This window comes from Chelmon rostratus, chromosome 6 (assembly GCF_017976325.1).
Source record: "Chelmon rostratus isolate fCheRos1 chromosome 6, fCheRos1.pri, whole genome shotgun sequence".
NCBI lineage: Eukaryota > Metazoa > Chordata > Actinopteri > Chaetodontiformes > Chaetodontidae > Chelmon > Chelmon rostratus.
This window is the reverse complement of record NC_055663.1, coordinates 16,726,610-16,971,541: the sequence shown is the minus strand read 5'-3', so window position 1 is coordinate 16,971,541 and position 244,932 is coordinate 16,726,610. Positions and strand designations below refer to the sequence as shown.

Below are 244,932 nucleotides of genomic sequence, written 5' to 3'. Positions count from 1 at the left end.
ACCCTCTTACACATTATACGCTCTGCTAGGATCTCTTTTAACTTAACCTTTGCAACATGTGCAAAATTTTCTATTGGCAATATCATTTTATACTGATTTATATATGATTTATATTTTATTATTTTTATTTTGTATCCCTTTTTATTATCTATTTTGTTCTTTTTCAGTCTCCTTTTTTTATTCTTGCTGTTGCTGCCTGTAACAACTTCCCCCGCGTGGGATCAATAAATTTATACCTTATCTTATCTTATCTTATCTCATCTTGTATCTTATCTCATGCTACATTGTGTGACATGAAGACTTCGCCTCAGCTGCAGCAGCACAAATGCTGCCCATCTTTGCTTCTCTCCGGCTGGTTGAGTGTGCGTTGGAGATTTTTACTTGGATCATGTCTTAAGTAAATCAATATGTCTTTCAAGCATGGCCATTAACAGCAGTGTCCTTTCATTCCCTTTTTCTCCATCAAACCACACTAATCCTGATTTACACAGTTTAAAACCTTGGCCACATCCCTTACCTTCCAAGGAGATAGGGTAATTAAATTGGTACTTTTTACAAGTCGTACTCAATAAATCTGAATAAATTAACAAGGCATTACTAAGACTGCTACATTAAATTTGCATAGTGTGTTTAATGAATATGCAACTGCAAGTGAAAAGGTCTGCTACTGTGAACTCTTGAAATTAGCATAACTACTTCCAGCATGTTTCTTAAATAATGCTCTCATTTGCACATCACTGAGTTGGCTAATTCTAACTTCAGTCAGTGTAGCCTCATAATTAAGACTCTTGCTTTAATTTTTAATGAAGTTTATGTTACATCAATCCTGACAGTAATGAGAGGGACATGGAAACAAAAAGGCTGCTAATAATTAAATTCACCAACCAGTTTGAGGCGTAGTAATTCCTGAGGAGGAATTACATGACTAATTATTAATTTGATATTCATACCATTCCATGAACAGACTCACATAACTGCTTGTCTTGGTGCCAGTTATGCTGAAATGCAAAATGCCTTTTCACTGCCCCTGTGACTGGGAGGTCTCACATGGATTTTAGTGCACAATTAATCATGTTGACACTCACGATTAAATGCTTTTTATTGGTACGGATTTATTAGGCCATATTACTTGAGTTGGTTTAACGCCTGTTGAAGTCTGTCAGTGAGACGAGGACATAAACAGAGTAATGATTGAATAACTGTGCTGATTTGGGGGCAGTTCAGAACTGGAGCTGACTTTCAGCACTTTGAGTAAACCAGGAAAACACTAACTAAAAAGGCTGTCTCTCCCTTGGGTCATGGCAGTTAACTTTCAACATTAAGAAGTTTGCTTGAATATTCAAAGGCTGTGTTTGCACAAGACTGCATGACTTACAGACAACTTTATACACCAGAAAATGCACCAGGTCAAAAATGTCTCAGGGAAGAAGTTTAATTCAGATTTTATTGTGAAAAATTCATGCGTTGTATGTTTTTCATTTGAGTCAATAACCATGCTTACCTTTATTTTCTGTTTTTCATCTCTTGTTTTTATTTTTAGGTTTTTTAGGTTTCTGTTTTTTTTTGTTTTTTTTTTTTGGGGGGGGGGGCATTTTCACTGTGTCCCACCTGTTGTCACACATATCCTATCAGGCCACTGAATGAGGTCTGCTCTCTGTCTGTTTTGTTATCACTTCATGATCAAACTGTTAAATCCTCTACATGTTGATGCCTGAAGTTTGCTCGTTTCCAAACCTTAGAAGAAAAAAATGGAACTCACAAAGAAAAATAATCCAGTTAACTGTCATTCCCTGTTTAACAGCGGATGGGTTTCAAGACTCGCACCTCCACACGGACCGCATACAACCTAAGCTTGCTCAGACATGATTGGTCAACAAATGAAAGAATGCTTCTGATACGAAAATCTTGTCCCTTGGGTGTTCTGTCAGATGTTTAAACATAACAACCTTTCGTAGAGAGAGTGGACACATTTCCACCAAAGCTCTGATTTTATTGTTGAGATCAAAACGCGACATCACTGTGTGGTAATGTGTCATCATCATCTGGTACCTGAACCCAGGTGACTCTGTGGAAAAACTCAGAGATGCAGATGGAAACAGAGACACTTGTGATCCAAATTTTCCTGCATGCAAACCTTCTCATCCTAGTTGCCACGACAACTGGCTATTCTGCTGAAAGTTAATTATTTGGGATTGTAATAGCTTTGGTTTAGGCAGGGGAACTGAACAGTTCCCCAGCTGATAAGGCTGTTAATACTCTGTCTGTGCCTACAGTAGCTGTGACCGAGACAGATTTTTCTCAGCATGCGGCAGCACTTGACATTTCATAGGATTCTCTCTGTGCGTTTCCATCAGTGCATTGTAATAGCATAAACCTCAACTCCAGATGAAACTTGTTTGATAGAAACATAATTACATTCATCCGTGTGCATGCAATCTGTGTGTATTTCCCATCTGTAATTCAAATGCTTCGGCACATCTGGAGTACTTGCTCCTGAACAGGTCAGAGTCAACAACATTATTTTCGAGTGCGGACCCTTAAGGGCCCAGTAATCGACATCACAGTTCATCAGTTCTATTACTGCTATCCTTCAAAAAGAAATCGACTCGTATATCAGCGACAATGCTCCTTTGAGAGCTCTTAGTCAACAGGATTTCAGACACGTAAATACATATTTTTCTCTAGATATTAGCTATACTTTCCAAGGTCCTTGGCCGCCAGCTAGGGGTTGCATCCTCGCACCAACAGTGTCAAAGCAGTCTGGTGGAATAATGATGCAGAGTCGGCACTGTGCCTCGCCTTATGAGCATGCTTTTATAGTGGCACAAACATTCAAGCCTCGCCTTAATTAATATGACAAAATCCTTCTGCGGGGTAGTTTCCTGCGCCCTTTTGATTAGCCGTGGATTAACAGGACCTTTATGTTTTCCTCTGTGCACCCATGTTTTCAGCACAGGTTAGCTCCCCTATTACTAAACAAATGAATTAGTGCCTGGAAATGTGTCATGCATATTACCTTTCAGCAGGAGGCACATTGAGCCGGTCAAAAGCGCACCGTGCCACATCGCTTGTTTGCGTTTCTCTTTAAAGCTCTTTTGTGATTTACTGTGAGGCTTGTTTATGCTTAGCAATGCAAATCTGAGCCTTACAGCAGCATATATCACACACCAATTAAAATGTATCAATAGAAGTGGCACTCGGTGATTGGTCATTGTGTTAATCCCGCAAAGGGACTGAACGCTGCCTTGGCGGCTGCAGGCCTGCCTTGTACAATACAAATACTAAGTGACATTAAAACACAGGACAGAGGCTTGTCTCTAAAACAAGAGCCACCTTGGAGATGTAGGTCAGGAAGAGCAAAGCCCAATGCAGGTGTTCTAATTTGCCTCCCTGTTGCTCTGACAACCGGATGGCCACACATGGATTGTCTTTGCAAACTTTTTTTTTTATGAACATTTTCTGTGCTATCTCTTCTTTCCGTTACCTTCCCTGCGGGAGTCACCAGCATCAGCCGTGTGTTTTTGTTTGTGTGTGTTGTAAACACTCCTGTATTGTTATTGTGTATTGTGTTGTTCTGGTCTTTGGCTCTGTCAGCCATCCTTGGAGACCAGGCATTTCCCTGATGTATAAGATGAAAGACAGAACAAAATGCCCCTCATTTGGTCCCAGTTGGTTAAGTGTGTTCTGATCACTGCCAAGGTCTGGATGAACATGAGCCGCACAAAGGACCGTGCCTTCCAACCACACAAGCTCACAATAAAAAGGATTTGCCTCAGTTAGACGTCTTACACGCCAACCCCCAAAGGAGAGACGTGTTGGCGGTGTTGCCGAGGACGAACAACAATGCCAACTTTCTCTGAATTGATCCCGGAGTTCAAAGCTTTTTTATCCTTCACTATACCTCACAAACTTGTAATTAATTTGTGGCAAACAGTCAAAGTTAAAGCGGGAGAAAGCAGAAGGTGGAAAGTAAACAGGGAAGGAAAGGTGAAAGGTTAAACCTACAACACTGACCTCAGAGGTGGTAATTTCACTTAAAGTGACCCAGAGTATTGATCCATTTATGCTCGTCAGTTAATGTGTCACATCTGCTTGTGTTGCACATCAGTCTTTAATAACAGAGTGAGGTTTACAAGCCCCCCCCCCCCCCCCAACTTAGCAGACCTCCAATAACATGATCCTTTCCTCGTCGTGCAGCTGCACAGATGATCCATCTCAAAGCCTTCCGCCTCATTTTTATCCTCTATGAAAGGAAGCTCTTCGTGTGTAATCGAACTCTATTAATTCATACCTTTTTTTGCATAATAGCCCTTTTATCTTTCCTCTTCACAGTGAAAGTTCACTCTTCTGTTGAGTTTGTTGTTAATATATCATGATCTCACATTGCTTAATATTGCATTATTCTCTCATTTTCAGCAATATATACAGTGACTGAGAATTTCCATGATTATTGTTCGTGTGAATCCTGTTCATTATAATACAGAGTATAGTAGTGAGGGCTTCTGCATTTTCTTCTCAATATTGAAATGGACTCATATTGTTATTCTGTTTTCTCCTCTCATCTTTCTCCCCATTTCCACCCCCCCCCCCCCCCCCCCCCACCCCCCCCCCCCCCCCCCCATCACCATCTCCACCGCGACTTTCTTCTTTGCACTTGCTCCTTGCTCCCTTGCTCCTCCCTCTTCATATCTGTCAGCTGGCTAAGTATCATGTGTAGTTTAATAGGATGATTTGTTGTCACCGAGTCATCTGTCACCAAAAGCTAAATGATGAAATGACAGTGTGAGCGGCACTGTCTTGTCTGTAATGAATTATGCAGGGAGGGGGAGTGGTGGTGGTGGTGGTGGTGGTGGGGAGGGTCAGGGGCCTCTGTTTTGGTTACAGTCGACAGCACAAACATGGACCTCAGGTAGTACACTCATCAGTCCTGCTGTTTCTCACCATATGGAGTCAATGAACTGGGACACCCCTCCCACACACACACACACACACACACACACTTCATGTGCACACACTCACATGCGCCTGCAGACACAATTTCATAGTAATACAGTAGATAGATGGGCGGATATGTTATTTTTTTGTATTGTCCTTTATAGATAGATAGATAGATAGATAGATAGATAGATAGATAGATAGATAGATAGATAGATAGATAGATAGATAGAAAACATCATCAGGCAGAATAATCAGGAAAGACAGATCCGGAGGCTGTCCCCATCTGATGGTCAAGAGTGAAACTGCTGCTGAGATTAAAAGCAGTCAAAAAAAAAAATAAATAAAAAAAATAAAATAAAATAAAATTAGATAAAATGATCAAATTAATTTTAAAGGAAAGGTCATTATTTCTTCCTTTTCCCATCTCTTTCATTATTTAATTGGATCAAACTCTTCACAGACAAATTGAATCAGAACTTCCCGCCTGTGTACAATTGAGATATCTGTTACAGATGATGTGCTGTATAATGAATGCCTAATTTATGTAATTAGACCATTAAGCATAATCCGAGCATATGCCGTAAATGCCCTGAGGTCTCCTTCCAGGTACTCCCTCTGATGTCACCCAGAAACAACTAATGGAGCGGCCGCTGCGAGGTCCCTAATCCCGCTGTTTGATAAAATCAACATAATAATAAGCAACATATTATAATAAAGCGGCTCATACTTGCGGAGAGATGCTTTTAGTCTGATTTCCTTTTTTTCTGGTAAAAAAAAAAATCATATTGAAGGGGGCAGCGCGTGAAGATGGCCTTTAAGTAGTGTGAGTGTCCCTTCATGTAGGCTAAATTTGCCATTGAGGAGGTTGCAGTGAGAGCCCTCTGTCTGCTAATTAATTGTCATTCTGCTGAATATTCATACGTTATCATCAGCGCGTCCTTAATTGCACCGTAAAACATCTCTCGGGGCTGAAATCACCACGGACTTAATTAGTAGCTCAGGCCTATTGGTTGGGCTGGAGAGTCACCGTTTGCAGCAGACAGCAAACTCCACCTGCCGTCGCCGAACGTGCGCTCAGAGCCCGGGCTGCAGGTAGACGACAAATCCCTTTAAATCTGCAGGCCTGCTCATGATAATCCGCATGACGACAAAAAAATAAATAAATAAATTGGAGCGAATTGCGGTAATTTGCACTCATAATTCACCGGGATTAGAAATGTTTGTCTTTAGATAAGCGAGTTTGTTCACCTCTTGCAATGATTTGTGTATGTAAAGGTCGTCAGAGGCCTGAATACACAGCGCGTGCAGTCGGAGCCGCACAGTCAGCAACCTGCGCGCGCTCCGGAAAGACAAAAAACACAAAAACCCCACGTTAAAAAAAAAAAAAAGATAATAGAGTTTGCATTAAAGTTTTAATCCAGATCAAATGTGTGTTCTTCGTATTCAATAAAATGAGTTTTCAAACTTTGAGCTCACCCCTTGCGTACGTGCGTAATGAGCATCGCCCTCAGCTTTTAAATTTATCTTAATCGTTCACTGAAAGGCAGATTTTTATTTTTTTTCCCCTCCCCTCTCCTCTCCGCAGGTCTGGGTGGCAGCATATCTCAACTCGATTCACTGTGACAATATTGTTTGGCTATCATTCGCTGCTTTAGGATGAATGGCATCGATCCTCTTTTAACAACATTTGTTTCCTATTGTGTTCGGGGGCGCAGCAGAGGAGGGCAGACGTGTGAAAGTGGCTGTTTGATTCTCTTTTTCATCCCCATGACCTCAGCTTTTGTGTCTCGTCACCCTGGGAATGTCACGCCTCACTACTCTACTTTAAGATGTTTCAGAAAGTGCCCTTTGTTTTCGCCCCTCTTTTTCTTTCTTTCTCTCTTTTTTTTCTTTAAAGCTCACACAAAATTGTTCTTGGTCTCCCCTCCTGCTATAAAGGATACTTCAGGCTGAGGCACGGTTCACAAGTGCAATGCAATTTGGCTTATCCCAACCTTTGTTCGGGCTTCTACAAATGACCAAACATAGTGCAGACTTGATCTACTGCTGCTTGAACTCAGGAGTTTGGGAGCAGCTAAAAACCCCATTCAGATTCAGAGTCATGGTGGTATTTTCAGTGTGTGCATTCGACAGGGACAAAAGGCCTACCAATATCCCATAACCCTGGAGCTCAAAAAGCCACACCGTCTGTGTGTGAGAGGAAGGAGGGAGGGAGGAAAAAAAATACTCTTACTGCTCCTCTGTGGCTCGGCTGGTTAATGCCAGTGTTGCAGGTTAACTTGCAAGGAGCAAATTGGCACGACGGCAAGTTTGCAGTGCAAACAGGCAACAAATAAAAGGAGATCTGCAGGTGCAAGGAATCAAAAAGAAAAGAAAAGCCCAGTGTGGCGTTCAGCTGATTTGCTGCGTGTGTTATTTTTAATAGCTCCTATTAATCACATTTCACAATCATAATTATTGCACGCAACTAAATCTGTGAGTTGCAAAACAAGAGCCGATCTGACCGCTTTGCACGCGGACGTATTAATCTGAGTGAGAGCCAGGAATATAATATGTTTTTTTTTTTTTCTTTTTTAATGGGTGAATGAATGAATAGGCTGGGTGTCAGAAGATGTTTGGTACTTGGCAGTGTGTTGTCATTATCCGCCGTGTTTAAGATGGGTCGACTGGCCACTTCCTCTTGGACAAAACCTTTTTCAGCTGAGCATTAATGGGAGATGACAGGTGTTAAAAGGCACTCCGCGGGGGGAAATAGTGAAACTGCGCCCTGGAAGTTTGGACCCTAAAAAAACTGCCACTTTTTCAACTTTATATGTTTTTTCTTGATTAACAGTCTCCCATATATGAAGTAGTAAATTATGGGTTTTAGCGCATTAACTCTAATTACACATTTGCTAGAATATCCTTTTTTTCTTTCCTTTTTTCGTATTGATTCAGGCTTTTAGACTGTTAAACAGGGCTCATGCAGCAGGGAGGACGCTCCTCTTCAGCCTGCTCCTGGTTTCTGGGTGAAAATAGCTCGGTGTCCCCCGCAACGCGCTTCTTTTCCTAATCCGTCAGACTGGTGATGGGGTGCATTGTGGATTTATGTGGGCAAATTAGCATAAATTATGAGCAAATCTGCAGTGTGAGTGTGTGTGGTCCCCGGCATTGCAAACCCTCCAAGCGGAAAGGTGGCCCTGGCCAAAAGCTTGAATAGCAATAGCTCAAAATAGGCTTCCCATTTGGTTTCCACATTCATATAATTGACTTATGGATATTTTATACAGTTTTCACCACACCATCCTCAAGGGTTTATTTGCATTTGTGAAGTACTTTAGAATCTTCTTTACATAAACACAATAGACCTGATCGCCTCATGAAGTTTCAGTTTGAATAACGCTGTTTGCATTGTGTTGATGTTTTCATATCGTCTACTTCCTCCGCGCAGCTCTGGGCGAAATTAGCTGAGAAAAACTAATAGTCGGCTCATCAGCAAAACTTGCTCATGGCAAATTATTTTGCAGTGCATGTCCCAAATAATATTAGACAGCAGTTGGGAAAAGAGCGAAACGCATTTGCGCGCTATTTTATCTGTTAAATGAGCTTTCACTCAAGCAGCATCACACACACATACACACACACACACGCCAGTGCAGAGGAAGGAATATTGTTTTAATAAATCCACGTTCGGATACACGTCCGCCTTCACAGCGGCACAGATAGCCGAATTTAGTATAAAATACCATTAAATAACAGCACGACATTTCATTTTCACGTCCATTCACATTTCATATATTCTTGTGAGCCGCAACTGCAAAGTCCGCTGAAGAAGTATTAGCGCATACCTTCACACACTGAGTGCCATCGCAGTTCAATTCCGGTTGCCGAGCCTTTTCACCCCTTTTTCTGTCTTCAAATGGAAATGATTTCCATTGGCCCAAGGTGTCCATGTAAATAGGTGTAAATGAAACCAGATTATGCCTTCCTCCCAGCCCCCTCCTCCCATGGCAATTGTCATGTGATAGCAAAGAGGTGGCACATTAATGGAGCGCCTCTACAGGGGTCTTTTCTGCTCATGTCACTACATAAAACTATCAGATGGTTAGAGGAAGGCCATGGAGGCATCCACTTAGCTCGTCTCATCAAGGACGCCAGATGAAGTCTATTCAGCTCTGCTAGCCGGGACAAGCTGACTTACTTTGCGAGGAACACTTGCAGCGGCCGTCACTCCATAAATGCTCACCGCCCGCCCGCACACCGCAGAGGCGCTCGACCTGCCCGTTTTACGCGCAACGCAACCCCGGCTTTGCCCGCTCTGAAACTTTGCTCTGCGGTTGTTTTCATGAAGAGGTGCAAGCTTTCGACGAGGAATTAAGGGAGACTACTTTTTTTTTTTTTTTTGTTGGCTTTTTCCCCTCCTGAAAATATCGAGGATGCCTCGTCCGGGGAGAAACACGTACAGCGACCAGAAGCCACCTTACTCCTACATCTCCCTCACCGCCATGGCGATCCAGAGCTGCCCGGAGAAGATGCTGCCTCTCAGTGAAATTTACAAGTTCATCATGGATAGATTCCCTTATTATAGAGAAAACACCCAGCGGTGGCAGAACTCTTTGCGACACAACCTGTCCTTCAACGACTGTTTTATTAAAATCCCCCGGCGCCCGGATCAGCCAGGTAAGGGCAGTTTCTGGGCTCTGCACCCCAGCTGCGGGGACATGTTTGAGAACGGAAGTTTCTTGAGACGCCGCAAGAGGTTTAAAGTGTTGACCTCGTCTGATCACTTGGCTCCGAGCAAACAGTCGGATGCTGCCCATTACCTCCAGCAGCAAGCCAAGCTGAGGCTGAGCGCCCTGGCGGCCACTGGCACGCACCTTCCCCAGATGTCAACCTACAACCTCGGAGTGTCCCAGTCGTCAACTTTTAAGCACCCGTTTGCCATCGAGAACATCATCGCCAGAGAGTACAAGGTCCCCGGGAGTCTGGCGTTCTCCACCATGCAGTCCATGTCCGCCGGGTACCCGCTCCACAACCAGCTGACGACAGCCTGGCCCCACATGTACAACACCAGCGTGATTGACACGGCGGCCCCAATCTCCATGGCGAGCAGCGACTACAGTGCCTATGGCATGCCCATCAAGTCCCTGTGTCACGGGGGACAGTCCTTACCGGCCATTCCTGTGCCAATCAAGCCCACCCCGACCTCCATGCCCGGTTTCTCGGCGTTACCTCCACACATCCCCGCGTTTCTATCAAACTCTCCGCAGTCTCTGAGCCCGACGTCCCCACAGACAGCGACGAGCCAAAGCAGCCCGGCGACCCCGAGCGAGACTCTGACGAGCCCCTCCACACTGCAGTCTGTGGCTGTGCACTGACCGGCTGAACTCTCCCCCCGCTGGCCGGCTCCCAGGCCCTCTCTTTTACCGATCCCAAAGTTTCTATTTTCTGTCGTCGGGAACTATCAAGGCGAGTTGCAGTTGCATATCGATCTATTTGTGTATGTGTTGAATGTGTCGCTTTAAATTGTGTCATACGAGTCCAGCACAGAATCGCACAGCGAAGTATTGCTCTTGAAAATGTAAATTATTTGATAGTTCTATTTTTCGGTTTATCGTGACATGTGAGTGTTGAAAGTGGAGCCACTGAGGGGACCCAGGGCCACTTTGTTTTGGCACCATCAACTCTGGTTTCAGAGTGCTTGTAATTCCTGTGGCAGTTTTTCTTTTTTTTTTCCTCAGTTTGATCAAAAAGCAAACCTTTTGCACCCTTTCTGTGTGACCACTGTAATGTCAATGAAATTGCGAGGCAATGGCTCTGTGTTATTGTTTGCTTTTAATACTGGAATGATGGGTAAGGGTATACCAAATAGGAATAGGATTTAAATTTGTTCTTACCATCCCTGTAAAAAAAAAAAAAGAACAAAAAAAAAGAACAAAAAAAACAAAGCAAACTGACTTATGGCATCTTTTCAAAATGGAAAACTAGTATTGTGAGACGTCCTCAAACATGCAAGATGTGAATATTGCAAATAACTGATACTGAAATGTTGTAAAATGCACTTTTTAGTTTTATGTTTTAGATATCTATTTTCCAGAAAATGTTCTGTGAAGCATTTAATTTAAAAAGGCTGTGGTGACCACGTGTATCAGATGCTGTAAATTTGTATTTTTTATTATTATTTTTTTTTTAGGTAAAGCATGCATTCTAAAAACAATTGTGTTGTTCCTGTTGTTGTTATTGTTGTTGTTTTGTTTTTGTTTGTTTGTTTATTTTTTGCAAGCATGCGTGCTTTCGAAAAGTGTGCAAACAGTCTGCAATGAATTGGAAAACAAAAAAAAAACAAGCTGGTCATCGAAATATTTTCTCATTAAAAATGAAGTAAACAATCAAAAATGTTTCTGAAGATTTAATCAAAGACGTCACATATTATTATTATTATTATTATTATTATTATTATTATTATTGGTGTCAGATAACACAGTTTACAGTTATTATTCAGTTGGCAGAAAATGCATTTTTTCCACTCTTCAATTTTTCACGTAATAATAGTGAATAATAATAATATTAATAATAATAATAGCAATAATGATGGTGATTATAGTGCTTTCTTTTTTCTTTAGTCCAGACCTGTTTGATTTCACAGTGTGAGAGTTGCAGAGAAGCAGTGGGGAGAGAAACGAGTCGTGCAGTCGATTAGGATGCATGGAGTTGCGATGCCATAGTCACAGCGCAGACAACTGGGCTCATTCATCAAGCTGTAGGCTAAACACAATTAAGGCCAACAATAAACATTTAGAAAAGCTGCACACAGTGTCCGATTTAATATTGTGACATTCTTCTAATGCCACAGAGGGCGGTTAAATGTGTCATTTGATTTTTTTCTCCCTCCTCCAGGAATCAGTTCAACTGACTGTTTTGACGGTGTATTTTTTTTTTTTTTGCCTTTTTTTTTGGGTAACTTTATTCAACAGGTTTATATATACAGACGGAGAAATGTCCGCAAAAAAGTTCAACATACATTATACTTTCTTCTATTCGATTAGTTTTCAGAATGGCTTAAATAAAAAAAGGAGAAATAACGCGCTTTCTCTGCCTCCTCTGCAGAAAGCAGAAGCCTATTTCAGGGTATTAAACAAATACATTAGAATTCCGTCACTTTATGCAATCGAGTAGATCAAATAAAGGGTCTCGGGCCACTTCATTCTCCCTCATTCACTTGAATTGAAAGTGCAAAGAATAGCAAACTTAGACTGGGCCACCAATGTAGATTTAGCCTTTTTTCAGCAAGACAAAAAGACTGATTTTTCACAAACACATTGCTGACTGGGGAACTAGGAAACGAGCTGCAAGACGCTTTTGGAATTTAAATCCACCCCTCCCCCACGGACTGTTTGGACAACAGTGTTAGTTTTTTTTTTTTTTTTTTTTCCCTCCCCACTTTGTGCATTTGTGTGTGTAACATTAATTCTGACTCTGGATGATTAAATGTATTCAAAGTGCAACGCCAGATTACAAGCTTTAATTTGGAATCAGATTTTATTTTTTTTTTCCTGGCTGGTCGCCACAATGACATTAAAACCACATTATAACAAAACATATGGAACTTTTTTTTATTCAGCACATTAAAGCAATTTAATCCAGCAACGCCTGTGTCAGTGAAAAAAAAAAATGTAATAGCACATAGTGACATACCTGTGCAATTTTTTTCCTATTCATTTGATTTTCAGTGTGCCAACCTTTGTCTTATTTGGTATGTATTGCACTGTTCTAAGTAAAATGTTTATGTAAAATATATAGATGAATGTTTGAAAAGAACTTTTGTGAATAAGAGGTCATTCTTTGTAAAGTCATCCCAGACTATGAGATGTAAAAATAACCCAAAGTCTTCATTTGATGTATTATGTGCTACTCTGGAGCAGACATGCAATATTCAAATGGCACATTGCATTAAAAAAACACCCTGCCATCCTATAATTCTGATTTAAGACAGGGTGCATGGGGCTGATGTTCTATGGAAACTGTTGAAATGCTGCACATGAATGGTGTGGAGTCAGTCTGGGAAAACAAAACGAGGGCGTTGTTTGGCTGCCACTCAGTTCCATTACAATTAAATTAAACACAATCAGCTTTTCCTTTCACAGACTGTTCGAACGAGCCAATGAATTCAACCCGTAAGAGGTAGACCTCTGGCATTAAAAATGATGTAACAGGTGGGAGGAACCACTTATTAGACCTTGCCATGAGGAACTCATATCTGACACCTGACAGAAAAATAAATAGTTTGGAAAACGTCATCTTTTTCTGAATAAAACCCCTCAAACAATAACCGTTTCTGATGCTATGGGTTTTTTTTTAAACCTGCAAATCAACTCAATTTTTAGCCTTCCTTTCCTCCCATAGTAGAAAAAAATTTAATCTGCTCTCAGTCCATCACACAGACAAAATCTTCCACAGCTCAGTAGCATCAGCATGAACTCAGTTCCAAGTGTGTATTGTCCTTGTTCTCTCAACTATGTTTCACTTAGACAAAGCAGAAGGTCATCTTAGGCAGGGGATGAAATATAGACCACATGCAAAACCCCAATGTTGTAGTTTAATTAAAATAATTCATTAAAGTGGAGGCCCAGGGTAATTAGCATGTATAATTTATGATTTGCTTAATGCATGCAGGCAGTGGCCTCCGCAATAAACTCAACTTAACCTCAAGTAGGGAGCTGATACGGACAGGGTGCTGTTATTTACTGTGTGTTTATTGTTTGGATATTTGTCAAGAGGAAGCAAGTGTTTCATAAAACCCCGGCCGTTATCTGCCTTCCGCTGCGCACAAACAACTTATTTGTTTATGAGTTTATCTTGTGGATTTATGCTCAGTCATAAGAGACGCTGTCAGATTAGAGATTTTGGGATTTGCCCTGATTTTTTATTTTTTTTTTGGTGTGTGCACGTTCACAGTCATCCCGCTGGTCACTAGCCTTGAAAGTAGTTTACGCTGACAGAATGAGGACGTGGACAAACAGCACAGAGGTAGCTCCTCTCCTCTCCCACAGCGGACTGTCAGTGCTGACTTTCAGAGGAGGCAAAATAATCAGTGATAGACAAAACTTGCATTAATCATGCTCTGCAAATGTGTCAATCCCTGACAAGCCTTTGACATTTTAAAACATGGCTAGTGGCTGTATTTTATTATTTTCCTCCAAGTACAGGCAGTTTTTATAAAAACAACAAAGTAAAACAAATATTTTCAGATGGAGCTGTGGACCATGGTAAACAGATTTATTTTAGTGGTGAACAGAGCAGCGTGGCGCTCTCCTGATGACTGCGAAAGGAGCCGCTGAATGAGAATCCTTATTCTATCTGACAAACTATGACTCTTTTAAACCAGTTTGTACAAATCGTACACAGTTTGCTCTCAGTAAAACTGACCATTCATTTGATTTTGTCAGATTTTGTGAGCGTGGGAATAATATCCTACAAGTGAGACCCCTGCCCTCACAGTGCACGTCATCATTATGAGACTATATGGTTAAGTCATTGGTCATAATGTGTGACTCCAGGGCTAAATACATTACATGGCTGTGCCGGAGGGCAAAGGGCAGGTATAGTGGGCTGCTGCAGGGAGAGGCAGGGGAACGCGGCAGCATTCAAGGCTGGCTCAGCCAAACACCCATGTGTGCATGAAATTAGAGTGTCAACATCTGATTCATGCTGCTGGGTGGTGACTGTGAAACAAATTATGTCAGCGGGTGGCAGCGGCGAGATTCCACTGAGCTGCAGCAGACAGCGGCTGTGCGGAAGTTACAGCAGGCCGTAGATTCTGTTCCATGAACTGCAGTGAAACTTTTTATGCGATAAATTTAAAGAGTCTCAGTCCGCAATCCGGCTCATCACAAAAATGAGTGAAGCTACAGTTTGAAGAATTGCGTTTTCAATGCATTCCTGAGCTGCAGACAGTGAATTTCAAGCCCACTAATGGAAGCGGGCGTCGTAAAGAAGATGCAATGGTCCTAGGAAATGAGGTGATAATTGTTATTCAAGATAAAGATGCGTATCGTCGCAGGCAGGAGGTGTGAGGTGTGAATGAAAGAGCTCTGACACTGTCAGCAGCGAAACAAGGTTTTCATGAATAAAGATTTCACATCCAGGAAGCATTTTTTCAAATGTAATTTAAGTGGAGATACATTTTGCAAACTGTAATCCTTCGTCCGCTGCTCTTGATGTTTCTTCCTTTTGTTGTGTTTACAGTTTTGGTGGACTTTTCCCCAAATCTGAGGGAAGTGTCTTAGTGTGTGACAGCTTGTAAAGCCCTTCAAGTCAAATGTATGAATTTCAGCCACATAAATAAAACCAACTTGACCTGTTATGTGTGATTTCTTTTGGGCAGGACACTGGTTTCACAACACAGCGACAGCAACTGACATACATTTCCCAATATGTGATGCAACCCTGCGTCGTCTCTGTACAGGCGTAGATGGATCTCTTGTTATTGGCTCCTGAGTGTGTGAAAGTGTTGGGCAGGTTGAGACAGACAACTAACAGAAAAGCATTCGTCAAACTTCAGGCTCCAGACCTGTCAGCCTCAACCTCCAGCCATTACATCTGACATCCGACTCACAGTTCTCACACTTCTAAATCTGATCGTTGAAGTGGGTTGAAATCAGTCAAAGTTGGACTCTTTTTGTTGTGTCCACATGGGCGATAGTGTCTAATTCTGCCGCGTTAGTTGCCGATGCATCTATTTTTAATTCCCCTGTGGTTAATTTGGCATGCCTGTAAAAGGTGTGTTCTGAGTGCCAAAAGTGTCTGTTCTGTCCCAGCTTGTCCTGCCTAGTCTGGCAAATCTGTTGTCCTTGTAGGGTATTTGATAATAATGTTTACCATAAGTCCCACAGCTAGACTTTTACCAAATGCTCGTTCGTGCAGAAGCTCTGTGTGGGAAGCCAGCTAAATACAAACAAGCCACCTTAATGAACGTGCTTCAACAGATTTGACACTCCGGTGTTTTTGGTTCTCAAGTGCTTTAGCTGTGAGGTGTGAGAACTTAGAGCCGATCCTGTGGATTTTAGCAGCCTGCTATTTCCCCTTTAAAATGTGGGACGAAGAGCTAATTCATCACCTTTCCTTGGGATCTTATCGTAGCCTCTCCAGCCATAAACTAACACTCACGCAGGACTTCAAAGGTGCGCGAGATAGCAGAGGTGAGAAAAGGGGCCTGCATCCACTTGGGGCCAGTTCCTTCCAGAGATGAGATGGAGCTGATTAGCGGGAGTGTGCAGCGGGGCCCTGTGGGGCAGCAGCTGGAGGAGCACTCCCCTCGGGAGCGGGGAGAGGTGTGAGTTTTGACAGCTCCTGTCTCTCCCCTCTGGATACTGCAGGGTCAGGGCACCCTCAGCGGGCCCGGGCGCGGCGCTGGATAGGAAGTCGGCAGTAATTGCCATTCAGCCAGTGGGACAGAAGCGGAGGCAACAATAACCAGCGAAGAACACACAGCCCGTTTCCTCTTTGTCTTGATGTGTTTGAGGAAGGATGCTACCTCCTCTCTGACAGAACAAAGCCCCAATAAAGTTCTCACAATCAAATACGGTCTTGCAGAAGTTGCTGAGGCAGATGCATTATTCTGGTGTAGCTGCTGCGCATTCGGTAGCCTTTTCCTTCCCCAGAGAAGGCCCAGATGGCTGCTTGTTATTGCATAACAAGGCCACATTGTTTTGTTAATGTAACTTCATCTGTCTTTGATCTAATCTCATGTTGTCCTGGCCAGCGTGAAAATCCCCATCAAGTGCATGATCCGGCACTACGCTCATTGTGATTGTGATAATCTCCTGCATTGAAATTCCACTTTGTTCCTGTGTTTCTTTGTCAGCGAACACAATGCGAGGTTAATTAGCAGCCACTGGTAACCTCTGCGTTCCTGGATACTTCACCACAGCTGAAGTGTACTCTCCACCGGGGCCGCTGGCACTAACAAGACCAAACACAAGGCCTCGAGCCAATCGAAAGTAAGCAGAATACAAATGCACCAGCAACTTAATCCCTTTCAGGCGAACACACGGCTTCAAAAGCATCAACTGTAATTGTTTCTTCACGTCATTAATTGCTCTCATCACTGTTTACTCTCACGGACTGAAAACACACAGAGGAGGAATCGGCTAAACCAGCGCAGCATCGGGATGTATTTGCATAAACAGGCTGCAGCGATCAAGTTTGTCAAACATTAAAAGGCTCTAATGTGGTTATTATCTGATTCTGAGGTGTCACGGTGTAATTTTCTGTTTCTTCTGTGGCGCAGTAGCTCTCAGCACAGTGCATTTATCTGCAATATTGCCCTTCCGCCACTTCAGATCTCCCCATTCCCTGGTGGTCTAATTTATGTTAAGTCACAAACCTCCCCTATGGCTGTTTTGAAATGTTCAGAATGGAGACTGTGTGCTCCAGGTTTATGCCAGCTCCACAATCCCCTGTATAATTGTTCTCTATGGGAAAGCACATCTCAGTGAAACCATCTGCAAGTCCATGGGGCAGTTTCCTAAGAATGAGTGGACTTCTTAGGGGGTTCCACTGCAATCCAGTTTCTCTTGTGAAGCAAGTAATTAATTCAAATCTCAGGAAGTCAATAGCTGCTTGGATCAGAGGCACGTAGCACACAGCTGCTGATACCTCCGAACACACTGCTTGTCTTCTCAGGAAGTCGCCAAACAAAAAGGTTACAATGGGCGCACACACCCATACAAGGCTCAGATAACACTCGTTTTAAACTGCGATTTCTGCGCACTCTTACCATGCATTGCGCACTTCATTAATCTAAATTTTAGCGATGATAAGAGTCACCAATGCTCTTGAGAAATGGGGTTCTTTGTGAATGATGTAATACAGCGTCATTAAATAAGCTTTCAAGGCTCCGCGGCTCCTCTGGCCACAATTATTTTAGCTCACGTTGATTAGTTTTTTTTTTCTTCAAATGAAAGTTTTAAGCAATAACCTGCTGCAGAATATCGCGCCATTGCGCTCCACAATGATTTGACTTGGCAGGGTCTCGGCCTCCCAGAGCAGTTGGAATCATCTTCACGCGGAGTCAAGTTTCCCAAAATTGTGCGCTGAGAGGCCCCAGTTCTGTGTGGCAGTTTTTGTGATGATGCGTCGAAAAAGCTCCTCTCGTTCTCTACTTTTTTTGGGTCATTAAATTCATTAGCAAACGCGCAGAATGATGAAATGTGATGAAAGAGCCAGGGAAGCACTTTAAGAACCACAAATGAACAACACTTGGTTGCTGCATCCATCTTTCTTCTCTGCAAATTGTAAAGTTGAGCGGGTGGAGTAGAAGAAAGAGCCACTTTGAGTTGTTAATTCTTAAAGTTGACCAGTTAGGCTTTGCGCCACCATAACTCTGACTCTGTCATTTAAAGGGAAAAACTTAAACGTGAAATCAAACTGCAATCTCTTCCACCTGACGGTATGATCCGGGAGCTGTTGGGCAGGGATCAGCAGGACAGGAAGGATCGGCGTGTGGGGAGTGAAAGTCTCTGATTCACCGGCAATAAACTTTCCTCTCCCCTTCTCCTGGAGACGGGGCAGGGCTGGGCTAAATGCCTCGCTGGGCTGCTCCCTACAGCTCATTGTTATCCGGCCCACGGAGGAAGCCACTGCTGTGCTTCCAGCCTGTCTCTGACAACAAGTGTAAATAAGGATCTAAATAACAAACAGAGGAATGCAAGCCTGTGTGTCACAGTGAGCTTCACAGGGCTCAGCCTCAGCTCCGCATTGGCCACCTTAATGACTCAGTCAAAGGGAGCGTGCAATGGTCCGCTAATTTCTTTTCTTTGGCATCATTAGATGGGACTGTAGTGGACAAATGAAAAGCAGGGCTGCCATGTGTGTGTGTGTGTCTGTCATGGATTACCATAGACTGTATGTGGATTACTGGCTTTGGCTTCTTTGTAAAGACCAAAGACAAGAAAATCAGTAGTAAAAAACCTTTCTTTAAATGTGATGTGCCATCTTAAACGCGGTTTAAATACCTGCCTTCCAACACTGCAGCTTGTTCTTACATTGTTCATTCATACCAGTTTGATGATGAGCATCTTATGGAAAATGCCTCAGTGCCTCAAACAATGTCTGAGCCCTGCAGCAGCGAGTTCGTGACAAGCCTTTATTCAAGATTCATGCGAAGTATCTCAAGTAAGTTTACAGTGCAAAGGTCGTGCAAGACTCGATTTGTCTTGTTATGCAAAGACACGCAAAAGCAGAGGTATGACTTGCGTTAGATGTGTCCTAAAAGCTCTGCTGGTGCAGCTCGACAGTTCTCAACACCTGTTTTGAATAAATAGTTGTGTTGCTGTTTCTCATAAGAGAAGAGTAAACATTTTTGCATGCGATTTTTCGGACTGTGGCTAAATCCCCGCGGTGTCACCCAAATCGCCTTCCACTTGACCTTTGACAGTCAGGAGCCCTGCTTCTGGCTGCATGGAGTGTGTGTTGTGCCGCTTGATTGAGGGTCCTCGAGCATATCGGCGAGTTATGACACCCTCTCCGGTGTGGTGCAGGGCTGGAAAAGGGCTTGCCCTTCTGGCCACAAATCAGCTTGCAGAGCAAGCTTGTATCTTCAAAGGGCGCCCCTCGCACACACACCCCCTCCTGTGATTTACAGCCCCCACAGAGACGAAGTTAGGCACGGCCACTGTCTCTGCACCTGGGCCTTTATCAAGCAGCCAGGATGAGCTCTTTGCAGAAGACATTCAAATGTACAAGGAGCAGATTAGGCTGACTCAATCTTCTTTTGCTCGGCGAGAGGAAAAAAAAGAAAGAGAACCGGCTGACTTCAAAAAGCCCTCTTTCCCTCTGCTTCTTGAATGAGTGAAAGGGTTCGGGAATGAAAACAGCCTTGTGTATTCAAAGTGCTAATTCACAACTTATTCCTCTAATACACTCATGAAGCACTTTTAATTGAGTTAGTTCGCATTCCAAAGACATGTTTGTAGCTTTTAATTGGAGGTCTCTTTGAAATCATTCAGATGTATGACTTGTGGGGCCAACTTAAACAGTTCTCATGTGCTTGGCCATGGAGGCTGGTTGGCCTTCATTCCCAGGCCTGGGTGGCACTCAAATATTGGCAATTAGAGTAGACGTGGTCCTGAAATTATGTAAATATAGTGTTTGTTTTTTTAAATTACCGTTATTATACTAATTCATGTGCATTTCTGACAGAAAATAAATACAATGACTTTTCTTTTTGGACTTTCTGATTGGTTTACTTGTTCCTCTTGTTTAACATGTTCATTTTCAATATTTCTTAGGGTATAGGAGCAAAAAGAGATGTTTGACTGAAAAATGAGATGACTTTTATAAAATGAGTGAAGAAAGTCTTATTTTTTTATGCCATTACTGATCTTTTGCCAGTTACTAGATTGCTGCTTTTGTAAAGGAGAAACCAGAGAAGTAGGTTTAGCATCATATAACTGCATACAAGTGGAATATAATCAATATATTTTGTTTTCTATCTGCAAAACAATGAAAAGATTATGTAAAACTGTCATTTTTAGCATTGTTATGTCTGACGTTTTAGAGGATTTTCACTTAGCTGTATTTTATTTTGGTATATTTTAATGACAGTGTTAAGTTAAAGGGATGAGGATGTGTGTGTGTGTGTGTTTGTGTGTAAGAGGGCTGCAGCATATTTCTCTGTCAATCTTCACACATGTCCACACTGTTCAATACACTTTGGCAACCTCTGCAGGTCTCAGTTACTTTTTTCAGATAAACTATGGACTTCTTTCTCCCTGAGTGAATTCTTTCTTCGGCCATTCTGCCTTCCTCTCCTGAATCATCCTTTAATCCAGAGAAAAGGCCCCGAGAAATGGCTGTCATTTAGCGCGCCACTGCCAGGACTCTTAGCTTAAATAAAGTCAGTGTAGCATGAATCTAATTCTGTGGATGTATGGGCCTGGGACGGTGAATGTTGCGTCTGGAGAGCCAGTCCTCCTCAAAACCTCCGTGCGAATGCCTGGCGACTGCACAGTTACCCACAGTGAAAGGACCACCCACTTAGGGTTGAGAGGGGATTTGAAGCCTCCCTGCCTGCTCATTCCTTTCCAGGCCTTTCTGATACTGTTTGCAGCTCATCCAATTGTGGCACTCTTAGCGTTACTCTATAGCTCTCTGAAAGGAGGCTTCAACTGTCAATCTTCCTTTTAGGATGATATCCATGTGTATGTTGATACATCTTGAGGGATTTCCTGAAGACCTTCAGTATACTTTATTCGAACTTGTTCATAGTTAAGTTCATAACAAACAGCAGCTTAGCAAATATTGAATTTAGACTCAGTGCTTTGGGTTTTTTTTTTTTTTGCAGCACATAAATGTGAACAGAACTAATAGAAACTTTGTCTGCTCAACCTGATGTTTAGAAATTATTTCTGCAGTAAGGAAGAAATGACTTAGAGACACTTCACACAGAATTAAAAATTAAAGGCGCAGTATGTCATTTCTGCCACTAGGAGTCTCTCTAGCAAAAGACAAAAATAATAATAATAATAACAAAAGACGTAGTGTCATGGTGTCGTGAAGTAGCATGGGATCATGGGAGTTGTTGCCTTCATTGTTAAACAGCCTGACGGACTCGGGCAAAAATTGTGTTCATGGACGAGCTAATGGATTAAAATTTTGTTTATTATTTCTAGCATACGTTAGCTAGCTAGCTCACTGACTTCCTTCCTTAATGTCTGACGTATCATCAGTTGTGAACCTGTTCTCATTCCCAATTTGCCACATATGGACTCTCGGTCAGGACCCCTTGGCGTCACTTTTTCAGGCACTGGGCACCCATTCAGTGACGTTTTTCAAAGCACGGGGGAGTCCGATAGACTTCTATAGTCAGCCTGTTCTCACTCCCAACGCATGACGTAGTATAAAAAGCGAGAAAAGTCCACATTTAGAGGAAGGTGGGATGGTTGGATGGATCACACAAAGGACTTTCACTCAGAAGACCTGGGTCCATGTCACATGTGAAACTAAAAGTGAAGTTGGATTTTGTTTCTAGCTGAATTAATGTAACATCCGAATCTTAACGTATGTAATTAACACATGCAACAAGTTTTCCCTAAAACTAACCAAGTAATTTTGTTGCAAATACCTAATCAAAATGCAGCTGTTTCATAATATTGACCACATGTACATTATTGTCCTGAACAAGACTTATTTTGAAAGTATAGCTAGATGTTGCTAACCGGATGTTGTTAAGGGAGACCCAGTTTCTTAAAAAGTGACCCTAAAGTGTTCGTATGTGATGAGTCAGAAGTGAGAATGTGTTGCTGCGGTTTCCTGAGTTTCCTGAGTTAAAGCAACCAGAGGGAGTAACGACAGGCAACCAAATGAAACGCAACATTATCTTAAATAAAATCACAAATTTTCTGGGTTTGAACATTGTCAGAAAGGATAATGTCAGTAAACAGCTCAGCAAAATATAAAACATAGGTCTAGTCGTTACTAAACATTTTAATGCAGAAATGTTACTTATTATACCTTTAGAATTATTATTTGTGTGTCTTCACAAAAGCCCATCAACAAATCTCAGCATTTAATGTTAAATTATTGGGCAATTTTCTCAATTGCTCCCCCAGTTTGAATCTCAGTGCTTTCTGCAGAGCGTCCCCGGGGCTTCTCCCTCTCCGCTTTTGCCAGTTTTTCTTTGAGGTCTTGTATATTTGGATTTCCCGCTTCACTGCTCCACCCCAACATGTTCATTTCCAACTGCCCATCTCCATTTACAACCTGTTTTTATCAACTTTTTTCACAAAGCACAACAAAACAGAGGGAGGGGAGCCTCGCTGCTTGTGTGGGGGCTAACACAGCCAGGAACATTGTCCATGAACTTCTCCTCATCTCCATCCCCCAGTGTTATAGACAAACAATCCTTTCCATATGCAGTGGACGGGGTCATGGCGTTAACAGAAGGAGGAATGCTTTGGGGAGAAAATATTGTTCAGCAATGACACAGAAGTAATTTGGGTCTCACTGAGTGATTTCATCAGGGCCTTTTGTTGCCTCAAAGTGTTTGACCCAGAGGTCCCTGTCAGCCCTGTTGTTAATGGGAGCCAGAGCAGAGTGACAGCCCCAGAAAGTAAAACATTTTACTACTAATAGTGGGCCTCCAGAGGCTTAGGCATAAATATTTAAGCTCTTCTCCCTTGTCCCAAATACTGGGGGGTCTCCATGGTGCATTTATCTATAATGCAAGAAAAAGAGCAAATATATCCGCTAGATGCTACTATACAGGCTTGTTGGCATTTCCCCCCCCCTCAGAGTTGTTAAACGGAATAAGAGGCTATGTTAACTAAAAGTTTTTCTTTAAGCAGGAAATTGCAACAGCGCCGTGTGTTGTTTTTAAGCCTCCTCCAGTTTATGAGGACCGCATAACTGAAAATAATACTAAACTCCAATCATCAGAGGGGTCCGAGACGATTTCCCTAATATAGCCGAGCATGAAGAGAAGGTACTCGCTTCAGCCTATTTCTCAAAGTAAACTTCATTAAAAAGGCTATGTGGCTTGTGAAGGTGGTCTGACGTGCCTTGAATGATGGTCTCCACAAACAAAGCTGCTACACAAGCCATCGAATTATCTCTGTCAAACTTTGGCGTAATCTGAGCTGATCCTCTTAAAAATATTTAAATGAAAACATTTGCACATCAATGGGCTCCATGGCAACGCTGTGTGTATTCTTCTTTGGGGTGCCTCTTTAACACTGAGCTTTAGAAAAGCACATCTCCTCTGTTGTGTTGACAAACAACAAAACAAACAATATTAAATGGAGGAGCTGAAGTTTTTCACATCGCTGATGGATAGGGGAAGCTGAAAGGCTGGAGGAACCCGAGTTGAATGAACACTCAAGTTTGAGACGCTGGTAATTATATGATTGGTGCTTGGGACGTGTCGTTATACATGGACTATAAACCAGAGTGAGAGCATTTTGAATAAGATGACCAAGGTTGTGAGAGTGAATCTAATGCAGGACTCTTCATAAGTATTCACTGAGCTGCCTCATCAGTACTTTATAGCTGCATATTATTGCTCTCCATGGTGAGACCTGTGAGGTGCACCTCTCCCCCTAGTGGCGGAAAATAAATCAGCCTGCATGAACTTCAAATTCTCTCCCTGCTGGGGTTTGACTCCTTTACCCAAACAGCTCCGATACCTCCTGAATACATTATAACATGAACTCTGGCATTTTCGTGGGTGCGACAAAATGTCGCAACAAAATGTGATTATGTTTGTGAAAATAACAGTGCTTCCGTGGTACTTCCTCTGCATTCTGGGAAAACGGGCGATGTATTAATATAGCTCGTGGCTTAATCAGGTTTTGGATGGTAGATTAATTAATTTGTGGCTAATAGGCACAAACACGAGAAAACAAACTTCTTTACTTTAAGCTCGGGCTGTACATGCGTCTAAGTAAGTAATGTAAATTATGCAGATTGTGTTGATTATTCTGACAAAGAGGTTTTTGTAAGAGGTGCTTTAAAAGATTACTCCTTCCTGGCATTTTATCAATTGTACACTTCCATAAATAAGTTATGCTGCAGATTTGAATTATTAGTCTGCTTTGCTCTAGCAAATATTGTGCAGTGATTAACGACGTGGGTTATTTATAAGTGAACTAATATCATCAATTTTACAATACAATAGCATGTAGACTATATAATATAACACAAATACACTCTGCTACCAGTTTCTACAACAGAGTACTACAAAACAACTATGAATCTTTACCAAAGTACTAAAACTGCCAGTCTTTTTGTGAGAGTTTTGATATCAGTGTTCAGACTTTCACACAATTCTGAACTTGTGTTATAAAGCTAATTATACTTTTCTGGGCTTTAAATCTGCAGTTTTATCTGCAGCTCTCCCAGAAGAAAAGGATCTCTGATGCAATCCAAAAAAAAAAGGAAAAAGCAAAAAAAGAAGATGTGGGGTTCAGCTCAGCCTTGTAACTCTGCTGCAATCCATGCCTGCAAACTGATAGCTTACAGAAATAGAGCCCCCCTGGTCCTCAGCATAAAATGTGCTTTAATCAGCAGAACATCAATTAACAGTTGGAAATAAAATGTCACCTTGCCGTTTCAGGGGAGAAGGCTTCTCCCCCTCAAGCTTTCATTTGGAAAACTTTTCCATTCTTTCTTATGGTAATTTTCTGATTGCACTGTGTGCTAATACCATTTTCATTTACTGGGGGTGTTAATTATATTTGCAAAGTTTTAAAACTCAACAAAGCAATTACAGCCAAATGGTTGTACCAGAAAATGTCAGTATTCAAATATGTTTTTCCAGGGCTGCTGCTAATCTGATTTGTATGAGGAAATGTTGACAGAGATATTCTTTTGACTCAACCAAGACAGATTAATTGAAAAAGACAGACCAATTCGACAGTCGGGAGAATTCAATAGGATTTCAAGGGAATGTGCATTTAAACTACCACGACTACCACTTTAAAATAAACTTTGCTTTGATGTACAGGCTCAAACAAACATGATATCTCTGCAGAGGCAAACTCCAGCTAAATGCTTATTGAGGAAATTCAAGCAATTTGTGGTACACGTCCATGTTTGGCTCTTAGAAGAGATCATTTTAACAAGCAGATTAACTTAATAGCACAGAATTATATTCATGGAATATCATATTTCCATTACATTCAGTATGATACAAATTTAATGTGCACTTTTTCTTTTCTTTTTTTTTGTCAAATAAACATATCAAGTGTTTCAGTGTGAGGTCAGGCCACTGTATCCACTTTGTCTGCAGATTCGGTTCAAATAATGGCTTTGGATCCTTTACCCAGAAAGCAGGATGGATATGAGACTATATGCTGAGGTAGGACTGTGTAGCATATATCAGCCAGCTCCTGCCTATGTGATAATTCTCCAAAGTTAAACAGCCATAAAAGGCTTGAGAACTCTGACCTTCACAATCTAACTAAGCAAGAGAAGCCAATGATGTGGAACAGACCCATCGCGGCACTCGCGTGATGATAAACTATGCTCCAGCTTTGCTAAAAAATAACTGTATGTCTTCGATGACATATATAGCGCCAGCATTTCAATACGATCCCAATTTATTTTGCACTAAAATGGTTTATTGTCGGCTATAAAGCATATGCAGCAAGAGGCGGAAGGACGAGGCTGCTTCAGTGCAGCGAGTGTGTCTCAAAGGCATATTGTTCTCTGTGCAGCACAAGAGCACATCTCAGTGATGTGCCTCAGCTCCACGAGAAGGCCGTAAAAACTATCAAAACTTATAAACCTTATCATTAGTCTGCCTCTTGTCACTCACTCCTGCTACTTAACTCACAGTTGGCTGTTTTCGTTCGACGACTTTCTACAAACTTATGAAAAACTTCTATCATAAGTGGGAATTTTGGCACAACAAGAAATAATTTGATCTCATAAGAAGTGTTTTATAACAGCAACCCCCCACCCCACCCCATCACCACCACCACCGCAACCACCACCGCACACACAAACTCAATGAATTTACAGACATTTAGGCTCTCAAGCAGTATTTGTCACGTTGTGTCAAAAAGTTATCATGGAGAATCAAATGGGGGTGGGGTGGGGGGTGTTGAAAAAAAGGTTTTGCTTGTTGTGAGACTGTCTCATGATACGGGGTCATTTACAATCCTATAACATATTCAGACACTGAGCAGATAAGCGAGCGATACATCTTTCACCATGCCTGCCCTTCACACTTGTCATAGCAGCACCATAAACAGCATCCATAACAATTGAGCCCACAGAGGGAAAACCTCCAATATGCAGAGGAGCCTGGAGCTAGGGCTCACTTTGCAAAGAAATGGATATGTTTTTCAAGTCGTTGTGAAAATACGAAAAACATTGTTCTCACGACGAGCAGCACAATCTCAGCAGGAATTTTTATTTAGCGGCAAACAGCCCTATAATTAATGAATAATGTAGTGTTTAGCGAGAGCGTTCTATTATTTGTATACTTGGTAGAGGAAATCTTTATGCGTATGCAATTAATCATAATTAAGAAGGTTTTGACAAGAGCTTGGGGACAGAGCAGACAAAGCCCTCTTTCTATATTCCCAAGGAGGGCACTGTGAAATGATGGGAGAGGTATGCAGGCAGCTAATGAGATACCTTTCCCGCATTGTAGGTCTTGTTATGATCTTTGGTTTCCTCTGCGTTAAGGGAGATCACTGAGGGTTACAACCGCTGGCTGGAGAAGGGAGGACGCACACCTCCTTGTTTCTCTTAACCTCCTCCTTAGATCTATTACAGTGCACTTCACAAGGCTAAGTACCATTTAATTTAGTCGCCCTCCCATATTTATCTTCTGCTCGTGATTTATGGGGTTCGAATCTATGCGCTGGAAATGTATGGTATCTATTTACTGTGTCGGTCCACAGATTTTCACACTGTGTTGCATAAACAGCTCTTCCTCCCTTTGATTAATTTAGCCAAGTTATGAGGTTACATCAGAGGGATTATTTGCAAGTTTTGCAAGTTATTTTTTTGTGCGTGTTAAAAAAAATTGGGATTGAAAATTAACATAAAATCAGGATGGAGAACTCTGCATTACCCTGCACATCACACATTTGCCCTTGTGACATATGCACATCTCACTTTTTTTTGTTAACATATATATACATAAATTCAGCAGTCACATTTCACTATACATATTATTTGAGTATGTGACAAATAAACCTTTGAATCCTTGAAAAACAGCTACCCCACAACCTTAAATATCTTCAATTTCCTTCCTGAATATTGAACAAAAACAGTAATAAAGTACTTTTAGCATTTAGCATTCAGCTATTGCCAAAGATTAGCTATAGTCAACTGAAGCGATCAAGCTTAGTCACACATGACATACGAGGCGGCTCTGTTGTACTCACAAGTGAAAGGAGGTGCAAACACGCTCTCAAGCTATACAGACTGATGAAGCAGAGGTCAGTGACCTGAACATCGAGGAAAGTTGCTGCAGCTTGTCAGCACCTGTGTGTCTGACTGGCTGTGTTAAACGTGGACAGAGCTGACTGTTTGATTAAAGTCTTGAGACCCTTTAAGACTGAGGAGGCGCCGGCGTGATGAACGACCTCGCCCCCTCAGCCCACCTCTCTAATTTTCCTTTTGGAAGCGAAATGAGCTCGTCCGTGTCTGCGCTATTCAGTTAATTGCTCTTCTCGAGCGGCGTCAAGAAAGTGGATGACAAAGTGAACATACCATCTGCAGCAGCTGCCTCCTGGAGGCTAAAGCCCCGAGAGCACGCATACTGTCCTGACACTGGCATTTCTCACTCTGCGCCGCTCCTCCCAAAAAAGACACCTCAGGTTGAATAATTTAGCCGCCGATCGTCCACAAAGACGGCCTGAGCGGGGATGGCCTCGAGGTTGCATAGTTTACACGTGTTCCATTTGGTTTGGATGCTGTGAATAAAGAAGCGCTTATGTTCGACACAAGCGAGAGATCAGCTAATCAATCGCTAGCTACTAGCAGGAATGTGACGCTTGTAACGAGAGGTGTTTCACTATAAGACTATTATGAGCGGTAAAGAGTGGAGATTTGTTGAGTGATCTGGAGAGCTGTCCCACTTGGCGACGTGCTGAATTGTGTTTGATTTCATAAATAATTGCAGTCATCAGGGACACACATTGTTTTAGGCTTAACCGTGTTGTTTACCCATGCCACATGTCTGAGGGAGAGACACTGTTGTGGGTACACATCGCCCTCAAGGAATCTTACCAAGGGCCCACGGTTGGCAAGTGTATTAAAGGCTTTTCCAGTGTGTGTGTGTGTGTGTGTGTGTGTGTGTGTGAATAAGTGAGGGAGAGAACTTAAAAGGGGAGAGAAAAACAACATGCATCTACTACTTGAGGTATTTAGGCGAAGCTGTAAGCAAACACATCCGTAGCTAATGAGGCCTGGCATATGGAGTGATGATTGGAATTCATCATAGCTCACTGTTGCTGCAGTGCAGGAGTGTTACGCTCCATCACTTAGACAACCACTAAAGACAAGTAAAAACGCCTTTTTCATTTTTTTTCCTTTCTACCCCAGTGTTAACAAATTAACCGACACATACTATGTGGGCCAAAAAGAAAGTTGAAAGGGAAGGTGATTGATTGTTCCCTTGTTGCTTTCCTGTCAGCTCGGTTTCTGTCAGCAGAGGATACATGAAAGATGGAAACCAACGACGCCTCTGGCCCAAATCCCACTTTGCACTCACAAACGTAGAAATTCTTCGAAAATAACAAAAAGCGAGAACTTTTTCTCGTCCTCGTGACCCCAAGAGTTTTCCGAATAAGAGGGGGAAAAGAGAGGTTTCTTTTGGAAGAGGTGTGGCGTTCACTTCTGCGTTTGTTCATCAGAGCCTTGCGAGGCAGTCTCGGGGTGGACTGTGCGCGCGTGCTTTTTTTGTGTGCAAATGTGTACAATTGCATTCGTGTGCGTGCTAAAGCGAGCTGAGAGGTGGAGGCAGCGGGGGGAGCTGGCGAGGAATCGGTGTTTATGCTTCCTCTGCCTGGGTTTGGTGCCGGAGATGAAAGGGAGCGGAGGTGGAGGTGTGGGTGCAGGTGCTCGAATCTTTATCTGAGCGTCTCCCCGCGCTGTGGAGGGACCGCCGCGTCCCTATTATGGGCGAGTGCGGCAAGCTCAGCGGTCCCAGTCACCTCTCAAAAACAGCAGTGCAGTGAAAGCGGCATGGTGCCAATTAGGATGGAGCAAGCAAACATATGCCTCTCTCAGAAAAATCCTGATGAAAGTGCATATTGATGCCATAAATTAGAGGAGTACAATAGATTGTTGGGTGTTTGTGTGTAAATGTTTAATTAACCTGCTTGCCTACATCACTGCCGCGCTTTGCAGCTAAGGAATCAATCTACTTAGCAACCCATTTAACAATACAAGGCCTGCCTTGTATGACACATTCATTGGGGACAGCCGAGCAGTTGTTAATGTCTTCAAATTAACAAAGCCATTAACCCAAGTGATAATGGTCTGTTTCATGTGTGTGTGCAGGTTGTCCAAGGACGATAACTCTGTATAAAACCTTGGTCTAATTTTCTTTATGGCTCCAGGTGAGTTATCTGTATTTTAATGATCACAGACATGTTTAAATCAGGATGCTAATGATGGAGGATGTGTTCAAACTGGCTGTGTTTAATCAGGAATGAAACAGGGAAGTGTCTAATAGAAATGTTAATAATAATCAAAACAGTTGCGCTCTTCCTCAGTGTGAAATTGCCCTTTATTGTTCAGCTCAGTGCTGACTAATTCAAATATTTATCCAGCATTTCAATCCTGCATTTGAATGCTGCGGATACGGAAATCTTTAGACGAACCTTGATTTTAACACCCGTTAAGTTCCTCATGATTTGTTTTTTTTTTTCCAACAGTGGGACATAACAGTGCGCAGTCTGCACCCCCCAGCCACCCCCCTCTCCCTTTTTGCAGAGATCACAGAACACAGAGGGGGCCATGATGACCCCCATCCCAGAGGAGCCTGCTGTTTTGCCTGCAAGGTAAAGAGCTGGGACGCAGAGGAGTATTTTTTGATTTAATCACCGCGCTCCACGGTGCACAATGTGTACTAGGAGGAGATGGCAATTATAACGCCCATGCCGGCCTGCTGTCCTGCCCGTGTGGTGATGTATTCCCTGGGGCGCCACAGGGAGACCAAGGCGGGGGCACCGCAACCATGAAAGAGAGCAGAAATCCGCCCGCAGACACGCCAGGCTTATCACTCCAGCACTGAGAGCCAACCACGAGCTGGATCACTGGGGCGTGCCGCACTTAGTTAGCGCCTCCATTTGAGCAGAATAAACACTTCAAAACAAGGTGGCGGGTGTTTTTGTGTTTTCCTTTGTGAGTACTTTTCTGCCAATCCAGACAACCCCAGCACCACACTGACCCAGTTTGTCTCCCTGCTTCAAATCGATTTGATTACACAGCTTTGTATACAGTGGTTTCGCATTTTCCTTAATCCTCACATTACTGCCGTTCTCACAGTCCAGATTTAAAGTACCCTTTTGATTGTGTTGTTTATACTAAGAGGAGAGGATACGGTATTATGATACAATATTGATATTTCCATAAATAAGTACTAGTGCCAGCTCTCCCACATACTGCATTCGTCAGACTTCTTCACACTGAGAGGAACTAGCTCAACAACTTTTCATATTGGATCAATCCTACAAGGAATATTGTTGTTTATTGGCAAACATCCTGACACATCATCATACACAATGAAGCGGGCATGAATAATTAATATCCTCTCATACAAAATATTCACTCGCGCTCCAATGGTGTTTACTCCCCTGCAGACATCCATACTGAGGATAACCTCTGCTGTTTAGAGGAGCTCTGCGTCTCACTTCTCTGCTGCTGAATACTGAGAAGTTACAAGAGACACAGTAACAACATAAAAGCAGCAAGAAATAGATCAGTAAATACACAGCAGCGCTGTTTAAAGAGTGGCTCGAAAACACTGTGATTGTGTTTTTGGAACCAGGAAAAATAGTGCAGTGCGGCAGCGCAGCCAAGAACTGGTGAGTGCAGACAGACTGAGGCTAGAACCTGCGTACAGGTGAGATGATAATGAGCTTAATCTGACTTAATGCGTTTACATAAAGAGCCCTTTAGGCACAACTATAACACATAAGAGGGAAGGTTTGTTCAGTAGCCCATGAAACGCTTGGCTGGATTTGCTATTGGTTTATAAGAATTGCATTCTTTTCAGTGTCTTGAGGCAACATTAGTTAACTTTACTCTTTCTTCGTTTGCCGCTTTGTTCAGGTTTGGCACCAACTGTTACCACATGTTTGGATTGGATGAGATCTTACCGGCTCCACATATTTATGGCCTTCCTCCATCAGGATCCCAAACGTTGCCTGTATTTATTTCCAGCCACATGAATTATGCTCTCGACAAATTGCTGTTATTGTTAATGCTTGTGCTACATTCGAGCGCACTCATATTAAAGTTAGTACCTCTGGTTTAGACGAAAACCAACAGACTTACAAGTGAATTTTGTATACCTTAGTGAATGTAACCCAGTTGGGTCCTGTAGACCGCGTACGGCTGAATATTAAGCTGGTGACTGATTGACTGATGGAAGATGGTGCAGCCCTGGGGAGACGTCTTTGTGGGAGAAATGACACTCCCCTTGTAACCGTCTCGGAAGTCAATGCTATCACACTGTCAAACTCAGAACTTGCTTCCCGCATTTCTTTTATTCCCCCCCATCCCTGCATTCGAAATCATTCCCACAGCCTACAGCTACGAGCGCAGACTTTTAGTGCACGTCCGCTCTAGACGGGAAGTGTGGGGGACGGGGAGCATCCTGGGCCACCCTCACCAGGGAAAGTGACAGCCTGGATAATTGGCACTAATCAAGTGACTGCTTGTATTGAGAGAATGCCGCTATCTGCGCAGAGAGAGGAGCAGGGTTGACCCACGGAGGTAGCGCCCAAGGCCTTTACTCTCCTACAAGAGAGTCTGTCAATCTGCAGCGTGTGACAGTCATCGTCTACCAGCACAGGCCTCCTTTGGTCAATATGCAAAAAGGAAGAAGAGGAGGAAGAAGAAGAAAGTCAGAGATGAAGAAAGAAAGAGGGAGAGGGGGTGGTGTGGAGAGGAGAGGGAGGAAGAGAGACGTTTCCTATTTCACATGAAAACCAGGATGTTATGGAGTGCATACTACATTATTCTTTTTTATAATTTCTCTTACAGCTATTGCTTTGAATTACAGAGGACTTTTTGTCAAGAGCGAGAAGGAGATGAATCAAAAATTCATCTGAAGAAGTTCTGCATAGGGTGAGGCGAATATACCTCTGGTGGAACCAACATTTGCAAAAGTTCTATCTCCTTAAGCAATTATTAGCGGTGATAGTTTGACATGTACAAGAGTTGTCAACAACTGACTTTAAACAAAGTACAAAGCAGAAGTAAACAGTGCCGTTGGCAAAATTAACTTGGGGGACTAGCCACCTCATGAATTATAAATGGCCATCTATTACTGCAGTGAGTGGTACTACCAGGAGGCTTCGTTCATTGGAATAGACTAACCTATTTTCAACACATCTGACAGAGAGGCACTAAAGAATGCAGTTCAGGGAAAAATGAGGCTGTTATTTAGTAAACGAGTTGTGTAATTTCTAAATTGTACCAAACTAACCATGGAATGCCCTGAGGGATTTGTGTCATCTGTTATACACGTTTGCCTGCTAACTGCCATTCACTTGCAAATTAATTCCCGTCGCAGAGCACATTTTAATCCATCTAATTAGCAAAGTGGCCTATACATAAAAGCCTATGTTTTATCTTTTTAATCCTCACCTCACCGATGCTGCCTGGAAATGATTGAAATTATGTCAACCAAGATGTTATCGAGCCAGGATGATTTTGACAACCTGGTTTTGGACAATAATTTGCCCTCTTTTGAGAATCCCTGGAAATGAGCGCAGCGTTGGTTGCATCTCAGGAGGAACAAAGTTTGAACTCATCAACAGGGAAAAAAAATATAAAATAAAAAAATCCACAGGTTCAGACTATTTCCTCTTTACATACCTTCAGAGTATTTCCTTTGTCAGAATTCTCAAGGTGGAAATGCAGCACATCTACTGACCTGAGATGACAAAGAAGAGGGATTAGAGAAGCTCCCAGATGCAGCTGTGCGGGAGCCACGAGGAGCCAGGCTGGTCAACATTGATAAAAGACATGCCCTAACCAGGGACTTGTGCCCGCCTGTGCCTCGTGGGCTCAGTCTCAGAAAGGTGGTGAGACGTCTGGATTGGCACCTCTCTGGATACGCTGCGGTAACCACTGGAGAACAGCGAAGCCTGAACCGCTCAGAGTCCCCGCAGAACAAGCTGCACACCAAAGGCTTCTTTAGACATGCAGAGAAAATAGATGCTCAATTAAACAGAGCACTTTGGGCGAGATTTCAGAGGTACGAGACTGCGGCGAACGGTGGATTCTGGAGAATAATTTCTTTTTGTCTGTATGAAAAACTGAGTCTCACCTTTTTGTTTCAGGCCACAGACAGAATCTTTATGGGGACACTATTTGTCAAATCTAGAAGGTGTCAGATAAGAACAAGGTGATGAAGCTGCAGCAGGCACACACTCACCAGATCTGTGCCACTGAAGGATGGGAATACATTGCCTGACACACACACACACACACACACACACACACAAACTCTCTCTCTCACACACACACACATGGTTTGCTTTTTCCAACCCAACACTCCCTTTTTTCCTCTCCTTTTCCTTTTTGCAATTTGCGAGTCTTTGCACAGCATGCGCAGCTCTGCCTCATCTTCAAAAGAGCAGTAAATACAATCTTTTTACACCAGTGGAAATAAGTACACAGCTGAATACAGTAGGAAAACAACACTGTGATCGGGCTCTACAAACACCGTGATTGGCAGGTGTATGGCACAGAGCGGGATTCAAGCACGGCTTCACACATTAATTGTAGCTGCCGTTAAAGGATGTTAACCAATATATATTCAATGCTCCTTTTTTAGACTCAGTTCTGAGGAGCCACTCTTCAAGCATGGTGCTGTTATGTGAGCTGCACCGCTGTAGATTTCAGGAGACTTGAAATACCTTTTTTAGTCGGAGCGTCACTGCAGAACAACATTCCCCCCAGCTGTTTATTGGCAACAAAATAAACTAAAATAACTTCAGTTTGTTTTGAATTGAAAGTCTTCATAAATGAAAATAAACAGCGCTGCAGCTATGCGCTGCTGAATATTCTCTCCCATACAAATGAATGGATATTTACTTTGTGTGCTTTGGCAACATCAATATTTCAGTTTCTCTCATTTGATTTGATTGTTTTGATAAGGTCCAGAATTATTTATCACCCTGGACACACCGAGGCCGTCGTGCTTTGTTGTTTCTGATTAAGGCCCTCACTTACAAGCCTATGCTAATCTGAAGAACACAGGGTTTGCTGAAGAACTTTAAAGCGAAAGTAGCTGTGCTGTGATAAAAGGACAGTGGGCACAACACTGCATAACATTAGCGAGGTGGAGTTAGTGCCAGTGACTCATAATTGTCCAACATGCCTGGGAGATACACAGATGAGTTTGCGGGACACCAAAAATCCTCGCCCCTTGTTTTGCATAATGCTCAGCTTTGCATGGCAGCAGGGAGGGGCAGGTGCCAGTGATCTTCCCAGTGTCTCCAAGTCATTTTGTTTATCATTCAAATGAAAACCTTGTTCCATTATCCATGAGGGAGCGGGAGTAATGTGTTAACGTCCCTTACTCGTGGCTCGTCTTTTGGTCCGAGCTGACAGCACTGCGCCCGTCCGTGTCACAGATGATGAGAGCCGAAAGACAGACAGAGGGCGGCAAAAAACAGGTAATTACTTCATACCTACACTTTTATAAAGGCGACTCCCCTCAGCGTTCATATTTCTGTGTATTATAATTAGGCCAACCAGGCCGAGGTCTGGGGATGCGTTTGAGGACACACAGACTTTGGGACTTTGATGAAATCTGAGGTGTCAAGCAGACATGAAGGGACCTGAGCACTTGGGCCCCTCACTCAGCCCTGTGTTTATGCTGCATGCAGTGAAAGAGTCTCCTCATAGGGATCCTTTGCCTTTATGATGCTCTATGTGATTGATTATTTAGTGGAAAACTCCATAGCTCAAATCAGTGTGAAGCCAGCAAATAAAGTCAAATAACAAGGGAGAGTGCAGGTCTGAGGGAGGGAAAGATCTCAAGCTGTTTTTGAAGAGAGTCAGAGTAGCCAAAGGCGAGCAGATCTTCACGCTTTCATATTCCCCCTATTTAATATTTCTCCCCCGTTTTAATGATGTGCTTCCTATCCTTGAGTAAAGTTCTTCATAGCCAGTCTTTTTGCCAGAGAGGATTTTTTTTCCCTCTTTGAAATAAAATGTAAGTATATATTTAGTCTCCGAGTTTAGAGGCTTACAGGCCAAGGCAGAAATTCAAATTTGTGCTTTTATGAATGAGCATATTGACGGTTGTCTGGCTATTGCCAAAATGTTAACAATACATTAATAAACAGCGTGTGAGTTCGGCTCCGAAGCCTCGGTGGAGGAATGTGGGGTTTCAGTGTGTAAATTAACAAAAATAATCACTTTCATAAAAAATATTTTTGGCTCACTTTCATCATCTGAATGTTAATGAGAAAAAGGGCTGGGCACTAACACAGATAAAAAGCTAATTTGCAACATAGAGTGTACATATATAAATGAAAATAAACAGGGTGCACATGCATGAGGATGTATATAAGTACACGGCGACTTTGCATAAAGAAAAATCAAATATTGATGATGGTGGAGAAACTTGCAGGAGAAAAAAAACAATGAAATCCAAAGCAGCAGGCGGCTGTCATTACAACACCTATAAGTGTTTGAGGCCCACATATCAAAGCCATCCTTTTGATATAACCAGCCTCACAGAGGTCTGCTCTCCTTTAAACATATCTATAATGAAGGCCTCTCATCACACCGTGTCCGTCTCAATTATCAGCCAGCGTACTTCCAGTCCCAAACCCCGAGGCCGACTGAATATACCTGCATCTCTTTTCCTCCCTGACTAAAAGAAGTGCACTTGAAAGGACGTGCAGCCAGTAAAGTTGGCATATGTGCCGTTTCTTAGTCTGGATTTCAAAAGCAGGGGCTGGATTGTAACAGACAACGATGAAGAAAGGCACAATGTAATTTACTCAGAATGCAAAAAGCCAAAGAAAAACCACGTCATCTGCATCTACCTTCAACAAGATTATCAAGTTTTAGTCACACATTTCTTGCCAACATCTAGTTTATGAGCTGTTCGGAAACTGCAACATTGACTGCTATAGTTTACAAAGAAAGGGTTAACGGTATTGTTGAACCTATTGTTCTGTAACAAATTATTAACAACTTCCTGGCAAAGACGTTGAAAGGGAAATATGTATAGAAGAACCCCTCCCCCGTCTTAAGGCAGAGATAGCCATTGAAAAAGTGCTGGTTCAGTCTCCCTCTGTCTCTGGGCATAGCTTTGATCAGTCCCACCTCAAGACTTATCCTGGAGGGAGCGCTGCGCTGCTATTCTCCATGGCTAATCATACTTCCTGTCTTTGTCTTTATGTGCTTTAGACAAGCGTCAGAAAGAAGCGCAGGAACAGATTTGCCCTGAGAACCTGGAGAATAAAGCCTCTGGTTGTGCTGCGGCTCGTCTTCTCCAGCGGATTGCCTCATGAATATTTCCACTGTTGTCGGAGTGGTGGATTTCAACCCATTGCTGCTTCTTTAAAAGAAGCCTTTTGGAGTTCAAGATGCAAGAGTAAATGTACTGTATGTCACCTGACTGCGGTGTATTTTTAGCTGCACCTACAGTGGCTGGTAGAGGCCAGAGGTTAGATGCTGCCGTACAGTCTAGGATCGTGCTCTTTGCTCGGAGCCACAGGCGGCCTGCTAACCAGAAGAGATGAGACGCAAGCAGCGAAAGGGTTAACAAAATAATTTCACATGCACAGCATATTCTTTGGGCTCAGGCAATATTGCTCTGCTTGCCACCAGTGGCACTTTTCACCAAGAAACTGTGCTTTGTGTATTTCAAGCGAGCACAGAAAAGCCCATTTCTGCCAGGAGCCAAAAAGAATGAAAAGAAATAGACAAAAATCCTTCCTTTTTTTCAGGGGAGCTGAAGGCTATGAAAACCATCTTGTGTTCTATTTTTGAACTGATTTCCATATCCATGGCCACCTGAGGGAGGTCAGGCTGCTCCGGCCAACTTCCTCACAAGGAGAGGGGACGAACGGTGACAGGGACACAAACCGTGCTCCGTCCTTTCCAACACCCACGCCACTCTCCATCCTCCCTGGCACCGCCGAGACTCTCACACAGAGACAGGGAAATGAATCGCCATAAAGAGGCAGAAAACAACAAAATCATTTTTCCTTTCACTTCCTTCTTGCTTTTTCTTTCCCCGTCTCCTTCTGCTTCAAAGCCTGCAACTCTCTGCTGTGCCCCAGGGTTAATTAACATGAACCAAACTGTGAATGATCAGAGAGAATGGGAAATCTCCAAAGGTTAAGTGTCACATGGGAAACGTGTTGTCAGAAGAAGAAGAAGGAGGCTGTTTCTTTTTTTTCTTTTTTTCCCTGCGCGTTCAAAATCAAATGAGAGGGTAGCGTTGCGGAGAGGGAAGACATTTGTAGACACCTTTCCAAAACTTTGCATTCCTCCTGTCAGAGGAGGAAGAGCTTCGCAGTCTGGCTTCAAACAATATCTGTAATTCTGTGACATTTTGATGAACAGAAGAACTCTGCAGTTTTCTCTAACTTGCTGCTACTTTCGATGGATTCGCTCCCCTATTTTTGTATGAAATCGCTATAATTCACATAGAGAACTGCACACAGCACAGTTCCGTAAAGTGGTAAGCAAAAGCTTTGTGGGGGGGGGGGAAATAACACATCCATCACAAAGTTAATCACTGCTTTTAAAGACCCACTCATTGAAATTGTGTCTCCTCTTGGTTTATCCCAGGAGGGGAAAAAAGAAAATGACTTCATGATCCACAGATATCCTGGATAGCATGTCTTGCAGGTGAAACAGTATTATTTCCCTCTGTAATAATTAACATGGGCTCCTCTTCTCTCCCGGTGGCTTGTCGCTGACATTTGGTTCATGCTTGAGTGTCTGCCTAGCTGATTTCAATGTCTTGCATGAAGGTGAGGCTATGTTTGCGGGTGTGTGTGTGTGTGTATGTGCATAGGGTCCAGTGGCCAGTCTGACAAGGACATTGGCGACAGCGCCTGCCTTCACTAGATGGGATTAAGCATCATGACAATATGGATTAGAGACCCACTCAGTCAGCCCTGGACCTCCAACAGGTTAGAGCCTGAAAGCCCAACGCGGAAACACAAACAAGTCTTGTCAGTGTGTTTGTGTTCACGCAAAATTGCATTATGCAAAGCGTCATATCTCACTTGCTTCTGAACACATATTTTGACAATTCCCAAATTTATCACACCGATCTCGACGCATTTTGTCTGCAGTGACACACCGCATTGATTTACGCCGAGCTCCGAGGATGAGAACACCTCAGAATGGTCACCTCACCCTCTGCTGCAACAAGCCTTATTTTACATTATTACATTATGTATGCAGGCCTGAATATGGATAATGGATGAATCTAAAGCAAAGCAGTTTAATTACCCACCATCATTCTGCCTCACCTTGCTGCAGAGCACACATCTTATTAGCCACGGTGTAAATAAACATTAATATGCCACCCTGATAAAGACTGTCCTTTTCCTTGCTGTTCTTGGTATATTATCACCATCACGGCAAAGTACACACACCCCAAACTGATCCGGTGGCATGTGCAAACAACAGAGGGGCTGTTGACGCTGGGGCCAGACCATTACAACCACTTCTCAGAAAATTATCATTAGTGCATCTGGCTGGAGGCCACGCGGCCCCATCGAAAGATTAAACTGTGCACGCACGGTGTACATACATGCGTCCTGCATGATATAAAACCCAGTGCTTCCATAATCTATGTCAGACACTCGATCAAAGCAAGTGGATCGCAACAATCTTGTGGTCCTTTGTCAGAAAATTCCCCTTTGCACGTTTTGGCAGACCGGCAGTGGCAGAACAGACGCAGGGGATGAGGGCCGTCTCTGGGAGGAGGGGAGACAGTGGATATAGATAGAAAGCGTGTAGGTTAACCAGCCACGGGGTATTCTCATTCATTCAGCACATGGCAATAGAGAGGAAGCTTCAAGCAAAGAGAAAAGTCAGCATCCAGTCCAGCCCTGAGCATCAAATACTGCTGATCTGATAGAAAAGTCTGGTTATGTCTCCGGGCAGGCCTTTTAACAAACTGGATTGTGATTAGTATCAGACATGATTGATATAATGTACAATTAATAAGAGAGCATTTAATTTTCTTGTATCAAACAGGCTGATCTGAAGATTCATAGTGTGCATCAAGCTCAGCCTTCTTCACAGTCTTTCTGGCTTCTCAAGATGACAGGAGCTGAACTCTTCAAAGACATAAATTGTGTTGCGTGTCCACAAAGCTCTTTTATAAACTTCTCGATGCCTTTTTTTTTGTCTGCAGATGGACTGACTGCAGCCAGGACCCAAAAGGAGACAGGCCCTATTCTGCTCTCTTATGTTGTTTCAATTATCAGTCTACTGTACAAAGGAGGCAGCCTGATGGCATGACGAGTGCACGGCGCTCTTCTGCCTGTGCTGTTGTCTCAGTTTGAGCCTCATAAAAGGAAGCAGGCCTGACGATGCCAGAGGCGGAGGATCCGGCTCTGCGGTCTGAGCAGAGAAACATCAGCAGAGCGGTATTCTTTAGAAGGAGATGTCCTTCAGTGCGGTGCCAGCTCTCCCTGGGGCAGCAGCAGCAGAAGACACAACCTCTTATTTACCATATACAGGATCTCTCCGTGCCCTTAACGAGCCGGGATATTCAGCAAACGCAGAGACAAAGGCCACGCTTCCACTGAAGACGCGGCGGTTTTGCTGAATTAAATAATGATAATTAAGAAAATATTAATCAAACTCTGGCTCTCTGGGCTCTGCGGCTGTGTTGAGGGAGCGGGTCCTCCAGCTTAGCCTGTAGGAGTTCTCATTTAGAGTATGCCTGCGACCTATAGGGCTGCAGGCAAACACGCACACACACAAATGCACACAATTAAAAGCAGACCTTGGTGGCCTACTACTCTATAATTTAACACCCTTTGGTGCCCTGCACAAAAACTCTGAGCCAGGTTCAGACGTGTCAAGAAGACAGAGAGAGAGAGATGAGAAGAAAGGTGAAGAAGCTGTCGGTTGTCTAAGTTGCAAGTTCTGTTCGATGCGATGAATTAATAAAAAGCACAAACTAATACCTTCCCAGCGTGCAGTTGGTATGTCTGGCGGGCCGGCAGCAGCTACACAGCTGTACTGTGAAACTTTAATGCTGCTGGATGCCTGCAGCGCTGCCTGGGCTTTGTCTCTGAGGTGAAGCGTTCCACATGTTCCATCTAACTGGGACAAGTATTAGAAAAAGGAACAGGATGTTTCTGACCTTTTAAGGCTGAAACCACCGAGATGCAGCAACTCCAACAGCTGGCACCGGTCACCGGCTCCTCATGGGTGTCTCAGATTATCAGAGACGCTAAGTGATCAGAAATCTCTTCCCAAATTCAGATGTTATTAGGTGATTATGTGGCATCATTCTTCACCTTTTAGGCTTCAGAGTGCTTGTCATTTGGCTCTAGTTGTTATGGTAATGCAAGGTATTCCATCTCCTTCCCAGCATGCTCTGTGTTTGACATTCATGGGGTTAGAGTCCTCTGAATGATGAAGTGCCAGCGTTTGGGACGGTAAATTGCATCGTTTCAATTGAGAAGAGAGTTCCCCTTGGGTTTGCTGGAGGTCCCCACGGGCTGGCCTTGAACAGAACAGCATGTTGTACATCCATATAAAAAAAGGAAAAATATGGTGGTACTTTCCTCTTTATGATGCAGAGATTAATCTGTCACCATATTCACGCATAAATCTCACTCCCAGCTTTGCAAAATACTGTTTTACCTTACTTTACGCTATATTTTATTTTTTTTATTGCCTATAAACATAAACCATCACAAAGGGCTAATGTCCTCATCAATATTATTACAAAATGATCATAAATCCAATGCCTTGTTAAAATCTGAAGCCATTTCTCTCCTCAGCCACTCAACCAGTGAAAATATTAGACAGAAGCATTATTTTACCAGGCAATTTCTCTCACAATCACAGATGATCTTCTATCATACTTGAGCCTCGGTACACCACTTTGTTTTCATTAGATTATTAAGTTTGTGCGCTTTCCCTCACATCCTTTTCCTCATCGCTGTGTTCAGCAGTACTGATCTTGCCTTTTGGGGCCATTTTTTCCTTATACTTCAGTAGAAATGCCTTGATAACACTGTGGTGGTTATTTCATCCTGAGAGACCACAAACTAAACAGCAGAAACACACTGTATAGATGCTTGTTTAGTGGTATGCAAATCATCTTTGCCAGAGGTAAAATTAACATTTTTAATTAAAATATTAGCACCAAACAAACACAGAAAAACACACTAATGATTAAATCATCTTGATGGAACCTCATCGTGGAAAATGAGGAGGATTTCTCAGAATTCTTTGTCTGAAAAGTTGCTGTATGGATCAGACGTTCAGGCGTGAAGAGTTTGCAAACAGCGCAGTTTGAAGTTTTGAATATAAACACAATAATTTTAACTGCGATTTTTAAATTTCACAAGCTGCAGAACAGTTTGATTTTCATCCCCTGTGCAAATAAAACATGCTGTCTGTGTAGTCGTTTTCCTTTATATTCACTTACGTTACTACTTTAAATAGTTAGAACAAAGGATGATAATTGAATGTAAAAATGTCATTTGATGCCAAATATTTCATTATTTAAAAAAAAAAAAAAATAACATCTCCGGATTTCTGCAGCAGGTATCAGATGTTATGAGGCCTTAGAGCACTGAGGAGCTGGAACTTCTTGCAGTTGCTTTTAATGTTACTATAGCGCCCTCTAATGGTTGTCTGCGTACACATCAAGTAAGAACAAACTTCAATGGAAGGAAAGTGAGGAATAAAACTCCAACAAAGCAACTTTATTGCCGCTTCACCAGCAGGATGTAACACAGATTCTTCATGTATCAAAAAGATAAATGTATCTCCTTAATTGTTGTGTTCACATGTGTGTGCAGGAAAAGGAGGAGGGGCCGGTGCCGCAGTTTGCTCCAAGTGTGATATTCATAAGCCCACCTTTCCATTGCACCTTTCCAGAGGAGGAAAATGTGGCCCTTCTGATACTGATGAGTCATGTTTATTACTCTGGTCCACACAGGCTGAGCAGCACCTTCTGGTAGTCTCCCTTAGTGTGTTCCTGCAGAAACACAGCAACTTAGAGGGGCTGCATGACGGAGCAAGCCTGACTGTAAATCATGAATAAGCTAGCTGCTGGCTGTAGAGTTCACTTACCATAATAGTCTTTTGCAGCGACTGTCCAAAGCTGGTCTTGTATTCAGAGCTGATCTTCTTCAGGTCCACCTCGCAGCGTGACACAATAATTCTGGTCACCATCTTCTCTTTGGCTCCTTTGCTCTGAGCAGACAAACATAAGTCAGCACTTACTTAAGTTGTACATTCTCCAAACTTAACTACAGCAGCTGATGCAACACTGCTGTAAGATGATGATTTTGCCAACTTTGGATTCAGTCTTCCTGCAGCAAAATTGCACTTTCACAAGTAGACGTACTTCTTACATCTGTTTAAAAAGAAAAAAAAACACAGTCTAGCCCTCAAAATAGCCACATTTCAACATGAAGAAAGAGCAGCGCTGTAACTACCTTCATGGCTTCATTCAGTCTTTTGGCAAAGTACAGCTGTTTGTTTTCAAAGCATTGAACTGGAACAGAAGAAAAACAGAATAAATATCCACAATAATCTATCTTGTATTTGACAGATGATTTTTGTAGTAGTGCATCTAAAACTAAGCATGGCCTACAGGGTGAGCATTTAGTTCAGATAATGAATAAATAGGGCATTAATAATATGAATTACTGATAAAATACATGCGTACCCAGCACCAGGAAGGACTTTTGCAAGTCTCCTTTAACTTCCTTCACAATGCTCTCCTGCATGTCGTAGGGGCTGTAACTCTTATACCTCTGAAACACTGGCAAGCACAGAAAAATGATCAACTGACCGTTAATGGGTACATTTTACAAATTATTAGGGAGATAAAAATCAGCACAGAAAACAGGGAGTCTGTCTCACCTTTCTGCAGGTGGGGCACACTTTTCTCAGACATAATGGTGATCCAGGTCGGCACATCAGTTCCTTTTATTTTCACTCCAGCTTCATAAAGAGCCTGAGTTGAATCACCAAATCGGCAATAAACACAACAATACTTCATAAGAGTGGTGTTGCTCCATTTAAATACATACAATTAAGTATTATTATCTATCTCTACAATGAAAATTTGTATTTTAAAGTTAGCAGCTGCACAGAGTTTTACCAAATTATCCATGGTTTTCAAACTCATTTAGACATTTCAGTGGGTTTTTCAGTGACTCAGTTGTATATGTATATGTATCAAATACCAAATGAATATCCAGCACAGGGTTGATCTTAAAGTGGTGAAGCACACCAATGCATCCTATAAGGATTATATGGCCAGTGTGCCCCTTACATTTATTTAAAGTAACAACGTAAAGCAAGTCTTTTTTTATGAAGAACAATTTAACACGTTCACCTTTGGAATTTCATTTGATCGGACGTAAAAATCTTTCTTGTTCAGCAGAGTGAGTGTAAATGGGAGACTTACCTGGGCATCTTCATCAATCTTTTCATAGTCTACAACAGCGGATGGCTCTGCTCTCTTGGTCTGCACAGAAATAAGACAGGACTCAGGTCAGTTTGACTGTACAGGTGCAGTTATATGAACCATAAAGACAGGCACTCACAAATCTCACCTGCACCAGAGCCAAGAGCAGCTTCGCAAAGTTTCCAGAGGTGTCACCTGCCACGTCTTTCTCCAGCTCCTTCTTGAATACTGCGGGAAATTATACTTTCAGTTTAGGCATTTGGCTGTCACATCGCGATCACATCGCTGTTCAATCCATGTTTCAAGAACATTTATGAGAGGACTTTTGACGCCTGTGGTGTTTTGGACTTACACTCCTTGTAGACCTTCTTGATCTCCACCAGCTCATCGTTGCTGCGTGAGCACAAAATCTCAATCAGCGTTTCTTCATCTGTTCCCAAGCCCTGAAAGAGACCTTTATTACTTTCTATACACACTTTAAGATATACACAATTCAAATTAAGACCATGGTGCAGCAAAAGGCAAGCTTTGTCATTTCCCCAGTAGAGGGCAGTGTAACCCTTCAGTCAAATCCACTGACAGTGAGTTCCACCAACACCGTCTGTGTGCTTTACCTTGATAGAGCCTCTGATCTCTGAGGCGTCATACTGGGTCGTGCTCTGCATCAGTCCAAGGATGACTGTTTCCAGAGAGCCAGACAGCGCTCCCTTCAGGGCTGTGATCATGTCCTAAAAACACAGCGCCGTTACATGAATGAACTGAACGTGTCTCTGGCTGTTAGAGCCACCATATAATCAGAGCTGGGAAGAATTGGGGATTTTCTGACACGGTCTACTGTACCTTCTTTGCCCTCCTTTCATACGCAAAAGCAATTTCTCTCCTTTGTGAGTATGTCCGCTTTGTTAGGACATCAATGATGGTCTGTTCATCCACTCCTATGTTACAAGAAAAAAATTATATACGTATGTATGTATAGTGTGTGTGTGTGTGTGTGTGTATATATATATATATATATATATATATATATATATATATATATATACATACATAATCATCAGCCAAAAGTGAAGCATGTTATAAGTGGTGGAAAGTACCTTTAAAGTACAGTACCTATACTGCAGTTTTTACTTCACTGCATTTATGTGACAGCTGTAGTTACCAGTTACTTTGCAGACTAGTACTAAAAAAAATATTAACATATGAATTATAATGTATTATTTTAGAATAAGATCACCAGAAGCATGTCAAACAGGATTAGCAAGCTGCCATATTCTGTTTTATTTGTTTTACACAGCGTCCCAACTTTTTTAGAATTGGGGTAGTGGTTCAAATTAGCCCAATCTTTACTTTCTACACTGTTGTGCTGCTGCATCTGAATACTTCTTCCACCACTGTGACACTGTGTCCTGGCTTTTTTGAGAGCCCACCTGACACAGGGTTGGACGCAGCCTATATCTTTAATTAGGGGTAAAATTTAAATTCTGCATTAACACAGACTTGTCAAAAGGATGAGTCATATTTGGTTGTGACAAACATTTTATCTATGATATGTCTTGAAATCTTTAACCTTGCCGAAGAAAAATGAAGACAGTGATACTCAACCTTTCCGTGAAGAATTTTAGCGGTGTGATATTCTTACTCTTATTTAGCGCTGTGGGCTAAAATTGTAAATGATGAGGGCCTACAAATGCAGGTTTGGAGTCATTTGAATATATTATAAGTAAGCTTTAATAAGCTCAGAAGTGTGGGCTATTTTTGAAGAACAGACGCAAATATTAGAGTGTCGGGCAGCAAACTTAGCTTGTTTCAACACATGATTGTGGTCACAAGTTATTTTTCCCCCTCATTCCCTAATTGTTAAAGAACCATCGCTCCACACAGGACATATTCTTCATAATAACAAAGTGAGGGCCGCTGAAGAGCCCAGCGCCCAGACTGTTGCCAGCAGCTCAGTCAACAGCCAGAACAGAGCTCTGCCAGCACTGAGGTTAGAAAAGTTGGCCGCATGTCATACGATCAAAACATTTTAAGCCAGGACGCTGACTCACAAATACCAGCCTCTCTTCTCTAGAGAGAAGTTGCAGAACCGAGCGCTGATTTTTCTGAACAGCAAGTACAGGGCTGTGTCTTGCCTTTGGTTTTGATAGCGGTCTCTATTCTGGCAGCATCTCTGTCAGGGTCGAAGTCCACAGCAGGTACCACAGTGGGGTATGTGGGTTCAAAGGACTGAGGATTCAAAGCAAATTAAGAGTGAGAGATAAACCTGATGCCATATTAAAATGAGTACGCAGGGTACATAATGTGCTGTACGGGAAAGAAGAATACGACATTACCCCAACGTTGAGAGACAGCTGCCCCAGAAACTCTGATACCATAGCCATGTTGATTGTCCTGGAAAAGATGAGAAAACTGTCAACACAATGCAATCTTTTAATCAAATCTCATTGTAATCCAATCACTGACTTGTCTAAGCTGAACCATGCAAAGGGTCATGCTTGTTGTGTCTCAAGATAAAATCACTTGAGCCACCGGGGAAATGTCTCCTACACAGAAACTTATGTGTTCCTTTGTCCTCGCTGCGTTGCCATTTTCACATTCAAAGTAGTTTTTAGTAAAATGGTTATACTGACAATCCGCTCACTCTTCCAAATCCTTGTTCAGCCTGACACATCTGCAACAGCAACCCCAGAGACACACCCTGGAAAATGCTACTGTACTGCAGTCTGCTATGACAACTGACTCTATTCACATGCATATGGGACATCAGACTAGAGCTCACAATGGAAAGCAGGAATTCACTCCTACTTAACCACAAGTCAAGAAAAGAAACATGTTTGTACAAACTGAATGGAAACTGTGTGGCAATCCTTCCTGACTGTGTGAAGTTCAGCAGTTATACATTCAGTTAGTCCACATTAAAAAGTAGAATGGCTGCACTCACCTAGGTTGAAGAAGTTGAGATGATGCAGAGATTTGTCCGGGCGATGTTAAAGTAGAATGGGTGTGGACGTTTAACTTTTCTGGCACAGAAGAAGGCTTCCCCTTTCACCTCCCCTAACTCACATTCCCTCCCCTTTCCATGCTCTCATGACTCCACCCTGTTCCACAAGAAGCTCAAGAGAGGCAGCTCAAAGTTTCAAAGCTTTGTTAAAGTTTTCCCACACACATACGCCTGCGCACATGCATGCAGACACAAACACTTTGAAGTCATTGGAGCTCTGCGCTTTCCGGGGATTTCTATGGCAATGTCTTACCCTGACCTGACACAGTCCAGGTAATAAACAGTTACAAACAACAACCATACTCCCATGTATGAATATTTGGAAAGTTTATTGTTGTTTTCACAAAACTTTACAATTGACAAAATATACAAAAATATATAAACTTATTGATTCTAATCTGTAAAAAGTGCTTCAGCATTCACATTTTATTTTTGTCAGAATGTATGAAACCATATTGACATGACAATGTCAGTGCTTTTCTCTCCTTTCCTCAGCATTAACGATCCAGCTCTTCTTCTGACTCCCCCAGTTCATGATATGAATGACACAATATTAAGTCTTTTTACCTGGGATTTTAAATGGACTTCTGAACTAGCTTTTTAATATACTTGTTTCTCCTGGCGGCACGTTTGTTTTTTTTCTTCTTCGTTTTGCCTCCTACATTCATGTTGTTCTTCGACTGTCCAGCTCCATGGCTGTTGGACTGCGATGACCCATCTTTAGTTGTCTGGTAGGATAAAAGGAAGGTAAAAAAGTTGTGTGTTTAAACGACTGGGGCTGAATTCAACTAGCATCATATATTATACCTGCAAACAATATGTTTTATTTGCAATTTTATCAAAAGTGCAAACAAGGCAAATGTTCAGCTGAAAACTTGTTTTATTGAGTTGTTTTCCTTTGCTTTTTCTCAAGTTAAAAGATGTATTCATGTTTCTGCTATGTGGAATTTCAGACAGGCATCCAATGAATGTCTCAGAGTCTACACCAATAAAGCCTGCTGAGCTGTTGTTGATACTGCTATGCTGTCTATTGTCCCTGCTGTTTGGCAGACAAATTACATAGCAGCTGGTTCAGCCTGTCTGATAAGAAAACGGAAAAAGGCCACAGGTTCTGCACTCACCACAAATTAGTGAGAGACTGCGTTTTATTTGTCTTGGCTTTTAGAGAATTCCTGTGACCTCCTCCATTGCTATTTTAATTATCAACACAGTAACTATGCTGACATAAGTGAAGTACACACCTTCAGTGGGAAGGTGCAGGGGACACGGCCGTGTTTCTGGTGGAAGGGCAGGACCACAGCTGGATCAACAGGTATCCAGGGCACAGGGCCGGAGGCTGGGGGCTGTGGGACAGAGCTATGGACCTGCTGCAGGTTGTACGCTCCCCGACTCACTTTCCCATTAGTCGCTTTTAAAAAGGTCACAAATGGTTCCCCTGCCTTGTGCGCAATCAGGTACTGTCCTTCCTCTAACCTACAAAACCAAATTAAGTCATCGAGGGTGTGTTTAAGGCAAAAAGGCACAAACAGTAACATGTTGAAGCACTCTGAGGGGTTTCTTTTTTCCTGTCAAATGACTGGAATGAAGGTGAACAGAGTCTTAAGAAAGCAGAAGGTGACACATCTATTGTGTGTCGTTGAGTAATCGATTGTGCAACCCCTCCAACACAAACATGAAGGCACACTAACATCACACTTTTACCCCTAGGCTGTCAGGCCTGACTGTACAACGTCATCATCTTCAACAGACCGTGGAGACAGATGTGCACAGACAACTCATCTGCAGATATTGCCAGAATAAACAACAGCTTTTAGACCCAACCCTTCCTAAGATTTTGTCAAACCATATTCACCAATACATATGAATTTTTACAGTTATTACTCATAAAACATGAACTGTTGTGTTAAATCAATGAACGTAAAGGCAGCCCAGACCAACATTCTGCAAAAAATTTTATTGTAAACAGTCGTACAAAAGCAATACAAAATGAGGGGTTCAGATCCTGCAGAGAGCTCAACACTAATAATCCACACACAAAACGAAGACAATGAATGTTCTCAACAACTTACCTCGTCATCTTTTTCAGGAGGTGGTGCAGTATATTCAGTGACTTAGACGGCCTGTGGATTGAAAAGAGACATCACCGAGTTACAGCTTGTCTACTTTGGTAGGGATCTAAATTTCAACACTACTTCTGATGACGAAACCACAGGGGATGATGGCCAGCACTGATGAAGAGGCTCAGATTATTGATAAACTGACTGAATCTGTAGATAATAACCTCTTAATTAACATAATCATACAGGGGCGATTAGGTTAATCCTAATCATCTGCACACATTTGTTGTATCGACTCACTTGAACCCACAGGAGATGTTCTGTTTCCAGTCGTCAGGCAGCTTTCTCAGCAGAGCCACTTTTGATGTGTGAGCATTGATGTGAGCTATGGAGACAGAAAGGGATGGCGAGAGATACACTGAGAGAAGAACAAGAGCTAATGAGCGTGCACATCAAGTGCTCCTCTTCATCATCAATGCCATTCCTAGTGCTTACAAAGTAATTAGTCTGTGATGATTTGCCAGCATTGTTATAAGCTTGAGTGGGTGGTAAGAAATGTGTGTTGGTCCCGTCTCCTTTTCCTGCCTCCCATTGCAGCTTGTAATGCCTGCTTATTTCAACAGTGCCTTCCTTCAATTATGGACTGCTTTAGATTCTGCAACCACAGCCATAAATACACAGCTGGGGGATGGCACATGATAAACCACATGATGAACTACGAACCAGTAAGCAATGAAGACTTTTATCAGCTGTTCCTGTTGCATAATGACATTAAGTTGGAGATATTCTATATTGTTTTGAATAAAGCTTTTCTTTCTTCTATACCACTCTTAATAATCAAAGACACTTTGTTTTTTACACAACAAGATCTAATACGGTTTAACTGAAACATTCTCTTTAAACAAAATCTAGGGTCTTACATGCCTGATCTAAGCTTACATCCACCTTCTGACAAATCTATTAATAGCAGTGAAACTGATAATAAGGAACCAGTATACAAGTTTGTTCTACTTGTAGAACCCGAATTTCCCCAGCAGGGGATTAATAAAGATTTATCTCGTCTTATCTTACAGTTACACTGATGACCCTTTCCAGTATGTCGACTATACTAACAGACTGGAAAGGGGTTTAATTCAAAGGCAGTGTTGTTGTCAAAGGTCTACATTACACAGAAAAGAATTCATTACGTTGGGTACATAATGGTGTACATGTCCACCTACAAAAGTCAACAAATCAATGAACCTAGTATACAAAAAGGTTGGTGTCCTTCCCTCAATCTTGAGCTACAAGTTTGCAGCGCATGTACATCCACAATATAATTAAAGGGAATTTAACTCAAGTTCAAAACAACATTTAGCTGAGCTCTGCACACTGAATTCGTTGTAATTCCCCACAATCAAGTGTGGCTGTAGTTATGGTAACAAAGTAAACTGAATGACTACACAGTCACAGCAGGATGGTGAGTCATCTAAAGACTATTCCATTGGTTTGTGGGAGGATTTGCCATGTGATCTCTGCTAAACCCTCAGATGGAAGAAGGAGAGAAAATGTTCTTTTTTTATCCACATAAATATTACCTTGACTATTTTCTTGGCAATTATGTTGAAAATGATACTAAAGGGATATTCCACTTAACACAAGAACTGAGAATTTGGGAACATGTCCACCTAGATTTTCACTGAATTTAGAAGGGTTGAATGTAAAAGTGATAATGGTTTTACCTATGTAGGATACAGTGCTGGAGTGGAGCAATGTCTCGGTCCACAGCTGGCAAGCCTCACTGCTGGTTAGACACTCAACACCATAATTCAACTGGTACTCCAGCTTGGGCAAGACCTGAACTGGCACATACTATTGGGGCAGAAAACAAAGAGCAGAAATAGGACTGCTGCATGCACTCATTTGTGAAATGAAACTATGAAATTTTGGAGGATGTGTATTCATTAAAATACCTGGTTTTGGCTGCCGCCTACTTTTCTGGTGTGGGTCAGTGACACAGAACTGCGCACCATGAGCAGTAAATCTTGCAGGCTGTAGAGCTTGTACAGCAGGTTGCCTTCCTCTGGAGCCTTGTAATCTTGTTCATCTTCCACACCTGCCTGCAGGTCTTGTGACAGGATTTCTGTATGGGGGGGGGGGTAATGTACCACATACTAATTAAACACATAGATACAACTTAAACTCACAGAGTGAAAATCAATTTGACACTAACTTTTGTGCTCTGGGGTAGTAATGTTGACCACTGGTGCAGATTCATGAGGAGCAGCCCAGGTCTCTCCATCCTTGTTCTGGTTTCTCTCTAAATATGAGGACACACAAGGCTTAACCAGAGATATCGGATGGGAATGAGCTGAGGGTCCCATACATTGGGTGGGTGGGTTGGTCTCCTGTGATACGGTGGAACATTTGGCTGTGTCTTTGGCAGAGCTGAACATGGCTGTCTGCATGCACAGGATCTCACTCAGCTGGTCTCCAGACACCTTTGCTCTTTTGGATTGGCGCTTTTGCCTTTTAGCTTTTTGAGGGGAAGAGGAGTCTGAATTTGCAGGCACAGGCTCAGAGACAGGGGTAATCGGGGGGTCTGCAGAGCATGATGCGGTCTTAGGCTTTGATTGTGTCTTAGGTGTTGCAGCTGGAGACACACAGTCGTCTATGACCAGCTTCTCATCATCCGAGTCTCCTGTAAAAGCTAGGTCTTCATCACTTTTTTGAACAGAGCCCAGTTTCATTTGTTCAGATTTTGGTACAATGGTCTCACTCACAACTGGCTGAGTTGTCTCCTCTGTTATGGAATTGTCTATATCCGTCAAAGAGGTGTTCATCTCTTCTGAACTGCTGCAAGTGTTTACAAGCTGCTCAATGGACCTTTTAGTTCTACTTTTAACACTTGCATCCTGCTCTTTCTGCATCTTGGTGGTTTTACTGGGTGTCGTCTCTCCGAATGTCTCAAGGTCAGTGAGGTCCACCGCAAAGTCAAGACCACTGTTTTCAAAACACACTAAATTTCTTTGGGAGCTCTCCTGATGAGAAACAGAAAAAAGGAATAATTGTTCTGATGAAATAAGACCACATACATGATACCATGTTTAGAACCACATCCATTTGTGCATCAACATACCTGTGAGATTTGCTGCTCATTCATAGGAAGCTCTGTCATTAAATGAAACACATTTTTACTTCCATTCTTCTTGATGGAAAGCTTCAAACTCTCCTCATGGTAGATATGGCTCCTTTCTCTCACTGTCATTTCAGTCTTTAGAAGAGGTGAGTCTATGTACACAGTTTTCTTCTGACAACTGCCTGAAAAGAAGACATGAAATAAAGAAGGTGTGAAATAGCACTGCTGTGAGGCCATTTAAGGTCATTACACACTGATTTAGCTCAAATTTTCTGACTGTACATACAGTATATCTTTGACAAATAAATGATTAAAAATATCCCCCCAAATAATAGAGTGAGATGACTATTCTGCAAAATCTTTATAGCTACTGCTACTGTGGAAACTTTGCAGTGAATTCAATGTCCTTGTGTCATATATTATGTTCTAAAATTTGCACGATGCACTTTGCACCAAAAAACTCTGAAACATGTCATAATCCAGGAGTATTTCCCAGCATTAAGCTTTTTTCCTCTTTAAATGCTATTTAGCAAGTTAAAACCAGATGGGTACATTTTTTATTCTTGCAGTGAAAATTCAAAATCACTTATGGAGAAGAAAAGTGCAACCTAATACAATAGAGAAGAAGATAACATCAAAGCTTGGTGTAGGCTTTTGTTTTTGCTAACTTCTCTGTAAACACAATTGTTTCTTTTATTCTTTGATATTAGTGAAGCCAGGTAGTTCACCGGAGTCATTATTACATTTCTGGAAACTTTTATTATGTTTTTTTTTAGTTTTCTTTGTAGTTGAGATATCGAATACTGTAAGTATATTATTCAGAATCCAAAGATTTATTCTAGTATCTGGCCTTAATAGGATAACAAAGGATGATTATTTGGGGGCATGTTTGCCATGATTGGATAGCTGAAAGTGAACAGCAACATAAAAAGGAGAGAGAGAGAGAGAGAAAAACAGAAAGGGGGGGACAGGCATGTTTTGTTTTTAAGAATTTTTACCTGCTGGATGTGAAGCCTAATTTGGCCTTAATTAAACTAACTTTCACCCTAACAGTCTGAGTGGCTGAATGATGATGCTGTACCTTTTCCTGTGTTTAGTTTGACCCAAACAGGCATTTCCCATTGCTCTCCAAAGTCAGGGCCATGGTTGTCTAACAGCCTGACCAGCGCATCTCGAGTCAGACACACGTGAGGCTCATAACGAGCGCAGAGGTTCTCTGCGTTATTATCACTGCTGACTGTCTGTAGAGAAAAACAAGACGAGGTCACACTCGCACACACAAAATCAACCGGGCTTTGACAGTACAGTGTGTGACCTGGCATCTTTCAGGAACACAATTAGTACTGCTTTTGCTGAGCAGGACATGAACACCCTCTGGTGTCTTTTGTGAAAACTGCAAGAGCTAAAATGGAGTTACAATAGACCTGCGGTCATGAATCCCATTCTAGCAGTAAAATATTTTTGTGACTTACTTTATTGGAGTAATTAAAAAAGCGAGACAATTGCTTACAGCGTGCATGTCCTTAGCTTTTTTAGCTGGAGGATTCTCTGATGAAACACTCTGATAATCCGTTGCAAGATGTGCGTCAGCAGGCACTATCTTGTGGTCTGTAATATCCACATTGCCCTGGAGAAATAAAGGGTACAAATATGGAAAAAGAGGAGGTGAATCAACACCAAAAGGCTGATTCTGCAATTCAACACTTCAAGTTGAAAGACTGAAAAGAAAAGTGGACAATGGCATTTATGAACTACTTAAACACATGAAGTGATAATCCTACACGTATGGGACTAGAGGACCTCCTTTAAAAGTACATTACCATGATTAGCAGCTGTTTTTCAAAGGTCAGCGTCAGCCCTGGGTTGAACATTCCCCCTGTCAAACTAGTCATTTCGTGGATCTGGTAAAGCTGAGGAAATGTCTTAATGCACTCCAAACAGCCCCTGAAGAAATCCTGAAAAAGAAATTAGGGCTGTGTTTTAGAACATTTCAACATACATCTCACAGAGCTGATGAAAAATGCAATCCTTGTATCAGTACCTCTGAATATTGCATAGCTCCCTGTGAAATGAAGTTGTAGTCGTCAGCACATATTTTGGCCACATCTTGTAGGTATCTCATGAACTGCATCACTTCATTGTTCACTCGTGCCTTTAATCTCTGAAATATTAGAGCAGATTATATCAAGAAGTGCAACAATAAGGACTGGCAGGATTAAAATACCATTACGGAAAGAATGTTGATACCTCTGGAGCATCCCTTCTTTTCTTACTCATCAATATGTCAAGATATGTCTTTTGCTCTTTGCTGGACAGGCTTGATATACAGAGGAAGGGCAGTCTGGGTTCAGGATAAGCAGCATCAACCTCATTCTCGACCAGTTTCAGCTGTAGTCTTGATTTTTTAGCACCCTTACTTTCTTCTGCACCCTCCACAGCATTGTCTGCACACGGATCATTGCTATCACAGCTGTCCCAACGGGACTCTTCCTTGCTGATGCAACTGTTGTCTTTAAACTCTACTGCTTCTTCTGTGGAGGAAGAGCAGGAGGCTTTCAAAGCCCCAACATCACAATCCTGTTTTATGTTGGCTTTCTCTACAGGACTTCGGGAAGGAGAAAAAAAAGGAGGAGAAAAGAACATGTCAGATAAACACTCACTAGCTGACCTTAAAAGATGCGGTAAAATGCACATGAACTGATGCATTACTTATTGTGTTCATTTATTGAAATACCTTTGGAGATAGGCCCACAGTTCTCTGATAGTAGGTGCAAGGGAATACTTGTCATAGAGATCTCTGGTAAAGAAAGGAGCCTCAGGGACAGGAGGGTCCTCCCTTAAATTAAAAGGAGAAAATATATAATATAATAGAGAGTCTGCCCAAAACATTCTGCTCTGCTCTGCCCTGCTTTGGGACAAATCTGCATTTCTATTGATGTGCAAGATAGACAGACTTAGGTTAGTGCACACTACAGATGACCATTACTCTGTGCAATGGATGACTCAATGGATGAAGTGTAGTGACATTCTTTTCTGCATTCAAAAATGTACAACCTCATAGTTAATGTCAACATAAAAAGCAATGAATTTGACATGAAATGTATCTTAAGAAGCTGGCAACTCCATTTCAAAGGTTTGCTATAAAAAAAAACAACAAAAGTTTCAAAATCCATGCATTATCTTATAAATATCTGAGCTACGACAACAAACACCAGACCATTGCATTTCCCATTATGGCTTACCGATCACGAATAAATGTTTATCATTTTATAAACCAAAGACACATTCCGTGAATGGCATAATGGCAGTTTACAGTTGGTATTTTGTCTATAATAGATTATCTAAAATTATACAACAAATCCTACTTATAGTTTGAAAATGCTGTGATATCAGTGTATTTCAATATATATATATTGCCATGCCGTTTGAAATTAACTTAATCAGTTACCAGTATTCTATTTATATTCAGGTAACACAGGCAAAACGTGCCATGCGTGTTCTTAGTTTCCTCCTAATTTGTTTGAAACATCAAAAGGTCTTAATTAAAGGTCTAAAAACTTAACATAAAAATGTAACTAAAGCTACCTTTGTCCATAAAAAGAGAGTAACTGAACTGGATTCACAGCCTGGCATCAAGTCACGTAGAATGTACTCAATTTCCATTTTCAATATTTAACATACAATCTAACGTTATCATTACGTCGGTAACGTTTCTTTAGTGTTTAGTCAACACTGTTAGCAAAGTTATTGTTCCGAACAGGATATTTGTACGGATTAGCTAAAACATGGCATAAAAACGTTTAGAAATAACGCTAAACATTTCCTTCGATTAAAAAAACCCGCGTGTGTTTACTTATCGTTAACTTCCTGTCATGTTAAGGTGGCTTGACTGTAAGCTAATGCTTGCCTAGTGCAGTTCTCTCGTTTAATCTTTCCCTGTACGTACTCGTGTATTGACCGTAACAGCAGACGCTACAAATAATAGGTACGAAACCAGTAAGATAATGGTAACAACTGTCCGGTTAAGGCTCACTTTTGTTACACAAACATAGCTAACATTTGGTTAGCAAAGCTAAGTTAGCTGTCAATCACAACACAGCTCTCGGTCGTTGTAAGATAACTAGCTTTTTTTGCTAACATTAGCTAGCTAGCCCAACGTTCACGTAGCTAGCTTAGTTAACTTAGCTGACTGACATGAACTGTCGCAAAACCTACCACTGTCTACCACGTTCTGCCAACGTTTACAGTTAAAACTTAACTTACCATACTGGCTCCATTATTGTCACTACCTAGCGGTCCGCAAGAGTGACAGCAATACGTTGAAACTACTGTAAATAAAACTTTTATCATTAGCCGGCTAACAAACGTTTGACCGGCGACATATTTCGTCTGGTGAAATGATGTTGTCATTAAAGCACCTTGTGCACGCTACTGCCCCCCACCGGACATTAACTATAGATCTGCCAGTTTACTATGTAGGTCCATGAAACTAGATAATTTTTCGATACGGATTAAAACAATCTCAAATATCGTCTTTAGTTGTCTTTTTGGAGGCTGTAAAACCAAGCAGTAAATCTGTATAAGTGATTCTCAGCTCCATTGCAGACACTTTTTGGGCAGACCTACCTGGATCTCTTGCATTTTCAACCCATAATGATGCTCATATCCACATCTGGTCAGGATAGACCTCTGGATACCTGCATCATAGTTTTGGTGAGTTATGTTTAAAAATTTTAACAAAATATAATGTCTCAGAAAAAGCATTATGACCATTATTTGGACACAAATAACTTATAACCTCCCATTGGCCCTGTGTTAAATGGCAAGAATTATTAGATTAGATAAGACTTTATTGATCTCAAAATGGAGAAATTCACTCATATTAGTGTTGGGTAGAGGGAGGATCCCAGTCCAACAGCCCTTTGTCTTGGTTAGCTTGGGTAGTTATTTTTCTTTTGCATTAGGTTAAGGATGAAATAATGGTACCTTTGCAGATACCTAAGACGCTGACATAGCTAGGTAAATTTGGTGGGGGGGATTATAAATTCATCCAAATTATTCTATGACTTGATCTCATTGCAGTTCATAGCACTTCATCACATTGGCCAAGGCACTGCATTGGAAAATGAGATGAAATATTAATATTCCCTGTGGGTAAATTGAGTCATTCATTAAAATAATAGACCTGTTTCCCAAAAAGCTCAGAAACTACAACTAGATAGATAGATAGATAGATAGATAGATAGATAGATAGATAGATAGACATATAGATAGATACATACTTTATTCATCTCCAAAGAGAAATTTGCATTCAATTTGCCAAGTTTGTGTCATGAATTGCGAAAAACGCCGAAAGTGATCTCTGCATTTCCAATCAGCTCCAGATTCGACATTTTTATGTTACCACAAATCTCTTTCATAATTCTCATACAGGCCGGAGTTGCCCATGGTGACATATTTTAATTATACCGTTCAATGTCATGATCTGTTAGACTGACTGAGGTTTTGAATGATGAATCTTGTAACAAGCACATTAATGGCTGAATTTATATCTGATATATGTCATGATCACTAAAATGATGTTCTCTGCTTAATGGCTTAGTTTGATGTGTATATGGCCAGGGGTGTATTTACACTGTTATAATATGTTTTAGATTGGCATGTTTTCTTAAATTCTCTTTGGTTAAAATAATTGTACCTCTGCTCAGATTTTCATTGCCAGTTGCACAGATTTAGATATAACTATTAAACTAATAGAAATTGGAGAATAGTTTCCAGTGAAGTGAGGCTACCACCTCTGATTAAATATTGAAACACTAATTAGGACAGTTGGGCCTGAAAAAAACTAATGTGAATCAAAAATAAGCACTTTGATGAGTTTTGTTAAAAGCAGAGTGAGGCAGAGAGAGCAGACAACAGAGACAGAGAAAGAATCAGGAAATAAAAGCCCATTACAAGCGGTAAATTTTATTATGGGATAACAGCACATAAAGCACATCTAAAATCGATGTGTCCAATGCACTTTTAATAAAGGTAATATTAAAGGTACAGTTTCTAAGTACAATATAACAACATTCATATTAGAATGAAAAGTATTTAAAAGACAACATTAAATTTCTTATTTTTCTTTACAGCTGTATTTACAAAATGAATCAAAATACTTATTTTCATATTTAAGAATCAGACAAGAAGGAGCAAAACTACGTTTGTGAATAGACTACCTGCTAAAGAGAGTTCAAAAGAGCTGGATAAAAAGGTACATGATCATCTGTCCCCATTTTAACATCAGTAGCAAACGTGTGACTTAGAAATTTGTGGCAACCACACACTAGTTTCGGCTTTCCCATAATTTGAACTGCTTTTGCATGGAAAAAAAAAAAAAACGAATCCACCCGTGCTCCACCCACCCTTCATGTTAAGTTACCCAAACTGACTGAGCGTACATTGAACGCAGAACATTAAAGAAATCCAGATGTGTTGTATGCCTCTTTTACAAACACATACAAATACTTGATATACAATGCATTAGTAAATCTTCTGTTCTCTGTGAAATAAAAAAAGTTGATATAAAACAAACAGAAAGTGAAGAAATGTGGATTGCCTGCTAGTTTTGCGAAAAAAAACAAACAAAAAAAACAACAATGTGCAGGTGAGCTTTTGTGTATTATTATCTGCAAGCATTTATTTGACCATTCAAGATCAACATGAAACAAACTTCCCAGTTGTGTCTCTCAAATAAGGTGAGGGGTGACATGTACACTCTAAACGGACCATCGAAACATTGAAACCCTTTAACACAGCGCGTCAACCCACGTGAAAATGATTAACATCACACAAAGAAAGGATCGGAAAAACATCTGAAGCATGTGAGAGTGAGAATTCATCCTCATGTACAAAATACATTGTCACTTCAGTACACGTCTGGAAAAACCACAAAAAAAGACAATCAAAACCACGTATGCATCTTGTTATACACCGAGAGGCACTCAGTGTGATACGTTGTATATTATTGCAAGCATATTCTCACTGATAATTGCTACAGAGTGGAGAGAAAAGGTCAGCTTTGTCCTCAAATGGCAACTCTTTTACGTACATTTATAACACTTCATGTGGTGCAAAAGGTTTATGCCACTGGTCTGAAGAAACCACTTTCAGGATGGTCTAAAATGGGGAATAACAAAATCATACCGAGGCTCTGTTTAATAAAATCCAAGCACCACTTCCCTGCATCAGGTGAAGAACTATGCAGACACGAGAGAGGTAAATATTAAGTATCTTAAAACCTGACAAACTATAGCCTCAGTGAGTGGTTTTTACAATCAGACAAAGAAAAAAAAACCCACAATACTGCTGTTTCAGTTTGAATATTATCATTTTTCCACAAACCAGAAAAGCAACCTTAAATAGCTTGTTAATTAGCAGATACTAGCTTTGCTATAAGTCAGAAGGAAATAAGTGCCTTATCCCAAGACTAGCACACTGATACAGGTGCAGGCTGGGTAATTTTACCACTATCATTTTCATTATCATTATTATTTATTGAGTCCTAATATCAATAATACATTAATATGCAATGAAATGAATGGACTAATAGGGCGGCCAGGCTTAGGAATCAATACTTTGTTCACAAAATTAACTTACCTAGCACCACACATTAGGGCAACACAAAATAAATGTCAGCACACCCTATTTCTATCAAACTAATCCTAAAGGAGGGAAGCAAAGTAGAAACAGAGTTATCGTACAATATGGTGTAATTGATAAACAGATAAATATTTTCACTGGGTAGGCCTTAGTAGCAGTATTTTCCTCTTACCTATACAGACAGAAATTACAAAGCTACCTTTATACATGTGATCAATAATAACATTAAGTATGGTGAATAAACAGCCGAGAATGAGGGAGAGAGAAAGAGAGAGAAAAATAAGATATACAGCATACAGGCCATGTCGAGTTCTTAGTTCTCCACCTGGGAACAGAACTGGTCAAATATACAGATGAAACATAAAAACATCCACGAAATCAACACAAAATAAAACAAAAAGTGATAAATAAGAGGTGTATTTACATGCAGATGTTCAAAGACTATTATGCACAAAAGAATCAAAAATAATACACATACATATATTATTGCTTGACATTCGATTATGGCTAAAAGTTGCTTTTCTTTTTTTTTTTTAAACTATATTCTTAAACGTATTTTTAATCATAAATCCTTATCAGCTGTGCTTTGGAAATCGAGTTCTGTTAAAATGTGACGACCGACTCGTAACTCTGGGTAACACACCGACCGACACTCCGGCACAACTTTTAAGCGTGACATAACTCTCATCTTCACAATTTATAGTCGAGAAGACTCATTCTCACAATTTACAGTCCAGAATTCATTTCGGCTCAGGCTGCGGCACGTTCGCGCCGTGAAGCCGGCCAATGGCGCCTCACAGCACTCTGCAGACCTATGAATCGTTGAAGGCATTATGTCATGCTTTTAAAAACCTACACCTATGATGGATGGATCAAGCTCAGCATTTCCAAAACCTTTTTTTCCAAAAAAAAAAACAAAAAACAAAAATAACAAAAAAAAATAAAATAAAATCAAGACCACCTCGTCGACGTTACCCTGTTCCTCTGTAATTATTAAAGCCTTGTCTGGGGTTTATTTTATTCACACACTGTGAGAACAAACACATACACGCACGCGCACACACACTATTGCTTTTTACAAACAGACAACAGAGCAGAGACAGAAGGACCAGCACATTTTACTGAATACTATACACTGATTGAATAGCACACTTAGCATCAATCCCTTACTTAAACCGGGATATATCTCAAGTGAGAATATACAGAAGGACATCACTTTACAGGCCCGAGTGAAGGCGCAGTTTATAGTTAGACACAAGTATCCATGTGTTTGATGACCATTTTCTGCTATCCTGCCGACCATTCCAGTACATAAAGAGGATGAAAACAGAGCGATGGGGCTTTGCTTTTTTCTTTTTTTTCCTTCTAGGCTGAGAGTAAACGTTATCAATCTGAGTCAGCTGGATGAATAAAGTCAATTCAAAAGGATGATGACTGCACTGTAGAGACCCGTAATTGTAACACAAGGCGTATTGCTTGTTTTATATTGTCGAACACATTACATGCCACTCAACCATTTCGACTCGGAAAAACAGATTTTCGCTTGGCGAGAGGAGAGCCGTGCTGGCGGCAGACCTCGGCTGATCATGTGTGAGAAAAGTTTTACGCGACCATCGAGCGACATCACAACATTTTAAGAAAACTGAATCATTTTCAAGAAACAAAGCATTTTTTTTCTTTTTTTTTTTGCAAACAAATAACAGGAAATCAGCCAAATATCCATCTCTTAATGTTTTTTTTTCTTTTTCTGAACGGTTAAGTGCTGTACTGCGTGTTCACTGTGCTATGTCACCTCCTCTCATCAACTGAGTGCTTTGAGGAGATTATAAAGACCTCATAAATTCACAAAAGAGCTATAATCAGATGCTCTGCAACTGTCCAGAGGAAAGCGAGCTGCTTCTTCGGTCTGCCTGTTACCTCCCTGAGCGTTCACACCTCATCCTCTTCGCTGCTCTTGCCGGGCCACTGGGCCTCTCAACCTGGATTGTCTAGCAGTTGTTCCAGACTGGGTTTTCTTTTGCTGGGAGACTGAGGTTTACTAGTCGTAGAGGGCTTGTGCATATCCAAATAGCATTGGATCATAACAGAGATTATTACTTAGGTACAGCATAATCTACTACAACCCAAACACAACAGATTTAGTATTGCATAAGAATATTTGGTTTTTCTAACAAAGAGGGTTATCATTTTTAAAGACCCTGATGACACCATTTGAAACCAAAACAGATTTTTGTGTGACAGGAATATGCTGCGTACTGATAAAACTGCGGTTTGTAAAAGTGATGTTTTGTTTTTTTTTCTTGCATGAGTGCTCTTGAACTTGACCGTAGGGGGTGCAGTGGTGGTCTCTGAGTGGCTGGAGGCCCCTTTGGGACATCTGTGAAGCAAAATTCGGAACCACTCGCCGATGAATAGTCAAATGTTAATCCCGACCCCTTCTCATGGAACATCCCTGACAGAAGCACAAACTAAACCTAATGAGTACAAACAAATGTCCTCTCAAAAGAGAAAGCGCAAAAGAAACTCGTCCCTGAGGGGTGACAGCACAAGGCATTAACGCCTCATACAAATTGCACGGCAGAGGAATGATCGTGTGCAAACAGAAAAAAACAGAAGACAAACAACTGGATTCTATGTTACGGTTGGTGACAGATGTGTTAACATGCTTTGTTGGGTTTCTAAAGGGATATCACTTTTTTTCAGCTTTTTTCTTTCTCCCTCTCTTTTTTTTTGTTTTTTTTTTGCTCTTTTTTTATTCTTTAAAGATATTTCTAGGAGCCGCTACTGAGATTGCTGGAATGTCTTAGGAATCCATTCTACGTTATCGACGAGTAGACTGGAAAGCGGAAGCAACGACTACTGTTTGGCACATCCAGGGTTTTTTGTTCTACCACTTTACTACCACACTGACAAGAAAGACACACTCAACAAAACAGAAACACAACAACAAAGCATTCTGAAAATAGCACTTGTCCTACCATTTTTATGTTTCTCCCCTAATCGTACAAACAACAGCTAGTCTAATTATTGCGGGAATATAGTTTAGTGCTACCTGACATCTTTTTCTCTCCCTCGTTCTCTTTCATGAGTTTATTAACCAAAACATGTTACAAAAATAGAAGCTTTACTACCAGACAAGGCTTTGAATATTCACTTTCCCTTCACTGTTTCCTTCTGTGTCCTGTTGTGGCGTTGCTGGGCTGAGGCTGCGGTGAGAAGGCAGATAAAGTCACTCAAAAACAACAACAAAAAAAAACCCCAAAACAAAACAAAGAGGCTCATAAATGTGCTTTTAAGTTAGACCTCGTCTCTTTGTACAGGCTCGGGCTCTGGACTCGCTTGCTGTATCTTTGCCTTCCACTAGATGGAACAATTGGATTACAGTCTGCGCGTGATCTTCCCAGTCCGACCTCACGGCTATTGATTTGTAAGATCTGGCTGCGATAATGTTTGATTTTCATGTTCTTCTTTACATAATGTGTGAGGTTTTCCACAGTAAAGTTAGCATCAAATATTTGGACAAAAAAAGGTTTGAACGAATGCTGCTCAATCCAGGTCTGCTGACGCCACCGGCGCTGAAACATCACTGCAAGGTTTGTTGGCCACCGCTGCATGCGCGCGCCCTCGCTAAAAGGAGTATCAGAGCTACGTTTTGACAGGTGTCCGACAGGCGGTTGTTGAGGTAACAGGTGATGGAGCTTCTCTGACCTGCCTTCTCAGCCGTGCCTCTTTGTTCACCAACCACTAGCCACGCCAGCAATCCTAACAGACAGCCCTTACACTTCCAGACCAGTGTCATCTGCAGCTCCCAGGACTAGCCTCTGTGACCATGGTTCAACTTGTATTTCTTGTGCACATGCAACACATCACTAGGTAAATATACAAGTCTTAAATTAAAGAAAGGTGTAAATAAAAGTGCCTTATCAATTCAACAATTAAGAATGGTCTAACTACTAATATCATACATGTTATTTAAAATAGATTCTATAAACATTACTTTTTTCTGTATAGTAAGTACTATGACCATATACCCTGTAGTACATTATAAAACAGGTGGAATGGACCCTTTTCATTGTGTTGGTGCCCTGTGCTTCTCCAGGGCACCTGTCCAGAGAAGGATTAATAGCAGATGGCCTTACATGATTTCACTATGCAACAATGGTGGATGGAGTCCTTGACAGCTAAAATCATTGCGTTTTCATTAGAATTACCAGAATTCTATGTTTCTTTTTTTTTTCTTTCTTTTTTTAAACGATTGTCCACAGAGAGGTGCCGATTGCATCACCATGCCGACAGACCCTCCCCTCAAAGTCGCTGTGAGTTTTCATTCCAGGAACTGCGTCCGAAAGATACGGCTGAACACAAGAGAAAAGCGGCTGAACTTGACCAAAATGTGCGCATTTATCGGCTCTTTGTTTCAATTCGGGGACATAGTGTATGAAGCAGATCTAGGGACAAAACCATTGAAGGTTCGGAATATGAGAATGCTTAAACTGTTTTGGGAGTGCAACCTGAAAAATAATACTGCTGTGGGTTCGTCTCCTCATTGAAGACGCCATCAGCTATCTGAATTCCAAAAGTGACTCATTAATTGTTCATACGAGTCAGATGAATCATAATGAGGGTGATGCAATAAATACGGGTGAAAATGGATGAATGAAATGAAGTGAATCATGAGTTCCTCGTTAGAAATGCGCAAAAGAGGGTCAAGTTCAACCAGACAGAAATTATTTGTCCCTATCTCCTCTTCATGTCCCATGGGGCGTTGGGTCCCACAAGTCTTCCAAAGAGAACTAAATTCAATAAAGTAAACCTTGAGGATCAACTCCCTAAGCCCTCCCCTCCGATGTAAAAGAAGAAGTTGAACAGCGTGCCATCTGTCCGCTCTGGTTTGTGCAGGGCACCAATAAAGTGTCTCAGATTCCTCCTCCACATTCCCCTACGGTGGGCACACTGGCACCTGGCAGGGCTGCTACCCGTCAACGGGCATGGACTGCTCAAAGTCTGATCCGAACAGCTCCTTGTATAAGGGGGGGAAGTGGGCACGCACAATGTCTGGGTATATTGCTTTGAAAGCTGTAAGCTTCTCTGTATGCCTACTGCACAGCGCTCGCAGTGTCGACACTTTGCATATCAACTGTGGAGAGAGAGGAGACAGGCTGTTTAGATTCACAGGGAAGCAAGGACATGGAGCAATGGTAGTGAAAAACATACCTCCCTACAGTGTATTCCCTCTCACACAGGGGCAAACAGACTTGTAAATATTGAGACAAGCGCTAAGGCACGAGGAAAAGTTGACACTGCATATTATGGAGCTGGTGCGATTGATAAATTACCACTTCTCGACTGATAAAAAGGCATTTCATGTAACATTACGACTGCATCCCCTGAAATCTGTGCTTGTTCAATCTAACGCACTAAAAGTGGTGGATGACCTGCAGATAAAGACGCGAAACTGTGGGAGATTACACTGCTACAATCTTACAGCATGCTTAGCAGACAGCCACTTTAAGGGATAATGGATGGAGTGTGTGCTGCATCGCGTTGTACCTTTGTAAGAATACCATCCTCTCTGTGGTTCTTCTGCAGGACGTGCTGGAGGGCCAGTTGGATCTTCTGCTGGAGTTTCTCCACCTTCACCTTCTCCTGGAGCCAGGACCGGTCTGGAAGGCAAATTATCACAACTTTTTGTTGCCGTACCAACACGCCGCAGGCTCCGTCACAGTCAACTTGGCTACTGTGAAAAGTAATGACGCAGTTCCTCTAATATAAGATAATAACTGATAGAGGAAAAACAGGAGGGCAACAGTGCTCCTTGTTGTGGTGAATGTGTGTCTACCTTTTTTTCTCTCTCTCTGCACTGTGAGTGACACCTACCAGCAGACATCAACACAAAGGCGGAGAACAGGGCGATCTCATCCTCAGACAGGTGCATAGAACACAAGTTTTTCCCAAACTCGAAGACGGAGCTGATCAAGTCGTCACAGCCTGCCACAGCAAAGGACACAGAGAGAGGGCTTAGGATGAGGAAGACCAAAGAACAACATTCACTCTTGATCTTTATTGGGAGAGAGGCACACGGGGAGGGGAGAGGAAGGGGAAGGAATGAAAAAGAGCGGCATGCTGACAGCACATGGGAGCGTCTTAAGCAGAACAGGCAATGCTTTTACTGAGTTTTGCCTCCCAGACGAGTCACTTTTGGCAGTTGGGTGGTGTTATGCAAGCCAAAATGAGGTCACTATTGAGGCTTTTAGTTAAATCAATTATCGAGGATAGAAAGAGACAGGCGGATGCCACCGCGGCTCGGGAAGCCCATCACTCTGCCTCCCCCTCTGCGGACCCCTCTGCGCAGAGCGCACAGGACGCTGGGACTCTCGAAGCTGGGACAGCTACACATGCTCACTCATATGCACACGCAAGCGGGGAGCTGCAAAGAATGGTAGACTCGCACAGCGAAACAGAATTCAGCATTTTTACTGCCACTATGGGACGCATTTGCATTTTTTTTTTTCGTCAAACGGCAGTTGGAAATGCGAGAAAATCCATGGTGGAGAGTCTTACTAATGTCATGGCAGTCAAACACGAATGCTATTTGCTTTTGCCTGAGATGTTTTATGTCAGACTATCAATGATGGTTTTGATAGCGCCCTCCCTAAAGACACTCCGTCTGGCTTTATTTATTCCACAGTTACAGGAGCCATATGCAGCGGAGCCTCACTAACGTCTCTGTTCTACCATAAATAACCGTTGCAGAGACAGCAATGCCAGGTGAGGCAGGGATGAGTGCTCAGAGTTTGCTTCCAGGCCTTCAGCATTGTGTAGAACAGAACAGCAGACTCTAATTTTGGCTGTTACACTGAGGGAAGGAGTGAGGCACTGTAAGAAACACACACAAACGCAGCAGCATACAAACACACGCATGCAAACTCATTCAGACGTGCACATGCACGCACCCGCACGAGCACACCCACTCCACTTACCTAATGACTTGAACACATCAGGTCCGGCATACTTTCCATCAAAATAGACTGTGTTGTTTTGCGAGTCAAAGGCACGGCACATTCTGACAAACACAACTTCCAAAGAGCCTGTGGAGACAGACAGGAACAAGATGCTGAATCTGAGCTTTGTTTCTTTTTCGTTTTTTTTTTTCTTCTTCCCTAACAGTTACACATCAGTCAGGGATGCAAAACACATGATTGTGCTTTGTGCTATTCTTCTACAACATGAGTAACACAACCACTTTGAAATAAAGAAGCCTGCCGTCAGAGGGAGAGAAAAAAAAAAACACCTCTGCAGATGATAATATCATAGACAGAAGGCTATTCTTCCATAATGACATGCCAGATAAAAATTGCGCTTCATTCAGTAGTGACAGTGCTTATTCATTCAACCTTTATTTAGCAAGATAGGTACGGGAATTTTTTCCATCCTGCAATTTGTACCACTCTGTGGGAGTGGATAAGAGGATCAAGAATATGTAACAGAAGCCATTACTGCCTCTAAGGAGATGCTACTGTTTTAAAATGTCATGTCTGACAAGGGATCTCAGTCTTTATTTCATTATTCATATTGGCTGTGCTAATGTAAATAATACTCAGGGAAAGACCCAGGAGAGGTGTTTGTTTGCTGCATGTGCGGTACGTTTGTATCTGCGTGAGCATTTGTATTTATGCATCAATATAGGTGACAGTGTGCACCGAGCCACGGCTGCATTTAATATTCTGTAAGTACGTCTTCATGAGCGCAGTTTGAGTAAGTAGACATCATCTGGGGAAAGAGAAGGGAAATGGCAGCCGTCATGATAGGTATTATCTGAGCTCAGCAACACAGTGCTTATCTAATGCTGTGTCCATCCCTGCTATGTATGTAATGAACAGAGGAAAACAGAGAGCGACAAAGACAGAGAGGGGGAAACAGACAGGGTGGGGTCTCCTCTCTGTGACACTGTCTGTGCGTGTGAAGAAGAGGGCTTTGTGCAGTCAGGTCAGCTACGCCCTTGTGACAATGCCAGAGGGGGGGGGGGGGGGGGGTGGAGGTGGTGGTGGGTGAGTTTGACGGCAGCGGGCCATGTTGACAGGCTGTCATACCTGCTTTCAGCAGCACTATCTGATCATTCTGACACAGCTCCATGAAGCCGTCGATGCGCTTGGCGAACTCCACCACATACTGAATGGCCTCTGTTATTTTGATAGCACACAGCTGCCACATGACTTCCCGGGGCTAAGAACAGATAGGACAGAGAGTGGGTTATCTGCTTTAAAACAATGGATTTGATTACTGTAGCCGCGGCGGAGGCCGGCACGAGCCCGGCTGCGGTGGAGTTACCTTGCTCTGGTAGCTCTCCACCTCCTCCTGCAGGAAGGCCTGCCAGGTCATCTGCTGCAGCTCCTCCCTCAGGTACTGACATGTCTCCATGTGTGACTTGGAGATGTTCTGGGCCAGGTGCTCTGCAATACAAGCATCGTCACAAACCCCGAAGATCACAGTCGAGACCTGGATGTTGCTCACAAGGCTATGTGAAAGTGAAGACCTCACTGATGAAATATGCCACAGGAAAGGAAGATTTATTTACTGAGCTTTCAAGAAGGAGGAGAGGCGGATACGCGTGGGCTTTTTTGACTGGGAAAAGGCTTGTTGACATTTCCCTTTACTGCCTGCAGGAAGCTCATAACTTAAGGTTGAGGCAAAGCCAATCTAGTTATGACACAAATGCATGGAGAGGAGGAGGGGCGCCACGTTACTCACTTGAAACAAAGGTCACATTTTCTCTGAGAGAAATATTGAGTATAAGAATTTAAATGGTTTTGAAAACACATCTGTTAAAAGGAGTTCCTAGGCACAGGGGAGCCTAAAAAAATGATTTCCCCAGACGCCTGCCCTGCTGGATCCTGATTGGCCCTAATTAATGGAAACTAATTACAAAAAAGAGGCTCTTTTAATGAGTGTTGGAGATGAGTCTCCAACCTCCTGCTATTTTAAGCAACCTTTGTGTCGTTTGCCCCACGGTTGAGTTGTTCTCCCCCCTCCTCCATTTTGCTGTCTCTCCTCTCGTCTCCCCCTGCCTCTCTCTCCTGCTCCTTACCTAGTTCAGCCATGGACACGGTGGGGGAGGTTTCTCCGTTGGTGAAGGAGCAGTAAGGGAAGAAGCCAGAGCCGGGGGCAAAGTCGCAGATGGGCTCCGGCTTGATGCCGTTGATGTCCAGGCCTGACTGGTCAGGAGATGGCTGGATGTCCAGGTAGAAGCTGCTGACCGCCGAGTCTGGTTTGCTGCCATCGGGGGTGTGACCGTCCATGTAGCCGCTGAGGTCGTCATGGAGCTCTGTGAGGCCATTGGCCGAGAGGCCATAGCTAGGTGTGAGCGGCTCCGCCTCTCCGGGCTGTTGCTGGTGGTCACGCTGCTGCTGCTGCAGCCTGTGCTTCTGGACCTCGGCGTACAGGCTGTCTCGCTGCTTCTTCGACATGCGGCCGAATTTCACTGCTGCAATTAGCAAGACAAAACACGCATGAGACTCGAGTGAAACATCACGGTCACATTTAACTGAATGGCATTGTTTATTTTCCATACGTGGCACCTAGCGGGCTCCCTGCATGAAGTTAGCAGAAATAAGTGATAATAACTTGTGCTCAAAATAATAATGAGCACGTACATTCTTTCATTTTCTTCATTTTATCAGTGAGTCTTAACATTTTACCCTCAGAGAAGTAAAGATAACCTCACCAGTGGGTTAGGCTACCAACACAAATAGACTTATTTCAATAATTTTCCTGAATTAAGTCTCCGTTAGTCTTGTTTACAGATACTGACAGTCATGTCTAGAAAGAGACTGAAAAACTGGAATTGCAGAACAAATCGATCATCTCACACTATACATCGCTGAGACAAAACGACCTGTTGAGACAACAAGGGAAACTGATGGAATTGGAGATTTTTCGAGGCACATTAATTCCCTGCTTGCTATAAATTATGTGCCACATACAGAGATCATTTGTCAGGCTGCGCCCCCCCCTCACACAGTAATACTCCTCCAATCTACGTTCAAATCATGTTACCATTAGACCAAAAGACGCGCGCTATTAGCACCATAATCCACAAGACTCTTTTAACAGATAACGTAGATGACAAGAAAAGCAAATCTTCGTATTTCAGGAGGGTTCAGTAGCGACAGAAATTATGACAAAAGTGAACAGCTTCATAAGCGCAGAGGCAGAGGTGGGAAGTGACTAACAGCTCACCAGCCACTCAAACATGAGGCAGGCTATGTCGCTGCCTCCTGTTTCAAGGTTTCCAGACTAAACAGTGGTGCTGAGAATGAGACTCCTTGGCCAGAGTTCTGGTGGCCTGGCAGTATGTCAGCCGGTCACAGTGTGTGTGTGTGTGCGTGTGTGCGTGTTTGTCTACGCACAGTGGAAAGCGAGTGGAGCGATGCAGAGGAGAGTGCGGGCAGATGGGCTCTGGTGTGTTGAGTGAAGGCAAGAGTCACCTTCGTCTGTCCTGAGTGTGTGTGTGTGTGTGTGTATGTGCATGTGAGAATGTGTGTGGCTACGCAAAGGCACTCATAAGTGCTAATGTACTTCTGTGTTCACTCACACTCATGAATATGTATGCATGTGTATATCCGAGTTTAAGCAAAGTAGGGTGCATAACGACGTGCCAGCCTCTGGTGCATGTATGTTCAAGTTTTCACGTGTGTGTTTTAGCAAAAAAACAAAAAAACATAATAGATCTGCTCTGTTCTGACATAATCTCCTCAGCTCAGCCAAGTCTGGTCCAGCCCAGTCTGGACCGGCCTGGCACAGCAGGAGCTCTTCAGCACACATCCCCACCTGTGTGCTCCCATTGCTGCATCTCAGCTGCAGCAGCACTAATGACAACTTTTAACAGCCTCCTATTTCATCAAACCTAGTTTCTATCACGGCAACAAATTAGTCCCACTGACAAAGCACTCACCTGCTACTGGCAGACAATGAACATGGACTGATGTCGTAGCATGTGTTCCAGTCACAATTTTCTTGGGATATGTCTGTTGTGTCTCTTTGAGAATAATGGCAGTCGTTATCTGTGTGTGTTTTCTTTGTGTCTCCACTAGGATTCAATATACGGTGCCACATCAATATAGGGCCATGAATAGACAACCAAATAACAACAAGGATAAACACAAAGTAACACGCACAGGTGTTCGTAGCTACTGAAAGGCTAGCAGTTAGCTAAGCAGTTGCTTTGCGAGCTAAGGTGTTAAAATAGCTAATTTTTACTGATTTTCTCTGAAAAATGCATAGATTTTTACTCTAGAGCTGCTGATCAGTCACTCTCAGTAAAAAAAAAAGTGTATATACCACATAGTGGCTGCAATGTAAATGGTATTAAAATCAAGATCAAAGATCATTCAAATTTTTGTGCAACTGATTTTTTTCCCTTCAGCCTAAACTCATTCTTTTAAATCAAAATAAATCCATACATTCATGGATTGCTTTTTCTTATAAATAACAAGCCCTCAATATACACTATCACCAACAAAATGACACTTGATATAACGATCCCCATGAGTACACTTCTTTTCTCTCTTGCCTGCCTTCATAGGAAGGTCAGAGTCCACCACAGCACCCCTGAAGCACTGGTCCAAAGGACCTACAGCAGAGCAGATTCTTGCCCACACAAGGGCTTGAACCTGCACTCTCCACCTCTCCCTGCTCACCCCGGCACCCTGCTGTATCCGCCCACCTCACCCATCGAGCACTTACCATCTCGTGACATGCCCACTGCCAGGCACTTCTGCAGCCGGCAGTGCTGGCAGCGGTTGCGGCTGGTGCGGTCGATCAGGCAGTTCTTCTGACGGGGGCACGAGTAGGCTGCATTGCTCTGCTGACTCCTCCTGAAGAAGCCCTGCGCAGGAAAAGGGGCATGGAAACACCTCGGGTTACCACCGTGGGCGGGAAAATGTTCTGAGACTGAAGAATCAATCCGTGGCATCGTAGTGTTTTAGTGCTGACAGAATTCATTACTGATTGATAGTGATTTATTGTATTCCCAGCGGTGATATTTTCATTTTACTTCTGCCAAACAGATTAGATAATAACACTACTCTGATGGTGTTTTCCTGGCTGTTAGGCTGTAATATCTGGCATTCAAAAAGCGCTGCGTTTCACCAGCGTGTGCAGCAGGAGGGTGGTGTGTTTTGGTAGGACTGATAACAGTGGTTGGTATTTTTCTTCAGCTGGGTTATTAGTGTTGATTAACGCAGCACTGGCATGTGCAGTGCTAAAGGATTGCGAATGCACACCGACTGGATTCCTCATCCTTTGACTTAATGAATTGATTCCAGCACATCATTAACATGCCCCACTCTACTGCTCCATACACATATGTCTTAATTAGCTGCTCATTGGCTGTTTAATTACAAGAAAACAGCTGACAGCTGCCAAGTTGCTTTATAATGGAAGCCATTATGGAAACAGGCTATAACTGCCTGTGACAAGCAGCACTCTTTAATAATGCTATGATTTATGGTCCAAACTTTTGTACTCGCACATATCATTAAAGGCCTCTCTGCCTTGGACTAATTAGCAATCATTAAAGATAGATTTCAGCAGTTTATTCTTTAGTGTTTTGTTCCTTGCGGCTCCTGTGTGAGGGAGAGGAGCACTGGGAAGAACAGCTGAAAGGAACCTCTCTCTCTTTCTCTATCTCCCTCTCTCTCTCCAACACACACACACACACACGCAGACACACACACACAGGAGCAAACAGCAAAGGTGCAGGCTGGCTGAGGAATGCTAATGATGTGCCTGGTGACAAGCACAGGGACAAGAATACACTCTAAGCACAAAATTCCCCTCACTGTGAATGGCTGGTGCATTTGAAACAGTACAAAAGGCGGCTTCAATGGAAGCAACACTGTAGCAAACAGCCAACAATCTGCTATAATTCAAAGCACTCTCCTTTTGATCATTTTATTTCAAGAAGAGCAGGCTGCAGCAGAAGCAAAAAAAAAAAAAAAAAGAAAAGAAAAGAAACAGTGAAAAGACATGTCCCTGGGAGGGAAAGGCAGAGCAAGCCAGAGAATGACTTTGTCCTACTAATTGTGGTTATCTGTGATGTCCTCTGTAGTGCTTGACCACTTTAATTTCTGTGTTCACACTTCGCAGATCCGCTCCAAATCATCGTGAAACTTCAGCAACATTTTTCGTTTACGTTTTTCCTAGCAAGCAACTTTTCTTTACATGGCCAATTTTCCCCGTCTTCCACCTCCCCGGCTCCCCTGTCCCTCACACACACACACACAGACACACACACACACACACACACGCTACATCCCATGACACAAACAGGTTCGGTCTCTTGATGCTTACCTTACAGCCTTCACATGTTATCACGCCGTAATGGATGCCTGATGATTTGTCTCCACAGATCTTGCAGGGAATTATTTCGATTTGAGCTGCAGAGAAGAAAAGGAAATGAAAGAAATAAAAAAAAAATCAACATTTTGCTGTCACAAGTCACTGTACAACACCCTCACCGTGGATCCATGTTGGTACATGAAAGAGCACTGTGCTTCTAAAAACATCTCATCCGGTGGCTTTTGAATCCTCACTTCCACAGAGCATTAGCAGAATATTTACAGAGTGGCGTGTGTGTGCGGCTGTGTGGACCTGTATTGCCACATTGTGGGGACATAGATAAGTTTACACAGTCACATTGTGGGGACTCATCTTCCTAATGGGGACAAAAATGCAAGTCCCCATGATGTAAATTAATCAATTTTGGGTTAGGGTTTGGGTAAGGGTTAGGGTTAGGCAAGCAGTGGTTATGGTTGGTGTGAGTCTCCTAAAAATGAATGCAAGTCTATGTAATGTCCCCAAAAGTGATGGAAATAGACCATGTGTGTAAATGGAAGGAGGCCATTTTAAGTCCTCACAAGCAGCTAATGTAAACATGGTGTCAATTTGCATCCCAAACACAACTTGCATAAGGGAAACCCCAGCTACCCACAAACCCTAATACACCACAGTAGCACTAATACTAGCCTTATGCAATGACTAGGGCTCATTTGGCCACATGAAGGCACACACTCGCCGTTGGAAAACTTGACTTCATGAAGCCTCTTAAACTTCAAAACCATAAAAACCTCAGGAGTAAATCCACTGCGGCCACAAAGAATCATAACAGTCCCACTGTGCTGGATGGAGCGGTGGCAGTGACTGTGTTCAGTTGGGGAGGGTTGGCTGTGTTGTTGTGCTGTTGACAGGCCTGTGATTCACCCGCCATAGAGGACAAAAGCGCACAGAGGACAGGCCTCATCCATCGTTGGCCTTCTCTTCAGGAGCGGACCACAGGGCAACACAACAGAACAGACAGAACACACAGACATCAGAGACGCAGAACTCCCAGCTCGTCCCACTGCTCTCAGCTTTATCACTGCAGCCACTGATGCTACATCCCTCTCCACCTCCACCTCCCCCTCTGTCTTACCCCTCTCTCTCTCTCCCCCCAGAGATCTCTATCTGGAGCCCTCCTCCACATCGCCAACATCTCAGTCCCACCATCCCAACAGTGCACTGCAGCGCCAGACGAACTCCACTATCTGATCTAAATCGAGGAAAGATCACCGCGGGATATTTTCTCACAATGTAATGGTTTTCTCCAACCAGCCATGCAGCCGACCAATCAGAATGCACGAAGATATTGCAACACAAGTCTATACCAATTAGGGGAGGAATATTATGATTTTTTTGCCTTAATAAGATGCAGTGAAAATGATAATAATTAAAAAAAGTGGTGGTACATTCACTATGTCAAAGTGTTACATCAGCCTCTCCCCTCCAGCCAGGCCTAACTGTCTACTATCGAGCCTCATGTCTCTTCCCAAGACTAGAAGCTTCTAATATCCCTCGTACACCTTAACAACCAACCTCTTTAAACTAGTTTGATCACATCAAAAGTACTTTTGCAAGGGTTCAATCCAGAGATCCCTGCCCATTTTAATCATCGGCCTAGGAGCTTGTAATGTGTCATGTGGATAATGTCCTTGTCCCCGAGGCATGCCCGCGAGAGGCCCTCAACACAGAGCCTCTAATCCACTAACCCCGGAGCCACACTCTATTCATTCAGGAATCTGTGTCTGTTCTCCTTGCCCTGCTGGAGTCAACAAGACCGGCCATGTTTACATGGAATTAGCCTACATTTTAGCAAAATGAACAAAAGGGAGTGGTAGAACATGCACAATTAATTCTCCTCCAGACAACACCTCCTGCGATTTGTGATTCTCACATACAATAGAGGGCACTGCACCTCGTCGGCCCGGATTAGAGCGAAATCCAGGCAGGAGGCGGGCTTTGACAACCTAACTGAGAGGGTTAATTTATAATTAATCTTTTCCTTACTGTGCACAGTTGCTTGTTATTTCGGTTAGGTCTATCTCTGTATGAGTGCACTCTATTGTTTGTTTTTGTGTTCTCCCTGCATGAGCATTAGCAGTGCAGTGTGTTTCGACTCCTTTAGCATTTTCAGCCTCATTACTTACATAATTTGTTCTGACATGCACTCACAACAACTGAAGCGTGCTGTAATTATGACTAGCTGTGGTTATGGTGAACTAAAGGTTGCAGTGATGGGCCCCAGCCATTGGGTGGCAGTGCAGGGCTGTGGCTATGGTTGTCTTGCCAAGTTAAGCCAAGCTTCCACCCACCCTATCCAGCCCACAGGCTTTTGGCTCTGAGCTCCAGCCTCTGATAGCTCCAGGCTTAGGCTGCTGCTAGCTTCCCCACCCCCACAGCATAGCTGTGAGATGCCTTCATCTCTCCTGAAGAAGCGAAGCTGGCTGGGCGCTCGCTCAGGCCTGACAGAGGCTGTGCCACATCAGGTGAAAGCAGTGGGAGTAGAGACGCGGGGGTGCCAGGCCGGGCAGGGCATACACATACACGAGAATGCCTCACAAAGCCCTATCTGCAGCAGGAAGGCCCTGAGTGCACACAGCCTCACCAGCTAACACCCTCTCACTCCACCGTTGCACAAGCCCCTGGATGCTCAGTGCACTCAACAGTAAAAAGGGTTTGTCTCTGGACCGGCTGAGGCAGGCTCTGTAGTTTCTTGTATGAGAAAAGACCTCAGTCTGAACATATAGTTATTTCCACACTGGGATAAGCTGCTTTCAAAAAGACACAGAGGGGGGGCAGAGGGTCAAAGAGAATAAATACAGAGCAGTGACACAATGGAGATCAAATACACCGTGAAGTCACCTACACCATCAGCCTAAGTCAATATTTGTATATCTGTATGACTGCAAGTTGTCCTCTTGAGTGACTGGTCATGGGGGCCCCTGAGCTGCCCTTCAGACACTGAGGATGATTTAAACTGAATTCACACATGAGAGTCAGTCAAACAAAAAGGCCTGCACTTATGAGCACTCCCAATCTGGCAGTCAATATCTATTGACATGAGCTGCGGTGTTAACTGCCTCTTGGTGTGAAACAGGCAGCTGCTGGCTCGCTTGAGCTTGACCAGCGCAGTGCCACTGATCCCATTCACCGCGCCTGCCTGCCTTCCTCCCTGCCTCCCTGCCTGCCTGCTTCCCTGCCAGCCAGCCCTGCCTGCTCTGTTTACGACATCAAAGCCAGGCACAGTTAGACGGGCAGCCATGCTAAAGCCCATCCCAGCAGCCTGCCGCTCCTCACAGCACTGCGAGATGGCCTCTGCGCGCGGGCCACTTCAAAGACACCTGCTGAGACGGCGAGATTATGTACGAATCACACCGCAGCACGATCGCACCACGCGCATAACCATAAGGGCCGGACGGCGGCTCAAGACTGATTTCCTGTGCGCAGCATTGCAGCCTGCCGTGGGTGCCTCGGACAATGGGCATGGCAGAGAGCGGAGACAGTCAAGCCGAATGCTAAAGCTTGTTCTTTGTCTGTGGTTGAGCAGTTCAAGGACACTGATTCACCACACTAGCAGGCCCTTTGAGGGGATGACGTGTCACTCAGAGCACATGTACAATAGGGCAGCGAGGCCTCTGCATGTTCACCCAGTGCCCTTCACTGTCTTCTCCACAGCCCTGAAATCAGCCTACTGCTAAAACTATGCCATATTATCAAAGAGCTGGAAACTGACAGTCAAATGTGAACACCCAGAACAATTTGGAAAATGCACACTAGCAGCTTACAGAGGCCCTGTCGTAGTTTATTTTATTCTAAACAACCAATAGACACTGACAATGACACTGTCAGACAGAGAACTTCCTCCGCATGCACTGCAAATGTAGTGTTGCTTCACTCAACACATAATAACATCATGAAGCTGAGAAATACAATGAAAAATTCTTATTTAGTGAATAAATATTTAGAAATGCTGGTTCTCTGGCCATTATGCAGTGTAAATTCCTGATGAAAAACAATTAGCATGCACTGAAGAGGACCTGTTACAGTGGGTTATATTCTTGTTGGATAAAAACAAACATTTTATATAGCTTCCTGTTATCATTCTTTGATTCCTGTCATATTGTTTAAAATAATGTTGTTCAAATTTTCAACATAGCACGCTGGCACCATCCACAAAGTAAAACTCAAAATCCTGCAGGCTTTTGCAAACATGGAAAATCACTCGTCAAAATCTCCTGGCTGTTCCCACTGAACCCTTGGACTACTGACATAACGTTGAAGGATTAAGATTATCCCTTACATTACAGACCCATGCCCAGGCCACCGTCATAATGCTGAGAGCTTAACCCATTACTCGATTGGACCATTAAATCATTTTCTCATGGCCTGATGATTCATGATAGATGTGCACAATAAATGAGGTCTGGAATCAAGGCTTCTATACTGTTCTGTACAGGCAGAACTTTTTTTTCATTGGCTCAATCACAATGCACATCATTACGAAAGACAGCAGTTGGGGGGAAAAATGCATTTGCTTCCATGTGCATGTGTGTGTGTGTGTGTGTGTGTGTGTGTGTGTGTGTGTCTGCTTGTGTGTGTGTGTGTGTGTGTGTGTGTGGCTCGGCCGTGTTGTGTTGACAGCTGTCAATGACAGAGTGACGCAAGCCAGTGGGCTCATGTCAGAGATTATGTAAGGAACTGGACAGGGCACAGCATTATGAACAGATTAACAATCCTTCTACCATCAGACAAACTGTGTTAACACATTTTCATTTTATAATATTTTGCAACAAGACCAAACAAAAGCTTATAAGGCTCACAAGCCTGCTCTCAGGACAGTTAAACAAAAGCAGATTTTCTTAAAAAAAAAACAGCATTTGCATTTGCATGGTCAACGTGCAATGAACTGGCTCGCAAATGTGCACGAAGCAACGCTCCCCCATCATCACATGCAACCATTCATTTCGCTAGACCAACTTCCCATTTGGCGGTGGAGATCAGCTGTCGGTTGATAAACAGAGTCTTCTCTAAACAGATACCCATGACAGTCAGATCTAGCTGTAGAGAGACGACAGCCTAACAAGAGCTGGTATCAGAATTCTGCTACTTTTCATCTGCCAGGGCTCTGCTGTCATGTGAAGTCGCACAACACAATACTTTTTTATTCCCATTTATGCAGCAGAAGAAAGGTTATTTGAATGTCAGCGGCAAAGGACAGTTGTGGCACGGAACACAGGCTGAATAGTATAAATGTGTTATTTGTTTAGGGATCGGGGGCTGCTGGCGTGTTACCACCGAGCCGTTCTAATGGCATTTGCTGGTTTGCAGCACGAAGTGAGCAAACGGCGCTGTGCAGAAATTCACCTGCAGACCACAGCTCTATGTCATCGCTTTAAACAGCTTCCATTCAACCTGTAAACACGCTGAAGTCATCAAAAAATATTCTGACCAGAGGGATTAGAGCGAGGAAAGACATAATTGACACATTTTGATGTCTCTATGCTGCTTCTTGCTAATTCCCCCCCAATCATTTAGCTGCCTAAGCTGTGATCCCCCTTCACTAGAGACTGGCTATATTTGAAGAGATATTTCCGTTTCAAAAGATGGGCTCTTTAAGCCTTTCCCCATTATTCCTTCATAGCAGTGCGGTGACTTTGCTGAAGCTCAGGTCTGGACCATCGCCCTGGGCTGCTTTTTGGATGAACTCATGCGTTCATCTCTGTGTTTGTTTGTGTGTGAGGCCTATTAATATTTCAACACTGCCCAACTCCAGATGCCTGTACAACACAGCAGTGCTTCTTTCTTCATGTCTCTCCCTGTATTTACTTGACTGTTTTATTGAAGTGCATTCTGACACCCTCTATGAGGGGGAGCAGGAGAGGGGAAGATGTATTCCCAAACCGCAACATAAGACATCTCTCTCCATGTCTCTTTCTCCACCGGCGTAACAGTAATTTGGGCACTAATTTATGTGTTGTTGTGGCAAAGATTGACGAGCTTCCTGACTGGGAGTCTGCGCTCCTGCACTCTAGGGGAAACAACAAAAGCCTGGGTTTACCGAGCAGACGAGCACCATGAAGGGTAGCATGTGTGCGGCGCTCCTCTCCCCTCCCCTGTCTGCCCCACCTGAGCTCAAATCTCTCTCCCCATCGCTCCACACCTCCCTCTATCCATCTTCCCCCACCTATCCCCCTTCTTGTCTGCGACTGCGGTGACAAGTGAAGTTGTGCCCGGGTGCCGGGGACCGGAGGGCACGCCCCTTCTGTGTGTGTGCGAGCGTGTGTGTGCAGGCGTACGCGTGTGCCGGGAGGGAGGAAGGCTCACACTGTTTACTCTGATGGCAAAATACAATCTGTAGACAGCGCTCACTTATGCATTCTACCAGCCCCTAGTTAGTCATAGAGAGCCATGAGAGCTGAATAAAAAATCTGTGCTGCAAATATTTACATGCTTTGTCTAACTATTTAGATCATTTGGTTTGGGCCCCTTCATAAATTCAAATGTGATACATCCCCGATTATAATGACATGCATTTTTGAAGGGGAGTAGAAGTTTTTGCTTCGCGAGTCTGAGTCAGAGTTGCTTGTGTGTTGTTTTCTTTACTCATGCATTGTGCAGCAAGGCACTGGGATGCACCGAAACTCAAAATCACTGAGGCTGAAATCACACAGGACCAACTGATTGACTGGTGCAGGAGCTGCTGTTTGAATTCTAAGATTTAGCTTAGGACCATGTGATGCTTTTGTACCTATACATTCTGACCACTTGAACTAAGCAGGCAGTAGTTAAAGTCTCCATTGTGGTACAGTGGCTTAGTTAAGCACCTCTCAGCCCCCCCCCCCCGTCTCCCTGCAGGGACGGCAGCCGAGTAGGCTCCTTTCGAAAAACATAGGAATATATAAATAATGAATCCTTCAAAACATCCAGTGCAATTACACGCAGGAACCTTTACATAACAACAAAGAGCCTTATTCCATTGCACCAGGGAATTCGCTACTGCCACACTGTCCAACTTCCTTCCTCCTATAATTGCTGTATTAGTATGCATTTCTGTAAGACAACCAGGATTCTTGCTGTGGGTTTTTGAATAGGATTTTTCTACTGTTCCACACAAAGAAATCAAAACTTACATCCATACAACTTCCTGCGTGGTGTTTTTGCCAGAGGGGTGACAGAGAATATGAGCATTTAATGTGTGCATTTTAGGCATTTGCAAAGTTCCTATTTGGATGCCTGAGCTATGGGTGGATATTGGGGGGAGGAGTGGGGGTGTGAGGTGGGGGGAAAGAGGAGAGAGGCTGGAGGCCAGTCTCATGCTGCTGCTCAGGGTCAGTGGGTCAAGGGCACGCAGCCAGAACACACATGGAGAGCAGGCTGAATAGTTCAGCTGACAGTAATTGTCCCTCTGTGGTCTCCTTAGGAAAACATGTTTCCAGACAACGCAGACTTGCTGCACGGGCCAGATAGTAATCACGATCTTGATTTGCTCCATCGAAGAGGGAAGCTCAGCATAAGCCTCCAGTTATGGCGCGAGTCAGTATTTCCATTGGAGCTGACATCAGCCGAAGCCAGCACTGCGCACATGTGCTAATAGATCAAGTGGCGAATGTTATTTCACGTAACACACTTCATATCAATTTTCTTGGGGGAAAAAAACAGTGCAGTGCAATGTCATCATGCAGTATCTCTACAAATAAAGACAATATAGACGATCCACAGTTTAACAGTGTGTCACAATTCAAAATAACCCTTTAAAAATTGGGATACCGTATTGTTTCCTCTATTGTGCCATGTTGGGGTGATTGTGTAAGGCACATGAAACTGCAGGTAACATTAGAACAGGACAGATTATTACAGCATTATAATAAGCCCTCAGTTAGCTGCTGGCTGCACATCGCAGTGTTCTTCCCCGTCAGTGTTTATTATGTACGAGTGCGCGTCATCCTGAATTATTCCTGATATAATGGATACCAGATTGCTTAGAGAAGCTTTACAATCATATTGACATATATTATTTTATTGCAGCCGACTCTTTTATTGTTCTGGAAATACCCAGCTCACATAATGGTTGTAACGTTTTAACGCCCAAGTTCACCGAATGTAACTGGGCACATTTACTTGAGTATTGTACTTAAGTAAAAATTGAGGTAGTTGTACTTTACTTGAGTATTTCCATGTTATGCTAGTTTATACCTCTACTATTATATTTTAGAGACAAATATTGTACGTTTTAAGATAAGACAAGACATACTTTATTGATCCCCATCTGGGGAAATTCAGGGAATTATAGCTCACTCTAGTTATTTTGCAGATTTAGATTATTAAAACAAAATACAAATAATCTAATAATGATGTATTATTATAGGTTAAGCTACCAAGCAGTATATACCATAGTTAAAATTAGCTTCACCTTTACCAGCTGCAACATTTAAGTGATATGTACACAGCGTGTAAGATTTAGAGAGATCTATTGGTAGAATTGGAAATGTTTTTCATGGGTTTCTGAGGGTTCTCCTACACGTTTGGAAAGGGAGGGGTGAAGCAAGGGGCGTCCAGATGGTTGCAATCTGAAGTCTCACCCCTAGATGTCACTAAATCCCACACACTGGTCCTTTAATGCATCACTAATTATAATCCAGTAATATAATATATTGTATATGATTCTGAAATGAGCCATTCTGCATAATGAGTACTTTTACTTTTGGTACTTCAAGCATATTTTGATGATAATAGTTTTACTTGAGCAAGATTTTGAATGCAAGACTTCTACATGTTGAACAGTATTTAAACACTGTAGACTTGCTACTTGGACTGAGATCTGAGTTCTTACATCACTGCCGCTTACATAGATTTTGTTATGTGCTGTGGTTTTGTGAACGAGAGCAAGATAATATAAAATTTGAAAAATAAAGAAATAAAATAAACACATAATTTTAACAACATCGTTGTGACTAGGCTGCCAAATTTATCTGCCGCTGGTGCTGTGCACTGACTGAGGTAGTGGACACAAACAACTGCTCCTCGAGGAGCCAAGATAAAAGAATATGTTTTCTCTGTTTGATGACAATATGCTAAAAAAAAATTGTCAAAGCAAATCTGAGAATTAAAAAGTCAGTCGCCCCGAACACGTGCAAGTCTGTCTGCCTTTAATGAAATGAGGAAAGTTACTGTCTGCCAGTTGTGCGAACGCTCCACACAGCACCTCCGTTACTCAACAGTTTTCACGGCTGGGCTGATGAGCAGTTTTTACAGCACCTCTGCCATTCTGCTTGAAGGTCTTGGGTTTTTCATCAGCTGAACAAGAGCAGGCAAGGACAGGGAAGATGAATGACATCAATGGCCAGCCGATACTTCCAGGGACGTGTGATTGAGACAAATGAGCCTTGTTACATTAGCTGGGATACTGAATCCTGCTGCTCAAAGATCCAGAGCTAGATAGAGCTGAAACTAGAGGCATCCAACCTTTCCACAGATCACTGGTGTCATGGGGCCCCAGAAGAAGAGCTTTCTCAAAGAGCCTGCCTCACTGGGCTCGCTCGCTCTGTTTTTACCTGGACCGCTTTCCGCTTTCCCCACATGTGAGCCCTTCTTTTAACTACGTGCATATTTTCCAGGCCCTCTCTTGTAGGTGCAGACAGCAAATTAAAGCGAGGCACAGCCATTATCTAATCCATATACTGTACAGTGCCCTCGGCTATTAGTGTCTTAATAAGTGACTGGGAACTCTTCCATCATGCATGGCTTATCCTCAAAATGTTCAAATGATTAAAGTGAAATGTTTCGTTTGTGACCATGTAAAATATTTACATGTGCTGAAATTTGCGAGGCGTTTTAAAAATCAATCTGTTTATCTTATTTTGCTCCTGGCAGTATCAGGGCCAGAAGACTGAGGCATTATATGTAATGGGCTTGCAGCAGATTACATGTTTATATATTATAGTTATATCAACACGGTGGTGGAATGTAACTAAGTACATTTACTTAACTACAAATTTGAGATACTTACACTTTGAGTATTTCCCCTTTCTGCAAATTTATACTTCTACCCGACCACTTTTTACTCCACTGCATTTGTCTCACAGCTTTAGTTACTAGCTACTTTTCAGATTACAATTTTTCATACCCTTCCTGTCCACTGGAAACCATGTATCTCCAAATCTGGTGATTTTGAGTTTAAATGTTTCTGATGAGGATTATGTTTTCCCTTATTTAGAAGATGATTTTACTTCAGATAGAAAAAAACAATTCAAAAATGCTCCTGGATTAACTGGAAAATGCATCGTCCCAAAGCTGAAAAGCAGTTTTTATGAAAAGTTGACAGGACAGGGACACTACAGACATTTTGATTTATAGAGTATGATGCATTGCTGTAGATGAAACTAGCCAACAGCATACAAATTAGTTACGAATTAGTTGATATATAAAAAAAACTACAGCAGTGAAAAGTAACACACATTAATGCAGCTGTAAAATGAATCTAAAAACATCAGTTATAATAGTAAAACAACAGAGGGACCCGTTTTTTTTTTTCCACACTGAGTAGTTTAACTTTTGATACCAAAGTTTTGCTGATAATACTTACACACATTTACGTAAGGGTTTGAATACAGGACCTTTACTTGTTATATAGTACTTCTACACTGTGGTAATGCCACTTAAGTTGAAGTCTGAATATTTTTTCTCCCACCGTGCTGTCCAGTGAAAACACTGCATCTCCAACTTTGGTAATTATAACATTTTTAAGTAAATTGAAGGATTACCTGTTCCTGCAAGCTGCCTCTCCTTGGGGTCATAAAACCCTTTTTTAAAACCCACTGAATTATCTCAAAAATGCATCGCCATTTATACAAGTTTCTAAAATGTTGCCCATTTGGCAAACAAGTTTATGGTGATTTTTAAAAAAATCTGCATTCACTGTGGAGGAAGTGCTGAGCAACTCCACCTTTGTCCCCTCTCTCCTCCAGTTGTAGCAGACCGTATGAAAGGCATTCCTAGACGACAGGGGTGCACGAGGAGTGTCTACTGCCACACAGAGTTCACAGACTGCTTACAGCATGTGAGGCACATTCCCCCTGCACTGCTGTTTTCACAGTCCTACAAACACTGGCCTGGTTTTGTTTAACATGGCAGGATTAAGCAGCCATGCGCAAAGCATGCTTCCCTCCTTGCACGCTTTGCTTACAGTGGAAGACCTGAGCGCTCGCTGCTACCTTTTGGTGAACCGGCTTCCCTAACTGTCGGTGAATGCACCGTGGTGCACTAATCCCAGGCAAATAAACAAGTGCCAAGATTAATGATTGCGTAAACACATCCCAAAATCCCTAGAATAACAATCAGCTCTTCAGCCCACTCTGCTGCCATGCAAAGGCTCTAAGAGTCAGCTGACAGCAAGTATATCCCTCTTTCCCTTCCTGCTGCCTCACAACAGCCAAATATTGTCTGCGCTTTGTTTGCTTCATTAATGACAGGAAGCTGTCGATATTTTCCAAATGACAATGGGTATTTGCAGCGCTGCACTAGGAGGGAACTTCTAAGCCAGAGCAGGACATTAGGTCCTGTGCAGCTCTTCACTTCTTGGTTCTTTTTGCCAGAGCCACCACACAGCATGTTTGGCCCGCTGCAGCTGACATAACGCACACGTCTGTCAGAGGCCATGATGAAGACAGCATGGCTGCAAGAAAGCGGAAGTCTCAGTGCATATCTGATTAGTTTGCCAACCCCTTCCTCATTATGAGTTCTAAAACAATAGCATCTTTGACCTGTTGTGAAAAAGACAATCAAGCAGACATCTAGGAGGACATTAGCAGTGTGTGTACAGCAATAAATCACAACAGACCAAACAAGGCCATTAAAATGACATTAGGAGCATGGACCGTCCTCTCATCCCTGTCATCCCTGGTCTGCGACTGCAAGACGAGCTGCTTTGTGACGACGGGGGAAGTACTGGAGACAGAGAGAGATGGAGGGCGAGAAAGAAAAGAGAGAGAGAGCAGTGCAGTCCACTGGTCCAGGGCAGGGGAGCGTGGGACGTTCAGATGAAGTGGGAGGCCCCACTCCAGGAGGTTGCTCCTCAGCATGAAGGCAGAGGCAGCACCCCGCCTAATGAGGGGTGAAGTGGAGCCCCCTGTGGGACCCCCTCAGGCACATTCATTAGGAGATGAAAAAGTGTTTCCCGCGGCAGAGCAAGTGCCTGCCTTGGCTCGGACATGTTTAATTTAGGGCCATATGAAAACACAAGGCCACACTGGCCAGGTCTGCTATTGTTGGTCAGGGGAATCAACAGCACACAGGTCCAGCGAGCCGGAGCTTGACTAAATGACTATGTGTGCAGAATGGAATTATGTTTTTTTCCCCTTGGTAAGGTTTAGGGTTTGAGAGCACCTTTTAAGCTTACAAGATTCACTTTATTAAAGGTCAAGTGCAGTGATACTTCCCACTATGGTTAAGAAGTCTGTTGTAGACAGGCTATTATAGAGAAGATGTGCGACTTATCACAAGTTTCATTCCCTTCAATGCATTGCATTTTGTTGCATCTTTACGGCTCCAGGCAAAAATAATAGATTCATTTAGCCAGTGGTGGTTTGTGGAAGGGAACCAAGGATTATGGTAATGCAGCACTGAGTGCTGCAAGCAAAATACAGTAAAAGAGAAATTGCTGCAGTAAGAGACACAGGAAGAATATCTGAGAGGTTAATTTGTATGATTGCACAAATCTGCATTCACAAATGCATCTTGAAAATCTCATATCGCACAAGGTACGCCGTTTGCAAAGACAATGGGAGAGACAGGGCTTCTGTCCTTTCGCTGTATGAAGAAGGGCATTACAGGGTATCAATCTGCCGTGATTCAAATACATGTCCGCTTATCACAGACGCTTATCCTTGTTCCTGATGAATCCTCACATTTATTAAGGCTGTCTTCTTGCCTTGTTAGATATGTATAACCAATCTCCTGTAATTAGCAACTGCTAACCTTTGGGGTGCTAATCCCCCATGAATTGTGGATTTGTACATCAAAGCCCACACTCTCCCATATAGCTGGTGCTTGAAATTACACTCGATTTGAAACCTGCAATTATTTGTATAGCATGGATGCAAACAGTCTCCTCTTTTATGTCTCTGAGAATCCCGTGGGTTTGCAGTAAAGAATCCTTAATCCACTCCAGTGGAATCCAAATATAGAGTTAACACTAGCTCCCTAAAATTTAGATGCACAGCCAAGTGCCTGCTGTGCACGTAAAGTGGAGGAAGCTTCTCTCTCTTTTTTACATAGTTAAGATTAGATTTCTTTAGTGGCTTAGATGCATCATATAAGATCCAAGGGGGATCGCCTTGGGGTATAACACAAGGATGCCTCAACAACGGAGCACGGCCACACTTGCAGTCGTCACCCTGTCCTTTTCACAAGCAGTAATTGAAAGTTAATTAAATAATCAATGGTCTTGCCCCTTTGTTTAATGTAATCACATGTCCAGGCCTCTGTCAACAGGGTGAATGCTCCGCTGTTTAGAGTCAGCTGCAATTTGCGCTCTCTCCCATTCAAGGCCAGGCTAAATCCATTGTGCAAGGAGGGAGAGATTATAGAGAGGGGAAAACAACTGAGATAGCTTCCCACACACACACACACACACAGGGCGGCACGCGTGCACGCACACACACACGCACAAACTTGATGCTTTTGCAGGGAGGATGCCTCAAGCATTTATTTTCTTTAATGAGAGACATGAGTCTCACATGTGTCAGTGATGCACAGCATGGGAACAATAGGGTAGGCTTTAATTCCATCAATCTACTGCATTTATCCTTGTATCACATCAATACCTGTCAGTAAAGCTGGATGAGATAAATCATGTCATGCAGACTGAGTCAGGGCCACACTGAGCTCAGTAAATATGCAGACTTAAAACTCATCTTAAAACTCGGGGGGGGGGGTGGCTGGGGGTGAACGCGGCTACACGCAGTCAGTGACAAATTTAGAGCATGGGTCTTAAGCAAGGAAATACAAGAGATTACCTTGTGAGACAACATGACACAAAGATCATCCTTCCTGCACTTACTCTAGTAAGTGATTAAATAGCTATGAATTAACAATGATGTTGTTAGGTATTTAGAGGAAACGCGACACCTTCGCTGTCACCTAAGCCTCCCATGGAAATCTCTGTACTTACCTTACAGTAACAAGGATCCCACAGTTACACTTCTTTCACCATTTTAAATGGGAACTGACACCGCACCTTCCAACACCTGACATGAAACGCGTGCATAAGTGGGCAAGGTGCTATTGAATGACATGGAAAACCTGACTGTGACAAGCACGCTCAAACTCATAGCACGCTTGAATCTGCCTTTGTGTGCGAGCGGAGACATAACGGGCGGCGGGATCTTCAAGTCGTATGTGCAATAACATCAGATTTATCGTCAGATAAGAAAGTAACATATGAAACACTTTGAGGATTGGCTTTGAGCGATAGCAATAACCCCGCAGGCGGCCAAATTATGATTTATGTACTTTGGCTTGAGAGTGCACGGGGCAGAAATGTATGTGTCTGCGGCGGCTGGGCTCCTCGCTGTAGCATAGGAGCGACTCAGAGAGAATACATTTGGTGTAAAATTGCTTCATCTGTTTACAATTCCATTTGGAGTTTATGAGAAAGACAGGCAAACACAGCCTGATATATTGCCCCTGTGTCACGGCATGGCAGGAGCATCCACACAAAGATTCATCTCTCACTTAGAAGCCAAATGATACGTCTAATTTGCTGCGAGCACAGTTATTTTTAACCTCTCCAGCTGTCAGATAATGGAGCTTGACTGTCAGCGCTGGTGTGTGTGAGTGTGTTAAAAGGTTGCAAACTCTTTTCAATTTACCATTCCCTTTGAGTGAATTACAAAATGCACATTCCCATTAGTTCACCTGATTGACATTGCTTTTTCTTTTATCGAAACCAAAGGGGGGCTTTAAAAAAAAAGCGTTGACTGGATTAAGATGGAGACTTCCAACGGCAATCTAAATTTGGTTTTCACACACGTTGTCAATGATTACGACGCCTTGAAAACATCTCAGAAATCACACGGAAGTGTGGGTTGTTTTCGTGGTTATTAATTGGACACTGTGCTGTCTCCTATGACTTCCTGGATGATCGAGTCCTTTTGTGCGGCGTGCTACAGTACCACGATGTACAAATCTGCTGCATCGCCTACCCTCTACAATTGTTCCTACATTATTCATTCCCCATTTAGGAAGGTGAGTCACTGGGTTAAAAAAAATGCAGTGCTTAATCTTGGGAGCTTTTATTTCATTTAGATATTTCTCGCTCACAAGAGGCAAATCTAACTGTATTCTACAAATCTGCCATCTTTCCACTGAGAGGAGAACAGCAACAATGTTGAACTAATGCAAAGGGCCAGTTACATAAGGCCCCTGGAAATAGTTCTTAATCAATGAGCTGGCAGTGGACTGCAGGCTGGTGTCAGTGGTTTAGCTGATGTAATTTAGATGGACACTAATGGATTCCCCAGCCTCTTTTCATCAAACATAGGTGTAAATCATTGCACCTTCATTGTTAAGGGACATCAGACATTTCTAACAGACAGCGCTGGTTAGACCGCGCTAACACGGTAACATAATGGGAAAACGCTATGGCCTCCAGGCGTGGAAAGATCCAAGGAACATAACAAAAGGCCGGATGTGGGCAGTGGCACAGACACGGACAGGAATGGACAAGTCACGTCAGTCTCGTTCTACACGCTTTACATTCAACACGCCTTCTGTCGTGAGCTTTTGTACGGAATATGAACTAAAGTCAGGCTCCCAACAAATGTTTATTTTTTGACTAATAACAAATGGTAGGAGGAAAAAACCATTGTGTGCCTCACAATCTCATTTTTTTTCTCTACTGTAAATAGTGCTCCAGTGAATGGCTACATTTCCACTGTCCCAATAACCAGCTGACCTCTAATGTTTGCTAACTCCGGCTTAACGGCGTGTTATGTAAGAGAAGTGAGGGGGACATGCGAGGAGCTGAGCTCCATTCACTTCGACCAGGCCAGCAGAGGCAGCCGCCTCCTGCTTCCCCGCCTGCCTTTGTGTATCACCGTGCTCCTACAAAGGATATACAGGAGTATCCTCTCAGTGGGCAATAACGCTTTACACTGACCAGGTTTAACTTCAGCTCTGAGGTAACTCGAGACACAAGCCACGCTCATGGCACAACCCCAGCTGCTCTCAGCCCGGTGCTTACATGACCAGATCGGAGCTCAAGTGAACTGTTATAGAACAGTTCCTGACCTCACTGTTAAACTATAATCTGCGGTTGGTATTGCCTTTAAATCTCCCTGCAAGGTGTTGTATCACAGCTAAAAACTGCTACAGTTTGAGAGAAAATAAATTCTGTTGTTCAGCAAAATAACCTCAGGGCTTGACGGGAAATATTGTAGCACGCTGTAATATGGCAAAATATCTGGTCTAATAACGTCACATCAGGAGGTTATTTTTTATTTAACGTTCACTTCATTTTGCGTGCAATGACAGTGTTGCGTCAATCACAAGGAGCCTTGTTACTCTGAGACAGAAATTAAAAAATCATGTGCTGCGCTTGGAAGTTAAAGCGCTCCAAAGTAAAAGGGGGGATCATCTTTTTCCCTTCAAAAGATGCGTGCTTATCAAAACAGATTTTTTTTTTTGCAAATAGGCTGATGCAGTACAATGCTGTTCTTGCTCAAAAAAAAAAAAACCTGCTGAAAAAGCCTTTATGCATTCCAACCAAGCACTCACACTTCATGCTGTAGCAGGTGAGCAGCCACAGTATTGTTAATTTGCTTCCATATTGGCAGTGTCTCCTGCCTCACTTCATAGGCGGCTAAGCTTCATACTCAGGTGCCAACAGCAGTGCTCTTTAAGGATTACATAAGTAGCAGCTAATGGTGCTGGGTCAGTATTTGGGATCTAATCCTCGGAGGCAATGTGATCCCCGACAACTTTCTGCACGTCGCCCCGGCCCGGCGGGAAACGCGACACTCGTTATGAATCGAAACAAATCGCATGCAGTGGCGACTCGCAGGAAGAATGATTTCTCCCTCTCTGCCTTCTTGACACACTAGATCCATTTCTCTGCCTGTTCACTTTGGCACAAACATCGCCGCGTTACAAAAGAACACAAGGCTTGGGGAATTTTCTAGAAAACCCGTTGCAATTCTCCTCCATGCTAGTTAAATTACAGAAGAGGTCACAGCGGGGGGACTTCGGAACACAGCTCCCAATCAACTGCAACAATCCTCCTGGTGTGTTTGTCAACATTCTGCCTGGTGTAATTGGCATAATTGTCAGGTTTGCACTCGGAACAAACTGGGCGTCCTCTTGGCGAGCGCGGGCCGTGTCATTAAAGGGACATGTTTCTGGAGGCGCTCCCGGGGACACATAACGCGCAAGCATGTTGGAGCGACAGCTCGCCTGATAAAATGGCTGCCTCTTATCTCTACTATGCATATGAAAGGCTTATGCCTTCTCCATGACAGATTCTACGCCTCATCACCACGGGATTTGCCCAGATACACCAGAACAGAAGCTGGGAGAAAAACAATGTATCACACGTATAGCCTCATCTTAACACTGTCAACTGATGTTTGTGTGCATGTGTGTATGCACACACATATCTGTTAAGAAAATACAGAGCGAACATGAACACACCGAACCGATTTCGGTGCTAGTTCGCTGTGGATAACAAAATGTGTGTGTTTCTCTCCTGCACAGTAATTCCCAGTTTATTGGCGGCACAGTGAACTTGGCAATCCTGGAGCAAGCTTCAATTATCTTGATAATCTTTAGTGAATACTTGATATAATAATGATATAGTATCTATAATTACCATGATGAGGTGGGGTAGAGTGTGCTGAAAAATAATCGTTTGTATCATCACCGCTGGGTAGCATCATTATTAATCTGACAGCACTCATAAAGCGCTTTGTTTGTTTTCTCTGATTGCTCTTTTACTACCAAAATAAACAACTTGGCTCCTTTGAGTTGCAGCGGTGTAATTTGCTGGAACAGCAAAGGCATTTATCTATAAATTTATTTTCAATTTGAGGTAAGCTGCAGTCATGAAAGCTAAATCACTACCAGGGAGAAGATTATTCTAATTACTAACCAGCTGTCGCACATGCTGCATGAGCACAGGATGTGTCAGAACACAGAGCAACCAGTAATCAGTTTCACAGAATCATTTGAGCACACATTTACATCTCCAACTAAATGTTAAACATGAAATTGTCTTCATTTGTATGGTAATGTGGTAAAACTAAAAGAAGCATATGCTGTAACGCGGCGTGACTGAATTTGGAAACACAAATTTTATGGTAAATTTGTGACGCAATCTTAAAAGATGAGAGTTTATTTGCAGCTGGAATTAAGCCTGACGGTATTCTAGTTTAAACTCAGATTATGTTGAAGGACATGTTGACCAAGTGGCTGCACAGGAATGCAACTCGTATACTAATGTGGGTATTTTCAAAAGGGAGCGGGGGAAGGCGAGTTCAAAGGTATTTTGTGATTCAGCCACGCAGTAAGCTAGCAAGGCAGAGGAGAAGAATTTTCACATATGTCTTTTTCGAGCTATATCTGAATTAGACCATAATGCTAGCATGGCTTGGTCCCTGGGGTTTTCTCTGCCATTTGCACTGCTAGCGCTGCAATCCCCCTGACAGGCCTGTTTACGACTGCTCTGCTATCAGAGGGCTGAGCAGAGCCAGGGACGAGCCTTCATTAGAGATTAAAGTGACCGTCACAAAGTCCAAAATCATCACTGCTTCCCACAGCAAGGCGAGACACTGAATGGGCTTAAGCTCATGCATCAACAACAACTCTGTATCAGACGGATCCTCTGCTTAACACACAAGTTCCTTTAAAATTTCAGTGCGCATTTGTGAATGACATTTACAGACATTTCTTAAATTGGCTACAATCAATCTCTCCAGTCGCAAAGAGTGTCATGTTCGCAGCTTCGTGGCCATAAAACAGAGATGCATTTTGGCAAATACCATGCATGACATTACCTTCTAAAAACAGCAATATTTGTGGCAGGAGTATGTGTGCTTCAGCAGCACTTATAAGAGAAAAATGAGAACGTACTGCATCATATTAAGATCAGACGCAGTTTCTTGCTTATTAGAGGTATCAGACGTGATGACCTGACCGCAGAGGTTAGGCCGAGTGGAGCTTCTTGCCTTTAGTGGTGAAGCTTGTCCGTCTCCTGATCCAGAGCCGCTGGACATTATTACAGATAGGAATGAATAATATGACACAGAATATGTGCAGCTGGATGGAATTTCTGGCCTTCTGACCATAACGCCGACCATAACCACTCAAGATCTCTTCCCCCTCCGAGGCACTGTATGCTACATGCTCATCGGTCTCTTTCCCAAAACCCTGGCAGGACTCACAGAGAGGAAGATGCTACTCTGCTTCATCGCTGATAGTTTTTCCGTGGGGAAAACTCACTGATGAGTTTAAATTCAGAAAATCCCTGAGTTCTTTTACACCTACACTGTAGGTAACAAAGAGCGATGTAACGCATAACAATACTGCCCGGAAATAATGGCAGACGGAGGTTAAACAAAGCAACAAAGCCTTTATGCACATTACGCGCTCATTCCTTCTTCCATCCAAATTCTTGCTGTAACTCCAGAACAAAGCAGCTATTCTCAGAGGAACATGAAAGACAGACACCTGTCAATCACAGCTCCTGTGACTCCATATTTCTGGTGTCAGAGGCTGCAGGATGGAGAAATGTGCAATATTCTGATAATATTTCATGCAAACTAATGCAAGTCAGAACACTTCCCTGCTGGCCAGAAGGAGGGGAAATGAGAACAGGTAATTATCGGATTGCCTCAAGGCAAGAAATGATAGAGATTGCAGAGAACGGGGATATTTAGCCCTGCTAATGAAGGCCCATGTTTTGGGAGCACCGGGAAGGGGGAGCAGAGGGAAGCTAGGCAGTGGCTCAGCAGGAGGTAGAGCCTGATAAGACCATCTTACATAATGGCCACATCTAGGCCTGGCTCGCTGTTTGGGACGAGGCTCCCTGTTCTCTCCCATCCACTCAGCATGGCCGGCCAAGGGAGCGTAACATTGCCTGGGTTTTCGATTTCCTGAAACATTACATTTAATATGTTAATCAACACCAAGTAGTAACACCTACAATGCTGAGGACTGGGGGGTCGGGCCTGTTTACAGACGCCCTGATGCTGTAGAATAATGGCTGCAATGCAAATGACTACTGCAGCATGTTACATCAAATACAGTTTCTTATGTTAAATATTTCAATACTAATTATATTCACTGTAGGGAGACAAAGACTTTGAGTGATTTGTGCGAAGGATCACCCACCCCCCCTCACTTGGCCTGGTCTATTTAACCCTGTTGAGAGGTTTATGTTTGCCCATCTCAACAGCCTTACTTAAAGTGCTGAAAAATAAAAAGAGATTGCTTATTTTGTATATGCAGCACTTCCCCCGGACGGATATGAAAGTTTAATCATGGCATTAGGATTCACAGGCATTCCCTTGCCAGACCTGCTTGCAGACATCAGAATTGCTAATTTGCTGGTTTGCCCAGGAAGGGCTGGCTGGTGGGTGAGGAGGGGATGAATGGAAACAGGAGTCTGATTTGTCCAGATAACCTTGAACCCCAGCGCTCAGCTTCCTGTGGATGTACGCAGCTCAATCAGTCCCCTCTTTATCATGTTGATCTGAGCCGCTGTCCAGCGCAGCGGCCGGCATGCTCGCTCTTACCTGACTACTTTGAGAGTGTGTCATTAGCCAAAATCATTTCCTGCTCGCTCTCCTGCCCGTTCTGACACAGCCATTAACTTCCGCCGAAATGTCATGAATGAATAAATACAGCAAAGTAACTGCTTTCAAAGGCAATCTCGGCTGCGCAGCGATGTTCCGATCAGATATCAACATTAAGCCAAAACAAAGCCTTGACAAAAATCACAGTTATCGTGGCTCTGTTTCTAATCTGAATAATTAATTCCTATTGCTTGTGATGAGAGTCCACCGGAGGCGCAGACATGATAAAGAAGAAAGGTCCTGACAGGGTTATGAGTCAGCAGAGATGTGAAATTCAAATTGGCCAGGCTAAGCAGTTTGGAGCTGATGGTGATTTGAGTGGACTCACTGGTCAGCCCTACAGTACAGTACAAGAGCCCACGGCTGAAAGATGGTGGAGTTACTCATGGGCACAGGTGCTTTATCAGCAGACCACATGTGAGGGGTGAAGCAGTAATAATTGTAAGCTTCATGGAATGATGTGCTGCGCTCTCTATGCTACAGTAAATTATGAAGCATCTTCACACGCGCTAAGCTTTCCATTCCTCTTAAACCAAACGCATCTTTATGATTAGCTCCATCTGAGCTAAAAAGCTGGTGGAATGGCTGCCCGTGCTCTGTTCCAGCGCCGTTGCGAGCGCCGGACTCGTGCTATTAACAAAATTAAAGCGGAGATCTATCATTGGCAGGGGAAGACGGAGCAGCAGGAGCAGAAGTCTCACTGTTTTCTGTCACAGCCTCAGCTGTGTGCACACACTCTCCTTGCACACTGCCATCTTTCACTCAGCCAGGCACTTGCCTCCTTGCCCACTGCGCCCACCAGGCCCGGGCAGCACATGCCACTGCCAAACATCCATTTACTCCCTGCAGGACTCCCGCGTATCTGAAGTGGGCCTGTCATTGAGACCTGTTTAGATTTCACTGCACTGTATGCCCAGTGCACAGGTGAGTATGTGTTATGCGGTCAGCTACACACACACACACAACGCACGTAATTAAATGCTTCGTTTAAAATCAGCTTTGATCATTTCTCCGGCAACACCTTGTCAAGCCGCACTCGATGGAGGGTGGTAATTGCATCCTCGTCGAGAGGCCGGCAGGCTGCGAGGGTGTGTGTCTTATTACCGTGCCACGTTGGACTCAGCCAGTGAAAGCTGAAAAACACACACCGAGAAAGAAAGTGTGCATCTGCAAGTCTTTGTGTACCTACGTGTTCGTAAGTTCAAGCTGTGTGAGCAAACATACAAACATTAATTGGCTAATATATGAGCAGCATGACCTGATGAGCAGAGATATGTTCTCTCAACAAAGAGTCCCACCTCCAACATCTTAGCCTGGAGGCAGGTTTAATGCTTACCTGCAGATGCTGCCTTTGTCTTTGAAGTGGAGCGATGGATGCAGCGGAACAGATGGAGATGTTGGATGCTTTCAGGAATTATTAATGGCACGCTATGATCCCAAATGACCTTCAGCAAATAGTCTCCCAGCACTGGAGTACACAGGCAGCCCTGCACATCCATATTGTATTTAGACAACACACCTGGGTCAATGGAGATACACTGAGCCATCATTACTGCACTTCGAGCTCTAATCCAGTCGGGAAAGTTTGCTTCCGTTTTCACTCAAAAGCAACGCGGGAGCATCCAATCACATTAAACACAATCGTATGTTTCAGGAATAGATTTGAGATTTATGCAGCAAACACACTAATTCCGCAAAGCCCAATTTGTTTCTCCCACAATGGGAACCATACAGTGGAATTAATCTGCAGAAAGCCTTTCCTGTAGTTTTAAAAATAAACCCTTCATCATTGGAGGCTTTTGTGGTTGCTCAAGGGATATGCTATTGTGACATCAAATCTATCTTACAAACATACATCAGTAATAGCCATAAAATATCTGTTGCCTATGGATAACGTTCAGTGTACAATACAAACGGAACAATGTCTGGATTGCCTCGCAGAGAAGCTGAGCTGCTGAAAAACACCACCCCTGCTTTTCCCTTTCATGCGATAGAGCCGGTGTGAAAAACTCATGGAAACTTGTTTATGTATGCATGCGTGTTGGAAAATAAGAAGGTTTACGATGCTGGAATCTTGTGAGAAACTGGACCAGGAGAAACACACTGATACGTGTCTATTTTCTGATTTACACTTCACAGGACCACCTAATTCAAGAGAATAAGACGCGCAGTTTGTCTTTACAGCAACTTTCCGTTCGCTGGAATTTCGCTGCACTTTTAGGATGTTCATTTTAATTTCTGCTTGCAAATGTGCACAGTTAGCATGTGATTTACAAGGCAGCTACTAATTATTCGATCAGCGACTGAGACTGCCCTCCAGGCACATTTATGCGGTAACAAAATTAATTTACAATGGTTGCAATTAGCTAGCAATACATCTATATACATATGATGATGATGCGACTGGCAGCGTTGTTATGTGCATCATTTTACTTTAAAGAAAGCCAATATCTTGAATCTCATTGCACCATGAGGGAGCATCGAGTGTAGAGTTTGTGCAGCAGTTTTCACTCGGTTGTTGGTATGCAGTGAAAATTTCATCGGCTGGGTTGGAGGGGAGTCAGAAGGAACCCTGCATGGTAGCTTTTAATGGGAAATGGAATATACCGTATTACTTCATGAGATGATAACGTCAGCTAACATGATCAGATATTGTTTTAATTTTCTGAACGGTGCATTTACTATTTATCAGCCGTCATTAAGGTTTTTGCATGTTGCAGTTTTCCTTTACTCTGCATTAAACTAGCTTTCACAAATCTGCACCACTTTTTCCATATAAAACTGGTAATCTTGCAACTTGCCCAATCCTCCTTAAATGCCACACATTTCCTGGTTTCTGCATATCTGCATGTGCAAAGCTTAATACCAGGCCTTCTGTATTTTTAGTGCAATTAGCTAGACCATTGCCTGTGAACATCAACAGTAAACTGCCAGCTCTGAACGGAACAGAAGCTGCTGTGCTGCAACATAAGACAGCAAAGTGAATGTTTTACACCTGTATGGGTTTAATTGGGGTTATAAGGTTCCTATATTTAGTGGGGCTATTAGGATGAGGCAACAATGCCCTGCAATGTTTGTACGGTATATGCAAGGTCTGCAGCCTTCAGTTTCTAGAGAATAAATACTGTGGTGGTGCTCTCATAAGACACTGCATGTCTTCAAAGAGCTACATCTAAGGGAGGAATTGATCAGACACTTTTTTCTCACACTCAGTAAGAGTAGAAAGGAATAAATTATTTGAACGGTGTCTATCTCCTTACATACCACAGTCTCTGATTAATTACCTTAGGGCTTGCTAATGAGAGTGTGTAAATGAATACAATGTTAATCTACTATGTATACTACAGTATGTTTACTCAAGTTTGCAGAGGCTCAAGAAAAAAAAAAACAAAATCCCTTATGTATAAATTATAATAATCCCACATCAAGAGAAAGAAAAAAATCCATGCTGAGATCAAAGCAGAAAGTCCCGATGTAATCATGTGTCAAAAGATAAAAAAAAACAACTTCCTTACCCACTCAAGTGGGCAAGGTATGTCAAACGTACAGCGCTTTTACTCTGATCATCCTCAATTTGAGGAAAATCTGCTTTTACCTATCTCCCATCATGCCTTTGATCGTTTGCCCTCTACCTTTAGTTTATCCACAGTGACAGATAATATGATCCACAACAATGAGGCTGATTCAGTACACGATGAGAAAAGAGGTTTCTTTTTGGAACAAAGAAATGTCACTGAAAATACAACCCCGGGCTTTAGATCTGACCGACGGCGGCAATTCACTCCCTGAAAAACATCACGGCGCTTAAATATACTGTACTATGCAATAAATGTTTCAGCAAAATAATGATTTTTTTTTTTTTTTACACACATTTCCTGCTTCATGAAAACAAACAACGTACCCTCCGACAGACACACACACAGTCTGGGAGGAGCTTCCCATGCGTCACTTCTCAGACGCCGGCGGTTACAGCTCTCACGTGGAACGTGTTTGGTGCCTTTCATCACAGCAGTGCAACGCCGTAAAACATTTCATTTACACGAGGAGGCAGAGCCCAGACAGTAGCCATTTGTTTACTGGGGCTGATGGTGTCACATTTGGAGCTCGATTACCTTTACTGTTTACTGCAGATCCAGGAACGGTAACCCGACATAAATACAATCCTTCAAACACAAATACACAAGGGCAAATGGTCGCTTCTTCCTCGGTTTATGAGTCTATGCGTGTCTGTCTTTGAGCCTGTGTAGAACTGCTTGTAATATTTTTGTCTTAACTGGACAGCATTGATTGTATTTTCAATGGGTAACAACATATTTAAGTGTTGAAGCAATAAGCAGTAAAACTGTGGGTGCTGCGTTTGACAGTGGGACGTCATTAGCAGTGGGCTGCACGGCTTTGATAGTAATTGAGAATGCTTCGTTTGGGCAGATTCCTCCTCTGTTGCCCCAAGTCACACATTAAAGGCATTAAAACAGCCATCAGCGCAGTAGGAACACGACTGTCTTCCTCTCGCCTCCAACTATTGACAAAAACAAAACTTGGAGACGACAGCTGCTGATTTGTAACTAAGCGACAGATCCCTGCCAGCAAATAAAGCGGTCGCGCCAGTCTTTTTGCTAGAAAACTGTTTGTTTCCTTGCGAGAGAAATCCACTGAACACCACATAAACCTTTAAAAGTTTACACGGGGATACGTTTTTTGAGGAGCTATTTCTTTCAATTTATCTGATGCCTTTGTCCCGTGCATTGGATTCTTGGAGCTCAGAAAATGAGCAAAGAGAGAGCTTTTTTTACATCAGGGATGAAGATCCTTTTTTTCCCCCCAAATTAGGCTCCTGTAAGAGGGTGATCATAAGCACATCCTGAGACTTTGAGCGAGGGTCTTTGCTGACGCTGCTGCTGTTGTTGAGGCTGGACTAGGCTGAGCTGAGCAGCCAGGTTGACAAGGACCTGTGCTCAGCACTAGGAAAGCTCTCATCCAGAAACAAGAAGCCCTGGGGAACAAAGACAACAATATGCCAAAATAACCCACTTGAAAACAACAAAACAACCCCAAAAGCCTCCAAAAAAAGTCAGTGGTGGATGATTGCCAGCTGCACTCCAGATTACCAGGCTCTCTGAGAGTCTTTCAGCAATCGCTGAGAGCTGTAGCATCATCTCCAGCTCCTTAATCAGTTCAGCTGGGGAGGAATGGATCCTGACATGCAAAAGGCTCAGCACGATGGGGAATAAACTCATAATCAGCAATCAGATATTCCACATTGCTGGAGGGGGCGGGGAGCTCATCTCAGATAGGTCAAGGATCTCTCCACAGCCAGTTAACCCCTTTGCTCCAGCTGGGAAACAAGCACACACTCATTGTCTAGCACACACATTGTTTTGTTGGCTCTGCTGCCTGACTCGTGCAGAGGAGTGCATCTTTTTTCCTCTTTGATATCAACTGTGTAAATACAGTTTCAATTTCAAATAATACTCTGTGAGTCCATAAATGGGGTTGGATTTCATTTACGCACCACGTCCCTGAATAAGCCATGTGCTGCGCCTTTAAACAAAGTTCATTGCCTTGCACATTCTACTTGCTTTCATCTTTGTAATTAGCACTGAAGCAGCATTTCTTTTATTTCAAATGAATGCATGTGCATAAAAATCAATCTTAAGCAGACTGTTCTAGCAAGGCTGTTTTTCTTTGTTATTTATGATGTTGAAATTCCTTTCATGCATCTTGGCTGGGGTGAGGAGAGCCTGATGCTGCTAACCTTGAGAGTTAGTTCTCACCCCGGCCTGCACAGGTTCCTCTGGGAGACTCTAACACGCTCTATTACATTCTGCTGCCTCGTGGAACCGGTGACAGCGAAGTTAGGAGACTGCAACAACTTCAAAAACTCTGTGGCACAGATATGCATATCATTTGTCTTTCTTGAAGAGCACCCCCTAGTGCTCAGGAGGATGCACACAATCTTTGTTCATCAGCGCAGACACCGGATCAGATGAGTGTAAATGACGCCGTCCTACAAGTGGAACCCCTAATGGCCTCTGCTGGGACATGTAATCAAACGCCTCACACACTTCCCTCCCTTTTGTAATCAAGCGGCGGAGCGCATGTTGTGACGATCTTTGTTATAACGCCGCCTGTTCCCTTGTCTCATCAAAATTCCACGCACCTCTCATTTTTCATCCTTTGTTCCCCGCCAGGGTCCCTAGATGCCTCAGTCGCTCTCCATGGAGCAGAGGGGAGTGTCACTTATATGCTGTGACCTCTGACCCTTCCTAATTCCCTCACTCTACAGCGCGGGCAACGCCGTCACTATTTACAGTGTTTCTCTGTTAATACAAATTCCACAGACTTACATATGTGCAACCTAGGAAATCATTTGCAACAAAGTTCAAAGAACATGGCTACACCACACATATCATGAGTGCTGAGTAAGCCATGCCGGTGACAGCTCTTATCTGCGGCTGTCACTGAGAGCTCCTTTTTAGTCACCCTAGGTCACATTAACACCAGAATGGTACTCCACTCTCATCTCACCTCTGCTGGGCTGACACAGGAGGAGGATAAAGGTGATAAACCACACAAACAATACTCCTCTTCTTGCCTGCTGCCGGCATGCTTGCCTAGCAGGGAGATCTGATTACAACTGAGAAGAGAGCAGCTTGGTGTTTCATGGAAAAGCAGGTCAACTGGAGAGTGCTGTCAGAGCTCTGGAGTCACCAGCCTGATGGAGGAGGAGGAAAAGCTAGCCGACGTGGCGGGGAGAGACAGAGGTTCGTCTCCAGCCATACAGTAATGGGGCTTTATTTACTCCACCATTATTAACAGAAAGGAGAGGGGAAATGATGGAAGCGAGAGGACTGAGAAAAGGACTCCAGGGAGGGATGTATTAGTGTTGTCTGGAGCTCCTCCTCACCTTCTACCTCCTTTCGTTTTTTCCCCCTCGTCTCCCTCTGGCTCACACACAAGAGACGGAGCTGCCCCACTGCCAACACCTAACTCCTTATGTGTTTTTCTGTCCTCAGTGTTTGAGTCAGACAAAACGCGAAATCAATAATGCTTTTTCTCCCCCATTTCCTCTTTGATGCAACTTCAAAAAGCCAATGGACAGCCCTCCAGAGGCCCACAGAGGAAAAAAGCCAATGGTACGAAACAAGCTCAGAATGAAAGTACAGGGGAAAAAACTTCACCCTTCACTCTCTTAAAACACTGTTAACTTCTGAGCCCCAAGTGGCAAAGCCTATGAGGGTAAAGCAGGGCACGTGAGGGCTGAGCAAATGTTATTTATTCTTGTTATTAATGAATGTATTTGTACAGTTTTTTAGCCGGTGCACAAAATTCCACCCTTAGTTTGCATATCAGTATTTTAAATGACCACAGTTCATTAGAATGTAAAGCAAGGGGTTTTGGGAACATATACTACAGTGGAAGCTACAAGAAGAAAGAGGAAAAAAATGAAAGTGAAACGTTCTTTAACTCTGTGGACTGTGGTATATGATTATCTAAGGAGTGCTGACAGAGGAAGTATTCTATCAGCAGCTAAATGCTGCATGACAGGGAGACACTTCAAAGGATCTATAAGTGACTCCTGAAATACTGAGCGAAAGTAAAGTAGGAAATTACCCTTAAGTTAGAGGCATTTGACTAAGCCCAGCTCGGTGTTTCACCTGACTTGGGATCCAAATTGAGAACCCTGCCTGAACTCGGTGCGAACGTTGCAGAATGAACAAAAATCATCTCCTGTAGCCTGACGGTTATCTTGATTGTACCCCACTGTTTGATTGGGCACAGGACAGCAGAGTCATTTAACCTTGCCTGTGATTGGACTAATCTGTCAAAAACCACAAGGTGTGACTGACGAGACAAGATGAGTGACAGAGCTGTCTGGCACCCTGGTAATGGCTTGGATGGAGTCGTAGATTAATGTTTGTACAGCGTAAAAACTGAACTCGGGTATGGCTGCACTGTTACAGTCTCCTCTATGTACTGTAGGGGCAAATCAGTTCCACATTCATCAATACCTCCATGCTGAGAAGCTATCAATACCCTTTAAACTATGGATAGTAATTAAAGTGTTTCTGTAAAATGATGCACTGCTTTTACATGTGTGTACACAGATAGAGATTTAAAGTTCTTACTCATTTTATTCTGTTGGTATTTTAACTTCTGCTTATTTTCTGATATTTTTTCGGATTTATTCTTGCAGTAGCCATCACATATATGATAGATTATGATTATCTGTTATGTGTTTTATGTTATTAAGCACAGGCTGGCCAATAGCAGTTAATAATAATAATAAGTTGAAGGAAAAAGTAATAACATGCACAATGCTTACTATTTGTCATTCTAAGCAAAAAACAATATCAAACTCAGACATTCGAGCCCATAACTCTCGTCTCCGCTCCTCCTCTCCAGAGTGCACCTGCCTATCCTCCCAACTTCTATGAAGCCAAATCAAAAATCCATGCTCTCAATGGGCAGTCAATATCTCATTAACCAGTCCCTCCACACACAGCCAGGCAGCCAGGATGTTCGTCTGAGTGTGCACAGCACAGAACTGGCACACCTCACACACTTTAATAACCTGTGGGGACGCCATTCCACTTCCTCAGCCAGCTAAGAGGCAAGAGAGAGGGCTGAAGCACACACCCTCCGTCTGTCAGAGTGACTGTTGTTTGTCCTGCCTCTGCCCAGATATGATCTTTTTTGACTATAACTTGTAAATGATCCCTTGAGGAAGGTAAAATTACGTCAAAACATATTTCAAAAAATGCAAATTTTATGAGAAATGAGATTATGTGTTATACAATATTGTTATTGGACTTATGTTAGTATTCATACTCAAATTATTTTAATGACAGACTAAAATTAAATTGATTAATTTTAAAGATCAAGTATAAGAACTTCTTAAAATACTCCTGTATAGTCTTTATTTTAAATCCTTGCAGGTGACTGGTGCTATATTTACCTTCCCCTTAATCTGTGGCGATTTTTCCTTCGGCTCGTCATGTCCTCAGTCCCTAACTGGATAATAGCCAATCTTGTTAACCTCTGCTTTAATGTGTGAGAGCCTGCAGCACTGGGCACTGAGCACTTCAATCGGCCACTGATATAAAGAGACAAAGAGTACCAAATCTCCAGCAAATATTTACAGCCTTGTTAACATAGCCTTAAAGCGCCTCTCACAAGATATTTGGCTTTACCTTCTGCACGGCCCCAGAACATTTTTTACAGTCTAGTACACACTCGTGCTAAATCACATATTTATGTGCAGTCTGCATGCACTGTAGTGGCTTACTGGGCCCTGCTTTGGACAGTTTTAAACCACTGCTGCTACGTAGACCTCGCCACAATAATGCTCTTTTTGAGGGGGTTAATTATATGTACAGTGGATGAGATACTCTTTTTACCTTTTTCTGTTGATCCACACATCAAACAACTTTCTTTAATTATGTAATTGGAATTTTCATCTTAATTGTGCTGAGTAGGCTGGCTAATTTGCATGGGGTAATGAGAGGGATGTTTCCATTACAGGTAATTAGGTGCTTGAGAGGCAGTGGTGTGGTAGAGAGGCTGAATAGAGAGGGAGAGGTGGGTAGAGGGGAGTGCAGGGTAGAGACAAAGCCACAGAGACACATAGAGATGTTTGGTATAATGCATTAGTATTATTTTGTAGTGTACAGTACAAAAAACAATAAAGAGAAACTGCCAAAAAAATGGCACGTGCAGCATGAACATGTTACAATATTAACATAACAATAAGGAAGTGTATGCCAAGGCAGCGAGTCATTGTGCTGGTTATCCATTTCAGTGGCCATTTTCAGGAGGAAATTACAACTGCCATTTAAATTAGTTTCCAGTTCTACAGCTTGTTCACATTTTAATTTAATTTCTGACATTGTCACACTATCCTGTCATGACACCTATCACACTGACAGCACCAGTGAGGGGTAAGACGGAGCTAAAAGAAGGCATAAAAACAGGAAACAGACAAGCAGAAACTGGCCACGAAACAGGTTAACTGCTGATGACAATACAGTAAATGTCAGTATGGCTCACCTCTAATAATCTGCTTAATTTCAATTAATTTATCCAAAATGAAAAAAAAAAACAGAGTCAAGAGAAGAAGAAATATGCACATTAAAATACAGTGTGCACATCACACTTTTAAAAAAAGTCACAGAAAAGCTACACAGCACGAGAGACTCGACTCTGTAGGAAAATATGTGATTTGAAGCCCTTCACTATCAATTGCATATAAAGGACATTAGGTCAAAGGCCATTTTTCATATGTGTCTCGCTGGAAATAAGATAGAAGACGGCACTCTCTCTCAATTTCACACAATTTCACCAATGACTGTGAGCCCCACTTTGTAAATTAATTCTCACACTGTGATCAATAGAAAAAAAAAAGAAATTATCGCCGTGGTCAGAGTTGCCAGTTTCACACAAAGAGGAAGATACTCCACAGCATGTAGGTGGCAAATCTAATATGCAAAAATTTAAACTGAAATTTAGATAAGCTGTAAGGGGTCCTGTCAATATTACTAATTCTAGAATTAATTATATTTATACAGTATATATATTAATATATGCAAGTATTTCTAGTATGTTCCACTGCTTTTTTTTGTCTCAGCAATGAATATAATAAAAAATATCAGAAATGTAAATGGATTTTTGGACAGATGGGACTACAAGTATCACATCAAATTATCAGGACTGACATTTCTCCTTCAACACAGAATGACAGCTGCCTGTGCCTCATCGTGGTTATTGCATTTGATTGTACCACAAGTGAGTGCGAGCACATATGTTTGGATCGGATATGCAACAATGGGAGCGTATACTTATGTGTGTAAAACATGATTATGTGCGTGTTTGTGAGTGCAAGCATGCATGAGAGGAGTGTGCGATGTATGTCTGAATGCACTTGCAGCGTCTGTCTGCGTGGACGTGTGTGTGTGCATGTATGGCTGTATGATGGAGGGGGTGGAAGAGCTGGGATTAAGCATACTAGATCAACATCAGAGCGACTGGGAGGACCCAGTCCTGCTCTCATGGCCACACATGTAAACCCGACTACCCAAAAAATAGGTCAGTGGAACACAACACACACACAGATATATACACACGCATGCACCAGTATCAACTCAAAGAATCACAGTCTGCCAGTCGCGCCAGTGCCTTGTCGCCCGTCTGCGACCCACGTTCAACACTGCCACGCACATCTTCCCCCGGAACAGACACGTTCTCTGGACTGGAACAACAGGATTAAGAACGGGGCAGAAAGGAATAGCGACAGTAACCTCCCCCCACACGACCCTCTGCCCCCCTCTCTCTGCATGCTACCTCACATCTACGGCCACCAAAAGAAAAAAAAAAAAAAAAAAAAATTCTGCTCAGGAGCTGTTCTTCTCAGAGACGTGCAAAGATTACACCGGCTGTGGTTTCCACAACACCCCACACAACAGTAACAGTGAGAAAAACACACACTGAGAATAACAAAATCAAAGCAAAATACCTTTACACATTTGTATAGGTTAAAGAAGCTCAGCTCCTCTTCCTAAATAAAAAAAAAAGAAATTCTGCTTATGCATGAAAAGAAATATTAGAAAAGCTTAATTCACTTGCATGCATTCAATACAGTATTACTGTATTTCTCCCTCCTTCCTTCCCTCCCTTCTCTCTCTCTCTATCGCTCTCTCTCTCTCTCTGTCACACTCATGCCTTGCAAATGAAATGCAAAGAGTTGGCAGGCTATGAATAGCGGAGCCGTACTTCCCTACTTGTTACTCAGGGTGCAGGATCAGCATGCATTTTGCTCTTACCTTTCATAGCTGAAATCACAAAATACATCATTAAGCTTCGAGTCCATAAGAGAACAACTATCACCAGCGCAAAGCCCTCCACTGCTGTCTCAGCAGCAGCTGGCCAGCACAGCTCTGTCTCTCAGCCTCCGAGCATGACCACACCAGAATCCATGTGACTGTGACATCAGTGTTCATGTCTGACTGCTCCCCACCCACTAGCCTTTGATTGGCACAGCATGCAGCCAGTAGGGGCGCTGAGAGCTCAGGCAGGGAAGCTGGCCCTCTTCCCACTGATTGCAGGCAGAGCCTTGTATGCCGGCTTGCTAGACACAGCACACTCTCGCTATCTTCTGTGGCTTATCTTTTCAGTGCAAGGATAAAGTCAGAACCAGTTCTAGCAGACACCGGTTGTTCACGCTCTTGTTCTGCCCCGCTTCTACTCTCTCTTGGTTTTCTGCTTTTAAAAATGGTGCAATGTCAAGGATAAGAAAAAAAAGAGAAAAAGGCAAAGAGGGGATAAAAGGCTAGACGGGGATGAGAGGGGAGCGGAGGAAACAACAGAGAGAGGGGGCGACAAAAAGAGGAGAAGCGAGAGGATGGAGGAGAGGGGGTCTGTAATTTTTCTGTGGCTCAAAGATCGAAACGCTCCGCTCCCTCTCCTCCTCCTCCTCCTCCTCCCTGTCTGTAGATATGAGTGATCAGTGTGAGGCCAGATGTCTGCGAGCAGCGGTGGGCCCTGCACAGAGAGAAGATGAGTGGAGCCTCAGCTTCTTCCCCTGACCTCTCAGAGGACCCGCATGCCCCCCTCTCCCCCTCTCTCGCACACACTCCGACTCTTTTCGACAGGTGAAGAAGGGGAGATAGTGACGGAAGGGTTTGGATGATCCCCTCCACCCCACAGCGACCGGGCGATGAGTTTCTCGCTATCATTTCTCCCTCTCTCCCTCCCGTGCCCCTCGCTCTCGCCCCCTGCTTCCCATTCCAGTCCCTACTCCTCTCTCTCTCTCTCTTTCCGTCTCTCCTCCCCCTCTCCTCGCTCATCCTCTCTCATATGATAATCTGTTCTGACTCCTAACCAGCTGCCTCTCTCTGATACAATATTCTGGTTTTAGTGCAATCCAGCCTTGGCCAATAACCACGTTGCGTTTGGCATCTCCATGAATAAGCTGGCGCTCACATCATCTACAAGACAAACATCATACAGCTTCGGTTTCAGGGCCTGCAATATTTGAAATCTAGAAATTAAAAAAGTCAAAGGCAAAAAAAAAAAAAAAAAAAATCCACCACCAACATTTCAAATTTGGATATTTTAGAGGCTCATTTCACATTCTCCATGCTTGTTTGATATTGATAACACTACAGCAGCGCTGTGTCTTTGCCACAGAACTGTGACGCCTCCACAGAATTTCCTATTAATGCAACTGTAAGATACGTTTTGATTATTTATTTATTCCTGTTTTACACACCAAATATCTATATTCATTTGATGCCATCTATTATGCTCATTGAATAAAGGTACTTCTAACCACATATGAAATGTAAATGAGGACTCAGCAGCTTGCAACATAAATCTTCCCATGACAATGTTTCATTAGGACCTCTATGATCCATTAGAGACACTAAACACATTAACTCACGCTGTGTCAACACTGGTCTCTTATTGCACACCGTCTAATGAACAAAATATCATTCAGAGGCTGATAGCATCAAATGGAGCGTGCCTGGGATACAAACTATGTGTAGACAGGCCCCGGTACAGTATTCAAAACAATGCCATGTCAGACACAGCGCAGTTGTCTCATTTCGCTTTCTGGCGTCTTCCCACAAGATCTTCAAAGTTCACCAGATGAGTCAGGGCCAAGGCCCACGCAGGAAGATGTTTAACTGCCACTATCTGTGGTCGGGCGCTGTATCAGTCTCTCCAGAAGCAAACGGCGGCTCGACGCGCTGTGGCTTAACGCTGAGCTATGGTTAAGGGGGAAGCAAAACAAAACATGATAGCAGGGGTTGAGTCTGTCAGCTGGTTATCCAAGAACATCTGAGAGGAGGATAGCATCATGTTGGAGAGCTGGAAGGAGAGCATGTTTTGTCTGCTTGCAATCTATCTGGTGAGGAAGTGGAGATCTCAGAGTATTCCCTACAGGTGGGGGAAATACTAAGCAACTAACCGGCTACTTTAAACAATAAGAAAGGGAAACCCATGAAATGCACAGCTGCCTTTCACAGAACTTCCCAGTGAACCACAGCTCTAACCGCTTCATTGTCCCCCAATTCGTCTCACTTTCGCGTTTAAAGGGCTGGTTCACCCAGATTACAAAACAACAAACTTTCTACCAACAGTTCGTGTGAAGGCTGTTGAAAGCTCTGTCGATCATCCAGAGTGAGCTGAACGCTTCCTGTGGACAGACACGTTGCGGTTGATATTCTCATTTTTACACCGACGGTGAACCACGTCCACTGTTCAAACCTGGCTGGGGATTTTTGCATTCCCCATGTCTCTGTCCCTTCATTTCCTGTCACCTCTCTACCGTTGCTATCTTATGAAGGCATACATTGTAAAAAAAACAAAAAAAAAAAAACACTTTTTTTATTGTGATTGTGAGCACAGCAATCTAAATTCCATTCATCTCTACTGTATTGAGCTGTCAGCAGAAATCTTTACAGACCACACTAGAGGTAAGTGGGGAAAAAAGTATATATTTTTTTGTTGCTTTGGTGAATAATCCCTTTAAGAAAAACATCCAACTAACAAACCAATCTAGCTGTTGTATCCTCTCAGCTCTACAAATATAGTGCCTCTAACTGTATATAATTGTACTTAAAAGCCCAGGCCTCCCTAAGGAGAAACGCAAAGCAAAGCTGCTTCATTTGCTCTTGATCACACTCTCCCTTGACTGCTCCACATTACCAGTGACAGCATGCCAATACCATGCTGATACTTGTTCATTAGGATATTGATTAAGCCACAAAGGCACTGATGGCCAAGTGTCTCTGGGTATTAATGTGGTGATCGCTGACGTGTATGCCTGAATATGAAACACAAATCCTAGTGGTGAAGCTGTGGCGATTCCAGGAGTGACAGAGTGTCAATTGACGCGTTACCGGCGCTGAGCCGAACCAGCCACAGCGCACTCAATCTGTGCATTTAGACCAGTGCATGTGTCTCGCACTCCTCTTGGTTTAATTGAAGCAAACGTATTTACTGTAAACAAGCCCCGTGGAATGGAATTCAATTGAGATGAGGTGCGGAGCATCCACTGGTGCCCCAGGAGGAGAGAGGAGGACCAGAGCTGATAATGGCCTCATTAGCGGTCTGTCAGTAGCCATTCCACGCACATACTCACCATGCAGCTGATCCATGTTAACTCTTACAGCTCTGCACTGGCCTCAAACCCGTACCGTGGCGGGCGCGTGTTGCACTCAGTGACCTTTGACCCCCCCCAACAACAGGACAAACAGTCACGGGCTTCCTCGTTTCATACCCCGATCTTGTTGTGAGGTACTTTAGAGAGTCGAGGCCTATATTCCACCACAGAGCCACCTGGGTGTTTGGAACCGCACCACCAGCCTGAAGCAGCGGTAGAATTAACAAGCTTCAACAGGCACTCCATGAAAACAATACAGATCAATTTAATATAGATGCCAAGGAGTGGAGGGCATAATATTAGAGCCATAACAGCACCGGCCCACACCGCACAATCATAAACCAATTTAGGGCCATTCCAGGCAATTTCCTGGGGGCTTCCACTTGTGGGAAGACTTCAATAAATCACACAGACAACAAAGGGAATATCTATTTCAGTGAAACAGAGGACACTATTGGGTTGTGTCCAGAGGACTGAGGAGGGTCGCATTTAAAGACAAGTTTAAATAAGAGCAGTGAGAGTTTTAAAACATACTACACGCCGCCACCATGCCTGGGTTTTAAGTGATAATGTGTCGCTACAGGAAATGCAGTTAACTCATTACGGCTAATGGATTTTCCACAGAGCAGTGCAGCGTGTCTAGTGTAGCCAGGTGGCAGCTGTAGGTAAGTCTTGTTACAGTTTACAGTTTTTATAGTAACACTCTGATAAGATGACTCTGTGTTAGTGACTATATGAGCTGCCCTTCATCCTTTAAATGCACAGCAGACCCGGGGCCAGCTCAGCACTATTCTCTCCCTCTGTCTGTCACTCAACACACATACACACAAGCAAAATATTTATAGAACAGCAGGGTCAGAAGGAAGAGATATGAAAGCATATCATTCCTACATAGGTGAAGTGTACACCTGTCAACTGTCGCGTAATCAGAATCAACAACACAGCACTTATAGTGAATGGTTGACAAGGCTTTAGCCTTTTGTTTTACTGCCACAGATATTTATAGAGCTTAAACTCGTATCTTTTTTTTTTGAACAAACACGAAAATAAGAGCCTCTGGTATTTCCAAATCAATTCAATCAAATGTTTTTCCTCGAAGAAAAAAAAAATCACAAGTACTGTGTCACCATGGTAGCACAGCCAACGTGTCCTGCACGGACTGACCAGGCTTCACATCGTTTAGAGCGGACCTGCACGCCGGCTTCACATTAAATGACCCCCCCCCACCCCCCCCCACCCCCACCTTTTGCAGGTATGAGCGGGGTGGTGACAAGAGGCTGTGAACAATATGATAAGACTACTTCAATGAAAAACATCAAACGCCCTCAGCTGCTTTTCCAGTCGCTATTTTGTTTAGTGGCAGTTTAGTCGTTGCTGCTATTCTTCTCCTATATTTAAACTAAGTGGATTGCCAGGCCATGTCTTTCTGTCTTTGGGCACTTCAGAAGCAACAAAAGTGTTTACCCACTGCCCGCTGGAACCGGATGTCCAATTGATTGATACACCCTTGAAATAAATGCACATTCCACAAAGGCTCTTATTCAAGTGACTGGAATGATTCAGTTTATTTATTTGCTTTATCAGATGAAGAGGCAGTTGTAGGGAGAGATCATCAGCACTGCCGGAGCACTATCCTATATCTCACGCAGCAATTTTTCAATAGATCAATAGAAATCAGACTCAACAATGAATTGCACTGCATCTCTTTTGTGCGAAGCCGCCTTTGGGAGCAGAAAGGAAAGGGATAGGAGGATAGAGAGAGAAGGAGCGAAAGGGAACGAGGAGGGGAGATTATCGCAGGCATGGCAGCCTGTGTGAGAGGCTTAGCCTGGCTAGGCAGGGAGGTGGAACCCTGTGAATTCTAATGAACTGGCAAGACTCCCCCAAAACCAGCTCCATCTCCATGGCATGAGGACGACAGGAGGGAAAGGAGGAGGTGATTAGGAAGGCGCAGCCCCTCTACGGCAAACCAAACAGAGCAGGTCATTTTCCCTGTGATAATTATGGCCATAACCAGGCATGAGGGATTGGTAATGGACCTGCTTATTCTTCATGCCCTGCAAAGGCAACCACTGAGCCTGTCAAGGAGAAAAGCATGATGATGTGTTTTTTTTTTTTCCTGTTGGTAGGGTGACTCCGGTAAGAGTCGCAATGGCTGCTGAAAAGGGCAGCGGGGGAACTTGGCCTTTGAGGGAGAAGTTAACGAATGAACTTCATTATTGAGGAGCATACCAGGGAGACCCCCCGGAGTGTGTGATGTATTACCTAGCGTCAAACTTACACACTCCCCCAACATCACCAATATAGCCCGACACCAGCTCTGGGGGGAGGTAGGCGCGTAAACTAAAATAGTTAACCTTCTGGCTTAAGGCTAGAAGAAAAGAAGAAAACACAGACGCAAACTGTGATGTGCAAGATTTGCATCAATGGATTTGTTTTCAATAAGATAGCATCTATTTTAAAAACCTCTAAATTGCTCGATTTTTCCTCCGCTTTGAGGCCGAAACAGTTTCGCCATTATTCCCTCTATTGAAACACCAGAGTGAGTAATGAGGCTGAGGCTTTTTCCTGTGACCGCTCGGTGCAGAAAACCTCGGAAGAAAACGGTTTTAGCTTAAACCAACACATATTTAATGTTCTCTCAGTGACTTCAGGTAATGCCGTCCGGTGAGGCGGTCCAGATCAACACAATGCAGATTACTCTCATCTACTGAAACGCAGCCCTGTTCAAGCATGGAAGGAACTTTTGGAAAGTTCTGTGAGCTTTATAAATACAAGTGACCCACTGGAGGGACTGTTTTCCTCAAGATTGAGGGAGATCTTCAGGCTATGTGCGACGTGCACCACTTAGCCTTCCCCCTGCCCCTCTTCCACCGGGCCTGGATGGAGTTTCTCTATGCTGGACGGGACGAAGGAGCTCTTTTACTGAGCGCACTCTCAACACTTTTACTCTTGACTTATGAGGATGCCATGGGTGCAGGGGAGTGATTCATCACTGGGTGTGCTCCTCTTGCACCCTCACACATTAGTAATGTGGTCCGCTGAGGAGGAGTCCTGTCATCAGTCTGTACCTGGACCCTCTGAACAAGGTAGGTCAACAGGAGGCAGCAGCGGCTGGCCCACTTTTAGTCTTTCACAGCACCTTTAAGTTTCCTCCAGCTCTGCCACAGCTGAGCCTGACGGACACACTAAGACCAGCCTGGTCAAGGGGAGACACTGCCTCGGCGCTGTAACTGGTGTACTCACTACACACATCTGTCGACTCAGTGAAGCCTGTCCTGTCGGTGGCCGGGCCACATTAAACTTGGTGAGAGGTTAAAGGAAGGGGGAAATAGTATCCTTACTCAAAATATTAAATAGTGTAAAAAGGGGAAAAAAATAGAAAAACAAACAAGAAATGATTCATAGTTTGGATGAAAAGTTCCCAGGCTTATCCATGTGAAACCGCCTGAGGGAATTTCATCACAAGACTCCCCAGTCTTCTGTAACACAGCCGCAACAAAATACGTGGCAAACACATGATCGCCTGTATTTTTGCAAAATACAGAGCCACTTTAAGTCAGCGTAAGCCTTTGACCTTACCATTGCAGGTAATGCACATTTAAATACCTACCTCAGTATTCATGTTTGTCATTTTACTTGTGAAGATTAGGTGTAAAAAGGCTATTTGAAACCAAAACACAGGATTAAGGGATAATGCTGCTCTGTGTCTTGTGAGTCGACCTTGATTCTGTAATCCAGCACAATACTGGAGAACAGCATATTTCTCTCTCTTGTACATTCAATACTCTCACTGTAGAACAGCTCATTCTGATGTAATGGCATAAAAAAAAAAAAAAACATAATGGCACCACGCTGAAAGAGAATGTAATCTGAATTAAGTGGAACTTCATTGTAATATCTGTGGAACAGAACTGGAAATAGTATTACAAGATTTGTACAAAGAGACACGTTATTGACGGCACCTTTGCAGTGATTAGATGAGGTTACGGAGAGCATGAGCTGACAGTGTTGTTAGGAAAAACAGAAGCGAATTGATTTGAATTACGCAGAGCTGCGCTTTAATAACCATGGTGAGAAATGAACTTGATCTTTAGAGTGAACCAACCTGCAGTCAGCCACAGTGTTATTAAGGACTGTGCCACTTAATCAGAGAGGACGCCAATTTAGCAAGGAGCTAACTATGCAGGAGGGACCCTGTGTGGCAGCAAACACATTATGTGTCACCTGACTGGCGCAGGTACGTATACATGCTCTCCTCTCTTCTCCCAATCTGCCTTACTTTCCTGACTCCATATCTCCTCTCCCGTTTTTTCTTCTTTCCTCGCCCTGCCGCAGACACAGTAGAATGAAAACCTGCCTTTGATGTCTGGAATCCTATAATGCTGAGCAGTAGAAATCCGCATGCCTGTTATCTGTAGAATCTTAATGATGACGGCTAACTTCACAATGGGTTAACCACATCTCTCTGTTCTCGTGCTGCACGCCCACAGAAACACAAATTAATAGCAACGGAGGGGGGGAAAAAAACAGCATTTCTCTAATAAAGCAGATTCAACAAAATGTGCACAATGCGATCAGCACAAATGTCAATGTATAATATCACGGAAAGCTTCTGTGAGCACTTCTGCTTTCTTCTCTGAGGATGTAACTTTTTTTTTCTACGTTAGCTTCTGAGAAGAATGACATTATTTGTCGGAAACACATGATCCTCACTCGAAATGTATCTAATTGAGTTTCAATACACATTTGATGCTCGCTATGCAAACAGTCTAGTTTGTTGTGTTTCGTCCCAACATATCTTCTTTTTTTTTTTCTTTGATGCACTCGATGACTATTATTGATCCTGAACTGGTGCTTACAAGATATTTCAAAAGAATTTTATTATAGGGGACATCTTACTCGTTGCATGGTTTATTCAACAACATTCTTCTGAATAATTCAGGATTTAAATTATATATGTTAATTTTACCCGCCTTTATTCATGCATGATGTTGCATCAGAATTTTCATATCCTAAAAAAACCCACAATGGAATATTTCTGACAATGACTTTTTTTTCTCTCTCTCTCTGCTTCAGTATAATTTATCTCAAAGTGCACTTCAGTGAGAAGTGAAGACGATCAATATCAGATACATGCTGGTCAGAGTGATAAGCTCTCAGCACGAGGGGACGGTCTATGTTAGAGGCTGTGGAACTGAGGAACTTGACGATGGCACAAGGACATTTAATTATGGCCCCCATCTTGAAGCTCCCCCATCAACATCAGTCAGGATCATATCTGGAGGAGCTCCATGACCTACGCCTCTGTCGCCCTCCATGAATCAAACCTTTCATTACATGCTGACACTCTTGTCCTGTGCTGAATGCGTGCACACCATGGGAAAGTGATGAGGCATCGGAAACCTGATGAGTGACGGATAACCTGCGCTCGTGCAAAGGCTGGCCGACCGCTCGCCGCGGCAAGCGCGGGGCCGGCCGTGCCCTCCCAGCCTTGCCAACTGCTTCCCCTGGCAGACGCCACCATCTCGGCGCAGCCCTCGCGCCCTGGCCCCTCTCACCTGAGGTGGCAGACAGCCGGCGGAAGAGAAATCGCCCACAGCAGATGGGGCCACTTACTTTGGCTGGAACATCCGAGCATTGTGTGCTTGTCACATGTCACTTACTCTTGTTTTCTGGTCTGACAACACTTCAAGACAGGGCCTTTCAGTTTTGGGTGAGACACAAAAGGGAAAGGGCGAGGAAAAGCTGACGAGGCCTCTCCTCGCTCCGGCTCAAATTCTCTGAAAGGGCCGGCACCAAGAGAAGAACCAGATTAAGAGCCAACAAAAGCGAAGCACACCCACAAAAAGCTGCCGTGCACCCCCACGGTTCCCCTCACCACTCTCCTTATAAAACACCCCTGGGCCCCCAGGAGGTGATAAAAAGAAGCGTCCCTACCCACAGAAACGTATGCAAAGAAAGTGCACATACAAAGGCCATTTGCAATTTTACAAAATGGCAGACATAATGCTTTTACTGAAAAATGAGGGCCTGCCATATTGTGTTGGAGAGGAAAAAGTATGGCAGCAGAGGAAAAATGGAGAAAAATCATGCTGGCCTGGTTTACGACAAATAGATAGCTCTATTGATTTCCCTTTTACAGTGACTGTCCATCCCTCACTGTTGTGATTACACTGACCTATTTCAAAAAAAAAAAAAAAAAAAAATAGCCGTCTATTATAGATTAAACCAAAATGTCCAAAAAGAAAATACTCTTTTTTTGTGGAACAAACAAATAGAGTAAGATGAAACATAACCTACAGTACAGAGGGAGGAAAAGATTGTGTCAATTTAAGCGTTCAATGTTGCTCTGGGAGAAGAGGAAACAACGAGTTCTAGTACCACGCTGAGAATCAAATAACTTTCCACAGAAAGAGCGGCTGCGCTTAGTGGGGCCCTGCATTGTCAATTTCAATCCTAACAAAGAGGCAACAACATTAAAATGATTGCAACGCTGCTCAACCAACGTTTAAACGTAATAAGGGCAATTTTATAAACTCAGAGTAGCGTTTAGTAAGAACAACAGAGTATAACATATTTGATAATGATCTAATGCGTTGTATGTGCTTACTGTATTGTTACTGTAATACACTACAGCACAGCTCAGCGCTGTATGCTTTGTGCTGATGATTCCTCTGCGTCTGTGTGTATTGCTGTGCGCGCTCGTCCTGCTCCACTATGTCTGTGCTGCGCGTCTCACTAGACTATCTCTCTCCGCGTAGCTCAGGGGACTCTGGCTGGCTGATCTTCATTATCAGCCCTAGCTTAACAATGTACTGGATGCACTTCCCACATGAGTGCAACTAACAAATCCCCACAGAGCTGAATCAAGGCAACAATGTGATGAAATACCTTCAAACAACCACAGAGCATGGAACACTGAGCTATGCAGAGACAACTCACACTGCCCCGGGCGATTCCACAGGAGTGCGCCTGTTGCCAAGCAAAATTAGACAGCAACTGGGACATATTATTCTCCTAAATTGGCAATGTACAGCCCTATTAAGGACCATAAATCTCATGTTTGATTAACTGAAAATACCTCAACTCACAGAGCCAATGCATTAGTATTCCACAACTCAGAAACGGGAGCGGGATCCGCCATGTCGTTTGAAGGCAAAGCAGATGCTTTACAGGGGTAAAAGCTGTCATTGTGCTATGTGAACACAGAGAGCATTATTGGGATTAATAATGCTGTTAGCATATTTTCCCCAAACATACACCAGACTACTTTTATGAGAGAAATTTCAAATGCACAAAGGCATGGAATCTGCAATCTCTGGCTTCATAACTCTGAGTGAGTCTCAATGACTGATGACTAATTTCACTGTAACTCTGCACTGTTTTTCTAAGGCAGTGCAGAAGAATCTAAATCATCTGGTACTATGTGAGCGCGGATCTCTTGACGAGAGAAACTCAATACAAGCTGCTAGCAAATAAATGAAGATGCAGGAGCGAGGCAATGTTTCTCAATCAGTGTAAGGAGTCTGTCACCACAATGGAGATAAATATAGGGTGAAAAAGATGGGACTCTCTACTACGCATCTGTAAGGCTGGAGAGAGAGGAAGCCTCGTCTGTCTCCTTTTCTCTTTTCCTGGAGGTACGTTTGTACTACTGCCTCCCTCTGGCCACTCTGTTTCCAATCTAAACTCAGACACACACCACATACACTACACATTAATACTCGGGGTTGGCAGAATAACACGAAAAACTGTGAAATATAATGAAATCAAATAACAATGTGCGAAAAGTGCTTTAAATTGTGATGCTTAAATTTTATTTCATTTTATTATAGTATTATAAGGGTTTTTTGTTATTTGGATATATTTGAGTCTTTATCTTGTATGTTCTGTTTAATGCTTTACAAAGCAAACCGTAAAAAAAAACAAAAACCACATGACTTGTGTGCATATGCAAGTCTTTGTCTTGTTGCGTGTGACAGCCTGAACAGTCAGCCACACAGTCAGTTTATTGTACATCTACAGCTGCAAGAGAGAGGAAGAGCATGAGCTCAAGGTAATCAGGAGATCTGCTCTGTTAGAGGAAGAGCATCCTGGCAACACGACCTGTGTATGTGTGTGTTTGTGTGTGTGTTAGCTAGCTCTCTGCCATCCGAGCTGTGCGACAGAGCCCCAGACTGCTGATGGTAGATTAGAGGTGAGACGTCTAATCTCGGTGTAATCAGCTGCTGCATCTGATCCTCAGCTCCACACCATCTCTCTCAACAGGTCCAAACAGAAACTCATCTCACAGCAACACCGCCCAGCCGAGGCAGGAGAAGGTGACGGCGTGTATCTGGTGTCCACCATCGAAGTAGGAAAAAACAAACAAACAACAATGCGAAACTTAAACCCCTGATGTTTTGCGGTCGCCTCTTTTTGAAAGAGGCAGTTTTGGGGATTTGCCAGCAGCTGCAAAAAGTCCACATAACAGAGAATATGTAAAACTGTCAGGGAAATGTGCAGGAAAACCACAGCTGCCTTCTTGCTTAGAATTACAGCCTTGTGGTAAAAGCAAGTGTTGGCGTGGGGCCGCCCCTTATGGGGGAATGAAGAAAGAAGGGGAGACCGAGAGAGAGGAGAGGCCGCTGCCTCGGACAGTAAATCTACAACAATTCATTAGAGCAGCCAGAATGGGGAGAGGACATCACAGTGAAAATAATATAAGTATCTGTTTTCATTTAGAATACTTCACCTTCTGATGGCTCAATGATTAGTCCAGTCGGGTGGATGGAAGAGGGGAGTGGAGGAAAGGAAGATGGGAGAGGAGAGGAGACAAGGGGAGAGGAGAGGAGTCTGCCAGTGAACAGCTGCCCCTGTAATTTATATTGATGAGGGGACAGGCATGGCAGGGAGCTTCCAGCAGTTTGATCACTCAGGCAGAGTGGGGAGTTAGTCAGAGACACGGCCCATCCCTGTGGTCTGGGTTGGACTGGGAAGACCTCCTAAACACACACACACGCTTGCACACACATACACATACAAGCGAAGACTGCCAAGCTCACATTACGAGCGGCAGCGCGGACTGGTGTAGTGGGGAAGCCAATGTTTTCACTCCGAGAACAGAAATAGATCCACAGCCTGACTATAACCATGTAGGGCTGAGCGATCTCCCTCATTATCACTCCACCAGCCATATAATCACCAGGCTTCTCTGAAAAAGACCTTCCCTCCACACTCTCAATGACCATTAACTGGCCCTTGAACGTCTTCTTGTGCACACAGCTCTGACAAGGTTCTACAGCTGCTTCCTGTCTGTGAGGCACAGCAATCAACTACTTGTTAAGGGGCTTTACTTTGATTTCCTCACATGGACAAGATTTGAATATTTCTCACTGAAAATGAGACAGCGTAGTCCAGTCTCTGCCCAGGGCTTTGAACCCAAGACTCTTAAATCATGCTCTTTGATTTGAGCCCCCTTCCGGTGTAGAGGTGCTTAGCGCCGCACTAATTAAGATAGTGGGGCGGTGGATGGTGGGTCAAAGCGTTTCTGTTTTACCTTGAAGATATCCTGACACAAACACGAACATGCACACACACACACACACACACACACACACACACACACACACACACACATATCCAACAAAAAAAACCCATAGGCCCTCCAGACAAGCAAATAGCTTAACACACAATCATGCTGCTGTTTTGACGGGGCTGTTTGAGTAAGGTAGAGCTGTCTAGCATAGAAGATCACATCCTTTGCCCCGCTGTCTGATGTAAGAAAGAGCCAGGGTGTTTTACAGGGCGAGATGCAGCCTCTCACAATCTGAAGCACTCCGACCGCTCTTACAGAAAAGCCCTCTGGCCGTCCCTCTCCACAAGTTTCATCAGAGTGATCAGAGCGAAAGGATAGCCTTCAGGGCTAGTTTCTTCCATTCACACAGTGGGATATGAGCACACACGCATAGATGCGCGCACACACAGACACACACACTGCGGTACACAACACAAAAGTGTTTTTACATGCCTTTTCGATTGCACTTCACACATGTCAAAATACAGTACAAATCTCTTGGAAATCATTGATTTCTGCAGGTTTGACTGTTCATCAATTCTTCATGAGCAGACTGAAATTGAAAAGGCAGTGGTGGTTAGAAAAGCCTGTGTACTATTGTTGTAGTGCACAAAGAAGTCTTGCATCTCACATGTGAGACATGTGTCACACACTGTGTCTGTATCTTTCAATTTCGGTGATATGATCTGTGCTGGAAGAACACAAACTCTTGGTAGTTAATGCAGCCTCAGAGGTTACAAACCACCACACAACACCACATCCGCGTTGTTCAGCTGCACGGCCTTGCAGAAAACAAAGAAGCGCTTTTAGCACAGTGCCTGCTTCGACTGTGTGCGTGATTATCAAACAGTCATAAGACTGCATAGCATTTTAATTTCCTCTCTGTGGTTATTATCAAATTCTCTCCAGGATGGAAAAAGGCGAACTAGTGAAAGTGGATGGCACAGATATAATTGAAGGGATTGATTTATTACAATGCAGGCAACTAACTTGTATATAGGCACTGGTGAAAGAAGAGTCAACACAGAAACAAGATGATCTTATCTCCACTGTATGTGAGGTAGGGAGTATAGTTTTTTTCCACCTTAAGACTGTAGAATTTGTCATAGAATGAAATTACATTTTTAAAATTGTAAAGAATCTCTGTACTCACATGTATGTGTCTTCTTTGTTACTGAGATACCTGCAAAGAGAAAACAAACAAACCATGAAAACAGTGTAGATACAAAACAACAGCAAAATAGCCAGCGCAAACCATAATTTACATGGAGCTCTGTTTATACAGTAGCTAACTGATAGTGATCATGGCGATGAAGGGGCAGACCCTGTGGTCCAACAGACTGCCACTGTCCAAGGTCACTGACGTGGCAGGCCCAGGGCAATTATGTGTGTAGGCTGGTGTCTGACCTGCGGCCATGCTACATCAACATCCACGACAAGGTGGCTGAGACTCTGTGCTCTGCGGGCAGTAAATGAAAAATTATACTAAAACAAACAACATTTGGAATGCTAATGTGTTGAGCAGCCACACTGATTGGGCCTGAGCACATGACTAAGCCTGTGGCCCAGAGCAGGATGGCGGCACTTTGACCTCAGTGTTAGTTAATTAATCCTTTATTTGAACAGGTAGTCTCATTGAGATCAGGGTGCCTTTTTCAAGAGAGTCTTTGCACAAAAAAAATGTATGTGAAAGCAAATGACACAATTAGAATTTAGTCACAAATTAATGTACACAACGCCAATCAAGTCTGGATATAAAGAAAACAATTACATGTAACATTTAACAACACTTCAACAATTTTAATGGAATTTTGTGTATGTAGTTTCAGTTGTACATGTCTTTGTATTCAAAACTGGTTTAGATTGAAAATGTGTAACAGTTAAAGTTAAAAACTCCTGAACTGTGGGACCTGATCAGAGAAAAACAGCTGTTTTTCAAGCAACACCTTATAGATAAAGATTTATAGAAAAAGAGAGAGGGCCCAAAACAGACTGCTGTGGCACACCTTTACTAAGTGTAAGAGCTGTTTTTTTGCACCATTGCAAACAACATAATTAATTATTAATCATTTCAAGTCGTGAAACCAGTTAGTTGAATATTAATCTACACCTTAAAAAGATAACTTTTTCAAGAAATGCCATCTCAGATGCTTGGATCAGTCGATTGCTCAAGGCACTGATAATGCTGTGCTATGGCAGGGTCAACATGACATGACTATAATGTCACTTGTTTCCAGAGAGGCCTGTGGTGGAGTCGACGAAGGATTCCAGTATTCTAGCCAAGCAGGTAGTTTGGATGGTAATTGCTTAAATCAGTAAGACACCCTGAGCAGCCCTCCGAACATGCAGAATCATACTGGATCAAACGTTTTAGCAAGCGGTGCTGCAGCTAAATGAGCACTGAGGCGTAGAAGAGTAAAGATCTAAATTATTCTCATCTTTAGACTTACAATTTAAACTCACCAGTTTATTGTAAACCTCTTAGAAAGGTTGGAGCAGCAGATGAGATCTGATAAACTATAGATGAGAGGCACGTAGGGATGTGCGTGGTTACAAACCGCCCATCAAACAAGTGCTCAGACTGACCAGCGTGAGTCAGATCTGGCTGAGGTGGAGCTGGGCTGCCACTGCTCGTGCTGCCCTTCCTCGCCCCTTTGGGTGTCAACTCATCGGATGAGCCACTTCGGTTCTTGCTGTGACTCCGGCTGCTTCTCCTGCCTGCAACATTGCTCTAATGCCCCGGGAGCCTGACGCGGACGAGCGCACAGCCAGCCGTGGTCCCCAGCGGCCCGCTGGATGCTCATGCTTTGCAGGGCGATAGCACACTAATAGATCCCACTTGTCATGCGGAAGCAATGGCTAATTTTTCTACAGCTTGCATTTGAAACTCGGGGGACGGCGAGCTGACATGATTCAATAACTCTCTGTGAAAAAGGCGTCTGGCCGGAGATAACAATGTTTCAGACACGTTTGAGGGGAAACGAGTCAAAGAGCAACGAGGGGGAAAACAAATAAGCCCTTCAGCCTCCTATAGACATACACACAGAAACACATAACTGATATCAACTCCACTGAGCAGAAAGAGGGAAAACAGTCACCTAGGGGCCAGCAGTCTGTGATGGAGCTCTAGCATTGTTCCCGTGCTCAGGGCCAAATGCTTCTGTTCTGTCCAACTGTGACATTACGCAGTCAAAATAAACAGTAATCCAGTCTTAATTCTACACTCCAATCAAACTACGTGGAAACCAGTGGGGGTCAAGGTGCTGCAAGACAAGGAAGCTGTAAAAGCCTTTATTACGGAATTAAATGGCTCTTTGTTCTAATGGGTAAGACAACTTCTTAAACCATGTAAGGAACATTGCTGGTGCACTTAGTGGAAACTGTATTAGAAGGAAATAGCAAATAAGCAACTTTTTCCTGGCTTTTTGTCAAACCTTTCACTTCTACAGACACATTAAACAGACATTCTCAGACTATTTAAAGGGAGTATGGCGACATACAGAAGGTGCAGAAAGAGACAGAGAATTCAAAACTACAATCTGTCTTCCTCTGAGGTGTTAACAAAAGTGACTTCGTCTGACCACAGATCTTTAAAAAACCATTTGCTTTGCGAAATGATCATGAGAAAGGACATGAAAGACACACACGTTTGTGTGATGTTATGCATAGAGTATATTTGTGTTTTTGCAGAAGGTTAGCCACACAGACCACACTGATACTGTTCAAGTCAAATCAAGTCAAGAAAGATCAATATCTAGGCCACTGTGAAGGCTCATGTTTCCAGATTTTCAAAGATCAAAGCTGCAGTAATGAATGAACCTTATTCTGTAATCACTAAATGAACTATCTGTTAAGCTATCTATTAAGATTAAGACCAACATAAATTTGACTTGATGAGTTGCTTTTTATTATGGTATTGTGCTGATACTGAGTAAACTTCTGTTGCCTCACTCGGGAACACGCTAAATCAGAATGCGTCACAAACCGAAGTCTGTTTAAGGAGGGATATTTATTGTAAAGGTACTCTGGGGAATTTCCAGTGTAAACAAACCGTTTTGTTTACTGGACTTTGGACGTTTCCTAAGGGCCTAAAAACATGTTGAATACATTTACTTCCTCGTGAAAATTTGCTTATTTGTTTTGTAGCCTGCATTATTTAATCCGTCCAGCGGTCACCTTTTTCCTCTCTTTTTTTTGTCCACATTGCTACCTGTTACTGGCATCTGTCAACAAGTAAGACCCACCCTCTGCTGTCAGCAGAAAGGGTTACCACATTAACCTAATGCTTGTGGTGTGCGAGTGTGTCTTCATGTGCGTTCTGCAGGGAACAGCTCAACAAATAATCTCTCTACAGTGCCACTAATGGTCAAAAACTCCAAAGCGACCCATTGGATTAAGTCAATAAAACCAGATGCACAGACGGAGAGAAGTTACACCACGTATGTGCATCACAAACTCCAAAAAGAAACAGCCAGCACAGTCCCATCAACTACTGTTTGTCTCTCATCCACTGACTTCCAAACACCTAATGATATGAAAACTATTCTCTTCATTAACGTGTTCTCAGCTGCAGAAAAACTGTTCTGTCTTTTACAGCAAAGGCTCATTTGGCCTGTTGCTATGCAGGTTAGAGGAAGTAGGAGGGGCAGGTTGGCGGGCCCACTTCCTCCTCTATGTGTCATTCAGAGCCCTGTGATTGGAGGTGGCAAGGACAAGGGGCCACAAAGCCAATGACTGAGTCAGGCAGTGAGAAAGAAGGAGTAAGCTCTGGGCACTGACACTGGCAATGCCTGCCAGCTCATGTCTTCTCCACTGGATGGCAGGTTCAGAGGTCAGTGTGGAGGTGAAGCTCTCCTTGGCTGACAAACAGGCTGCTATAAACACGCTATTAACTCGAGGATCGGCTTTTAGAAAACGTCCATGTGCTGTATGGGCATTATTTATATAGGTAATCATAGAAATCAAAGTTAAAAGGCAAGCCAGTTGTGTGTATGAACTTGCAGCTGAATTCTAATTTCAACATTACCATTTGTCATAATGGAAGGAGGGACAGTTGTCACCGTGTGGCCTTTGATCAGTCATACTTTCCCTTGCAACGGTAAACAATTCAGCACATGTTCTCATGAGACTTTGCCTATGCTATAGAGGAAGAGAGGCAGTGTACAGGCGACTGGAGGTTAACCTCCACCACATCTATCTGCAGGGGGGGCACACATCCTGTAAACATGCCACTTAGACAGGAGGAGAGCGAGTCTGGGGTTTGGCAGCCACAGTGCTGCAGCCGGCTGTGGAGCACCGTGCCATCGCAGGCGACTCAAAGTGACAGCGCTGTAATGAAGTCTGAGGCGCATGGCAGGCTGTACGTCATAATTTCAGGTTCCTTAAAGCCTGACAGGGAATGATTATCATGGATGGTTATTGTCACCCTGCCTCCCTGGGAGACGAGGCGTGCTCTGGGGTTGTTGCACCGTGACATTCAAAGTTACAGTCTCCTTCATATAATGGAGCTGTCCTCTCAGCGCGCTAATGGGAGCGATCCATTTAACCTGTGCCAGAAACACACAGACGAGGAAGTTCCTAATGCGAGGCCTCTCCCGTGGGGACGTCACACTCCCCCCCTGGCTGCTCCCTTCCTGCTGCTTGATTCATTGACTGGCGCTCCTCACTTATCCTCATTCACTGTTCAGTCTGGGGAGACAGGGAGGCTCGCTTCCTGCCGCCTGCTCCACATGCCACTGCTGCACGCCCGCCGCACACAAGGACACAGCCGGCGTAACAGACCCAGCTGCAGGAAGAGCCAGCGAGGGCCCAGTGAGGGACGAGCTAGATACCTGCTGGAATTACGGGTCAACACCATAGGCCTTGGGAATGCTAGCAGTACATACTCTCTCCTGTTAATAAGGCCTCTCAGATAGAAAACAAAATAACACCAGACAATAATGAGAAGGTTTGGTTATTTTCCTGTCTTAATGATGGCAGTTGTATGTGACTGTTAATTTTAGGCTACTCCTGAGGTTGCTGGTTAATGACGGTGCCTAAGCCATGGTCATCTTAAGAATGATAGATGTAGCTACATTCAGTAGTCCATCTTTTGACTGCTGCCGCCTGCCCGACTGACAAATTGCTGCTACATTCCTCAGAGAAAATAATTAGAAACAATTAATGTGTTTCTCTTCTTAGCCATCACAAAGCTCCAAAAGCAGTCTCAATTGTTTAGGAAACATGTTTTGCAGTGATTTATGTTTAAGAAATTCAACACAACACAAATTCAGGCTTGAAGGAAACTAGAATATTCAGTAGGTGACTTGTTTAGATAGTGTGCTTAGGCAATTCATACACTGATTTAAAACATCTCTTAAAGTAATGCAGTGAGTCAGACAGTGAAAAGCACAGTCAAAGTATAAAGATATGATGCAAGGTTGCTCTTGCATTAATGCTCATCTCATCAAAAGTCATAAAATAAGATGGATGAGCTGATTCAAGGACCTCTGTGCTGTTCTAACTTTGGCAGTCTTTGTGAAGGCCAAGTTTCATACACAAAGTCATTTAAACAATCCTCCCTTTTGCAGTGACACACTTAGCCTTATTAGCTATTATACTGCTATAAACTATACGTGCAAAAATTTAATGATTAAAAAAGCACAATGATTCTAATCAGCTGCCCCCTAATATACTAAAACACTTAATCCATGGAGAGGCCAACTCTCTGGGGAGGCTCAAGAGAAAAATGACTTCTCTGTCTCCAGGCGCTGTTATTTCTGGTCATTTCTAATTGGTTTTAACTAAAAGCAACCACTCCGAGACTCCACAGGTTACTCCAATGCATCGCTATGGAATTGTCTGCAAATAGAAGATATACATCCAAATTAGTTTTAGAGGACACCACAATTGTCTTTCAGAAGACGAAAGGAGAAAGGGCAGAAAAAAAGCATACATGCCTTCCTGAGAAAGTCAAGAAGCTGGAAGATCCCAATAGAGCAGTGATGCTATCAGGGTGACCCTGAGATCATAGAAGCCCTGGCTGACTCGAGGTACCATGTCACACGCACCTCGCCCCCTACAAATGTCTCCCAGACTCCATGTACAACGTCTCCCCCTGTGCAGTTCTGCATTGCTGGGCCTGTGAGTCTCCAGGTGAGTCCTCAGTGCTGTTTGGTGGCTCGTGAATTATACATTGCAGCAGAGGAATTGACGTGGCCCAGGAGGGCCGAGAAACAGCAGGCATGGCTGGGAGGCAGATTGAAGACTCTGACGGAATTTTAATTGTACCGCAGGGAACGCTGCGATAAGAGCTATTGTTATTGGTAAGACGGTGCCGCACAGGTTCACCTAGCTGAGAACGTAAAAAACTGGCAAGATCCAAAAACGACTAAGGCTCTAACATGGCACCAACAGCCCGTACAGTTCATATCACTGTCGTACTAATATTTATTCTTGCTCTCTCTGTGTGCTCAGTATTTATCTGCAACATGCACAGAGGACCAGCAAAGGTTAGCTATGGTGTAGAAAGAAAAATTCAGGAAACATCTACAAACTAAAGAACCGCTGAGGAGCGGCTCAACCAGAAACCACTGAGGCATTCCATTCAGTTGCTTTGTTGTGCGATTCAGTACAGCATTGCAGGTGAAAGGCCAAAATGTTTCTGCTGCTCTGATGTTGCTCACTCTGATCCTGACTCTCGCTGCACTATACAGTAATTCTCCTCTGAGTATAAGCTGGTCCCAGGGGGCCTGACGGATGCAGGAAGGCCCTGGGCGCTGGTCAAAGTGAGGCCAGGGGCACAGGCAGGCCTCTGTGTACTCTCTGCGCTGGCGGTTCCCAGCCCAGCGGTAATCTCCCAGTGATCCAGCCTCAACCACATATGAAACCCAATAGCCTTTCAGCCCGCACCATAAATAAAGACAAACCACATTCAGCAGACCACCCTGGCTCACTTTACTGTTACTGAGCTACACCGAACAGCTGTCTGAACAGGCCACCACTGGGTGTGTTTACACACTTATATATATAAAGGCTTTAACTACAGAGATTTTAAATGGATACGTTGTCAGAAGACTGTTTATTTCAAGTGGTGTAATTACATAAAAACATCATCTACGCCTTTCTATATTTTTCCTTATTTACAGTATGTGTAAATGAATGAATGCACACAGAAAAATACATCACAATTCCCATTACTACAATGTAGAGGTTAGAGGTTGCTCTGCCTCTGTAGTAGACAACAGCAATGTTCCCCAGGGACAACACTTTCTATTTCTATTCACATTACAATATATTACCTGAGTTCTACACAGATTAAAATCTTAAGAGGGAATACAATTACCTACAGCTCCTGAGGCATACACTCCAGTTATGCACTTTTTTTACAGTAATGGGTTGTAAGAGTATTACAGTTGGCCAATAGAGATGTGCCCCCTTGGGCTAGCCTATTCAGAAGAGCTTAAATATTCACAATACGCAGCACACTGCAGTTAAATAAGGAGAATCTCAGATCTACAGTTTGCTTGAAATTGCTTGTTTTCATTTGTTTTGTTTTTGCTCTGTCTTCTGTTTCTATGCACGGCTGCAAAGGATGATTCACAGGCCATCTACTTCAGGAAACCACAGTGGTAGGCTGTTTGTGCAAAAGGTATGTGTCACTTTAACAGATGAAGTGTTGCTCAAGATTTGTTTGTTCAACTCCCCTGTCTACGCTTGGTATGCATTTCATACATATCAAGAACAGCAGTTAGAAAAGATGGGATTCGAATAGGTGAGTTGATATGTGCTCTGACAGTTGGTGACAATCTTTTACCAGAGCTGTCCAGGTCTGTCAATAGACTGAACACACAAGCTTGCTTGTATAATCACCTGGAGCGGGGGGGAACTAGAGCTCTGATGACAAACTAATGTCAGCTAATATCACCTCTACAAAGGCTGACTCAGAAATATATTGGAACCCTTTCATTACCATCACTCATTCAGTCTCAATTCTCATCCAGTAAAGTACAGTACAGCAGGCACTTGTCTAATGAACAAGGGTCTATGGGGAAGGATCACTCTGTGTGAGTGTGTTGGAAGTCAAGGTCCCACAACAGTGGACTCGTGGCTCTGCTGATAAGGACTTGGCTCTAATTGCTCAAAAGGGAGGGAACTGCAGCCCCATTAGGTCTGGTCTTAGCACTTGCCAATAAGCCAAACTGCCCCTCTGAAGCCTCCCATGTAATGAAAACTTCCTCTGAGATAAATTACATGTCTGTCAATCCACTAATTAATATCATGGACTTGTCTTTTTTGCTCCTAGCAGGCGGCTCGGAGCAAAAAATTAATGACTTAATTAGGAAATTAAAGAATGAAAAATATGTAAAATATATATATTAAAAGCACAGTTATTGAGAATAGAAACCAGGAGGAAAGCAACAAAAAATCACACACAAAAAAAGAGGAATTGTCTTGGTTGTAAGTTAAAAATATTAGCTGTCATTTCTCTCTCTCTGTGTGTGTGTGTGTGTGTGTGTGTGTGTGTGTGTGTGTGTGTGTTCACAACCAAGGAATTAATTATTACAGCTGAGCCATGTTGGCTTTTAAAAATCTGACTTTTCAAAATGAAACATCACTGCTAGGAGTTCAGAAGGTCATCAGTGCCTGTTGTGGCTGCAACCTAAGAACCCTGGTGGACGCCAGTGGTGAGAGAGGCCGTCAAGATGAAGAAGGAGGCTTTTTGGGGGTGAAGCAGCAGGGTATCAGGAGGCCAGAGGGACTACGTCATCAGCGGTTGCCAAATCAAAAACCTGGGTGTGGGACTCAGGAAAGCAGGGCTTGGCTCAGGCTGTGTTCAGTGGGGGAGGAGAACCATAGACCTGGACTAGGGGTAGTGTCCAGCAGTGAAATGAGCACTCTGAGGAACTCCTGAACGTGACCTTGACATTTTCAAGACTCAGACCCAAATCACTAGCAGAGGTTTCTGAGCTAGTCAAGAAGCTCCCCGTAGGCAAGGCGCCAGGTATGGATGAGATTTGCTGAAGACTCTGGACATTGTTGGTCTGTCTCAGTTGACACTCCCTCCTCAGTGTCACAAAGAGACAGACCTGGGTGGGGGTTCCCATTTTAAAAAACAGGGACCAGAAGGTGTGCTGTGTGGTGGGTATCACACTGCTCAGCCTCCCCGGGAATGTTTATTCCAGGGTGAAAGAAGGCTCTGACCAATTGTTGAATCTCAGACCTAGGAGGAGCAAAGCAGATTTTGTCCTGGTCAGTGGACTAACTTGTTACCCTTGCATGGCTGCTGGAAGGGGAGTTTGTTCATCCAGTGTTCACAAGTGTTTTGTGGACTTGGATGAGGAGGAGTATGAGGTACTGGGGCTGCTGCTATGAGCCATCTGGTCTACATATAACCAAAGTGAGAGTGTCCATATTCTCAGCGCAAAGTCAAACACATTACCAGTGGGTGTGCCCTTGTCACAGATTCTGTTTGTGATATTCATGGACAGGATCTCAAGGCACAGCCATGGGCAGGAGGGTGTCCAGTTTGGGGATCTCAGAAGAGTGTTTATGCAGATGATGTGATTCTGCTGGCTTCATCATACTGTGACCTTCAGCACACACTGGGGAGGTTTGCAGGCAAATGTGAAGCAGTTGAGATGAGAATCAGCACCTCAGTATCCAAGGCCCTGGTTCTCTGCCAGAGAATGGTGGACTACTCCCTCTGGGTTGGGAGTGTGGGAGAGTTGAAGTATCTCGGAGTCTTGTTCACTAGTTAGGACAAAATAGAGCCTGAGATGGACAGGCACATTGGCACCGTGTCAGCAGTAATTCAGGTGCTAGCTCTCATAGAGAGCTGAGCTGGAAGGCAAAGCTCTAGATTCAGATGATCAACAGTTGATCTATGTGCCAACCCTCGCCTATGGGCATGAGCTTTGGGTAGTGACTGAAAGAATGAGATTGTGAATAAATGCGGCCGAAATGATTTTCCTCCACAAGCTGGCTAGGTTCACCCTTAGATATAGGGTGAGGAAGTCAGACACTGTGCCTTTTCATCAAAAGGAGTCAGTAGAGGGGGTTTGGGCAACCTTGGTGGTTTTTCAGGGCACTTCCAACTAATAGGAGACCCCAGGGTAGACCCAAAAGATAATGGAGCTATTATTGTATCTGGTCTGAGAGGGATCCCCCAGGAAGAGCTGGAAAACGTTGCTGGGGAGATGGTTGTCTGGACTACCTTGCTTAGCCTGATGCCACCACGACTTGGAGCCAGATAAGCAGAAGAAAATGAATGTCTTTTTTGCTTCTCTGCAGCAGCGAACTGAGTCAGAGAGCTGGGGATTGAGGTATTTCTGAGGACTGGAGGACATAAAGGAAGGAAAAGCAGAGGCAAACTAGCAAGCGCGCTTCTACTGTGATTCACTGCAGTCATGGTCGGCACTTAGCGCAGCATCTATTTTTCATGTATTTCATAATTAAAACCTGCGAGTTCTGTAAGCCCTCCATGCTCCATGCAGATCAAAGGTAGTCCTATTAGCAGGGAGTTCATCAGTGGAGCCACTCTTCCATTTCCAGGCAACAGAGCCATGCTTAAAGCACAAATACCCTGTAATTACACACATGTGTGATAACGGGACAGCCACGGAGCTGGACTATGATTAATAGAACACAGATCACAGCTTCCTCCTCCTTTTTCAAAGCTAACACAACAGAGGACTTTACACACGAGGATAACCCATGTGCAGCAGATAAAGAGGCTGATGAAAGACTGAATATATATTTCACACATCGACTCTTGTGGTGCAGGTGGAGTGTGCTTCAGTTTGTTGCCTTCTCCCTCCCTGCTGCATTCTCTATGTAAATGTAATCGGAGGATAACACGGGATAAAGCTCTGCAGAGCGGAGACATGATGACTCCCTTCTGCGTGGATAGAGGCGTACAAACCTAACTCACATGGTGTAATCAACAGAGTGAGCTGTGTTGCGTTATTTATTTGTCCCATTGACTCTTAGGTAACTTGATGCCACAGGGCGCACAGTCTGAATGCTCAGGCTGTGAGACATTCTTTCCACCAACACTGTAAGTACACAGCTGATAAACACAGGAATCCTATCTTTTCTTTATTTTGAAAAGATACATACTGTGTATTTATATATGTGGTTCCCAATTTTTGTTATCTTAAATCATCTAGTTATTTCACATGACAAAAGTAAAGACTAGAGGGAAATCTGAAAAAATAAACAATTTGGTGCAGAAGACGTTTTTTTTTTCTGCTTTTTCATCCTCCTAACCGGCTGGTGACCCCTCAGATTAATCTTGTGACCCCTTGTGGGGGTCCTGACCCCCCATGTTGAGAACCACTAATATATCTGATGTACATACAACCTCAATCTTGGTTAAATTTAGTTCTTAAGAATTAATAGCTAAACAATCCCAGTACTGTATCATGCTGCTACAAAGCTTACTACTGTCTATAGTATTATTCTTACGCTATTGCACATAAACATGAATATATATTAGTCTGGCTGGCCTTAATTCTGCATTCTTCTTGCTGGCCAGCAGGGGGCAAAAAGAAGTCTATGAGAAAATGGCCTTACTTTATTACCTCGGTAAACATACTACTACTGAGTTTACGGTCTCAATCATTAGTTTAAAGTCTTATTCAATGCAGCATAATGTCAATTTTGTAAGTTATGGTCCCATTTGGAGTCAAATAGACAAAAAAAAGCAGGACAGAGGTGTGACAGTGTGTACATTAGGTGGGTGTTGAAGGTGTTTTTTTATCTTAGAACTTTTGATTCTTTCACAGGCTTTTTCAGTTCGTGAAAGTTAATTGTAACATTTTGGTCACCTAAAACTGTTCGCTCTAAGGAATCAGCTGTTCATTTATTCTTTTGTTTCAAGCCTGTTTTTCACTAGCCAAAATTAGCATCCCAGTTTGCATCACAGTTAACGTGAATTAAGTATTTTCCTTACTAACGATGCTAACACTAGCAACAGCATTAGCTGATAACTTAGCTCCGCCCTCTCCCAATTTAGCAACTTCAGGCTTCAAAAAACCAAGTTGGCGATGGCCGAAATGCCTCACTCAAGCCCTCAGAATGGTAGAGCGCAAACCAATGGGTGATATCACAGTGGCTACGTCCACTTCTTTTGTACAGTCAGTGATAACAGCTCCAGAGCCAAGTTAATGGCAGGGAGCAAACCACTGAACCTCCTCTGGGCTCATGAGGTCAGTTACAGTTCGCGGTACAACTGTCCTCCACTAACAACCGGACAAGGTAACAGGAAGGGCTCTGGTTTATCAAGTAGGAAGATGACAATCCTAATATACACTCCTAATGTTACATGATAAAAAGGGGGCATTTGTCCAGAAGGCACAGCACGATAACACATCCTACAGCCAAGCCAGGTTACAGAGAGGACAGTCAGAGGGCAGGGATTTTGCAATTTACACACCGGAACCAGCATCGGCCATCACAGCGCTGGCCTATAACAGAGGCAGATCTAACCTTCCCGGTGGCTGTGTGGAATATTGCCCATTCCAATAAATGCTTTTTTCAAAAATCTACACTATTTTTCGTGCAAGTGTCAATGCTGTGGCGTAGAAGGCCAGACACATGGTATGAAGAGCAGAAAATACACAAATGACCCCATAACAGGCATCCACAACATATGCACAGACAGCCCACTGATACTCAGCGCAATCACAAAGTCAAAAGGGGTCCAGGGTTGAGGCTGGGAGCACGTCTACACTGCAGTCACAGCCATACATTCTCAGCAATATGAAAGCTTGCAGCCGTGGCCAGCAGTAATAATTAATAGCATAGTCTATAAGCATTCCATTAGGTGCAAGCAGCTGTCATAAACATCTTAATTAATTTACAAAGCAAGCAACTAGGGAATTATGGCGACGTAAAAATCTGCTTCCCTCTGCCGCTCCATAGCACTGGAACAGATCGGGCTTTTAAATTTTTAAACATGCCTTTCATGTTCTCTGGAGCACTAAAAAGCCTTTGAACAGTCAGCTTGTTAGGAGATGCACCTAGCAGCCCAATACCTACGGGTCGTCTTGCTATTCTTTTCATACAGTGACAAGAGGTTTTGGGCTTCTCTTTGCTGCTCCGGCTTGACTCAAGGAATCTCTCCTCTCTTCCAGTGCGGCGTCGGCCCTCCCTCTTTTTTTTCTTTCTTTCTTTCTTTCTTTTTTTTTTTGGTCAGAGTGACATAACTGCACTGTGTTTTTTCCTGTCGAACACTCCATCTGAGCTCTCTCCGTCCATCTTTCTAAGTCTGCCTGCGTTTCTATGATTTTTTTTGTGGACAAAGAGCAGAAACAGCTTTTAACCATTTTCCATAAATCATAATCTGTACAATCTGAAATGCTGTATGACAATTTAAGAGCAGGAGCATAAACAAGGCTTTCAGATCCGAAACAAAACCCTCCCACTGTGTGTCTTATGTAAGAGGGACATCCTCCTGAGGACACTGGGTGGTGCAGCTGAGGGTCAGCGGCGAGAGAACGAGGATGGCACTCTCACGCCACACTGTAATCTGGACAGCATAGTGCCAAAGCAAGGGTCAGAGTGTTGTGGTAAAAACTCTCTTCCTTACCTGCTCTCACTCAGAGAGGGCAAGATTAGACCGGCCACTCCATTATAGGAGAAAGGCTTAAGGGCATTTCCACTTTCAGAGCTGGGATATCAGCAGCTTCTGACACTAAGCAGGGCTGACCCATCATTTTGGAGGGAGCTGAGTGGAGGGTATCAGCTGTCTGCCCAGCAATGCAGTTGAGTCTGGGCAAAAATCATTTTTTCACCAGTTTACAAAAGAAAGAAATACACAGCTCCAACTGCACGAGAAATGCACAGCACTCAGACACAACAGGGCCGGGCCAACACCTCCTCTTGTCATTAATATAAATATTCACTAGCTGCAATTAAGAATCGATTTAACTATGCATAACATATACAGTATGCCATTTACCAAGCGGACAATGAATTTTAATGTGCCCATTACTCTCTGATGATAGCCAGGCACACATCCCTTTTTTCTCACTCCCAGTCTAACCTGTCTCTTCCTCCCCATCTCTCTCCATTTCAGCCCATGCCATATTTGCTTAACCCAGCCAGTGTGACAGCACTCAATGCTAAAGCACTCCCAAGGCAGATGATCAAAGTCAGCAGTCAATTCACATTACAATGCATTGATTTGATGTTTCCTAACCTCCCAGGCCTTTCTCTAATGCTGCCAAGGACCTTCAGGATATTTCACAGCGCACCTCCTTTCCCAGCCTTTCTCTGTCTCCCTCTCTCTCTCTCTATCTTTCTGTATATGTGTGTGTGTGTATGTGTTAATGTGTGTGTACACTGTCTGCAACTAAAAATATGGTTGACAGAGATGTTTCTCTGGTCATGTTTGCATATGAATTGAGTCTATATTCTGTCTAGTTCAAAAAGGGACGGTTTAAAATAAGAGACCCGACTCAAAGCCCAGCAGTAATTCATGTGAGTCGGACCACTTCAAAACCGTCCTCCTTTTACGATGTAATTATTGGCCCTCATTCACCTGCTGTTTCAAATATTGTTTTAGAGTAAATCACTCCCTTGTTCTCATATACCACACTTCGTTTGCTTCTCATCACTTATTCATTTGCAATTCTTTATTGAGTTGGCTTCTATGCTTTAGTGACTGCCATTTCCCTCTGAGGGGATGTTCAGAGCACTTCCATGTTTTATTCAATTATGGAAACCTAATATGGTGGAAAGGTGTGCATGGTGCTCACTCATAACCATGCATTATTTCACACATATTTATTCTGCCTCTCTGTTGTTGGCAGGGGGCGGGCGGCGTGGCACAGACTTGCAGAAGCAGCCTAAACAGATGCATGCTCTTTTGTTTCTGGCCTTGACCTACAGGGTTAATAAGGGCCACAGTTACCATGAGAGACCATGATAGTCCATATGCAACAACCAAATCTATTGCACGCGTCTTGATTTGGAGGGTTACTTTGTTTTTGTTTTTTTCCGCTCAGAGGTTGTCAAAATGCGTAAGCATCAAGGCCACGGCACAGTGACACACTGACCTACAAGCACAAAGGAGAACTTTGTCTGCCTTGATAAACACACACTAACAGATAGAAAGAGCAAAAGAGAGGAGAAGGAGGGAGAGAGTGTGGAAGAGAGAAGGGAGGAGAGAGAAATACGAACTATTGATTTATGTAAGAGAGGCATTCCTTAAACAGCATTAGTCATCATGGCTGTGTGCAGCAAGCTGGCTCTTTAATTATTCCTCAGAAGCCAGACAAACTCGGCACGGCGTGAAGAGCGCCTATTGATTTCTGCCTGGCAGATGGGACACACTTACTTATAGCAATTCACAGACCGTGAGGATGATCAGAAAGACAGAGACGACACTTACCTCCTATTCAATCTACAGAGCAGCAACAGAGCAACTTTCAAGACTGGCCATTAGGCACGTGTCAAGAGTACGTCAAGTCAGAGTGCAGAGGTAAGCGAACCTGTTGTTTCATGGCGACTGTATACGACAGGTGAGCGGCACCTGTTGTGGCGTATCACAGTCAGAGGTGCCGCCAAGAGAGAGCAAGAGGAGGTGAAGTGCATGCTGAGTGTAAAGAGTGGGTTAAATGAGAGGATGATGATACGATAGGTGAGTTGTTTACATATGGCTTGTGATTTGCTGTGTGTTTTTATTGATTATTTATTGATTTGAATTAATTAAATCATTATTTAGTCTGAAAATGTCAAATGATAAAGAGACATGCCCAAGATGTTTCTTATTTTGTACAACAGATGGGCAAATATTTGCCATAACAAAGTTTAAAAAAGCAGCCATTCTTCACATTTTAGCAGCTGGAACCAGTAAATATTTGTCATTTTTGCTTAAAAATGACAAACTGACGATCAGAATTGTTGATTAATCTTCATCACTACTGCACAGTCTGACTTTCTGTTTGGCTAGGCTCCTATATGTAGCATGTGTGTGCATGGATGAGACAGAGAAAGATAAATAAAGACAGAGTATGTGTTGTCTGCTCAACACAGTTACATACAGTAAGTACTTTGCCCAAAAGACCAGCTTTCAAGAACAAGAAGGATATTTAAAGGACATAATCAAAAAGAGCTCTAATAAACAGATATCTAACAGTGTGGTGTAGGCTGCTTGATGCACCAAATCTGCAGCAGGATATTAAAATGTTCCAATTAAATATCAAATAATCCATAACAAATAAACAAAAAATACACATAGAAAAGCTTTAGTATAAAAGTCCATCTGTCTTGCTCGTATGCCTGTTTTGGAGCCGCCTGCTCGTCTTCTGTGAGGTCTGCGTTTTAAAGTGCCACTCTATTGTTATTTTATGAGAAGGGCTGAACACAGAGCCAGAGCCTCGTCTGAGCTGTGGAGGGAGAAATTCCCCTGCATGGCTGCACAATACACAGACAGCACATTTAGAGATGTCAGCCCCTAACTAGAGAACAGTCAGTGAGGTGAACCCACTAACCCCGTGTCTTCACCATGTCTAGCCAGGCTGCTCTGGAAACCCCAGTTAAAAATGCATTTGGTGTAGCTGATGCGGCGGGGCGGGCCATGCTAGGCATGCCAGGCAGGCTAGCCGGCTCGCATGTGCTGCTCACAACCCTGGTTAGCGAAATGCCACTACTGTATGCCTCATCACCGCTGCTTCGCCTGCACTTACATAATTTACACAAGCAAAGGGAGGGGAGGACAGCAGGGGGGTTGGGTCGAGGGGGGGGGCTGAGCCACAGGAAGCTCACATCCAATTGCGTTTGGCCATGTGGAGAGACAAATACGGCAGTATGAGGGGAGCTCATGCCACAGCGGGCTTTGATGACAACATGCTGAGACGCCCCTACGACACGCTGATAGACAGTAGAAAGACCCCACCCCTCCTTTGCATTTACGAAGCCAAGCGGAATATAGACGCAACAGGAACAAGGCAGAGAGTCTGAGCACATTAGAGGTGCACTGATCCAAGACCGTGGCATGGTTATTTATTAATCAGCTGAGCTTAGCTAACTGCCTGCTTAGATGAACAGCACAAGCATGTGGTACATTGCAGCATCAGCCCCGAGACAGCAAAACTGTTGACATAATGCAACTTAAAATACACGCTGCGTTAACTTTAGATAAAGCTATCCGCGAGTGCAAGTCTGCATTTCCCCCACACTCTTCCTTTCGTGTAGCATGTGTCACTTTTCCGTTAGTGATCACAGAAAGTGTGAAATTAAGACGATCTAACCCAGTGAACAAACAATCTAAAGCTCAGCACTGTAAATCCATTTGAGCTTATTTGGCTGCAAAACAAAACATTACTATGTGATCCAAAGTAAATACTGTCAGAGTGTACAGCAAACAAAGAGTGTTTGCCCATTTGCACATTATTCATCTCCTTGGGTGAAGTCACTGATGAGTAACAGCATGGCGATGTTGTCAGTAAATACACTCTAACATACACAAAATCACCCCTTTCATGTTGTACTTTTGGAGTTCACTGGCACCACAACACCGCGTGCCGACAATGTTTTTTGCCAATTTCAACACCTCACAGTTGGGGTGTCAGCACATTGAAATGGTGTTGAGAAACATAGCCTTTTAACTGAGACGAAACATCTCTTGGAGAAAAAAAACGAGAAAAGAAAAACAGAATGGGATGCAATTCTCCAGAGTGTTTCCCCCTCATGTCTCTTCCACTGTTTTTTTGGCAGGCCGGGTAATACACAGGAAAGCACTGGCACACAACACTCTCTACCTGAACACAAAGGGAAACATCTCAGCCTGGAGTTTGGGCTTCAGAGACTAATAGGAGGCTTGCACATCACCACAGGGAAAACAAGTGATAGGCTCTCCATTGGCTTATTCTGTTGATGCAAGCTTTACAGGCTGAAGTGTTTTTTTTGCTAAGTTCTCCATTACTTCAGGAGCCATTTACGGAGGTGCCATGAAGGAGTGATGGAGGCTTCTGAGAACATTTGGGCGAACAGGAGAGGTAGAAAGTTGATGTGGTCATTACTAGACACTTCCTTTCATCATTTCTGAGACTATCTCGCACACACTCTCATTCTCCCAGACTTCTGCAGCACTGAGCTGAGAGAGCCTAAGCCTCTTGGACAGTTCATTTAGGATAATGCAATGATGAGAAATGGGGAGGGGGGAGCTGTGTGTGTGTGTGTGTGTGTGTGTGTGTGTGTGTGTGTGCACGTGTGTGTGTGTGTGCGTGCGAGCCAAATCATGTCTGATGAATGTATCTTTTCAAAATGTTTCCTCTGACTCAAACGCATTTGAAGCGAGATGCAAAACACGTCAGCAAAGACAAGAAAGATTATTTTCATAACCTGCTGAAACATAAAAAGGCAATCTATAGCGGAGACATAATTATTTCATGAATTCAAACAACACAAAAAGGATATTTCAAAGAAATTTTCACATAAAAAAGACGGAACAGAAATTATCTAGGGGCTTTTTTCCCTTTCTTCAGACTTCAGAAAAGAGAAATTTATTTCTGCCTTCATCTCTAAATTGGATGCAATTTATTGCCTCTCCAAAGCTCATTTTTCACTGGCTTGCAGGATCCATGGGCCATGGCAGGCAATGCGTATCTGCCCGCCTCCCCTGGCCTCGGGTGCTAATATGTGGAAACTGGCCTGGGGATATGGAGCCCAACCAATGGAAGAGGAGGCAGAGGGACAGAGGAGAGAATCAATCCCTAATCGCTGAGGAGTAGGGAGTAGGAGGGGGAGAAGAGGAAGTGGGGGGAAAAAATCAGAAAGCAATGTGTTTACCAGCAGACATTTGGGTGCTGTCAGCTGACTGCAAGAGCTCTGGGATGTCAGAGAAAGAAAAGGGAGTTATATAACCAGGCTGTTATAGCAGGGAGAGAGTGAGGAAGACAGACAGAGACAGAGACAGAGAGAGGGACCAGAAAAAAAACAAAAAAAAAACGCAGCCATTTAAAGTGACAGGGACAACATGATCAAAGCAAAAACAAACATGGTACATGATGCTGCCTGCGCAGACACCAGACAGTGAGTGTCCAACGAGCAGACATCTCTGGTGGGTAGTTAAAAATGCAAGCCAACACAGGTCAGAGGTTATAACATCCATCATGTATGCATTATCTTAGCGCAGCATGTAAGCAATGCTTGCATGCCTCTGGAGCCACATGGTTGCCTGGTTACCTCTGTGCTTTTTTTGGGCATCATCCAGCTCCATAGAAAGGAATCTCAGATAGTCCAAACCGCACCACAAGCCAATACCCACTAAGGCCACTAATAGCCCCTAAAAGTCCACTCAACCCTACAGCGCCCACCCATCGACTGCCATTAGCTTTCCACTTGAGCTGGACTCCATCAATTTGGTATGTGGCTTACTGTGGCATAATGCATAATCTAATAGTCTCATCTGTGGAGGATGCAAAACAAGAGCTTAATTTGAGAAGTCTGGTTGACACCACACACGCTGTGCAGCCACACATGAACATTAAATACAGTTAGCTCAAGGTGCATTCTGTCCTGTGACCTTGCTGTTACACTTCCGCAGAGCAATGAATAACTATCGCATTTCTTTGGCTGACAGCTGACACCAAGAGGCCCAGGTGATATACGAGACATGACAAGTGATTCTAATTAAATGTAGAGCTTGTGGATGTAAAGTGGCAGGAAGGGAACAAATCCTGTCCAGGCAGCGAGCGGCAAAGCGGCATGCCTTGCTCCAAACGAGATGAGCCGGGCTGTCAGGGCTGCCTCAGCTGTCCTGTAAACCTGGGCCCAGCTCCCCAGGGGGACTGACAGGTTTCAGCTGGAGGGGAGAAGGCACACCGCAAGCCTCCTGCCCTTCCACAACAACAAACACATGACACACAAACAGGCAGTTCCGATGCAAAGCAAAAGCCATGTGGACCATGTGCATTTGTCACATAACCGTGTACTAACAAAGTACAAAGCAGAGTCGTCTGTATCCTGAGCCCAGATGAAGGCTGTCATCTAGGTTCCGGTGACTAAATAAAAAAACAGGCTACAATCACAAAGAATCAATAGATACAGGAAGCAAGACACCTCTGTTGATGCTGCATCCCACTTGTATTTTCACCATGACTGTATTCATGCAGCTCAGGTTGAGAACAAAGGACTAGACATGGTGAGAGTTTTTTTTTTTTTTCACAGACTGCAGGTTTTTTTTTTTTTTTCTTTCAGGACACGACAGAGGACCCAATGGTACTCAAGGCAAACATGAGTGTGTCAGTATGTGACACAGGACTGCACTTTACAGAGGACGCTCACGGGCCCTTCGGCTTCCCAATCAGACCCCTTGAGGGAACCCTCACCAAATCAGTTAACCTTTGACCCATCTGGAACAACTTGGGTCCCGAGAGTCACGGTCAGCCAGCTGAAAGACAATGTACATCAAGCTCTGTTCAGCCGACACAAGCAGACACGTTGGTCGGCTTCTGTCCACTTCGGAAAATGAAGGAACGGCGGTCTATCATAAGGCCATCTAATGCCAGCCAGGAAATATTTCTTTGATAATACAAAGTCATGGCTCAGTGCTTTCACTTCTCTCCAGCAAAGCAGGGCCTGACTCGATACATCTGGCTTACAACCTGTCGATTTTATCCACTATGGGGGTATAATATAGTGTTTTCAGCCTGACACTGAAAATTATTTAAACACGTCGTGCATTCAAATATGTGCACTTCGCCATTGTTGGTTTCTGAAACGTGTTTTTCATTTCAGTGTTTCAGAAACATGTGGACATGTTTTGAGCCTGGGAATCTCTCCTGCATGTTATTCAATATAATAAACAGCCAGATGCTAAAAATGTAAAAACAGCTGCAGCTGTTTTGGGTCCATTCATTATATGTCCCCAAGTCAGGTCTGGGGACAAACACCCACCTGTGGATTTCTTGATGTAAAAGTTTAGTAAACCGATGAAAGGAAATCAAAATTTTAGAGAGGTTATCTACTTCCATTAGCCTCCATCATGTTACATCAAGTCAACATCTAATATTGAGAAAATTCAAGCACATTCACTGTGTAAACAGACATTTTGACAAGTCATAGCAGGAAATGGACAGGGCCGATTAATAGCATTAATGATGGCAGTATTGCATTTATATGCCAATTCCAGGCGTGCTGGCCCACTGGATGGGCTTACCGGGACATTTAATGTAAGATGCCCATTATTAATGTTATTAGTTACATCAGTGCTTTTGCTGCTGCGAAAGGTCAAACGTCTGCCATGAAAAAGGTCTGTTGAGATTGCTGACCCCGCTGTTGAGAGAGTAAATCTCATGATTGCTGAGTATAGTGGAAACAAATCTAATGACTGGTATTATCACGCATCAGGAAGGCGCTATGAAAGGAATGGTTTCACATTTTGAGAAATGCGCTTTTCTTTCTGTCGCTTTTCTTGCTTGTTTGATGAAAAGACAGACACCACTTTCACATCATGCGAAGCAACACCCTGCAGCCAGCTAGTTTATCTCAGCAAAGACTAAAATCGGAGGGAAACAGCTAGTCTGGCTCAATCCACAGGTAAGAAAAATCCACCTATCTCCACCTCTAAAGCTCATTCCTGCATATAAACCACCTTAAAAAAAACCCCACAACTTGTCGTTTTTACACTTTAATATTTGCAAAGATTAAACACATAAGATATAACATAAATATATATCTTAACATATTAATTGCAGTAATATAGTTTTAGGCTGATTTTTATTTTAACCTTTAGGCAGAACAGTTTTCAGTCTTTATGCTAAGCTAAGCTACTTTGCCACTGGCTGCAGCTTTATATTTAGAGCACAGAGTACTGTCAGAGAGTACTGTCAAGCTTCTCATCTAACTAAAGATAGCGTAACACAATTGCCACAAAAAAAACCCTGTGAGATTCTAAATGGACAGTTTAATGTACAGAATTGCTCAGAGTTAAGCAACTGTCAGATAATAAGGCTCAGGAGGCAGACGACTGGAGATAAAAACCCTGAAATTTAATGTAAATTCATTGTATTTCTTTCTGGAGAATTGCATGCTATTCTGTTTTTGTGCAGTCAAGCTGCCCCTTTCATTTGTGACATCTGTCTTTTTCAGACGCTTGCTGCTGGGCCCCAGTCCATTTACTTGCTTTGGCCCACAGCAGCCAGACCCTTTAGCTTGCCCCGCCCCCTGTCCAGCCCACAATCCCTTTATTTTGGGTGTCTCACAAAGCCACTGATGTGATTATAGAGGATGATGATTGCAGTTACATAACAGAATCAAATTAATTTGTGGCCTGAACACAGCAGTGGCAGCAGGAAATCACTCAAGCTCTCAAATCTCCCTTTCTCTTGGTTGCTCCTGTGTTCCCTATCTTCACTCGACACCCCCTCCCTCCCCTTTCCCTGCACCCGCTGCCCCCTCCTAGAACACACAGACACACCCCTCTCCCCTCCCTGCCCCTCCCTCTAGTCAATTAAAGTCACATCGAGGGATTAAAAGGAAGTAGGTCAGTGGAGCATTGCTGGGGGGAAAAAAATGCAACAAACCACGTCAGAAGTCACTGTATTGACCTTGTGAAACCCAGACCGAACTAGTGGCGGCTTGTGACCTCATCCTGCCTCGACCAATGCCGGGGCTCCTCACAGCAGCCAGGTTTAAACCCCACAGACCACGTGCTGCACTCACCTTGATTTCTGTGCAGCTCACAGGAAACCCCCCTGGAGGACAGCCTAGGGAGCTGGGCTTTGGTGGCGGACACTTGATACCCTCTACAGAATGCTTTGTCTCCAGTCCCCTGAACAGATCCTCTTCAAATGCAGGATTATAGCAGTGCCACAGGCAACGAGAGCCCCATAGCTCCACTGTGAGCAGACGATGCCAATAGCCACCATGCAAGGCAGAAACGGTGCCCGTGCTGTGACATTTCTTTCACACAGTAGATTCACATAGGATACAGGTCGACTGAGTACACGTTCTGACTGCCTTTGATCCATTCATACCGCACAAGACTGCTGTCACAGGTTAATCCCTCGCCTTTACTGTAACAGTACGCGTTTTGCTGGCCATTCAAATACATTGTGTATAGTTACAGATTCCCTGATGTACAATACAGGCAGCCATTGGTTTCTATTCTATTCCATGTTACACTAAAATCAATCAGCGCAAGTCTGCATTTATAATGATGCATGTTACATTATTGTAGTTTGATATCGGATTTTATGTGGAAAGATCTGCAACATTCAAGCTAGTTTGAAGACTTAGATTTATTTTCATACAGAGGAAATTGATTAAAGCCAGTGGGGGCCTGAAATGGTTAAAAAAAAAAAAAAGATAGCAGCATGGTTGCAAAATGACGACCTGTGTTGTAAAGTACATATAATTTGGAGTAAATGGATTAAATGTGAAAACCCCCTGGTACAGTACTTAAAGCCTCATCATGTTTGATCTCTTTCATACAAGTCGAGCTCTCTCTGTCTTCCTCTAACTCTTCCTCTCCTCTCTTCAGATGTTGGGGGGTTAAACATAGTCCATATATATATATATATATATATATATATATAACATTCATTTTTTTAAAATTTTTTTAAAATTGCACTTATTATAAATCTCTATTCACTGAGCATAAGTGGGATTAAACAACGTGCACTGCCCCGTTCAGATCAACCTCCAGCTTCCCTCTGAATGCAGCATTAAAAGCGGTCTCCACCTGTGCGATGAAAGCTCGGCAGGGGGAGGTGAGGTGAGGCCTCGCTTGTGCTGCGCCATAACAGAGCGGTGCTGCTGTCAACATATTGTACTGTATTTGTCCAACTTCATCAGCCTCACATTCACCGCACACTACAGAGGAGTGAATAATAATGGGAAACAAAGTAACAAGCTTGTCATCACTGCATATTAGCAAGCGCAAATTATCTTAGCTAGTTCCACACTCACCGGCTGTGAACGGCTCGAGAAATAATGTTAAAAGGGTGTTTTTTCTATGACTGTCACAGAGACGAGACAGCACATCTATTCATTAAGTGACACCGTGTATTGAGAGGACAAAGGGTTTGAAGAGAAGGGACGCTGCAAGTAATTTGTTTACTTTGTTGATAACAGCCAGGCTATAGAAGGACAAGATTAATAAGATGGACACTGAGAACAGCAGAGGAATTATGCCATAATACAATAATAATAATATTTATAATGCATTTCTAATACAATACCGGGAGTCAGGTAATAATAATACTTTGGTGTTGGTGTATGCTAATAAAGTATGTTTGTGCTGGTTGTTTATTTATTTTACTTGGACACTGTAAGGATTTAACAGTAAAGATGCAATGCATGGGAATAAACTGTGCCATATGTTGTGTATGATGTGTATTTAATGCTACATGACTACATTGACTTTTGAATTTCATTTTATCATTTTTCATGTGGTCATCTCGTGTGTTGCTCCATGACACAATGAGAAAGTCTCACTTCATTTAAATGCATTATGTCATTCAAGCTCACTTTTAATATGATATGGGCACACCCATCATATCACTGCAACGAAGGTCCCATGTGGAGTTTAGCCAGGCAGCATTATACAACATTCTCACTAGTCCTGCATATAAAGTTGAAGTGATACTTGAGATACACAGATTAACCATTAACTAGTCGCTTATTAGCATACATATCAGTAGGATATTGGCATGATAAAGCACTCATTAATGCCTTAATCTGCATGACAATATTCTATAACTACTAGGCCATTACCTCCTAATTACTGCTTTTTGATAGTAAGTAAGGAAGTTGTTGTATGTGTATTATGATCTTATTAACATAACTTGTAATAACACTCACCTCCAGAATAAGGCATTAATACATGCTTTATAATGACTCATAAAGTCCCAATATTGTACTAATATGCATGCTAATAAGAAACTAGTTAATGGTGAATATGAAAAGTGAATTTAATATATGTTATGAAGTATTTTCATACTGATCATCTTCCTAGAGTAATATTTAGTTAAGGGAAAAAGGTTTAAATGGAAACCATGCTGTTATGTAACAGCATGTTATGTAGTGTCAGAACTATAAGAAACACCTGCAGATGATCAGTTTCAACAGAGCTGCTGCAAAGTAAACTGTGCTACCACTGAGCCACCTGACTGACTTAGACACACAGAGTAAACTCAACATACACATCAACATCATATATCAGCCACGCTGAGACAGCAAACTTGACTTAAGGTGCAGGCAGACAAGCAAAGCAGCAGCCGCACCAAAGTCAGAGGGATTTGCGGAGCCATGTCTAACGCTCCCCGATGACCACTAAACGGCCGAGATGGAGGAAATTAAATAATTCCTTTTGACATCAGATAGTCCAAAAGACTTTCCTGAGCTGAGCTCATAATGCAGCTCTCTTACTGCCCATCGTCTGTTACTCTTTACAACATACATCTGTAGCGCTCAAGTGCAACAAAGCCATTACTGCTAAAAATATTATGGTAAGTTCCTGTTAGTTATTGTTTGAGTCATGCTGGATTTCTATCAATAAAGTCGTGTTTTACAGTGATTTTTCAGCTTTATCTGAGGACCATTACTGGCTCAGTATTATGTAATTATCCTGGATGATGAGGCATGAAGGAGTCAATAGTTTCTCTGACAACCTGGTTTGAGTAAACAGCAGTGTTTTGCTTTGTGAGTGACCACAGTCATTTTTTCATAATGTAGAAACTGCCTGCTCCATCAGCTCATCTACAGAAATGAGAATTTCATTATACTGTGCAAAGGTTAGGTTGATAAAGTTTGGTGCAAACACGCTGAGTGTCATAACATCTGTCTATTTAAAAAGTACATATTATTTTCCAGAAAGTAAAAATTAATCGTAATAGTAATAACACTGACTAAATAAGCAACAAAAAATTGTTTTAGCAATCATGATGAAGTACAACCGCGATTCCCAAGAAGTTGGGATGCTGTGTGAATCATAAATAAAACAGAATGTGAAACTTGTTAATCCTGTTTGACATACGCTCAATTGAAAACAGTACAAAGACAATGTATTTAGTGTTTCACCTCATCAGCTTCATGGGTTTTTGTAAATACCTGCTTATTCTGAATTTGATGCAGCAACAAGATTCAAACAAGTTGGGACAGGAGCAACAAAAGACTGGGAAAGTTGTGGAACGGTCCAGAAACACCTGTTTGGATCATTCCACAGGTAAACAGGCTGATTGGTAACTGGTGATAGTATCATGATTAGGTATGAAAGGAGCATCCTGGAAAGACTCAGTCTTTCACAAGCAGGGATGGAGCGAGGTTCACCACTTTGTGAACACATGATTATATAAAGGATGTTACTACATGAGCTCAGGAACACTCTGTAAAACCGTTGTTCGCAAACACAGTTAGTTTGCAAAAGACTGAATTCTGTTTTAAATTAATGTTTTAGACAGCATTACAGCTTTTTGGGAATCGGGATTGTAATTCTCTTCAAAGTGTAATAGTTTTAAAAATGTGATTAAATTACTAATAGGACATAGGATTTCAGTTGTTAGAAATGAAAATATTTTTTACTTTTACTGACATGTGCTTATATACGTAACTGTGTAACCTATAAACATGCTTGATAAGTTCTACTGTAATATCAAAATAAAAAGTTATATTTTTTTTGCACAAAATAGTACTGACCCTATCTCACCCCAAACTTTGAATGAACATCCTGTGTGAGCTCTCATGTGGTAATCTAAACACATTCAAATGCAACCATTCTTCGGATCTTTGGGTTCCTTCACAGAAGGAACTTTCATAATCTAATGATCCAGACGTAGCAAATGATAACAGGATGCCTGAGGATGCAATCTAACAACCCACTTGTTTGCTGGACTTGTTAACAGGGCTATACCTCAGCACAGAGCTTTCATTAAGGCATCAAAATAACCAGCCAAGCGGCGGTACACTGGGAACAATGTAGTTGCTAGATGATGATAGGCTAATCAGCTTCAGATGCAACTGGAGACACTCGCACACTAACTCAGCTTCTCCCCCGCATACGCCAACACCATTGGAGCCGTTGATTTCAGATTTTTAAAAAAAGTGGTCAAGCCTGCCACGTCAACACTACATCAAGGCGAAGCCCCGGCAGGGATGTTGGCTCCAGTCCATCTCCTCAGAATTCCCCCATAATGAGCATGTTATCACATCCTGATTTCAATTAGAGCAGGACACAGATCTAGACAGCTGCATGTTAAAGTGTCTGCACCTCAGGATTCCCCGCCATTATCAGATGAGGAGAAGACTGAGACAAACCTGATTGGTTCTGTGACAAATTGCCGCAGGTCACGGTTTGAAACTGACTTGAGAATCCATTTGTTGCGCCTATCACGGGAAGAAATCACAAGATTTGACGATATGAGAATTTTGATTAGATAAACGTTGTCGAGGATAACATAAAACTAATATCTAGGGTTCTCACATATTGCTCTATGTGAGGCTGAGAGGCCCGGCCTGCATTAAGTGGATGCATTCAACCCTTTAGTTGAAAGAACGAGTGTTGACACAAACTCACAAAAGGGATTATTATGTATTCCTTGTGATAAATACACAAAGAAAGACTTGGTGTGATCCTCCCTCTGATCAAAATGATTCCACTTCATTATGCATCTGTACATGAAAACAACGGCTCTGCCTTTTTAATCAAAGCATCGTCAACAACAACAAAAAAAGAAGTTCACGTATAATTTTTAGGGGTGAAAATGAATGAATGACTATAGCAGCACAGCTAGCAAGATTAGCCATTCTGACCCTTTGTAGAAATGGCTGTGACAGTGTGAAATTCCACAGACTCGTCACTGTGAGGATGAAAGTCTAAGAAAAGCAAGGGATGAAATCTGCATCCCCGAAAGAGCCTGCTGCTCTAATCTTTGCATTGTGAAGGCAAAAGACGAGTGAGTCAGATTTACGTCACTATTTGTTTGCTCTTTTTTTCCACCCACAAATGCCTCTTCCTGCTTCCTCTTTCAGACTTGCCTTTAGGAGATGAATCGTTTTACAGTTTAGTTCCTCATTTAAATGAAGTGGGCGGGATGTGGGGAGGGTATTTTAATCACTTATATAAATATTTGCATTCACATGGGCTGACCCTTGGAATGGTCTATTACTTCATCTCTTTCACCCGCTGGCCCCCACCTCTCATCCAGACACGCTTATTTACCTCTTCTGCTCACCCATTCAATAAGACTCCAACCAGCCCAGAGACATTAGCATAGCCACACAGCTCCACAGACCAGACGGCTATGCAGCTTTGTTCTCCGCTTTGTTCTGAGGGGACGAATAAAGCCTGCTATGTGAGACTAGGAGCAGAGGAGGAAAAGGGGGGTTGGACCACTGGGGAGACTGGCAAGTCCTCTGTTTCTACCCTCTAATGCTTTGACAGCGAGTAATAAATTGATCATAGCGTTGGGCATGATGCCGACCTTGAGATTTGCTCTTAAAGTAGTAGCCGGGCAGCGGAAAGAGATAGGTGGTCATCATCCGGCCACAATGTGTGTGTGATTTACTGGGAAGACTCAACGATAGTGATCTGGGATGGATCTCAGAAGAGACATGGCTCCTGCATCTTTAATTGTTCAGAGGAACAGAGCCTCATCACAATTATAGAGCATTCAGGAAGCCTCCAAACTCATTTAGCTCTCCTCATTTGGGAGCAGGAATCCACTAAACACAAATTCCTCTTCTGCAGCCTGCGGCAAAAAAGCCTTCTTCTTCTTCTTTTTTTTTTTTAAAGATTAATAAGATAAGAGATTTAAGAATATCCAAAAGACAGAGGAAAAGACTCATTGTTGAAAATGAAACATCTCAACGTGTCAGCATGTACAGAGGGGAAGAGAGATGCATAAGAAAAATTGACAACGCTCTTATTGTCAATTTCATTACTTTAATTAAAACTTGAGTAAGCTCTAAAAATATACATTTTTTTCACTGTCAAAAACCCCCCCTCTCATTATGTCTGGTCTTCCAGTCGGCTCATTGTCTGCCTGTCTGTCGTGATCACACAGGGACAGTGAGTGAAACACAAGCTCATGAGAGAGAAACATGCACAAGGCAATACACCCAACATTCATTATAAACCTACTCATCTCTCCGTGCACTCATAATCTACTTCCCCTTCCAGTGCATGAGGTAAATTATAACTATAATTGAAACACTGCACACGCGCGAATGTGAGTTCCCTCATCCATAAGGAGACGGCGGCAGGAGATGCATTAAAACAAACAGTCTAATCAAGTTAATGCTGCGCGACACACTCGTCAACGATAAACACAAACAATTTGTAGCAGTGTAAAGAAAGAAGGTGACATTGCAGGAATCGCTGTGGGCTTGTACACAAGATGCCAAAAGAGACTTTAGAGTCGTTTTCTGCCTCATCTTAATGGATATATGGCCGCATACATCGAGGCCATTGTGATGGATGTCCCTGGGCGCCGGCAGTAAGTGCACTCTGATTCCTTGCATGGCCCTCAGTGAGATGCAGCATCACAGAATGAAGTCCAGAGTGATAGTAAGGTGTGACCAGGTATCTCCCACTCTCTCTCTCTCACACACACACACAAACGCACACACACACACACACACACACACACACTCACAAGCACAACTCTATATTTTACCCCTTCAAGCCATCCACATTGAGGCTTTCAAGGGCCATGAGAGTGTATAAATATTTGAGGAAAAGTAAGCACACTGTTCCTTTACCTTTGACAGTGTACATTTTTAATGCTGCCACAGACCGGCCCACCACTTTATTGTTCCTTTTCAGGGGGAACAATGTTTACAAGGAGCTCTTTACCCAGGTGGCCTTTACTGATACTTAGCTGCATGCCATTTTCTGAACTGAAGACGTCACCTGCCGTCCTTCAGGAGTTATAATTCTGTCGCTGCAAATCATTGCAGGATTTTTTTGAATCCAGACAAGAGCCAGGCAGATTTTCTTTTCAGTGAGGATTGTGGAGCGATCAGATTTGGAACGGGAAAGGAATGTCACCAACATGCACCTGCAGAGGGCATTGTGATGCATGTAAGGAGCAGTGCCCCTGCTACGTGCCTTGTGAAGCCCCTGAAGAGAACACAGACATGGCACAACTGTCACCACAGCGCGAGCCTCCCTCTGCGCAATCACATCACCCTGATCACGGCTCTTTAGTCATCACGGTCACATGAGAGAGGGGAAAAAGAAGTGACATAATTTCCTCCATTTCAGCACATCTGTTCCACATCTGACAGCCATCCAGACAGATTTAGTGAGGTTTTCTGCCCCTGCTGTGGAGATTGTAAACAGGCCATTCAGCTTGTGTTGTTAACTCAAACAAGATGTGAGGCCCTGGGCCAAGTCTGCGTGCAACCTGGAGCCTCCTGATTATGCTGGACTCGGGACAGCTTCGGCCCCCTTGCCGAACGTCAGCCTAAGCCACAACACCTGGTCTGAGATCAGTGAGGGAGCGCAGAGGAGGCGCGGGCTCTGAGAAGAGGGGTTTGTCTGCTGTAAGCCAGGGCTGCTGAGCAGATAACTCAGTTGCGTAACACTGCCCACTTCAACACTAGCCTTAATAAGGAGAGAGCCTTTCAATTCGCCTCACAATGACGAGCTGTAAAGCAGAGAGCGAGAGAAGAAAAGCACGGGCTGCAGGAATCCCATTTGTATTTTCAAGATGAGCTCCGTCTGACAAAGGTGTCGCTCGTAAGTATCACTGTGTAATGTGGCTAATCTCACACCGAAGATATTGTAAATGACTGCTTAAGACCTCTCATTCGTCTGCTGCACTGCTGGCACTCATCCATTTGATCAGCATCATTTAGCACGTAAACATGCTGCCGGTGACAGGCATCAGAGCTGCCTCTCTAATCATACACATACCTCAGCACTGTGGCATGTCCTCATCTATCTCCCTCTCCTCAGAGGCAGCACAGCCTCCCAATCAGAATGGATAATACCCTGTGGACCAACTACCACGGTCTACACAGACAGAGAGACACGCTGCAGCTACAAAGAAAAGACAGCCAAGGCCCATTTAGCATTGGTGTGTTGACACTAATGGACACACGGACTACACCCTCATGTTTGAGAATAAGGATATTATGCAGACATCCAGCTATCCCTTTGCTTTCCTCCCTAAAGCATAAGGTGGCGGGGGAACAATTGGTTTCATGGCTGCTGTGGGGTATCATTTGGGAAGGTCTCCCTGTCTCTGCTTCTACTTTGTGAGCTGGAGCTGGTGGAGTTTAAGAGGAAGGGGTATTATCTCAGACTCTTGCCAGCCCAGTGCACTCTTTGGGATAATGTTCTTATTGGGCGTGATCCTCCGACTGCAGAAGTCATGCTGTCTTTACTCAGAAAAGCAGAGGGGGGACTGGAGGTGGGTGGCTGGCTTCGCCCCAGCAGATTTAAAAAAGAAAAAAATAAAGTTTCTGTTACACTTGCTTGAACCCACATGTTTGCAGAAAATTAGAGAATTAGCAAAAACAAGAAAGGGGGTTCCTGTTGCCATAATTACTCCTATAATCACATTTTTCATTTATTACATCTCACTGGTGACTTATAATTTTGGATTTATTCCTATATTTCATACAGGTATGGAAATTTGAACTTTCATTTCGATAAAAAAAGGAAAAACAAACAGTTTCAGTTCACCTTTGTCAGATATATTGTGGTAAAAAAAATATACTTTAAGGATTTGTCCACCAGCAGTCTTTGTGCACCTGTTTGGCTTTGCTCTCGCTCAACAAACAAACCACTCAAGAGGTCATGTGGACCAAGGAGAGAACACTTCATCTATTCTCTGCACGGAAAAACTTTGAAGACATTTTTTCAGTTGTAACAATAAGCTTTGTCAATATTTGACTCAGACCCTGACAGGATGTTCAAGGGAAGCCAGAGGGATATACAGTTCCATAAGTACATTATAACACAGGAATGCAATAACAGTGCGAGGGTCTAATAACGCTGTATGGGCATACTGCAGACGCAGGTACAACCTCAGCAGACCAGAGCAGGATCACAGGGTGGTGCCACGATTGTCTCTGAGCTCACAGAAATTAAACATAGCATTATGTTAGCATCTCCCCTCCAGCATCACATCAGAGAGTCTTTTGAAGAATAAATAAACAATCTACAAGGCTTCAGGTGACAAAATAGCGTACTGGCAGCTTCTCAGCATCTGATAAGGTCCATCTCCTTGCCCGTGGCTCGCGATCGGGGAGATCAATTTCAATCTGGAGACGTGATAAAGAGAGTTGACAATGTGCCCCTGCAGCTGTAAATACACAATGTCATGTCTGAAAATAACTGATGAGAAATGATCTAAGCTCAAAATGTGCATTGATTTCATTGCCTCATCCCCCTCCCCCCCATCCCATTCTAATAATTTCAGCTATCACTCCTGTTGGCTGTGCAACTCCCAAAAAAAAACACGAAAGGTAAAAAATCAACACACAGAGCCTCAAACGCATAAAAAGATATCCCTTCCTGCTAACGTATGAATAAAAGATATTGCATTACAGTTGATTTGCCAGTGTGGTTTCCCTGTTAGCTAATCAAAACAATACAGTGTCATTTCATACAACAAATGTGTTCTTTATTAACCAACAGACATTCTAGTCAGACTGCGCTGCCCGCCAGACGGAGGTGACTGTGTTATCTGTGAGGCCGGCTGTGCAACTCTCCGCTGGGCTCCTGCAGCTCGAGGATTGTCCCTTACCTCTCCACTACCCCAAGCACCGCTTCTCCCCTGCACTCTAATTGCCTCCATTACTGTATCTGCAGTCAGATAAAATGCTAATTTCACAGCACATTAATTTCTCCAGGCTGAACAATAAGCAACACAAAGCCCAGGCCGCCTGTCTTTGCCTGGGCAAGCACGTCTGCAGCGCTGGGCTCCTTCCCAATGGTAGAGGAGTGAGAGCACCATTATGCACAGGTCAATGAAATGAAGGAAAAATCCATCGATTCTACATTTGAAAAGAAAACACAGGAGAAGGGCTGGGGCAGGGTGATTTATCAGTCTCAGACGGAGTCTGGCAGTCAGGCCTGGAAAATGCTGAGGTGAAATGCTCCATCCTCATTGGCCTGCTTCAGCCGAGCCATAATACAGTAACATCTGTCTACGAACAGATATAGCTTTTCAACCTTCACCTGTAACATGAAAGACTTGAAACGGGTTGGGAGTTGTAGGAATAAAACTGCAGGTTAGCTAAGATCGGTTGGTGATATTTTGTGGATTCTTAAGACAACTATATCTCTGATCTACTTAAGCTTTATGGGGTGATTTAGCTAATTTTATACCCATCATTTTCTCCCTCTGGAGTTCATCGATCATCCCTATTTCTCTTGCTTAGAAGCACCCGTCTGTGTACATCAACCTAATGTTCTCATATTATATGCATGGCTTGATTCCTCCCTCCAGCATCCCCAACTGTCTCTGGATTAGCAAGTCCACACCCCACTTCACAAATCAAAACGTTTAACATAATAGCTCCCATCCTCTAATGGCTACACAACACACTTCATTTATTCAGCCACATTTTTTAATAAGTCATTATCAAATTCTGCTTAATTCTATTCAGCCCTTCAGGATGGCGAGAACATTGAGGGAAGTGCTGTTAACCCTATGCAAAAACTGCATTTTGTTTGTGTGTGCATGTGTGCATGCACTTGTGCCAGGAGGAGAGTGAATCCTGACCCAAGGACAGTCTCCCTTCCTGGGAGAGGCAGATTTCCGCCCTGGAGTAAGGCTGGCCTCGTCACTCCCTGATAAGCCCTCCACATGAAGAGCACTGGAGGGCTCACTACAGTGTGCACCAACACAAACAAGCCGCATCAAGTCACAATTCAACTCTGTCATTATAGAGTGTATTAACAAAGAGGCAGCTAGAAATCATGATATGTTACAGGCTGTTTGGTGGCGAACAACCCGGCCGGCTCAAATGAGGCCCAGCTTTTCTTTAGTGAGGACTCAGGAAGCTCATTCAAGTCAGAACGCTCTGCTAAGTGTCATGTTCTCTGTCTGGTCCTGAGCAAATATCCTGCATGCTGCATAAAGGATGGAAGAGTGTCAAAAGGTAGATGAGAAATACTTAGAGACTTGGCTTTCTACATTAACGTGCCAACATGCAGACTTTGTTTGTAGACTACGGTGACCCCTTCTGTCCCGCAGTCATAGTATTCTGTGACAGCTGTCTCAAAATCAGCCCCCACTCCCTGAGTCCCACCGCAGACTGCAGACAGCATACAAAGTAGGCAGAGATGTCACTGAAATAAACAGCAAGCTATTGCTTTTCAACTGAACAGACTACTAAACAACACAAATGAATGATGTTAAACTGATGGTAAATATTTTAAGTGCAACATACTGAGCTTGGATCATGGTTGTGATCCATATCTCCAAATCAAAACAAAGATGGCAGCGCGCCGCTGCCTGGATAGGAAACAACAGGTTAAAACATCGTTTTTATAATCTAGCAGACAGAATCATCCAGGTGGTTCATGTAGATTCTGAAAATATGGTCCGAACAACGCTAAGTGTTTTAAAATGACCTTCTGCTTCGGGGATTTTCAAACCTCACTTGTTAATTATCTTTTACAGACACCGATGGTTAACTCTGTGACCTGCATGTATGCTAATGCACGAGAGGCACAAACGGGAGTTAAGCTACCGCTACACAGCAAAAGCATTGAACCTCACAGATGATGGCGTTGCCTTGTGCTCTTAAAGTGGCTGTAATCTCTGTTTTCAACAACAATGCATCAAATGACAGTGTGAAAACAATGTGACAATGGGAAAGTGGTCACATTTAGTGTTGTTTTCGACGGCAGCTGGCAGCTATTTTCAGTGAAAAAGCTCTAAAAACCCAGCGTACACTACCTGCTCAGCACACTGCACACAGACACAGTTAGCGAGTGAACACAGTGGAGCATTTAGCAGCTAAAGAGCCAGATATTTCCCTGAGGAGAGTGTAGAGACCAAAAACTGCACTGAGAGAGAGTGAATATGGACACAACTCTAAATAAATGATAATGTTGCTCTGTAACTGCTGGATGTGTAAATAAGCCACTGTTTGCTAACAAGTTCAATTTAAAAGGTGATGATGTGTCAAGGTTGTGTTCACTTGCAGGTTGAATTTCTCCTCTAGTGTGCCAACTCTATATGTGAAAATTCCACCTGACAAAACACGACATGACATCAGATAACGACTTATAAATTGGTATTTACCCTTAAAGCTACACACAGTGCAAAGACTTGTGCACTGTGTTAGACTAGGCAACGGCAACGTACAGTCTGCACCTGCGTGGGAGAATACAATGCATTTGTTGTGCAACAACGTCACAGAAAGAAAAACAAAACTAGAACAAAAAACCTTGGCAATAATTTTCATGATACTGAGTATCTGTTTCAACAGTTTCAATATACAGTCTGCTCAGAATACTGATCCAGGGTCTATGGCCGGAGGGAGCCGTGCACAGATTGTAAAGGCCTTTGAATTTCTGAAAATTGAAATTTGTATTTTGTAATGTAATAAAATCTACTTAGCTTGTAACTGGCGCTCTAAAGTTTGGCTTTTGCTAATTATTGCCATGTGATTTCAAAAGATACACTAGGGATGTCAAAGTCAAAATACACAGAGGGCCAAAGAAACAGATTTGCTACAAGCCGAGGGCCGGACTGGTTCAATGTTTATTAAAACATATTTTAATGATTGCACATAGCCTATTAAACTAAGATCTAACACAATGTATATTATGTAATGATTAAATGAACAATCCAATATTCTTTTATGGCTCTGTCAGTAATTTCAAGTGTAAACATTTTTCAACAGGCAAGTTGAGTTCAACTGAAAAATAAATCTAAAAAATTAAAATACGAAAATCTATAGAACACAGACAAAACAATACTTTCCTTTTTGGGGAGTGGGTAACTGAAAGTTAGTTATCTGTTCTGGCTGCTGATGAATAATGAAGCCGAGGCCCGTTTGCCGCGCTGCAGTGAGTTTGCGGGCTACCGTTGCATTGTGGGGAATGTAGTATTGGTGCGTGCAAAACACCAGCGGGCGGCTGCGGCCAGTTCTAATACTAATCAAATATCATCCGGGGGGCCGCATATAAATCATTTGCGGGCCACATCCAGCCCGCGGGCCTTGACTTTGACATATGTGCACTAGATACTCAGCACTTAGGTGATTTTATATTTAGACGACTGAATTGGTAAATTTACAGCAGCACAGACATGTTATAATCAAACTTCATTCAAAAGAGCAAGGTCTCATCTGTGCAGTTTTTACAGTGTGCGATTTAACGCTACTCAACGCGACTCATCGATCAGTTAATTGCCGTATGCAGTCGTCAGATTTCTGGATGCTGCCTGGGGAAGAGTCCAAGCTCCAAACACTGTGGAACCACAAGCCGGTTTTGTTTTCTTTCTGCCTGTAAATGCCTCTACTCTGAGCACTAATGGAGCAAATAAAATCTTCCCGCAATTTTTTAAACAATTTTTCCATTCGACAAATTTAACAACTATTCAACAACAACACTGCATCTAGGTCATTTATTAACCATGAAATCCTAATGTTAGGCAATAAGACAAGATGCTCAATTGAATCACTTAAAAGTTAGTTTTCCAGAAAACACAATATTATAATGCACCATTGTCCCAATCACAGCGGCCTTCATCATGATGGTCTTCTAATAATGATCATACATAATATAATAATATAAAGCAATAATGATCTAATAATTCCTCTGTATACAGTGTGAGGAGCATGGTGGTTTAGACCACTGAAATACAAATGATGGTTTGTGTTTCCTCTTATAAACACAGAAACCCCTCAGTGTCTAACGTAAACCTGCACAGTATAAACACTCTTACTTAACAATTTCAAAATGTTTACCAGCCGCACAACTGCAGAGGAACTGAAGCTCTATTAAAACACAGTCGGCTAGTGAAAGGCTTAAGTGTGGCAGACAGGGTTACATCACACTCTAGCCGGTATTAACCCCCTGCTTTCTGAGGCCTGTTCTGGCAAGTCTGCGTGGTTCCTCCTGTTTCCATTCAAACACTCTGAGTGCTGTGGAAGTGCTGACAGACTGAGCACGCCCGCACTGGCTGGCTGGCTTGCTTGCTGGCTGGCTGGCTGGCTGGCTGGCTAGGGACTGGGTGGGGTGGAGAGAGAGCCTGCTGGAGGAAAAAGGAAAAAGGATAGGAGGCTGGGGCCACGAGCTGCGCTGGGGACAACGAACAGACAAGCTCTGTTAACTCTGCATCTCGGCATGCATCAGCAGGCACAATGCTAACAGCTTAAAAAGATATCAATCAGATAGTGTTTATCAAAGAGCGCGGAGGACTGCTGATAGGTTGAGAGGTGTCTCTGGTGGAGAAATCGCTCGGTGAATGTTTGAGAAGCGACGGCAGGTGGAATGCCATGATGCCTGCCTCCCCCTCCCCTAATTAAACCATTACTGCAGGGCGTGGAGACTTGGAGGGGATTACATAATGCACTCCAATGTGCTGGAATGGGCCAGTCCCAGTGGACAGCAGGCAATGAGAAAGACAGACAGAGAAAGAGTAGAGGAGAGAGGCATTTGAGGCATTTGAGATTAAGTCCCTTTCATCTTCAACCAGACTCATATTTCCTAAAGTTAAGTACTAGATGAAGACTGTGCGATTACTCTCTCCCTCTCCGTCGCTCTCTTTCATTCTCTCTTTCACACACTTTTGCACACACACACACTCTCTTGGTCTCCTTCTCTTTTTTGCCTTTAGTGGAGGACTCACGAAATGTGCATTCAAATGCCTGTGGAAGACTCAGGCTCCCAATCCCCAGTGCTAAATACAGGAATTTCTAAGAATCACAGTTCAAAAAGGAGACACTTAGCTATCTGCTCTCACATTTCACAAGAGAACCAGAGTCAATGGCTGGGCTACGATGCTCATAGTAGATGCTTCAACATGGAGTGGATTATCTCAAATGTTTCAGCGGTGTTGCCAAACCACACAATAAGAGTTATATGCAACTATCCTCATTGTTACTTTTTGGAATGAAAACAAACACATGGACATAAAGTGAATGAGTGACACAAGCGTTGTCTGCTATCCACCGGGAAAGAATTTAACTCGTGTAATCAAAAAGGCGGGGGGGGAAGACCAAATGGAAAAAATGTGTTGTGGCGAGAGGAAATACAGGCATGTGCTTGTATTTAAGAAGGCATTTTTCTGAGTTGCACAGAGCTGACGCACGTTATTCTGACACGGCCTTTCAAACATTCTCCACACTGAGCAAAGGCTTTTGTTTCTACCCACACGGGTTATAGGTGACGCTGGAGGTTAAAACTAAGAGGAGCTTCTTGCAAAAACATCGTTCCCTGAACGCAGCGCTGTGCCTCAAACGCTTCCCTGTGAGAGAACGGCGAGCGCTCGCCATTCACATTTCTAAACACCAACATACGCCCTGATAGGACCCCGCGAGAACAAACAGCCAAGTTCGGACGGATCACATGGGCGGAAGTAGATGGATATATTATTCTAAACCTCGCATGTGATGGAATTGTTTCAGCCAGATACGAGGCAGGGGAGTAAATCACTATGATTGCTCGCAAACAGCCGGATTCAGCAGAGATACGCTCAGGTTGGGGAGCTATCACTCAAGCCCCGAGAGACAGAACACTCAAATCCGCTCTCTCTGAGCCCTCTCCATGTCAAGTGGATGAGGTGGGGGTGGGTGGGTGGCGGGGTATCATGACATGAAAAATGTCTGTTCTCTGGCTCCAATCACATCGGCTCTCGCATGATTAAGGCATTGTGGCAATCAAGCAAATTCCTGGTTGTGTGTTTGTGTGAGAAAGGGAGAGCTCTCCACCAGGGCAGGGCTTCTCCACTCAGCAGCGTTTGCTGAAATAAATTCTGCATCTCCAGCGGTGCCAGACAGCAGACGCCGTCTTTGCCAGCTGTCTGCCATGCCGCTCTGCTCCATTCTGCTCGCCGTTTGCTGCCGTGACTGCTGTCCGACGCTCAGCACTCAGCCCCTTGTTTTCGTAACAATTCCGGCACGGACGGCTGGCACAGCTGTTCTGCGGGTCCCCACGGCCTTTTAAAAAAGGCAATAAATCAATCTAGGCACTCAATACAGGCGGGAAATTGACCAATTAGAGTGGCCCAAGATGCTTATGTTCAGGCGGACGATTTTACAAATTGGCTATCTATTTATACCAACACAGGCACTCCACAAGAAAAATTCACTGGCTGCAGTCAGTCCATTAATGTTTCTTTTTTCTTTTTTTTTCCCAGGCAACAGACACCACATCTTAGTATTCTGAGGCCCTGCTGCTTAATCACACATCCCTCATTCAACACAGCCTTTGTATAGCTACTACGTTCCTCATAACTCCCACGGTTTCTATTAGCAACGCAAAAGAAAAGATGTGATCAAACATGAAATGGTGTCATTTTGTGTTTGTTTTTACACTTTATTGTGCAAAAATAAATACGGTCCTGTGCGGACCCTCTGGTAGCGAGGTCCTGCTAGAGCGTGCGCTCACTTGCTTCGACAAAAGCCTGATGAGAAACGGCAGCACAGATTACTCTCAGTGCTACTACACAATTGTTTGAATATCATGTAAGACTATCAAGCATCTGGGCTATAGAACACTCAGGGGCACATGATGCTGTATGATAGCGTGCTATTAAAAGGTGGTATGACTGCATGAATATTAGGAAAATTACGGTACTTGCTGCCTCTTTTAACTATACAGTATATTAACTTAACTTTTTATCCTTTCATCCCACAGATATTGTGTCTAGTACATCTTCTTTATAATCACAGTGAACTTTATTTTTTTTCTTCACTGCCATCATTTTTTGAGCGGTGGGCCTGTCTAAAACCTTCTTCCACCTAAAACAGAAAATGAACTCGATAAGGAGCTACAGGTGCGCTGGCATCTGCTAGCAATCTGTCTGTGTACTGGCTTTTTTTTCCCTGCTCTATCTAAAAAGCATCCAGACTGAACATCATCGTGATGCCTTTGTTGTGTGATTATCAATCTCTGGGTAACAATCAAATAACAGGCTGCTCGCACCTGTACGGCTGCATCTCCATATGCCGCTCTCATAACAGGTAACACTCCAAGTTAGCATTCATCCCCAGCGCTGGCTGACGCAACGCTCAGGCTAAATCATGCACAAGATCCAGAAACAAGCCACAATGGTGGTTTTGTAGAGCCGCTGGCTAAACGTGGTAAAGCCTAATTAGTGCTAGTCTGTAACAAAGTCCACTGACTACGTTCTGAAGAATGCCACGAGCACAAGCAGCGGTCCCTTATGTTATGCTAAGTAGAACTCCTGAGCATCATTATCATTCACAGTCTACTTGCCTGCAGACTCATTTATGCTTACATGTCACTTTCCCTCCATACAGTCTAATCAGCTGATTAACTCACACACACGCACGCACACACACACACACACACACACACACACACACACACACACACAGTGAGGACTTTAAAGGTTACTGTCCTTTTCTGAGTACTTAATCTAGATAACCCAGTGCAGCGAGGTTATCTAGATTAAAATAAACAGGAAATGAAAACAAATAGGGAAGGTTTTTCTCCGCCATTCTTTCTCCAAAAAAGGATGGCCTGTGGTTCTTTAGCTGCAGCAAGGGGGAAAAACACCACTGCTGACGCTATGACTCAAATCTCCTCTGCCTGGCGCGACTCATCAGCCAGTCATTTGTGACTTTTACTCTTGTCTGTGACTGTGTGTGCCATTCACATCTGGGTTCAAGGGTTAGATATGTACTCAACTATTTTATCAATTAAAAAAAAAAAAAGAAAAAAGAGGATTGGTTTGGTTTAGCTGCGTTTTTAGCACATATTGTAGCTGGGTTCAAACACTTCCAGTTTGATGCTATCAATTACCCTCTTTATTCCTCAATTCCAACCCCTTAAATATTAATATGATTCCATAATGAGGCTGAGTGGTCGGAATCACTCACTGTCCCTCAAGGCAGCTTCGCAGTGGACGAGTGCACAGACCTCTCTTGATGAATAAAACCATCCCATTAAGCTGCACTTCACCACTCATACATGCCTCTGTGGAAATTCTGTCTTCCTCTTTGTCGCAGGAACAAAATAAAAGGCTGCATGCACAGAGTGCAGGTGCCTCCTCTAATAACTACATTCTTCACCTGGTGTTGCACACGGCCGAGTTAGATTTAATGAATTGCAATATGTTTATGCGTGCGCGTGTATATGAGTTCTTGCGCATGTATATGCATGTGTGCATATTTTCTAATGTGTTCATATGTGTTCTGTGGTCTCAGCTGTGCCACACGGGGACTCGAGTAAGGAAGCGTCACGAAAAGTTAATATACCACCATCTTAAACAATTACCACACAACCTTGTCGCCTTTCCTCCCTGAGCCTCATGATGGGACTTGAAAAACTGTTTTCCATGCTTCCAAATGAACTGCATGATATATTCTACGGGGTCAGTGGTTTACAAGCGAAGGAGGACCTTTCAATTACTGCCTGATGAGGCCTGAACAGAGACAGTCCTCAGCGGAGTGCGCAGAATGAGAAATGAGACGCTTAAGATCACTGAAATTGTTACATTTCAAAAAGCAATTTTCTTAAATTGCTGAACAAGTTACTAAAATCAGACACCCAATTAGGATCTGATTTTTGAGAGTGGAATTAAAGGAGTGGCTCTACTATCAGCACTGTCTGGGGTACGGGCAACCGTTGCTCATCTCCACAGCGAGGCTTTTATGTGTAGGACCCCATATCATGCAACTCACACAATCTAATTAGCTCCTCTCGAATGGAGGAACACTCATTTTGAAATGTAGCTAAAAAACGGCGCGAGATAACTTGGGCTGCTGTTATTGTCGCATTTATCGACAGAGCCTCCCTTTCATGTGTCATGTGAAAATGAGTAGCCATGCTACTGAATCATCACTATTTAGACAGTTAGCTAATACACTGTGAAATGAGCACCACTTCACCATCACTGAGCAAAATAAATCACGCTCTGAATAGAGCCTTTGACAAGAGCGTTTATTATTTCTATAATACTAGCCAGCTTGATACTTCTTGTAATAGTGTATTAGGAAATGATCCTCTCTTGCAGCTGCACTGACCTTTCACTGAGCAACTTCACATAATATCCTTCAGAGAAATTAAGTGACAGCAGAATCTGCTCCTCACATACAACTGCAATAGTTACATAAAGCCCCTCCTTATGTGAATACAGGCACATGCATATGTACACTCAGAGGCATACAGAGAAACTGAGACGTGCGGATTCACTCAGACACACACACACACACACACACACACACACACACGAGCAGAGACGAGGCAACCAGTGAACCATGAAACATCTTCATCCATCTCTGTTCCCATGGCAACAAGTGAAATCATATTCCTTTTACAACTTTGTTCTCCACTCAAAAATGTAACCATCTGCTAAAAACATATAGTCGCGCAGAAAAGTTATGTGATGAATATTTTAGGGGGGGGGGCTCCGCTAGCGGCTGCAGGCGATATGGTCCCTGGCCAACGTCTTGCTCCCAGGCAGAAAACAGCCACATCCTCCCCCACTGTGGATGATGCTGAGGGGGACGGCCGTCTTCAGGAGAGCTCTGGCTGCTCGCGCTCCTGCACAGCTATAATTCTTCCACCAGAACGCCACAGAATTACAGCTGACCTCTTCTTTTTTCCTTTTAAACCAAACACAATTTGCATCACGGCGTGTATATCGTTTGAGGTTTATCTTTCTCTGGGGTGAGTTTTGTCCTCACGTATACAACTGGAGTGCGTGTTGATCACCGGCATTTGATGCTGCTATTTAAAAATGAATTCTCCAACATTAACTTACATTTAGTTTTTTGAATTATCACTTGAAACAAAACACTGCTCTGTAATACAGACTTTCAAACAGTGGTCAACATTTCAAGGCCACCATTTTTTAAGCTTTTAAAATTGTAGCATCACTGTGTTTTTTAGTGTATATGGTTTGTTTGTGTGAGCTGGGGCCTCTTGGTGGGTTTATGTTTTGTTTTTTCCTCTGGTGTTTCACAAATATACACTGACTTACAAACGAATAAAACACCAGAAATCATCCTAAAACTTTTTTTTTTCCTCCGTGCAGTGTTGCAGTATGTTTACAACATTTCCTCTTAATATAGTTTCCTTTCACAAAGCTGATTGACAATCATGCCATCTGGTTGTGAATCAGCCTAATGATAACAGCATTTTTACACCTGAACAGTCTTGATGATGCATATTTCACAGAAGCGTAATCAAAGAAAAAAGTCTCCCAATAGCATCTTCATCTGCACTAATTGGACACATGAAGTTACTTCCTGTCATCCTTTGAACCGTGAAATTATCTATTCTGTGCTATTAAAGACAACAGTTTAATAATGTTTTTTTTTTTTAGAATATTTACAGTATATGTGACACTGCTCTGTGGACCAAAACAGAAATGTGCCTACAGTATAATTCACTCTTGTCTGTTATACATCTGTTTCTGTGTAAAAACTAACTACTAAGAGTCAATCCATGAAACCTATTTGTTAATGAAGTTACTGATGGTAAGATGTATTGGACAATATGAGCCTGATCACTATCACAAAACAGAAATGTGACACGACTTTTGGCCGATGTAATCCTAGTAAGCAGATGCCTAGAGTTAGCACGTATAATAATAAATACAGGACATTTATATGCTGTTGTTCAACGTGCTAATTAGCATGCTAACATGCATACAAAAAGCAAGGTATTGTGTAACATTTGAAAATCACAGCTATGACATTTTGTCTACATATTTCAGCTGCATGAGGCAATAATTCAATTCTATGAGCTCAAGGGACGATTCACATGAAGTACAAGAAAAAATTACAAAGTAAAAAATGTTATAATTACAGAGTAAATTATGCTTGTATTTGATGCTTGTTTCTTTTCTAACATACACTCTCCTATTAAAGATCCTCCTCTTTAACTGCTGAAATGCTGCACTGTTTTTAGTAGCTAGTCGCCAGCTTTGTTTGCATGTCACTTGGCAGTGTGCAGGGAGTGGACGGAGGGTTCATCAGAGCTTTTTATGACTGAGAAAAAGCTGAACTGAATTTCTGGGCAGGAAAACCAAAAACAAAGAGCCAAGACGCCAAAACGCTCTGCAGAGCTGCATAAAACTGCAGAGCTGTAACAAGTGACACTCTTAACATTGCTTTTAGAACTACAGCATGATGAAAAAATACTGATTAGTGCAGCTTTAAAAAGATGCATTTTTGCATTGTTGCTTATTTAAACGTATGCATCCAAGTTATCCTAGAAAAGATAATATGTTGAACCGTAGCACTGAAAATAATATACTGGAGTTATGGGTTTAGCATGCTACTGCTAGCAAGTTAGCAAGTACGGCTGAAGTTGGCAGGAATTTGGTGATTTGTTTTAGACATATCTTATCAATAGCTGAAGTGTTGAATAAAAACAGTGAACTGAGTTGGAACTAGATTAACATTTTTTGTAACAGGACTATGAAACCACATTTGAATTAAATATTTTTATCAGTGACACTTTAAAACTTTGAAACGCATTCACTTTTAGAAAAAAAAGAGGTTTCACATGGTTTTCAATAAGATGGCTTTCTACTTTTTTTTCTACAAAAATGAATTTAATTGAAAGACATTTCAGAGTGTAACATCACTCTAAAGGCTCCCTACTGATGGCGGTGCCGTGCAGCAGAGAACATGCTGCAGACAACACCGCTCAGACCGCTCTCTCTCCCAGTCTGGACCAGTGCCAGAGAGCTTCACATGGGTTGAAACCCCATTGTGTAGTGGGTTCGCTCCTCGTGCAATACATCACTGGAGGACAGGACACTGCCGAGGAATAAAAGGGACAACTGAACCAGTATATTAAGTACAACAGCATCCAATCCATAAAAGTCAGCATTAATAGCCAGGCTGGCCATTTAATATTTCATCTACAATGAGGCCAATTTAGAAGAGTTGAAATGAGCTGCTGGAAAGATGCCCATGTTTTAGCACCGTGTCACAAGACACAGCCGCATTATTTATTCCCCCCTCTGCCCCCTTCACCTGCCAGAATTAATGGCTCACAAAAAGCTAATTATCCGGTTTAATATGGATTATAATGTATGTTCTCCTGACCAGCAGCAACAGTTTGTGAAGCATATGCAGCGAGTCTGTGGCGTTCGGCTGACCTCGTGTCGAACATTACTCTGGAGGACTGACACTCCACGCACCAGATGGGGGAAGACCGAGCTTGCCGCGCTCAGGAGAGCCGAGAGTCTGGCTAAAACAACTTGCATTAACACCGCAGCCAACACATGTGTTTCATCCTGCGGCTGCGCTCGAATTCCACTCGTTTTTATCCCGCCACTTCCTGGTTGTCTGGGAGCAACTTTCAACACGACTGACCGGGCCCAAGAAGCAGCATGCGGTCCAGAGGAAATGTTTGCCTTATTTTCTTTGAGGGTAATGAGAAGTTCAAGTTCAACCACAGACATGTAATGAACACTATTGTGAATGTCCGAGGCACTTTTTTCTTTCTTTCTTTGTATTTTGGAGCGTTGGAATTTGCATTCTCCCTGTCGAGCTTCTCTAAAAACGCTGTAACCTGACATAAACTCACACCCTTTTAAAAACCCAATCCAGACGACTAAAAATAAAAACAGAGCTTTGTCTGGTGATTTCATAACAGCGCAGCAGTGCTTCTCTACAGCAAAATCTGCCAGTGTTTTGGCAGAAAAGATGACGGTTACGAGTAGAATTCACCTGTTTTTGGGTGCAAAGTCGGCGCCACCTGTTGAGGATCTATGCATTTTGTGCTCAAAACAATTTATAACAAATGCAGATGTGCGGCTTTAAGACATCACAGTGATCAAGAGAGCTGTGTTTTAACTGTGACATCTTCTTGCGTCTCTAGTAGTAACACTGACACCTGCTGGGAGAGGAGTGACTCCTGGCTAAACTCGGGGACAGGTGGAGGAGCCACAAGAGGAGAGGAGCCAGTTCAGGCCCTTCAGCCTGCAAACAGCTGGCATTACACTGCATGAAGAAGGGCTTTCTGCCTCTAGGTGATATAAATATTTCACCTACTTCATTTACTTTGTCTTAAAAGTGTCTACACTAATGGCGTGATGAATTCATGTAAACCCACCGAAGCACATTCTGTAGACAACAAACTGTGGTGGGATGGGGGTTGTGGTAAGTGGTGGGTGCAGGATTTCAGCTTAAATACAAATACTATATCTATCCTTCCCTTGTTGACTGCATCCCCAGGCTTAGAGACAACTTAAAGTAAATCTTACCCCTTCCCTCCACCCCTTTACCACAGCTCTGGAGAGTGGAGGTGGCAGTGGGGGGAGGAATAAATCATTTGGCACTTGAGGCCCCATGAGGAGACCAACTTTGCCTGTAAAATAATCACAAATACAAGTGAAAATGTTCCATTTTGAACAGCATGCTTCCTAATGTAAAAGTGGCAGGTGGCATATTTCAAGTGGGCTTTGATTGATCCCCAGCTGTTTGTAAAATTGTCTGTCGTCACAGAATTCAGGTCAGAGTGATAAGCATTGTGGGCACTCCCTCTGGGAATGCTGTTCACATGTTCTCATTCAGACGTCTGTGTGGCGCTCCGTACCACTGTGGCAGAGGCAGGCCGCCGCCACGGCACCGAACAGAGCCCGGGGAGCGGAGGCTGGAGGAAAACAAGTTCAAACGGAAAAACAAATCACACTTTAAGCCTAAAATCTTAACGTTTTATATTATAGCTGCTTCTTCTTGTTTATTTTCTCGTTAAGCAATCTGCATCTTCTCTGGCAATCAATCTAAAAAAAGGCAACATATTAGGTGTGCAACTTTAAAATTACAAGTCAGCTCCAGCAACACCAGCGTGAAAAAACAGATTTGATTCCTTCCAAAATGAAAGTGAGTTTTCTACAGAGATAACCCGACGAGAAACAAGTGCATTTTAAAACAAAGTAACATTAGGAAAGATGGCAGCTGTAATTCTTTATTTTTTTTCACCATTTATTTTTTTCTGCCAACCTGGCGAATAATCAAAGCCTCTGGTGGAGGGGGGGGGGGGGGGGGGGGGGGGGGGGGGGGGGGGGGGGGGCAGAAAAATGAAATAAAAACTACATGAGCAGTCATACATTTCTAATGGGACTCTTTTAATCTTGCAAGGGAGACTTTCAATAGTGAATTAGTCTTTTTTGTATTCCTTTAATGCTTCCAAGAGAAATATATGCAAATCTCTGGCTAATGCTAACAGCAGTGACAAAGGAGCCAGCTCTTCCCTGCTACACTGTGTTACCCAGCCGGCAGTGCAGCAGTGGCCGGCATAATGCCTCCAGATTCCAACAAGGCCTGCTGGATCAAAACCAGTAATGAATACATGTGGATGTTCTCCGCTGCAAAGATTTCTATCTTTCTATCCACCAGCCAGCCAGCACCTTGGTCAAGGCTTCCTGTGTTTTTTTAAGCCCCGCCAGGCTATGATTTTAACCGCTACTGCTTTCCGACAGAGCAGACATCTCCATCTTCTTCCCCCCTCCCGCCCCCGTTAGAAAAATCCACATCTCTGGAGTGGCGAAAAGTCACTGTGGCTCTATTACAGGAAAACAAATTGTCAAGAAAGTGACAGGCGGCTTACCTTTAAAAAAAAAAAAAAAAAGAAAACGAAAAAGAAAAAGAAAGAAAGAAAGAAATGTGAATTTGGGAGAGCTAAAATAAACATGCAGTTTATATACATTATATAAATACTGAATGAATTGAGTTAAAATACCATGTTTAATTTAATTTACCTGCAGAAGGTAAAGTTGACCACACTCTTGGTTTTATGCTGCAGTTGTTGCTATTAGAATTATTGATAAACTGATGCTTGATGACACACAATCAAAACACACTGATGTAGGCATTTGAAATCCATCTATTTTCATTTTGAGGGCCTGCCTGGCAAAGTCTAAACGTGGTTAACTAGTAGAGGCAGAGTTAATCCTTTTATCTAGATCCCTGCTGCAGGGGATCCCAAACACACTCTGATTAAAAAAGGAAACGTGGGCAATGAACAGTTTAAGAATCATGGGCCCTAAACAGATAAAGGCGGAACATCTTGTTGCTATGGCAGTGCATATGGAATGACTGGCGACAGTTCTCTCCCCGTCTAATATATTCACATTATTTATGAAATATTTTATAAGTAGCATAGCAAATGCTAAATATAAATCCCAAGGAGATGCTGTGTGCCTTTCCAGCTGGAGTTGTGGAATGCCAGTGCCCGTGTTACACAGCATCTTCTTTGGAAAGGCTGGGTGTTTGTTCACAAGACACACTGCTTTTGATTCCCCCATCCTCCCATCCTTCAATAAGTTTAAAAAAAAAAGAAGAAGAAAAAGAAATGGAAAGAAAAGAGAAAAAAAGAAAAAAGAAACCTCGATCTTTTCACATTGGCAGATAGAAACCATGAACAAAAGAGACAATTTGATCTGCTCATGTGGGAAATCAGATTCCCGTCTGAGATTTATCCAGTGCACTCCAGGATACAAGTTAAAAAAAAAAAAGTGGAGGGAATTATGATATCATATAGAATATGCAGCCTGCAGAGGAAACAGAACTGTCCATACAATTATTATTCTTTAACGGCAAACGAAAAATACTCCACAGAAGCAGAGGATGGATTTTTAAGGCGCACTGCATGAGAGTCAGACAGATGTGAACTAGACATCCAGAGCACAGGACACGTTACCCCCCTCCTCCTCCTCCTCTTCCTCCTCCTCTGTATGCTGTGACAGAGCAGGACAACTGCACTGCTATTTCTCCTGTCAATACTCTCCCAGCATCCATTTTCACCTGGCTGACACCTTTTACTGGTCAAGGGATGAATAAATCACACTTAGTGTACTCCCCTGGTAGTTTGACTAAAAAAAGGATATCAACATGAAGGAGGACTGCAGTGTTTTCCTGTCATCGCTGCCCCTGAGGTACGGTGAAAAATTACCGTTGATAAAATATCATTTTTCAAAGAGCCTTATTGCTCTTTTAATCTATCCGCCACAATGGATGGCTTCTGGGATGTGTTTCATTTCATCTGAGCACAAACAATCTTTCAAAGGGCTTAATAACAGTTACACAAATGAGAGTCATTAATTACCTGCTAATGGAATAATACATGTGCCATCTAGTGCGGTGCTGCAACAGGAAAGGTGTGGGGCTTAAAAAAAAACAAAAAAAAACATTATCTAGGACTCCACTTGTCTTTGAGCTTCATTAGTGCTCCAGCACAAGCACCATAATGCAAATACAGGCACAAAAATATGCTGATCATATTCTCTCTGATTCTGGTTATCTGTTTACATAATGATAGAAAAATTCACGAGTGGGAATCATTCCAGCTGCATAGAAAGGGTAAAAAAATAATGCAAAATGTGCTGAATATTACGGCGTCGATTCCTAAGAAATGTTTTATGTGATTCCCGCGCTTCCTCCTTTTATGTATTTTATAGAATTCCAGCCGAAAATTGCAATTGCAGTTGGAGTTTGAATAAATTATACGAGGCCAAAAAAAAAAAAACGATATTAAGTCTTCTCGCAAATGATGGCAACTGTGAGCCACTCCGGCTTCCAGACAACAACAAGCTCTCCGACTGAGGGGGAGAATTCACTTGGATTATCAAATCAGATCTGACTGATGTGACACACTTGCAGTCAAAAATCGCATTAATCTTCTCGTGGAATCAAAAACTAACGCACAAGTATTTTTCATCCTAACCTTACTGATAAAACTAACAAATAGAGATGGATTTAAGGGGGAGAAAAGAGTAGTTAATGGATGATGAATTAGAGAAGAGGGGAAACATCATAAATTCTGACAAGGCGCTGTTGTCTGCTGGATGATAAACAGCTCTGTTGGATGGAATCTGCCTCTCTGTGTATCTCTCAGACGCTGGCTGCCACTTTATCTCTCCCATCCTGCTAGATTACACCTCCAGGGTTCAGGTGGGAATCAATCATTGCTATTATTACCTGAAGTCACAAGATGCATCTATCACCACTAAGGTTACCATAACCTCAATATTAACAGAGGAAAAGCCCCTCTAATAAACAGCAGAAAGGATGGGCTGGCTGGTGGGATTTCATCTTCCTTTCACTTTTAATAAGGCACTCAGAGGAATAAAGATTACAGGCCATATTTAGCATGCAGAACAAATCAGGCTCTTCCAGGCTCTTCCTCTCCTCCACTTCTCATTCTGGTTAGTCATTAAGACTGAGGAGGAGTGTGGAGGGGAGAGGGGGGGGTCTACTGTGGAGAGGCGTTTCCTGGTTCAGCAGTCATGCTGCCGCGCTGTGCGTTCTCCCACTGCCTGCAGCTGCTGTCAATAAGACTCTTCTAAGGCCCAATATGTGTAAACTTAGTAGTGAGTCTCAGTCGCCTGGTACCAGACCACTGGCACTCTCAGGCCTCTGTAGTGCACCACCAGACAGATCCAGTGGTGGAAGAGTGGTTAAAGTCCCCGGGACACAACCCTGCTAATGTTCATCCTCTTTTATAAGCCACCATTACACAATGGTGCCTCTGTAAAACAAGATGCAGAAAGAGAGTGAGCATCAGGGCAAAAATGGCTAAGCTTCTTTGAGGATTAATGGAATTTAGTCAAGTAGGAGTCTGTGAGTGCATTAGAGCAGCTGACATGGGGTCATGGCACTGCTGAGTGTTTTCACACGCCACCCCTGACATGAATCATTCATTGCCATTCAAATGAATATCATCAGCCGAATGAAATATCATTAACTACTAACGCTAAAGTCATTCCATAATAATATACCTCCAATTAAACTATGATCAGAGCATCAAGCCTGATAATAGATTCATACCAATTAAGTTAGAAATATATTCAAAGGACTTTTCACTTTGAAACCGGTCTTGTTATTCCCCTCGACATCCAACAACAGCACTCATTACAGTGGCTCCAAAACTAGAAATGGAGAGACCATGTAAATATTTAAAACCCTCACAAATATATAAATATTCATTCCAGAATGATTTGATGCGCTAAATAAATAATCCCTTGTTAAATAAATGACACCCTAAATAAAACTTTAAAAACAGGATCTGGGGAAATGAAGATGAGATGAATCAGAGGGGAGGATTCTGGAAAGAGGGGAGTACGGGGGAAATGTCAGCTATCACTCCACCCTATTTGAATTCCTAATGGCAGCCATGCAAACGAGCCAGGCTAATTAAAGCCCAGCAACCAATTAGGCGAGCTTTAGCTGAACCTTTTGGGGAGGTACTGAGGCTGAGCCACAGAGGGGGGATGTCTGTTTGGGAGGTGGAGCTATGGAGCCGACTGAAAATATTCCTCCACTTTTATTCTGAAACATGCTAAAGCGCAGGTTTTTATTTCCCTCCAGCCTCTTAGATCAATATACTGGAGGCTTTCTTCTGCGTGCCAAGTGCAGCATTATGCAGGATGTGCAGGAAGGAGGTAGGTAGGGAAGGGGACATAAATAAACCAAATGTGAGAAACCTCAACCGTTTCGCATTTTCGCTCTGATACTCATCAACCGACTTTTCAATAAAGAGCCAATTGTGAATAACCTGTAATCTCTTACAGAATGAGCCACGGGAGGAACATTGCACTCAAACGTCACACACATCCACCGTAAAGTACGATATTGCACAACTGTTATCGCTTAACTTTTCTTGTTCTCATCATGTGTTCTGAAATTATTACAGTTCTATTGCTTCGCCCCCGAGTTTGACCTCCTCTGATAGATGTCTGGTCCTACAGGCCCGCGTTCTCCCCGCACGGTGGAGCAGACATAATCTTGGGTGTCGCCTGGCCTATTCTGCTTCCCATTTGACTGCCTCTTCCAGCCTCCTGGCTCTCTGGAGGGCCAGGCCTTTATGCTGCCGAAGCCTGTCCTATCACACACTGGGCTGCAGGAACAGCGCTTTTGTGATGGCTGTGATTAGTCTTTTGTGTTCCCAGGTAGAATTAAGATGAAATTCTACAGGCAGTCATTGTGTTCCTATCTTCAGGACACTCAAAGAAATATGTTGGGTTTTGAAGGGGTGAAATGAAGCCCGCAGGGCCTTGGCAGACCTTGCTCTGTGGGGAAATACACAGTGGAAACACAATGGGAACAATCTTGTCCTTCAGTTTCCTTTTGTGCTCTGCTGAACCTTAGTCAGTTCTGCCCATTTACTGTAGCCTCTTTTTAAGAGAACAGTATTGTCTCACTCCAGTCTGCCTTTCCCTTTTTGCTAGCTTCTGAAAAAGACCCAACGGCTGATGAGATGACAGCTGCGACTTTGCCAGAGTCTGGGAGACCCTCAGGGTTTATTACCCACATTCCTCCAAGTGTTGGGTATGCAAATAAAGTTTGGGATGGCGGCTTTCAGATGTGATAATTATGGATTTATTTGTAAGCTGTCACTTCCCTTAATGCTCAGGGACATCAAAATAAGTTCAAATGCAACCATCAGAGAGGATCACATTTGCTAGTGTACCAGAGATTCAAACAACATGTGATTCTCACGACACCAAAGGTCTGTCAATAACCACTCATTTAGACAGCAGTGTGCTTTGGAGACCTTCACTGCATGCAGTCCCGCTCAGAATGTCTGGTAGAAAATATTTACATTTTCTCATTCGGTTAGATATTCAAACATCAAGGCGCTTTTATCTGCGGGTAACGCACAAACAAAGACAGAGAGCAAATTTTTATTGCCACCTCATCCCCTGAAACAGACTGGAGCTGTGTACAACTGTTTCAATCAAACCCCTGATTAAAAACAGACGTGCATTTTCTAGATTCATGTGCTGCCAATCGAGCCAGTTGGCTTCAAGCTGCAACAGCCCTCGACAAATACTCGTACCCTTTAACATCTGTAGATTTACATTAGCAAGTTTCTTGATGGGAGCACATAAATGAACAAACATGTAAAGGGATGAAAAGCATAAAATAAGGGCCGTAGCTGTCTGAGTCCTGCCAGATGTCTGAGGGAGACAACAAAGTGCCTCGCGACGACATGCACATCTATTGTCTTGCGTCAAGTGGTGCCTAATGGGGCAAGAGTAGGTGAGGGTTTCCAGCTGCTCTTTCAGGAGGAGTGGGAAGGAGCGGCGTGCCTACCTGAGAAGCAGCCTTGCTGCCAGGGCTGCCTCACATCACAGACTCTCTGATGGAGGAAAATGGCTGGGCCTGGAGAGTGCTATCTCCTTCCAGCTCGATTCTCAAACATTGGGCTGTCGGCCTCTAGGAGAGTTCTCTGTCATTGTATAAGTGCACATTAAGGCCTGATAAAAACTATGGAATCCAGCCATCCGTCTTGATTTGCCGGTGTTAGGGAGCAGGGAGTATGAGCACTGAATACCTGCCACTCAGTGGAAAAATACTGCAACTGTAAGCAGTTGGCTTTAGACAAAGACCTTCCTACATGTATACTACTACTTACAAATTACTTCATGGGATGAGTGACTAGTAGCTTTTTAATGGTTATTGCCTCTTTACATAAAAAGCCATTGTGGGAGGATGTGCAGGGATGAAACTGTGAAACTGAGGGCAAACATGAATCCAGTTTTTATTTCTTTTTCTACGTCTCCACAGAAATAAATATATATGTGTATAAATTTATGGAAACCCTGATTCCAAAAAAAGTTGGGATGCTGTTTAAAATATAAATAAAAATAGCATGTGATCATTTTCAACGGTGTTGTGTATGTTCCAGAGTCCATGAGGTAACATACTTTATACAGTCATATGTTCACAAAGTGGTGAACCTCGCTCAGTCCTTGCTTATGAACGACTGAGCCTTTCCAGGATGCTCCTTTCATGCCCAATCATGATACTATCACCTGTTACCAATCAACCTGTTTACCTGTGGAATGATCCAAACAGGTGTTTTTGGAGCATTCAACAACTTCCCCAGTCTTTTGTTGCTCCTGTCCCAACTTCTTTGAAATGTGTTGCTGCATCAAATTCAGAATCAGCAGATATTTACAAAAATCAATGAAGCTGATGAGGTAAAACATTATATATCTATTGTCTCTCTATATATATTGTCTTTGTACTGTTTTCAATTGAGTATTTGTCAAACAGGATTAGCAAATCATCACATTCTGTGTTATATATGTTGCGTCACAGATGAGCACATGTCAGGTTAAGCATGTAACTAATATGAAGTCAGGGCCAAACGTAATTAAACCGATGACTGCTTCTCTTAATCTGATCACTAACTTCGGGTGCCTGTGACACTCAGGGTATTCCGAACAAGTTGCAGGACAGTTGCCCACTTACCTTGTTGGTCTTTGCCTTTAGAGGACAGGGAACACATAGGGCTTAAAATAAATGGCATTAACACCGATCAGCTACAGCTAAAACAAGACAAATACATCAGCCACCACAGTGCAAACACGTCAACAAAAGCGCTGTCGTGTTGTTGCACAGTGTGCAGCTAATGTATTTCAAACACCAGCAGTTTAATTAACAGCCTGATGTGTGGTTTGATAACAGCACTTACCTTTAAAATGTGTTGATGATCAGATGGAGACGGTGCACAAGGAAGGACACAGCACCCAAAAGAGAGACAGACAATTAACACATATGTAAGTAGCTTTTCTGGACACATTAACAGTTGTGACGGCTTACAGTAAAAAGATCATTTTTAAATGATATATTAAAATTTCCTTTGTTGAAAAAAATACTATGAATGGCATTAAAATTGCACATTAACTGCACAATTTGCACATATATATATAAAATAAATCACATAAAAGCTCACAGAGGACATGCGGCTTCCTTGTAGACAAAGACCTTAAAACACGTCTGTATTAGCCCTCTGCTGGCTGCTATCAGGAACTCAGATGATGAACGATGCACAATATTCCTCCTCTTATTACAGCACGGCCTCTTCATTGCAAACTAAATTAAATGTAGCGATAAGAATCGGTGCAATGACAAACTGAGGTTAAATACTGTACCCTACTGGCAAATACGTGTGTTATACTGATAAATACAGCAAGCTCCCAGAGTCTGTCTCTCTGTCGGTCTGTTGGTCTCTCTGTTCCTCCAGCTCTCTCTGACTCCCTTTCACACACACACACGCACACACACAAGGATACACAAACACACAAAGACAAACACAGATAGACAGAACTCACACACACGCACACACACTGAGACTGTGGCTCTCTCGGGGCTGTTTCACAGTGGTGCTGGGCTGCCTCAGAGCACATTCTATCACCAGCGCAAGATAGCATCTGATGACTTGTGCGATGTAATTGAAGTGTAGATTACTATCTCTCATGTGCTTGCCAGATCAAAATAATAAAAATGCAGGGAGGGAGAGATAGAGAGTGGAACGTGAGCGGGCTACTCCACTGTGGCAGAGTTGTACATGCCTTTCCAGAGCCGGAGACAGACAGAAACCTCACTACACTTCTCAGGAGGACGTCACGCCACTTAGAAAATTGAATCCCCCCACCCTTCCTGCCTGTCTCCCTCCTAAACAGCACTGTGGATGAGTGTATGACAGGCCAGGACATGTTCCCCTCATACAAACTGAGGCGGAAGCTTGGGTGTTGAGAGATGGAAAAGTGTTGGAGGACATGGGCGTCACTGTGGGTTGACTGACAGCTGTGACAGCACTGAGATGTCAGAAGTGGGCTTTACAGGAGTCAAGCAGTTCAAGGACGCCAAAAAGCTTGGCGACTTCCAGACACGCGATGACTGATGCTGCGGATGGTCATCTTAACAGTTTGGGGGCATGTGGACAACGCAAACAGAGGGAATGTTAAAAGGGTAAATACTTACTAAAGGTACGACCAAGGAGGAATTTTACATCTCAACTCAGCTGGAATAAAGACGCGATCAATGAGCGCAAATCTGAGGGGAGCAATGGAGAAGGTGGAAGGAGATGAGAGACCGAGGGAGAAAAGAAAGGGGTGGGGGGGGGGTGCGAGAGGAAGGAAGAGAAACAGAGCAGGCAGAGAGCAGGAGACCAAAAGGAGCGAGCGCACACAAAATGAGAAAATGATCAGGTTCACAAGAAGCGAGGCCACCAAATTTGTCGTTGTGTAGAAGAACCCCTCATTACCGCACCTCATGGGCACTCGGCGTGCCCTTTGAAGTGCTTTGAGGTACATCATCCCATGAAACGAGCATAGTTAATCCACTTGTTAATCAAGTGTGCTCATGAGCTTATGTCTGAAGTGGCTCTTTCTCCTCGGAAGACTCAAAGCGTTCAAAGGAAATTGTGGCGGAGCGGAAAGACGAGGTATCGAAAATTTCAGACAAAATCCGAGTGCAGCGGTGTCAAAACCTGCACAATATCCCAAATTTGTTGCACGGCTCTGCTGTGCACCAGCACCCGGCTCCTTCACAGCTGGTGTGGTTACATTTCAAACCAATCGTAATCTGAAGTTTCCCTCAACTATGCAAAATATGTCCTTTTGAAAATGTTCTATGCGCTCTCTATCGAAGATACGCGCAACTCATTTATAGCACCTAACAAATGTTTTTACTCCTTTCGTTCTTGTGTGCAAACTGAAAAGTTAAAGAGGCAGTTGGGAAGGGTGGAGGCTGGCTTCTCATGCCTGTCTTCCTCTTTCACTCCCCATCCATTCCTGATGAATGAGTTGTCTCCCTTTCTCTCCACAGCAAACAGGAAACAGACAGAAGTGAGAGAGGGATGGCTGCCTCCCTCTCCCTCCCTCCCTCCCTCTCTCTCCCCCAAAGCCTGTGGGCCGCTCTGAGGCACAGCCACGGAGGCCTGGCGCTGCCTACCCCTGCTGCGCCAACAAGTCTCCTTTTCACTTCAATTAATGAGCCATAAATAACCCAATGAAGGTGTCAACAAAGAGCACCATTTATCATGGCTTTCACCAACTCCACTTCATGTGACGAGGAGAGCTCATTCCCAGCCTACAGCTCGCCCAAACAAAGACAATGCAAAAAGAGAGAGATTTATTCCTGGACGAACGCTCCAACCTAGAATTCATCTTGCGCAGGGACTCTCACAGGTGCAGTGATTTGACAAATATACCAGGAACAGTGGGCCCGTGCCTTTGTTAGATTTCCACAGTCAGACTAGCAATAAATTTGGTTAAGAGTGGGGGGACAACACACTCACTAAGCTCCCAAGAGGCTGCCAGGGAGCCCATGTTAAAGACACTTCTTTCTGTCTCAGTCTACTTCGGGGCTGTGGATCACAAAAGGCTGCCTAGGTCTCCCAGAAAAAAAAAAAGAAAAAAAGAAGTGAATACAAATGAATGAGAAAATCTGTTGAAAATACCGGCCTGGTCTGAGCAGCAGGAAGAATTGCTTTATCAGGGTGTCCCATAAATGTCACTTTGAGTCAACAATGAGGGGGAAAAAAAACACACAGCACTGAATCATAGACCCTCTGCTTGCTGCATGATTCTTGGAGCCATGCAGTTCAGAAGAGGTACAGTACTATAGTGAAGTGCTTCGGAGAAAAGACGAAAACTCCCTGAATAATATATGACAGCTTGGGTTTTTGAATCCGACATTAAAAGTGATGACGTGAGTACAAACTCAGCTCTGCTTCATCTTGGATCCACAAATCAAAACCTAAGGCATGAAAGCGAACGGTAAATAGTCCGGCTCCACAGTGCGAGCATTTACGGTAAAAAAAAAGGAATAATAATAATAATAATAATAACAACAAGCAGGAGCTGAACGCGAACATGTTCCGCCTGGCAGCTAAGCCGGAACTAGTGTCTATATGATTCTGCTAAACCAATTAATGGTTCCTGTTAACCCACTCATCTTTGGGGAGGATTGTCTTTCTAAATAATACAGCAAGATGTCCCCTATCCACCACGCAGCCCACACACACGCTTCGACAAAGACTAGCAGATTGTCACATGAATCTGGGGCTCCTCTCACACCACGAGCACACGCTTCGACTCGTGGATCCTGCACAAGGCGGAGAGCGGTGGAAGTCTTTGTCTGGGTATGGAGAGAATCCCCGATCTAAACGCCTCCACACGCCAGATGCTTTGATGGTGTCTGATACACGGCTCCATAAAATAAACCAGCGAGTGCGGCACATGATGTTGAGGCTGTTCAGACAAGGCAGAAGAGGTAAGGGAACAAAATCAAATCCATTACGGCAAAAGGGATATTAAGTGTCGTTATCACAGAAAAACATAGCATTTGTACAATTTTCCAAGCCACCCCCAGTGATATAAATGTCCAGCAACCATAATCAGTCTGGGTTACAGACACGGCCAGAAAGCCGCGATAAATGACATTTCCCAAAATCACGCTGACATTTTCTCTTATCAAGCAGCAGGCACTGGCATGGTGAGAGCAGGCTTGTCAGTCAGAGGCAGACAGGCCTCACACCTTATCACAAGGGCACTCAGCCTCTCTGGAGCTAATGCTGAGGCTGGGGATGGAGTTTAGAGATGGGGCTAAGGGGCAAAGACCGATACTGGAGCCGAATCTAGAGCCACCCCCGCAAAAAAATAAAATAAAATAAAATAAAGGAGACAGCATAGATGCACCAGGTCTCAGATCTGTTTAGAAAGCAGCTTGTAACTGGACGTCAGATGGAGCCGATGCGGAAAAACACTGCTAAACTTGGAGCTTCGGTTGGAGCCGACTTTAAAGCAGCGGATGCAGATAAGGCTGATGCTACAGCACGACTCTTTCCATCCTCTCCCCCGCCTCCCTCCCCTCGCCGCCGCTGCTCTTCCAGTCAGCCTCCCTCGGAAGCAGACACAGAGCGGAAAATTAAATATTTAAGGTTGATAATGACGCTCTTCATTAACATGTGATTCTGAATAAAAAGTGGAATACATAAATAAAGAAATAATAGAATGCCTATAAGCGGACATGTTGAATGAATTTCGGTGGCGATAAAAGGGAGCGAGCGAGAGGGATTTCTTGGTTGGGGAGAAAATGATTGAGGCAAAGGGGAAGAGATCAGAAAGAAATGGCAGTCTGGGGGGAAAAAAATTGAACATATAGTGTGCATTAGTGATTGTCATGGTTTTTCTGTTAACTCCATATAGATTATTTTTGCCTCTGTACTCATTTTTTAGCGCGGCCCAGCTTGTTGTGGCCTCGCTGTTTTCATATGTTACCTCTCATTAACATATAGCGTTGCCATTCCTTCATTTTTAGATTCCAGATGGTACATTTCTCACTGTCAAAACTACGACCGGACTTCCAACTCTGTTAAAGCAGCTGGCTCAGCTTCACAACTGTCAGCGAGACACCTCTCTGCTGTCACCTAACGCCACAGAATGTGGGAGGAAAACCGAACCGCTTCACTTCAGGCGCTCGGGCTGCAGTCAACGGTCCGAGCGGCCTGCGCTCACGAGGCGGCGGACTCTGGGGGACAAGTTACGTGCCGCCGCGAGACGAGCTCGGAGATGGCCGTCCGAGGCTGCATTGTGTGGCGGCGAGACAATAAAAGTGGGGGAGAAAGCCTCTATCCCTGGCAGCACATGTTTGAGTCAGAGCAGTAGATCCTGCTAAGCCTCAGTGACTCACAGCACAGCTCGCAGTGCGAATCATCAGCTGCGTTTCTCTGGTGTGTAGGAGCTTTTCAAAGTCAAAAGCATTACTTCAGGAACGCAGGGTTAAAATCTGCATGAAATGAAAGACTAAGCAAGCGCACACCAGTGTTTATGAGGAGAGCACATAAAAAACATATGATGTTATGAGCAGAATTTCTGATCCACAGTGCAGACGAGTGCCATTTGGAGATTTTCTTTTCTTTTCCCCTGTAGCTGAACAGAACTGGGATCTCAGCTTGGAGTTAACTGTATGCAGGGAGGTGACGGGGGGGGGGTTAACAGGCTATAAATGATATAACAGCAGGGTAAATGCAATACACTCATTAGATTCCAATGCTTTTATTTTCCCCAGGAGCAGCTAGAGTAATTGATGTCTCGCTCTTCTGTCTGTTTGTTTTACCCTGACAGAATCAGTGAGATAATTCACACTCAGCTGCCACACTGGCACTAAATACAAAGCAACAGTGTTTACCCTGACTGCATGGAATAAAGGCGACTACGGAGAAAAGTAATTTGGGATTTGATGATGAAGCACACACTCATAGCAAATGGAGGTTAAGCAAGGGGATTGTTCTTTTTTAACTGTGCAACATTGGCCACATGGACCTAAGTGCTGCAACAGCGCATGCGGGTAAAATATCCAATAACAATTGCTAAATAGCTTCCACAGGATGACTAAATAAAAGCTTTTATGAGAGACAAAAACAACAAAACACAAACAGAACTGGGTGGAACTATCTGCAGACTTCCTGTCTGAAATCCTCAACCGGAGGGGTCACACAGAATACACATGTAATGAATCCAAATTCCAGCGGATTGAATTTCTGTAATGACCTACTGTAGTGCAGCTAAAGACCCAGTTATGGTAGGGCACACACACACAGGAACATAATTATTTGTTTACTCATGCCCCTCTCTGGAGTCTCAGAGTTATCATGGTGTTTATGCTCCATTTGTGCAACAGTGACTTCGCTGCTGTTGTCATCTCTTACACAAAGACACACAAGAACAAATTATTTATAACACTGCGTGAGTGTGTCCATGGCCGCGTCTGAAAAGGAATTCGAACACAGACTATATGTATATTAAATGTATCTTTGTCTTCACCTAAAACTCTTTACAACAACATGACTTAAAGACTCTAAATAACGTCTAATTTGGTTGAATTTGACTGATTTCACTAAAGGACGAACATGCCGTAAAAACGAAGACCATGGAATTAAAAATTAAACAACGCTCTTAGTTTTAATGCACGGTACGAGGACACGGCTCCACCATGGCTCTCAATCGTTGTGTTTGTTTTCCCAGTGGTGGTCTTCGATTCGCTCTCTGCCGTCATCTCAGACAAACCAAACATGACAACACAACAACAGGAAGGAGTTCTTCATATTGTTCGGAGCATATGGGCTGCCATCCCTCTTACCAGTCTTCATAAAAGTTGTCTCTAACAGTCTATTATGGAGACGGGGGCAACTCCAGACCCTCAGACTGTACACAGGGAAGCTGCTTGGGACATTGCGCCTGTTTATTTCCCCCTGACATTTTTTCTTCATCATGCAGTGCGCTGACAGGCTCCCTGTCCACCCTCTTAAGTCTCTAAATGGGATGGCACTGTTGAGAAGGTTCGCAAAAAAAAAAAAAAAAACCTAATTGGGACCATACTGAGGAGCAGGACAAGACATAAACAAAGCTGATCGGATAGATCACGTCACAGAGATTACATTACAGCTGGAGAATCGCGAACAGAAGAGTTGACATTTTCTATTAAGAGCGCACAAAAAACACATGGTTATGATGCCCTACGTGAGGAGCACCTCTTTAACAAAAAAGAAAAAAAAGGAAATAAAAAAAGTTACCATTTGACATTCATTTTTCAGGGAAGATATCTGACGCCCAGCACACTGGCTGTGATCAATATCTAATCTGGGGAAATAAATTGCCCCTGTTTGTCTTTCATCTTTGAGGAAATGTATAAGCATTCTGACAACACCGTGGAAGCATTAATCAAATAATGAAATAATGATTTGGGAGGGAAAAGAGAAGCGTACTGTAGCCTGCTCTGATATTCACTGTGACCTAGCGCTGTTGACATCCTCGCATCTTGTATCACATCTTGTTACTTCAGTGCAGTCGGGAGAGAGAGAGGGGAGGGGGGGTTTCAGCAGAGATCATCTCCTCTCTTTGTCAGAAAGCAAAGCGATGAATTGGATATCTAAGAAAAGGTATCGGTCCCCTGTGTACACTGTGAATAATACACTGTAACATGCATGGATGTCATACACTTGTGCTTCTGACCTTCCTCTATGTGACAGTAAAGAACTCTTTTTTTCTTCTTCTCTCCATTTATTCTCAGCCCTTGTCTTTGCAATTACCATGTTCCAATCTCGCCTTGTCCCCACAGTCACCCGCAATACCCAGAAGGATCGGCAGTCTTTCTTCTGGTGCAGCAATTACCGCCCCTATCTCTTTGAAACAAAAAGTTTGGTGTAGGATATTAGAAAATGTCAAATTCAGGTTATATTTCACTTAAGTCCAAAGGCGATGCGGTGTGCTCTCAGGAAACACTATTTCCACAGCCTCTGCATTATGCATGAACCTTGAAGTCCATCATTATTTTCTAGAGGAGGCAAAGGAGTACTGTTTGCTATCAGCAACGTGTGGAATACAAACAGCAGGTATTGACATTCACAGAAGCGTGTCAAACCCAATCAAATCTAGCAGCTCAATTAGCGAGTGAAAAGTGACTGACTTGAGCGTGTATTTGACTTTTTTTTTTTTTTTTTAGCCGGTCTTTATTAAGTATCACTTTTTGAGAGTTGAGTCAAATAGTTCCTCCTGCGCTGATATGCATGAACTGTGGCCTCTTATCACAATCCTGCAGGACAGACTAATCACATTCCAGTCTTTCACCTGCATGCCTGACATGCTTTGCTAGAGCTCATGATGAACCTTCTCAGGCAGGCATGACACCACTCTGTCACTGATGGTGCCAGACTTTCATCTGGAGAATAAAATACTGCCACTGCTAGTTTCACCACTGCCGCCACTGTCACTACCAGTAGTAGTAACACTGATAATAATTCTAATAATAAGAACTTTCCACACCACAAAATTTAGTTTTGGCTGTCACACCTTGTCCTTAAATTAAAAGCTCGGGGAGGACACGTCACTGTGAAAATACCCGCCGAACACAGAGCAAACAGGGACAGCAATGTTTCAACAGGGGGGTCCTTACAGAAATAGCAAATGAGACTTTTTTAAACATATCGCTAAAACCCCTTGCAGTCCCCATGGCAATGCATTTTTAATCGGCAAGTTAACTAGATGATTTCCAGTTCCAGAGATCTGAGAGCAACAAAAGTGGCTCGACAAACCTAATAAGTGGTGTTTGCGTGTGTGCTGATACACTAACTCACTACATTTGTTCAATTTTTTGTCCTTTAACTACAAATGTTTTGGGGTTTTTTCCCCCAATGCTTTAATTTAATACTCTCCTTGCCTGCATTTTTTTTTTCTTTTTGATTATCAAAGTGTAATATTCTACACTAGACTAGTTATTTTCCTTAAAATGAAGGAGCTGTGCACTGATCTGGTGTTTTTTCAGGTCTTTTACCTCCCGAATGACACTGTGGCAAAGCTACTCATATGTCCTGCTTAATGCTGCTTTCGCTTTCAAACGGATCTCTGTAAAGACGGAAAGATACAATAGATGGGTTTGAAGAATTTTCTTGTTAAATGAAAAAATATTTACACATTTATATAATATATTCTTCTTCTTAATTCATGTACAGATTCCTACAATACACATTATTGCCTAAGAGAGTTCTCCAAGAGCTTTCAGGAGTGTATTTACATCTCCTGTATCATTGTGAATATTTGCTGCATTGTACTGAAATGCAAATCCCATGTTCTAAATCTCGAACAGGTGTTTCAGAGTGAAACCACATTCTGTGGTTTCCATATTCACTTATATCTTAAAGTATAACTGACAGACTAAAAACTCAGAACAGAGTCTCAAAATAGTTTACAGTACATTTTCATCTGCTGTTGGTTCAGTGTTGTCAGTATCTGGTAACAAATACAGTATATGTAAGTAGATAATTAAATTAGAGCATAAATATTAACTTATTGTGCGTGTTACCTAATAGGGGCTCCGCGGTTAGCACCGTCACATCAAAGCAGGAGTTTGGGTGGTTTATGTCTGGATAGCTTCATCCAATATGTGCAGGCCAGGCGGATTTCAGATTCTAAGCATCTCATACAAGACCTATCTCCATATATAATGTATACATGCAAGTATGAGGAATGTATGATTTTTAATGAATTTCTAAATGTGACGACTTTGCTCGGGGCTTTTTTAAGTTCTGACCTTGTAAAAAAAAAAAAAACTGGTTGAAGCCAAACGTCAACCGAAAGTTTAAGCCAAACTTATTTCAGACCAGAATCCTGCGTCTGCTCAGTGACTGTAGCCGTATGAGTTTCGCTGTGGTGAAGTATGTGTGGCCTGATGGAAAAGTGGAAAAGTCTGGTGATGTAACACCCTCTGAGGCTGAGTGCTCCACACCCTGTTCCTGTCTCTGCTGCCACTGCGACCTTCCATGAGACTCCTTTTCCTCCCCGCTATACTGACGTGTTTGCAAACACTGACAAAGCAGAAGCAGAGCATCGCAGTCTTTTTTACACGAAATATCGCTTTCCTCCCATTGGGTGGCATGTGCAGCGTTGCTCACAATTAAAAAGCCTCCCCGATGAGGTCACTCCTCGAAGTGAAATTTGAACCTGCTCGGAAAGAAATTGTTGATGAAGTGTTATGAAAAGGAAGGAAGCTGTGTAACAAAAATGACTTTGGAGTGGATCTGGCAAACAGTCCACGGACATCTGTTTTCTACTAGTTTAGCAACTTTATACTTGTTCAGGCTTGGTTAGGCCAAGTTAAGAGCTGCAGTTGCTATAGAAACAAAACAGGATGGACAGTATTGTCGGTGCTGTGGTTGAAGGTCTGGGATGAATAGGCTTTCATTGTGTTCTCTGGTTGGCGATTTGAGGGCCTTTTCGCAAAAAGAAAAAACAGTAATATCCTGTTTTGGCTGAGGCATAGCTTGTTTAACCTTTAACCCATCACGTAATTTGTCAAGAGGAAAATGAACAATGTCCCACCAGCCGACTCTCAGTTTGGGATCTGAAAACAGAAAAAGGGATCTAGCCCAGAAAAGCGTGCTCCAAGGTGGAGTCAAGGTGGACAGACGGTGGCGCTACAGTTTGAGCCTCGTCTTTCTAAGTGTGATCGTGCAAAAGAAAACGGCGTCCCCTCAAACAACAATAAGAACGTTTAAAAAGTCACGTTAGTCCAGAGATGGTGAGAAACAAAGCCTTCTTACTACCAGCCCTACGAGATGAGCCGCATGCTCCACCATTAGCGAACGCACATGCAGTTACGCAGGCTGGAAACAGCTCCGGGGCGCCGAATCGGTGAAGAGAGCCAGACGAGACAGAAATTAAGCTTGTTACAGACTGATTTTCAACTTCACTTAATTCAGCTTCCCTTTACGGATCCCTCCCATATCCCAGCGTTTTTTTTCACCCCCACTCCCCAACATGGAAGTAGGATTTACATATTGCAGGTAAACTGGGGAATAAAGAATGCAGATCCAATTAAACCTCTAGGGAGCTAATTAGTTACAATTAAGTTTCTGCTTCACTTGTTGTGTGGGATTATTTGGTAAACACCTACAGAATGTTGAAAGAATCTTGGCCTTTTCCCTGAACTTGAGAAACGCTCTATTCATCTGGTGGAAACTTAGCCTTTGTAAAGAATTTTTTTATCACATTAATTAATCTGTGAGGATCCTGTGGCGAGCTATTGACATCAAAGTTGATAGAGGCATGTTGAGAGCAGAGCGTTGACTCCGCGGCTTTTTAAGGAATCCGTGAGGTAGACGAGGTCCATAATCTGACACAGCGAACACAAAGAATGGCCAGCGCCATTATCAAAGAGGGCGAACTAGTCGCTGTACAACCAAGGCCTGCTTTCAGTTAATTGCAAACTGACTTCATTAACCTTGATGCTCAGCATTAAGCACCGCTTCCACACTCTCTCATTATGCCTGAACCACATCTTCACAGGGAGCGAGCAAAAGCTAACAAATAACACAGACAAAGATAACAGAAGCGTTTGCATCCAGCTTGCTGCTCAGTTGAACCGATAGCAACAAGCAAAGAGCAATGTCACATGACATTAAACAACAACGGCTAAGGCATTTCACCTGCCTCTGCAGACTAGCCCGCAGCCAGTCATAGGTGTGTTCACTGGCTTTGTCCTGTCATCACATATCACCATTCATTTGTGCATTACAAGGTTCCACACGACATGTCCCTTTCTGTTACACTGCCCACTGAGTGACAGAGTTTCAGCCGGCCTGTCAAAGAGTCCCATATGCGTACGAGATAAACAACAGCCGAGTGCTGCATTAAAAAGAGGCAGGGAGCTGGATGGGTGGGGGCCGTGTTTTTAAGGTGTCACCGAGACAATAAAATACGATGCAGGAGATCCAGATGGGCTTAACAGCTTAATGCGTATAAAGGCTGGTCAGATGTCAACGGTTCACAATACTAACAGGATTTTCAAGACACTATTTATTTTTTATCTAATGATCTACCAGGAATAATGGCGAAGGCAGTGCCAAACTGGATGACGTCGAATTGTGTAGCAGCAAATACTGAGCAATATTACTTTTTTTTTTTTTTTTGGACAGAGCCCCCTGCACCGGGACCCCTGCTACACCGCCAGACTGGCATCATTCAAATCAATGACCAGGCTATCAGAAGAAATGGATGAAAGTTTGATTGCCAAACAAGTCGTTTTGCATGGGTTGTGATGCCAGTTCATGGGACGATGTGCATCATGTGATGTAATTACACAGTTTGGCCACATTGTACATGTTCAAATCACAGATTGTACTTTACTAACAATGCCCATCCCCACCTGTCTTACTGCCTACAACACCACCATTTTTAGTGCCTGCCCACAAATTCAAATAACAGCATCGACATTCTGAACCACAAGGTGAAGCTCCCTGAAGAATACTAACATCAGGGACATTATCACAGCAGAGAAATACAACAGACTGCAGCTCAAACTAAAACAGACATTAAGGATGAGGATGGCAAAATGCATTTTAATTTCAGTTTAACTTTATATATTTTTTTATATTCGTGCTCATCCAAAGGAAAGTAATTACTCAACTACTGTACTTTAGTACAATTTTGAGGTGCTTTACTTTGAGTACTTCCATTTTCTGCAAACTTTTCAATTTTTCAAACAATTCAAAGGCAAATATTGTACTTTTTGCTCCACTGCATTTCTTTGACACGTTTAGTTACTTGTTACTTTGCAGATTAAGTTTAATAACAGAAAATCTAAACAGCAAATACATGATGATGTAACATTATAGATTAAGATAAACCTTTATTGATCCCTGAGAGATTCACGAGCTAAACAGTAGATAAATTATATAAAGTGACAAACACAAGCATCAATCATAATCCAATGATATAATATAAATTATTCTGAAATGGGCCATTCTGCATAATGTACACTTTTACTTTTGGCACTTCAAGTATTTCTACACTGTGGTATTGCTACTTTTACTTCAGTACAAGATCCGGGCACTTCCTCCACCTCTGTCAACAGCTGCGTATCTTTTCAGAATCACTGTCCCCACTGTCTCTTTGGAAAATCCAGAGAAGGTGCTGTCAATTTTCACTGGAACACACTCTTTCCAAAGAAATAGTCCAAGTAAAAACAGTTCACAGTGAGGTCAGGGATATCTGTTTTTCCTGGAAAGAGATGTTGCTGCTGAATTTTTTAAACTTTTTTTAAGAGCAATGAGCACCACAAATAAAATTCAGACAGACATTTCAGACCTTAAGCAAATAAAACTAAAACTATCTCTGCAGCTGGATACCACTGCAAGCTGAGTGTGAAAATATGTTTTTTTTCTAATTTGGCTGAACCAACCCAAGATTCAAGCACTAATAGAGTCTAAAATGTCACCTTAATAACAAGTGAGATTAACAAGCAGCACTTTACTGATCCTCTTTCCAGGTGGTGCAGGAGGTTTTTAAAGAGTGGGTCTGTGAGCTACATCCCTAAGTTGACATTGGCATTCAGCGCGCTAGCAATTCAAAGTGTTTCATATTATGGCAGAGAGGGAAATGGCACCTGCTGGGCAAACACGCCATATATTGTAATGTAGCTTAGCAGCACTTGCCCAGCTCCTTGCACTACAAAGCAGTCCATCAAAGTGAGATCTGAGAGGGAGAGAGAAGAAGATCATGACTCTTTTCACACCTTGTCAGACTGACTCGCCTCTGCCAGTTCCAGACCGGTCAGTGGTTTTCCTCTGCACTAGAGCAGCATCCCCAAGCTGTACTGCAGCCAAAGACATAAACTACAGACAGTGGGATAGCTGGAATCAGAGCACGTTTTAATATAAGGGAGTATGTGAGGTGAGGGGGGTCTGTTTTCAACTTCTCTACCAAAATAATCACTAATTTTTCAGGTTATTTCAGGTGTGGGATGCATGTTTTTTAACATTTTTATTCTATAACCCTGGAAGGCATCATGCATTTGGTCATATTTGTGTGTGAGCATCTGTCGGCAGCTAACCTCGCACTGGACCATACATATTTTTTGTGCATATTTATGTCTGTGTCTGTGTGCCTCTCGTGGTTGTGGTGATTCACAGTTTTCACTGTTTTCCCACCACCGTTAACCGCTGACTCCTCATTCCTCTTTACCGGACGGTAGAAATGATCAACAACTGCTTCAGCCACATGCCCCCAGACACACCTGCTGGAGATCTGCACTCGACTGAGCGCGCTCCTCAGTTGCATTAGTGTATGCATGTGCGTGTATGTGTGTGTGTGTGTGTCGAAGTTTGGTGGAGGGAGTTATATTTAACAGGAACGGAAGGCACACAAAATGTACAGTCTGATTTTATCCAGTGCACAAATTTCTATTTTAGTACATTAATTTTACAACCCAGTAAACTCAGATAACACCTGGAGATAACTTGAAAAGTGAAAAGTCAGTGCAAACCTACGGTAACATTTGGTTTTTCACCGGGATTGAAAAGGCCTCGCAATAGAGCTAAAGGAGGGTAATTTCCATATTAATGACCTGTTCGATGAAGCTCATTTAAATGATAAAAATGTTGTGGAAAAACCTCTCATTTCCTCCTAATGAACAAAGTGAGGAGGGGTTGTTCTTATAGTTTGGGGAGTTTTTCAAACAGCAGCATCCTGTCAGTGTGCGGAAAGTTTTAACAGGAACGGTAAACTGATCAGACAAAATGTGGAATAATAAATATTTGTACAGGACTGCACCATGTTGATGGCATTCCTGTGTTTCGCTCCTTTCTCACCTCCTGCCATCGTGATTTCAAAATTAGTCCATTCAAGGTAGAATTGTTTTTACGAGTTAAAACATCAAACTCGTGCCACTGGAGAAAACTCACATACAACGTTAAATATCCTCCACAACAGGCAGATGATAAGCCGCACTGAGCGCCCCCGCTGTGCAGGGGCCTCATAAATGTCACAGGAAAAGCTTTGCCACATGCCAAAGGCACTCGTCTCCATTAACACTGCACCAGGGGAGACTTACTTAGACTGACAGGCAGCAACAATACTGAAAACTCTCCCAACTGTGAGAAGAGAGGCACAAAATGAAGAGGAGTGAGAAAAATGAGTTTGGAACTTTCATTGTCCTACGCCTTCCCTCCGCACAGATGCGCAGCTGAGCCGGTGCAGCTGGCCAACTGACAAATGGGAAAAAATAGTCCAATTTGAGCTGGTCGTTAGCAGTCGGAGCGCAGCATTCCAGATAAATGAGCGGCTGCCTCAGGTATGGCAGGAGATCTTCCTGAAGCATTCCTGGGAGACCGGTCCGTACCACTGCAACCCCTTAGCCATGCCTTCGATCCGACAGGCCCGACACTACAGCAGAGGTGACCTTGCAGTGCCGCTCCTGCCGGGCTTCTTATTTTTACACTCCCCCTCGCAGCCCCCTCTTCTCCCTTGGCCTGCACTCCTCTTTTTTTTTCTAATCCCCACTTAAAGAGGCAGTGTGGTGGTTTTTATATCATTAACTTCCCCTTCCCACCACTATTTGTCTACAGACAGAAGAAACGACGGAGAGAGAGCGAGGGAGAGAGAAGTGGAAGCGCTCGTCTGGGCTGGATCCAGGGTGAAGGGTGGAGGAAGAGCCAACTCCATTAAAAGTGTCTATGAGGGGCTGAGCTGAGTCAAACACTTACTACGGATGTTTGGACTCTGACCCTCCCCTTGTTGACGCTATGTAAGTCTGCCTCTCGCTGTGTTTGTGTGTGTGTGTGTGTCTGAGTGTGTTTGTGCATGGCGCTGTGTGCCAGCGTACGCTACTGTGCCTAAGTATATATGTTTCAGTGCCAGCTGCCAGAGCGAGGCCACTTTCTTCTGCACACCCACTGTGGCCTGTGGGGCCGTAATCTTTGTCAATGCCACGCTGGTTACGTTTCGCAAGAGCCCTGAACGGAGCGGGCCAAACAAACACAGACATGGTTGATTCCGCTTGTTTTTCACTCTATTTTCAGGACACAGCTAGTGAAACCCTGATCCAGAGGCAGTATTTAGACATTACAAGATTAGAACTGAATCACGAGCCAATTTAGAAAAGTGGTTGGGTGCCCTCGATGAACTGTCTGCAGAAGTAGGCGCACACTGTGAAACAATGAGACGTGCGCTAAAATGAACTGTCTAAGAAATACGCTCTTTCACTCACGAGTGCGTGATCTTCAAACTGTTTTGGCATCAGAAGACAATTTATGTTCAAACAGGAATGTGCCATATTCACTACTTTGGCTGAACCGACTGTCATTTATTTACACTCAATGCTTCTATTGAGGTTTTCGAATGAAGCTTTGAATGTCTGTCGTCATATTTTATGAAATCAAATCATCAAAAAAACATTAAAAAATCCTCAATTTGAGTAAACTGATTCGCGTGATTAAAGAGTTATTGCGTCAGACGACTCAGACTGTTTAACTGCTGCGCTTATATATTTTTCACTGTGTTATATAATCTTTTATTGTCCAATAGTACAAAACCACTGTACTTTATCATCCAACTATCCTTTACGAGGCAATATCATTTTTTATACTCTGTTGGTATATAATGTACCAATGGGTCGTTCTTTTCAACCCCCGTCTGTAACAACTAAATTTCCCCAGTGTGGGATCAATAAAGTCTTATCTTATTTTATCAACTTTAATGTATGTAATTTGTCCATTTTGCCAACATAGATACATGTCAGGAGCCAATGAAGGCATAAAATAATGATGAAATAATAATGACCTTTGGTTTATTGATGCTAGACTGCCCCGTGCATGGCTCACTGTGTGTGCAGCAAGCGAGGGAGCAAAGTGTTTTTGACCAAAATGTTAAACTAAAGCTAAACGCCAGCAAACATATTGATTGAAGAAGAATATTTCATTATATAAAAACATGTTGCAAATCTTGGCATCATTGTTCAATAATTTTTGATTTTTGGACTTTGCAGCGTTCTGGAGTTATTGGAAACTGGATCACACAAGTCGTAAACAATCCTGCGCAGCCACCAGCGGAACCTAATTCTACAAATAGTATAATACTAGCATCAGTGTAGCCTAATCTGGATCATTCGTAAAATATCAACAAAGCGTAAAGCCTTTCTGCCAGAAAGCCTTTAACGTGTTGTTAACGCTACAAAATTGTTGCAGTTTGGTTGGGTTTCGGCACCAAAACCAACATACATCGATATTTGACGGCCTGGGAGTGAGACTGGGCTGTTTAAACAGAATGAATAAGCAGAGAAAACAAATACATTTTAAAAAGCTGCGCGATATTCAAATGCTAAAGTTATGAACGAAGCTTCGGACTACTCGGAACAGCCCTGTTCACTACCCACACTGGCTTTGGTTAAAGTGAAACCTCTCCGTCTCTGTGGACACTAATAGAAACCAGTGTGTGTCTCTCATCAGCCTCTCCACACTTCAAACAACCACTTCCTGACAGCTACTTCATTGAATAAATCATGACTATTGATTAACATGCACACAACAGCCTGCACAGGCACATTCTGAGGTTTGTTTCTTGAGTGCCAAGCTCATTTAACATGGGCTCTTCCATGTGAGTAATTGTGCGCGCTTCCAGCTATCTACATACCCCCCATCCCCACCCCCCATTGTATAAAATAGAAAATCCCACAGCTAGTTCTCCTGCAGAAATTAGTGAATTGTGATGAGGTGAATTGAATCAATTATTGCCTTAAGGTCAGAACCTATTAAAACATTTTCCCCCTGTTGCCATCAATTATCTCTTCTGACGTACGCAATCTAATTTTGTGCACTACAACAAAATGTGACACACCTTGTGATTGTAATTATCTATTAGTATTCATTGTTCTTTTTCTGGAAATTTGTAGCGCTCCTCACAACATTCATGCCTGACTTGACTGTGATGGCACGAATCAATGCTTTGGTGAGAATTTCTCCCAGATATCCTCATCGTGTCAAGCTTCTTAACAGAGACATCTTTGCTAAAGCTTCATTCGTGATAAACATAAGAGAAGCAATGGAGTGAATCTTTTCTTTCTTTTTCTAAATACGTTTCTATCAAAAATAGTTAAATCTTCAATTTTGTGTGCAATGTCAAGTTCAGCCAAGACACGAAGGACATCTACAAAATTGACAAAGATTAAATGTTGAAACTGGGACATCATTTACACCCCTCTGCACCCCTATATTAGTGCACAAGATAAATGTGCTTTTAACTTATTCTTCACACTCTGTAATGTTGATCTGCAGAGAGGAAGAGGAGAGGAGAGGAGAGGAGAGGAGAGGAGAGGAGAGGAGAGGAGAGGAGAGGAGAGGAGAGGCTCCAACTGTCATAATTTGGAAAAGAGATCCTAGAGACAAGGTGCGCTCTGGGACTTGTTCAATCACCTCAGTCCTGCAGTGAGTATGTAGATCCCGTCAGCCATCCATAGGTGTCCCTGGTCATCCCAGCCAGACCCTCCCCCTAACCAACAAATGAGCCGCCACTCGCACGTGAACGCTCATTATAAATGAGGATGTACATTTGGGAGTTGGGGGGGGGGTGAATAAAGGAGAGCCAAGGCAGGAACACGAGGACTTCCCTCCCACTCTGTCCATCCCTCTCTCTCTCTTTTCCTCCTGTGGAAAGCTGAAGACCAGCAGAGGAGGGTGAAAGCATCTGGATCATGACCTTTCCTCGGGCGCACTGAGACAAATTAAAGCCAGACATCTGATGAGAGGAGACTGTGGAGACCTTCCAAGCTGCTCCAAGAGCTGCCTCACCGCTTCCACACTTTCAAGTCACTGCACATGGACCAGGTTACATTGTCCAGCTATTTTAATAACAAGCTGGGGGCATGCGGTGCCTCTCACTATAACAGATCATGTGGAGGATCATGACTAAATTATTCGATTTCATGATGTTTATATAAAAAAAGGATGTCTAAATTCACACTGTTGAAAAGACAAGAAACAAACATTTGACTGTAAGGAACTACATCCTCTCTGCTAGCTCCCAATGACACAGCAAAAGCTGTGAAGACTCTAAGGCAGAATCCAACCACACAACAGACTACCTCAGCTATGGAACTAATTGTTTCCATTTCAAAGCCGATTAGCAGCCCCGGGGAAACTCTGACAGTTGGACACCGCAGAACCAAACATCCAGGAAGAGGAGCAGTGGCTGAGGCTCAAGCTGATCACCCAGCACATCTGCTTCTCAGCACTCTGGCATAGACAGAGACTCACTTAGCATCATGGTCCACCTCAGTCAAGACCAACAGAAGCTACGCATTACGGACTGGCTAGACTAAATAAAGCGTTCTCCCTGAGGCCTAAACGGAAAAAGACTTGTGGAAAGTCCTTTTTTCGCACTTAATTGCTGGGGAAAACCAAGAGACAGGGAGGCTATTGCTTAATACATCAGGAACAAGTGCTGAGATTGGCTCGACGTAGATGTAATTAACCGTGGATTCAGTGGACCTGCTATGCACAGTAACAGAGCATGCAGATTGTGATTTTCAGTGGAATATGACTGAAGTGATTGAGCTCAGTGCAAAATGAATTCGGCTGATGAAACATCTAGGGGAAGTTTTGGAAATGTGTTATGTCATTGTGCGGGGTTTGAATGAAAGCCCTTCATTTCACCATAGACTACTAAAGATGGCACATCTTCTAATGATCTTTATGTTTCGCTCAAGTGTGTACGCACTCTCAAGGGGAAGAAAAAACATTTGTTGATGAAGAAAATGACAAAATCTGAAAAGTGAGACTAGTAATTTGAGAACACCGGAAAAGGTGAACCATAAACTGAATGTTTGGTTACATTTGGTGGATCGTCAAAAAATTAAATGAAAAAAATTGCTTACCTGAGGTGCAGAAGGAAGCGGCGACCGGGAACGGGACAACAACATGAGAAAAGAAGAGAGAACATTTCTAATTAGGCTCTATTTTGCAATTAAAACACAGCACATGAACTTCAGTTTAAACACATTTGATCAGACAGCGTTGAGAACATGATAATATTCAAACAACCTTCCAAGGAGCAGAATCTGTGACAGTGTGGCGTTCTGACCAAACAGGGATAAGTGCTCTCATAAGATGAAACCTTCATGAGGCCCAGGGGAAAGATGGGAAGCATTTAAATTAAACCACAGCTCTCATATGTCTAGTCTACGCCCTATAGACTCGGGCTCATCTTTGACAAGCTCAAAAAAATATACAGCTTGTAAGGCACAAACACTCTGCTGGAAGTCTCTTTGCCTCCTTCCCATATCCATAAATCTATACAGACAGTCACAGTGGCGGGTTAAAACATTGGAGTAAAAGTCAATGCAGGGAAAAACACTATTGTTTGAAGTACAGATTATGCGATGAGGGCAGTTGTTACACTAAAGTAAGGTTTGTGAAGCTGTAATGGAGGGGATGTCTCTGCAGGAGAGCCTTCAGCCAGGACTGAATACTGATGCCTCTGACTGATTGCCACGTCTGTGGGATTTAATTTGAAAGGTGGACAGTGATGAATGTCTTTCCTCCACTTACTGGCCGTCTGATGTATTATGCATCCCCATCTGATCAGAGAGGCTGATGAGGCGCGGGGAGATGAGGGGTGTCCGTGTCCGACGCACCCTGACATTGGTTATATAAATGACTGCACCTCCACGCCTTTCATTTCCCAGCTCACAGGTCACGGGAGGAGCTAATAGGGCCATCGTTAATAGGGGATGACTGACTTCAGCTGGGGCCGCCCGTGCATTTTGATGGGCTACACATTTGACAAAGTCTCTTAACTCAGTGGCTGAACCGTGCTCGCCTGTCAGCCCGGAGTCTAATTGTCAGAGACACAAACGTGGGCAGCAGCCGGAGGATAGTGCTATCGGCCGCCCAGCCGCCACTGTGATCATCTGTCTGTGTACATCGTGGCTCTGCATGAGAAAAGGTATGCTTACTTCAGTTGTTTGGCAGACACACGTGGAGGGGAAAAGGACCCTCATTGTTACAGCCTGCCAGCGACAAAACCCATGATTTAAGACTATTGCTTTGATCCGTGGCTACCGGATAGCGTATTGTGCTGCTGACACGTTGCCAGCTGTATAACTGAAGGAGTGAAACCCTTCTATTAGCCTGTAGGAAAAAAGCCTGAGTGCCGCACCATGTTTTGTTCTCTCCCCAGGAAAAACAGCATTGGTAATTGTGCCTCAGCTCAGGGAGTGGAGTAGGCTCATTCTTTGTTTAAGTGTCCACCAGGAGAGCACTCTCTGACACAACCAGGGCTCCTGAGCGCCCATCAACCACACATTTTAATGTGCTGAAGCAATATTAACCGCAGCGGCAAATAAAGAAGCCCCAGCCCTGGCGGGCACGACGTGGGCCCTAACGAGTTTATGGCCGCCCTAATTGAGCCATTTTCACATCAGCTGCTGTTTTTTTTGTCAGATCAGGAACTACTCTCCCACTCCCAGCTGTGATTTTCTCTCCAACAGTCAGCTCACGGCCCCCATATCAACCCTGCACAACGGAAGGTCACCGTTGGTACAGATAAACCCATTCACAGAGGCCCACACACTGACACACCCCGGGAAGGGTTTGTAGTGGAGAAAACATCTCCTGGAAATACAAAACAGGATGTATGATCGCTCCTCACCGCTGATAAGACGGAGCACAAGTGCAAAAGTTGACAGTGATTAAGAGCGGCGAGCGTACAGCCGCATCTGATGCCACGTCCACCATTTTTAACGTCTTTCAACCATTATCTGAATTTTGAATTTAACCATGGCACTCATTTGTATAAATCCGGATGCTGATTATGCGGCAAACAGCAGTGTTTACCAGCCAGAGAGCAAGGAAGCCATCTTTAATTCATTAGAAAAACACACTTTGCGGGAAGACTTTCAGTGGAGGCTTTACATTACTCGGGCTGCTTTAATACATGCTCAGTATGCAGAGGAGGCCCATGTTAAAGTAGTGGATAATAGGTGAAAAAGGCTGGGTTGAAATTCAGTCCTCCTCCAATGAGCCATTAATTAGTGCTGAAGGAGGTGAACGACGTGTTCAAAAGCTGAGGATTCTTCATTAGTCATCCTGGGGCTGCACACAAGTCATACAGACACACAATTAGCCCTCCCACCCCGCCAGCGGCAGCAGCAGCAGCAGCAGCCACTCCTCTGCAGAGAGGCCGCCGCCGCCGAATGTCCACTCCGTCCGTGCACGGTGTCAGTGTCAGCGTTCCTTCGCCATCACCCTCCTCTGTCACACAACCGCTTTGATTTAAAATACATGTGTCCCATTATGGCATATCTGGCCGTTATAATTAGACGACGGGAGCAGATTTCATGAGGAGACACTGCATGTGATCTAATTAGCATTGTATTAAAGCGCTAAATCAAAGTTGTAGCGCATGTGCTTTTGTTCGAGAGTTCTTTCATCTTAGGGGGATTGTTGTAAAGATTGTTCATGTCATTAATCTCTCTTCAAGATGCTAAATGAGCCAGAATATTAAGCACTTGATTGACACGCCGTAGCCCAAACGGGTTTGGTTTTGAAGATTTATTGTAATCTTTCAGGGGAGTTGTGAGTTTTTTGTACGATAGCCACACAGACATGCATCAGTTACAAAGCTCTTCAGAACAGCTACTTACAGCAGAAAATGACTCAGCTCTCAGTGTGTACAGTTTAACATCTGTGGACCATTTTGTTGACATTAAAATCTCCTATTTACAGCCAGCGTGCTTCATTCAGCCAGACAATTCACTACAGGCGCAGAGAGACTTCCATTATGTGAGTGTGGGTGTTTTTCTCTGACCACTCTGAAATAAATGACTATTCTACCTTGGCAGCGGTAATGTTTTTACCTTCAACCTGTACCTAATGTTTCCTCTCAACGTAGCAAATTACGAGCAAAAACAAACCGCGAGTAAATCAGGTTTTGAGAAGAGAGGCGGGCCTTGATGGTAAACTTCAGAAGGCTGCGGTCTGGACAAGTGCGGCAGCAGCGGAGACAAGAGGAGAAGAAGGGGGGAAAAAAGGCTGTTCTGCTGGGAAGGCGACAGGCTTCTCTGTGCTGAGCATATTCTTCCATGCTAATGCAGAAAAAAAAACACACATGCATGTGCACAGATAGGCGCGCACAAGCAGATTCACTCATAAACAGGCTCCCGTCACTGATAGCCCTACGACTTATTTTTTTGTGTGCTTCCTGTCGTGATACGCTGATAAGTGGCAAAGAGACCAAACAGGGGAAAGTAAGAAAACAACAGCAATATAGTCATTTAAAGGGAGTCTATTTTGAGTCAGGGACAGCTTCTCTCTCCGTTACTGAATTAATCAAATCCAAAGGACATCATCTTCAAACTCGACATCCCCCTAAAGGCGAGCATCTCATTCTGTATGCAGCTGAGGAAGCTTCACAACATCCTAAAAATACAGCGCTCCTGGAAGAGAGGTGCTCTACCAGTCTGAAGGGAAGCATGAAGCACTAGCAGGCCCATGGGAATAGACATTGTGATTAGATGCAAAAACTCTGCTTTCATAAACAGCATTAGTTCTTGTTAGACATCCCACCCCTCCCACAGATGCAAGCCCTCTCTGTTTTGCAAAGCAGGGAGAAGGCATTATTGTTTTATTTGCATTTTCGTTTCCTGAGCTCTTTACCCCCACATGTTAAACACTAGTGGGCAAAAAGCTGTTGCTGTCAGACAGGTGTTTGGACTGAACGCTCAGTCCGCGTTCCTCATCTGCTGGTCCCCTTCTCTGGTAACAAGGCGCCATCTGAATGGGGAATTTTTTTTTTTTTTTCCCTCTTACCCACTGCTGCTTTGAACTAATCAATTTGCTCCAGGCTATTGCTCTCCTGTGATCATATAATATGAGTCCAATAAAAAGGCCTAATGCAGCACTTGGACAGGGCATCAGTTTATTTTGCTGTTTCATCATCAATGTTAGCTTGGTGAGCAAAGGAAAATTAAACACACACTGATGAGATGCTTCACAGCTTAATATTTAACAGCATGAACAGCTTCATTTACTGAATGTAAAATCACATTACATCCTGTGTTTTAAATAATAAAAGCATAAATGATGTATTTTGTTATAAAAGTTATGTGGTTACAGCTTATTGTTATATTATAGATATTCGATTTAGGGTGAATTTAGGTCTGTTAGAGGTTGCATGCATGCCGCATATTTTCTATTCTTAACAATTTGCTTACCAATAATCAAATATCTGGTAATGTAGAAGTTTTTAATGTTGAGTAAGGGCTGCACTGGCAATGAATACAAATGATATGACTAAACATGTATTTCAATTCCAAAAGGTAATGGGAGCAGACAATTATGGTTCCCATCACTCAGTGTCAGTGGCAGTTATCAACAAATTTGTCTTTCTGCCAGGTTGTCACTCTCTGGACTCCCCTATTACTGCACTCTTCTGGCTAAATTCAGAAAATATATCATTTCAGAGGCCAAGCGACACTCTCTGAAACTTTTAATGTGCGTATGGGATGTGTATCAGAAGAGAACGAACAGACATAAAGGTCAAAACGGGCCACAGTCCTGAAATCTGCCGAGGACACTGAGGTCCTTTGGTAAGACACTGTGACACAGTGGTCTGCTGGGCAGGTGGAACACGACAAGGGACAGAACAAGACTCACTGGTCAAGAGGGCGAGTTCCTTCCATAGAGGAGGTGGGTGAGAGGATGTTGTTAGCCAAGCTGGCATCAATCATGGAAAACACCTCCCACCCCCTGCATGAGGCTGGGAGGCCTTAAACAGCTTCTCCAGTAACCCACACTTGTCAGCTCGACCACAACATAATGGAACTCTGTTGTTTGTTGTGTCTGTCACCATAACTCACCACTTACAACATCACAGCCACTTTGCACTGTTTATCTCAGGTTATATATTCTATTTTTTCATATTTATACACATCATTACATAATTATACATTGTATATTTTATTGTATACACATTAAATTATATACACATTATGCATATTATAATATATACTCAATATACATTATTAAAATGTATACTGTGTTGTATGTCCTTTACATTGTGCTGTCCTGTTGTATCCAATTTCTGCACAGTTATATTTTTATATTTTTATACTTCTTAGTATAATGCTACATAAAATGTGGCCATATGGCCATATATGTATCAGAAAAAGGTGTATATAGTGTACTTAATCTTTAGTTTTATGTTCATTTTATTTGTTTATTTTGTTTTTATTTATTACTCACTTCACTTTCTTCTCGCTGCTTTTTCACTCTTGAGCTGCTGTCACAAGTGAATTTCCCTGGTGTAGGATCAATAAAGTTTATCTGATCTTCAACAGCAAAGGAAATACGACTGCTCTGCATGATAATAGTTTGTACAAATAAAAACTGCATTACTGCACAGATGTATTAATTAAAGTCCCACTGTTCATTGCATTCTGCGCTAATGCTGCATGCTTTAGTAGCTTCACATGAAAAAGAATTATTACACATTTAATAAATGACCAGCTGTCCATCATCATTTAAATTCACACTAATTGACGATGAAATCTATCAATTGTACGTTGGGCCACATAATGTTGCGGTGCTATTTTGGAAAAGATCTGTATTGTCCACCAGATGGGGCTGTGTAGTTTCATTTATCAAGTTGTTTATCGTATAGATTGGCAAAGTCAAGGCAACAATGGTAAAAATATTAAGCAAACTTTTAAATTTTAGGCATTTATAAGTAATCACTAAATAGCCAACATTACCATTAACAGCTGTTCACCGACCAGAAGAAGAAACGTTCAGTGTCAACCTCGTGAGGTCGACTGAGGGTAGACTGGATGCTACAATGACTCACTATCGCCTCTTGAGGTACAAAGCGGAATTACAAGACAGGCTAGGCCGGGGCTAGCCGGTTAGCATGCTAACTTCACTAGACACCTCTGCAGCACAACACACTGAACTGTTACAACATTCTGTTGGTAATTTTTGAATGTTGCTCTTTAAGTTTCATGTCTCATGTATGTCATGTTTATTCATTAAGTTTGTTTCCGCTGCCTGCTGATTTTTTGTTTTTATTTCCAGCATTTCCACTCAGTTTTTTTTTTGTGTGTGTGTGTGTGTGTGTGTGTGTGTGTGTGTGTGTGTGTGTGCAAATTGAACTCATGCTTAAAAAAACAAGTGGATGGAAACGCAATTAGAGGCTCCACCATTTTCCAGCTTCGGGGAAAGAGAAAATTAGCGTCACTGTGTCATGTATGGGATACTTTTCAACATGAACTTTAAAAGCTCCATGGAAGAAATGATATATGAACGCTACTTTTAGGCTACAGCTGTTCCATCTCCCTTGCTGCTGTACCACAAAAATTTGCAAATGCATTGAAATTTCTTTTATTTATGTTCACAGGCTAGACCCTTTGGGCCATATCCGTAATGTTTCAAGAGAGAGTTCATAGCTGGTCTGAGAGAAATCCTCAGCGCCGTTTCAAAACAGCCAGAAGGAAGACATATTCAATTCCATAATCCACTTTGATTACAATGTCTTTTCATCTAACTTTAACAGCCATTTAAACAAATACTGCTCTGTGCTTTCACATTGAGGCAGCCATATTGGTCTAATGTGTTTTGAATGTGGCCAAAAACTCATCCTTGTAGCCTGCAGTCAAGTATTGTCTGTTGCATTACAAGCATTTTGTATTTGCACATAATGGAATTCACACAGCTATCAATTTATGATAGATGATCATCAGTTAAAGGAAATATTTAAGTTAAAAAAAATGTTTAAAATGGGAGTCACCTTTAGGAGAAATGTCAGAAGGGGCATCACTTCCTTCGGGACAACAGTCAGGAGCGGGCAGTTTTAAAGAGTATGATTCATCGTGAAGTTAAATGCTGGACATATTTCAAAAAGACCGCTACGGATGATTGAAGTGTCAACTGAACATGAATATTTCAGTGTGGTAGGTTGTTAAATTCTTCCTTCCAGTTTCTGGGAGCAAATTAAAAGCTCTCAGGTTACAGAGTCATGCCTCTCCTCGAAGTGACAGACTCCACTACCCACAAACCTGCCTCAACTTTCCTGATACGGCTTTGTTGTCTCCCCCAAAAAATTGACCAACGCAGGCGTTCCTAAATGCGAACCTTTGTGGTTGCGTGTTACGTCTCTGCCAGTGACTCTAAAATCCTTTTGTCCGTCAGCATTGTGAGGCTTCTGTGGGATATGGATGAAGCCATTTTGTGAGCATAGTTCTTGTAAAATGAAGTGTATATAAAGTAATAACATGCAGGAGGGTCTCCTCTCTGCACCATGAATGAGTCGCTCCTGCCGTGGGGAGTTGGTGACATGATTGTGATTGGACGAGACACAGAGAATCCAGATCAAAGCAATCTCTAGTGTTTTGGCCCCCAGCGAAGTGTAGAGCAGGCCCACACACACACACACACACGCTCGCACTCACACTATACTGTATACAGACAAGTATGTACACACGCATGTGCACACTGCCTTGCATTAACACTGAAACACATGCATCCTCTTTACCTTTTCACTCTCACACATGTGCACTCACACTTGGTGTCACACGTTTACGCACTCTGCCTCGCAAATTCAGTCTCTATCTCTCCTGACACATTCACACATGTGCAGCCGACGCTGAAACGCACTCGGTGGCTGCAGACTGTTGATTTGGATGTGGAAGCTGCAAGAGCTGAAGGACACTGCCATGTCTTTGCAATATATTTTAAATCTTAGAATTAAAGTTTGAGCATTTGATGAAAAGTTTTCATGCAGGAAAAGAAGCATCTTAAATGAATATTGTGTAGGAGATTTTAGTCAAACATCATTCTCCTTTTTACCATTAAAGCATTTTTAATTTTTAAAAATCATTATAGAATTATTATTATCATTATAGCATGTGTTCTTTACAGCGCTGCAATTTGTCATGTACATTTATTAGCATATAAATATTCACTCTAAAGCTTCTCTTATTTTTTTTAACTGCAACGATGGCACATTAAATACAAAGCCCTATTATGTTCGGGCTTCCTGGCACAAATATATGGCCATTATGTGTCCTGGTAATTTCCCCACGTTAACACTTAATACAATTTATCCACTGGTCTTTTATTTTGGCATTAAGTGATAGATTTAATTTTTCAGCCTAAAGCTGCAACATGCATTACAATAATTGTCTTGAGGCAGGATGTACTGCATGTTGGTCACATTTCCTTCAGAACATTTGTCTTTCAGGATAGGTTTGGTGATGTGTTTATTATTGTCGACATATGCAACGAAATGACCAAAACTAACAAAGAAGTGCACAGCCTTTTAGGAACGAGTTTAGCCTTTTGTACAAATCTAAAAGTATGTGTTTTCGATGCAGTTTGTTAAAGCTATACCCCTTCAGTGGGAACGAATGGGCTCGGGGCTGACAGGGTAGGAAAGTCGGAAAGTACTGAGAGACTGACTGACACACTTTTGGCTTTGATCTTTTCAGGAGATATGTTGACACGAACAAAAATATGCAAGATCGCCACCCTTAGCGTTTAATAAGCTTTCTACTTTAAAATAGTGTCATGCCTTGTACTGAGGAAAGCAGCATAGTGCAAAGGATGATATTCACCTTGACTTTGCTTTGCTTTGTCCACTATTTTTAGTTTGTTTCTCATCAGTGTTCCTGGTGCTCTGACTTCCCATTTGTTTGATGGACAAAATCAAGCTTAATGCTGCAAAAAAAAAAAAAAAACCTCCCCAAAATGCCCAAATTGTTCATCAGTTTTAGGTAAAAGGGATTTACACATGTCCACTGATAATGTTTGATATTGTGCATGATGCTACAGCAGGGGCTTTTCATTTGCTAGCTGAATACAATCAAATAAATCAATATCAAACGTAATAACCGATTAAACATTTCAATGCTATTAATGAAGACGACCACAGCAACATTTGCAGGTTACAGTCCCCACAAATGTAAAACATCTTCGGGAATAATGAGATGCATTGTTAGTTTACTTGTTATTTAAAGTCCATGTGTTGCTTCTTGCAGTTTTATGGGTGCTTCTCATGCCGTTGCTTCTCAGATGCCTGCTCTGACACAGGAGCTGAAGTGAATCTGAGGTGACTGTGATACGAAATAGCTGCACACATGTACCACGCCACAGTTTTCAATGTCCTGCCTGTGTTATTACTTAAACTGACCATTTAGAATACACAATTATTCAACAAATATATTTAGCACGGGGGCTAATGATCTCACCGTGGCGAGCTGCCATGGCGCATAAACACGGCATCACAGTTTGAGACTGAGGTTATGAGTAACATCATCAGATGTAAGTGCGCCCTGGCGTGCATGTAAACAGTCTTTGTCTCGCCTGCACACACACGCTGTCACTGTGTCACATTTGTTTTGAATACACTCATGCAAATTCAAGTTCTCTCTCTGCGTCTTTTTTTTTTTTTTAACATATACACACACGCAGGCATGCCCACACAAACAGAAACACTCATCCACTCATTGGCTGCAGAGCGTGGGTCTGGCTGCCGAGGGGTGGGGTAAAACCTGGAGGTGAATGGGAGGATGTCGTGCCTTCTAGGTGACCTTGCTGGTGACATCAGAACAGAGTGCGTGCAGGCAGGGACAGACAGCTTCAGACTGACACACACACACACACACACACACACACACACACACAGCAATGAAATAAGAGCAGAGTGTGGTTACACGACTCTCAGTCTTATTTCATACTTTCCAGTGGTAACAGTTAAATTGACATTTTCTGTTCCCGCCATCCCATAAATGGAAGCCTCCGTTTAATTGCTTTCATATGGTTAATCCAAATTAAGCATGCCCACAAAATAAGATATTCCATTTCATTTGGATAGCTGATGATTCCAACAAATCTTTCTTTTCCTTCTCCGTGTGCTCGCAGTACCAAGGCACTTCTGAATGAGTAACTTCAAACCTTGGAAAGGACCCAATTTTGGGCAAAACTGTTTGTACAAGACAATCCTCTGTATTTGCCATGGCATGAATGCTGAATAAGGCAGTATTGAAGTGCTACAGTGGCTTAGAGAAAGTACATTTCAGTTGGAAAAAGTTGCTTAATTGAACCAGATACTCTATTGTGTAACATTCACGTTCTTTCTCTAAAACCAACAGAGCAGAAATGAATGTGTGAAACAGCCGAAAGAATGACAGAATTATCTTGGTGTCGTAATTCATGCGGCTCTTTATGCCTGCTGATTTATCTCAGCAGTGGTCGGATACATTTCCTCCTTCATAATCAGTGATGAAGAGGGAATTAGAGCCGTGTTCATTAAAATCAAACAATTTCTTTATTCTAGTCCTGCTGCTGTGCTGCTTGTTTGAGATTTGGGGAGGAAAAAAATGTATAGATACTCCAGAAAAAAAAAGTTTATAGATATTCTGGAGAAATACTGTAACTGTGTACTTTTTATCCTATTCGGTTATTTTTAACTCGCACATTCCATAATTGTCAGGCTTGCTCGGCTGTATCAGGTGGGAAATCGTCTAAGTGTCTCTGCAGTGTCACATTTTGATCATTTTGCTGCATGGCTTATAAAGTAAACTGAATGCTGGAAAAACTGAGCCAGATGTTGGAGGAACTGACGACAAGACAGACTGTAGTTCACAGATATTTGGAGTGCCTGTCTTTAGTTCCAAGCTATAAACTATTAGTATTAGTTCTGCTGTCGGTTCTGTCTTCACTCTTTCAGGCAAAAAAAAAAAAAAGTGGGACCTTTTTTCTCCTCACAGAGGACTTGCACTGTCACTAAGGGAGTGCTACCACTACTCAAAAAAGGGACAGGGCCTTAAAGTCGGAAAGCACTCCCTCGCTCGCCTCTTTTTCTCCCAGCTTCACACTTGATTCCCACAGGCTTCAATTGATTCATGTGCTACAGTGTTGATGGAGAGCAAACAGATATCCCCTTCTTCAATGTACTAAAGTCTGCATTGCCTTTTTAACCTGTCTACTGATAGAATTTCCTGGTTTTGAGTCCAAGGCACACTCGCTGATAAAATAGAAATGCATCCCCTCATACTCCATACAAAACTGCTTCATTCCAACCAGAAAATCAGCCCTGTAAGCACAAACATTCAGCCAGTGTTTACACGACTGCTGAAGCGTAGGGTTGAATGAGAACAGGGTAGCGGGGGTGGGAGGTGCTCTCCCATATTCTGTGGACAACAGGAGACACAGCATGTATCTTTACCAAACAAACTCAGATTGCCAAATTGTCAAGACGTCCGCACGTCATTCCACTTTTCTTGCCGTAAAGGGGATTTAGTGCAGACGAGTCGAAGAGACAGACAGTCGACGAGCCAGTCTGAGGGTGACTCAGTTTGCAAGTTCAAGTCAGGACACACTTCAACAGCTGGCTCTACGGGAGCTCTTGTGCAATTATCAACAGCAACAGCAGGGAAAGTGAAGAGGGGGCCAAGCTTTATGTCATCCAATGGGAGATCAACACAGCCAATTCCACTGTCTGAAATTTATGATGAAGTCTACCTGAAGTGACCAGATCAAAAATCTGGTGCAGCTGACTGATCTGGAGATGAAACATCTTTTAGGGATTGGTCAAAATCCCCAGAATGACACATCCGTGACGGGGTGATGAGCAGTCTCAAAGGGATCTTGATGTTGCCAGACAGCTACACCTTTAAAAACCGATAAGTGTAATTGCTTTACATTAACTCACTGCAGATCGAGACAATGCAGCACAAACTTTGGTGGGTTCTGCGCTCTTATCTAGCGGGGCTGCGTAGTAGAGTAACAGCAGCTGAAAGCCATCTGCTGTGGAGGAAGAACTGGCTGCCTTAACAAGTAGGCAAACTGTCAGAGAGGATTAATGCTCTACCTTAAACCTGAGTTAATAATAAATGGGCTGTTTACTTGTTCAAGGGGGAGGCCATAGATAACAGCACTCAAAACCCCTCCTCTTACTGCCAAAAAGATAAATTCTGGTTAAGTGGGGACCTGCCTGCTTTGTGGCCTCCAGTTCCCCAATCATTATGAACAAAACAAGAGTTTTACTCTCACTTACTAATGGAAAAGGTCAGATTTTCATGCGTGTGTACGCCACATTCTGCAGAACCTTCGGCATATTCTGCACAGTGTCAGTGATCCTGGACTGGACCTTCTCAAAGTGTCAAGTCCACGGAGAGAGCTTTTCTTTTTTCTTTTTATTTTTTTTAATCTTTGCATTCGTCACCGTAGTAAACACCAGGATCAAGTTTGCGATTTGATCATGATAGATTCATTACACCTGACCACCAGCACAGCACTCAGCACTGTCAAACCCCCAGTGAAGGGCTTCAATAGATCGCTGAAGGCGGCTTCAAAACTGGCGACGTGCCTCACCTTCTTAGCTGCTGATGCATGCAAGAAAATGCGGGAAAGAAACCCCTGAGAAGGAGTCAAAGAAATGTCTTCTCTCTCCCTCTCTCCTTCGCTCCTAGAGGGCTGTATTAGCCCACGGTGGGGATTTAACTAATGAGCCTAGCTGCTCTCCACTGAGGGCATCCCAAGACAGCCTTTCTCCTACAATTGGTTCCAAAGGGTTTAAATGCGCTGGTCGCTGCAAAGCTCCACTCTGTCCAGGAGATTATTTGGTAATAAAATAGATGGAAGAGATGTAGCGGAGGGGTAACTTTTCACATTATTTGCTCTTATGATGATTGCTGAGCTTACAAAGGCATGCTGGTAAGTCAATAAATATCTTCACTGAACAAATTTTACACCTGCGCGTCTAATTTCTAGCACCGCTTTGGACGCATCGTGAAAACAAACAGACCGCAAAAAAAACATTATTTAGTAAGTTGGAAGTCTTGAGAAGGTGCACAGAGAGGAAGAGAGAAAGTGAAGCTATTATTCACCTGTGCTGAAAAGAAGTGCAATGCTCATTGTTGGACTGAAATTTTACTCTTCATGCCCAAAAGTCCTTTACAAGTGTGTGGTCACTTCTTGGAGCTACTGCTGCTGGACTGCAATGCTGCATATGGGCAGTGCTTCATTTCCTTGCTGCTAGAGTCTGGCTCTACTGAGGTCAACTACAAAAAAAATCCCTCAGCTTCTCCTTAAAACCATGAATCAAGTATTTCTAGTTGTAATTTTCTGCTACTATGTGTGTTGTGGGCAATTGTGAGGATCATTGCTGCACTATGATTTTTTTTTTTATATATATATATATATATTTTCGGCCACTTCAGGCAGCAGACCAAGCTGGAAACCTTACATTTTAATAACATAACATCATTTCATAATGTTGATATTGCAAGCATTTTAGCAAACAACTGCTTATTTATGGTTGTGCTTCTGTTCAACCCATGAATTGAAGCAGAGTACTCGCCTCCTTTAAGCAGTGCTTTGCTCTCCACGAACTTGTGGAAACTGTCCAGCTACTGGCTAACTTTGTCTTTCTGTCATCGGTGCTGGACAGGAAGTCTCACAGATGGTTTCTGGGCACTATTTTTTTTTTTTTTTTTTGCTTAAAACAGCTGCCTGCTGCAGCTGGGAAGACGTTTGTTGAGGATGGTGAGAGTGAACCACAAGCGTAAAGTTACGAGCCGTAAAACCAAAACAGTTAGCTTAAAGATGCCAAAATGCAGCACCGAGCAGGAGGGAACTGCACAACCTGATATCAAATCTCTGTAACTTTGTTACTATGGGCGATCAGGTCATGTGATGCACTGCTAACATAAAAAAAAAAACTGAGTAGTGCAGCTTGAAAGATGTTTAAAGACATGTTTTGTTATGTTAGCATGTTCATAGTATCTCTAAACAGGCTTCCTCCTTTTACCTAAATTTAGAACAAACAGCAGCAAATCCATTCTTCAACTTAATTCGATTTAATTCAGAAAGCCATGAGTGGCATCACAGACACTACGCCCATTTATTTATACAGTCTATGATGTCATTCCATTTCTGCAAAAGGGCCTGACGAAGTCGCTGGCCACTGGCAGGCAGGCGGCTTTGTCTTTTGATGTGGTGATCCCACATCTGTGGCATTACAGAACACATCGGAAAATGACTAAGCATGGCCATTTTCCTGCAGTGACGTCAGTTTTGAATCGAAAGACAACTCAATTAGGCATCGCCTCAACCGGACCTCTTTCCAGCAGGCAGTACCCTTCCGGGTGCACGGCACATTCTCACCTCACAGCACAAACTGGAGATTATAACTGATTTGTTGCAAAGGTTGAAATTGCAAAGAGGCAATAATGACAGTAGGCGCATAACAAGTGAACAAGTGTCAGATTATTGTCAGCATCACATGCATGCTAACCAACAGCTACAGCAAGTTGTGAATTGAGTCATTCTGTGAGATAAATGCACGGAGCTGTTTGGCGTGATACCATTTGTCTGCCATTGTGAACATTCAAACACAATGCTGTGCTGCACCTCATCTCTATCCTGAGTGGCACCGGTGCACTCTGCATGCTGCTGGTGACCAACACAGATGGGCGACGCTCGGAATATCTGAACAGGAAGACTGACAGGGCTCTCAGAAAATATTTCACAAGCATGTTGTTTGGGTGCAAACAGCAAGGGTATGACGTCAAACCAACAGGTTGTTAAATTACACCCATATGGTCCTATAATTGTATAATAACACATATTCTACACGAGTCCTGAGATCAAACGGAAGATATTTTCACCCAAGCATCCGTGTTGGCAAAGATCCATTCATCCAGAAGGATCTATTTCAATCTTGTCTCCAATGTGCAAACAAAACCTGCTCTAATCCTGACTATGGCGCGCGTGTAAGGATTGGATTCTCTTGACTGTTCCTGTAACATGAACAGCTGACAAAGAGCTTATCACAGAGGATTAACCACTGCCTTTCAAGGTGTTTTTCCACATCAAAACTGTAATTTTTGGCACCCCACCAAAGATCATGGGTGTGGCACGCAGCAAATCTCCTCCAAAACCCCCCTTATGATGGTCGAGCCTTTAGACGAGCCCAACATGACAACTTGTCTTGCAGCGAGCAAGGTAGGCACTTACAATGAGTATGGGGTGGATGAAAACTGACACTCACCCTGATTACTCTGCGCATACAAAGTGAATATATTGCCCCGAGGAATCAGAGAGGAAGCCCTCTGATTATAAGGACAGATGTGAATTCATCTTCAGTGTATCCATCATCACTGCACAATCGCAGCTGACTCCATCTGAGCTGACTGCAACGTGGGTGTGTCCCAGAGCAAAGATGCCTATTCAATAGCCGCTGCTTTGTTTTCATGGCAACCAATAATAAATAAACCTAGAACACTGACTCACTGTGCGCAAGCTCAATGCTCAAGTTACTCAACCCCATGGCTGAGGTGATAGCTCAGAAAACCAAACCCAACTGTTTGGGATGTCTCAGCAAACTAGAAACAAGGGATCATGATCCCTTTTCTCAAAACTGGTATAATTTTCCCGACAAAGCCAGCAAAAGGGGGCATCTCCTCACTTTTCTCAGCTCTTTTCCAGCCCGCCCATTAGGCATCCGAGGGACACTCATTTGCAACACTGAAACGACGCCGTGAATATCACCCTCAACTGCTAATTCTCAGAGGTCTTTGTGGCGGTATAAATCATTAAGACAGTTACTCCTCAGAGATGCTTTGGTGGTCACATACCTCTTGCGCCAAAAATGCATTTGATTTCATTTGTTCTGTGCTCTGTCTTTGGCAAATCACATAACAAGCCAGTGCAATTTAAGACCCTGTTGAGATCATTTGCATTATTTTCACCTAATTTGCACCATAACAGGTCTTTTTCTAGAGCAATAAAATCATCTCTTATAAGCCATCATATCTGTCAGCACTGGTTTGGATGTCCTCATCATTTGGCAAACGTCTGACAGTACACAACTTGTATGCTGCTAAACCTTCCTTTTGCTTGACGTTAGTCTTGCTGCTGTTCTGTGTCCCCCAATTGTCTCTGCTCATGTCTGTTTTTGCGAAGACGTTCTGTAATTTACTTGTTAGGTCTACCCCTGCTTGTATTTATTTTCGTGTGAACCGCAATTTGCGCTACTTTTGTTGATGTCTATGTCCGTGTGCTGCTTCCACTGTAATGGACGCTGGCTTACACCACGATTTCTGGATTTTAGGCTAATTTTAGGTTAACAACTTCACACATGGCCAGGGACTACAGATAGAAAGTCGCTCTTTGGCTAATTCTGCTGTATTTACAGTACAGTCATGTTTATTAATGCGCACTGTCCCTGAGATATAAAATGAATGACAGAATAAATAAATGAATAAATAAATGAGTGTTTTGGGTGCAACATTTTTGCCAGGGACGGTATATCAGACTAAATGATAAATAACATCATCATCAACATCTTTCAGTCATTTGCAATTCAAAGACTGACGAACAAAAAGAGTACATTCAGTCTAATTCGGATGCTGATAGGTGAGGCTTTCATTTGCAGCAGATACTGTGATGTGCTATATGGAGGATGCTCATTGTGAGGGAACCATTGTTCTATTGCTAATCCTGGCTCAGCTTCTCAACCAGCACTGGAGGCTTAAATGCAGCAGCCCTTTTAATTCTCCACTTTGTGCTGCTGTTGTTGTGCTCTTCTCATAAATAATACCAACAGGCTCAAGAAACAGACCTGCAATTGAATATGAACCATGTCTGTGGAAATGCATTGTGACTTGCAAATTAAGTTTTGTTTTTTTGTTGTTGTTTCTTTTTTTTTTTTCCTGGACTGGCTCTTGTCGTCTGCCATGTGATGTGCAGTGGCAGAGATATGACTCTGGTGTCGAAGAGCACATCAAAGACGGGGCCTATGAGAGGTCTGCTTTACCTTTGAACATAGAATAGGATTGGAGGCTGCGCCAGCTCTCTGCAGGCAAGGCTCAGGCTGATCAGAGGCTGCCCAGCGCAGCAAATGCAGCAGCAGTGGGCACAAACACTCGTACTATAGTCAGTTTCAAAGGAGCCCTCTACCCACCACTGATAGCCTACACATAGAGTGAGAGCAAGCTTCGCCACTGAGGGAAACGGAGCCTGTATGCCAAAGCACAACACCCTGCAGAGCTGAGGCGGTGTCATAAGGAACAAAGTTACTGATTCAACAGTCTCTCGCATAGTTCCTCCTAAATACTGCATTTCCCACTACGCCGGGCCAGCGTGAGGAAATAAGATAAGTGCATACTTGAATACCGTCTCTCACAGGGGAGGTGCAGAGTGTCCACAACATTATACGGAAAAACAAATCACACGCACACCTTTGTGTCCACGCTGGCCAATGGGGATCGGATAGCAGAGATAAATTCAGCTTGCTCCTCTGACCTGTTCCCAGGGATTGATTCAATTAAAATTAGCTTTATGGTTTTTTTTTTTTTTTTGTTCCAATCCTTCTTCCACTTCTTCTGCACAAAATATTAATTACATGAATCACAGTTCACAGTCTCTCAGTTAATTGTTCAGCAGTAGAGCATTTCACGGGGCCGCAGCTGAAGCCTAAGAGATGAAAACAGGATGGAGATGGAGGGGGAAGCGAGGGGCTCGGGAAAGGGGGAAATGCTTTTCCACTGTCACTGGACTGTAAAACGCAGATGGGACCACCGTCATGTGTTGCCTCCTCAGCAGAGAGACAACCACCTTCACAGCTACTGAAAAGTTCACATCTATTCCTGATAATTACTATTTATGTCAACAACTTAAGTTCGTTAGCTTGCCTTGCACGCCTCGAGCGAGATGTCGCTGGCACTGAAATAATATTTAACTGCATTTAGTGGTACATTAAATGTTACCGAACCCCTTCCTGCTCCTAAAACTCTGACTTTATTTTCAGTAACATGATAAAGTCCCTAATCACAGTGGATACTCTTGTCACTTCTGAGCAACGTGATTGCTTAAAAATAATTTGGCAAATTATCTCACAAAAATATGCGTGGGCAGAAAAGTGTTTGCGAGCACAAACGGTTATCAGGTTAAGCAGAAGAAAGCCATGAGCTGGCAGTTTGCTTGCTTTGTAATCTCTACCCCCATATCTTTGTAACAAATTTAGTGTGGACTGCACAGCTAACAAAAAAAAGGACCGTATTCTGGCATTAGCCCGCCAATTAAACAGATAATTATGCAAATGTAGCCTTTACTTAGTCAGCGAGTGGGCAGCGGCAGCAGCCGGCGCTTTCTACAGGGCAAAGGCTACCACTGCACTCACACAGGAGAGTCTGCAGTCGAGCAACATACTCATGATCCAGCCTCCCTTTCATTTACACACACACACACGCGCCTCACCTTTAATTATCAGAAACAGGAAGCTTACAAGCCGAAGTCAATGACCACAGGGGAGAAAAAGAGACACCCATGCTGACTGTGCATGAATGCCATTTGAAAAGCACAACAGTGTAACGGTGTACTCAACTGATAAGGCAGATTTCTTTCTCTGACGGGCATTATTACTGTCAGTTTATCAAGAGCAAACCACTTGTCATGATTCAAATAACTGAGGTTTGGGAAAACAAAGCGGGATTGTAAAGTGGCAAAAGTGCCAATGCAGTTTCCATATGAAAGCAGCCTCATTAGTATTGGATGTATCGCCTTTTTAAGACGCCTGCCAGATTGAGCAGCTCTAGAAGCGTACCGAGCCATTCAAGATGCACAGCACAACAAAATGCTAATGGAAGACACAAAGCAGTGTGCTGACAGGATTTCGATACGGGGATTGTTAACAGTCAGAGAGAGAGAGAGAAGGCTGGATGCCCGAGTGCTCTAATCCCACCTGCCTCTCGCTCTGCACTTGGGAGGGGGGAAGCAGCCCCCGGGAAGTTCAATATCTGCATGTGCTTGACCACAGCCCAGCCCCCGCGATGAGAAGCAGCGTCTCTGTGGCAGGGTGAGGAAGCAGGGCTCCAAGGAGTGCAGGATTAGGCCAGACTCTCCAGGCAGATCCCACAGCACTTCACTGAAACATTCATAAGGTTGCCAGCATGCAGGCACAGAGACAGAGGCCTGCGTCTGATCCGTGGGCAGAGCCCCCTGCCTGAACTGGACCCCCAGCTGCTCCTTAACCAGGGTGAGTGTGACAAGCCCTCTCACATAGCCCATCAGCCACCAGCTGCGGGGTTCTGCTGGGACTCTGGTGGGCTCTGCAGGTACTGGCCACTAACCAGGTCCCTCCTGGGAGGGTCTGGTAGCCACGCTGAGATGCTCTTTACGCTGAGAGGACTCACACTCTGGAGGCGGAGGTTGGGGCTTTCCTTCGCTACGCATGTGTTTGTTCCTTAGTGACTAACAGAGGGCTGCTTGTGCCTGCGGAAAAGACACGGTGAAGCTGACATGTTTGGATTGGAGAGCAGTCAGACCTGTCTACATAGTCGCAGCAAAGCGACAAAGGGCTGCTACAGAGCTAATACTGACAGAGGAAATAGCGCTGACTGCAAAGACCAGGATGTTTTCATACTGTAGCTCGGTGCTCATGGATACTGTTCGAATAACAGAAAGGTCAAACGCTTACAGTAACTTGGCAGTGACGCTAATTGTTACTGAACTCGAACCAAACCTTTTTCCCAGCTCCCAGAGCCTCAAGTATTGATTCTTCTCCATCAGCGTCTCCATCAGTGCCGCAACTGGTGATCGCTTATTAAACAATTTGTGGGATGCCAAATCATTTCCTGTAGTCTCCACAGTTTACCTGACCTCGTTGAATAGATGTGCCAGACATGTGTCAATTACAGAAACATGAGTCATTTCTGCCTCCACACCAACAGCCAGCTCTGAGCGTCTGCCGCTGAGTAGCTCAGCTTTGTCTTCTTTTATTCATTACTACAATCCTTCTTTTAAAGAGAATGTACCATAAAGCAGCAAGGAGTGAAGGCGTGCCTGGACTCACACTGTGCAAAAAACACACCTAGAGAAAAGATAGAGGAAAGAGCACTGCAGCAGCTCAAACTCATGGTAAGAGCTGGTGATATGCAATGAAAAGCATTGCATAGATGTAAGAGCAGGGTGGGTCTAAAGGGATTTTTACTTTCCTTAAATCAAACAGACAAAAAACAATTGCTTGATAATGAAACTAATCATTAGTTGCAGCCCAACTGAAAAAACATAGTTTGATGAAACATTTTTGAACTCACAGCATGAAATACATGCAGTGGACATATGCAGGTCTGCAACATGAGTGCAGTTTAAAGGACCTCAGAGCAGAGGTGCCTGACTGAAGTCTAAAAATCATGGCGTCTCCGTTACCTTGCCACCACCACCACCACTCTCCATGACAATCACAGCAATACAGACGTAAAGCTGGGCTGTGTTAATTTGAGCACTACATATCCACAGGCAATCTGCAGAAAGACACCAATTACACAGAGTTTTAAAGTGTCTAATTGAGGCCCTTCAGTCTGAATATGTTATTGCCAGTTCTGATTCAAGGATGAAGACAACATGCTCAGCTGCAGCCTGCTGCTTGCTCTTCAAGGGATATGTGGTGTTAATAGGATGGATGCTCAGCCTTTGGTTCAGCGTCCTCCTACTGAACCAGCACGCCACAGGGTGATAATCCTTATTTTGTTGCACTGGCTTATTACAATGCTAGCAGTAAATTTTGCATTTAACCACAGGCCCTAGCTGCTTGATGTGAGAGCAACCCTCTGGAGGAAATGTCAAGTCTACAGCATATCACGAAATGGCCTATTACGCTGTTAAGAAAAACTTTTTAAGTAAAAAAAAAATTATGCTTGGAAAAAGTAAGCATTGCTATTGAGGAAAACTGCAGAGGGTTCTTATTTCTGACAAAAATTATCATCATCATCCATTATTCTGATGTTACATTAGACTTGAAATAATAGCGTATGAGTGTAAAACCAAAATTACGAGACAGACGGGACTTAAAAGACACCAGGCTGTGATGAATGTGAACGATTTCTCGAACTTGAATCAAAACTCGTCTAAATTGGAGCGCTGATGAACTTGCTTGGCCTTTAATTCCACTTCCGTCGCACCACCAATGCAAAGCTTTGTCCACAGACCCGAGTACGGGTCACACTGATTTCCATGACTCTAACTCCAAAAACAGCCACCAGACTCTCATTAGGAACCCCATGTTGGAGAACATGAATAATGCAGCGCACTTAGAACACTGGCCAGCGTCTGTACATTCACCAGTGTGTTTGATCTTGTCAAGTTTAGCTCACATTTCTGCATTTATTCTGTGGCGTTTAACTAAGCAAGTTCCCCCGAATGCACACAAGGGTGTCGCAGGCAGTCACTGGTATTTGATGGGTATAAATATGGGATCGTTTGAAGATTAACCCAAAAGACTAATGCCGCTGTAACACTTGCAACGGGTAGATCAGCTAATGAGAAGCCAGCCCTGGTCTTTGGCATCATAAACATTTTACCAAATGTATTCCAAAGCCCCCTGGAAAGGCATCTTGAGAGTTCTTCCCCTTATGTACTGTACTTCATCTCATTACTAGAAGGAGTCAAAAACATCGGCAGGAACTTTGAAGCTCTGAGCTCTTCTGCGAACCAGAAGGCACAGAGGTGAGAGTGGGCATATTAAAAAAAACTCTTTATAAAAATAAAAACTCAAAATACTCCCTCCAGTCCACCCACTGAGGTGTTACAAAATGCAAAATAAACTAGAAGCACATACACCCGATGAGTGTTATAAATATGAAACCTCTAAATGAGATGGCTGTGGTTTAGAGTTTAGAGCGTATAAAAGGGTCACACGTGTTTTATAGATTTTTTTGTCTTAGTTTAACACCTAACTGGATCTAAAGAGAAAGGAAAAAGGTGAAGCTCTGAAATACAAAACGGAGCAATGGCTTGCTTTTCTGTAACTGTTTCCAAAAGTCAGAGCATAATTACAGACACGCATCCCTGCAAAACTCTGACAGTCGACTCAGAAATGTGCTTCACATCTCTACCAGTGTGATGCTGGTCAGGGCAAAGAGTGCAGCCTCTACTCTCTGACCATCAATCAATAGCTCATTCCAGATTATTGGTGCTGAAATGTTAATGTGAAACAGAATGCACCGATTTGAAACATTTAAAGAAAAAAAAGGCAATTTTAGGCGTATCATCTTGGGGTAAGTCCTCTGATATCCAGCGAAAACGGACCTTAGAGAAATGTAGGAAACTGATGGCAGTTAATACCAAGCCATCATGTTACAAGCCCACTGATTTGAAAGGACTTGAGAAAAAAAGGGGGAAATAGGCATGTCAAGCTTAGCTTTATTGAAGGTCAGAGTAGCCTACTTGCAGTGTGGGCAATCTTCCCCTTAAGTCATTTAGCTTTAATTTCCACATCTGATATCACAAAACGTGCTCCCTGTAAGAGGGATAAGCTTAGCATTGGCCAGAGCTAAAAATAATAAGTCTTAGATGTTAAGAGACCAAGGTTTGTTCTCCCAAGTCATTAGCTGAGATAGCCGCTATACTGACTTTTATTCCCTGAGAGGAGCGCAGGAGGAACGGTGCACTGCACCGCTCTCGCCTTCAAAGTCATTCCAAAGAGTTTGGTCTCCTCGATATATAAAACAAGATTTTCCAAGAAACACGACTCCAAAATAAAATGAGAGATCGCGGACGTGATCGAGGTCTCTCCTCTCATGTGAGCGCGATGCTGGAATAATGCTGTTACAAGTTACTTCTTCAGTCGCCGAGTCAGAGCCCATCAAGTCAATTTAATGATGATTATCCGAGTACACTCCCCGATGGATGACAAGCTGCATCAGCCGCGCAAAGATAAGAGCATCTTCAGTGCACACTGGGGAGATAATATCAATGCCCCTGTGAAAGCAAAGATGAGAAAGTTCAGCAGAATTACCAAGTACTCATCGAGGAACTCAATTACAGTAAACAAGAATAGTTAATTTGTTGCCAGCAGATAATCAAACCGGATTAAGCTGATAAAAACTGATTTTTAAAGGTGCCGTGGCGGTGGGTGCAGCGCGCGAGCCAAAATGTTTCCAGTTTGATAAGTCAGCCGGCTCCTCCTTAAAGCAACACATCGGTGTATTTGCTACACAGTCACTCATCCTGCCCCTTTGACAGCAATGAAGGTAAAAAGTTAGGGGCTATAAAAATGATATACATGACAACGGCATTTCATCATGTGTTGTACCAGCTCCCAGATACTCGCTGTTAGCTCAGGACCCAGAGGAGCTTCTGTATCTCCATGATAAACTCATCTGGCATGATTTATTAACTAGTGAATCACACTCTACTCTCGCTCCGTAACGCAGACACACACACACACACGTACGCGCGCACACACACACTGCTCTACAACTTCTCTGGAACAGTAAGCCTTTCCACAGGGACAGTCAAAGTCATTAGCACCTCCAAACTTTCTCCATGCTAATTTCTGCTTTGATATACTGGGTAGCTCATTTAAAACATAGTTCAGAAACAGTGTGCTAATGTTTAAAACTTTCACAACCAATGCGACTTCGTACCACGCTCACATAACAGAGCTCACTTTAATAATGCTTCTTGTGAAAAGGCATGGCTCAAGTTCCACAGTTAAAAAAATCATGACTTGTTTCACTTTCAACTCGTCCGTCTTTCTGTGGATTTAGGGTGCCTCCCCCCATCAGCGCGCCGCTTCGCTCTGGCCAAAATGACCTTGTGGAGGTCAGGCTAAGGCAGCTGTCTTATCACATCGGCCCTACACTGGTCTCAAGCGGTCCATCGAGTGCACTGCTGGCACCAGACTGCACAAAGAATGCTGGCATCATTTCATTCTTTGAGCCTCCATCTGCCACGACTCTGACCAAGGGGCTACTTCTTATTTTAGACCATCTATTCACATCCCCGCGTCCGCTCATACAGACCCCCACCGGCCCATCACCCCCGTCCCATTTACCCCTCACATCCACTCTTCAAACGCAAAAACTTGGTCTCCCAAGGCGGAGCTGGGCTGAACTCTATGAAGTAGACTGGAAACATCCGTGTCCTTTCCCAAACTTTGTCAGGTGAAGGATAGTGGTTCTGCTCTAATGGACAGAGGAGCAGCTTTGCCCTCTCACTTACACAGCACTTTAAAAGGAAACCCCAGACAGCCAGTACAAAAGCAACACTCAGGCACACTTATCACTTTGTAATGAGTACAATACATTAATGAAGTAGTAATTTCAATAGCTAGAAACATCTGTGCATAATATTTTAGCAAGGGATGTTAGGGTTTTACAGCTGGGCACAAAGTGACAGTCAGTATACTTGTTATCTATGCATATGCATTATCTCTGTAATTTATGCATGTGTTTTCCTCAAAGGTTTTTTTTTATATATAGTTCATATATTATATGTTTTTCACTAAATTATCTTAAATATTCACAGACTGTCTTACACAATACAGCACAGCATAGACTTTTAGACCAAACATGCTTAAATTGAGTCAGAGACATCCTGCTGTCTACCCAAAGGACCCCGTTTCTCAGTATCACTTGCGCTTACTTCATTCTCAATCATTGTTCTTGCTCACTCACGCGCGTACACGCAGCACCTAGGCACACGTACGCACATACAAAAACACACGCCGCGCATATGGCGCCGGCTCAGTGAGGAAATGCATCACATTTTTACGACTACTGTGACACACCGAGCCGGAGACCGCAACATCTGTAATGATTGATGGCCTTCATATTAAAGATATCAAAGTAACCCCAAAAGAAATACATTCTAAGTGACATCTATGTATTAGCGAGGGGGAATGGTTGCACATAATTGACTTCATATGCGGCTCGGGTGAGATCTGGCATGCAGCTGACAGCTCTGCACAGATAGTGAAATTTTACACTCCACAGAATCTGCGGTGGAGGACGACGGACAACAGTAAACGGACTCTGTGTGTTTTAAATTCACACAGCACCTTCTATTTTACAGGCTCACCGTGCATATCTAGGAATGGACATGAGAATAAAAAGTGTTTTCCCACTAGCTTTTAAGCGAAGCCACACACTACAGTAACATGAGTCTGTAATATTTCAAAAAAGTTGCACTGACGATCTGACACCTTCCGACATGTGTGCACTTCAACATTGTTGCTTCTTTAACCACCTTGTTGGCTGGGCTGGTGCGTGCAAACTCCGAGCCAAGTCAAGGAGTGAGAGATTGCCAAAGAAATGTCTGGCAGAAAAAAAATACTTCTCTCCTGCTGGATGAATCTCCACGGTAGCAAAGTACACCTGAGGCCACTACTGTACCAGAACAGTTGACTTTGACTTTTTTTTTGTGTTTGGAGTCTCTCAGGTGGGACCAAATTAACTGTAATCATACCCAACTTCTAAATTAATACATATACGAAAGCACAAGCGGCATAAAACGCTGATATCCGACGCTTGTCTTCTTTAGGTATAATAATGGCCAAAAAGACAACAGTGCGAGGCTCAACTCCATCTGCAGCTTTAAAAAACAAACAGGTTAAAAAGACATACTGAGCAACAGCCCAGCTTGTTGCTTGAGTGCTAAAATATAGTCCACCAGGAAAGATAAACTTGACAGGTTTTTGTCCATGACATCCACTTCTTGAACTTTTGGCTTTGGAGCTTTTGTTCCTCGCGTCCCTTGGCTGCACTGTGCGTGTATATCGTCTTTTTCTCCAGCAGTTAGAGAAGACAGGACTTTGGTGAATCTGAATTGTTCTGTGTTTTGCGATTACTCCCCAGAGTGTGCATCACAGCCCCACGCCGTTAGTTTAGAATTTAAAGGAGCGCAGATTAATAAATCATAATCCCGAACTCAGCACTCCTCAGTCACCTTTTTTGTTGTATCTAACACCCCAATTCCCAGCAGGCTGGGCACAGAAAGGCATGTAAAAGATCTGTGCTGCTCAGGAGAAGGGAAACAAACAGGTGGTGTAAACCTCGGAGGGCCCAGCATCTCCGCACGAAGCCTCTCTGACTCTGTCCTATCAAAGCAGGTTGTGAGACCTTGCTGCAGTTCCCTGGTAGTCCCTCGCTATGCACACTTAGCGGCCTCTGGGAAAAGCACTCCAGGTGCTCATTGACTTGCATGAAGGCTGACTTTAGTTCTCACGCTGGTGCATTCGAAAGCCTGATGAGCTGCTATTGATCTCCTGCAGTAGATGCTTTTTTTTCTCATGTACAAAGAAGATTATATAATAAGTAATAGCAAGAAAAGGATTTCACCAATTATCCTCACTGGTTATTATTCTTGTAAGCCTGAAAAAACCTACATTCAGAGAAACATTCAGCATTCTTTTTACCACCAACCCTTGTTAAGGCGACCAGCGGAGGAAGCATGTGAATCAGCCTGATACATTGTGCACAGAGTTGGGAAACTAGACTGCTATTACCCATGAGTGCTGCAAGATGCCCAGCATAAGTGAGATGCCGTTTGCTTTCAAGGACACTTAGGATCCCAAGGTACTTGTTGAAGAGGAGGAATATTATTAACCCCAGTGGCATGGCCCTCCATTTCTTCATATTTCACAGGCAGAACCGTCAAACCATTATATTACAACATTCCTTTGAATGGTGAAAGCTAATTTGACTTGGGGAAAATTGTTCTGCGTAAGGTCAAAACAATGCCACAACAATGGCGGAAATGGGGCATTTTAAAAATAACTAGACAGGGGAGGAAACTTCAGCAACACAAGCTGTTCTTTTTTTCTAGGCCAGTGTGCACCAGCTTGCCATGACTAGACACTTGTCTAAGTAAAAAAAAAAAAAAAAAGGGGGAAGTAACACACTTTTACTTTAGAGAAAAGCCAGATGAGAGTTGATAGATGCACAACTTGCTTTTAGATTTCCGGCTTCAACGTTCACTTTGGGAAACTTTGTAAAAGACCTTGAAAATCCTCAGATGATAAATTTGTCTCCCTGGCAAACCAATTTAAGGTACGACAGTAGATCTCGTCAGAGAGGATGGAGGCGTCGGATTAACGGGAAACATTTGAGTAAATAGAAGCGGTGTTTGAAATGACCTTTCTGACTCATCTAACAAGGGCTGATAAACTGAACAAGACTCAATGTGTGGAGGCCCGCTCATTGCCCTAAGGAGCTGCAATGTTCATTATAGCCCATAATACAAAAGTGTTAGTGACAAACATACAGATGTTCATAGACCCTCGCTGCCAGGGGGGCTAAACATGTAAATCGTGGTCTCAGAATGGCACTAGAGAGCAGGTCATTGAATTACAAAGTTCAGATGTGTTTTTCCTGTGGAAAGTATGAATATGCACAGAAAACATAATGAGAATTTAATGAGAATCTGCCACAGAAATATATTAAAAATCTGTGTGTTTGAGTGCAGTGTTTTTCTGTTAGGGGGTTACAACGGGTAACACAAACCACAATAAATTAAGGTTTATCTTCTGGAGACCTTAAATATCCACAGGCCACTAGGTATGTTGTGTACAACATTGCTAATTTGGCACTGTGGTGGCGCCAGAGAAAAGGTCACGCACTGACCAAAATGGACAAAGATCCTCTGGGGAGTATGACAGCGTTCGCTAATGTTCATGCTAATCTGCCCTTTGCATTTTGAGAGATGCTATGTACAAGCGGAAATTTTGGCCTGAGGGTGGTGGTAAAGTAAAGGTCGCGGGGTCGCCACAGTGAACCAGGAATGTGATCCCAGAGGATCGCAGGAGGGTATGACTGCGCTAGTGTACGAGTGGAAATCTGTGCTCCATGCTGTGGGTCTGAAATCATTATCTGGACACAAAAATGTGATCACCTCTTGACATTAGACATTGCTATTGATGTGTTTGAGCTTATGTTGATGCTGATTTTTAATTTAAAGAAATCTTTCAACATTTCTTCAGTTCAAGTGGACATTTTTGGCCTGATAGTTGTCTGTTGCTGGCAATCTAGCCATTATTCTTCAAGATGTGAAGGCTGAAATTTTGACATCATGACGGTGCAATATGAAAGGTCGGATCATTAGGAACCACTCTCTGGGGACCTCGAATTGCAATCCCGCCAGCAGTTGTCAAGATATTTTGCTATCCAAAGAGTCGGATGAACCACCAGTGCCTGCCTACCACTGAAACAGAAATAGACCCACGGAGCCATACATGATAGCGTGCATTTAAAAGCTTGTAGAGGGAAGAGTTAACAAGGTCCAGATCCTAATACTTTGAGTTAGAGGGAGTCAAAAGCAGCAGCAGTTTTGGTTGCGCTCAAAGCAGAACTCCACAGATTTTACAAGTCAAAGTCTGTCGACGGGTCTTGGGGAGTGCTACTGCATATGTAAAAAAAAAATTACATAAAGCCTTGTGTGACTCTAGAGGGAGATGCACTACATCTGGTAAATTGCTTCAAGTGATGTCACTGGAGGCAACATCGGCAAAGGCTGAAGACTACAAGCTTGAAAATGAAAGAAAATCTGGGGGAGTGGCGTTGGAAAGAATCAAGTTCACCTCTATAGTCTGCTCCTCATGTCAGTTCGAGGCTAGCGGCTCCAGGCTAACACACCCAAAACCTTGACCTACTGGTAGCCAAATGACAATGGTAATAATTAGCGACAGCTAATATGACCGTCAGTGTTTGTCAGTTAAACTGGTTAAAGTTAGTCTGCATCGGTTGTCATTAAGGAGGGAAGTGCACCGCGACACTAGCAGTAAAGACGGGATCGAATAAAATATTTATGGATCGGCCCCGATACCAATCCTTAGGATCTGCTCGGGACATCACCAGTGAACACGTTAAGACAAATGGCAGTAATCCATGAAAGTGCTATCATCTCACAAAAGTTACCAGTCAGTGTACCGGGGTATTATTACTGATTTATCCACCAAACACACATTTCACCAGTCATTTGGCTCTTGGCGACTGTTCAGTTCAGACCTGGAGTGAGATGACTGTGGCAGAGAGAAATGCTGCAGAAACTCTGGCTGAGCAGGTGTGCTCTTACTCTTGTCTTGTCTGTATAGGACATGGCAGTATGACAATATTCTGTCTACCATCCTTAGTGACACAAGACTCTGGAGCTCCCCTATAATTAACCCTGGCTGAGCTCCAGCCCAGGTAGTGCAGGAGAGGAGGCCCACTGACTGCCAGCATGTCTGGCACGCACCATCCATTCCCCAAACCTGGAGATGATCCTGCACAGGAGACACTTTGACACTCTCTACCGCATACACGGTGGACTCAGCAGAGCCTCAGCCAACAAACCCATCTGTGGAACTCATTATTAGATCACTGCTAAAGACTCAAGCAAGACCCTCCACGCTGAAACTCAGTTCTGCAGATATTTCTAAGCTGCCTATACTCAATTAGATCCCATTTTTTCCTTATCTATATACTTAATTCACATTTTTACACAAAGAGGTGATGCTCCACCTTTGTGCTGGTCAGCTTGGCGAACCTGGAAAGCTTTTTTCTTTGTTTAGATGGTGACGAGTGAAATAATATGCTCCGTGTAAGATGAAGAAACATTCATATGTTTTCGGTGTACAGCTTGTAGAGTTCCAACTACATGATGTATATAAAGCATAGAAACGTTTCCACCGCATTCGGAAGTGCTGAGCTTTATTGTGCATCAGCACTTCTTAAAAGGGCCCATAAGAGCTCTAACATTCCAGGTATCATCTCAGTCGTTGTTGGATAAAGAGAATCCATAAGCCCCTCATTGTTTGCAGTTTGACCAGGTGCTTGGCACATAAAACCGCTACATTCATCTGCCAAAAACTGCTGGCACGCACACAAGACTGCAAACATCTCCCCTTGCTCGCTGCTCTGAAAATAATTTTCTCTAGGAACTGCACTCCATGTGGAAACACAAACAGTTTATATACAGATATCGCTTTTTAAAAAAGGAAGAAATGAAATAAACATTTATCTTAGCTGTGGGCATGGCGAAACGGTTTTATAACAACGACACATGATCTCCATCCGTTTATCTGTCTTTTGTCATCATCTGTTACTCAGTCCCAGTTAATGAAATGCACATCATCACACATAAATCAAACTAATCATACATGCCACATCCTGTAATGCTCCTGCACAGAAAAAACACAAGACAGCCCCACTGCAATATAGCTTTTTTTTTGCTGCCGTGTGATGAATATGAACCTGGGGTTAACCTGTTCCTTACAAAGACCAAAAATCAATTAATATTTAATTTGTCTGCAAATTAAATATTGAGAAAACAGGAGGGCTTTTCATAATGTCTCCGCGACTTTTTTTATTAGATTAATTTGAGTGTTTTTCATCAAAGGTAATGCTACACCGAAGCTGCCACATCCCTTCGCCTTCCCAGTTTTGGCTGCACTTTTCTTTCAAAATGATTGATTCGGGAATGGATGACTGCACAGGCCTGGTGTGCAATCCAGTGTTTCTTTCATGCTGCTAACACAATCTGGTTTTAAACATCTTTGAAGCTTTCTCTTATAATATTTCACATACTCTGAATAGATACGTTTAGTGTCTCAAAACTGAACAACAGAAACTATAATGTTTCAAACCAAGCAGAAAGTCATCATCAGGCGTGATCACACGTTTTTTTTTTTTCACCCCAAAGCTTCTCGTCCAACAAACTCCCTAACAAGTCACCCTTTGTTATTATTAGATTTATTAAATACAAAACACGACTGCAGTGATTTAACATAATTAAATTCTTAATTATGAGCTGCCACCTAATAATGGACATGGAGCATTTTCATTGATCTCTCTGAGTGAGTAGGAATAAGTATGACAGTAACTGCAAACTCTTGAGTCAAGCAACAGATAAACATGAGCGACATCTTGCCATGCATAACCATGCTGCTTCACTCGCACTCAAGCAGCTCCCAACGTCTGACGGTTCTGATGTACTTCAGTCACCCTGATATTCCACTTGTTTAGACAACTCGGTTTGGTTTCATCATGCGAACGTGGAAAAATCACACGAAATATCCTTAACAGTCACATCCAGGATCCCAGACGCAGCCACAACTTGCTGTTTGAATTCTGCCCGACAAGCCCGCACAGAGAACATAACAGCAGTTTAATTACAGAGAAGGAAGATATTCATTTTGCCCACGCTGACCTCCTGCCTCTGTGACAATTTTAAAGTTTCATTTTGAATCCCACACAAAGGGAGGGACCGTCTGATTTGTGATTTGCCGCTAAACAATCAAAAGCCAGCAACTGATGCTTGTTAAGCTTCAACGCGTTCGGCACATCCAGCTGGCAGACCATCATTGCACAAAATCAGACTTGGCTGGCGACATCCTCATCAAAAGATTTAAAATGATTGTCATCTCCTTATATTTCAGTCTTCATATCTGCATTAAACTACTGAGATACATAGGACATGTGAAATAAAACGTCATTAGGAGATACCAGATATATCAGCGAGCGCATCTATCTTTCTTCACGTGGTTTAAAATTAAAATGTAATTTCACTTTTTCCATTAAATACAGAGTGATATGTTCATTTTATGGAATAGATGGTTGAACCTGGGCTGCCGTTAAGGGTCAAACATTATCCAAATGTATGACACAGGTTGAAACCACCCAGTGCTCGGCAAATCAGCTGGGCACAAAATACCCTTCTGTTCCCACTGTCACCTCCTGGTACCTTCACGCTTTGTGGGTATATCTGCGAGGGAGGGGGAGGCAGGGGGGGAGCCAGAAACCACGGGCTGAGGCCGAGGAGCCTGGATAAATTAGCCAAACCACTTAGGTGATTTCAACTAAAATTAGCAGTGCTGCCTGTGGGCTCCATCAATTCTGAACTTGCTCAAACTCTGACAAGCATGGGGGAACTTTTCCCCCTGGCCCCAGTATCTAGGAGCCCCCTTTGTCTGGCTCTCTCGCTTCCCTCCGTACACCCTATCCTCTGTTTTCCCTCTACATTTTACTATAGAGAGCTCCACTTAGGGCTTTCAATCACTGCGCATGAACACTACGGCGCATCCTCACATTCCTTTATTACACTCCTCATTTCTCACTTCATTCATATCAGACGCAGGAGTAGTTTTTTCAACTGAATAACACTTCCCATGTTTTGCTCAATAAAGTAGAATTATAAAATCAGACGTGATTTCATTCTGAAAGCACAAACAGGGTGTTTCAAAACTGTGCTGTGACTCATTTGTGAGGTTCATACTAAGCATCCAGTTCCACAGGCACAGGTGCTCGCAGTGTCTGTTGACACACAACAGCGTGGTAGCTGAGAAATCACATGATCTGAACAGGGTGGAACACAATGAGCTGAAATTTCAAAAGGCTCCTTTTGCAAAGTTGCAGTACAAATATTTGCGACAGGGTGATAGAGATTTCTGTACATTTTATCTGTACATGCAGTACACAACATTCATATCTCGATTGATACTGCAGAACTACATACATATAATTAGAGGATAATGTTGCAATCATTTGTTAAAATTAAGCATTTTGTTCTGCATATGCAGGATGAACAGACAATTGCCTTTATAATCTGACGACATATGTGCAACATTTATCTACACCTGGCTCCTCCTGGCACCACATTTTCTCTGCTGGCCAAATTGCCAGTCTACCTAAACTGACAGGTGGCCACCCTGAAACGAAAAATGTGCAACACATTTTGCAGTGAGTGTCAGTTGTCTCTGTGGAAGGCAGTTCCAAAGCAGTGCAACATCACATGCTGTACTCTAAACAGAAGTTAATGTGGAGAGACTGTAAACACGTACGGCGCCTGAACTATCTAGAAGCAACACTGCTTTCAAGAGCAATAGGGGTAGGAAAAAAATATTTTTAGTCATACAGAAACAGTATCCATTCAGCCTGAAACACCAGAAAAAAAACATGTTTGGTTTGGGGAACATTTCTGTTTCCACATATGTTTTATGAAATCAACCGCCCAAATTTTTAAGGTGATTTTATTAGCGTAATTAATTGCTCACAGTAGTTCAAGCTGCGGGGTGAACAGCACTTTTCATTGCTAATCAGACAGCAACTCATCAGCAGCCAGGCGGCATGCGTGCTGAAGCAGAGCACAGAGGCATGAAAACCCAAACACATGTGTACGCACACCACACTCGCCCAGCAATAAAAACAAAACGACAACATTTAAAACTGCGCTGCCATGACTCACTGAGACGTTCAATCAGACAAGTAAACACGCGTAAAATAGTGACGGATCACATTTGCTGCTCGAGTGACTGCCCGAGCCCACAGAGCCCGGGCAGACAAAGACAAAGACATTTCATAGGAGGGAATGCACGGCTCCAACCAGCCAAGCACACTAAATTGACCTATTCCTTAATAGCTTTTAATGAAGACAACGTGAGCCCCGAGTGCCGGCGAGACCTCGGGCGCTGGCGCTGCCCGTGCACGCTGCCGCAAACTGGCTGCCGCACAAACAAAGCCGGGCGAGCAGCTGATTTTTAATTCTAAAATGTGAATTCCAAATCATCTCTCCCAGAGATTACCTTTCCCCCAGCAGACTTTCCCTAATTTGTTCAATTAATGGGAATAGTGTTCCAATTAAAATGTCACATCCAAATGAATTTAATTTGAGATGAAACTGCCTGTGACAACTGGTTGGTGAGAGATCTGTGACAATGGAAATGAATAAAGCGGTTATATTAACATCCATCAATCCCTTTTCGACTCGCTTTTTCCTAATCAGGGTCTCCTTTTTTTACTTCTCAAGAATATGTTTAGCAATAAAATAACGGCCATTGCCTTGAAAACCTTGATTTCCTGTCATGCCATCATTAGTTGGACCGTTTCATTAGTATAACAAAAACACACTTTCTTCTCGGAGCAGCATACTTGGACCTGACTGCTCTCGTCTCCACTCATCCTGACCTGTTGGATGGCACTCCGACCAACAGGCAGCTCAGAGATACCACTGAGACAAAGAGGTCAGATCAAATTAAACTATTTGATCACACCGCTGTAACAACACCACAGCCTGCTGCTTTTTTTTTTTTCCTTTCCATTATGCAACTGCTAACATCTGTTACTTCTTCACACGCATTATGTGCAGCCTAATAAAGCTGCAACATTATATGTTGGGTTTGGAACAGGACCCTCGATTTAAATCAACGCAAAGCCGAATAAGACGGACCTGTGCAGAACATCTGAGCATTTAATGACCAAATCAAATACGGCAAGGATAAAGGTTGCTACATGCAAATTGGATGACTTTTTCAATCTCCCAGGTGAAATAATTTATTTGCTCACGTGTTAAAATGAATTCATTTTGCTTCAACCTCCATTTTCTACTGGGCCACGACTGGTAAAAATGTATGCAGACAAATGTTCTTGTCTCTTCTGGGAATGTCTGGCGGAGGACATTTCTCTGGGAATATGCGAACATTCTTTATTCGGCATAACAGCTCCTGCAAACCTATTGTTTTGAGTTGACAAGGTGCTCCACGGAAGCACGTCAGCTCTTATATCAAATTCGCCATTTCTGACCTTCACCCTAGTTTCAAGTGGAGGGTGGGGGGGTGCACGTGAAACAGAGTGGGAGAGGGTTAGAGAGAGTAAAGGCAGGAGAAGTTGTGCAGAGAGGAGACTCCCAAGGACGACTCCAACTTTCTAATGGAGTCTCCAGAAGCTAGAGGTAGGTGGTGAAGAGGAGGGCAACAGGACCAGCGGCTCCCTCTGGGGTGAAAGGGGTGAAGGGTACCAGTGAGGTAGGCGACAAAGACGACGGGCAGCTTTACTGATCCATCAACCGTACATATAAGTTAAGCGTTAAGACATCGCATCCTGCTATTACCTATTGTGTAGATATCACTTTTCTTCTTCTTTTAAATGTTCTTCGTTTTATTTGTGTATATTTCTGAACTACAGAGGACTAACAGCCTGTGAGTCCCTCGGTGCAGCCGAACAGTAAAAAGACCTTTTCTTAAATAAACCATGAACGAGGGAGATTTCATTGTTTCTGCTTCATTTCGAGACATCATAGCACGTTTTGGCAAGCCATGACATGAACTGGTACAGGATGAGATGTTAAAGAAGCTTGTCAACAACAATGCAATGCGGCCTTGTCTTCAGCCATATTTTTAATCGTACTTTCCATACTCGCTTGTTCACTTTACACAAAGCTATGGCCACACTATTTTTTATCAGAGGACATACAAAAAAAGGGAGGAGACAAATCTCTTTTGCCTTTTGTTATTTCCGACAAAGTGCTGGAAATGTCGCTCTTGCAACACTTTCTCCATATGCCTCCAGACATCATCAAAAGACTATTTTTACTTTTTATTGGTAAATCGTCAACTTTTATTTGAAAGTAAAACAAATGACAGACGTTTCAGCCCCTTGGCGCACCATCATGTGGGCAGGACAGCAAAGCCAGGCAGCCTGACGAATGCCCGGCCAAGGCAAGCTGGAGGGAAGTAAAAGACACTCCTCAAACGGGCCCGTCAGCTTTCAAAGAAGCAGCCATTAGCGAGTGCTCATCAAGCGGGAGCAGGGGCCCGTCCATTCCCCTGGTGAAGCGGAGCAAACGGCAGGCCACAATGCCTCTATACGGGAGGAGGGAGGCGGAGGACTGCAGAGATGAGCCCTGGACCCAGTGGTGTTTCCGAGCGGAGTCAAGCCGCACGTCCCAGGCACACTCAATTCCCAGCCCAACTGTCACTGCTGGCACTCAATTCAGCCCCTTCAAGCACATAATCTGTGCTCGTATGGCTGTTAAACACCACACACTCCGGTCCTTCACTCATCCCGTGCCATGGCATTGTTGTGTCTGCCGCCTTTCTTTCTATTATTGAGCCATTAAAGGATTTGGACAGAGGGCCATTTCTCAGCATATGGTATCTTGATCAGCGACAAGGCAACTTAAGGACAATAGATTCCTTGCACATTTAGAAACTGTTTTTTTTTTTTTTTTTGTACAAGAAGCAATGCAGGAAATATCACTAGATGTATATCTATATGCGGTGTGCTTTGGAGCATGCTGTAACTGCCGCAATCATTTGCTCATTGGTTCACGCGGTGTGCGGCGCTATCGCCGGGAACAGGTGAGAGAGCTGACTGAGATTCTTGCAAGTCGGAGGGACAATCATTGCATTAATCTCAGTGAGCACAGTGGGGTCTAAGGTGGCACGGTGCCACGCCGGAGATTCCCACTTACGGCCATCTCTCCCGATGACAGAGCGATAATGTCACATGGGTCCAGGTGAGCGAAAAATGGCAGCCTGCTTGATGCTCAGCCGGCTGCTTTAATTGGCTAAAACAAAGTAATTTGAGAGCAGTATGGGGGGCACGAGGGGGTAAATGATGGGACAGAAGGTCATCGCTTCTCTTTTACTCTGCTGTGTGCCATCCACCAACACTCCCAGCATGTGCTACAGTTAATATTGAGATCTATTATACACTAGCTTTTCACCATCTGCTTCACACACTGAGAACCTGTGCTGCACACCTTGTTATTCAATAAAAAAAAAAGAGAGAGAAGTTTTGTTTTGCTGCACTGTATGTGTGTTTGAGGATGCAGCAGCACACTTTGATTCGTGGGGATCATAAGACACTCAGATGTTACTGATGGTGGGTAAATCATAACAAATGATGTAATAGCATCAAAAGAGCTTTTAAAGCGCAAAGAGCAGAGTTTTTTTTTTTTTTTTTTTTTTTTTGCCAAAAATGCCCTCAGTATCCATATGGCGCAGTCAGAGCTGGGAACAATCCAGCATGATGCCAACACTCTTTTTATTCTACGCTTCAAATCATACTAGAGCTGCAGTGATAATTGTCATAATTGATTGATGTTTCTAATATTTTCTCTGTTAATTGATTGGTTGTTTCGTCCATAAATGATGGGTGAAAGAAAAAGAATTTTCCCGGAGATTACCGTGATGTGTTCAACAACAGTCCAAAACCCAAAGGAATCGTAATTTTCACTGCTTAAAAAAACTGCAACTCCTTGTTTTTGAAATCTTGAAATTACAGACTGTATAAATAACCGAATTCACCAATTATCCAATTGCTGCTCATTTATTTTCTGTTGGTTTCCATGTCACTGGAAAGAGAGCTTAAGCTTATTCAAAGCAGGAATCCAGTATGACAAGTACTGCTAATGTAGCGATATCTGCTGATATCTAATATTGACGCACTGTTAGTAATTAATCAATAAACTGCAACTCTTACATACCTCATCATATTTATGCACTGTTTCCTAAGGTCTGATTTTTAAAGTATTATTTTATTACAGTGTATCCCCTAGTGACATATTATCAAGACTTCCAACACTGAACAAGTGAAAAAGTGACAGAAACAACAGGTCACAACAGAGGGTGCAGCGCTGCAGACATTTTTCCAATATAAAACCATGTCTGACAGCATTTCATTAACACTTCCACGTCCACTCTGTGTGTGCATCCAGGCGTGTGCGTCTGTTCAGGCGTGCGGAGACATGCGTGTGTTCGAGCGCGCGTGTTTGAGCGCGTCGAGATACATGATGCACCTGTGTTAAACAAATGACCCCCACGCCTGTGTGGGTTTCTCCCAGGTGTGGCTGATGCATGGATCATGTGGTGCAGAGTGCCCGGGGCCACATTGGCTCAATCGTCCTGGGATCACCTCCGAATGTGGCCCCGAATTTGCATTGAGTGAAGGAACGGTTCACCTCCTCAGCACAGCCTTCGACGCGTCTGAGGTGCAGGGGAGGAGTGTGCTAGACCAACCCCCTGCAGGCAGAATCAGGTGTTATCTGTCTGACTGGGGACACCACCATCAATCTCTCCTGTCCACTTTCCTTTGCCCAGAATCAAATCAGCACAGGGTAATACATCTGCGCTGACGACGTGCAGACAAGATAAGCAATCGAGTATGCCAAAATTTTGCCACGTTTGCCTGATGTGTGAAAGGAGGAGCGATCGTGTATTTATCACTATATGCAACTGGTTTAGCCTTTCCGCTATCAAGGGATGCTGTGATAACACGAGATACCGCTGTGCTACCACTTAATTCTTCAACTACACCCTCAAGTTTTGCTCTCACATCGCTGCTGCATTGGATAACAGAGCCAGAGCAGCAGCCGTCCAGGTGCAAAGTTGCTGTAAATCAGATAAAAAATCTGATTTGTACATTTGTTCGTCCTTTTACAGACCTTATTGCAGGCTCTGACACCGAAAGCAGCTAAAACTGACTGACTCTGAGACTAGAGAAAAACACACACGAAAGAAAACAACAGCTAATGTAATCTGTTCAGCCTGTGCTGAACCTCTAAGATACTTATTTCCCATCTTTCAACACACATTACCTGCGCTGCACGTCAAGGTTCAATTTTATGCCCCATCTTATTATCCATTTACAGGCGCACACTTTTCATATCAACGGAAAACAAAATGTTTCCTCCCACTGCTGTACCGACAACGCACAGATGAACTGCGCCTTTGAAGGCCAGTGACTCACACAGCGTGAAGCATGCCTCTTAAATGAAGTTTAATATACTGTACTGGCCCGGAACATTTTGGCAAAAGCCTTGCTGATTGTAGCATTTTTTCACTATAAACAGTCCAGAAAAGTTTTTCTATAATTAATCGACCTCTTCTTTATTCTTACATCCATCACTAGTCTGTCTCACATCTCTGGCTCATTCAAAATTCAGCATGCTTTCAACTGATTCAGACAAAATAACATCACTCGGGTTCTGCTCTTTTCGCCGGTACCTATTATGTGAAGAATTGATCTGAAGATTCCACCCATTACACTACACAGTGAGGTGTGGCCCCCCCAGCTACCCTGCAGACTTTAAAGCCCCCTGTGAGCTAGCCTGCAGCTTCAGATTCTCCTTCTGGCTGTTGCAAATGCAGCTGTACTTGAGACTCAAGTTGACCAAGCTATTACTTTAAACTTAAGAAGGACCTGTCTGAAGAGCTTAGGCAGGCAAACGTAGCACCATCTGCTAAATGGCTTGAAAATCAGTTTGATCTCTCCAGGTTTGAAGGTGTCTTTTTTCCAAATGTTGCTCTACAGTCCACAATAAAAGCCAAAGTTAAACAAGTGCACTTTCTTGTAATTAATCTGTATAACAAGGATTGCTTTGCCTGGGGCCACCAGGCGGCACAGCACAGGGAAAATGTGAAAGTCGACCGAAAGATGCCGAAGAGAGCGGGAGGGGAAGAGGGAGGTGAAAAACCTCTGTTGACACCTGGTCTGTATGATAATCTGATCTGTGTATGATGGCTCAGAGTTTGAAAGGCACTTTGTCCAATTAGAAGTGTGCAGCAAATTTCCACCTGCCCCTGACAGAGATGAAGTGGCTCTTTCAGAAGACGCTGTGGCACCGAGCCAGCAAAGAGTGCCCAAACACTGCAAGTGGAGCAAGCAGAAATTAATGAGCATCACAAGCCACACTTGTTTAACACAAGATGACATTGAATGAATATTCCCTCAGTTCAACTGTTTCATACTATCTTTCAATTACTCAAACGTAAAACCTCAACAAAGGCTGAATGAAAGTAGTTTATCAAGAGGAGAAGATGAGGTTTTTGTGCCAACAGTAATTCGAAATGTACACATTTCTGAATTTTTACAGACTTTTATTTCATTGGTATTGTTAACCTGCTACTTTCCAAAAGTGCTTAACCAAGCTAGCCAAATATCTTTCAGAATGGCTGAGAACACTGGAAAAAACACAAAAAAGTCACCATCTTGTCAAGATTACACATATTCCTTCTCCCTTGTTCAAAAAATCCTGAAAATATGATATTATACTTTCAAAAGTTGAACCACTTCACAGGAGACGCCTCCTACTTCACCGAAAAGTCAGTTTGTGGTTTGTGAACCGGGGGATTGGCTTCCGAACTATTTGTGATGTCACAAATCATGCTCGTAGACCCGCCTCTCTCAAACCGGCTTTTCAGTGCGCGCCGAAAAACTTCCACTTTCAGCGGGTGAATGTGAACACACACTTCTGGTGTCTAACTCTGAGCATACATCATTCAGCACAGCGAAGCTCAAACATTCAACTGTGGAAACAAGAAGACAAAATACATTTTTGAGAGGAGGGGGACTTTAAAGGTGAAAAATAACTCCTTTAACTTGAAAGCAACAGGAATCGTTATGTGGCGAGTTATTCATTAGTTAGCACAGTGTATAAGGAACGTCTGCATGACATGCCACTATCAACATCAACCAAAGGCCTTCATCTTCCTATTTCTGTATGTCTATTTCTGTCTGTCACATAAAAATAGGCTTTTAACAACCCAGCATGGCGTTAATTATTGCCTCTTAAGTACTGCATTAGTAAAATAAAGCTGCAAATATTGATTGATCAGATGATATTTGTCAGCCAGTGAGAGCAGGATTCGTGTATCATACATGCTGAAGAGGGACTTTGTCTTTCAATCACTGTCAGAAAGCAGCACAGCAGCAGCATTGCTGCATTGATTGAGCTCCGTCGTGCCACACTCTGTCTCCGTACGCCTCCTAAAGCAATCAATCCACAGACACGCAAGAACCAAATATTCATTAGCGACTTATTCATATTCAAAAGCTGCCTTTCGAAAGTAACAAAAGAGCAGAATTGTCTTTGACAGGCGCATTACAATGATTCCATGACATACTGTGTGAGGCCTGAACAATTGTGATCATCTTCTATTATCTTATGAGTAAAGAGTTGTGTTCATTATTGTTGTCTGCCAGATGAGGAAATCTGTACGAACAACTAGATTATCTAACGAAGATTATAGTGTTCGGATCCATCACAATCAGACAAAATGTTACACTGTGAAACAAATACAAATGCTCCTCTGATTCCACAAATATTCGAGCCAGAATTCTCCACTCAGATTTGTTTATAATGGCACAAAGGTCGGCAAAAATATGTGTGTTTGGACAACACACAGACGAGTGTGAGATGTTTCCCTAAGAAGGAGCTAATAGTTTCACACAGAGTGATTCAACATGATTAATACTTATGGGTATTGTTTAACTACTCAAGCCCACTGGCCCTCTGTAACTGGCAAAAAAAGAGAGAGATGGGCTGCGATGTTAATAATTAGTTGGTTCTGCGCTCAAAAAAAAAAAAAAAATCTGTCCAACCTCACCAGATTTTAATCAAAGGCTGAAAATAGTAGCTGATTGTAATCGGCACTCAGAAGTCACCAGGGGTGTTTGAAGAGCCCGTCAAGCCTGAGAGTGGAGCTAATTCGATTAAGTGGCGGCTGTACCTGGAGGGGACGGATCTGTATCTCTCCCTTTTTTATTTATGAGATTAAGTCGCGCTTGTTATTCCAATATAAATAATCAAGCCAACAGAAATGACACTGATTTTCAAGTTGTTTTATCTCCCTCGCCTCCAAAAGTTTTTTGTTTATTTCAGGTGACAAATAAACTTTTGTGGAGTAATACTCTCGCAGTATGTAACGAAAATTGCGGCGGAGGGTGTGTCAGCGTTATTAACTTAGCCCATGTGATGGAACCAAAGGAAAATCGGCGCTCGGAAAAAATGTTCCGCTCCTGCAACTGTATTATTTATAGTATTTATAATCATACGATTTGAAGATGGATTCGTGCAAATGAAAAACAATAACTTCACTTTTGGTGAAATAATGATGCAGGGACTTGGGGGAAAAAAAAAAGTTAAAACACACACTCCCCAAACTGAGACCCTACTCGTGTCTCGACTATTCCAGTTATATTTAATACATCCTGAGAATACATAAGTGCACACATTGTTAAGTTACATTACCGAAGGAGAACGCACATGTATTCTTCTGCCTCACTACTGTTCTTCTCCTATAAAGTGCAACACGTATTTCCATTTTCATCTCAATCTGATGTCGTAGTCCACCACTCAACAGGGTCCTTAAAACAGCTGCTGCGAGAGCCATTTAGCCTACAGAAAGCAACATAAATAACGGTTAAGAGGCTCTTGAGGTGTGCGGTTTGAATAACACACTTTAGATTTTACAACACTGCCTCTTCCCGTTTTAAAGCCTGCATGTGCACACAGCGTCTGAGAGCACCTCCGCTGCTGGGAGATCATCCTGATTTTTCTCAAGTGTTCAACACATGTCAGCGCTCTGCAGCCTGCACAAAGCCGTAAAGAAAAGCATCTTTTCTCTGAGCGTGCAGACGCTTGACATGACTTGACACACATGACATGAAGCAGCATGAATGTATACGTCCAAAGTGATTTCGTTCAAAAGCAACGATGGTTTCAGAGATACTGCTGGTCAAAGTTCCTGACGGAGAGCTGGGATTTTCAGCGCTTGGAGCTTACCTACCTGCTCGGGAGCTTTGCACCCTCCACACTGGTAGAGATGTGAAAGGCTTGGCCCTAGATGTGACACAAGAATTCCTCTGAGTGATCCTTCAGACCCCTCTGACCACCTCTTTCCCTCCAGGCCTCTTCTAAGGGGCCCATTTCAAACCAGAGAGGCACAGAGCAGCACGGAGCCAAGCGGCACCAGTACTCAGGTCACAGTGTACCACATTAAATTTAGACGCCTTTAACGCCCTCCAATAATGCATCTGGAGTATTTCCGGTCATTACTATTCAGACTTTTCTATCTTCTATCTAAGATACAAACTTCTGTAAATGGGCCATAGATCTGAGCTATCATTCACCACTGGAGATTTCACATCAAATCTGGTGTCTGTCACCAGTTGAAACTTCCTCGCCAGCCCCAGTTAAGCCACTGGTGATTTAAACTCCAAAATAAATTGTCCCACAAGAATAAAACTTTCAGATTTGGTCTAGGGTAAGTTTGACATTTCCAAACTTTTTTTTAATTAATAGGGGCCTGTTAGGGGTTTGCAATGCGCTGCCTACAATATACACCCGGTATATCTCAAAACTGGCTTAAAAATGCAGCTCCACACAGTGTATCCTGAGCTGCCAGCACCAATTAACAGCGTGCACAACCATTGCACTTTAACTCAACTTCCTACACTGATTGAAAGCACATGGACTCAATAACACGAACCTTAAGCCTCGGTAACCCGAGTTTTCTGCATCATATTAGGTGCCACAGCGTGTAAAATGATGGACATTTGCACATAATTGATATAAATGCATAAAGATGTCAGCATGGTGAACCTTGGAGCTACTGGTCTAGATGTTTAGACTGACAGAATCCTGGGTCAACCGTCCTGTCAGTGTGTGTACATTTTCACTGGCCAGGGAGAAAGCAGCGTGTCGACAAAGTGGTTTCCTACAATTTATATCCACAGTCCTTTCATGCGGCTTCTCTCTTAAAAAATACAAAAAACAAACAAAAAAAAACTTTGTCTACATAATCACAGGTTCTTGCCTTTGCGAGCCATATTAAATGAAAATGACCAAAATCTTAAAACCCTGCTGGATGCTGCACTGATACACTGAACTAAACCAAAGCAGTTAACCGCCCAACCAGAAAGGTGGCCAAGACTCCTTTCAGCCTCACTCTCGCACTAGCGGAGCTCAAAACATTCAGATGTCTGCTATTTAAAAAGCACCAGAACTGTTTAGTTTAATAGGCCCCATAAGTTGCCTTTGTGAGTGTAATTTTCTCGCAAAACAGGATGATGAGGCAGGATGAAAAATCAGGGGGGACTTCATTTAAATATTTGAATATAATGAATTCCAAAATAAATTTGAGCCATTTATATCACAACTAAGACACTTAAGGCGATGGAAGCAAAGTTTTTGATCTGTGTTGCTCAAGCTAATGCTAGAGAGCTTTATTACAAAGGTGAACTTGTTTGTGATGGAAGACTTAGCTGTGAAGCTTTAAAATTAAAGATCACATTTTGATGAACTGAATTTGTATACAATCAAGTGAAAAACTTTGCAGGAAAAGAACTGTCTTCTGAGAAAATAATCTCAAAAACGCATTAAACAAATTGGCATACGACGATAGGGATTCTGCCTTTCATGGGACTTAAAATGTAAAAAGACGTTATAAAATAAGGGGGATGATTACAGCCCAAAAAAATGAATTACTTTATACATTTTGTGATTTATTATTTTGTACTGACGGCTCACATCCGACACAACAAAGTCTTAATCAGAGCTCATTTCACTAATAATGCTGATGTTATGTTGACATTTACAGGTACATCCTCCTTAGATGAGCATGCTGCCGCTCAAATGTAACTTGACCTTTGAAGCTTATCAGAAAGGTAGAAGTCTAAACTAAGAGCAGATGTTCCCGTCCAACACAACAGCTCAGCGGGACACTGAAGAGACGCTCTTTATCTGCTGCAGTTAAACTGGCTGATGTTTTATACCCCCGGCCTGAGCAGAACTTCATGTGACGAGATCAGATGCCGAGCTTTGACTTCAAATGGGCTCACTGTTAACATTTAACAGTGTTAACTGTCTGACAGGCACCAATAAAAGGCTTCATGATATTACCACCTCACCCGCACGTAAGAATTGAAAACGCAGGAGGGTTGAAGCTCAATATTATGTTACAGGCAGCCGGCCAGAAAAAAAGAGACACCTAATGGAGTTCCTCTGTCTGATCTGTCCGAGCTGAAGGCTCAGCTATAAGCCTGCACCTGCACCTTCATGCTCTCCAGAGCCCTATCTCATTGAATTTGAGAATGCCACAGTCGCAATAGGCACCGTCCACTCGCGTGGCGTGCGAGCCCCTCGCCAACTCCCGGCTTTCCAAGATTTCCTGTAAAACCTTCTTTTAAAAGCCTCTGCGTCCCTGCGCCTCATCCATCTCGTGTCAACAACAACTAAATAAATGCCGCCACTCTAGCCGAGAGCTCTCGTTTCGCCGCCCAAAATAAAACTGCTGGATGAAAGTCTGGTTACGTGTTCATTAAGAGAAGACTGAATATTTTTACACGCTGCCTTTTTAGTCGGGATCAGCTTCTAAAACTGCACTGTCAGGTAAGATTTGCTCGCCGCAAAGAAACCAACATTTAAAACGGCTCGTTTCTTTTTTTATCCTGAGAGAATGGTAACAAAAGCTTGTGAGGGGACAATCTGCAAACGCTGAGACATAATAGGTTGATCTGGTATTTAGTATGAAAAGATCAAAAGGAGGTTCAATCTAGATATGAGAGTGAAGCGAGGTGTTAAACAGGACGCATGTTTCATTCTCCACCGTAGGAAACCACATTGCACGTCACCTGCTGTCAACTTTCACAACGTCAAAAACAACTTCCCCTATAATTAGAAGGTTTCAAGCCAGGACAGAGGCCACGGCCTGACACAACCAAGCCATTAATATTGATTCTTTCCAAATTTGTGGACGTGAGGGATCTCGCCATATGAAAATAACACCCTTTCTACTTTCCAGTAATGATATCCACAGCCCTCCAAGGCCTGTTCCCTGACCCACTCGCGTCTCACAGCAGAGCTTCTGCTGAGGTAAGCCCTTTCTACTTAAAAGGTATTAGCACTCAGGGTTAAAACAGTAAATGCTCTGCATGCAGGATAAGAAATGTGCATCCTCGGAAAGTCTAATACAGCTGGTGTAAGGAGGGAAGCTGTGCTCGAGCAAGTCTCTGCCGCCTTTCAGATGTTGGTTTCTGCGGCTGGCCTGAAAAGCCCGAGTCTGAGCGTGGAAGTGTAATCCGAAAATATGTCTTACAAGTCTGCAACACTGCCGTGAGCCTTTTTATTATTATTATTATTATTATTATTATTATTGTTTTATTTTTTGAGTAATCTAGCAGTGAACTGTGCCAACGCAATAAACCAACTGCAGTTACTCCTTAATGGAATGAATCGATGCTTAATTAAATAAAGCAATTAAGCCGTCATTTCCGTGTGAAAGCAAACTTTTCCCCTGCTCTCCTGCACGGTGCAGCGTCCTGAGCGTTTCTACCAGTATTTCATTTGGAAATGATCTGCTCTGCGAGCCCGGTTAAGTATCCTTGAAAACAAATATAGGCAGACTGATAAAGGCATGCCTTGTAAACACTCTCCAGCATTTTTAAGAGAGCACAGATTAGATAGCAGACCACAACAGACCGCCTTTACTAAGCGTAAGAGTACATGAAAATTACAGAATGCACACTGAGATTTGAGCCACGTGGTTAAACATAAGAGAACAAGGGGTAAAGAAGGTGCATAAGGAATTTAATCACCAATCTCAGACACATGAAGACTTATAATAAGTTTTTAAAAAGTTCTCAAAACTTTTCTTCAAGCCTTCTGCCGCTGAAGCTCTCTAATAATCGTTCTCATTCTTCGCGCAGGGGTCGAAATAAAGTTTGAGTGCTGGGAAAGTCCTTTAAAGCTGCAGAGGTTGCCCCACTGAACATGTGTTTCTTTCTTTTTTCTTTTTTTTCACCCATTCAGCATTACATAACAGACCGAAGGCGTTCTTTTTTTCCTGTCTTTCTCTTTCCCAGACGCACTTTAATCCTGTGCATAAAAGGGTGGGGTGAATATGGGTCAGCAGGTTAGGAGTGTCTCCAAGTCAGACTTGCGAAAAAAAGAAATCAATCCACGAAGCCTCCCAACTACCTGTCTTAACCCCGCTATTACGTAAGTGCTCCGGCTGTGCCAACCCACAAACTCACACAGCTTCCCTTCAGTGGTGTATAAACACCCGCTCAAGTGCACAGATTTTCTTCTTCTTTTTGGAGTAATTAACCAACCGCGGTGGTCACGGGGAGCCGGCGAGCTCTTGTATAAAGTGAAAAAGATCTGCCATGATGATTTCTGCTCTCAGTTGCGCGCCTGTGTTTATGGCTAAACCTGTTACATAACCAGCTTACATTCCACATTCACCATATCACGCTCTAAATATACCCTTGCGCGCAGGGGGAGAGTGCGCACACGACGAGCGCCGTGCGACGAATTAATTGTCGTGTACGCGCCGTTCGCCCCGCTGCCATGTCCACACCAAGTGTGCCCGTCAAGAATCAGCAGAGAAATCACTGTTTCTTTGAACTTGGATGAGCCCGGTTAGCCTGTGCTGGAGACAGCCGAGAGGGGGTGTGGTTAAATACTGTCTGTACTGTACAACATGGACGGGACGTGGTGGAGAAATCATGTGAAATGAACTATTCCTCGGCAGCGATGCAGGCACACTTCTGAAGGGGCTAATTGACAATATGAGCCTGCTCAGTTTTTGTTTTTGTTTTTTCTGCTGTCTGATCGTGGGGAGGTTTAGTCGCAAAAAAAGGCGTGCAAAGCCCCTTCCTGCTCGCAACAGTGTTAAACAAATTCCAGCTGCCGGGGCGTCTGTTTTTGCACACAGGAATAGCCCCCAAAAAAAATTTAGAAAAAATCTGCGAGCTGGAGATGTTAAAAATCCAGCCAGACGGCGCTGTGTGCTGTATCAGGAACAGCGGAGGACACGTCCCTACAAAGGGAGAATGGGACTGATCGATAAACTGGCCCACAGTCTCCAAAAGTTCACTTTTGACACTTTGACGATATCGCGTCTTAGCGGGCAGGTTGGCCTGTTTTGGCACCGTCAGAAGCCCCTCTTGGTCAATTTGAAGTTGCTGGGTAATTGATTTATCTTGCAGTCAGAGTAAATGTGACATCTGTGACCGTATCACCCCCCTATGATTTGAGCTGTCAGCGGAGCCTGAACAGCGGCAACACACACCGAGGCACTAATTACGAGCGAACGGGCGAGAGCCGCGGCGGTACCGAATCAAAAACCCCGTCCCTGCGGCTGGCTGGATTTAGACAGTGTGCAGTTATTCGCGGGGACGCGATTTAATTCATTTTGAAGTTTGATGAAAAAATCCCTCGATCGGTCGCTATTTCCCCACACAGCGAGGAGCGAAATGCGCTCCGCTTACCTCTGTTGGTGCTCGAACAGGTCTGCCTTCGAACCGGGGCTGGATGGTCCGCTTTCCGGAGCGTCTCCAGGTTTACCGGGGTTTCCCTGACCGGGGTAGCCGGCTCCGAGGCGCTGTTGCCCGGGTCGCTCGCTGGATCTGGAGGGGACTCCATGTTGAATTTCAGATTTACTGTTTAACTACCGCTAGTACTTAAAACTAATTGTGTGCGATCTGTGAGCTCCGACACTGCGTCTTGCTATCTAATTTAGACTAGAAGTAAGAAATGAGAAATGCGAGTGTGTCTGGAGGTGGGTGTGTAGGTTTGATTGTCCACTAGCAGCGCTAGTGAGAGCTCCAGTCATGCACACTGAAAAGGGAGAGGTTGTCAATAGCCGAAGAATAGATGTAGGCCTTAAAGTAATCCATGCTGATCGACCCTGCGCAGTTCTTCATGGGTATGGCAACATTTTATGAGTCTGATCTCGCTCAGCACTTTTTTACATCTATGTATTGTCATGTTTTACACAATGGGTAAATTATATTAATATTACATAGGGGCTGCTGCTGCATTTGCAAGCTGAAAACTGCCCAAAATGGTCCAAAATACATCAGTGTGACATGAATGCGCATCATCTCATGATGTAAACCGCGTGTTAGGCTATTACACTGAAAACGGGAATATAATTTGTGTGAAAACTGCAGCTAATGTGCTTGTTATTCTTGCTTTAATCACAAATGTGCAGCTAAACATGGCCACTATCATCCACAGCACCACATTCCGTTCAGAGCACACAGCAGCGTGCGTGTTTGCAAGTTGACAGTGAGCTGCGGAGGTACGGGGATTATTTGGGCGCTGTGGACGTCTGGCTGCAGCGCATAGCAGACCACAAAACTCAACTTTCACGTCTGTGGATGCAAACATGGATAGCCAGATCGTCCTTCCTTATTTTCATCATCATCATCATCATCATCATCACCGTTACCATCATCATCACCATCATCATCTCCGCCGTCCTGTGGGAGGAGCAGACCGCATTACTGAGTAGTCTGCCCAAAGGACTCGTCTCTTTGCTCGCGGAGCAACCTGTGCGCATCTCCGCTGCCTGAAAGTTAAAGATTGACGGCGGTTTGGAGAGACTATGCGCTTTTAAGACGCGGCGCCGTGCACGGGCGGCATCAAACGTCACTCCGGCAACCGGCAGCCGTGCGCCGCTTGTTGCGCAGCAATTACAGGCACCACGCTTTCTGCATGTGATCTGCGGGCAAGCTGCGAGGCGGAACCCCGCCTCTTCAAAGCGCTGCACGTGGACTTTGACATGGCCCTGCCCTCTCATCCAGAGCCGGACTGCTGATAGACAAGTCATCAAAAACTCCCAAAAATCGCTATGGCAAAAACTGATACACTTACAAGGTGATCAAACCATAGAGGGAAAACACTGCATATCTGTGAAAATGTGTTTGCATGTCAATATTCATTAGGCTGACTTTACTTTAAGGATTGTCTGAATGAAAATTACTAACCCTAACCCTTGATGATTAGGTTCGACTGAAACCAGTCTGCCTGCCTTTAAACATGAGCAAATTTAATTTGCTTTAAAGTACAGAAGGATTACACCATCTTTTTTTCAGTTGCCTCTGTCCAAGCTCATGTAGTGCACCTAATGTTGTAAAGTACACAATTTAATTATATATATATATATATATATATATATATATATATATATATATATATATATATATATATATATAACCATCCTGTTACGTTCTTCTCTAAACAAAGGGTCACTGCTGACATGAATAGCACAAAAATGACAAATCAGGATCAGGATCAGGGTCGGTGTACACGTACATGGAGTTTGACTCTGGTTTAAACAAATTGAATAAACAGGACCAAAACAACATACATAAACATCACTGTATTTGACTGCATCCACACCCAACAGCTGTGTCCAACATACTGCAAATGAAGGTAATGTGCTTTTAGAAGAGTTTTGCTTAGTTTTAGTAATTAGGTCAACTAATTTCAAACTGAGCATGTGCAGGGGCGGATAATTCAAACACATGAGACATTTAATCCATGCAAAAATTCAGAATACACAAAATAGTTATTTTAAAAGAAGAGCTAAAGACAGGCAACATTTTAATTTCAGAGCAGTCACAGTGAGGGACTTTGTCAAAAAGAATCTGTTTTCATGTTTTCCATACAGCGCTCCTTGCGTATAACCCGCCAGCAAGAGCATGATATAACTTTTGGAGCTGTGCTGTGCTGAAGGACGACTTCTTGACAGGAAGCCAGGAGGAATCTCTCACTGCCAAGCGAAGAGGCCAAGTTCCATTCCTTCTGCTCAGCTTCAGCTCCTCCAAATTTCCCTGACCTCCTGACCCACTGCAATTTGACCGTGTGAACCCTACACTACCAATCCACGCCTGTTGCATGCTCAGCACCAAAGCTGAGAAACTTGAACTTCGGAAGTACGTAAGCACAGAGGTAAGAATTTTACCTCTGAAAAACACACACAAACCAGCACACGCCGACTTCACTGGTCTGCAGAGTGCGTGCTTACACATACTTGACACCCACACTTGGAGCTAAAATGTACTTTGCGCACAGGTGTGTCTCAACACTCATTACATGTGCGTGCGTGCGTGCATGTCAAAAGATAAGAACGGTTGTTTTATTTTCTGTGAACGCACAAACAAAAGCAGCGTAAGCACACACTCAGACCAACACACTTCGCTCTGTTTAAACCAGAAGGATGCAAGGACAAGTTCGATGCCGCCTGTTTAATTTTTGAGTTAAAATGAATTATGCTGCTGTCACATTGTTGAGCAGGGGAAGGATGTCGTGGATGTGAAGCGAGTAGAGTAAGCATGCCTGCCTGTGTTTAAAAATGATTGATTAAGCTGACACCGGCTCAGGGGTGCAACACCGCTCTATTTTTCTCCCTCATTATGTAAGGCTATATTTCAAATCAGGAGTGCACTGGAGGAAGACACCAGAGACACCAGACAGGACACCCTTCAAATAAAAAGTTTATCAGACAACAGCCAAGGAGACTGATGAGTTTCCCCTCTAATCTTGTCTTGGGAGTGGCGATAGAAAAGAGGAAAGAATGGGTTTGTCAAACTGCAGGG

At 43.1% G+C, this 244,932-nt stretch overlaps 4 protein-coding genes across 5 annotated transcripts; 1 reads left to right on the top strand and 3 right to left on the bottom strand.

The window, feature by feature from the left end:
* The first annotated feature begins 9,353 nt into the window (after window positions 1-9,353).
* On the top strand, window positions 9,354-10,295 carry foxb1a (forkhead box B1a). Its single transcript, XM_041939702.1, has one exon. The coding sequence runs from the start codon at window positions 9,354-9,356 to the stop codon at window positions 10,293-10,295; it is 942 nt and encodes a 313-aa protein (XP_041795636.1).
* A 32,253-nt stretch (window positions 10,296-42,548) lies between these two features.
* LOC121607694 (annexin A2-like) lies at window positions 42,549-47,322 on the bottom strand. Its single transcript, XM_041938633.1, has 13 exons — window positions 47,223-47,322; window positions 46,615-46,672; window positions 46,414-46,507; window positions 45,122-45,216; window positions 44,896-45,009; window positions 44,634-44,724; window positions 44,430-44,509; window positions 44,282-44,341; window positions 43,732-43,825; window positions 43,535-43,630; window positions 43,302-43,360; window positions 42,934-43,056; window positions 42,549-42,838 (listed from the first exon to the last, which is right to left on the bottom strand). The coding sequence occupies exons 2-13, from the start codon at window positions 46,660-46,662 to the stop codon at window positions 42,782-42,784; spliced, it is 1,011 nt and encodes a 336-aa protein (XP_041794567.1). The 5' UTR covers window positions 46,663-46,672; window positions 47,223-47,322; the 3' UTR covers window positions 42,549-42,781.
* Window positions 47,323-47,602: 280 nt separating this feature from the next.
* On the bottom strand, window positions 47,603-56,846 carry ice2 (interactor of little elongator complex ELL subunit 2). Its single transcript, XM_041939139.1, has 15 exons — window positions 56,721-56,846; window positions 55,192-55,293; window positions 54,705-55,062; window positions 54,499-54,618; window positions 54,278-54,412; window positions 53,968-54,084; window positions 53,539-53,698; window positions 52,458-52,639; window positions 51,552-52,359; window positions 51,292-51,461; window positions 51,061-51,190; window positions 49,640-49,724; window positions 49,352-49,402; window positions 48,524-48,755; window positions 47,603-48,010 (listed from the first exon to the last, which is right to left on the bottom strand). The coding sequence occupies exons 1-15, from the start codon at window positions 56,732-56,734 to the stop codon at window positions 47,858-47,860; spliced, it is 2,817 nt and encodes a 938-aa protein (XP_041795073.1). The 5' UTR covers window positions 56,735-56,846; the 3' UTR covers window positions 47,603-47,857.
* A 6,538-nt stretch (window positions 56,847-63,384) lies between these two features.
* Window positions 63,385-242,102, bottom strand: roraa (RAR-related orphan receptor A, paralog a). Of its 2 annotated transcripts, XM_041938262.1 has the most exons (11): window positions 241,816-242,102; window positions 120,200-120,229; window positions 73,452-73,537; window positions 71,844-71,985; window positions 69,187-69,582; window positions 68,430-68,551; window positions 68,192-68,324; window positions 67,082-67,189; window positions 65,979-66,089; window positions 65,652-65,764; window positions 63,385-65,238 (listed from the first exon to the last, which is right to left on the bottom strand). In XM_041938262.1, the coding sequence occupies exons 1-11, from the start codon at window positions 241,967-241,969 to the stop codon at window positions 65,074-65,076; spliced, it is 1,560 nt and encodes a 519-aa protein (XP_041794196.1). In that variant the 5' UTR covers window positions 241,970-242,102; the 3' UTR covers window positions 63,385-65,073. The 2 variants fall into 2 exon arrangements, with proteins under 2 accessions (XP_041794196.1, XP_041794197.1); XM_041938263.1 differs by lacking the exons at window positions 120,200-120,229; window positions 241,816-242,102 and adding an exon at window positions 106,141-106,253.
* Between the last annotated feature and the right edge of the window lie 2,830 nt (window positions 242,103-244,932).

What these genes read in the sequence shown, in the direction of transcription:
- foxb1a (XM_041939702.1), top strand. Translation starts at nt 9,354, where the DNA reads ATGCCTCGTCCGGGGAGAAACACGTACAGCGACCAGAAGCCACCTTAC.
- LOC121607694 (XM_041938633.1), bottom strand. Translation starts at nt 46,662, where the DNA reads ATGGCTATGGTATCAGAGTTTCTGGGGCAGCTGTCTCTCAACGTTGGG. An exon ending in ATGAAAGGAGGGCAAAGAAG is followed by an intron (nt 45,010 to 45,121) that starts GTACAGTAGACC and finishes CTGTGTTTTTAG; the next exon opens with GACATGATCACAGCCCTGAA. An exon ending in AGATCAGAGGCTCTATCAAG is followed by an intron (nt 44,725 to 44,895) that starts GTAAAGCACACA and finishes GGTCTCTTTCAG; the next exon opens with GGCTTGGGAACAGATGAAGA.
- ice2 (XM_041939139.1), bottom strand. An exon ending in TACTACCCCAGAGCACAAAA is followed by an intron (nt 51,462 to 51,551) that starts GTTAGTGTCAAA and finishes CCCCCCATACAG; the next exon opens with AAATCCTGTCACAAGACCTG. An exon ending in CTCCTGAAAAAGATGACGAG is followed by an intron (nt 48,756 to 49,351) that starts GTAAGTTGTTGA and finishes TTGGTTTTGTAG; the next exon opens with GTTAGAGGAAGGACAGTACC.
- roraa (XM_041938262.1), bottom strand. Translation starts at nt 241,969, where the DNA reads ATGGAGTCCCCTCCAGATCCAGCGAGCGACCCGGGCAACAGCGCCTCG. An exon ending in GATAGTGCTGCTGAAAGCAG is followed by an intron (nt 67,190 to 68,191) that starts GTATGACAGCCT and finishes CTGTCTCCACAG; the next exon opens with GCTCTTTGGAAGTTGTGTTT. An exon ending in AGGATGGTATTCTTACAAAG is followed by an intron (nt 65,239 to 65,651) that starts GTACAACGCGAT and finishes CTCTCTCCACAG; the next exon opens with TTGATATGCAAAGTGTCGAC.